Below are 263772 nucleotides of genomic sequence, written 5' to 3' on the forward strand. Positions count from 1 at the left end.
TCAAATATGGAATAAATACTCATCAATGCACACATATAGGAATATGTTACAGATAGGTAGCCGTGTTGGTCTGCCATAGTCAAAATAAAAAAATTCCTTCCTGTAGCACCTTAAAGACCAACTAAGTTAGTTCTTGGTATAAGCTTTCGTGTGCATGCACACTTCTTCAGACACTGAAGAAGTGTGCATGCACACGAAAGCTTATACCAAGAACTAACTTAGTTGGTCTTTAAGGTGCTACAGGAAGGAATTTTTTTATATAGGAATATATGAACCATGTGTCTGAAATAGTACGGGAGAGCAATCCTGAAGCCATTTTGACCCCAAATATTCCTCTGCAGTAAGGGAGAAAAATTGGGAAAGCCTTCCCATTGTCTTTTTGCTTACAAATCCATTCTTAAGGGCATATTTGTGTGTGAATAGGGTGAGCCTGTGATTATTTATTTATTTATTCATTCATTCATTCCATCCAAGTCATAGAGGATACAGCTTTAAATGGCTATGATTCATGATGGCTATAAACCACCTCCAGGATCAAAGGAACCATTCCTCCCAATTCCAGTCTCTGCAGAGCAGAAGAAGGAGGAAGCGCTCTTACTTACTTGCTTATTTATTTCATAAAAAAATTATACACCACTTGTTTTGTAAAACAAAAACAAAAAAACCAACAACACCAAAGTAGTTTACAGAAAGATAAAATCGGGGGGGGGGGGTAAAATATACCAGAAGTTAAACTACTAAAACTTATTTTCTAAGCATCTCGGTAGGCTTGACGAAACCAGAATGTTTTTAGTAAAGGTAAAGGGACCCCTGACCATTAGGTCCAGTCGTGGCCGACTCTGGGGTTGCAGCGCTCATCTCATTTATTGGCCAAGGGAGCCGCCGTACAGCTTCTGGGTCATGTGGCCAGCATGACTAAGCTGCTTCTGGTGAACAAGAGCAGTGCACGGAAACGCCGTTTACCTTCCCGCTGGAGTGGTACCTATTTATCTATTTGCACTTTGACGTGCTTTCGAACTGCTAGGTTGGCAGGAGCAGGGGCCGAGCAACGGGAGATCACCCCATCACTGGGATTCGAACCGCCAACCTTCTGATTGGCAAGTCCTAGGCTCTGTGGTTTAACCCACAGCGCCACCCGTGTCCCCTAGAATGTTTTTAGCAGGCACCAAAAATAACACAGTGAAGGCACCTGCTTAATATCAAGAGGCAGGGAGTCCCAAAATGTAGATGCTGCTGCACCAAATGACTAGGTTCTTGCAAATGCAGACCTGGGGTCCTGCTTGTGGGCTCCCCATAGGCTTCTGGCTTCCAGGTTCTGCTCTGATTTTTAACCAGAATGTTAAGGTCAGCCAACCAGAGACAGGGGCGCAACAGTGGCTTCGCCAGGCAGACAATATATGCTCAACCCAGAAATTTGTGATCAGGACCAGAATCAAGCCTGGGTGTCTATGGACACAAAAATTCAGTCCTGATTCCCCTTCCGGTTTCCTCCCAGCGAAAGATCCCTGAATTGCACGGGGTTGGCCTAGATGGCTCTATGATCCTATGAATGTAAATTATTTTTGGGGTGGGACAGGGAATTGTTTATTGGCAGATCCGCTCCACTTCGCAGTGGGGAGGAGTTGCGGTGGACCGCATGGCCACCCACTCCCCACCGGGGGCGGGGGATTTGTCCCCCATTGCCTGGGTGATCCCGGCCACGTCAGAGCTGGCTAGGGGGGGCGTTTAAACAGAGGAGTGAACCAGAGGACTTCCTCTTTGGCTCGCTTCCTCAATCCCCCTCCCTCCCTCCCTATTTTGCAGGTTAGGCACTGGCCTTGCTATGGACTTTGGTTGGTCGCCTTGGTTGTCCGAGGGGCCTGGTAGGAATTTTTCCACTTGGCAAATTGGCACTGGCCACTTGGTTTTCGCCTACCTCGTAGCAATCGTCACAACTTTGTTAGGGTTGCGGTTAGGCATTGTTTGACCTTGTGGGGGGGAGGGGAGGTGTGACCATCACCTGCCCCTCCATGCTTAAGGGTATTCCGTTAAAGGAACCTGGGGGTGTTGATCTAGTCTGAAGCCCGCCTGGGGGGGCTAAGGCCTTGACACGACCCTGACGGGAACACCAGGGGGAGCTTGAGTTGGTCCGCATTGACAGGGCTCCTCCTACCAGTGGCTTACCCTCACTGGGGACTTCCTGCACAATGGGCAGGAGTCAGATATAGTCAGGTCCAATCAATGGCTAAGCCAATACTGCTCACATTCTGTAATTTCAATAAAGTTGTGGCCAAAATTTGCCCAATAACATAAACCTAATATCCGTGTCCTTGTGTGAGTTATTTCCAACGAGGGGGTGGCTGCGGGGTCTCGACACGCAACTGCCTGAAAGGAGACGCTTTCTAGGCAGTAGCTCCTCCCATCTATGATTTCCTTCAGACTGCTCAGGACATTCCCCACAGCCTCTATGATGATTACTGTCCTTGGCTGTCCGGTTGATCTTTTCTTAACCTGAAAGGTAATAGTGAGACTCCACTTGATGTTTCTAGGTCCTTCCTACAGCTTCAGATGTTTCCAGCTCTGCAATGTCTTCTGCTCCTCCTCCTCCTCCTCCTCCTCCTCCTCCTCCTCCTCCATCCGCTTCTTCAATTTCTCCCCATAGAAGAAGAGCTGCAAGGTTGCTTTTTGAGAGGTGCAGAGGTGTTGGAGATCTGCAATTCAGGCAAAAGGCGGAGCAGAATTAATTTTTGTTTCATTCTGCTGCAAAGGACAATAGTGTTCATAATCTGTGAAATGGATCTAAGCAAGCATGCCTCTCTCATCTCCCACTTGAAACTACCGTATTTTTCGCTCTATAAGACGCACCAGACCATAAGACGCACCTAGTTTTTGGAGGAGGAAAACAAGAAAAAAAATATTCTGACTCTCAGAAGCCAGAACAGCAAGAGGGATCGCTGCGCAGTGAAAGCAGCAATCCCTCTTGCTGTTCTGGCTTCTGGGATAGCTGCGCAGCCTGCATTCGCTCCATAAGACGCACACACATTTCCCTTTCTTTTTAGGAGGGAAAAAGTGAGTCTTATAGAGAAAAAAATACGGTAAATGCCCAGCATTGTTCCTTGTACTTTGCTCACCCGGGGAAGGAACTATCCCTGGGTGACTATGGGAGGGAAGGCAGAAAATAAATAGAATAAAATTATGTGGTATGACAGTGAATGGTATCTCCTCCCTCTGCGCCTGGAGACTGAGGCTTGACACGGGAGGAAAGGGACGTACCTGAAAGGCCCAGAGCAGTCCTCGTCCCAAGAGCTTAAGAAGACTGGCAGTTCAAGGAAGGATGTCTTCTCTTCCATTTCCATTTGCTAGATGGTGGAAGGAGGAGAAAAGGGAGTCAGGGTGGAGAATATATTCAGGTTCTGCAACATCAAGAGGCCACATCTTTCATGAGCAATCCCTGGGAAAGGCACTTTTAAATTCCCTACAAAGGTCATAACATTAATCAGGGAAAGAACTTTCTAGAAGCTTATGGGTGCCCACCCTTGGAATAGCCATTCATTTCCTGCAGGAGAAAGGGGCAACCCCAAATAGAAGCAAGGTGGCCTTGTGTGCTTAAAAAATATCCAACCCTTCCTGGATTTATTTCCCCCCGGTTTATTATTTTTAGACTTGTACTTTTTCATTTCCCAACATCAGCAACACTTACAAGAAGCCCTTGAATCTTCTTTTCCGCATCTGTTTTTCCCCATCTCCAAATGCTGCCTGTCTCATCGCCTCCAGATTCTCCGCAAGAGCGTCAATTTGATCCTGAAGAGAAAACAGAAACCAGTTTGTTTTGTTTTTGGTTCCTTTATTGTCTATTTCTGAAGTGAAGTCCGAGGGGGAAAGTTGAATGGCATGCTTGCTCCTTGCCCTCACATTCCTGTGCTTTTTACAGAGATCTCCTGCAACCTTCCATATCCTCTTGCAGCATTTGAATGGGTTGGATTCAATAGATTACAGGGTGCAAGTGAAGTAGGGGGTTTAACACACCTTGATAGGAAGGAAGGGAGACCTCCCCAATGCTTTGGGAGGAGAATACACTCAAGAATGAGGGAACATAAAAAGTGTCCTTCTAATCTGGATCAGGCCAGCATCTCTTTTTCACATTGTCCAACCAGATGCCTCTCTTAGACCTGAGTGGCGCTGTGGTCTAAACCACAGAGCCTAGGGCTTGCCAATCGGAAGGCCGGCGGTTCGAATCCCCGCGACAGGGTGAGCTCCCGTTCCTCGGTCCCAGCTCCTGCCAACCTAGCAGTTTGAAAGCATGGCAAAGTGTAAGTAGATAAATAGGTACCGCTCCGACGAAAAGGTAGACGACGTTTCTGTGTGCTGCTCTGGTTCACCAGAAGTCATATGGCCAGCATGACTAAACCGCTTCTGGCGCAGTGAGACACCGTTTACCTTACCGCAGTGGTATCTATTTATCTACTTGCAGTGGTGTGCTTTCGAACTGCTAAGTTGGCAGGAGCTGGGACAGAGCAATGGGAGTGGGAACTTGAACCACCAATCTTTTGATCAGAAAGCCCAAGAGACTCAGTGGTTTAGACCACAGTGCCACCAGCATTATGTGTGTTGAAACATCTAATATTCAGTTTTACTGAATCCCTTCAGCTTCTTGTATAAGAGATAAATAATTCTGTCCATCTGCTTTCTTCACACTGTGCATAATTTTATGTCCCTCTTGTCTTAACTTTTGTTTTTCTAAACTCAAAAGCCTCAGATGTTGTGACTTTTCCCCATAGGGAATTTTGAGATGTCGCAAGGCCGTAGGACAGAAAGAATTGTTTTCCTTTGAGCTTAGCAAGCAATTGGAAATGTCAAAGCAGGTAGCATCACGCAGAGCTATGGAGTGCATAAGAAGTGGAGTGCAGGATGAGGCCAGTGATCTGTTCTCACAGTGGCCAGCCAGACAGCACTTACAAGCTCGTCTTGGCTTTCCTTTAAGATGGCTGCTCCGTAAGCCAGAACCTTCTCTCTCTCTTGACACAAAATCTCCTCGCGACTGCAGAGTTGATCCTGGAAAGAAACATGATTTGTACTTTGGTTCTTTCTCTCTTTTTTTGATTTATTGAGTATTTATGATATCAAAATTGAGAAAGTGAGAGGAAAGTTGAATGCAATGCTTGTGACTTGAGTTTTATGGAGGTCTCCTGTACCTTCCATGTCACTTTGCAGCATTCAACATAGAATTGTAGAGTTGGAAAGGACCCCAAGGGTCATCTAGTCCAACCCCCTACAAAGCAGGGATTTGTGGCTGTCCTGTACGGGGATCAAACCTGCAACCTTGGAATTACCAGCACTATGCTCTAGCCCAGTGTTTCTCAACTGTGGGCCATATGGCCCCTTGGGGGCCCTCAGGATATTCCAAGGGGGCCACAGGTGAAATTATAGAATATATATACACAGTGGTACCTCGGGTTAAGTACTTAATTCGTTCCTGAGGTCCGTTCTTAACCTGAAGCTGTTCTTAACCTGAAGCACCACTTTAGCTAATGGGGCCTTCTGCTGCTGCCGCAGCACAATTTCTGTTCTCATCCTGAAGCAAAGTTCTTAAACTGAGGTATTATTTCTGGGTTAGCGGAGTCTGTAACCTGAAGCGTATGTAACCTGAGGTACTACTGTATGTATAGTGTTTTATATATATATATATAACATGTTCTATTTGCAAACAAAATAGCTACCTTCCTACTGGTAGGTCAGGAGGCCACAGAAAGGAAACAAGGCCAGAAAAAGGTTGAGAAACACTGCTCTAACGAACTGAGCTACCCAAATGGGTTAGACTGAATATGTTAGTGGGGTTTAACACTCCTTGAAATGAAATCCTGGGGAAGGGCATCCTTGCTGATTTCTTGGGGAAATAACGCATTCAAGAAAGAGAGAACAAGAGGCCTGCTGGATCAGACCAAAGTCTAGCATCCTCTTCTCACACTGACCAATCAGATGCCTCTGTGAAGCCTCTCAAAGGAGCATCAATAAGCAAATAAATGTAGATCACCCGGTGGACATACTGTACTTGGACTAATGTGCGGAATTTGGCAGCCATGTTGCTCACCAGGGCAAGGCGGTTTGAGCATATTGTACCCATCTTGGTCCAACTGCACTGGCTGCCAATTAGCTTCCGGGCCCAATTCAAAGTGCTGGTTTTGGCCTATACAGTGGTACGTCGGGTTAAGAACTTAATTCGTTCCGGAGGTCCGTTCTTAACCTGAAACTGTTCTTAACCTGAAGCACCACTTTGGCTAATGGGGCCTCCCGCTGCCGCCGCAGCACGATTTCTGTTCTCATCCTGAAGCAAAGTTCTTAACCCGAGGTACTATTTCTGGGTTAGCGGAGTCTGTAACCTGAAGAGTCTGTAACCTGAAGCATCTGTAACCCGAGGTACCACTGTAAAGCTTTAAGTGGCTCAGGACCGCAATACCTCAAGGACTGCCTCTCCCCATAGGGACCAACCCAAACCCCAAGATCATCATCTGAGGCCCTTCTTCATGGGCCTCCTCTGTGAGAGGTCCGGAGGGTGGCAACACAAGAACAGGGCCTTCTCTGCAGCGGCTCCCCGTTTGTGTGATGCTCTCCCCAGGGAGGCTGGCCTGGCGCCTTCCTTATAGACTTTTAGGCGACAGGTGAAAACGTTCCTCTTCAACAAGGCCTTTGGCTGATTAACACTCTTCATTCTTTTAAATGGTTTTTTTTGGGGGGGTGCTATTTAGTCATGCTGGCCACATGACCCAGAAGCTGTACGCCGGCTCCCTCGGCCAATCAAGCGAGATGAGCGCCACAACCCCAGAGTCGGTGACGACTGGACCTAATGGTCAGGGGTCCCTTTACCTTTACTTTATTCTGAATATAAATAAACATGGTGTAGCAACAGAGGCCAGCTTACTTCCCCAAAGGATACTTTCCCCCTTTCTTATTCTACAGAACGACTTCTAATATAGCTATAAGAAATGCTCTTGTTATGGGTGACAAATACAGTGGTACCTCTGGATGCGAACAGGATCCGTTCTGGAGCCCCGTTCACATCCTGAAGCGAACGCAACCTGCGTCTGTGTGTCTGCGCGTGCACGGGTTGCGATTCACAGCTTCTGCGCATGTGTGTGACGTCATTTTGAGCGTCTGCGCATGCGCGAGCAGCGATAACCGGAAGTAACGCGTTCCATTACTTCCGGGTTGCCGCGGAGCATAACCTGAAAACGCTTGACCTGAAGCATATTTAACTTGAGGTATGACTGTAGTCCCAAACTTAGGGCAGGTATGAGGAGAACCGTTTTCCCTCCAGCTTCTCTGGCCATGGCCAGGGTTGCTTGGCCTTGGCTGTAATTGTAATTCAGCAACTCTGGGGGGGAGGGACTTCCTGTTCTCATTCCATACCCTCCAACATTTCTCTGAGGAAAATAGGGGCGTTCTATTCCATCATAATAATAGTTATAAATTTATTATTTACATGCCACCCATTAAAAACACCCCTATACAGGGCTCCCTTCAGATGTCTTTTAAAGGTTGTACGGTTTCTTATCTCCTTGGCTCAGGGGTTGCATACCCTCCAACGTTTCTCTGTTGAAAGTAGGGACATCCTACCATACCCTCCAACATTTCTCCGGTTAAAATAGGGACGTCCTAAGGAAAAGTGGGACATTCTAGGATCAAACTGGGACAGCTTCTGTAAATCCGGGACTGTTCCTGGAAAATAGGGACACTTGGAGCATCTGCCGTTCCACTTAATGAAATACTCCACACAGCCAGTGTGGTGTAGTGGTTAAGAGCGGTAGTCTCGTAATCTGGGGAACCAGGTTCGCGTCTCCGCTCCTCCACATGCAGTTGCTGGGTGACCTTGGGCCAGTCACACTTCTTTGAAGTCTCTCAGCCCCACTCACCTCACAGAGTGTTTGTTGTGGGGGAGGAAGGGAAAGGAGAATGTTAGCCGCTTTGAGACTCCTTAAAGGGAGTGAAAGGCGGGATATCAAATCCAAACTCCTCTTCTTCTTATCACAAAGCTCACTGGAGCATTCCTTTCATGGAGACACACTACAACATTTTGTTGCAGGACTCGGTTGCTCATAGCTAGTATTTCCAACCTCCATAGAAAATGTGATTTCCTACCTTGTATATTTCAGGCGCTTCATCCAGAGGAACAACCTTTTGTTTTTTGTGTTCCTTGGCTTTGTCACAAATCACACAGATGGCGGTTTTGTGGTTTTTACAGAAGAGTTTCCGGGGTTCCTGGTGTTTTTCGCAGAAGCTCCATGTTCCCCTCTGACGTCTGGAGAGATCCTCAGCAAGACCTCCAGCAGCCATGGCTACCTCGGGCACAAGAGTTACTTTTTTCTCTGCTGTCTTTTGTTAAAAACTTATTTCACAAACTGGGTGTTCCCTTTCCTGGAAACCAGGTGACCGGGGATTTCTACTTTGTGTTGCACCTCAGGTGTGTGTCAAAGTCCACAGCCAAAGTGAAAGTTTAAACAATTATAAAAAAAGAAAAAAAAAGAATGTGCAAAGCAAACTCATAGTTTGCAAGGACATTCTGCAACCTTTGATTCAGTACCAGGAACAAACCTTTGATTTAGTACCAGGAAAGAAACTGGAGAATACAGGAGATAAGACGCCTCATTAACTCTAAATTATTTGGGGCATTCCTCACAGGTGCCCCGGGTGATATTTCAGGCTCAGTTAGCTGTAATATCAAAGATGACATTTGGGGGTGCTATTTCTCTAAAATGCATGTGGAATTTAGGGAGTGGAAAACCAATTTCCTCTGGATCTTCCAGAGTGGGATGCAGTAAAAACCGGGATACCACAAAAGTTGTTGAGCTGCTTCTTTTTTTAAGGAAACCACCAAAATTGTTGAGCTTTTTAAAGGCAATTCCCAAAGTTATTCAGCTTCTATTCCCTTTTTATTCTGATATATGATAGCACTATAGTAGTAGTAGTAGTAATAATAATAATAATAACAACATTTTTATCCTCCGCCCTCCCCGCCCAGGACCAATAAAATTACAATAAAATGTAATGGGGGGAAAGCAGTAACCCAGTCTGAAAAAAAGACTTGATTAGGCCTCAGGCTCAGACCATGATAATGTCTGAAATATGGGAGGCGTAGCTGAAATATACTCAGAGTCGAGTGTGAATTTCATGCTCTTTATTCAGCTCGTAGTAGCAATGATGAAACTTTCCCCAAAATGTCTAGCTATATATAGATTATTTACACAATGGGCCCCGCATGATTGGCTAATTCCAGGCTGCTCCTGTAGGCTAATCAGGTTGCGGATTCACTTCCTCCAGAAGCTTGATTGGCTGCTCCTGCAGGCCAATCAGGTTGCTGATTCACTTCATCCACGAGCCTGATTGGCTGCTCCTGTAGGCCAATAAGGTCGCTGATTCATTTCCACCTGGAGCTAGATTGCGTGGCTCCTGCGGACCAATCAGACTGCTGCGTTCTAGATCCTATTGTTCTAGGATTCAGCTCAGTACATAACAGTAGCTAATCCTCAGAAGATATAATATGGAGGAGGAGAAATTGGGAACCCAGAATGTGTCTTGACTCTGAAGAGAGATCTGGCATGCTGGGAAGCAAATTGTTGGATGTTCTGGAGAAGAAAAGTGGGCCTTCAGAAGAGCCCCCCACCCTCTAGACTCTAGATATTCTCAGTTCAAAGACTCCTACAGCAGCGCCTCCAGCTCTACTTCAGTTTCATTGGATCACTCCAGGAGCTAAGATCACGAAAAATCTCCCTATCCATTTTCTCAGCATCTCCACCATGTTATAAAGCCCTCTTCAGAGATGTGCTCTGTGACAGGGGGCGGGCAGGTGTGGAGGACTCCCTGGTCCTGAATGGGGTAACTGTGCCCCTGAAGGACCAGGTGTGCGGCCTGGGAGTCATTCTGGACTCACAGCTGTCCATGGAGGCACAGGTCAGTTCTGTATCCAGGGCAGCTGTCTACCAGCTCCATTGTCTACCAGGCTGAGACCCTACCTGCCCATGGACTGTCTCGCCAGAGTGGTGCATGCTCTGGTTATCTCCCACTTCGACAACTGCAATGCGCTCTATGTGGGGCTACCTTTGAAGGTGACCCGGAAACTGCAATTAATCCAGAATGCGGCAGCTAGACTGGTGACTGGGAGTGGCTGCCAGGACCATATAACACCGGTCCTAAAGGATCTTCATTGGCTCCTAGTGCGCTTCTGAGCACAATTCAAAGTGTTGGTGCTGACCTTTAAAGCCCCAAACAGCCTCAGTCCTGTATACCTGAAGGAGCATCTCCACCCCCATCATTCAGCCCAGACACTGAGGTCCAGCGCTGAGGGCCTTCTGCTGGTTCCCTTACTGTGAAGTTACAGGAAACCAGGCAGAAGGCCTTCTCTGTAGTCACATTCACCATCTGGAACGCCCTCCCTTCAGATGACAAGGAGATAAATCAACTATCTGACTTTTAGAAGACATCTGAAGGCAGCCCTGTTTAGGGGTGTTTTTAATGTTTGATGTTTTACTATGTTTCGATATATGCTGTGAGCCGCACAGAGTGGCTGATGGGAACTGTAGTCCACAATACCTAAAGTTCACCACTCTGGCTTCCCCAACTATAATTGCATGAGCTCATATTGTCATTACCAGATTAGTTATCAGGATGGTGTGATGCTAAATCTCTATTCCCTTTTCTTCGCCAGACACTGTGGCATCTGGACTTCAGCTGCGAAAAGGTAAATTTCAGGGTTGAATGGAGGCACAATTTCAGGAGAACTGGAATCTGCTTCTCAAAAGATGAGGCCACTGCAGTTCTTCTGTCCATGCCTTATTTCCCCCCAGTTAGCACTTTCCCCATGGATGCAGGTGGCGCTGTGGGTTAAACCACTTTGCTGCTTGGGCTTGCCAATTGAAAGGTCGGTGGTTCGAATCCCCGCGACGGGGTGAACTCCCGTTGTTCGGTCCCAGCTCCTGCCAACCTAGCAGTTCGAAAGCATGCAGTGCAAGTAGATAAATAGGTACCGCTCAGGCGGAAAGGTAAACAGTGTTTCCATGTGCTGCTCTGGTTCGCCAGAAGTGGCGTAGTCATGCTGGCCACATGACCCAGAAAAAAACGTATCTGCGGAAGCTGAGAAATGCCGGCTCCCTCGGCCTGTAAAGCGAGATGAGCGTTGCAACCCCAAAGTCGTTTGCGACTGGACTTAATTGTCAGAGGTCCCTTTACCTTTACTAGCACTTTCCACGTCTGCCTTACAGGTTTTCTGTCACTTTCAGGAAGTGATAAATTACCGCATTTTTGCTCTATAGGACTCATTTTTTCCTTCCTAAAAAGTAAGGGGAAATGTGTGTGCGTCTTATGGAGCGAATGCAGGCTGTGCAGCTATCCCAGAAGCCAGAACAGCAAGAGGGATTGCTGCTTTCACTGCCCTAGATCCTTTTCACATGTACTGCTAGTAAGCCAAGTGTCCACCATCCTATAATCAAAACAAAAACAACCCAATAAACACCCCCTCCGGCAACACATTTTAAAGGTGTACCACTGTACACCTTTAGGTGCCAGGCAAAAACATTCATTTTTAACCAGGCCTTTGGTTGATCTGCTTGACATCCTACACCCTTTTAAAATGTGGCTCTTTTCTGGGGGGGTGTTATTGGGTGGCTGTTTTTATTCTGATTATATATGTTGTGATTTTTTCTGTGAACCACCCTGACACCTCTGGGTATAGGGAGGTATATAAATTCAACTAATAATAATAATAATAATAATAGAGAAAATGGGGCTAAGTGAAAGCACCTGCTCTTAATAGGTGCCCTGTGATGTGATTGGCAAATATATGGATACCATTTAGCTGTTGTTGTTTGCAAAGGCCGTTTGCAGAGTTGTTTCCAGAGGTTACTCTTGTACATTATCAGACGCTGGTGCTCTTGTCAAAAGGACTCACTAAAAACTGGCACTGGGATGGAGGGCTGGGCTGTTTCTTCTCTGTATGACTTGCATAGCTGTCAACTTTTCCCCTTTTCTTTCGAGGAATCCTATTCGGAATAAGGGAATTTCCCTTTAAAAAAGGGAAATGTTGACAGCTATGATGACTTGGTTACTAACTCGAAAGATGAGTGTGAATGGAGCAAGGCGGGGGAGGGGGACAGCAATTTATTCATTAGCTTCCAAAGTAGTCTGAGGCTGACTTGCTGATAGTAAACAAAACCACAACAAATTCCAACAGCTCTCGCAGGGAGGATGAGCATTCCACGTAAAATAAACAAATAAACAAATATTTCCACCATATCAAAGCGGCTTGGAACTCCAGCCAACTCCAAGGCAGCAGGGATCCTGAGTAATCGTATCTGAATTTCCTGGAAAGGAAAACGCCCATTTGCAGACACAAAAAAGAGAAAACGAAACCAGCTCTCTCTCACACACTCACTCTCTTCCTGACGACTCCGCCATGGCTGCTTCAGGGGGTCCCGTGAAGGATCTCTTCGAGGAAGCCACTTGCTCCATCTGCCTGGAGTATTTCAGGGATCCAGTGATCATCCCGGAGTGCGGGCACAACTTCTGTCGATCCTGCCTGATCCAGTATTGGGGGAAATCCGAGGCAAAGGCTTCCTGCCCAGAGTGCAGAAAAACAGTTCAGCAAAAGAACCTCATCCCCAATCGGTCGCTGGCAAATGTTGCAGAAAAAGCCAAGAGGCGAGCAGAAGCAAAGGAAAGAGTCTGCGAGAAGCACCAGGAGCCCCTGAAGCTCTTCTGCAAGGAGGAGAAAAGCCCCATCTGTGTCGTGTGTAATGTATCTAAGGAGCACCAAAGCCACAAGATGGTTCCTCTAGAGGAGGCTTTCCAGGAGTACAAGGTGGGAAAAGGCAGTGGGTCTTACTTGGGGGGGTGGAATAGCTGCTGACAAGAGGGGCTTGCAGAAATAAAAATGTTGTAATGTATTCTCTCCACTTGCAGCCGAAAAGGAATTTTCCAGCAAGAGATCTTGTACAGCCCGATACAACTAAACTTCTGAAGCTTTATACAATAAGCATTTACTTTTCTTTTTGAGAGATTAAAGTGTACCGCCTGAATGCAGGCTGCAGTAACTCCCCTGGGACAAAGATTACAACATCTAGGATTAATTTAATAAAAAGGAGGGGGGACATTTTGGAGGTGTGTTCAGTGTGGGGGATAAATAGCAAACCCCCCCCCCCCGTTTCTCAGCTCTTGATATAGGGCAGCCCCATTTCTGCCTCGTCTGGGATGAAAAAGGGAAACTCCTGCAAAATACCCTGGAATGTGGGGCAGGGAGCAAATATATGATTCAGCTTGCCTGTTAATGTGTAACGCAGCTCAACTTGGACTTTTTTTTCTTTTCAGGATCAGATCAGCACCTGCCTAGACAATTTGAGGAAGGAGAGAGAAAAAATTCTAGTATTTAAAGCAAACACAGAAAAGGAAAGCCAGGACCTGCTTGTAAGCACCATTGTTACTTGAAGGTGAAAAAGTGCTATACAGATCTTGCAGGAGGCATGTTGGCAACCCGCAGCGTTCGCAACCTGCAGTGCCACGTCTGCACACGCGTGGGTTGCGATTTGGAGCTTCTGCACATGCACAAAGAACAATTTAGCGGTTCTGTGCATGCGCGAGTGCCGAAACCCGGAAGTAACCCATTCTGGTACTTCCGGGTTCAACGCAGTCTGCAACCCAAAAAAATGCAACCTGAAGCATCTGTAACCCGAGTTATGACTGTACAACTAAAAATGTATGATTGATTTACCTATTTTGTGCTTCTGCGCATGCACGAGCGCCGAAACCCGGAAGTAACCCATTCTGGTACTTCCGGGTTCAGCGCAGTCTGCAACCCAAAATGCGCAACTTGCAGCATTCGCAACCCAAGGTATGACTGTAGTCTAGAATCCATATCTGGGGGGAAATGAATATGGAATACAGAAAGAGGTTTATTTTTGAACAGTCTTATTTTCCACAGAACATGAAAGACCATTTAAAGGAAGGGGTGGGCTTGTGTTTATGAAGCTCTTTCCCTGCTGAATACTGGCGTAATCTCTCTAAAATGTCAGGTGTTCCCTTCCAGGGGAATTGGGATAACTGGCCTCCTCATCCTTTAACAGGAGGCTAGATGCCTGATATTGGCCCACTGTTCTCTTCTTTCAACCTCTTTGCTGCAGAAACAAACAGATGCAGAGAGGGAAAAGATGGTGGCTGAGTTCAGGCGACTGCGCCAGTTTCTGGAAGAACAGGAGAAACGTATTCTGGCCCAGATGGCAGAAGTGGAGAAGGAGATTGCAGCCAAAAGGGAGGAGCAGCTGGTCAGACTCTCCAGGGAACTCTCCTCTTTTGAACACGCCATCCGGGAGATGGAGGAGAAGCTTCAGGAACCAGCGAGTGAACTCCTGCAGGTGAGGCCTCATCCTGATGCGAGAGGGTGAAGTGTGCTGCTTCATAGTACAAGCAGGAGGATAACATGTCTTAGTCCCCACGCCCCAAAAAGCTGTTGCAAGGAAAAGAATTGGGACATGATGGGTGAAAGGCCTGGGGTTACAAAAGGGGATCTGCTAGATCAAACCACAAGCCCCTTCATTCTATCATGTTCTCGCACTGGCCAACCAGAGGTCTCTGGGAAGCCTTAAAAACCAGTAGCTCTCTGCCCACCTCTGTTTCCCAGTAACCGCTGGTCAGCTGCTTAGTATTGATAACTGGGGTCATCCGGAGGTTTGGAGCATGTTGTCAGCAATATGCTGGTGACTCTCCTTTACATCTGCAGGTGAGGCAGCGGAAGTGCTGGACCAGTGTCTTGTCTCTCTAGCAGACTGGATGAGAGTCAACAAACAGAAGCTCAATCCAGATAAGACTGAGGCACTCTTAGTGGGTGGTTCCCTAGACCGGATGGGTGGGAGATGGGCTGCTCTTGATGGGGTTGCACTTCCTCTGAAGGAGTGGGTACATCGCTTGGGGGTTGTAGATGGGGCTGTGCCTGAAGACAGTTTGGATTATTTGGTTGCTCTTGTGTTTGTAATAATAATAATAATAATAATAATAATAATAATAATACCTTTAAAGCCCTATATGGCCTAGAACCCTCATACCTACGGGACCGCCTCTCCTGGTATGTCCCACAGAGGACCTTATGGTCTTCAAACAAAAACATCTTGGAGGTCCTGGGCCACAGGGAGGTTAGGCTGGCCTCAACCAGAGCCAGGGGTTTTTCGGCTGTGGCTCCAATCTGGTGGAATGCTCTGCCACAAGAGACTAGGGCCCTGCGGGACTTGACATCTTTCCGCAGGGCCTGCAAGACAGAGCTGTTCCACCAGGCCTTTGGCCAAGGCACAGTCTGACCCCCTCCTTTGGTAATCCTCACAGAACTCTAGCCCAATGGTTGCCATTAATCTGATTTGAACTGATTTTATAATGAAATGATTTTAGAATGTTGTATCATTTTACTGTTGTTAGCTTCTCTGAGCCTGGCCTTGGCTGGGGAGGGCGGGATATAAACATAATAATAATAAAATAATAATAATAATAATAATAATAATAATAATTAATAATAAATAATTTATACCCCGCCCATCTGGCTGGGTTTTCCCAGCCACTCTGGGCGGCTTTCAACAGAATATTAAAATACAATAGTCTATTAAACATTAAAAGCTTCCCTAAACAGGGCTGCCTTCAGATGTCTTCTAAAAGTCTGGTAGTTGTTTTTCTCTTTGACATCTGGTGGGAGGGTGTTCCACAGGGTGGGTGCCACTACCGAGAAGGCCCTCTACCTGGTTCCCTGTAACTTGGCTTCTCGCAGCAAGGGAACTGCTAGAAGGCCCTCAGCACTAGACCTCAGTGTCCGGGTAGAACGATGGGGGTGGAGATGCTCCTTCAGGTATACTGGGCAGAGGCCGTTTAGTGCTTTAAAGGTCAGCACCAACACTTTGAATTGTGCTCAGAAACGTACTGGGAGCCAGTGTAGGTCTTTCAAGACAGGTGTTATGTGGTCTCAGCAGCTGCTCCCAGTCACCAGTCTAGCTGCCGCATTCTGGATTAGTTGTAGTTTCCGGGTCGCCTTCAAAGGTAGCCCCACATAGAGCGCATTGCAGTAGTCCAAGCAAGAGATAACCAGAGCATGCACCACTCTGGCGAGACAGTCCGTGGGCAGATAGGGTCTCAGCCTGCATACCAGATGGAGCTGGTAGACAGCTGCTCTGGACACACAATTGACCTGCACCTCCATGGACAGCTGTGAGTCCAGAATGACTCCCAGGCTGCGCACCTGCTCATTCAGGGGCACAGTTACCCCATTCAGGACCAGGGAGTCCTCCACACCCGCCCGTCTCCTGTCCCCCAGAAACAGTACTTCTGTCTTGTCAGGATTCAACCTCAATCTGTTAGCCGCCATCCATCCTCCAACCGCCTCCAGACACTCACACAGGACCTTCACCGCCTTTACTGGTTCTGATTTGAAAGAGAGGTAGAGCTGGGTATCATCCGCATACTGATGAACACCCAGCCCAAACCCCCTGATGATCTCTCCCAGTGGTTGCATATAGATGTTGAAAAGCATGGGGGAGAGGACAGAACCCTGAGGCACCCCACAAGTGAGAGCCCAGGGGTCTGAACACTCATCCCCCACCACCACTTTCTGAACACGGCCCAGGAGGAAGGAGCGGGACCACTGTATAGCAGTGCCCCCAGCTCCCAGCCCCTCTTATTATGAATTTTATGTTTTTATATAGTGATTTTATCTTGTCAACAGCCCAGAGGCCTGCGGTTAAAGGGTGGTATACAAAATTGATAATAATAACAAACTGATCACAGTGCTCTGTGCAAAACTGACTTCACTGAAATCTATCTTCCTTCCTTCCTTCCTTCCTTCCTTCCTTCCTTCCTTCCTTCCCTTGCTCCAGGATATTGGAAGCTTCTTGCAAAGGTAAGTGACGAAAAACCCCTGCCTTATTATGATGCTAGGAACATTCTTTAACAGGTGAGAAACTCACAGTCCACTCTCTCCTTCCAGAAATAGTTTAGGACACCATCGTCCATTTCACAAAATGACAGACAAAAATAGGGACACGTTTTCGCAGTCATTTGTATCTATTGGTCCCATCTACAATCACAGACAGGAAGCCGTTCCCATTGCATATCTCTGAAGGCCCTTCTCTGTGATGGAGTCATTTGATTGTGATGGGGAGACTGTGATGGAGTCAATTGATACAAAAAGGGGAGACATTCCAAAGGGGCTTGTAAATATCTTCACTATAACTTTCCCTTAAATATCCAGTGTATTCCAAGCTCCTGCAGTTTCTTCCCCAGACATAAGAACATGAGATAGGGCCCTGCTGGATCAGGCCAGTGGTCCATCAAGTCCAGCATCCTGTTTTCACAGTGCTTAACCAGATGCCAGTGAGAAACCCGCGATCAGGATCTGAGCGCCAGAGGACACTCCCCTCCTGTGGTTCATAGGCACCACTGCCTTTGACCCAGCCATCATGAATAGTAGGTGCTGAGAGCCTTGTCCCCCAGACATATTCAAACACTCATGAATTTTGAAAATCTTCCATGTTTAGAAAATGCTGCTTTAATTTATTTTCTTTTTTAAAAATAATTTGCATATATCAGCTTCTTTACCTTCAATCTCATATTCATATATTAGCTTCAACATGTTTTGGAAGCAACTGTGTGTCGGTTTTCCTTCAGCTTGTTAGGATCTCTCTAGATCCACACGTCATCTAGATGCTCCCAAGTCATCATGCCTTTATCATCAGGATGAGACACCTGTCATGTCAGAAAGCTGCTTACATTGGACGGCCGGTGGCTTGACTTTGTTCTTCTCCCAGGTCTCAGGCAAAGCAGAAATTTAAGAATCCCCCTGAAGCTTTTCCTCTTGCCCTGAAGTGGAGGACCTGCGACTTTTGTGATATGACTCCTTTCCTGGAAGCTGTCATGAAGAAATTCAGAGGTAGTAAAGAAGGGCTGAAATATTTTATACTGGATGTTTAGAAGTGTTCATGACAGGTTCCAGGTCATACAGAATATTAGCCATGCCAGGAAAATGGAAGGTTTATTTATTTATTCTCTTTCAATATCTAGAGGCCATACTTTCATATGCAGAAGTCACAACTTATGCTGCTTTTACTTCTGCAATTACAGCTTTACATGGATCGCTAAAAAATAGATAAAGAGCGAGGTAGGAAATTATCGTTTACTGGGCTCTGCCTCTGCCTTGCTTATTGGACTCTGAGAGGCTCTATTGAGATCTTGTGGGAACGTCCCAGATCTCATTTGGAATGTAACCCTCACATAAGTTGTGAGTCGTCTGTAAAACGTTGTGTTTTACTGCTTCCCATCTCTCAGCCAGGCCTTAGGTGCTTTCATGCATCTCACCCATTTCCCAGGTAGCCTCACCTACAGCTTTTTGGGCATCTCCTCTGTTCCTTTGGCCCTGAGATTGATGTAAGGGGGGCAGAAGGAGGGAATGAGGGGGGCTGTTAAAGAGCCAGCCAGGAGCAGAGGAGACTGGGGTTGAGGCCTCCCATCCTGGAACAGAGATATCTGGTGTCATGAACACATCTGTCCCAAGTAGAGAAGCACAGCATGTGTTAAGCAGCCAGCAGCAGGAACTCTTGCATTTCTCTCAGGCAGCTGGTAGCAGTCGCATGTCTACTACCCCTTCCCCTGACAGTGAAAGAAATGCAGATAAGACTTATGTAGAGAAGCCAACTCACTCAAGAAGCACAGGCTGGCTCAGAATGAAGGAGGGGAAGCATTTCCTCACCGGAAGAGGAGGCAATTAATCCTATGAGCCCAAGGAGTAGACATATGTGAAAGAGATTAGAAAGGAAACAAAACCAGAAAAGTAAGGGTTATAGGTTCAGGATATTCTGCAGAAGCAGGAAGAACTCCTCAGAAGGGTCAACTGAATCATATGGTACGGAAGCTCCGATAGGGCGTCTGAGGCTGATTGTAAATCTTCCAGCTAATTACGACTTGTGTGCTGTGTTATCAAGATGGCAGCCTGGGCTCCTGATATCACCTGAAGGTTGTTGCTGATGGGAAGATCTTCTGGGGGTCCTGTTCCTCTTCTAAGGTCTGAGCAGGCCTGAATCTTGACATTGCCCCTGCCCTGGCTTATGCAGGGATCGTCAGCATGGCGGATTTCGGATAGTTTGAAATTACATTCTCATGAGTTTGTATTGTCGTTACTAGATTAGTTATCAAGACAGTGGCATGATGCTAAAACTCTATTCCCTTTTCTCTTCCAGACACTATGGAATATGGACTTGAGCTGCGAAAAGGTAAATTTCAGGTTTTAAAGGAGGCACAATTTCAGGAGTGATGGAATCTGCTTCTCAAAAGACCAGGCTACTGTGGATCTCCCATCTGTCACCCCCCCCAGTCCCCCCCCCCCCGTCCCCGTTTCCACTTTCCATGTCTCCTATGCAGGTTTTTGTCACTTTCAGGAAGTGATAAATTGTACCTAGGGTGTTATACTCCTCCAATTTTCTTGTCAGTGAGAAGTGTTGGTGCTTTGCTGGCCCCAGTCATCCTCCGGACATCCAGGCGCAACATACATCCGAAAATGCATGCTCATAGTCATTATCAGAGTTAGCCTAAGCTAAGACCGGTGCAATGTCGCATCAGGGTTTAGTGATTTATTTACAGGATGAAAACAAAGATCAGAGCCATTATGGCGCGTCTCTTCTCCTCCGAGAGAGCAACAAACAGACAGGAAACAAAGGACGGAATTAGGAAGTCATAGGACTATCTTCCGTTTCTCATGCTTCCAAAGAATGGAATGTCAACACACAGAGCATGTGGTCTAGTAGTCACACACTGCAGCATGGGAGAGAATGAAACTACTGACACAAAGAGGTTTCCTTTTGAAGGATATCATTGGAGGTTTATGGCATTTCATCCTTTTTGAGTTTTTTTATTTGCCAATATCAACAGATTGACAGAGCTTAAACATTCACAACAGGCAAGTCCACAGTTTGGCATCAGAGAGAGGCAGCCAGGACCACCGACATGATGTCAGCTGACAGAGCCCAAACTCTACTCCCTCTGTCTCCTCCTCTGCCATACACTCAAACGTTAGTTTTTATTATTGACAGACTCCTAATAACATTGGGACGCGGGTGGCGCTGTGGGTTAAACCACAGAGCCTAGGACTTGCCGATCAGAAGGTCGGCGGTTCGAATTCCCACGATGGGGTGAGCTCCCATTGCTCGGTCCCTGCTCCTGCCAACCTAGCAGTTCGAAAGCACGTCAAAGTGCAAGTAGATAGATAGGTACCGCTCCAGGGGGAAGGTAAACGGCGTTTCCGTGCGCTGCTCGGGTTCGCCAGAAGCGGCTTAGTCATGCTGGCCACATGACCCGGAAGCTGTACGCCAGCTCCCTTGGCCAATAAAGCAAGATGAGCGCCCCAACCCCAGAGTCAGTCACGAATGGACCTAATGGTCAGGGGTCCCTTTACCTTTACCTTTACCTAATAACATTGTCTTTAGCTAGGACTTTTTTTCCTGCTTGTGTGGTGGTGGTGGTGGGGACATGCCTCCAGTCACCTTCTAGCTATTTCTTTGTTATTTAGCCAAAAATCTCTGTAACAACAACAACCTGGAAACTTTTCTAAGCCTCTTTTTATGTATGTGAGGAACAGAGATGAGAAAGATGAGTCATATCAATATGGTCTGGGGAGCCAGGATGGGGTCTCTGCATTGAAGGTGGGAATGACACTTCCTAGGTGTTACTGGGTTTGGCTTTAATTTGTTGTTGTTTAGTCATGTCTGACTCTTCATGACCCCCTGGACCAGAGCATGCCAGGCACTCCTATCTTCCACTGCCTCCCGCAGCTTGGTCAAACTCATGCTGGTAGCTTCGAGAACACTATCCAACCATCTCATCCTCTGTCGTCCCCTTCTCCTTGCGCCCTCCATCTTTCCCAACATCAGGGTCTTTTCCAGGGAGTCTTCTCTTCTCATGAGGTTTCTGTAGTGTGACTAAAGAAAAGTCAGCTTCCCCGTTGACGTCGTTTCTCTTCTCTTTCCTCCTCTGCCCTCACAGAAAACATAACTTTGGATCCAAACACAGCACATCCCTACCTCATCCTGTCTGAGGATCGAAAGTGTGTGAGACAGGGAGACGTCTATCAAGACCTGCCAGACAACCCTGAGAGATTTGACACAGAAACCTATGTGCTGGGATGTGAGGGTTTCACATCAGGCAGACATTTCTGGGAGGTCACTGTGGGAAGAGAGGAGGGGTGGGGGGTGGGGGTGGCCAGAAAGTCTGTGAAGAGGAAGGGTGGTTTCTCTTCTGGTCCTATTGAAGGGATCTGGGTTTTTAGGACGTGGGGCAGTTTGTTCAAGTTATTCTTCCCCCAAGTTCTGCTGCCCCTCAAGAGGATCCGAGTGACCCTGAACTATGAAGGGGGACGGGTGTCCTTTTACGATGCTGATACAGCAGCCCTTCTCCGCGCATTTCCAGCAGCCTCCTTCTCAGGAGAGACCCTCCAGCCCTTCTTTTATGTGTCCGCCAAAGGCCACTTAGCACTCTCTGAGGGTAGAGACAGAAAAGGTTCCAGGTTTGCTGCTAAATATGCTTCTCAGTGCCACCTGTCCTAAATCAGCAGAGCAATGTGCAACATCAAAGCGCTTCAGAAGCTCTGACCCAGACAACGAAGCCAGTAACTCACAGATTCAGTTAATTACAGACAGAAGTATTTTACCATCGGGTCATAAAAGCTTAATGGTTCCTGTTATAAGAATTTTAAGGTCATATATAAAAAAATTAAATGTTCGTAACTGTATATATAAACCACATGTCTGAAACCCCACAGATTAGGTCCTGAACAAATTGACCTCAAATATTTCTCTGTCTCTTTCCTCACAAATCCTGTCCTCACAAATCCACATTCAAGATATGAACAGGGTGTGACCCTGTGACTTGTGAGCTAGATTCAGGAATTAAGTAGTTATAATAACAAAAGAATGGCCAAAACCCAGATAATGCAATCAGGTAACTTGCCAGACAGGAGATAAACAACACACTCAGATTTCTGTTGTAGACCGCCTTTTCTGTGATGTAGGCATGATGTATCTGGGGGGTGGTCTTGGGCTACACCCCTTCTGTGATGTATGTATGATTTTTCTGGGGGTGGTCTTGGACTCCAGGGTGGGCAATTTAAAATGTCTATATAAGGGTGGGCACACCTTTGTTCTGGGTCCTCCTCCTCTCTCCGGCGTATGGGGGAGCACCCTGTTGCAACAGTTCAATAAAGATCAGACTTACTAGCTGCTTTGCTTCTCAATATTCTCTGGCTGGTCTCTGTTATTTTCTCCTACTGATAGTGAACCCACTTAAGGACTCTATATGGGTTCTTGGGTACCTCATAAGGGAAAAGGAGCAGATTTTTTACTTATATCAGTTCTCATTTACAGAGTTCATCTGCTGAAGTGTTCCTTCCTTAGAGTTTTCTGGGCTTGCATCTCTTGCATCCTGTCTGCTTGCCAGATCAATGCAGACTAAACACAGTTTTCATACAGCTGCTGTAAGAACTGAAGCAGCTCCTCTCACAGATGTGGCCTTGACTAAAGAAAAACTTCCAGCCTTCTGGAAGCTTCTTGCAGTATCCAAAATCTTCTGGAATCTTCAAGAACTTTCAGTTAGTTCTGGAAAGAATGAAAGCTCTCCCTCGCCCCAACCACTCATCATCACGCAGTCCTCAAGGGTTGTTCCCCCCCCCCCGAAGTAGAACAGTGTTTGCAGGACAGTGATTGGCCAGACTTCCTGCCAGTCATGATGCCAAGTCTACCTTCTCAGGCCAGGTTGGCAAACAACAGATTGGTTGGCTCTCCTGCCAGTCCTGAAACCAGCCTGGTGTCTCTCCCACATGCTTTCCCTTGAGAATCAGCTGCTTCAGGGGGAAATAAGCAGACTAATACTTAAAACAGCAACAACCCTGCTCTTATTCTGGTTCCGATACTGTTCTTTCTCCAGCCTCCCAAAAGAGAGTCGAGTCTGACACAGCTTTATAAAGACGAGATCATAACCTTACTGGCCTTACATTGCTCATTCGGTAAAGCATGAGGCTCTTAATATTAGGGTTGTGTGTTCGAGCCCCACATTGGGCAAAAGATTCCTGCATTGCAGGGGGTTGGACTAGATGACCCTAGTTGTTGTTCAGTCGTGTCCGACTCTTCGTGACCCCCTGGACCAGAGCACGCCAGGCACTCCTGTCTTCCACTGCCTCCTGCAGTTTGGTCAAACTCATGTTGGTAGCTTCAAGAACACTGCCCAACCATCTCGTCCTCTGTCGTCCCCTTCTCCTAGTGCCCTCCATCTTTCCCAACATCAGGGGCTTTTCCAGGGAGTCTTCTCTTCTCATGAGGTGGCCAAAGTATTGGAGCCTCAGCTGCACGATCTGTCCTTCCACTGAGCACCCAGGCCTGATTTCCTTCAGAATGGAGAGGTTTGATCTTCTTGAAGTCCATGGGACTTTCAAGAGTCTCCTCCAGCACCATAATTCAAAAGCATCAATTCTTCGGCGATCAGCCTTCTTTATGGTCCAGCTCTCACTTCCATATATCACTACTGGGAAAACCATAGCTTTAACTATACGGACCTTTGTTGGCAAGACGATTCTGAAAGGACATCAGTTAAACCCCCCCCCCCAGCCTTAATCCTGTTCTCAGTTTCCCTTTCCCTCCCCCAAGATGACCTCCATTGGCCGTGAACAACCAAAATCCCTTTCCTTCGTCTTATGTGGTAATTCAACAATCTCTATCCAGAGGCCCAAAATTTGCACATAACTCAATTATGCAATCACAGCCTTGTGTGCTTCGTAGAAACATAGATAGATAGATAGATAGATAGATAGATAGAGGGAGGGAACTGTCAGACGGGACCGTGTGTGATCTCACGAGAGCATCCACAGCCCAGAAAGCTTACAATTTTGGTGCCCTATATCCTGCTGTGCAAAGGGTTTCTAAGCCCCTTTGCCTTACTTACTGACCTCCAAGAAAGGTTTCTCAAGGCGTCTCCCTGACTTGACTTGCTAATCCCCAGAACGTAAAAGCCTCTGAAAGAAGTTCCAAGAACAGAACAGAGACAATTTAGGGAATTTCAGGGGGTGGTAGTAAATTCCCACTTATACAATTATTTTCTTTAAGGTGACTTGTTGTGAACAATCAGATACATCTATATGTTTTTTTTACAGATCCCCTCTTATTCTTTTGTATAACATGCACGAAAAATCTCCCTATCCATTTTCTCAGCATCTGCACCATGTTGCAAAGCCCTCTTCAGAGATGTGATCCCAAGCCCTCATTGTGAAGTTCTTTCATGTTGCAGCTCATGTTCAGGTATTCCTGTGTCAACAGTGAAGCTCTGAAGGGGGCTTTGCAACATCCAGTTTGGGTTCTGCCATGACTCCTGCTTTCTCGTCTTTCCCCTCAAAGATGTCCGCCATGGGTGTAGACAGGGGGGGGCAGGGAGGGCAGCTGGCCCCTTAAATAAATAAATAAAAAACACTTAACTAACTGACCAATTGTGTCACAGATTTCTCAGTTCTGCCCTCCCCACAAAAGTCCCCCTCCCCCCCAAAAAAATCCCTGGCTGTGTTTCAGTTTTTGGAAAACCAGACCTGTAGTGACTTGGGTGCTAGGCAAGGCCGGGTTTATGTATAGGCTGAGTAGGCTGAAGCCTATTGTTGTTGCTGTTTAGTTGTTTAGTCGTGTCCGACTCTTCGTGACCCCCTGGACCAGAGCACGCCAGGCACTCCTGTCTTCCGCTGCCTCCCGCAGTTTGGTCAAACTCATGCTGGTAGCTTCGAGAACACCATCCAACCATCTCATCCTCTGTCGTCCCCTTTTCCTTGTGCCTTCCATCGTTCCCAACAGAAAGATGAAGCCTAGGGCCTCTAAATCTAGGGGGCCTTGCCAGCCTGCCCGCTCCCCATCACTGCAGTCTCCCCTCTCCCAAAATTGCACACCTGAGACTTCATGCGAGGGCATTTCTTCCCCATTTCAATGACATTTTGCTTCAAAAGGAAAGGCGGATTTGGACATCGTCTTCCTCCATAATTCTCTACGGGAGAGGTCACGTACTCAACTTGAATACCACCCTCCCCCATAATCCTTGGGATATACAGTCAAGTACACAGCATTTGTAGGGGGACAATGAACATCCATTGATGGGTTGCCTGAGGCAGGTGTTTCCACAGCCCATCTTCGGGAAGGCCAGAAGGCAAGGATATGCATTGATAGTTTTATTGTTCTTTAGGTGGCGGGTACTTAAGATGTACTTAAGGTGGTGGGTACTTAAAAAGCAGAGACATCACCTTAGGAGACACCAGGTTCTAGGTCTGGGCAGGCCTGAACCTTGACATCGCCCCTGCCCTGGCATATGCAAGGATGCTCATCATGGTGGCTTTGAGATGTTTTCAAGTGCAACTCCCATAATCTCCAGCTGGCATGGCCAGTGGCTAGGGATGATGGGATTTGTAGTCCACAACATCTAGAATGCACCATTCCGGCTACAATCGCATGAGCACATATTGTTGTTACCAGGTTTGTTATCTGAATGATGGTGTGATGTTAAATCTCTCTTCCCTTGTTTTCTCCAGACGCTGTGGAATCTGGACTAAAGCGGCAAAAAATTAAATGTCAGGGTCTAATGGAGGCACAGTTTTAGGAGAAACAGAGAATCATAGACTTGTAGAAGTTGTAAGGGACAGTGAGGGTCATCAAACAACTCTGTGCAACGCAATAATCTTTCACCCAACGTGGGGCACGAACCCACAACCCTGAAATGAAGAGTCTCGTGGTCTACAGAAAGACAAGTCATATAGTTGATCTGATACAGGGAGCCAGGATGGGCTCTTGCATTTAAAGTTACTGGTGGGAGTGACACTTCCTAGATCTTACATCAAACCAATCTGTAATAAAAGAAAGCAATTTATAGCAACAATACAATAGATATCATTATAAAAGATGCAACATCTATTTTCTGCATCACTTCTAAATGAACCGCAAGCAATAAACTGGTATCATTCCAACAATAAAAGCTCACTGCAAATTGATTTTGCGTTACCCAACAGTGTGTCCATTTGAAAACAGATGTAAAGGGGGGGGGGTTACGCCAAGACTGCAGCCTCCAATTCATTTTTTCACTCACTTGTGACATGTGCAGGGAAGAAAAGGCATGGATAAACTAATCCAAGGTGGTTCGGTTCAAGTGTCACTGTTTTTGATGTATATAAACTACAGTACCTGGAAAGTTGCAGGATAACGTACTTTACATATATAACAGAAACTTGGGTGGTAGCTGCAAAGGGTATTTTCTCTGCTGTGGCCTGCTGCCAGTTTTTCCTGACCTTTCAGATATGGTCTTTGATGAGATGCAAGGCAAAATATTGAGCTGTGAATCAGAGGAGTCCCTAGTTTGACTCCTGCTTCTCTGCTTGAACTTGAGTGGCAGGTGGGGTTGGCCACATTTTCATTGGCTTTCTGTTAGGTCAGTCAGGAGAGGAAGCCCGCCTCTTGTCCCTCCCCCAGGCAGCTTTCCCAAAAGAGGCACTTGTTTAGTTCATGTTCTCTCTGACTAAAGTGATATTTCACTGACAAAGGGCTGCACCCAACTCCAAGGCAGCTGAGATTTTGAGTAATCTCATCTGAATTCCCTGGAAAGGGAACACGCCCATTTGCAGACGCAATAGAGAGAAAACGAAACCATCTCCCTCTCTTCCTGGCGAGGCAGCAGGATGAGCGCCCCAACCCCAGAGTCAGTCACGAATGGACCTAATGGTCAGGGGTCCCTTTACCTTTACCTTTACCTAATAACATTGTCTTTAGCTAGGACTTTTTTTCCTGCTTGTGTGGTGGTGGTGGTGGGGACATGCCTCCAGTCACCTTCTAGCTATTTCTTTGTTATTTAGCCAAAAATCTCTGTAACAACAACAACCTGGAAACTTTTCTAAGCCTCTTTTTATGTATGTGAGGAACAGAGATGAGAAAGATGAGTCATATCAATATGGTCTGGGGAGCCAGGATGGGGTCTCTGCATTGAAGGTGGGAATGACACTTCCTAGGTGTTACTGGGTTTGGCTTTAATTTGTTGTTGTTTAGTCATGTCTGACTCTTCATGACCCCCTGGACCAGAGCATGCCAGGCACTCCTATCTTCCACTGCCTCCCGCAGCTTGGTCAAACTCATGCTGGTAGCTTCGAGAACACTATCCAACCATCTCATCCTCTGTCGTCCCCTTCTCCTTGCGCCCTCCATCTTTCCCAACATCAGGGTCTTTTCCAGGGAGTCTTCTCTTCTCATGAGGTTTCTGTAGTGTGACTAAAGAAAAGTCAGCTTCCCCGTTGACGTCGTTTCTCTTCTCTTTCCTCCTCTGCCCTCACAGAAAACATAACTTTGGATCCAAACACAGCACATCCCTACCTCATCCTGTCTGAGGATCGAAAGTGTGTGAGACAGGGAGACGTCTATCAAGACCTGCCAGACAACCCTGAGAGATTTGACACAGAAACCTATGTGCTGGGATGTGAGGGTTTCACATCAGGCAGACATTTCTGGGAGGTCACTGTGGGAAGAGAGGAGGGGTGGGGGGTGGGGGTGGCCAGAAAGTCTGTGAAGAGGAAGGGTGGTTTCTCTTCTGGTCCTATTGAAGGGATCTGGGTTTTTAGGACGTGGGGCAGTTTGTTCAAGTTATTCTTCCCCCAAGTTCTGCTGCCCCTCAAGAGGATCCGAGTGACCCTGAACTATGAAGGGGGACGGGTGTCCTTTTACGATGCTGATACAGCAGCCCTTCTCCGCGCATTTCCAGCAGCCTCCTTCTCAGGAGAGACCCTCCAGCCCTTCTTTTATGTGTCCGCCAAAGGCCACTTAGCACTCTCTGAGGGTAGAGACAGAAAAGGTTCCAGGTTTGCTGCTAAATATGCTTCTCAGTGCCACCTGTCCTAAATCAGCAGAGCAATGTGCAACATCAAAGCGCTTCAGAAGCTCTGACCCAGACAACGAAGCCAGTAACTCACAGATTCAGTTAATTACAGACAGAAGTATTTTACCATCGGGTCATAAAAGCTTAATGGTTCCTGTTATAAGAATTTTAAGGTCATATATAAAAAAATTAAATGTTCGTAACTGTATATATAAACCACATGTCTGAAACCCCACAGATTAGGTCCTGAACAAATTGACCTCAAATATTTCTCTGTCTCTTTCCTCACAAATCCTGTCCTCACAAATCCACATTCAAGATATGAACAGGGTGTGACCCTGTGACTTGTGAGCTAGATTCAGGAATTAAGTAGTTATAATAACAAAAGAATGGCCAAAACCCAGATAATGCAATCAGGTAACTTGCCAGACAGGAGATAAACAACACACTCAGATTTCTGTTGTAGACCGCCTTTTCTGTGATGTAGGCATGATGTATCTGGGGGGTGGTCTTGGGCTACACCCCTTCTGTGATGTATGTATGATTTTTCTGGGGGTGGTCTTGGACTCCAGGGTGGGCAATTTAAAATGTCTATATAAGGGTGGGCACACCTTTGTTCTGGGTCCTCCTCCTCTCTCCGGCGTATGGGGGAGCACCCTGTTGCAACAGTTCAATAAAGATCAGACTTACTAGCTGCTTTGCTTCTCAATATTCTCTGGCTGGTCTCTGTTATTTTCTCCTACTGATAGTGAACCCACTTAAGGACTCTATATGGGTTCTTGGGTACCTCATAAGGGAAAAGGAGCAGATTTTTTACTTATATCAGTTCTCATTTACAGAGTTCATCTGCTGAAGTGTTCCTTCCTTAGAGTTTTCTGGGCTTGCATCTCTTGCATCCTGTCTGCTTGCCAGATCAATGCAGACTAAACACAGTTTTCATACAGCTGCTGTAAGAACTGAAGCAGCTCCTCTCACAGATGTGGCCTTGACTAAAGAAAAACTTCCAGCCTTCTGGAAGCTTCTTGCAGTATCCAAAATCTTCTGGAATCTTCAAGAACTTTCAGTTAGTTCTGGAAAGAATGAAAGCTCTCCCTCGCCCCAACCACTCATCATCACGCAGTCCTCAAGGGTTGTTCCCCCCCCCCCCGAAGTAGAACAGTGTTTGCAGGACAGTGATTGGCCAGACTTCCTGCCAGTCATGATGCCAAGTCTACCTTCTCAGGCCAGGTTGGCAAACAACAGATTGGTTGGCTCTCCTGCCAGTCCTGAAACCAGCCTGGTGTCTCTCCCACATGCTTTCCCTTGAGAATCAGCTGCTTCAGGGGGAAATAAGCAGACTAATACTTAAAACAGCAACAACCCTGCTCTTATTCTGGTTCCGATACTGTTCTTTCTCCAGCCTCCCAAAAGAGAGTCGAGTCTGACACAGCTTTATAAAGACGAGATCATAACCTTACTGGCCTTACATTGCTCATTCGGTAAAGCATGAGGCTCTTAATATTAGGGTTGTGTGTTCGAGCCCCACATTGGGCAAAAGATTCCTGCATTGCAGGGGGTTGGACTAGATGACCCTAGTTGTTGTTCAGTCATGTCCGACTCTTCGTGACCCCCTGGACCAGAGCACGCCAGGCACTCCTGTCTTCCACTGCCTCCTGCAGTTTGGTCAAACTCATGTTGGTAGCTTCAAGAACACTGCCCAACCATCTCGTCCTCTGTCGTCCCCTTCTCCTAGTGCCCTCCATCTTTCCCAACATCAGGGGCTTTTCCAGGGAGTCTTCTCTTCTCATGAGGTGGCCAAAGTATTGGAGCCTCAGCTGCACGATCTGTCCTTCCACTGAGCACCCAGGCCTGATTTCCTTCAGAATGGAGAGGTTTGATCTTCTTGAAGTCCATGGGACTTTCAAGAGTCTCCTCCAGCACCATAATTCAAAAGCATCAATTCTTCGGCGATCAGCCTTCTTTATGGTCCAGCTCTCACTTCCATATATCACTACTGGGAAAACCATAGCTTTAACTATACGGACCTTTGTTGGCAAGACGATTCTGAAAGGACATCAGTTAAACCCCCCCCCCCCAGCCTTAATCCTGTTCTCAGTTTCCCTTTCCCTCCCCCAAGATGACCTCCATTGGCCGTGAACAACCAAAATCCCTTTCCTTCGTCTTATGTGGTAATTCAACAATCTCTATCCAGAGGCCCAAAATTTGCACATAACTCAATTATGCAATCACAGCCTTGTGTGCTTCGTAGAAACATAGATAGATAGATAGATAGATAGATAGATAGAGGGAGGGAACTGTCAGACGGGACCGTGTGTGATCTCACGAGAGCATCCACAGCCCAGAAAGCTTACAATTTTGGTGCCCTATATCCTGCTGTGCAAAGGGTTTCTAAGCCCCTTTGCCTTACTTACTGACCTCCAAGAAAGGTTTCTCAAGGCGTCTCCCTGACTTGACTTGCTAATCCCCAGAACGTAAAAGCCTCTGAAAGAAGTTCCAAGAACAGAACAGAGACAATTTAGGGAATTTCAGGGGGTGGTAGTAAATTCCCACTTATACAATTATTTTCTTTAAGGTGACTTGTTGTGAACAATCAGATACATCTATATGTTTTTTTTACAGATCCCCTCTTATTCTTTTGTATAACATGCACGAAAAATCTCCCTATCCATTTTCTCAGCATCTGCACCATGTTGCAAAGCCCTCTTCAGAGATGTGATCCCAAGCCCTCATTGTGAAGTTCTTTCATGTTGCAGCTCATGTTCAGGTATTCCTGTGTCAACAGTGAAGCTCTGAAGGGGGCTTTGCAACATCCAGTTTGGGTTCTGCCATGACTCCTGCTTTCTCGTCTTTCCCCTCAAAGATGTCCGCCATGGGTGTAGACAGGGGGGGGCAGGGAGGGCAGCTGGCCCCTTAAATAAATAAATAAAAAACACTTAACTAACTGACCAATTGTGTCACAGATTTCTCAGTTCTGCCCTCCCCACAAAAGTCCCCCTCCCCCCCAAAAAAATCCCTGGCTGTGTTTCAGTTTTTGGAAAACCAGACCTGTAGTGACTTGGGTGCTAGGCAAGGCCGGGTTTATGTATAGGCTGAGTAGGCTGAAGCCTATTGTTGTTGCTGTTTAGTTGTTTAGTCGTGTCCGACTCTTCGTGACCCCCTGGACCAGAGCACGCCAGGCACTCCTGTCTTCCGCTGCCTCCCGCAGTTTGGTCAAACTCATGCTGGTAGCTTCGAGAACACCATCCAACCATCTCATCCTCTGTCGTCCCCTTTTCCTTGTGCCTTCCATCGTTCCCAACAGAAAGATGAAGCCTAGGGCCTCTAAATCTAGGGGGCCTTGCCAGCCTGCCCGCTCCCCATCACTGCAGTCTCCCCTCTCCCAAAATTGCACACCTGAGACTTCATGCGAGGGCATTTCTTCCCCATTTCAATGACATTTTGCTTCAAAAGGAAAGGCGGATTTGGACATCGTCTTCCTCCATAATTCTCTACGGGAGAGGTCACGTACTCAACTTGAATACCACCCTCCCCCATAATCCTTGGGATATACAGTCAAGTACACAGCATTTGTAGGGGGACAATGAACATCCATTGATGGGTTGCCTGAGGCAGGTGTTTCCACAGCCCATCTTCGGGAAGGCCAGAAGGCAAGGATATGCATTGATAGTTTTATTGTTCTTTAGGTGGCGGGTACTTAAGATGTACTTAAGGTGGTGGGTACTTAAAAAGCAGAGACATCACCTTAGGAGACACCAGGTTCTAGGTCTGGGCAGGCCTGAACCTTGACATCGCCCCTGCCCTGGCATATGCAAGGATGCTCATCATGGTGGCTTTGAGATGTTTTCAAGTGCAACTCCCATAATCTCCAGCTGGCATGGCCAGTGGCTAGGGATGATGGGATTTGTAGTCCACAACATCTAGAATGCACCATTCCGGCTACAATCGCATGAGCACATATTGTTGTTACCAGGTTTGTTATCTGAATGATGGTGTGATGTTAAATCTCTCTTCCCTTGTTTTCTCCAGACGCTGTGGAATCTGGACTAAAGCGGCAAAAAATTAAATGTCAGGGTCTAATGGAGGCACAGTTTTAGGAGAAACAGAGAATCATAGACTTGTAGAAGTTGTAAGGGACAGTGAGGGTCATCAAACAACTCTGTGCAACGCAATAATCTTTCACCCAACGTGGGGCACGAACCCACAACCCTGAAATGAAGAGTCTCGTGGTCTACAGAAAGACAAGTCATATAGTTGATCTGATACAGGGAGCCAGGATGGGCTCTTGCATTTAAAGTTACTGGTGGGAGTGACACTTCCTAGATCTTACATCAAACCAATCTGTAATAAAAGAAAGCAATTTATAGCAACAATACAATAGATATCATTATAAAAGATGCAACATCTATTTTCTGCATCACTTCTAAATGAACCGCAAGCAATAAACTGGTATCATTCCAACAATAAAAGCTCACTGCAAATTGATTTTGCGTTACCCAACAGTGTGTCCATTTGAAAACAGATGTAAAGGGGGGGGGGGGGTTACGCCAAGACTGCAGCCTCCAATTCATTTTTTCACTCACTTGTGACATGTGCAGGGAAGAAAAGGCATGGATAAACTAATCCAAGGTGGTTCGGTTCAAGTGTCACTGTTTTTGATGTATATAAACTACAGTACCTGGAAAGTTGCAGGATAACGTACTTTACATATATAACAGAAACTTGGGTGGTAGCTGCAAAGGGTATTTTCTCTGCTGTGGCCTGCTGCCAGTTTTTCCTGACCTTTCAGATATGGTCTTTGATGAGATGCAAGGCAAAATATTGAGCTGTGAATCAGAGGAGTCCCTAGTTTGACTCCTGCTTCTCTGCTTGAACTTGAGTGGCAGGTGGGGTTGGCCACATTTTCATTGGCTTTCTGTTAGGTCAGTCAGGAGAGGAAGCCCGCCTCTTGTCCCTCCCCCAGGCAGCTTTCCCAAAAGAGGCACTTGTTTGGTTCATGTTCTCTCTGACTAAAGTGATATTTCACTGACAAAGGGCTGCACCCAACTCCAAGGCAGCTGAGATTTTGAGTAATCTCATCTGAATTCCCTGGAAAGGGAACACGCCCATTTGCAGACGCAATAGAGAGAAAACGAAACCATCTCCCTCTCTTCCTGGCGAGGCAGCAGCCATGGCTGCTTCTGGGGGTCCCGTGCAGGATCTCTGCGAGGAAGCCACTTGCTCCATCTGCCTGGATTATTTCACGGATCCAATGATCATCCCGGAGTGCGGGCACAACTTCTGTCGATCCTGCCTGATCCAGTGCTGGGGGGAATCCGAGGGAGAGGCTTCCTGCCCTCAGTGCAGGGAAAGGGTGGAGCAAAGCAGCATTAGGCGAAACCAGCAGCTGGCAAATGTTGTGGAAATAGCCAAGAAATTCAGCCATCTGTGGGGGAAACAGCAGGGGGAAGGAAAGGGGAGGGTCTGCGAGAAGCACCAGGAGCCCCTGAAGCTCTTCTGCCAGGAGGATGAAGCCCCCATCTGTGTGGTGTGTAATGTATCCAAGGAGCACAAAGGCCACGAGGCGGTTCCTCTGGAGGAGGCGTCCCAGGAGTACAAGGTAGGAAAAGGCAGTGGGTCTTTCTTGGGGGTGGAAGAGCTGCTGACAAGAGGGGCTTGCAGCAGCAATAATAATAATGATGATGATGATGATGATGTAATGTATTCTCTCTACTTGCCTCCCAAAAGGAATCCTCCAGCAAGAGATCTTGTGCAGCCTGATAAGACTAAACTTATGAAACTTTATACGATAATATTTTTTTTTTGAGGGATTAAAGTGCCGCCAGTCACCCCCTGAATGCAAGCTGCAGTTACTCCTCTGGGACAAAATATTACAACATTTAGGATTAATTTTATAAAAAGGAGGGGGAGATGTTGGAGGTGTGCTCAAGTGTGGGGCACAAATAGCAAACCCCCATGTTTCTCAGCTCTGATATAGGGCAGCCCCATTTCTGTCTCCTCTTGGAGGAAAAGGGGGAACCTCTGCAAATGACCCAGGGATGTGGGGCAGGGAGCAAACATACAATCAGCTTGCCTGTTAATGTGTAATGCAGCCCAACTTGGACTTTGTTTTCTTTTCAGGATCAGATCAGCAGCTGCCTAGACAATGTGAGGAAGGAGAGAGAGAAAATTCTGAAATTTAAAGCAGACACAGAAAAGGAAAGCCAAGACCTGCTTGTAAGCACCATTGTTACTGCCTTAAGATGAAAAATGCTATAGTCTAGAATCAATATCTGGGGGGGAAATGAATATGGAATACAGAAAGTGGTTTATTTTTTATCAGCCTGATCTCCTACAGCGCATGAAAGACCATTTAAAGGAGGGGGTGGGCTGTAAGTTTTTACAAAGCTCTTTCTCTGCTGAATATGTCAGAAGTTGCCTTCCAGGGGAATTGGGATACCTGGCCTCCTCATCCTTTAACAGGAAGCTAGATGCCTGATTTTGGCCCACTGTTCTCTTCTTTCAATCTCTTTGCTGCAGAAACAAACAGGTGAAGAGAGGGAAAAGATGGTGGCTGAGTTCAGGCGACTGCACCAGTTTCTGGAAGAACAAGAGAAACGTATTCTGGCCCAGATGGCAGAAGTGGAGAAGGAGATTGCAGCCAAAAGGGAGGAGCACCTGGCCAGACTCTCCAGGGAACTCTCCTCTCTTGACAGCCTCATCCGGGAGATGGAGGAGAAGCTTCAGGAACCAGCGAGTGAACTCCTGCAGGTGAGGCCTCATCCTGATGTGAGAGGGTGGAGGGTGCTGCTTCAGACTACAGGCATTTCTTGGTCCTCCACGCTCCCTCAGGCATCAGTCCTGGGGTCGCAAAAGGGGCCCTGCTAGGTCAAACCACAGGCCCCTTCATTCTAGCATTGTGTTTTTGCATTGGCCAACCAGAGGTCTCTGAGAAGCCTAAAAAACAGTAGTGCTCTCCAAACCTGTGATTTCCAGCAGTTGCCACTCAGCTGCTTAGTATTTATAACTGACTGCAGAAGTGGCTCCACTGACATCTTTCTTTCTTCCCTTCCAGGATATTGGAAGCTTCTTGCAGAGGTAAGTGATGGAAAACCCCTGCCTTATTATTCTGCCAGGAAAGTTCCTGTTTAACAGGTGGGAAACTCACTGTCCAGTTCCTCCTTCCAGAGATAGCTTAGGACTCCATCATCCATTTCACAAAATCACAGTCAAAAACAGGGACACATTTTCGTTTGTAGCTATTGGTCCCATCTACAAACACAGACAGGAAGCCATTCCCATTGCATATTTCTGAAGGCCCTTCTCTGTGATGGATTCAATTACTCTGCAATTGATACAAAAAGGGGAGACATTCCAAAGGGGCTTGTAAATATCTTCACTATGACTTACCCTTAAATATCCAGTGTATTTCTGGCTTCTGCAGGTTCTTCCTCAGCCATAAGAAGGTGAGAAAGGGCCCTGCTGGACCCGGCCAGTGGTCAATTAAGTCCTGCATCCTGTTTTCACAGTGACTAACCAGATGCCAGTGCAAAACCCGTGATCAGGATCCGAGCCCCAGAGGACACTCCCCTCCTGTGGTTCATAGGCCCCACTGCCTTTGACCCACCCATCATAAATAGTAGCCTCTGAGAGCCTTGTCCTCCAAACAACTTCAGACACTCATGAATTTTGAGAATCTTCCATGTTTAGAAAATATTGCTTTAATTTCTAATATTTTCTCCATTTTTAAAATATAACCACTGTGCTAAAGTACATTTTTAATGTTAATTGCAAAAGTCATTCTAAAGCATTCTGAACTTTCTTATATTTCAGAAATGCACATATAGTGGTACCTTGGTTGTCAATCCGTTCCAGAAGACCATTCAACTTCCAATACCTTCGACAACCAAGGCGCACTCTCCCATTGGGGCAAACGCTCCAGAAACAACAGTCAACAGCCGCGTCAGATGTTCAACTTCCAAGGAGCGTTCGAAGACGGAGGACGAGTTTTCAGTGTTCGGGAGCTGAAACGTTCGACTACAGAGGCGTTCAACAGCCGAGGTTTGACTGTACCAGATCTATTTAGTTTTGCTCATTAATCACTTGAAATGTTTCACTAAAACTGGTTTAGTCCTAAAATCTTTGTGTAAGGACCCAGCTTCTTTACCTTCAATCTCCTGTTCCTATATTTCCTTCAGTATATTTTGGAAACAGGTGTGTGTCGGTTTTCCTTCAACTTGTTAGGTGCTCTCTAGATCCACAGATTCCTTTTGCCATAATAATAATAATAATAATAATAATAATAATAATTTATTTATACCCCGCCCATCTGGCTGGGTTTCCACAGCCACTCTGGGCGGCTTTCAACAGAATATTAAAATACAATAATCTATTAAACATTAAAAGCTTCCTGAAACAGGGCTGCCTTCAGATGTCTTCTAAAAGTTTGGTAGTTGTTTTTCTCTTCGACATCTGGTAGGAGGGCATTCCACAGGGCGGGTGCCACTACCAAGAAGGCCCTCTGCCTGGTTCCCTGTAACTTGGCATCTCACAGTGAGGGAACCACCAGAAGGCCCTCAGCACTGGACCTCAGTGTCCAGGCAGAATGATGGGGGTGGAGACGCTTCTTCAGGTATACTGGACCGAGGCCGTTTAGGGCTTTAAAGGTCAGCACCAACACTTTGAATTGTGCTTGGAAACGTACTGGGAGCCAATGCATAGGAAAAACCCTGCTCCCAAGTCTTCATGGTGCCTTTATCATCAGGATAAGACACCTGCCTTGTCAGAAAGCTCCTTGCATTGGAAGGATGGTGGCTTCACTTTGTTCTTCTCATCCAAGGTCTCAGGAGAAGGAGAACTTAGAGGATCCTCTTGTGGCTTTTCCTCCTGCCCTGAAGTGGAAGATTTGGGAGTTCTGTGATATAAATCCCTTCCTGGAGGGAGTCATGAAGAAATTCAGAGGTAGTAAAGATGGGCTGAAAGTACTTTGTACTGGACGTTTAGAAGTGTTCATGACAGGCTCCTAGTCATACGGAATATTAGCCATGCCTGGAAAATAGAAGGCTTTTTATTTATTCTCTTTCAATATCTAGAAACCACACTTTGCTATGTAGATGACTCACAACTGATTTTACTTAGGCAATTGAAAAAGGAGGATAAACCTTTATTGCTGGGCTCCTGAAGCTCCTGCGAGATCTTGGGGGAGCCTGCCAGATTCCAGTCAGCAAGGTAAAAGCCTTGAAAGTGGTTGCCACAAAGGGTTTAGCCACCACTCAAATCACTTTTAAGACCTTACTTGGTTCTGAGAGGCTCCTGCGAGATCTCAAGGGACCGTTTTGAGATCTCTGATGGCAGGGGTGATTCCGGGGGTCATTCTGACTTTGCTCTATTTGCCTTTATGCACAATCTCCAGGAATGTAACCCTCCCTTAAGTTGCGGGTTGCCTGAAAAAAGTTGTTCTTGACCTCTTCCCATCTCTCAGCCAGGCTTTGGGTGCTTTCACACATCTCACTTTTGGGGCATTTCTCCTGTTCCTTTGGCCCTGAGATTGATGTAAGCGGGGCAGAAGGAGAGAAGAGGGCTGTCACAGAGCCAGCCAAGAGCAGAGGGGACTGGGGTTGAGGCCTCCTGTCCTGGAACAGGCATGTCTGGACCTTGTTGTTGATGGGGAGATCTTCTGGGAGTCTTCCTCTTCCTTCCAAGATTTTTGCAGGCCTGAACCTTGACATCACCTTATGCAGGGATAGCTGGTATGGGGAATTTCAGATAGTTTTAACTGCAACGCCCATAATCTCCAACTGGCATGGCCAGTGGTTAGGGATGATGGGACTTGTAGTCCACAACACCTGGCTACTACCTCATGAGCTCATATAGTTCATTCCAGGTTTGTTGTCTGAATGATGGTGTGATGCTAAATCTCTGTTCCCTTTTCTCTCCCAGACACTGTGGAATATGGACTTCAGCTGCGGAAAGGTACATTTCTGGGTCAAACAGAGACACTAATTCGGGAGAGATGGGATCCACTTCTCACAAGACCAGGCCACTGCAGCTCTTCCTTCCATGCCTTATTTCCCAGAGGCATCTGTTACATGAGAGCAGCATGCTGGGCTAGAGGGGCTCTTGGCCTGATCCTGCAGACTCTTAGGAAGCCCCCAGCCCAGGATGGCTGGCTTTTCTGTGCCGAATCTCCATAAGACACAGGGGTGGTGTGAAGCCAAAGGCTCCCAGTACATGAGGGGGAAATATCCCTTTGAGCCATACAGGGTCCCCACTCATTTTATGTAAGAGAAAGGTGTAAGAGTGGGAAATACATGAACACAAATAGCTCAGAAAATGGCTGCAACAACCTTTGGGGGCTGGAAGGTAAAAGGGTTCTGGTGTCAGTGGAGGGAGCTGGGGGCTGCCTGAGTGTGAACTCCAGGGGTCCGGCTTCTTCAAGATTGGGGGTCTTCCCTCAGCTTTTGTGTTGGAGGGAAGACATGACTACTCTTCTTAAACTAGAGAAACCTGAATAAGCTTAAAAGAGCAGGACAGAATTACACCACAGACCAGGGGAAAAGGCTCAATGGGAAGACAGAAATCACACCTGGACACCACAAAAGAGGAATCATAAGATCTGGAAAAGGTGCAGCAGAAGGCAGCATAAAGGAAACTCTTACTTACCTTTAAAATTATATTCTGGGATTCTTTTAGAAAACAGTGAGTAAAATATGTAAAAGCTAATCAATACAATAAACTAGAAAAACCCATTACATTTAACAAAACAAAAGACTAATAGCAGCAGTGGCAACATCCAACATCCCACATAATTTCCAAAGTGCAAAAGTGTGTCTTTAAAAAGAAATCACTTGACTAACTTTCCACAACGTGGCAGGAGGAGGGGGAGGGCTGCAGAGCAGATCTTCTTCCTAATGTCCATCAGCCTGACCAATTTTTAAATGGGCTTCTCCTGATGCTTCCACTCCCCCCCCTTTTTCATAAATGGGAGGAACAGTGAAGAAAAAGACGAATTATATAGCCAAATCAGGTCTGGGGAGCCAGGATGGGGTCTTTGCATTGAAGGTGACAAATGTGTGTGTGTGTGTGTGTGTGTGTGTGTGTGTGTGTGTGTTTGTGTGTGTGTGTGTGTGTGTGTGAATGCATTAACGATTAACACAATTCATAGGAAAAGAAAGCCATTCATATCAACGATGTAATAGAACCATCTATTTTCTGCATTGCTCTAACCAAACTGCAAGATAAAATTAAGTTTGTTCTTAGCTAACTGCTCATAGTTTTCCTGGGGGAAACAAACCATAGGCCCAAGCACCTCCCAGGGACTCCTGCATCACACTGCAGAACATGGAAGGGAGTCCCTCAGAAGGTGGTAGACTCTTCATCCTTGGAACTTACAGGGAAGTTGCAAGGGTTCTATGTAGAGAATGTGTGTTAAGTACTTCAAACACTTGAAAGAACTGCAAATATTTCAAGAATCATTAAGAACCTGTCTTGAATGCAGAGCCATGGAGACCCTGTTCATTTCAGAGCGGATGCTATTTCTGTCATGTACCTAAAACAGAGTCAGCTTCCCGGTTGACGTCGTTTCTCTTCTCTTTCCTCCTCTGCCCCCACAGAAAACGTAACTTTGGATCCAGACACAGCACATCCCCGCCTCATCCTGTCTGAGGATCGAAAGAGTGTGAGAGATGGAGAAGTGCGTAGACGCCTGCCGAACAACCCTGAGAGATTTGACACACATGGCGATGTGCTGGGATGTGAGGGTTTCACATCAGGCAGACATTTCTGGGAGGTCATTGTGGGAAGAGAGGAGAGGTGGGGGGTGGGGGTGGCCAGAAAGTCTGTGAAGAGGAAGGGTGAGTTCTGTTACAATACTAGGGAAGGGATCTGGGGTTTGGGGAAGTGGGACGGTGGGTACAAGTTATGCTCCCCCCTTGATGCCCCTGTTCCAAGTGAGGAGCCAAGAAGATCCGAGTGACTCTGAACTGTGAAGGGGGACAGGTGTCCTTTTATGATGCTGATACAGCAGCCCTTCTCCACGCATATCCGGCAGCCCCCTTCTCAGGAGAGACCCTCCAGCCCTTGTTTTACGTTGGCAAGAAGGAGAACCTGATACTATGTTGACCGAGATGGAGACAGGCAAGCTTATATTCATTGGCATCATGGCACATTAAGGCTCCTCTTCAGGACTGAGCTGAAGGAGAAACCTTATTTGCAGAACTGTGATTGGCCATCCCTTGTGTCAATCATGATACAACTCTCCCTTCTTGGGCCAGTTTTGTAAATGACACTGATTGATTGGGTCCCCTGTCAGTCCCCAAACTTGCCTGTTCTCTCTCCCTTGGGAATCTGTTATTCGTGTCTGTGCAGAAGGTGCAAAAGGAGGAAAGAAGCAAGAAAATAATTTAGTAAACAACAGCAACCCCACACACATTCCAGTTTAGATGTAGTTCTCTCTCTTGACAAGTTTTCTACAGACAATACCATCATCTTTTCTGAATAAAACCAGAATTATGCACGAACATCACTTAAAACCTTCCTCAGCCTCAATCCTGTTCTCAGATTCCCTTTTCCTCCTCCAAGATCTCCACTGGCCAGGGAGATGGAAGTTCCAAAATCCATTTTTTTGCTACTCCTCAGGGAAGCTTATGTGGCAATTCAGCAAAATCTCCATATCCAAAGAGACCTGTTTGCTAGTTTGAGTACAGGCGGTCCAAAACTCATACACAACTTAACTTGCGTGATCACGGCCTGAAGCCCTTCGTCAAAACAAATTACTAAATAGAAAGAGGGTGAGTCCGGGAAAATCTCTTGCAAGGGACTGTATGAGATCTCACAAGGGGGGGGGACTTTGGCAGTGGGGGGAAAGAGTTTCTAAGTCTACCTTGCTTTCTGGCCTCTAGAAAGGTTGCATAAAGCTCTCAAAATCTCTGGCTTCGAACAAGTAGGGATGATGAAGAAGAGGGGTTTGGACTTGATATCCCGCTTTATCACTACCCGAAGGAGTCTCAAAGCGGCCAACAATCTCCTTTCCCTTTCTCCCCCACAACAAACACCCTGTGAGGTGAGAGGCTGAGAGACTTCAGAGAAGTGTGACTAGCCCAAGGTCACCCAGCAGCTGCATGTGGAGGAGCGGGGAAGAGAACGCGGTTCACCAGATTATGAGTCCACCGCTCTTAACCACTACACCATGCTGGTTGTGTGGGGGGCATTTTTGAGGGTCTTCCTGACTTGTGCAATATTGCCTTTGCATGCTGACTCCAGGAATGTAACCCTCACATAGGTTTCAGGCCTCGATGGAACAAAATCCCCTCTGACAGTGAAGAGCCTCTGTCAGAAATTCTCAGGAAAGAAGAATGACAATCTAGAGGATTTCACATGGGGAGGGGGATTCCCATGTACAGTGGTACCTCGGGTTAAGAACTTAATTTGTTCTGGACTTCTGGGGTGGCGCCTCCGGCAATGGCTGCCTCCCTTCTGAACTGGAGGGACCAGCTCCGCGTGAAACGGGTCGTATCCGCTGCGGCGAAGAGGGGACCCTTTCAAAAATCACAGGCGGATGAAGCCTGTGACCATGGGACTCGGCGGGCACCTTTAGCACCCCCCAACCCACTAAGGAACCCACCAACGGGCTCCAAAGTGAAGAGGGGGAAGCGGCGCGGTGCTGAGAGTCATCGGCTATTTCCGTGGAGTGAAGCCGCATTGCTGTTGCCGGAGAGCGCTGCCTTTTCCTGGAACAATTGGGACTTTAAAACAACAACCCGTGAGTAGTACGGAAATTGGATCCTTTAAATATTTTTAAATTCAGCACTGATCGGGGAAGGTACAACCAGGAAGTCTGCCTCCCCTTTCTGTAAATATTTTAAAGCAAAGAACCTCCAACTAAGGTCGTGGAGAACTCTACTTTTTATAAAAGATTTTAATTCTACCGATTGAAATCACAAGGAAACTTACTTGGAAGCAGGGGAACCTGCGGGAGAAGAACTAAATTTAAAAACCGACGTGCCACCCCCCGCTGGACCCAGGAGTGGTCCGTGAGAGCCAGTTGAGGAGTAATTGAATAATTTGACAGCTGTCAAGTTAGCTGTCAAGATACAAAAAGAGGATTTTGTCTCTGCTGCTTATATTGGCTACAATGTAAGTATTGGTTACATTTTTATGTTTTAAAAGAAGGAAGGACTGCTACAATTTAACGTATGGAACTTTTGGTTTTGTGCTGAAAGGAGCAAAAAGAAGCTTAAATCCCCCTAGAGGGAGTTTTGGGACATTGCATTAAGAACCAGCTGAGAAATTGTTTTCTGGCCTTGATATGTTTAAGAATGGCACTGGGTAAAGAAATACAGTCTGAACTGAACAAGACTTTCTTTCTCTTGGGAAAGCTGCAAGATCAAATAGGTGTTTTGACTACAAATCTTACAACCTTGGGCACAAGAGCCAGTTCTAGCAATGAGCTTGATAAGAACTTGGTACAGGATTTCTACTTAGCTGAACAAACAGAGGAAATCGAGAAGGAGAATAATGCTGCCATTGAAGAGAAAAAAGGGGGGGACCCAACCCTGCAGATGCAAAAGGTGAGCTGTAACCTGAGGCCTGACACGATGGTAATAAGAAGAAACAAACCTTTGAAGATGGAAGCCTGGCCTGAATTGGAAAATGAAAAATGGAGAGATCTCCTTATCTGGAGATCATATGACACTTGGATTATAAATTTGATCCAGTTGGAAGTTAGAGCTATAGGGACATTTGGAATCTTAAGGAGAATGAAACAAGATGTGGAATACCCTATAGGCCTTACTTTCAAGTATGTAGGCCTGGCTGGAAGAAACTTGGGTGCTGCAGGGCGGGAGCCCCATTGAGATTTGGTCTTGAATATTAAAGACTATCAAAGAGACTGGCAGAGAGGTCAGGAGAGAGACTTAAGAGCCTCGGACATAAGGTCACCGGGTTGATGGTTTTATTTTGAGATCTGTTGGGACTGAAACTGGGAAGGGGGGTGGGTGGAATGAAAAATGGAAAGGGTACATGATATAAGTTGCTTTTTTGTTCAATCTTTTTTTTGTCTTATTTCTAGGAGAACTGGAAATTTGTGGAAGGGAACCTTCTTTCGACCTTAGGGAAATGTTTTAAGAATAAGCACCGTTATATAGATTTGGATGAGAATTAAGTTTGGATAAAGTTAAAAAGCGGGTTATATAAAGAAAAATATGGTAAAACTAAGGTTTTGGTGATAAGGGCTTGATGAACTAACAATTTGAACTGGAACATAAGGATTTGTTGAATTAAAAAGAAGCAGGTTAAAATTTATTGACAGGGATTTGCTGAATTAACAATTTGAATTGGAATACAAAAAAGGGAGGTAGGAGGAGGTCTGGGAAATAAGTTAATGGAAAATAAGTTATGGAAACTTTATGTGTTTTTAATTATTTTTATTTTTGTATTTTTGTTATTTTTTCTGTTTTTTATTTTTGATTTTTTCTTATTGTATTAATATTGAAAACTTTAATGAATATCTTGTTTAAAAAAAAAGAACTTAATTTGTTCTGGAGGTCCATTCTTAACCTGAAACTGTTCTTAACCTGAGGTACCACTTTAGCTAATGGGGCCTCCCACTGCTGCTTCACCACCGCCACACAATTTCTGTTCTTATCCTGAAGCAAAGTTCTTAACCCGAGGTACTATTTCTGATTTAGCGGAGTCTGTAACCCGAAGCATCTGTAACTCGAGATACCACTGTATACAATTATTTTCTCCAAGGTGCTTTGTAGTGAACAGTCAGATACTTACCCGTATTTTTAGAGATCCCCTCTTCTTATCCTTTTGTATAATGGTCTTGTAAGAATTTGGGGATATGTTTCATGCGCTAATGTGTTTGATTCTATTAAAGATTGTACTTCTTGTTACTCCTATGTTGTTTCAAACTCAACAGTATAATATCCATTCCCCATGACACTTCCTCCAGGGATTTTAGGAGGGTGCCTGCGTCATCAGCTGGGTTGTGAGGAAAAGGGCCTTTTAAGAACCAAGTTCCCCCATTCAGCAGGTTTCCTGGAGCAAAACACGCAAGGTGGAGAAGAGAGAATTCTGGTGGATTCTGCTGAAATGCATGGGAGAAACTTCTGGGCTAGGATGGCTAGCGATCCTATACACCCTCTGGGTTGGTTTCAAGTATGTCCTACTCAGAGTAAGCCCATTTAAATGAATAAGCCAATGTTAGTCGTGCTTATTGACTTCAATGAGTCTGTTCTGAGCAGGACTTGAAATACTACCCGCTTTTGCCAGAATAAATGTTAATGAAAATGGGATTGAAGAGAGAATTCTGGAGGCTTTTATTGAACTGCAGGGGCTCCTTGGAGAGGGGTGGCGGGAGATTTATTAAACTGTTTTCTGATGTTTGTCTCCGCAACTTCTGCATGCATTCCAAGTCCTTAGGGCGAGTGAGACTCGGCCTTATCTGCCATGGCAGCCAGACAACTGAAGAACCGGGAACAGGGCCAAGGAGGGGGGCGCATAGCAGAAACATTTCTGACAGAGTCCCACTCCTCAAATGGGAAGAGGAAGTGAAGGCAGATTGTTTTCTTAATCTCTTCCGAAACCCCCTAGCCTCCATCCCATGTTCTCAGGGGCTGTGGATGGGTGTCCAATGGTCCCGTGGGAATGTGCATCACAGGGGAGGGTTGGGCTCCGGCTGCGATGCTCCTTGGAGTCTGAACTTTTGTGTCTTACAGCGGGAAAGGGGCTCCGAAAGCAACAACTTCAGAGCTGAAACCTCTCCATGGAGCGGGGAAAGGGTGCTGTTTAACACACACACTCCGCGTTTCCATACCCGGTCGCTAGGGGGCGGCGGTGCCTCGACGCCGCTTGGTATCCTCACCGAGGACTAGTGACTTGACCTGGAGGCAGGATCGACCAGGGCGTGGGGCCGGGACTTTGTGCCACGTCGCACCCTTCACTCGTGTTGACATTAGCTCCAGCCACGTAAGCCGTCGGCCCTGAATTCTCTCACGCCCCAACGTCCCCTGCGAAAGCGCCATTCATTCGTAAAGCAAAGGGAGCCGGGTGCCCGCGCGCAATAAATGTTGGAAAAGATGTCCAGCTTCCCTCTTGGCCTCCAGAGAGCTCAGGAGTCCCGGATTCCACCCCACCCTCATGCCTATTTAGAGATCAGTGTAAATTCTGTTCATGCTGGACTTTCCTGCTTTTTACGCATGGGTTGCTACTAAGGGTGGGAGGGGCTTCAGATTCAAATTCATTCACTGACTTTCGAATGAGTGAGGCTGACATGAAGCTCATAAAAAAAACTCGCTTCCTCCACTTCTCCTTGGAAAACGGCTCCTTAAATCGGCAGCCAGGAATTATACCCTTCCTTTTAAAAAATATAAATTCCCATGGCGGGAAGACTCTGTCTCCCATTTAACCCAACTCTTCGGGCAGCAGTGATCTCGAGCTATAGCACCTGAATTTCCTGGAAAGGAAACACGCCCATTTGCAGACGCAAAAGAGAGAAAACGAAACCAGCTCTCTCTTCCGGGCGAGGCAGCAGCCAAGGCTGCTTCTGGGGGTCCCGAGCAGGATCTCTGCGAGGAAGTCACTTGCCCCATCTGCCTGGAGTGTTTCAGGGATCCGGTGATCATCCCGGAGTGCGGGCACAACTTCTGCCGATCCTGCCTGATCCAGTGCTGGGGGGAATCCGAGGGAGAGGCTTCCTGCCCTCAGTGCAGGGAAATCATTCAGCACAGGAACCTCATCCCCAATCGGCCGCTGGCAAATGTTTTGGAAAAACTTACACTCGGGAAACTCCGTCTTCATGGGGGAAAGGGGGCCGAAGGAAAGGGGAAGATCTGCGAGAAGCACCAGGAGCCCCTGAAGCTCTTCTGCAAGGAGGACGAAAGCCCCATCTGTGTCGTGTGTATTGCGTCCAAGGAGCACAAAAGCCACGAGGCGATTCTTCTGGAAGAGGCTTTCGAGGAGTACAAGGTAAGAAATCTCTCTGGATTTCCTTTGGGTTTGATGAGGGCGAAATAGCTACAGAGAAGGGGGTTTTGCAGGACAATGTTTTAATATATTCTCCCCCTCCTGCAGACAAAGAGTCTCTTGTCAGTAAACTTCTGAAACTCTGTTCAATTTATTTTTACCGTTCTGGGGATTACAGTGCCCCTAATGTCCCCCTGCAGGAGAAACTCACCCCCAGTTCATCCTCTGGAAGCAGCTCCCTTAGGAAAGGGCTGGAGGGAGGAGCAATGGAGGTGGCAGGGATAGAATCACAGAATGGTGGAGTTGGAAGGGACCCTGAGGGCATTCTAGTCCAACCCCCCCCCCCCCGAAATGCAGGGATTCTGCCTACAGCCGTCCCTGGTTGGGCTCGAACCACCAATCTTCTGGTTAACAGCCAGACACACTGACCCATTGCGCCACAGGCTCCCAGGATGACGAAGGCAAAGACCACAGTCTTTGGGGCAGGGAGCAAGCATCTGATTCAACTTTCCTGTTATTATGAATACTAAAACTCCAACAAAGAAAAACAACAACCAAAGTTTGATTTTCTTTTCAGGGACAGATAAGCAGCTGCCTAGACAATGTGAAGAAGGAGAGAGAGAAAATTCTGGAATTTAAAGCGGGCACAGAAAAGGAAAGCCAAGACCTGCTTGTAAGCATTATTTTTATTTAAGGTGAAAAATGTTATGCAGTAGTACCTCGCGTTACACAACCCTCTGGTTATGTAAACTTCAGGATGCGAACATGGCAAACCCAGAAGTATTTTTCTGGGTTTCACTGCGCGCATGCGCAGAAGCGGTCTATCACGCACATGCGCAGAACAGGCACCTCCAGTTGCTGAAACTTCGAGATCCAACTGGAGCTTCGGAATGGATCCCATCCGCAACCTGGAGGTAATACTGTAGTATAATATCTGGGGAAAAATGAAGATGGAATACAGAAAGAAGTTTACAGTATTTTAGAACAGTCTGATCACACACAGGGCATGGAAGACCATTTGAAGGTGGGGGTGGGCTTGTAAATTTTTACGAAACTCTTTTCCTGCTGGAGTGATCTCTCTAAAATTGCAGACATGCCCTTCCAAGTGAATTCTAATAACTGGTCTCTTCATCCTGCAGCATTATGCCTAATATTGGCCAGGTTTTCTCCTCCTCTTTCTCTTTTTGCTGGTGCAGAAGCAAACAAAATCAAAATCTGGGAAAATAAATATGAAATACAGAAAGAGGTTTATTTTTGAATGGTCTGATCTCCCACAGAGCCTGAAAGACCATTTAAAGGAGGGGGTGGGGTTGTAAGTTTTTACGAAGCTCTTTTTCTGCTGAATATGTCAGAAGTGGCCTTCTAAGGGAATTCGGATAACTTGACTCTTTATCCTTCAAGAGCAGACTAGATGCCTGATCTTGGCCCACTGTTCTCTTCTTTCAACCTCTTTGCTGCAGAAACAAACAGGTGCAGAGAGGGAAAAGATGGTGGCTGAGTTCAGGCGACTGCACCAGTTTCTGGAAGAACAAGAGAAACGTATTCTGGCCCAGATGGCAGAAGTGGAGAAGGAGATTGCAGCCCAAAGGGAGGGGCACCTGGCCAGACTCTCCAGGGAACTCTCCTCTCTTGACAGCCTCATCCGGGAGATGGAGGAGAAGCTTCAGGAACCAGAGAGTGAACTCCTGCAGGTGAGGCCTCATCCTGATGCGAGAGGGTGGAGTGGGCTGCTTCAGACTACAGGCATTTCTTAGTCCTTCCCCACATAAAAATACTGTTGTCAGAGGAACAAGCAGTACATGACATAGCAGCTAACTCTGAGGGGCCAAGGTCCCTTAGACTGCCCAATAAAATATTTGAGGGGGCCAGCCCCCCCCCGCCACCAATAATGGGCATTTCTATTGAAATGGGGTGTGTGTACTGCATATTGTGATTGATTATGTGGAGTGGGGCTTACCTGCCCACCCCCCAATATCTTCTTCCGTCCTGCTTCCTGTTCTTGCATTGGCCAACCAGAGGTTTCTCGGAAGCCCACAAGCCAATAGAACTCTGTATTCAATTAACCTTTACTCAGAGTAGACTGTCTTAGGTTCATTAATTTCCGTGTGTCTGAGTAAAAGCTAGTTGAAAACAACCAATACTGTCTCCAACACAGGCATTCCAAATTGGCACTGCAACATCTTTTCATTCAGATGCTGTCTTGGGTCCAGCCAGAGAGGGGGTGACCTATTGTTGTTATTATTATTATTATTATTATTATTATCATTATCATTATTATTAAAATAAGTTTGTGTACCACCCAATACCCACAAGTCTCAGGGTGGTTCATAGGATATGATTGAGTGTGGGACGTACAAACCAGTAAACCGACTGGTCGCATGTGAACATGGAACCAGCATGCGCTGCAGGGCAAAATGGCAAATCAGGGAGGTGGGATTGAATCTCTCCGGTGTTTGGGTGACTTGGTCAAAAGAGAAGAAAGGGACCTTTTATTAGTCATCACTGGAATGGCTGACTTTTGCCATCTGATGGTTATTCCAAAATTATATGGCGCTGTGTATTTTATTGGGGGTCTTTTGTTTTGTGCTTGGCTAACCTCTCTCTGCTTCAGCTGCTTAGTATAACTGACCGCAGGGCTCTCTGCAGAAATGGCTCCACGGATATATTTTTCTTTCCTTCTTTCCAGGATATCAGAAGCTTCTTGCAGAGGTAAGTGATGGAAATCTACTGCTTTAAGATAATGTACAGTGGTACCTCGGGTTACATGCACTTCAGGTTACATACGCTTCAGGTTACAGACTCCGCTAACTCAGAAATAGTACCTCAGGTTAAGAACTTTGCTTCAGGATGAGAACAGAAATTGGGCTCTGGTGGCGCAGCTGCAGCAGGGGGCCCATTAGCTAAAGTGGCGCTTCAGGTTAAGAACAGTTTCAGGTTAAGGATGGACCTCCAGAACGAATTAAGTACTTAACCCGAGGTACCACTGTATTGGGAAAGTTCCTGTTTAACAAGTGAGAAACTCACTCTCCAGTTCCTCCTTCCGGAGATAGCTTAGGACTCCACCGTCCATTTCACAAAATCACAGACAAAAGAAGAGACATATTTTTGTGGTAGTTTGTTGCTACAATCACAGACAGGAAGCCGTTCCCCATTGCATATTTCTGAAGGTCCATTTCTGTGATGGATTCATTTACTCTGCAACTGATACAAAAAAGGGGGACACCCCAAAGGTGCTTGTAAATATCTTTACTATAACTTACCCTTAAATATTCAGTGTATTTCAGGCTCCTGCAGTTTCTTCCTCAGCCATAAGAAGGTGAGAAAGGGCCCTGCTGGATCAGGCCAGTGGTCCATCTAGTCCAGCATCCTGTTTTCACAGTGACTAACCAGATGCCAGTGGGAAACCAGTGGGCAGGATCTGAGCCCCAGAGGACACTCTGCTCTGGTGGTTTCAGCAACTGGAGTTCAGAGGCACCACTGCCTTTGACTCAGCCATTGTGAAGAGTAGCCGCTGAGAGCCTTCTCCCCCAAACACCTACAACATGTTCAAAAATTAAAGAATTTTGAAAATCTTGCATGTTTAGAAAATACTGCTTTAATTTCTAATATTTTCTCCATTTTTAAAATATAACCACTGTGCTAAAATACATTTATAATGTTAATTGCAAAAGCCATTCTAAAGCATTCTGAACTTCCTTATATTTCAGAAATGCACATACCAGATCTATTTTGTTTTCCTCATTAATCACTTGAAATGCTTCACTAAAACTGGTGTAGTCCTAAAATCTCTGCATAAGGACCCAGTATGGTTCACTTTTCTTAAAAAAATAATAATGGGTATACATCAGCTTCTTTATCTTCAATCTCCTATTCATATATTTCATTCAAAATTCAAAAGCAGGTGTCTTTCGGTTTTCCTTCAACTTCTTAGATGCTTTCTAGATCCACACGTCAGCTAGATGCTCCTTTTTGCCGTAGGAAAATCCTGCTCCCAAGTCTTCATGATATTTCCATGGTGCATTTATCATCAGGATGAGACACCTGTCTTCTCAGAAAGCTCCTTGCATTGGAAGGATGGTGGCTTCAGCAGAGTTCGCACAGCGAAAGACGCACTCAGGAGAGCATATTTACAAGTTTATTCAGCGTTGGTCAGAACAAAGAAAAAACATGACTGCCTGCTTCAGTGTCTCAGACACAGAGAGAGAAACGAAAGCAAGAGACAAAACATAAACTTCCTGTGAACAGGAAATACGCAGACTCTGTGACTCACAAAGCCTGCTCCCTTTTAAGGTGAAACGGAAATATCCTAAGCCCAAGCCAGGGAAAAGCATTACTTTACTGCTGTACGCCGGCTCCCTCAGCCAGTAAAGCGAGATGAGAACTGCAACCCCAGAGTCGGCTACGACTGGACCTAATGGTCAGGGGTCCCTTTACCTTTACCTTAAAGAAGGGCTGAAAGTACTTTGTACTGGATGTTTAGAAGTGTTCATGACAGGCTCCAGGTCATACGGAATATTAGCCATGCCTGGAAAATAGAAGGCTTATTTATTTATTCTCTTTCAATATCTAGAAACCACACTTTGCTATGTAGATGACTCACAACTGATTTTATTTAGGCAATTGAAAGAGGAGGATAAACCCTTCTTGCGGGGCTCTGGAAGCTCCTGCGAGATCTTGGGGGAGCCTCCCAGATTCCAGTCAGCAAGGTAAAGGGCTTGAAAGCTCTTGCCATGAAGGGTTTGGCCACCGTGCAAATCGCTTTTAAGACCTTACTTGGTTCTGAGAGGCTCCTGCGAGATCTCAAGGGACCGTTTTGAGATCTCTGATGGCAGGGGTGATTCCGGGAGTCATTCTGACTTTGCACCATTTGCCTTTATGCACAATCTTCAGGAATGTAAGCCTCCCTCAAGTGGTGAGTGTCTGTAAAAAGTTGTACTTGAACTCTTCACATCTCTCAGCCAGGCTTTGGGTGCTTTCACACATCTCACTTTTCGGGCATTTCACCTGTTTCTTTGGCCCTGAGATTGATGTAAGGGGGGCAGAAGGAGAGAGGAGGGCTGTCCAGGAGCCAGCCAGGAGCAGAGGGGACTGGGGTTGAGGCCTCCCGTCCTGGAACAGGGGTGTCTGGACCTTGTTGTTGATGGGGAGATCTTCTGGGGGTCCTGCTCCTCCTCCCAAGATTTGGGCAGGACTGACCTTTGACATCACCCCTGCCCTGGTTATGCAGGGATAGCCAGTATGGAGACCTTCAAATAGTTTTAACTACAACTCCCATAATCTCCAGATGTCATGGCCAGTGGTTAGGGAGGATGGGACTTGTAGTCCACAACACCTGGCTACTATCTCATGAGCTCATATTGTTCATTCCAGGTTTGTTGTCTGAATGATGGTGTGATGCTAAATCTCTGTTCCCTTTTCTCTCCCAGACACTGTGGAATATGGACTTCAGCTGCGAAAAGGTACATTTCCGGGTGAAGCACAGACACTAATTAGGGAGAGATGGGATCCGCATCTCAAAAGACCAGGCCACTGCACCTCTTCCGTCCATGCCGTATTTTCCCTTATTTCCCAGAGGCATCTGTTCCGTGAGAGCAGCTTGCTGGGCTACAGGGGCTCATGGCCTGATCCTGCAGACTCTTAGGAAGCCCCCAGCCCAGGATGGCTGGCTTTTCTGTGCCGAATCTCAATAAGACACAGGGGTGGTGTGAAGCCAAAGGCTCCTGGCACATGAGGGGGAAATATCCCTTTGAGCCATACAGGATCCCCACCCCTTTTATGTAAGAGTAAGGTGTAAGAGTGGGAAATGCATGAACACAAATAGCTCAGAAAATGGCTGCAACAACCTTTGGGGGCTGGAAGGTGAATGGGTTCTGGTGTCAGTGGAGGGAGCTGGGGGCTGCCTGAGTGTGAACTCCAGGGGTCTGGCTTCCCTGCAAGAGGGGGGTCTTCCCTCAGCTTTTGTATTGGAGGGGAGACATGACCTCTCTGCTAAAACAAGAGAAACTTGAGTAAACCTAAAAGAGCAGGGCAGAATTAGACCACAGACTGGGGGAAAAGGCTCAATGGGAAGATAGAAGTCCAGTCTGGCCTGATTCTGGACATCACAGAAAGGGAATCATAAGAGCTGGAAAAGATGTAAAAATGGCAGCATAAAGGAAACTCTTATTTACCTTTAAAATCATATTCTGGGATTCTTTTAGAAAACACTGAGTAAAATACATAAAAGCTAATCAATACAATAAACTAGAAAAACCCATTACATTTAACAAAACAAAAAACTAATAGCAGCACTGGCAACATCCAATATCCCACATAATTTCCAAAGTGCAAAAGTGTGTTTTTAAAAAGAAATCACTTGATTACTTTCCGTAATGTGGCAGGGGTAGGGAGGACTGCAGAGCAGATCTTCTTTCTAATGTCCACCAGCCTGACCAATTTTTAAATTGGTTTCTCGTGATGCTTCCACTGCCCACCTTTTCCATAAATGTGAGGAACAGTGAAGAAAAAGATGAATTATATAGCCAAATCAGGTCTGGGGAGCCAGGATGGGGTCTTTGCATTGAAGGTGACGTGTGTGTGTGTGTGTGTGTGTGTGTGTGTGTGTGAATGCATTAACGATTAACACAGTTCATAGGAAAAGAAAGCCATTCATATCAACGATGTAATAGAACTATCAATTTTCTGCATTGCTCTAACCAAACTGCAAGATAAAATTAAGTTTGTTCTTGGCTAACTGCTCATAGTTTGCCTGGGGGAAACAAACCATAGGCCCAAACGCCGGCCTGGGACTCCTGCATCACACTGCAGAACATGGAGCGGAGTCCCTCAGAAGGTGGTAGACTCTTCATCCTTGGAACTTCCAGGGAAGTTGCAAGGGTTCTATGTAGAGAATGTGTGTTAAGTACTTCAAACGCTTGAAAGAACTGCAAATATTTCAAGAATCATTAAGAACCTGTCTTGAATGCAGAGCCATGGAGACCCTGTTCATTTCAGAGCGGATGCTATTTCTGTCATGTACCTAAAACAGAGTCAGCTTCCCCGTTGACGTCGTTTCTCTTCTCTTTCCTCCTCTGCCCCCACAGAAAACATAACTTTGGATCCAGACACAGCAAATCCCCGCCTCATCCTGTCTGAGGATCGAAAGAGTGTGAGAGATGGAGAAGTGCATAGACGCCTGCCGAACAACCCTGAGAGATTTGACACACATGGCGATGTGCTGGGATGTGAGGGTTTCACATCAGGCAGACATTTCTGGGAGGTCATTGTGGGAAGAGAGGAGAGGTGGGGGGTGGGGGTGGCCAGAAAGTCTGTGAAGAGGAAGGGTGATTTAGGTTTTGATACTACGGAAGGGATCTGGGGTTTGGGGAAGTGGGACGGTGGGTACAAGTTATACTCCCCCTATGAGGCCCCTGTTCCAAGTGAGGAGCCTGAGAGGATCCGAGTGGCCCTGAACTGTGAAGGGAGACGGGTGTCCTTTTACGATGCAGATACAGCAGCCCTTCTCCATGCAGATACAGCAGCCCCCTTCTCAGGAGAGACCCTCCAGCCCTACTTTTATGTGAGCGAGAAAGCGAACCTGAGACTCTCTTGACTGAAGGTGCAGACAGACAAGCATATATTCACTGTCATCATGGCACATTCAGTCTCCTCTTCAGGACTGAGCTGACAGGCACTTCAGGAGAAACCATATTTGCAGAACGGTGATTGGCCATCCCTTGCATCAATCATGATGCAACTCTCCCTTCTCAGGCCAGCTTTGTAAATGACACTGATTTACTGGGTCCCCTGTCAGTCCCCAAACTTGCCTGTTTTCTCTCCCTTGGGAATAGGCTACTTCTGTCAGTGCAGGAGGTGCAAAGGGGGAAAGAAGCAAGAAAATAATTTAGGAAACAACAGCAAGACCCCCCCCCTGCAATATTCCTGTTTTGATGTTCTCTCTCCAACCTCCAACTTGAGTTTTCTAGAGACAATACCATCATCTTTTATGAATAAAACCAGAATTATGCACGGGCATCACTTAAAACCTTCCTCAGCCTCAATCCCTTTCTCAGATTCCCTTTCCTCCCCCAAAAACCTCCACTGACCATGAATGGAAGTTCCAAAATCCCCCCCCTTTTCTTTCTTTTTTTCTTTTTTGCTGCTACTCAGGGAAGCTTATGTGGCAACATAGCAAAATCAGAGACCTGTTTGCTAGTCGGTCCAGAACGCACAACTTACTTGTGTGATCGCAGCCTGGAGCACTTTGTCTAAACAAATTTATAAATAAATAAATAGAAAGAGGGTGAGAGATGGGAAAACCTCTTGGAAGGGACTGTGTGAGATCTCACAAGAGTCTCCAAAGCCCAGAAGGCAATTGGGGGGGGCGCTTTGGCAGTGGGAGAAAGGGTTTCTAAGTCCACCTTGCTTACTGGCCTCTACAAAGGTTGCATAAAGCTCTCAAGATCTCTGGCTTCGGACACGTAGGGATGGTTGCTTGGGGCGCATTTTCGGGGGTCTTCCTGACTTATCCAATATTGCTTTTGCATTCTGACCCCAGAAACATAATCCCCCCACAGGTTTTGGGCCTTGATGTAACAAAATCCCCTCTGACAGTGAAGAGCCTCTGTCAGAAGTTCTGAGGAGAGAACAGTGACAATCTAGAGGATTTTGGGGAGTGGGTTTTCCCCCTGTAAATTCCCATGTATACAATTATATTCTCCAAGGTGCTTTGTAGTGAACAGTCAGATACTTATCTGTATTTTTAGAGATCACCTCTTCTTTTTTTGTTTATACAGTGGTACCTCAGGTTACAGATGCTTCAGGTTACAGACTCCGCTAACCCAGAAATAGTACCTCAGGTTAAGAACTTTCCTTCAGGATGAGAACAGAAATCGTGTGGTGGCAGCAGGAGGCCCCATTAGCTAAAGTGGTGCTTCAGGTTAAGAACTGTTTCAGGTTAAGAACAGACCTCCAGAATGAATTAAGTTCTTAACCAGAGGTACCACTATGTGTGTGTGTGTGTGTGTGTGTGTGTGTGTAAAATTTTGCAGCACAGGCACACACATTCATACAACTAAACATAAAAGTAGTAAAAGACAAGGTAAAAAGACATTAAAAGATAAAAGATAAGAATACTAGTGAAAAGAATAAGCAATATCAGCATAGCATACAAAAACTCATACAATACAAATAATAAACTATTGCTCCAGAAGCGGTTTAGTCCTGCTGGCCCCATGACCCAGAAAGCTGTCTGTGGACAAATGCTGTCTCTCCCGGCCTGAAAGGAAGATGAGTGCCGCAACCCCATACTTGCCTTTGACTGGACTTAACCATCCAGGGGTCCCTTACCTTACCTTACCTTTACCTTTTTATATTTCAATTATTTTCTTCCAGTTGACTTCCTTCATCCTCAGCACAGTTGCATTTTCATTTTTGATAAATTGTTTCCTCCTTTTTGTATATTTTTTACCCATCTTTATTTTTGTTTTTATTTTTTATTTGAGGGCACTGCTTTTTAAGGTAATCCCTGTATTTTCCCCATTCTTTTTGAAATTTTTGTTTGGGCTGCCCCCTAATTGCATCTGTCATTCTAGCCAATTCTATATAATCAAATAATTTATCTTGCCATTCTTTTCTTGTTGGTGTTATTTCTTTTTTCCAATATTTAGCAATTAATGTTTTCGCAGCTGTAGTACCATAAAGGAATATTTTCTTATTTTCTCTGGCTATATTCGTATCTAATATCCCCAATAAAAAAGCTTCTGTTTTCTTAACAAAGTTTTCTTTAAACATTTTCTTTAGCTCTTCGTATACCATGTCCCAAAAGCTTCCAATTTTGTCACATGTCCACCACACATGTAGTAGTGTCCCCTCTACAGTGGTACCTCGGGTTTAGTACTTAATTCGTTCCGGAGGTCCGTTCTTAACCTGAAACTGTTCTTAACCTGAAGCATCACTTTAGCTAATGGGGCTAACCCAAGGTACCACTGTACAAATTTAAATCAGGTAATGCCAATCCACCCCTATTTTTTTATCTATTAAAAGTTTATACTGCCAAATAAATTTTTTTATACTGCCAAATAAACTTTGATAGATCTTTTTGCCAAGATTTAAATCCCACCCCTCCAATGATTGGTATCATTTGAAATAAGAACATCATTTTAGGCAACACTTTCATTTTCACAACTGATATCCTGCCACACATTGCTTATCTTAACTACAAATTTCCAAATCTCTCTTGAATTATTTCCATATTTTTATATACCGTATTTTTTGCTCTATAACACGCACCTGACCATAACACGCACGTAGTTTTTAGAGGAGGAAAACAAGAAAAAAATATTCTAAACGAAACAGTGGATGTATGAGTTTTGTGGTTCATGCTGTGGCCACAGACATGTGATCTGACAGTGAGTTTGGAGTAGCCTAATGCAAAAATCCTGAGGATCCATGTGGATCTGTGCTTTGTAACCACATTTTAAGTGGGGAGGGAAGGAAAAGCACTCAAGGGACAAGGAGTACGCGTGGGGTGTGTGGAGAAGGATGCTGCTAATAATGAAGAAGAGGGGTTTAAGGGGAGAAGAAGCACGCGTGGGGTGGGTGGAGAAGGATGCTGCTAATAATGAAGAAGAGGGATATAAGGGGAGAAGGCTCCTTTCCCACTTTGCTCCTTTAAAGCAAGCAGGCTCTGCTTTTCTCCCTCCTCCCCGCTCATCCCTGGCTTAGCGAGCTGAAAAACTTTGCTGCTATGTAGCAAGCTGAGTGGGGAGGAGAGAGGGACAGAGAGCCTGCTTGCTTTAAAGGAACCAACCGGACAGGAGCCGCTTACACTTGTGTAAGCGGCTCCTCTCCTCTCCCGCTTTGCTCCTTTAAAGAAGCAGGCTCTCTGTCCCTTTCTCCTCCCCACTCAGCGGCTCTTCTCCCGCTTTGCTGTTTCAAAGCGAGCCACGGAGGAGGGAAGGAAGGGGAACCATGGATCCTCTGCTCACGACTGCAGCAGATCCCCCCCGCCACCCATAGGCATTCCCTCCATAACACGCACAGACATTTCCCCTTACTTTCTAGGAGGAAAAAAGTGAGTGTTATGGTGCAAAAAATACGGTAGTTATCCTTGAATAGGTTACTGTTTTTAATCGTCGGCCAAATTCCCAAGTACTTAGTTTGGTTTACTATTGTTAATCCTGATATCTTCTGCAGTTCTTCTTTTTCCTGCATTGACGTATTTTTGCTAACATATTGGTTTTATTCTTGTTTAGTTTAAATCCTGTCACTTTTCCTAATTAAAGAATCCTTTATATTATTTTTGGTACACTCTCTTCTGGATTTTTGGTAGTTAGGATCAGATCATCTGCAAAGGCCTTCATCTTATGTGATTCCTTTCCCACTGTTATACTTTTTATATTTTGATCTTACCTTATTGCGTTCACAATAAATACTAAAGGTGAAAGAGGACAGCCTTGCCTGCTCCCTTTACTTATCTTTAAATCTTCCATTATTTCAATATTAAGGATCAGTTTGGCTCTCTGGTTTCAATATATTGCCTCAATGCCTCTCTTAAAGTTTTCCCCGAGCCCTATTATTTCTATAGATTTTTTCATAAAGTTCCACAAGATATTATCTAAGGCAGGCACCCCCAAACTCAGCCCCCCAGATGTTTTGGGACTACAACTCCCATCATCCCTAGCTAACAGGACCTAGTGGTCAGGATGGTGGGAGTTGTAGTCCCAAAACATCTGGAGGGCTGAGTTTTGGAGTATCTGATCTAAGGCCTTCTCCTCATCACCTCTTCTTATCCTTTTGTATAACTGGAAGAATTTGTGGATATGTTTCATGTGCTAGCATGTTTGATTTTATTAAAGATTGTCCTTCTCATTGTTCCTATGTTGTTTCGAACTCAACAGTATAATGGCCCCATCCATTCCCCATGACACTTCTCCAGGGATTTTAAGAGGGTGATATCAGAGAAACCCTGTGCGGTAGAAGAGGCTGAACTGAGAGACTTAGAAAAAAGGAAACACATTAAAGTTTGTGGTCAAAAGGGATTTGAACCTGGGCCTTGTCACCCCAAGTCTGGGCACTCAGAATTTGAAATCTTAACAAGGATCCCTTCAGAGATTTGCTTGACAGCCCTTCCTGCAAAGTTCCTGTATGTGGAAGCTCATATTCAGACCTTCTTGTGTTTACCGTGAATGTCTGCAGGAGGAGTTGATCCAGTTTGAGTGGCTGATTTCAGGGGCTTCCCTGCATAAACTCATATTTTGCACCTGGGTCCATTTCTTGATCTCAGCATTCTGATTAAAAATGAAAGCAAATCCCCCAAGTCAGAAGTCTGCCCATCCCTTTATTTGTGGGAATCCCTCAACCAGGAGAGCAGTGAGCCTCAGCCGTACCTGCCATTTCAGCGAGAGAGCAGCTACCCTATTGACACCCTATTTCTTAAAATACAGTCAGTTGTGGGCAAAGTGAAGGGGGGGATGAAAAGAATGCCAATTATAATAGCTCCCCACCCCATTGTCAACAGAAGCATTGCAACCAGTGCCAAACAGATGGGGCAACAAATTGGCAGAGGCGTTTTCATTCAACATTTTTATCATGGTCTTCCGAATGGTAATTTGCAAGTCGGAAGAGGAAGTGAAGGCAGCACATCTTTCTAATCTCTTCTGAGCTCTATGGCACAAACAAGAAATCAAGCCTATAGCCCTGTGTCCTGGGATAAGTCCCTTTGAACTTACTGTTAAGTAGACATAGGAGTGCATTTTATTTTGTAGACAAAAAGGATTAGCTCACGGGTTTTGGTGATTGCCTAGAGAGAAAGGACTTGTTCATACAGCACATCATATGATTTTGGACACTAACTTAGACATCCTTTTAAAGTTGGTGAGACGAAAGGTTTGAGACCAAAAGCCCTTTCCTGTGGTTCGCCTCTACAACTTCAGCTGATTCAGAGGTAGACTGCCTCTGCCCCAGGAGGTTTCACTGAGCAGGATGCTGTGCTCTGGCAGCACCAGAAATGACTCCCCTCTGACCTGGCCAACTGCTGCCGCTGGGTCTGTGCAGGTAACAGTTATAATTACTTCATAATCATTAATACAGGCTTAATGAATACAAGCAAAACATAAAGGCAGTCTGTGGGCCTGAGGATAAAGGTAAAGGGACCCCTGACTGTTAGGTCCAGTCGTGGACGACTGGGGTTGCGGCACTCATCTCGCTTTATTGGCTGAGGGAGCCGGCGTACAGCTTCCGGGTAATGTGCCCAGCAGGACTAAGTCGTTTCCAGTGAACCAGAGCAGCGCACGGAAACGCCGTTTACCTTCCTGCCGGAGCGGTACCTATTTATCTACTTGCTCTGCGTGCTTTCGAACTGCTAGGTTGGCAGGAGCAGGGACCGAGCAACGGGAGCTCACCCCGTCGCGGGGATTTGAACCGCCGACCTTCTGATCAGCAAGGCCTAGGGTCTGTGGTTTAACCCACAGCGCCACCCGCGTCCTATGGGCTTGAGGATACCCACCCCCCAAAAGCTTTTCAATGTGTCTCCTCCGACACCTCAGCCCTTCAGCTCCGGACTGGACATCTCCAACTCCACGGATCTCCTGCCCTGTTCAAAGGGAAGTATGGTGTGGGAGACAGGGAAGAAAGGATCAAGGGCCCACAGCAGAGGGCGGTGGTGAAGGTGCCGTGTTCCAGCACTCCCTCCAACCTGAGGAACCAATATCCTATCAGCCAGCCCTGACTGGCGGTTAATGCCAGGTTGGCTGTGAATAAAGTTCCTCTCTTCCATGATTTGATTGGGGATGAGATAATAGGTAAAGGTAAAGGACCCCTGGACAGTTAAGTCCAGTCAAACGCAACTATGGGGTTGCGGCGCTCATCTCGCTTTCAGGCCAAGGGAGCTGGTGTTTGTCCACAGGCAGCTTTCCAGTGAAGAAGACAAATCAAATACGATACTCCTTTTCCTTATGGGAATGTCAGAGGAGCCCAGGTAGGAGTTTCAGTAGGCCGGAGGGAAACAGAACAATCGAGGCAAGTCGGAGCAAAGCGGCAGTTTCACCCGATCTTTATCTTCTGCTGCAGCAGGGTCTTTTCTTTCTTTTTTCTTCTTTTTTTCTTGCTGCAGCAGGGTCTTGACCCACTTATGCAAGATAGGCAAGAACCCTGAACAAAAGGATAAACACATATTTATAATTTCCCTCCTCAGGTGTCCCTCTCTCCTTCCCTTCCCCATCATGCGTGTCACAGAAATGTCAAGAGAGGAGGTGTCGGAGATAAGGTTACAGATAACTTTTACACGGGTGATGGTGGTTGATGTTTGAGTACTGTAGTTGATATTCATGTTTCCTTAACTACCTGGTGCTGGTGTCTGACCTTACTAATGACTATTTCCTCAGTGTCTTAGAAAAAGAAGTGACCTCATTCGACTCCTTTGCCTGGTTCTTTATCGCTAGCTGGCACAAATAGTCTTTTAAAAAAGAGTGCTTTAAAGAATGCAGCTTTTATTCTTTGAAGTCTTCGTCTCCAATCACCTCTGACACAGCTTTACACACCTCAAATGCAACCAACCAACAACCATCCCATATGCACAGTATATATATTTATAGCTGAAAGGCAGCATGTGTCATGCAGGCTTTGCCAATTCATGGTGGGCCTCAGTTCCTTTTGTTTCTTCGTTTAAAGAAACAGCAGCTACCTTTTAGGCCATGACATTTTGCTTCATAGGACAGATGCCAGACGCAATCGCTGAGCTGTGGACAACAACCCTTACTTGCAGTGCCTGGGTGTGAACAACTTCTCACCATCTTAGCTAGATGGGCCATTTTTGAGGGAGATGCTGCCCTTATTGGTGTCTGGTGTTTTATATAGTTTTGTGAATGGTTCATTCAATAAATGTGTGTGGATTTTATGAATGGATATAGTTTCCTTGCAGACCCGGTGGATGGAAGTGTGGGGCATACATCTTCGGAAATCAGACATTAGAAGGATTAATTCCTCAGTATACAGTGGTACAGGCGAAAATACATACGTGACTACATTTGTGGAAAACATTACTCTTAATCAGCCATTAACACATTTCACATCGTTGCCTTTTCTTCATATGTATACATTTGACATTAGCATTGAGTACTCTTTCACCACAGTGTCAGGTTTTGTTAGAGAAGACATATTTCATATAGAGTACCCGCCCCCTCATTTCAGTCTACATCACCGGGTCATGTGGTCAGCATGACTAGACGACTTATGGTGCAATGGAACACTGTGATGGAAACCAGAGTGCATGGAAATGTCATTTACCTTCTTGCCTATTTATCTACTTGCACTGGTAAGCTTTCAAACTGCTTAAGTTGGCAGGAGCTGGGACTCAGCAACGGGAGCTTACTCCGTTGCAGGGATTTGAACTGCCCACCTTATGATCTGCAAGCCCAAGAGGCTCAGTGGTTTAGACTACAACGTCACCCACGTCTGGTCTGTATTCCTGAGGCCTGGGTGGATAAACAAGATGGAGTTGGTCTCGCCCAGTTGTGCCTACCTGGGTACTTGTTTCAGCATCAGGGCAGACTTGAGAGCCAGCAAGTGGAGGGTTGCTGTGGTCCAGAGAGATTCCTCTTTCTCTCTCCAGATGAATAGGGATCTACAGTGTTCGTTCCTGGCACTGAGTAATTGGGACAGATATGGGATTCTGCTAGTTTACTGCTGGCCTCGCTCCCCAGCAGTCCCCCTGCCTGAGTGGCAGAGCCAGTCTTGGTGGCAGAGTTGGGGGCTCCCAGACTGCTGCATCTGGGGGGCTTCAACCTCCATGTTGAGGCGACTGACTCTGGGGGTGGTGGCTCAGGAATTCATGGCTGCCTTGACAACCATGGGGCTGTCCCAACATGCTGTTGGCCTGATTAATATCACAGGTCACACTCTGACTCTTGTCTTTTTGACCGGGCAGGAAGAGAGTGATCTGAAACTGGGAGATAATTGACCTCAGTCTGTTGTCCTGGTCAAATCACTTCCTGTTGAAATTAGGCTTTTTCAGCACCATTTCCCCTCTGCAGAGGTGGGGCACCCATGAGAATGGTCCACCCTCAGAGGCTGGAGGATTTTCCAGCTGATATGACTGGCACTTCTGTTGAAGCCCTGGTCAGGATCCCTCAGGATCCCTTTCCCACTTTGGGATGCCCATTTGGCCTGGTATAGTACTCTCAAGCTGTGCAGGTTACAGTTATCATTATCATAATCCTCATTAATATTGACTTAATGAAAACAACAAAAACATTAGTGTGTCCGTTGGGATAAACTGCTGCTTGTGCTACTTTTTTGTTGTTCTCCTGGAACTATTAGGCTGACTACGGGCCTGAGGACATCCACCCCAAAAGAACTGTCCCCTCAGCCTTTTATTCAGTTAAAGACCCTTCTGCAAAATGTCAACACAGAGACAGCAGGAATCATAATAATCCACAAGGATCCAGAATATGAAACGGAAAACAATTTTGGGTGGATCTGTAATGGCCTCAAATGTTTTGTCTTCATTTTTACGCTTGAACATAGACCCAAATTAAGAAGGGGACCCTCACTTCAGCATGGATCAAATGAAATGTCAGGGGGAAATGTTCAGAGCATCAACATTGAATTATTTTTTTAAAGTGTGATTTGTAAAGAATTTTATGAGGAATGTGTCAACCACCGAAAAAGAATAATTCAGCAGTACATAAAGATAAAAAAAATCACAAGTGAAAAGAGTGAGAACTCTTCCCCTACACCAAAAAATAAAAAAGAAAGATAAAAGGTTCCATGGTTAATGTTAATTTTTCTGAGAGGATGGACTGACTGGAGATGGGATCAGTGGATGGGGGGAAAATGGAGGAAGCTGGACCTGAAGAGCAGCTTAAAAATTCACCTGGACTGCAGGAAGATTCATTGGTTTAGCGGGGAGGATGGAGAGGAAACAGGGATTTTGTTGAGATTACTTCAGCCCACCCCATTTGAAGCTTGAAGTTGGAAACAAGAAAGGGCAGCCTGGCCATTCTGTGGTGATGGTTAATAGTTTAGTTCCTGAGTCCAGGTCAGAGGCTCACCCTATTCATACACAAACATGCCCTTAAAACAGGATTTGCAAGCAAAGAGAAAATGAGAAGAATTTCCCCATTTGACTCCCTTCCTTCAGAATAATATTTGGGGTCATTGGGGGAGTCAAAATCGCTTCAGGATTGCTCTCCCGTAGTATTTTAGATACATGGTTCATATATTTAGATATGTGTGCATTTATGAATCTTTATTCTATATTTGAGACCTTAAAATTCACTGATAAAGGGCTAATTGAAAGCACCTGCTGTTAATAGGTGCCCCGTGGTGTGACTGGCAAATATCTGGATACCATTTAGTTGATCTATGATTTGCAAAGGCCGTTTGCAGAGTTGGTTCCAGAGGTTATTGCACATTATCAGACGCGACGATTCTGTCAGTCCGACTCACTAAAAACTGGCACCGGGATGGAGGGCTGGGCTGCTTCTCCTCTGTATGTGGGGGCTGCTAACTAGAAAGGAGATGTCAATGGAGCAAGGCGGGGGGGCGGGGCGGGGCAATTCATTCATCAGCTTGCAAAGTAGTCTGAGGCTGACATGCTGATAGTTAAACGACAACAACAATAAACTCCACCAGCTCTCGCAGGGAAATGGTTCCTTAAAAAACCAGCCACCAAAAATGAGCATTCCATTTAAAAACATTTAAAATAAAATATATAAAACCATATATTTCCTCTATATCAGAGCGGCTTGGAGCTCCACCCAACTCCAAGGCAACAGAGACACCTGAATTTCCTGAAAAGGAAACCCTCCCATTTGCTGACGCAAAAGAGAGAAAACGAAACCAGCTCCCTCTTCCCGGTGACTCCGCCATGGCTGCTTCTGGGGGTCCCGTCCGGGATCTCTGCGAGGAAGCTACTTGCCCCATCTGCCTGGAGTATTTCAGGGATCCAGTGATCATCCCGGAGTGCGGGCACAACTTCTGCCGATCCTGCCTGACCCAGTGCTGGGGGAAATCCGAGGGAGAGGCTTCCTGCCCTCAGTGCAGGAAAACAGTGGAGCAAGGCAGCATCAGGAGAAACCAGCAGCTGGCAAATTTTGTAGAAATAATTAAGAAATTTAGCCTTCTGGGCAGAAAAGAGGAGGCAGAAGGAAAGGGGAGAGTTTGTGAGAAGCACCAGGAGCCCCTGAAGCTCTTCTGCAAGGAGGATGAAGCCCCTATCTGTGTGGTGTGTGACAGATCCAAGGAGCACAAAAGCCACGAGGTGGTTCCTCTGGAGGAGGCGTCCCAGGAGTACAAGGTGGGAAATGGCAGTGGGTCTTTCTTGGGGGTGGAAGAGCTGCAGACTAGAGGGGCTTGTAGTAGTAGTAGTAGTAATAATAATAATAATAATAATAATAATAATATTGTAGTGTATTCTCTCCACTTGGAGCCCAAAGGGAATTCTTGTGCAGCCTGATAAAACTAACTTCTGAAACTTTATACAATAAACATTTATTTTTCTTTTTGAGGGATTAAAGTGTGCCCAGTGACCCCCTGAATGCAGGCTGCAGTAACTCCCCTGGGAGGAAAGATTGCAACATCAAGCATTAATTTAATAAAAAGGAGGAGGGAGATGTTGGAGGTGTGCTCAGTGTGGGGGATTAATAATAATAATAATAATAATAATAATTTATTATTTATACCCCGCCCATCTGGCTGAGTTTCCCCAGCCACTCTGGGCAGCTCCCAATCAGTGTTAAAAACAGTAACGTGTTACATATTAAAAACTTCCCTGAACAGGGCTGCCTTAAGATGTCTTCTGAATGTCAGGTAATTATTTATCTCTTTGGCATCTGATGGGAGGGCGTTCCACAGGGCGGGCGCCACTACCGAGAAGGCCCTCTGTCTGGTTCCCTGTAGCCTCACTTCTCGCAGCGAGGGAACCGCCAGAAGGCCCTTGGCGCTGGACCTGAGTGTCCGGGCAGAACGATGGGGGTGGAGACGCTCCTTCAGGTATACAGGACCGAGGTCGTTTAGGGCTTTAAAGGTCAGCACCAACATTTTGAATCGTGCTCGGAAACGTACTGGGAGCCAATGCAGATCTCTCAAAATAGCAAACCCCCCATGTTTCTCAGCTCTGATATAGGGCAGCCCCATTTCTGCCTCCTCTGGGATGAAAAAGGGGAACCTCTGCAAAAGACCCAGGGATGTGGGGCAGGGAGCAAACATAAGATTCAGCTTCCCTGTTAATGTGTAATGCAGCCCAACTTGGATTCTGTTTCTTTTCAGGATCAGATCAGCAGCTGCCTAGACAATGTGAGGAAGGAGAGAGAGAAAATTCTAGTATTTAAAGCAGACACAGAAAAGGAAATCCAGGACCTGCTTGTAAGCACCATTGTTACTGTTTTAAGGTGAAAAATGCTATAGTCTAAAATCAATATGGGTGAGAGGGGCGGAAATGAATATGGAATACAGAAAGAGGTTTATTTTTGAATGGCCTGATCTCCTACAGAGCATGAAAGGCCATTTAAAGGTGAGGGTGGGCTTGTAAGTTTTTATGAAGCTCTTTCTCTGCTGAATATGTCAGAAGTGGCTTTCCAGTGGAATTTGGATAACTGGCCTCTTCATCCTGCAAGAGCAGACTAGATGCCTGATCTTGGCCCACTCTTCTCTTCTTTCAATCTCTTTGCTGCAGAAACAAACAGGTGCAGAGAGGGAAAAGATGGTGGCTGAGTTCAGGCGACTGCACCAGTTTCTGGAAGAAAAAGAGAAGCTTTTTCTGGCCCAGATGGCAGAAGTGGAGAAGGAGATTGCAGCCCAAAGGGAGGATCACCTGGCCAGACTATCCAGGGAACTCTCCTCTCTTGACAGCCTCATCCGGGAGATGGAGGAGAAGCTTCAGGAACCAGAGAGTGAACTCCTGCAGGTGAGGCCTCATCCTGATGTGAGAGGGTGGAATGTGCTGCTTCAAACCACAGGCATTCCTTAGTCACATAAAATTGTTGCTGGAAGGAAAACAGTACATGAAGGGTGAAAGGCGTCAGTCCTGGGGTTGCAAAAGGGGCCTTGCTAGATGAAACCACAGGCCCCTTCATTCTAGCATCATGTTCTCTCATTGGCCAACCAGAGGTCTCTGAGAAGCCTAAAAAACAGTAGTGCTCTCCAAACCTGTGATCCCCAGCAGTTGCCACTCAGCTGCTTAGTATTTATAACTGACTGCAGAAATGGCTCCACTGACATCTTTCTTTCTTTCCTTCCAGGATATTGGAAGCTTCTTGCAGAGGTAAGTGATGGAAAACCCCTGCCTTATTCTGATGCTAGGAAAGTTCCTGCTTAACAAGTGAGAACCTCACTCTCCAGTTTCTCCTTCCAGAGATAGCTTAGGACTTCATCGTCAATTTCACAAAATCACAGACAAAAATAGGGACACGTTTTTGTGGTAATTTGTCGCTATTGATCCCATCTATGTACAATCACAGACAGGAAGCCATTCCCATTGCATATTTCTGGAGGCCCTTCTCTGTGATGGAATCATTTACTCTGCAATTGATACAAAAAGGGGGGACATCCCAAAGGGGCTTGTAAATATCTTCACTATAACTTACCCTTAAATATCCAGTGTCTTTCTGGCTCCTGCAGGTTCTTCCTCAGACATAAGAATGTGATAAAGGGCCCTGCTGGATGAGGCCAGCGGCCCATCTAGTCCAGCATTTTGTTTTCACAGTGCCTAACCAGATGCCAGTGTGAAATCCGCGGTTATCAGGATCCGAGTCCAAACAACTTTAGACACTCATGAATTTTGAGAATCTTCCATTTTGAAAATCTAACCACTGTGCTAAAATACATTTATAATGTTAATTGCAAAAGCCATTCTAAAGCATTCTGAACTTCCTTATATTTCAGAAATGCACATACCAAATCTATTTTCTTTTGCTCATTAATCACTTTAAATGCATCACTAACACTAGTGCAGTCCTAAAATCTCTGCATAGGGACCCAGTACTGTTTTTTCTTCAAAAAAATAATTTGCATATATCAGCTTCTTAACCTTCAATCTCATATTCATATATTTCCTTCAGTATATTTTGGAAGCAGGTGTGTCGGTTTTCCTTCAGCTTCTTAGGTGCTCTCTAGATGCTCCTTTTTGCCATAGGAAAACCCTGCTCCCAAGTCTTCATGATATTTCCATGGTGCCTTTATCATCAGGATGAGACGTCTGCCTTGTCAGAAAGCTCCTTGCATTGGAAAGATGGTGGCTTGACTTTGTTCTTCTCCTCCCAGGTCTCAGGAGAAGGAGAACTTAGAGGATCCTCCTGTGGCTTTTCCTCCTGCCCTGAAGTGGAAGATCTGGGACTTCAGAGATATAAATCCCTTCCTGGAGGGAGTCATGAAAAAATTCAGAGGTAGTAAAGAAGGACTGAAAGTATTGTTAGCTGGATGTTTAGAAGTGTTCATAACAAGCTTCAGGTCATAGGGAATATTAGCCAAGCCAGGAAAATAGAAGGTCGAAACAACATGGCGTCGAGGTAAGACGCGCTTGCCGGTGCTCTTCGGACTTCTTTTAATCTTCTTTTAATCTTTTATATTTTTATCTTAACTGACTCAGTCAGTTTTTGAGGTATTTTATAATTGCTGCAGCCGCATGCTATGGAAACTCTCTGAGAGATTTGGCCCTGCTCCAGACTGCTGTAAGCTGCTCTTTGTTTCTCTCGTATCAGCGGGCCGGCTTTAGCTGCTAAAAGAGTTGAGAACGCCATTATCTTAATTGCGTGTCAAGTGTTATGAGGAAAAGCATGGGTCAGAAAAAACGCTTGAGAGACTTTGACGAGCCCCTATCATCCCCTAAACCAAAACTATCAAGGTTGGTGCCACACCGGAATGGAGGAGGGAGTGACCATGCCGAGCAGTGCTTTGCAGTGGAAACCCAAAATCGCTTCCTACCTCTAATTGATTTAGAAGCTACTCCAATTCCGATGACTCAAAATGTTTCAAAAGTAAAGCCTGTAAAGGAGAATACGAAAGAAAAACTCTCATCACAGGAAGATGGTTTGGCATCTGTTATGGGGGAGTTCCCCGGTTGTGAGCAGTTACACTTAGTAATTAAGACCCTTCACTGTATTTTTAAAAGGCTGGACGAGGTATCTTCACAATTACCCAATATCCTGATGAAAATCGAAAAACTTGAATCAACAACACAATCTTCAGTTTGTGAGGTGAAAAACTTATTGCCTCACCCCAATTCAGATAAAATAAAGGAGACTAAAATTAAATATATCTTAAATTCCCAATTGAACAATCAGATATTAACTCTGCAACCCAAGAAAAGTTGCCTTTCTGTCAGGTCGGAAATAGGAAGATGGTCAACGCTAGAAGGGGCTAAAGACTGTTCAAGCAAACTTTTAAAAATTAAGAAACATCAGATTGACCTATATGCTGTGATGCTCCTTCCCCGGCAGACCAACTTCTTGAAGGTGATACTTGCGTTCCACTCTGAAAAGATACCATCTATTACTGTTAGGAGGAAAACGCTTTTGTCCATGGCCGACATTGTAGCAACGAGGGTTTTTACAGACAGCAAGATCAAACCCCTTCTAAATAGGTGCCCTGGCGGTGAGGACATTAGGACAAGAGACTTTGCCTTACTTCAAAATACTGTCAGGCCCAACCGCGATGACTCTGCAGCGTGCCATCCTCGACCAAACTCGATACCTTCTCAAACAGCCATATATGAGGACGATAACCTGCGGACTGCCCTTGACGAAAGGGAACTTATTGATTCATTCAGAGCCCTCCCTCCGAAAGAACAGTCGGTGATGATGCAAAGATTTGACACGCTTAAATCTCAGCTTTTGCAAGTCCTACATAGAGGGGAAGATACTAATGATGTCTCAAATAATCCCACTTGGGCTCACCGGACAGAAGTGGTCGACCTTCTTCAGCTCAGCCCCACTCTGAAATCAAAAACCATCCGACAAGACTCAAATCTTCAAGTTGTTTCTGCCCCGTGCGCTACATCACGAGACGACCAGGCTCTGCCATCCTCACTGAACTTTCATCTATATTCATCGACCAACATACCTAAGGACGAAATTCTGATTTCCCTGCTTGACTCAAATCCCTCTTTAACTCACTCATCTATGCCAGAGCTAGAATCTTCTCCAGTTTCGACCAGAGATAGAAGTAGTTCACAAGTGATGCCCCTGAGAGAGTCTTCCACAATTCCCACCCCCGTGATGCCCCCTCAATTACCTCCTTCAAAGGAAACTGCGAATGTTACACCTCGGGACCCGCCGTCGGAAATGATTGAAGACCCGATGGGACGCATCAATAAAATCATCCGAATGTCGGATGATAAATCTGCGAGAGGGTTTACTCCGACGGACTCAATTTCCCCCTCCCTGGGTATTTCTCTGTCAAGTTGTACCAAGAATTTCGAAATGAAGAGACTTCCTGTTCAGGGATCTACTCTCAGTGGATCATCCACGGTGTGCCAACAGTCGAACCAAATTGTTAAAAACTTTAATTTGGAGGGCTCCTCACAGTTACCATCTTCCCAAAGTAAAATAACTGACTTTTTTGTTACATCTTCTGTCTTTAACAGAGAGTCTGCCCCCCCTCCGTTTTGACTGTTAAAAGAGACAAAATGTCCCTCACCTCTACTACTATCCTGGAACGTTGCTGGATGGCAATCGAAAACAATGGACAAAGACGTTCTATCCTATGTATCACAGTTCAAGATCATCCTGCTCCAAGAAACCTGGATGCAAAATCCTTTTGAACTACACAATTATTTTGCTTTCCATTCCTGTGCCTCAATCGGCCCAAAAGGCGGAAGACCGGCGGGAGGTCTGAGCACCTTCGTATCGACAGATCTAGGAACCTCTCCTATCCAATTGAAAATCGATAAAAAATGGATTTTGGCTGTTAAAATATTCTCTACCCACTTTAAGATCATATGCATCAGTGTTTATATTCACCCACTTATGAAACAAACTGATCTGAAAAACATCTGGAACGAACTGGAAGACTGCATTCTCCTTGTCTCAAATAAGTTTCCCTCTGCCTCCTTAATTATTGGTGGGGATTTTAATGCAAGGTTAGGCCACTCAGACGAACAGTTAATCAACGAAAGTGGAATAGGTCCCCTAAATGCTAATGATGAACATTGGCCCCTATTCAGGCGTCACTCACTTGACCCAGTTACCAATTTTGCTGGTACATGTCTTTTTTTAATGGCACTTAGATTAAACCTTGTTATCTTAAACGGCCTCTCCTCGGGAGACTGCCCTGGCCAATTTACTTATTGGTCAGGCTTAAGGCATTCTGTTATTGACTACATCCTTGTCTCCCAAGAACTCTTTGATGAATATATTGAATTTACTGTAGATATAAGAACCGAAAGTGACCATTTACCCCTAAATCTTAAAAGGACTGAATTCTGGGAACCCTCTAGATGTGGGCTTGCCCCACAGGCACCTGATCCTAATGCTTTACAACAAATAGGCAGATCCAGAATTAAATGGTCCCCTTATGTTAATAACAATTTTAGCATTTGGACACAATCAATGGAAGGTCAACTCCTCTGGGCTGATCTGACTTCCAACGACACTGAAGAGACCTCCCCAATTGACCATTATAACACATTAATCCGAAAACTCCAACCGTTATTGTCAAGACCCAGGAGATCTAACCAAAATGAGTCCCCTACCAACAAAAAATGGTTTGACCACGAATGCACTCAGGCAAAACTTATACTCAGGGAATGCTTTAAGGTCTTCCAGCAAAATCCTAACCCTATCACTAAATTAGACTTACAACTTAAAAAAAAGAACTACAAAGAGTTACTAAAAACCAAAAAAAGAACCGCAGACTCTCTCATCTGGCAGGCCCTCACAAAAGCGTCAATAGAAAAAGACAATACCAACTTCTGGAAAATTATCTCCAGTCAAACCAAAGCTCCTAATGAGGGCACAATAATCCCTGCAAATTCATGGGAAGAGCACTATAAAGTGCTGTTTAGGGAACATCGTCCTTCTGCGCCGCTTAACATCCCCTTAGATAATGATACACCATGGCCCCCAACATCTGAAACTGAAATCACTTCGCTAATTCTACAAATGAAATCTGGCAAAGCCCCAGGAAGTGATTTCATCGTCGCTGAACTTCTGAAAGCGCAAATAAACTGGTGGGCCCCGGTCCTTGCAAATCTATTCTCATATATAGATAAGACAACTGAAATCCCTAAAGATTGGGGACTAGCTATAATTGTTCCTATATTTAAAAAGGGCAACCCCTCTGGCCCATCTAATTATAGACCAATTAGTCTTCTGAATGTGATCTGTAAACTTTATACAAAACATCTATGCCTAAAATTATGTGAATGGTTAGATCATAATAACTTGCTAGAAATCGAACAAGCAGGGTTTACATCTGGACGTTCCACCATTGATCACTGCTTAGTGTTAGATTACTTTGTCTATAAGTATGTGAAACATTGGAAAAATTCATTGTATGCGGCCTTTGTGGACCTAAAGGCAGCATTTGATTCTGTATCCAGGAGTAGGCTCTGGGCCAAATTGGCCAATATGGGTATTAACAGAAGGTTACTACTTCTGATGATTAAGCTTCATGAGAACAATACCCTCCAGATAAGACTCACACAGGACGGCAGACTCTCTAGAGAAATCCCAGTCCAAAGAGGAGTTAGACAAGGATGCCTATTAGCCCCATTTTTATTCAACATCTATGTTAACTCCCTGGTCACATGCTGCCGTGAAATCGAAACCCCCCCCCCCCGTGTTCTCTAACGGCAGAAAAGTACCAGTTTTAATGTATGCGGATGACGCTGTTCTTCTCTCTCAAACCAAAGTGGGTCTGAAACGTGCCTTAGGAAAGTTTAGTGACCAATGTAACACTGAACTGTTAACAATTAACTTTGCCAAAACTAAAATTGTACATTTTAACCGCTCCTTCAGGAAAGATAATTTGAGTGTAAAGGGAAACGCCATTGAACAGACTAAGACCTTCCAATACTTAGGCATTACTTTCTCTTATAATGCCAAATTCTCAGCACACTTGACCACATCAGCTATATCAGCAGGAAGAAGTGCAAATGCTATCCTTAGATTATTCAGAAGGAAAGGAGCTGGCTTCCTCCCGATGGCCCTAACAGTTTTTCAGGCAAAATCTTTAGCCCAACTCCTATATGGCTCTCAAATTAGCCTCTCTGTCAACCTTAAGACCCTTGAAACAGTACAATCAAAATTCTTAAGATCATTATTTGCTACCCCAAAGTGTACCCCTAATGCAGTCTTAAGGCAAGAGGCAGGACTGCCCAGAGTGGAATTAAAAGTCTGGGAGCAAGCAATATCCCTCTGGCTGAAAATCCATTACAATCCTAAGGGACGGTTACCTTGCTTCCTGGCCGCAGTTCCCTATCCTCCTTGGCTTATGCAAATAACTAACAAGATCAAACAAATTGGCCTAAACCCTGAAAATCTTTTTATTGGAACTCTGAATAAGGCAAAAGCAATTATCACTCAGAGACCTTACGATGTCGAATTACAACAAGAAGGCGCCCTACTCCCAGAGACGTATAGATGTTTAAAAGCTTGCCCTAATTTTGCAGCTGCCCCTTACTTAACTAACATCACTAACGGAGCTTATAGATGGGCTTTCTCTAGAGCCCGCTTTGAGACAATGCCCTCAGCAGTGCTGTATGGCAAATTCACGTGGGTACCAATGCATGCGCGTCTCTGCTCCTGTATGTCTAATAAGGTAGAATCTGTCACACACATTCTTTTATTTTGCGAATTTTATAGTGAAGAACGAGCTCAACTTATTTTGCAGCTTTTATCAAAATTTATACCCCTACAACATTATTTGGAATCCTCCCCCGAAATTCTACGGAAATACCTCCTGGAAGATTCCTCAAGCGCAATATCATATGAGGTGGCCAAATTTTGCACTTTAGTAATTAGGAAGCGTAAATCTCTGTTGAATGGCACACTGCGAAGTTCCCTTGTGTAATCTTTTTCTTTTCTGATGTTGTTGTTGATTTCTTGTTGTTTGATCTTGTGTTTAGTGTTACTGGCTTTTGCCGCAATAAAACTCGAACTTGAGTGTGAAAATAGAAGGTTTATCTATTCTCTTTCACTATCTAGGAGCCGCACTTTCCTATGTAGATGACTCACAACTGATTTTTCTTATGCAATTGAAAGGGGATGGTAAACCCTTCTTGCTGGACTCTGGAAACTCTTGTGAGATCTTGGGGAAGCCTGGCGGGCACACAAATCGCTTTTAAGACCTCTACCATGATTACGAGGCTCTGAGAGGCTCCTGCGAGATCTCATGGGGCCATCTTGAGATTGCAGATGGCAGGGGTGAATCCGGGGGTCATTCTGACTTTCCTCGATTTGCCTTTTTGCACAATCGCCAAGGATGTAACCCTCCCTTAAGCCGCGAGTTGTCTGTAAAAATTTGTACTTGACGTCTTCACATCTCTTAGCCATGCTTTGGGTGCTTTCACACATCTCAACCATTTCCCAGCTAGCCTCGCCTACAGCTTTTTGGGCATATCTTCTGTTCCTTTGCCCCTGAGATTAACGTAAGGGGGGGGCAGGAGGAGGAAAGGAGGGGGGCTGTCCAAGAGCCAGCCAGGAGCAGAGGGGTTGAGGCCTCCTGTCCTGGAACAGGAATGTCTGGATCTTGTTGCTGATGGGGGGATCTTCTGGGGGTCCTGCTCCTCCTCCCAAGATTTGGGTAAGTCTGAACCTTGACATCACCCCTGCCCTGGTTCTGCAGGGATAGCCAGCATGGAGAGTTTCATTTTAAGGTAGGTTTCACGTAGTTTCAGGTAGGTTTAACTGCCAACTCCCATAATCTCCAGCTGGCATGGCCAAGTAGTCCACAACACCTGGCTACAATCTCATGAGCTCATATTGTTTTTCCAGGTTTGTTATCTGAATGATGGTGTGATGCTAAATTTCTGTTCCCTTTTCTCTTCCAGACACTGTGGAATATGGACTTCAGCTGCGAAAAGGTACTTTTAATCATCATAATAATAATAATTTATTATTTATACCCCACTCATCTGGCTGGGTTTCCCCTTCCATTTCCCCAGGCACAAATTCGGGAGAGAGGGGATCCGCTTCTCAAAAGACCAGGCCACTGCAGCTCTTCCTTCCATGCCTTATTTCCCCTTATTTCCCAGAGCCATCTGTTCCGTGAGAGCAGCTTGCTGGGCTAGAGGGGCTCTTGGCCTGATCCTGCAGACTCTTAGGAAGCCCCCAGCCCAGGATGCCTGGCTTTTCTGTGCCAAATCTCAATAAGACACAGGGGTGGTGTGAAGCCAAAGGCTCCCGGCACATGAGGGGGAAATATCCCTTTGAGCCATACAGGGTCCCCACCCCTTTTATGTAAGAGTGGGAAATGCATGAACACAAATAGCTCAGAAAATGGCTGCAACAGCCTTTGGGGGCGAGAAGGTGAATGGGTTCTGGTGTCAGTGGAGGGAGCTGGGGGCTGCCTGAGTGTGAACTCCAGTGGTCCAGCATCCCTGCAAGATGGGGGTCTTCCCTCAGCTTTTGTATTGAAAGGGAGACATGAGATGATGGTGGACTAGAGAAACCTGAGTAAACTTAAAAGAGCAGGACAGTATTTCACCACAGAACGTGGAAAAAGGCTCAGTGGGAAGACAGAAGTCCAGTCCGGCCTGATCCTGGACACCACAAAAAGGGAATCATAAGAGCTGGAAATGGTGCAGCAGATGGCAGCATAAAGGGAACTCTTACTTGTCTAAAAGAATCCCAGAATATAATTTTAAATATAACAGCAGTGAGTAAAATGCATAAAGCCTTATAAATACAACACTGAACTAGAAAAACCCATTATGTTTAACAAAAAAAAATTTGACTGATAGCACTGTCAACATCCAATGTCACATTTAATTTCCAAAGGCCTCTGTACAAATGTGTGTCTTTAAAAAGAAATCGCTTGACTAACTTTCCTTAACATGGCAGGGGGGGGGGAGGACTGCAGAGCAGATCTTCTTTCTAATGTCCATTAGCCTGACCAATTTTTAATTTTTTTAAAAAAAATCAATTATAATAATAGCATCGTTATAACAATACCAATTTATAATACAATTCTAATGTAAATCACTCAAATATCAAATTATATAACTTATTTAAGGTGCTAGAATTGATAATTTTCTTTGTTTCTGTGTTCTAAAATCTTATCGATTTCAATGACATTCCAGTCATCATCATAATCCCTTATACAACAGCTGCAATATTTATAACTTCTATTCATGTTGACACATTAAATGAGCACTTTTAAAATGAATTTCTCATGATGCTTCCACTCCATAAATGTGAGTCATACAGCCAATCAGGTCTGTGGAGCCAGGATGGGGTCTTTGCATTGAAGGTGGGTTGCATTGAAGGTGGCAATTTAAAGGGTGGGAATGGCACTTCCTAGATTTTACTGGGTTTGGCTTTAATAAAGGCCTCTTATCTTGGGATTGCAACAATAAATGCATTAAAACAAGTCATAGCGAAAGGAAGCAACTATGTAATAGATGTCAATTTAAAGGGCAGAACTATCAATTTTCTGCAATGCTCTAACCAAACACAAGAGATAATCATGTTTGTTCTTGCTTGACCGCTCCTGTCAAGAATCCCGAGCCGGACATTTTAGACAGGGAGTGTCAATCAGAGCACAGAAATACTTTTTTGGGTACTGTTGTTCTTTTTATAATCTGTCTGGAAGGATGGGCTATAACATTACATTTAATATGTAACTGAAACGTGAATGGTGGTTTCAAGGAGGGTGAGAGCACCTGCTGCCAGTTTTACCTGTCCTGTCAAGCATGGTCTGCCATGTGATGTGAGGTAAAAGATTGATGTGAATTAGGGAGTCCCTGCTTGGACTTGGACTTCCATCCATGCCTTATTTCCCAGAGGCATCTGTTCCGTGAGAGCAGCTTGCTGGGCTACAGGGGCTCTTGGCCTGATCCTGCAGACTCTTAGGAAGCCCCCAGCCCAGGATGGCTGGCTTTTCTGTGCCGAATCTCAATAAGACACAGGGGTGGTGTGTAGCCAAAGGCTCCCGGCACATGAGGGGGAAATATCCCTTTGAGCCATACCAGATCCCCACCCCTTTTATGTAAGAGTAAGGTGTAAGAGTGGGAAATGCATGAACACAAATAGCTCAGAAAATGGCTGCAACAACCTTTGGGGGGCGAGAAGGTGAATGGGTTCTGGTGTCAGTGGAGGGAGCTGGGGGCTGCCTGAGTGTGAACTCCAGGGGTCTGGCTTCCCTGCAAGATTGGGGGTCTTCCCTCAGCTTTTCTGTTGGAGGGGAGACATGACGTCTCTGCTTAAACTAGAGAAACTTGAGTAAACTTTAAAGAGCAGGACAGAATTACAGCACAGACTAGGAGGAAAGGCTCAATGGGAAGACAGAAGTCCAGTCTGGTCTGATCCTGAAAACCACAAAAAGGGATTCATAAGAGCTGGGAAAGGGGCAGCAGGTGGCAGCATAAAGGAAGCTCCTACTTATCTTTAAAATTATATTCTGGGATTCTTTTAGAAAACAGCAGTAAGTAAAATACATAAAGGCTAATCAAGACAACAATAAATTAGCAAAACCCATTACATTTTACTTTTTTTTTTTACTAATAGCAGCACTTGCAACATCCAATATCCCACTTAATTTCCAAAGGCCACTGTACAAATGTGTGTCTTTAAAAAGGAATTGCTTGACTAACTTTCTACAACGTGGCAGGAGGAGGGGGAGGACTGCAGAGCAGATCTTCATCCTAATGTCCACCAGCCTGACTACCGGTAATTTCTAAATGGGCTTCTCATTGTGCTTCCACTGCCCACCTTTTCCATAAATGTGAGGAACAGTGAAGAAAAAGACGAGTTATATAGCCAAATCAGGTCTGGGGAGCCAGGATGGGGTCTTTGCATTGAAGGTGATAATTTTTTTTGTGGGTTTTTTGTGTGTGTGTGTGTGTCACCCTTTATCTTAGGATTGCAACAATAAATGCATTAACGATTAACACAATTCATAGGAAAAGAAAGCCATTCATGTCAACGATGTAATAGAACTATCAAAAGACCCTTCTGCCATGAACTGTGGTGGGTGGGTTTGGCCTTAGACAAGCCACTGTCTCTCAGCCTCAGTCCTCCCATCTGAAAAATGGGCATAGTTAATATTGACTTAACTTCCAGGGAAGTTGCAAGGGTTCTATGTAGAGAATGTGCATTAAGTACTTGAAAGAACTGCAAATATTTCAAGAGTCATTAAGAACTTGATGGACATCCCTGTCTCCAATGCAGAGCCATGGAGTCCCTGTTCATTTCAGAGGGGATGCTATTTCTGACATGTGCCTAAAGAAAAGTCAGCTTCCCAGTTGACGTCGTTTCTCTTCTCTTTCCTCCTCTGCCCCCACAGAAAGCGTAACTTTGGATCCAGACACAGCACATCCCCTCCTCACCCTGTCTGAGGATCGAAAGAGTGTGAGAGAGGGAGGAGTGCGTCAAGACCTGCCAGACAACCCTAAGAGATTTGACACATGTTGCTGTGTTCTGGGGTGTGAGGGTTTCACATCAGGCAGACATTTCTGGGAGGTCATTGTGGGAAGAGAGGAGGGGTGGGGGGTGGGGGTAGCCAGAAAGTCTGTGAAGAGGAAGGGGGTTTTGTATTTTAATACTACAGAAGGGATCTGGGGTTTGGGGAAGTCGGATGGTGAGCTCAAGTTCTGCTCCCCCCGTAAGGCCCCTGTTCCATGTGAGGAGCCCGAGAGGATCCGAGTGACCCTGAACTGTGAAGGGGGACGGGTGTCCTTTTACGATGCAGATACAGCAGCCCTTCTCCATGCAGATACAGCAGCCCCCTTCTCAGGAGAGACCCTCCAGCCCTACTTTTTTGTGAGCAAGAAAGGGAACCTGAGACTCTCTTGACTGAAGGTGCAGACAGACAAGTGTATATTCATTGTCATCATGGCACATTCAGTCTCCTCTTCAGGGCTGAGCTGACAGGCACTTAAGGAGAAACCATATTTGCTGAACGGTGATTGGCCATCCCTTGTGTCAATCATGATGCAACTCTCCCTTCTTGAGCCAACTTTGTAAATGACACTGATTGACTGGGTCCCCTGTCAGTCTCCAAACTTGCCTGTTTTCTCTCCGTTGGGAATCGAGTACTTCTTTCGGTGCAGGAGTTGGAAAGGGGGTAAGAAGCAAGAAAATGATTTAGGAAACAGCAGCAACCCCACACACATTCCTGTTTCAATGTAGTTCTTTCTCCAACCTCCAATTCTGACTTAAGATTTCTAGAGATAATACCATCATCTTTGCTAAATAAAATCAGAATTATGCACTGGCATCACTTAAAACCTTCCTCAGCCTCAATCCTGCTCTCAGATTCCCTTTTCCTTCCCCAAAGCCTCCACTGGCCAGGGAAATGGAAGTTCAAAAATCCCTTTTTTTGCTACTCCTCAGGGAAGCTTAGGTGGCAATTCAGCAAAATCCCCATATCCAAAGAGACCTGTTTGCTAGTTGGGTGCAGTCAGTCCAAAACTCAGCACAACTTAACTTACATGATCACAGCCTGAAGCCCTTTGTCAAAACACAAATTAGTAAATAGAGGGTGAGTCCGGGAAAAGCTCTTGGAAGGGACTGTGTGAGATCTCACAAGAGACTCCAGAGCCCAGAAATCAATGGGGGGGGGGCCTTTGGCAGTGGGGGGAAGAGTTTCTAAGTCCACCTTGCTTCCCGGCCTCTAGAAAGGTTACATAAAGCTCTGAAGATCTCTGGCTTCGAACAAGTAGGGATGATGAAGAAGAGGGGTTTGGACTTGATATCCTCCCCATCTCTCCCCTTAAGGAGTCTCAAAGCAGCTAATATTCTCCCTTCCCTTCCTCCCCCACAACAAACACTCTGTGAGGTGAGTGGGGCTGAGAGACTCCAGAGAAGTGTGACTGGCCAAGGTCACCCAGCAGCTGCATGTGGAGGTGCGGGGAAGCAAACCCGGTTCACCAGATTATGAGTCCACCACTCTTAAGCACTACACCACGCTAATTGCGTGGGGGGCATTTTTGAGGGTCTTCCTGACTTGTGCAATATTGCCTTTGCATGCTGACTCCAGGAATGTAACCCCCACATAGGTTTCAGGCCTCAATGCAACAAAATCCCCTCTGACAGTGAAGAGCCTCTGTCAGAAGTTCTGAGGAAAGAACAATGACAATCTAGAGGATTTCGCATGGGGGGGGGATTCCCATGTACAGTGGTACCTCGGGTTAAGAACTTAATTTGTTCTGGAGGTCCATTCTTAACCTGAGGTACCACTTTAGCTACTGGGGCCTCCAGCTGCCACCGCAGCACGATTTCTGTTCTCATCCTGAAGCAAAGTTCTTAACCGGAGGTAATATTTTTGGGTTAGCAGAGTCTGTAACCTGAAGCGTCTGTAACCTGAAGCGTCTGTAACCCGAGGTACCACTGTATACAATTATTTTCTCCAAGGTGCTTTGTAGCAAACAGTCAGATACTTACCTGTATTTTTAGAGATCCCCTCTTCTTATCCTTTTGTGTAATGGTCCTGTAAGAATTTGGGGATATGTTTCATGCGCTAATGTGTTTGATTCTATTAAAGATTGTTCTTCTTGTTGCTCCTATGTTGTTTCAGACTCAACAGTATAATATCCATTTCCCATGACACTTCCTCCAGGGAATTTAGGAGGGTGCCTGCGTCATCAGCTGGGTTGTGAGAAAAAGGGGCTTTTGAGAACCAAGTTCCCCCATTCAGCAGGTTTCCTGGAGCAAAACTTGTAAGGTGGAGAAGAGAGAATTCGGGTGGATTCTGCTGAAATGCATGGGAGAAACGTCTGGGCTAGGATGGCTAGCAATCCTATACACCCTCTGGGTTGGCTTCAAGTATGTCCTACTCAGAGTAAGCCCATTTAAATGAATAAGCCAATGTTAGTCATGCTTATTGACTTCAATGAGTCTGTTCTGAGCAGGACTTGAAATACTACCCACTTTTGCCAGAATAAATGTTAATGAAAATGGGATTGAAGAGAGAATTCTGGAGGCTTTTATTGAACTGCAGGGGCTCCTTGGAGAGGGGTGGCGGGAGATTTATTAAACTGTTTTCTGATGTTTGTCTCCGCAACTTCTGCATGCATTCCAAGTCCTTTGGGTGAGTGAGACTCAGCCTTATCTGCCATGGCAGCCAGACAACTGAAGAACCGGGAACAGGGCCAACGGCCAAGGAGAGGGAACATGACAGGAACATTTCTGACAGAGTCCCACTCCTCAAATGGGAAGAGGAAGTGAAGACAGATTGTTTTCTTAATCTCTTCCGAAACCCCCTAGCCTCCATCCCATGTTCTCAGGGGCTGTGGATGGGTGTCCAATGGTCCCGTGGGAATGTGCATCACAGGGGAGGGTTGGGCTCCGGCTGCGATGCTCCTTGGAGTCTGAACTTTTGTGTCTTACAGCGGGAAAGGGGCTCCGAAAGCAACAACTTCAGAGCTGAAACCTCTCCATGGAGCGGGGAAAGGGTGCTGTTTAACACACACACTCCGCGTTTCCATACCCGGTCGCTAGGGGGCGGCGGTGCCTCGACGCCGCTTGGTATCCTCACCGAGGACTAGTGACTTGACCTGGCGGCAGGATGGGCCAGGGCGTGGGGCCGGGACTTTGTGCCACGTCGCACCCTTCACTCGTGTTGACATTAGCTCCAGCCGCGTAAGCCGTCGGCCCTGAATTCTCTCACGCCCAAACCTCCCCTGCGAAAGCGCCATTCATTCGTAAAGCAAAGGGAACCGGGTGCCCGCGCGCAATAAATGTTGGAAAAGATGTCCAGCTTCCCTCTTGGCCTCCAGAGAGCTCAGGAGTCCCGGATTCCACCCCACCCACCACCCTCATGCCTATTTAGAGATCAGTGTAAATTCTGTTCATGCTGGACTTTCCTGCTTTTTACGCATGGGTTGCTACTAAGGGTGGGAGGGGCTTCAGATTCAAATTCATTCACTGGCTTTCGAATGAGTGAGGCTGACATGAAGCTCATAAAAAAAACTCGCTTCCTCCACTTCTCCTTTGAAATATACTCAGAGTCGCAAAGTGATTTCATGCTCTTTATTCAGCTCATAGTGGTGAGGAGGAATGAATAAATGTCCCCTCACAGTATCTGCTTTATATACATTATTTACACAATGGGCTGCACATGATTGGCTAATTCTGGAATTCTACTGTAAGCCAATCAGGTTGTGGATTCACTTCTATCTGGAGCAGGATTGGGTGGTTCCTGCCAACCAATCATACTGCTGCATTGTTCTAGGACCAATCAGACTGCTGCATTCTGAATCCTATTGTTCTAGGACCAATCAGACTGCTGCCTTTTGGATCCTATTGTTCTAGGACCAATCAGACTGCTACAGTTTGGATCCTATTCAACTCAGTACATAACACCCCTCCCCTCTAAGTTCCAGTCCTGCCCGGGAGGTCGCATTCATAGTCCTCAAGGTATGCCGGCGGCCTACGTGTGCGTTGTGGCCTGGGGTGTTCCCTGGTCCGGGCTCCGGGTTCTGGCTCGTGTTCCAAGGATGCTGGCTGTGATGTGGCTGTTTGGTCTGGTGCAACCGGCTCGCTCAGTCGTGGTTCTGGTTCCGGTGTCCTTTCGGCCTCACGGGTCCTCTCTGTATTTACTGATTCTGCCTCTCCTGCTGGCCCCTCCTGCTCTATGGGCCTCACTGCCCCGCTGTTCCCTTGGGACTCCTCTGACCTGTCCTCCTCCTGGTTTTCTCCCGGGAATCGTCGCCGTATCTGGTCGCAGTGGCGGCGCCAGCATTGCCCCCCATCCGTTAGCACCTCGTACGACACGGGGCCAGTGACCCTGGTGATTGTGGCGGGTACCCATGCTGGGCCTGCCCCAAAATTCTTTGCGTACACTGGGTCCTGGGCCTCGAAGGTCCGGGGGTTCCTGCCTTCCCCCACCACTACCTCATCCTGAGCTCTATCGGGGTGAAGGCGGTCCAATCTGATTGCAAGGCGCCGACCCATTAGTAGTTCAGCGGGGCTCCGGCCAGTCGTTGAGCTGGGGGTGCTGTGCTGTGCTAGAAGGAATGTGGCAAGGCGGTACTCCCAGTCCCCTTGCGTCATGCGGCGAAGGGTGTCCTTGGTGGTCCGCACCATGCGTTCTGCTTGGCCATTGGTGGCAGGGTGGAACGGCGCCGAACGGATGTGGCGGATGGCGTTCTGCGCTGTGAAGGTTTGGAATTCTCCTGACGTAAATGCAGTCCCGTTGTCTGAGACGAGAGTGTCAGGGAGCCCGTGGGTTGCAAACAGCCTGCGTAGTACCCGGATGGCTGCGGACGTGGAAGTGGACGGTACCAGTGCGACTTCCAGCCATTTGGTGTAGGAGTCCACCACTATGAAGAATGTTTTCCCCTGAAAGGGGCCAGCGAAATCCACATGCAGGCGTGACCATGGTGCTCGGGCGGACTCCCAGGACTGGACTGGGGCCCTTGGGGGATCTGGGCGGGATTCTTGGCAGGCCTGGCAGTGTTTGACCCAGGCCTCTATCTCTCCATCGATCCCCGGCCACCACACATAACTCCTGGCAAGGGCCTTCATTCTTACTACCCCTGGATGTGTCTCGTGTAGGGCTGTGAGGACCCTTTTGCAGAGGGGCTGGGGAACAACGACTCTGCTTCCCCATAACAGGCACCCCTTGTGGGCCGACAGTTCATGTTTGCGGGTTGTGTAGCCGGCGAATTCTGGCCCGGGGCTGCTGCTGGGCCATCCCCTCCACACCCAGTCCAGGACCCGGGAGATGACCCTATCTTTCTTGGAATGGTGTGCAACTTCTTGTGCCTGAATGGGGCGGTCGGGAAGCAGCTCCAGGCTCATAACCTCTTGTGCAGGTGCTGGGTCAGGGCCTGTTTCCGGTAGTGGTAGCCTGCTGAGGGCGTCCGCATGGCCCATCGCCTTCCCAGGTCGGTGAATCAGTGCATACTGGTAGCTGGCAAGGAAAATTGACCACCTGAGGACGCGAGGAGACAGCACTTGGGGGGTCTGCTTTTCGGGGGCAAACAAGCCAAGCAACGGCTTGTGGTCAGTCACCACGGTGAAGGGCCGCCCGTACAAGAAATCATGGAATTTTTTTACTCCCTTTACGATTGCCAGACCCTCCTTGTCGATTTGCGAGTAGTTCCGCTCGGTTGTGTTGAGTGTCTGGGAAAAGTACGCCACCGGTACCTCTCTTCCATCCGGGAGTTGGTGCCCCAGGACAGCTCCAATGCCATAGGGTGAGGCGTCGCATGCTAGCACCACCGGCAGCCTCTCGTCGAAGTGTGCCAAGACCGAGTTTGAGACAAGCAAGTCCTTGACTGCCTGGAATGCGGCCTCCTGGCGCTGGCCCCACACCCAAGGGGCCCGCTTGTCCAGGAGTCTGTGTAGGGGCTCCGCTACCGCCGCCTTGTGGGGAAGGAAGGAATGGTAAAAGTTCAATAGTCCCAAGAAGGCCTGAAGTTCAGTCTTGCTCTTGGGCGCTGGGGCATCACAAATGGCCCGTACCTTGTCCCCAGTCGGGTGGACCCCTTCTGCGTCCACCATAAATCCCAGAAAGTCCACCTGAGGCACTCCTAGTAGACATTTTTCCCGCTTCACCTTGAGACCCGCCGTCTGGAAACGGTGCAGAACGGTGCGGAGGCGGTCCTCAAACTCCTCTGGTGTGGGGCCGGCAATCAACACATCATCGAAGAAGGGGGTGACGCCAGGAATCCCTTTAAGGAGAGAGTCCATTATATTCTGGAATATGCCTGGTGCCACGCTGACACCGAATTGCAGCCGCTTTACCCTGAACGCTCCTCTGTGCGTCACAATCGTCTGTGCCTCTGCTGTGGCCTCATCTACTGGCAGCTGTTGATATGCTTGGGCCAAGTCCAGCTTGCCAAAAATTTTCGACCCAGCCAGGGTGGCAAGGACATGGCTGACCACTGGCACTGGGTATGCGTGGGCCGTGAGGGCCTTGTTTATGGTACATTTGTAGTCTGCGCAGATGCGGACCGAACCATTAGGCTTGACGGGTGTGACGATTGGGGTTTCCCAGGGAGCATTAGGCACCGGCTCCAGCACTCCTTGCTCTACGAGTCGGTCCAATTCCTCGTCTATACGGGGTTTCAAGGCGAACGGGACCCGGCGGGCCTTGAGCCTGACCGGTCGTACTGCGGGGTCAAGCTGTAGCGCAATGGGGGGGCCCGTATACTGTCCCAATTTCCCATCGAAAACCCCTGGAAATTCCTTGCATATGGCGTCCACGTCCACTTGTAAGCTAGTGTGGTTCACCCCGGTGACAGCTAGCCCCAGTGGTCCAAACCATGCCAATCCCAGTAAGCTAATGTAGGGGCCCTTGACCACAAGCAAGTCCAGTTGCCGCGTCCGCCCTCGGTATTGCACCCTGAAGGTCCCCACCCCCATTGTGGGGACCTTACGTTTCTGGAAGTCCCGGAGGGTGAATGGGGCCGGCCTGAGTTTGGGACCCCCAGTGGGACACAGTTTCCTTAAGGTCCTTGCCGAGATTATGGATAGAGTTGAACCCGTGTCAAGCTCCATGCGGCATGGGGCCCCCTCTATCTGTACCTCTACATAAATTTTCTCTACGTTGGGGTGGGGCAACTGGTATACCTGGAAGTCCGTGAGCTCCGTCGAGTTGCCTTGGTGCGTTGGGCCCCGGGACCTGGGGCTCTTGGATTGGTCATCTGATGCCTGGTGTCGGGTGGGCCGAGCCCGACACACCCGGGCGATGTGTCCCGATTTTCTGCACTGCCTGCACTCTGCGTTGCGGAAACGGCAGGTCCTCCTCTCGTGACTCTCCCCGCAGCTTGCGCAGTTCCCTCCTTCTCGTCGAGGCAGCTGTGGTCTGTGCGCTGCTTGAGTGCGCTGCTGTACTCGGTGCACCTCCTCCCTGTCGGATCCTGAGTCGTCGGTGAGGTCTTCATGGTGGACCCTCGGTTGGGATGGCAGGCTCGGCCGTGCCTCTTGGGTCGACCTCTCGGCAGCTTCTGTTGCCAGGGCCTCCTCCAGAGCGACCTGGAACGTTAGGTCCTTCTTAGCGTAGAGGCGCCGTTGCAGCTTCTCATCCTTCAGGCCACCGACGAGGCGGTCACGAAGCATGTTCTCCAGCTCTGAGAAGTTGCAGAACCGGGCGGCTTGGCGGAGAGAGGTCACAAACCCAGTTATGGTTTCCCCAGGGGCTTGCCGCTTTGCGTAGAAGGCATTTCGACGAGCCACCACTGAGGGCTGCGGCGAAAAGTGCCCCTTCAGCTGTTCCATTATTGTTTTGTATGGAACAGTAGCGACGTCTTCAGGCGCAAGGAGAGCCCGGGCGATTTCAAACGTCTCCTCTCCGCAGACGCTGAAGAATATCGCCCTCTTCTTGGCGTCTTCTTCGTCGGTGACCCCTTTGGCTTCTAGGAGGAAGGTGAAACGGGAGGCGTACGCTTCCCAGTCTCCAGATGCTGGGTTGAATGGCGAGAAGCTGCTGTTGGCTGCCATTCTGAGTTCCTTGTGCCCCGGAGCTGAAGCCTGGATACACGGTGCGAGGCAGCGGTGCGGCAGTTGGCAGTGCTGCGGTGCTGTGTGTGGCAGTCAGCTCAGCGGGATCCCACCTTCGTCGCCAGTGAAATATACTCAGAGTCGCAAAGTGATTTCATGCTCTTTATTCAGCTCATAGTGGTGAGGAGGAATGAATAAATGTCCCCTCACAGTATCTGCTTTATATACATTATTTACACAATGGGCTGCACATGATTGGCTAATTCTGGAATTCTACTGTAAGCCAATCAGGTTGTGGATTCACTTCTATCTGGAGCAGGATTGGGTGGTTCCTGCCAACCAATCATACTGCTGCATTGTTCTAGGACCAATCAGACTGCTGCATTCTGAATCCTATTGTTCTAGGACCAATCAGACTGCTGCCTTTTGGATCCTATTGTTCTAGGACCAATCAGACTGCTACAGTTTGGATCCTATTCAACTCAGTACATAACACCCTTGGAAAACGGCTCCTTAAATCGGCAGCCACGAATTATACCCTTCCTTTTAAAAAATATAAATTCCCATGGCGGGAAGACTCTGTCTCCCATTTAACCCAACTCTTCGGGCAGCAGTGATCTCGAGCTATAGCACCTGAATTTCCTGGAAAGGAAACACGCCCATTTGCAGACGCAAAAGAGAGAAAACGAAACCATCTCTCTCTTCCGGGCGAGGCAGCAGCCATGGCTGCTTCTGGGGGTCCCGAGCAGGATCTCTGAGAGGAAGTTACTTGCCCCATCTGCCTGGAGTGTTTCAGGGATCCGGTGATCATCCCGGAGTGCGGGCACAACTTCTGCCGATCCTGCCTGATCCAGTGCTGGGGGGAATCCGAGGGAGAGGCTTCCTGCCCTCAGTGCAGGGAAATCATTCAGCACAGGAACCTCATCCCCAATCGGCCGCTGGCAAATGTTTTGGAAAAACTTACACTCGGGAAACTCCGTCTTCATGGGGGAAAGGGGGCCGAAGGAAAGGGGAAGATCTGCGAGAAGCACCAGGAGCCCCTGAAGCTCTTCTGCAAGGAGGACGAAAGCCCCATCTGTGTCGTGTGTATTGCGTCCAAGGAGCACAAAAGCCACGAGGCGATTCTTCTGGAAGAGGCTTTCGAGGAGTACAAGGTAAGAAATCTCTCTGGATTTCCTTTGGGTTTGATGAGGGCGAAATAGCTACAGAGAAGGGGGTTTTGCAGGACAATGTTTTAATATATTCTCCCCCTCCTGCAGACAAAGAGTCTCTTGTCAGTAAACTTCTGAAACTCTGTTCAATTTATTTTTACCGTTCTGGGGATTACAGTGCCCCTAATGTCCCCCTGCAGGAGAAACTCACCCCCAGTTCATCCTCTGGAAGCAGCTCCCTTAGGAAAGGGCTGGAGGGAGGAGCAATGGAGGTGGCAGGGATAGAATCACAGAATGGTGGAGTTGGAAGGGACCCTGAGGGCCATCTAGTCCAACCCCCCGCAATGCAGGAATTCTGCCCACAGCCGTCCCTGGTTGGGCTCCAACCACCAACCTTCTGGTTGACAGCCAGACACACTGACCCATTGCGCCACAGGCTCCCAGGATGACGAAGGCAAAGACCACAGTCTTTGGGGCAGGGAGCAAGCATCTGATTCAACTTTCCTGTTATTATGAATACTAAAACTCCAACAAAGAAAAACAACAACCAAAGTTTGATTTTCTTTTCTTTTCAGGGACAGATAAGCAGCTGCCTAGACAATGTGAAGAAGGAGAGAGAGAAAATTCTGGAATTTAAAGCGGGCACAGAAAAGGAAAGTCAAGACCTGCTTGTAAGCATTATTTTTATTTAAGGTGAAAAATGTTATGCAGTAGTACCTCGTGTTACACAACCCTCTGGTTATGTAAACTTCAGGATGCGAACATGGCAAACCCAGAAGTATTTTTCTGGGTTTCACTGCGCGCATGCGCAGAAGCGGCCTATCACGCACATGCGCAGAACAGGCACCTCCAGTTGCTGAAACTTTGAGATCCGGCTGGAGCTCCGGAATGGATCCCATCCGCAACCCGGAGGTAATACTGTAGTATAATATCTGGGGAAAAATGAAGATGGAATACAGAAAGAAGTTTACAGTATTTTTGAACAGTCTGATCACACACAGGGCATGAAAGACCATTTGAAGGTGGGGGTGGGCTTGTAAATTTTTATGAAACTCTTTTCCTGCTGGAGTGATCTCTCTAAAATGGCAGACATGCCCTTCCAAGTGAATTCTAATAACTGGTCTCTTCATCCTGCAGTATTATGCCTAATATTGGCCTGGTTTTCTCCTCCTCTTTCTCTTTTTGCTGGTGCAGAAGCAAACAAAATCAAAATCTGGGAAAATAAATATGAAATACAGAAAGAGGTTTATTTTTGAATGGTCTGATCTCCCACAGAGCCTGAAAGACCATTTAAAGGAGGGGTTGGGCTTGCAAGTTTTTACGAAGCTCTTTCTCTGCTGAATATGTCAGAAGTGGCCTTCCAAGGGAATTGGGATAACTGGCCTCTTTATCCTGCAAGAGCAGACTAGATGCCTGATATTGGCCCACTGTTCTCTTTTTTCAATCGCTTTGCTGCAGAAACAAACAGGTGCAGAGAGGGAAAAGATGGTGGCTGAGTTCAGGCGACTGCACCAGTTTCTGGAAGAACAGGAGAAACGTATTCTGGCCCAGATGGCAGAAGTGGAGAAGGAGATTGCAGCCAAAAGGGAGGCGCACCTGGCCAGACTCTCCAGGGAACTCTCCTCTCTTGACAGCCTCATCCGGGAGATGGAGGAGAAGCTTCAGGAACCAGCGAGTGAACTCCTTCAGGTGAGGCCTCATCCTGATGTGACAGGGTGGAGTGTGCTGCTTCAGACTACAGGCATTTCTTAGTCCTTCCCCACATAAAAATACTGTTGTCAGAGGAACAAGCAGTACATGACATAGCAGCTAACTCCGAGAGGCCAAGGTCCCTTAGACTGCCCAATAAAATATTTGAGGGGGCCAGCCCCCCCCCCCACCAATAATGGGCATTTCTATTGAAATGGGGTTTGTGTGCTGCATCTTGTGATTGATTATGTGGGGCGTAGCTTACCTGCCCACCCCCCAATATCTTCTTCAAGTTGTCACTAGATCAAAGCACAGGCCCTTTCTGTCCTGCTTCCTGTTCTTTCATTGGCCAACCAGAGGTCTCAGGGAAGCCCACAAGCCAATAGGGCTCTGTATTCAATTAACCTTTACTCAGAGTAGACTATCTTAGGTCCATTCATTTCAGTGTGCCTGAGTAAAAGCGAGTTGAAAACAACCGACACAGGCATTCCAAATTGGCACTGCAACATCTTTTCATTCAGATGCTGTCTTGTGTCCAGCCAGAGAGGGGGTGACCTATTATTATTATTATTATTATTATTATTATTATTATTAAAATAAGTTTGTGTACCACCCAATACCCACAGGTCTCAGGGTGGTTCATAGGATATGATTGAGTGCGGGATGTACATAGCAGTGAACCGATTAGTTGCATGTGAACACGGAACCAGCATGCGCTGCAGGGCAAAATGGCAAATCAGGGAGGTGGGATTGAATCTCTCCGGTGTTTGGGTGACTTGGTCAAAAGAGAAGAAAGGGGCCTTTTATTAGTCATCACTGGAATGGCTGACTTTTGCCATCTGATGGTTATTCCAAAATTATATGGCGCTGTGTATTTTATTGGGGGTCTTTTGTTTTGTGCTTGGCTAACCTCTCTCTGCTTCAGCTGCTTAGTATAACTGACCGCAGGGCTCTCTGCAGAAATGGCTCCACGGATATATTTTTCTTTCCTTCTTTCCAGGATATCAGAAGCTTCTTGCAGAGGTAAGTGATGGAAATCTACTGCTTTAAGATAATGTACAGTGGTACCTCGGGTTACATGCACTTCAGGTTACATACGCTTCAGGTTACAGACTCCGCTAACTCAGAAATAGTACCTCAGGTTAAGAACTTTGCTTCAGGATGAGAACAGAAATTGGGCTCTGGTGGCGCAGCTGCAGCAGGGGGCCCATTAGCTAAAGTGGTGCTTCAGGTTAAGAACAGTTTCAGGTTAAGGATGGACCTCCAGAACGAATTAAGTACTTAACCCGAGGTACCACTGTATTGGGAAAGTTCCTGTTTAACAAGTGAGAAACTCACTCTCCAGTTCCTCCTTCCGGAGATAGCTTAGGACTCCACCGTCCATTTCACAAAATCACAGACAAAAGTAGAGACATATTTTTGTGGTAGTTTGTTGCTACAATCACAGACAGGAAGCCGTTCCCCATTGCATATTTCTGAAGGTCCATTTCTGTGATGGATTCATTTACTCTGCAACTGATACAAAAAAGGGGGACACCCCAAAGGTGCTTGTAAATATCTTCACTATAACTTACCCTTAAATATTCAGTGTATTTCAGGCTCCTGCAGTTTCTTCCTCAGCCATAAGAAGGTGAGAAAGGGCCCTGCTGGATCAGGCCAGTGGTCCATCTAGTCCAGCATCCTGTTTTCACAGTGACTAACCAGAAGCCAGTGGGAAACCAGTGGGCAGGATCTGAGCCCCAGAGGACACTCTGCTCTGGTGGTTTCAGCAACTGGAGTTCAGAGGCACCACTGCCTTTGACTCAGCCAACGTGAAGAGTAGCCGCTGAGAGCCTTCTCCCCCAAACACCTACAACATGTTCAAAAATTCAAGAATTTTGAAAATCTTCCATGTTTAGAAAATACTGCTTTAATTTCTAATATTTTCTCCATTTTTAAAATATAACCACTGTGCTAAAATACATTTATAATGTTAATTGCAAAAGCCATTCTAAAGCATTCTGAACTTCCTTATATTTCAGAAATGCACATACCAGATCTATTTTGTTTTCCTCATTAATCACTTGAAATGCTTCACTAAAACTGGTGTAGTCCTAAAATCTCTGCATAAGGACCCAATATGGTTCACTTTTCTTAAAAAAATAATAATGGGTATATATCAGCTTCTTTATCTTCAATCTCCTATTCATATATTTCATTCAAAATTCAAAAGCAGGTGTATTTCGGTTTTCCTTCAACTTCTTAGATGCTTTCTAGATCCACACGTCAGCTAGATGCTCCTTTTTGCCGTAGGAAAACCCTGCTCCCAAGTCTTCATGATATTTCCATGGTGCATTTATCATCAGGATGAGACACCTGTCTTCTCAGAAAGCTCCTTGCATTGGAAGGATGGTGGCTTCACTTTGTTCTCCTCCTCCCAGGTCTCAGGAGAAGGAGAAATAAAAGAATCCTCCTGTGGCTTTTCCTCCTGCCCTGAAGTGGAGGATCTGGGACTTCAAAGATATAAATCCCTTCCTGAAGGGTGTCATGAAGAAATTCAGAGGTAGTAAAGATGGGTTGAAAATATTTTGTACTGGATATTTAGAATTGTTCATGAAAGACTCCAGCTCATTAGCAGTGCTAGGAAAATGGAATGTTTATTTATTTATTCTTTTCAATATCTAGAAGTCACACTTTCCTATGTAGATGACTCACAACTGATTTTCCTTAGGCAATTGAAAGGGGATGGTAAAGGGAGTCATGAAGAAATTCAGAGGTAGTAAAGAAGGGCTGAAGGGGACGCGGGTGGCGCTGTGGGTTAAACCACAGAGCCTAGGGCTTGCTGATCAGAAGGTTGGCAGTTCAAATCCCCGCAATGGGGTGAGCTCCCGTTGCTCAGTCCCTGCTCCTGCCCACCTAGCAGTTTGAAAGCACGCCAAAGTGCAAGTAGGTACCGCTCTGGCGGGAAGGTAAACGGCGTTTCCATGTGCTGCTCTGGTTTGCCAGAAGTGGCTTAGTCATTCTGGCCACATGACTGTTGGGATACTGCCAGGCAGATAAAGCCCATCATGACTCCATGTCGCCTCCGGACGATCCATCGATCTCCCGTAGATACAGTATCAGCAATTAGCGACACGAGCCCCAGAAATAGTTTCCCACATTCCAGAGCTCTTGCACGCTCTATCAGCAGAGTTCGCACAGCGAAAGACGCACTCAGGAGAGCATATTTACAAGTTTATTCAGCGTTGGTCAGAACAAAGAAAAAACATGACTGCCTGCTTCAGTGTCTCAGACACAGAGAGAGAAACGAAAGCAAGAGACAAAACATAAACTTCCTGTGAACAGGAAATACGCAGACTCTGTGACTCACAAAGCCTGCTCCCTTTTAAGGTGAAACGGAAATATCCTAAGCCCAAGCCAGGGAAAAGCATTACTTTACTGCTGTACGCCGGCTCCCTCAGCCAGTAAAGCGAGATGAGAACTGCAACCCCAGAGTCGGCTACGACTGGACCTAATGGTCAGGGGTCCCTTTACCTTTACCTTAAAGAAGGGCTGAAAGTACTTTGTACTGGATGTTTAGAAGTGTTCATGACAGGCCCCAGGTCATACGGAATATTAGCCATGCCTGGAAAATAGAAGGCTTATTTATTTATTCTCTTTCAATATCTAGAAACCACACTTTGCTATGTAGATGACTCACAACTGATTTTATTTAGGCAATTGAAAGAGGAGGATAAACCCTTCTTGCTGGGCTCTGGAAGCTCCTGCGAGATCTTGGGGGAGCCTCCCAGATTCCAGTCAGCAAGGTAAAGGGCTTGAAAGCTCTTGCCATGAAGGGTTTGGCCACCGTGCAAATCGCTTTTAAGACCTTACTTGGTTCTGAGAGGCTCCTGCGAGATCTCAAGGGACCGTTTTGAGATCTCTGATGGCAGGGGTGATTCCAGGAGTCATTCTGACTTTGCACGATCTGCCTTTATGCACAATCTTCAGGAATGTAAGCCTCCCTCAAGTGGTGAGTGTCTGTAAAAAGTTGTACTTGAACTCTTCACATCTCTCAGCCAGGCTTTGGGTGCTTTCACACATCTCACTTTTGGGGCATTTCTCCTGTTCCTTTGGCCCTGAGATTGATGTAAGGGGGGCAGAAGGAGAGAGGAGGGCTGTCCAGGAGCCAGCCAGGAGCAGAGGGGACTGGGGTTGAGGCCTCCCGTCCTGGAACAGGGGTGTCTGGGCCTTGTTGTTGATGGGGAGATCTTCTGGGGGTCCTGCTCCTCCTCCCAAGATTTGGGCAGGACTGACCTTTGACATCACCCCTGCCCTGGTTATGCAGGGATAGCCAGTATGGAGACCTTCAAATAGTTTTAACTACAACTCCCATAATCTCCAGCTGGTGTGGCCAGTGGTTAGGGAGGATGGGACTTGTAGTCCACAACACCTGGCTACAATCTCATGAGCTCATATTGTTCATTCCAGGTTTGTTGTCTGAATGATGGTGTGATGCTAAATCTCTGTTCCCTTTTCTCTCCCAGACACTGTGGAATATGGACTTCAGCTGCGAAAAGGTACATTTCCGGGTGAAGCACAGACACTAATTAGGGAGAGATGGGATCCGCATCTCAAAAGACCAGGCCACTGCACCTCTTCCGTCCATGCCGTATTTTCCCTTATTTCCCAGAGGCATCTGTTCCGTGAGAGCAGCTTGCTGGGCTACAGGGGCTCATGGCCTGATCCTGCAGACTCTTAGGAAGCCCACAGCCCAGGATGGCTGGCTTTTCTGTGCCGAATCTCAATAAGACACAGGGGTGGTGTGAAGCCAAAGGCTCCCGGCACATGAGGGGGAAATATCCCTTTGAGCCATACAAGATCCCCACCCCTTTTATGTAAGAGTGGGAAATGCATGAACACAAATAGCTCAGAAAATGGCTGCAACAACCTTTGGGGGCTAGAAGGTGAATGGGTTCTGGTGTCAGTGGAGGGAGCTGGGGGCTGCCTGAGTGTGAACTGCAGTGGTTCAGCGTCCCTGCAAGATTGGGGGTCTTCCCTCAGCTTTTGTATTGGAGGGGAGACATGACTTCTCTGCTAAAACAAGAGAAAGTTGAGTAAACCTAAAAGAGCAGGGCAGAATTACACCACAGACCAGGGGAAAAGGCTCAATGGCAAGATAGAAGTCCAGTCTGGCCTGATTCTGGACACCACAAAAAGGGAATCATAAGAGCTGGAAAAGATGTAAAAATGGCAGCATAAAGGAAACTCTTATTTACCTTTAAAATCATATTCTGGGATTCTTTTAGAAAACACTTAGTAAAATACATAAAAGTTAATCAATACAATAAACTAGAAAAACACATTACATTTAACAAAACAAAAAACTAATAGCAGCACTGGCAACATCCAATATCCCACATAATTTCCAAAGTGCAAAAGTGTGTTTTTAAAAAGAAATCACTTGATTACTTTCCGTAACGTGGCAGGGGTAGGGAGGACTGCAGAGCAGATCTTCTTTCTAATGTCCACCAGCCTGACCAATTTTTAAATTGGTTTCTCGTGATGCTTCCACTGCCCCCCTTTTCCATAAATGTGAGGAACAGTGAAGAAAAAGATGAATTATATAGCCAAATCAGGTCTGGGGAGCCAGGATGGGGTCTTTGCATTGAAGGTGACAAATGTGTGTGTGTGTGTGTGTGTGAATGCATTAACGATTAACACAATTCATAGGAAAAGAAAGCCATTCATATCAACGATGTAATAGAACCATCAATATTCTGCGTTGCTCTAACCAAACTGCAAGCTAAAATTGAGTTTGTTCTTGGCTAACTGCTTATAGTTTTCCTGGGGGAAACAAACCATAGGCCCAAACACCTGCCAGGGACTACTGCATTGCACTGCAGAACATGGAATGGAGTCCCTCAGATGGTGGTAGACTCTTCATCTTTGGAGGTTTTTAAGCAGAGGTTGGGTGGCCCCCTGTCGTGCATGCTTTAGTTGGGATCCCTACATAGCAGGGGGTTGGACTAGAGGACCCTTCTGCCATGAACTGTGGGTTTGGCCTTAGACAAGCCACTGTCTCTCAGCTTCAGTCCTCCCATCTGAAAAATGGCCATAGTAAGATTGACTTAACTTACTGGGAACTTGCAAGGGTTCTATGTAGAGAATGTGTGTTAAGTACTTCAAACACTTGAAAGAACTGCAAATATTTCAAGAATCATTAAGAACCTGTCTTGAATGCAGAGCCATGGAGACCCTGTTCATTTCAGAGCGGATGCTATTTCTGTCATGTACCTAAAACAGAGTCAGCTTCCCCGTTGACGTCGTTTCTCTTCTCTTTCCTCCTCTGCCCCCACAGAAAACGTAACTTTGGATCCAGACACAGCAAATCCTTACCTCATCCTGTCTGAGGATCGAAAGAGTGTGAGAGATGGAGAAGTGCGTAGACGCCTGCCGAACAACCCTGAGAGATTTGACACACATGGCGATGTGCTGGGATGTGAGGGTTTCACATCAGGCAGACATTTCTGGGAGGTCATTGTGGGAAGAGAGGAGGGGTGGGGGTGGCCAGAAAGTCTGTGAAGAGGAAGGGTGATTTAGGTTTTGATACTACGGAAGGGATCTGGGGTTTGGGGAAGTGGGACGGTGGGTACAAGTTATGCTCCCCCTATGAGGACCCTGTTCCAAGTGAGGAGCCTGAGAGGATCCGAGTGACCCTGAACTGTGAAGGGAGACGGGTGTCCTTTTACGATGCAGATACAGCAGCCCTTCTCCATGCAGATACAGCAGCCCCCTTCTCAGGAGAGACCCTCCAGCCCTACTTTTATGTGAGCGAGAAAGCGAACCTGAGACTCTCTTGACTGAAGGTGCAGACAGACAAGCATATATTCACTGTCATCATGGCACATTCAGTCTCCTCTTCAGGACTGAGCTGACAGGCACTTCAGGAGAAATCATATTTGCAGAACGGTGATTGGCCATCCCTTGTGTCAATCATGATGCAACTCTCCCTTCTCAGGCCAGCTTTGTAAATGACACTGATTGATTGGGTCCCCTGTCAGTCCCCAAACTTGCCTGTTTTCTCTCCCTTGGGAATAGGCTACTTCTGTCAGTGCAGGAGGTGCAAAGGGGGAAAGAAGCAAGAAAATAATTTAGGAAACAACAGCAACACCCCCCCCTGCAATATTCCTGTTTTGATGTTCTCTCTCCAACCTCCAACTTGAGTTTTCTAGAGACAATACCATCATCTTTTATGAATAAAACCAGAATTATGCACGGGCATCACTTAAAACCTTCCTCAGCCTCAATCCCTTTCTCAGATTCCCTTTCCTTCCCCAAAACCTCCACTGACCATGAATGGAAGTTCCAAAATCCCCCCCCCTTTTTTTTTCTTTTTTTTTTGCTGCTACTCAGGGAAGCTTATGTGGCAATATAGCAAAATCAGAGACCTGTTTGCTAGTCGGTCCAGAACGCACAACTTACTTGTGTGATTGCAGCCTGGAGCACTTTGTCTAAACAAATAAATAAATAAATAAATAGAAAGAGGGTGAGAGATGGGAAAACCTCTTGGAAGGGACTGTGTGAGATCTCACAAGAGTCTCCAAAGCCCAGAAGGCAATTGGGGGGGGGCGCTTTGGCAGTGGGAGAAAGGGTTTCTAAGTCCACCTTGCTTACTGGTCTCTACAAAGGTTGCATAAAGCTCTCAAGATCTCTGGCTTCGGACACGTAGGGATGGTTGCTTGGGGCGCATTTTCAGGGGTCTTCCTGACTTATCCAATATTGCTTTTGCATTCTGACCCCAGAAACATAATCCCCCCACAGGTTTTGGGCCTTGATGTAACAAAATCCCCTCTGACAGTGAAGAGCCTCTGTCAGAAGTTCTGAGGAGAGAACAGTGACAATCTAGAGGATTTTGGGGAGTGGGTTTTCCCCCTGTAAATTCCCATGTATACAATTATATTCTCCAAGGTGCTTTGTAGTGAACAGTCAGATACTTATCTGTATTTTTAGAGATCACCTCTTCTTTTTTTGTTTATACAGTGGTACCTCAGGTTACAGATGCTTCAGGTTACAGACTCCGCTAACCCAGAAATAGTACCTCGGGTTAAGAACTTTCCTTCAGGATGAGAACAGAAATCGTGTGGTGGCAGCAGGAGGCCCCATTAGCTAAAGTGGTGCTTCAGGTTAAGAACTGTTTCAGGTTAAGAACAGACCTCCAGAATGAATTAAGTTCTTAACCAGAGGTACCACTATGTGTGTGTGTGTGTGTGTGTGTGTGTGTAAAATTTTGCAGCACAGGCACACACATTCATACAACTAAACATAAAAGTAGTAAAAGACAAGGTAAAAAGACATTAAAAGATAAAAGATAAGAATACTAGTGAAAAGAATAAGCAATATCAGCATAGCATACAAAAACTCATACAATACAAATAATAAACTATTGCTCCAGAAGCGGTTTAGTCCTGCTGGCCCCATGACCCAGAAAGCTGTCTGTGGACAAATGCTGTCTCTCCCGGCCTGAAAGGAAGATGAGTGCCGCAACCCCATACTTGCCTTTGACTGGACTTAACCATCCAGGGGTCCCTTACCTTACCTTACCTTTACCTTTTTATATTTCAATTATTTTCTTCCAGTTGACTTCCTTCATCCTCAGCACAGTTGCATTTTCATTTTTGATAAATTGTTTCCTCCTTTTTGTATATTTTTTACCCATCTTTATTTTTGTTTTTATTTTTTATTTGAGGGCACTGCTTTTTAAGGTAATCCCTGTATTTTCCCCATTCTTTTTGAAATTTTTGTTTGGGCTGCCCCCTAATTGCATCTGTCATTCTAGCCAATTCTATATAATCAAATAATTTATCTTGCCATTCTTTTCTTGTTGGTGTTATTTCTTTTTTCCAATATTTAGCAATTAATGTTTTCGCAGCTGTAGTACCATAAAGGAATATTTTCTTATTTTCTCTGGCTATATTCGTATCTAATATCCCCAATAAAAAAGCTTCTGTTTTCTTAACAAAGTTTTCTTTAAACATTTTCTTTAGCTCTTCGTATACCATGTCCCAAAAGCTTCCAATTTTGTCACATGTCCACCACACATGTAGTAGTGTCCCCTCTACAGTGGTACCTCGGGTTTAGTACTTAATTCGTTCCGGAGGTCCGTTCTTAACCTGAAACTGTTCTTAACCTGAAGCATCACTTTAGCTAATGGGGCTAACCCAAGGTACCACTGTACAAATTTAAATCAGGTAATGCCAATCCACCCCTATTTTTTTATCTATTAAAAGTTTATACTGCCAAATAAATTTTTTTATACTGCCAAATAAACTTTGATAGATCTTTTTGCCAAGATTTAAATCCCACCCCTCCAATGATTGGTATCATTTGAAATAAGAACATCATTTTAGGCAACACTTTCATTTTCACAACTGATATCCTGCCACACATTGCTTATCTTAACTACAAATTTCCAAATCTCTCTTGAATTATTTCCATATTTTTATATACCGTATTTTTTGCTCTATAACACGCACCTGACCATAACACGCACGTAGTTTTTAGAGGAGGAAAACAAGAAAAAAAATATTCTAAACGAAACAGTGGATGTATGAGTTTTGTGGTTCATGCTGTGGCCACAGACATGTGATCTGACAGTGAGTTTGGAGTAGCCTAATGCAAAAATCCTGAGGATCCATGTGGATCTGTGCTTTGTAACCACATTTTAAGTGGGGAGGGAAGGAAAAGCACTCAAGGGACAAGGAGTACGCGTGGGGTGTGTGGAGAAGGATGCTGCTAATAATGAAGAAGAGGGGTTTAAGGGGAGAAGAAGCATGCGTGGGGTGGGTGGAGAAGGATGCTGCTAATAATGAAGAAGAGGGATATAAGGGGAGAAGGCTCCTTTCCCACTTTGCTCCTTTAAAGCAAGCAGGCTCTGCTTTTCTCCCTCCTCCCCGCTCATCCCTGGCTTAGCGAGCTGAAAAACTTTGCTGCTATGTAGCAAGCTGAGTGGGGAGGAGAGAGGGACAGAGAGCCTGCTTGCTTTAAAGGAACCAACCGGACAGGAGCCGCTTACACTTGTGTAAGCGGCTCCTCTCTCCCGCTTTGCTCCTTTAAAGAAGCAGGCTCTCTGTCCCTTTCTCCTCCCCACTCAGCGGCTCTTCTCCCGCTTTGCTGTTTCAAAGCGAGCCACGGAGGAGGGAAGGAAGGGGAACCATGGATCCTCTGCTCACGACTGCAGCAGATCCCCCCCGCCACCCATAGGCATTCCCTCCATAACACGCACAGACATTTCCCCTTACTTTCTAGGAGGAAAAAAGTGAGTGTTATGGTGCAAAAAATACGGTAGTTATCCTTGAATAGGTTACTGTTTTTAATCGTCGGCCAAATTCCCAAGTAATTAGTTTGGTTTACTATTGTTAATCCTGATATCTTCTGCAGTTCTTCTTTTTCCTGCATTGACGTATTTTTGCTAACATATTGGTTTTATTCTTGTTTAGTTTAAATCCTGTCACTTTTCCTAATTAAAGAATCCTTTATATTATTTTTGGTACACTCTCTTCTGGATTTTTGGTAGTTAGGATCAGATCATCTGCAAAGGCCTTCATCTTATGTGATTCCTTTCCCACTGTTATACTTTTTATATTTTGATCTTACCTTATTGCGTTCACAATAAATACTAAAGGTGAAAGAGGACAGCCTTGCCTGCTCCCTTTACTTATCTTTAAATCTTCCATTATTTCAATATTAAGGATCAGTTTGGCTCTCTGGTTTCAATATATTGCCTCAATGCCTCTCTTAAAGTTTTCCCCGAGCCCTATTATTTCTATAGATTTTTTCATAAAGTTCCACAAGATATTATCTAAGGCAGGCACCCCCAAACTCAGCCCCCCAGATGTTTTGGGACTACAACTCCCATCATCCCTAGCTAACAGGACCTAGTGGTCAGGATGGTGGGAGTTGTAGTCCCAAAACATCTGGAGGGCTGAGTTTTGGAGTGTCTGATCTAAGGCCTTCTCCTCATCACCTCTTCTTATCCTTTTGTATAACTGGAAGAATTTGTGGATATGTTTCATGTGCTAGCATGTTTGATTTTATTAAAGATTGTCCTTCTCATTGTTCCTTTGTTGTTTCGAACTCAACAGTATAATGGCCCCATCCATTCCCCATGACACTTCTCCAGGGATTTTAAGAGGGTGATATCAGAGAAACCCTGTGCGGTAGAAGAGGCTGAACTGAGAGACTTAGAAAAAAGGAAACACATTAAAGTTTGTGGTCAAAAGGGATTTGAACCTGGGCCTTGTCACCCCAAGTCTGGGCACTCAGAATTTGAAATCTTAACAAGGATCCCTTCAGAGATTTGCTTGACAGCCCTTCCTGCAAAGTTCCTGTATGTGGAAGCTCATATTCAGACCTTCTTGTGTTTACCGTGAATGTCTGCAGGAGGAGTTGATCCAGTTTGAGTGGCTGATTTCAGGGGCTTCCCTGCATAAACTCGTATTTTGCACCTGGATCCATTTCTTGATCTCAGCATTCTGATTAAAAATGAAAGCAAATCCCCCAAGTCGGAAGTCTGCCCATCCCTTTATTTGTGGGAATCCCACCACCAGGACAGCAGTGAGCCTCAGCCGTACCTGCCATTTCAGCGAGAGAGCAGCTACCCTATTGACACCCTATTTTTTAAAATACAGTCAGTTGTGGGCAAAGTGAAGGGGGGGATGAAAAGAATGCCAATTATAATAGCTCCCCACCCCATTGTCAACAGAAGCATTGCAACCAGTGCCAAACAGATGGGGCAACAAATTGGCAGAGGCGTTTTCATTCAACATTTTTATCATGGTCTTCCGAATGGTAATTCTCAAGTCGGAAGAGGAAGTGAAGGCAGCACATCTTTCTAATCTCTTCTGAGCTCTATGGCACAAACAAGAAATCAAGCCTATAGCCCTGTGTCCTGGGATAAGTCCCTTTGAACTTACTGTTAAGTAGACATAGGAGTGCATTTTATTTTGTAGACAAAAAGGATTAGCTCACGGGTTTTGGTGATTGCCTAGAGAGAAAGGACTTGTTCATACAGCACATCATATGATTTTGGACACTAACTTAGACATCCTTTTAAAGTTGGTGAGACGAAAGGTTTGAGACCAAAAGCCCTTTCCTGTGGTTCGCCTCTACAACTTCAGCTGATTCAGAGGTAGACTGCCTCTGCCCCAGGAGGTTTCATTGAGCAGGATGCTGTGCTCTGGCAGCACCAGAAATGACTCCCCTCTGACCTGGCCAACTGCTGCCGCTGGGTCTGTGCAGGTAACAGTTATAATTACTTCATAATCATTAATACAGGCTTAATGAATACAAGCAAAACATAAAGGCAGTCTGTGGGCCTGAGGATAAAGGTAAAGGGACCCCTGACTGTTAGGTCCAGTCGTGGACGACTGGGGTTGCGGCACTCATCTCGCTTTATTGGCTGAGGGAGCCGGCGTACAGCTTCCGGGTAATGTGCCCAGCAGGACTAAGTCGTTTCCAGTGAACCAGAGCAGCGCACGGAAACGCCGTTTACCTTCCTGCCGGAGCGGTACCTATTTATCTACTTGCTCTGCGTGCTTTTGAACTGCTAGGTTGGCAGGAGCAGGGACCGAGCAACGGGAGCTCACCCCGTCGCGGGGATTTGAACCGCCGACCTTCTGATCAGCAAGGCCTAGGGTCTGTGGTTTAACCCACAGCGCCACCCGCGTCCTATGGGCTTGAGGATACCCACCCCCCAAAAGCTTTTCAATGTGTCTCCTCCGACACCTCAGCCCTTCAGCTCCGGACTGGACATCTCCAACTCCACGGATCTCCTGCCCTGTTCAAAGGGAAGTATGGTGTGGGAGACAGGGAAGAAAGGATCAAGGGCCCACAGCAGAGGGCGGTGGTGAAGGTGCCGTGTTCCAGCACTCCCTCCAACCTGAGGAACCAATATCCTATCAGCCAGCCCTGACTGGCGGTTAATGCCAGGTTGGCTGTGAATAAAGTTCCTCTCTTCCATGATTTGATTGGGGATGAGATAATAGGTAAAGGTAAAGGACCCCTGGACAGTTAAGTCCAGTCAAACGCAACTATGGGGTTGCGGCGCTCATCTCGCTTTCAGGCCAAGGGAGCTGGTGTTTGTCCACAGGCAGCTTTCCAGTGAAGAAGACAAATCAAATACGATACTCCTTTTCCTTATGGGAATGTCAGAGGAGCCCAGGTAGGAGTTTCAGTAGGCCGGAGGGAAACAGAACAATCAAGGCAAGTCGGAGCAAAGCGGCAGTTTCACCCGATCTTTATCTTCTGCTGCAGCAGGGTCTTTTCTTTCTTTTTTCTTCTTTTTTTCTTGCTGCAGCAGGGTCTTGACCCACTTATGCAAGATAGGCAAGAACCCTGAACAAAAGGATAAACACATATTTATAATTTCCCTCCTCAGGTGTCCCTCTCTCCTTCCCTGCCCCATCATGCGTGTCACAGAAATGTCAAGAGAGGAGGTGTCGGAGATAAGGTTACAGATAACTTTTACACAGGTGATGGTGGTTGATGTTTGAGTACTGTAGTTGATATTCATGTTTCCTTAACTACCTGGTGCTGGTGTCTGACCTTACTAATGACTATTTCCTCAGTGTCTTAGAAAAAGAAGTGACCTCATTCGACTCCTTTGCCTGGTTCTTTATCGCTAGCTGGCACAAATAGTCTTTTAAAAAAGAGTGCTTTAAAGAATGCAGCTTTTATTCTTTGAAGTCTTCGTCTCCAATCACCTCTGACACAGCTTTACACACCTCAAATGCAACCAACCAACAACCATCCCATATGCACAGTATATATATTTATAGCTGAAAGGCAGCATGTGTCATGCAGGCTTTGCTAATTCATGGTGGGCCTCAGTTCCTTTTGTTTCTTCGTTTAAAGAAACAGCAGCTACCTTTTAGGCCATGACATTTTGCTTCATAGGACAGATGCCAGACGCAATCGCTGAGCTGTGGACAACAACCCTTACTTGCAGTGCCTGGGTGTGAACAACTTCTCACCATCTTAGCTAGATGGGCCATTTTTGAGGGAGATGCTGCCCTTATTGGTGTCTGGTGTTTTATATAGTTTTGTGAATGGTTCATTCAATAAATGTGTGTGGATTTTATGAATGGATATAGTTTCCTTGCAGACCCGGTGGATGGAAGTGTGGGGCATACATCTTCGGAAATCAGACATTAGAAGGATTAATTCCTCAGTATACAGTGGTACAGGCGAAAATACATACGTGACTACATTTGTGGAAAACATTACTCTTAATCAGCCATTAACACATTTCACATCGTTGCCTTTTCTTCATATGTATACATTTGACATTAGCATTGAGTACTCTTTCACCACAGTGTCAGGTTTTGTTAGAGAAGACATATTTCATATAGAGTACCCGCCCCCTCATTTCAGTCTACATCACCGGGTCATGTGGTCAGCATGACTAGACGACTTATGGTGCAATGGAAAACTGTGATGGAAACCAGAGTGCATGGAAATGTCATTTACCTTCTTGCCTATTTATCTACTTGCACTGGTAAGCTTTCAAACTGCTTAAGTTGGCAGGAGCTGGGACTCAGCAACGGGAGCTTACTCCGTTGCAGGGATTTGAACTGCCCACCTTATGATCTGCAAGCCCAAGAGGCTCAGTGGTTTAGACTACAACGTCACCCACGTCTGGTCTGTATTCCTGAGGCCTGGGTGGATAAACAAGATGGAGTTGGTCTCGCCCAGTTGTGCCTACCTGGGTACTTGTTTCAGCATCAGGGCAGACTTGAGAGCCAGCAAGTGGAGGGTTGCTGTGGTCCAGAGAGATTCCTCTTTCTCTCTCCAGATGAATAGGGATCTACAGTGTTCGTTCCTGGCACTGAGTAATTGGGACAGATATGGGATTCTGCTAGTTTACTGCTGGCCTCGCTCCCCAGCAGTCCCCCTGCCTGAGTGGCAGAGCCAGTCTTGGTGGCAGAGTTGGGGGCTCCCAGACTGCTGCATCTGGGGGGCTTCAACCTCCATGCTGAGGCGACTGACTCTGGGGGTGGTGGCTCAGGAATTCATGGCTGCCTTGACAACCATGGGGCTGTCCCAACATGCTGTTGGCCTGATTAATATCACAGGTCACACTCTGACTCTTGTCTTTTTGACCGGGCAGGAAGAGAGTGATCTGAAACTGGGAGATAATTGACCTCAGTCTGTTGTCCTGGTCAAATCACTTCCTGTTGAAATTAGGCTTTTTCAGCACCATTTCCCCTCTGCAGAGGTGGGGCACCCATGAGAATGGTCCACCCTCAGAGGCTGGAGGATTTTCCAGCTGATATGACTGGCACTTCTGTTGAAGCCCTGGTCAGGATCCCTCAGGATCCCTTTCCCACTTTGGGATGCCCATTTGGCCTGGTATAGTACTCTCAAGCTGTGCAGGTTACAGTTATCATTATCATAATCCTCATTAATATTGACTTAATGAAAACAACAAAAACATTAGTGTGTCCGTTGGGATAAACTGCTGCTTGTGCTACTTTTTTGTTGTTCTCCTGGAACTATTAGGCTGACTACGGGCCTGAGGACATCCACCCCAAAAGAACTGTCCCCTCAGCCTTTTATTCAGTTAAAGACCCTTCTGCAAAATGTCAACACAGAGACAGCAGGAATCATAATAATCCACAAGGATCCAGAATATGAAACGGAAAACAATTTTGGGTGGATCTGTAATGGCCTCAAATGTTTTGTCTTCATTTTTACGCTTGAACATAGACCCAAATTAAGAAGGGGACCCTCACTTCAGCATGGATCAAATGAAATGTCAGGGGGAAATGTTCAGAGCATCAACATTGAATTATTTTTTTAAAGTGTGATTTGTAAAGAATTTTATGAGGAATGTGTCAACCACCGAAAAAGAATAATTCAGCAGTACATAAAGATAAAAAAAATCACAAGTGAAAAGAGTGAGAACTCTTCCCCTACACCAAAAAATAAAAAAGAAAGATAAAAGGTTCCATGGTTAATGTTAATTTTTCTGAGAGGATGGACTGACTGGAGATGGGATCAGTGGATGGGGGGAAAATGGAGGAAGCTGGACCTGAAGAGCAGCTTAAAAATTCACCTGGACTGCAGGAAGATTCATTGGTTTAGCGGGGAGGATGGAGAGGAAACAGGGATTTTGTTGAGATTACTTCAGCCCACCCCATTTGAAGCTTGAAGTTGGAAACAAGAAAGGGCAGCCTGGCCATTCTGTGGTGATGGTTAATAGTTTAGTTCCTGAGTCCAGGTCAGAGGCTCACCCTATTCATACACAAACATGCCCTTAAAACAGGATTTGCAAGCAAAGAGAAAATGAGAAGAATTTCCCCATTTGACTCCCTTCCTTCAGAATAATATTTGGGGTCATTGGGGGAGTCAAAATCGCTTCAGGATTGCTCTCCCGTAGTATTTTAGATACATGGTTCATATATTTAGATATGTGTGCATTTATGAATCTTTATTCTATATTTGAGACCTTAAAATTCACTGATAAAGGGCTAATTGAAAGCACCTGCTGTTAATAGGTGCCCCGTGGTGTGACTGGCAAATATCTGGATACCATTTAGTTGATCTATGATTTGCAAAGGCCGTTTGCAGAGTTGGTTCCAGAGGTTATTGCACATTATCAGACGCGACGATTCTGTCAGTCCGACTCACTAAAAACTGGCACCGGGATGGAGGGCTGGGCTGCTTCTCCTCTGTATGTGGGGGCTGCTAACTAGAAAGGAGATGTCAATGGAGCAAGGCGGGGGGGGGGCGGGGCGGGGCAATTCATTCATCAGCTTGCAAAGTAGTCTGAGGCTGACATGCTGATAGTTAAACGACAACAACAATAAACTCCACCAGCTCTCGCAGGGAAATGGTTCCTTAAAAATTCAGCCACCAAATATGAGCATTCCATTTAAAAACATTTAAAATAAAATATATAAAACCATATATTTCCTCTATATCAGAGCGGCTTGGAGCTCCACCCAACTCCAAGGCAACAGAGACACCTGAATTTCCTGAAAAGGAAACCCTCCCATTTGCTGACGCAAAAGAGAGAAAACGAAACCAGCTCCCTCTTCCCGGTGACTCCGCCATGGCTGCTTCTGGGGGTCCCGTCCGGGATCTCTGCGAGGAAGCCACTTGCCCCATCTGCCTGGAGTATTTCAGGGATCCAGTGATCATCCCGGAGTGCGGGCACAACTTCTGCCGATCCTGCCTGACCCAGTGCTGGGGGAAATCCGAGGGAGAGGCTTCCTGCCCTCAGTGCAGGAAAACAGTGGAGCAAGGCAGCATCAGGAGAAACCAGCAGCTGGCAAATTTTGTAGAAATAATTAAGAAATTTAGCCTTCTGGGCAGAAAAGAGGAGGCAGAAGGAAAGGGGAGAGTTTGTGAGAAGCACCAGGAGCCCCTGAAGCTCTTCTGCAAGGAGGATGAAGCCCCTATCTGTGTGGTGTGTGACAGATCCAAGGAGCACAAAAGCCACGAGGTGGTTCCTCTGGAGGAGGCGTCCCAGGAGTACAAGGTGGGAAATGGCAGTGGGTCTTTCTTGGGGGTGGAAGAGCTGCAGACTAGAGGGGCTTGTAGTAGTAGTAGTAGTAATAATAATAATAATAATAATAATAATAATAATATTGTAGTGTATTCTCTCCACTTGGAGCCCAAAGGGAATTCTTGTGCAGCCTGATAAAACTAACTTCTGAAACTTTATACAATAAACATTTATTTTTCTTTTTGAGGGATTAAAGTGTGCCCAGTGACCCCCTGAATGCAGGCTGCAGTAACTCCCCTGGGAGGAAAGATTGCAACATCAAGCATTAATTTAATAAAAAGGAGGAGGGAGATGTTGGAGGTGTGCTCAGTGTGGGGGATTAATAATAATAATAATAATAATAATAATTTATTATTTATACCCCGCCCATCTGGCTGAGTTTCCCCAGCCACTCTGGGCAGCTCCCAATCAGTGTTAAAAACAGTAACGTGTTACATATTAAAAACTTCCCTGAACAGGGCTGCCTTAAGATGTCTTCTGAATGTCAGGTAATTATTTATCTCTTTGGCATCTGATGGGAGGGCGTTCCACAGGGCGGGCGCCACTACCGAGAAGGCCCTCTGTCTGGTTCCCTGTAGCCTCACTTCTCGCAGCGAGGGAACCGCCAGAAGGCCCTTGGCGCTGGACCTGAGTGTCCGGGCAGAACGATGGGGGTGGAGACGCTCCTTCAGGTATACAGGACCGAGGTCGTTTAGGGCTTTAAAGGTCAGCACCAACATTTTGAATCGTGCTCGGAAACGTACTGGGAGCCAATGCAGATCTCTCAAAATAGCAAACCCCCCATGTTTCTCAGCTCTGATATAGGGCAGCCCCATTTCTGCCTCCTCTGGGATGAAAAAGGGGAACCTCTGCAAAAGACCCAGGGATGTGGGGCAGGGAGCAAACATAAGATTCAGCTTCCCTGTTAATGTGTAATGCAGCCCAACTTGGATTCTGTTTCTTTTCAGGATCAGATCAGCAGCTGCCTAGACAATGTGAGGAAGGAGAGAGAGAAAATTCTAGTATTTAAAGCAGACACAGAAAAGGAAATCCAGGACCTGCTTGTAAGCACCATTGTTACTGTTTTAAGGTGAAAAATGCTATAGTCTAAAATCAATATGGGTGAGAGGGGCGGAAATGAATATGGAATACAGAAAGAGGTTTATTTTTGAATGGCCTGATCTCCTACAGAGCATGAAAGGCCATTTAAAGGTGAGGGTGGGCTTGTAAGTTTTTATGAAGCTCTTTCTCTGCTGAATATGTCAGAAGTGGCTTTCCAGTGGAATTTGGATAACTGGCCTCTTCATCCTGCAAGAGCAGACTAGATGCCTGATCTTGGCCCACTCTTCTCTTCTTTCAATCTCTTTGCTGCAGAAACAAACAGGTGCAGAGAGGGAAAAGATGGTGGCTGAGTTCAGGCGACTGCACCAGTTTCTGGAAGAAAAAGAGAAGCTTTTTCTGGCCCAGATGGCAGAAGTGGAGAAGGAGATTGCAGCCCAAAGGGAGGATCACCTGGCCAGACTATCCAGGGAACTCTCCTCTCTTGACAGCCTCATCCGGGAGATGGAGGAGAAGCTTCAGGAACCAGAGAGTGAACTCCTGCAGGTGAGGCCTCATCCTGATGTGAGAGGGTGGAATGTGCTGCTTCAAACCACAGGCATTCCTTAGTCACATAAAATTGTTGCTGGAAGGAAAACAGTACATGAAGGGTGAAAGGCGTCAGTCCTGGGGTTGCAAAAGGGGCCTTGCTAGATGAAACCACAGGCCCCTTCATTCTAGCATCATGTTCTCTCATTGGCCAACCAGAGGTCTCTGAGAAGCCTAAAAAACAGTAGTGCTCTCCAAACCTGTGATCCCCAGCAGTTGCCACTCAGCTGCTTAGTATTTATAACTGACTGCAGAAATGGCTCCACTGACATCTTTCTTTCTTTCCTTCCAGGATATTGGAAGCTTCTTGCAGAGGTAAGTGATGGAAAACCCCTGCCTTATTCTGATGCTAGGAAAGTTCCTGCTTAACAAGTGAGAACCTCACTCTCCAGTTTCTCCTTCCAGAGATAGCTTAGGACTTCATCGTCAATTTCACAAAATCACAGACAAAAATAGGGACACGTTTTTGTGGTAATTTGTCGCTATTGATCCCATCTATGTACAATCACAGACAGGAAGCCATTCCCATTGCATATTTCTGGAGGCCCTTCTCTGTGATGGAATCATTTACTCTGCAATTGATACAAAAAGGGGGGACATCCCAAAGGGGCTTGTAAATATCTTCACTATAACTTACCCTTAAATATCCAGTGTCTTTCTGGCTCCTGCAGGTTCTTCCTCAGACATAAGAATGTGATAAAGGGCCCTGCTGGATGAGGCCAGCGGCCCATCTAGTCCAGCATTTTGTTTTCACAGTGCCTAACCAGATGCCAGTGTGAAATCCGCGGTTATCAGGATCCGAGTCCAAACAACTTTAGACACTCATGAATTTTGAGAATCTTCCATTTTGAAAATCTAACCACTGTGCTAAAATACATTTATAATGTTAATTGCAAAAGCCATTCTAAAGCATTCTGAACTTCCTTATATTTCAGAAATGCACATACCAAATCTATTTTCTTTTGCTCATTAATCACTTTAAATGCATCACTAACACTAGTGCAGTCCTAAAATCTCTGCATAGGGACCCAGTACTGTTTTTTCTTCAAAAAAATAATTTGCATATATCAGCTTCTTAACCTTCAATCTCATATTCATATATTTCCTTCAGTATATTTTGGAAGCAGGTGTGTCGGTTTTCCTTCAGCTTCTTAGGTGCTCTCTAGATGCTCCTTTTTGCCATAGGAAAACCCTGCTCCCAAGTCTTCATGATATTTCCATGGTGCCTTTATCATCAGGATGAGACGTCTGCCTTGTCAGAAAGCTCCTTGCATTGGAAAGATGGTGGCTTGACTTTGTTCTTCTCCTCCCAGGTCTCAGGAGAAGGAGAACTTAGAGGATCCTCCTGTGGCTTTTCCTCCTGCCCTGAAGTGGAAGATCTGGGACTTCAGAGATATAAATCCCTTCCTGGAGGGAGTCATGAAAAAATTCAGAGGTAGTAAAGAAGGACTGAAAGTATTGTTAGCTGGATGTTTAGAAGTGTTCATAACAAGCTTCAGGTCATAGGGAATATTAGCCAAGCCAGGAAAATAGAAGGTCGAAACAACATGGCGTCGAGGTAAGACGCGCTTGCCGGTGCTCTTCGGACTTCTTTTAATCTTCTTTTAATCTTTTATATTTTTATCTTAACTGACTCAGTCAGTTTTTGAGGTATTTTATAATTGCTGCAGCCGCATGCTATGGAAACTCTCTGAGAGATTTGGCCCTGCTCCAGACTGCTGTAAGCTGCTCTTTGTTTCTCTCGTATCAGCGGGCCGGCTTTAGCTGCTAAAAGAGTTGAGAACGCCATTATCTTAATTGCGTGTCAAGTGTTATGAGGAAAAGCATGGGTCAGAAAAAACGCTTGAGAGACTTTGACGAGCCCCTATCATCCCCTAAACCAAAACTATCAAGGTTGGTGCCACACCGGAATGGAGGAGGGAGTGACCATGCCGAGCAGTGCTTTGCAGTGGAAACCCAAAATCGCTTCCTACCTCTAATTGATTTAGAAGCTACTCCAATTCCGATGACTCAAAATGTTTCAAAAGTAAAGCCTGTAAAGGAGAATACGAAAGAAAAACTCTCATCACAGGAAGATGGTTTGGCATCTGTTATGGGGGAGTTCCCCGGTTGTGAGCAGTTACACTTAGTAATTAAGACCCTTCACTGTATTTTTAAAAGGCTGGACGAGGTATCTTCACAATTACCCAATATCCTGATGAAAATCGAAAAACTTGAATCAACAACACAATCTTCAGTTTGTGAGGTGAAAAACTTATTGCCTCACCCCAATTCAGATAAAATAAAGGAGACTAAAATTAAATATATCTTAAATTCCCAATTGAACAATCAGATATTAACTCTGCAACCCAAGAAAAGTTGCCTTTCTGTCAGGTCGGAAATAGGAAGATGGTCAACGCTAGAAGGGGCTAAAGACTGTTCAAGCAAACTTTTAAAAATTAAGAAACATCAGATTGACCTATATGCTGTGATGCTCCTTCCCCGGCAGACCAACTTCTTGAAGGTGATACTTGCGTTCCACTCTGAAAAGATACCATCTATTACTGTTAGGAGGAAAACGCTTTTGTCCATGGCCGACATTGTAGCAACGAAGGTTTTTACAGACAGCAAGATCAAACCCCTTCTAAATAGGTGCCCTGGCGGTGAGGACATTAGGACAAGAGACTTTGCCTTACTTCAAAATACTGTCAGGCCCAACCGCGATGACTCTGCAGCGTGCCATCCTCGACCAAACTCGATACCTTCTCAAACAGCCATATATGAGGACGATAACCTGCGGACTGCCCTTGACGAAAGGGAACTTATTGATTCATTCAGAGCCCTCCCTCCGAAAGAACAGTCGGTGATGATGCAAAGATTTGACACGCTTAAATCTCAGCTTTTGCAAGTCCTACATAGAGGGGAAGATACTAATGATGTCTCAAATAATCCCACTTGGGCTCACCGGACAGAAGTGGTCGACCTTCTTCAGCTCAGCCCCACTCTGAAATCAAAAACCATCCGACAAGACTCAAATCTTCAAGTTGTTTCTGCCCCGTGCGCTACATCACGAGACGACCAGGCTCTGCCATCCTCACTGAACTTTCATCTATATTCATCGACCAACATACCTAAGGACGAAATTCTGATTTCCCTGCTTGACTCAAATCCCTCTTTAACTCACTCATCTATGCCAGAGCTAGAATCTTCTCCAGTTTCGACCAGAGATAGAAGTAGTTCACAAGTGATGCCCCTGAGAGAGTCTTCCACAATTCCCACCCCCGTGATGCCCCCTCAATTACCTCCTTCAAAGGAAACTGCGAATGTTACACCTCGGGACCCGCCGTCGGAAATGATTGAAGACCCGATGGGACGCATCAATAAAATCATCCGAATGTCGGATGATAAATCTGCGAGAGGGTTTACTCCGACGGACTCAATTTCCCCCTCCCTGGGTATTTCTCTGTCAAGTTGTACCAAGAATTTCGAAATGAAGAGACTTCCTGTTCAGGGATCTACTCTCAGTGGATCATCCACGGTGTGCCAACAGTCGAACCAAATTGTTAAAAACTTTAATTTGGAGGGCTCCTCACAGTTACCATCTTCCCAAAGTAAAATAACTGACTTTTTTGTTACATCTTCTGTCTTTAACAGAGAGTCTGCCCCCCCTCCGTTTTGACTGTTAAAAGAGACAAAATGTCCCTCACCTCTACTACTATCCTGGAACGTTGCTGGATGGCAATCGAAAACAATGGACAAAGACGTTCTATCCTATGTATCACAGTTCAAGATCATCCTGCTCCAAGAAACCTGGATGCAAAATCCTTTTGAACTACACAATTATTTTGCTTTCCATTCCTGTGCCTCAATCGGCCCAAAAGGCGGAAGACCGGCGGGAGGTCTGAGCACCTTCGTATCGACAGATCTAGGAACCTCTCCTATCCAATTGAAAATCGATAAAAAATGGATTTTGGCTGTTAAAATATTCTCTACCCACTTTAAGATCATATGCATCAGTGTTTATATTCACCCACTTATGAAACAAACTGATCTGAAAAACATCTGGAACGAACTGGAAGACTGCATTCTCCTTGTCTCAAATAAGTTTCCCTCTGCCTCCTTAATTATTGGTGGGGATTTTAATGCAAGGTTAGGCCACTCAGACGAACAGTTAATCAACGAAAGTGGAATAGGTCCCCTAAATGCTAATGATGAACATTGGCCCCTATTCAGGCGTCACTCACTTGACCCAGTTACCAATTTTGCTGGTACATGTCTTTTTTTAATGGCACTTAGATTAAACCTTGTTATCTTAAACGGCCTCTCCTCGGGAGACTGCCCTGGCCAATTTACTTATTGGTCAGGCTTAAGGCATTCTGTTATTGACTACATCCTTGTCTCCCAAGAACTCTTTGATGAATATATTGAATTTACTGTAGATATAAGAACCGAAAGTGACCATTTACCCCTAAATCTTAAAAGGACTGAATTCTGGGAACCCTCTAGATGTGGGCTTGCCCCACAGGCACCTGATCCTAATGCTTTACAACAAATAGGCAGATCCAGAATTAAATGGTCCCCTTATGTTAATAACAATTTTAGCATTTGGACACAATCAATGGAAGGTCAACTCCTCTGGGCTGATCTGACTTCCAACGACACTGAAGAGACCTCCCCAATTGACCATTATAACACATTAATCCGAAAACTCCAACCGTTATTGTCAAGACCCAGGAGATCTAACCAAAATGAGTCCCCTACCAACAAAAAATGGTTTGACCACGAATGCACTCAGGCAAAACTTATACTCAGGGAATGCTTTAAGGTCTTCCAGCAAAATCCTAACCCTATCACTAAATTAGACTTACAACTTAAAAAAAAGAACTACAAAGAGTTACTAAAAACCAAAAAAAGAACCGCAGACTCTCTCATCTGGCAGGCCCTCACAAAAGCGTCAATAGAAAAAGACAATACCAACTTCTGGAAAATTATCTCCAGTCAAACCAAAGCTCCTAATGAGGGCACAATAATCCCTGCAAATTCATGGGAAGAGCACTATAAAGTGCTGTTTAGGGAACATCGTCCTTCTGCGCCGCTTAACATCCCCTTAGATAATGATACACCATGGCCCCCAACATCTGAAACTGAAATCACTTCGCTAATTCTACAAATGAAATCTGGCAAAGCCCCAGGAAGTGATTTCATCGTCGCTGAACTTCTGAAAGCGCAAATAAACTGGTGGGCCCCGGTCCTTGCAAATCTATTCTCATATATAGATAAGACAACTGAAATCCCTAAAGATTGGGGACTAGCTATAATTGTTCCTATATTTAAAAAGGGCAACCCCTCTGGCCCATCTAATTATAGACCAATTAGTCTTCTGAATGTGATCTGTAAACTTTATACAAAACATCTATGCCTAAAATTATGTGAATGGTTAGATCATAATAACTTGCTAGAAATCGAACAAGCAGGGTTTACATCTGGACGTTCCACCATTGATCACTGCTTAGTGTTAGATTACTTTGTCTATAAGTATGTGAAACATTGGAAAAATTCATTGTATGCGGCCTTTGTGGACCTAAAGGCAGCATTTGATTCTGTATCCAGGAGTAGGCTCTGGGCCAAATTGGCCAATATGGGTATTAACAGAAGGTTACTACTTCTGATGATTAAGCTTCATGAGAACAATACCCTCCAGATAAGACTCACACAGGACGGCAGACTCTCTAGAGAAATCCCAGTCCAAAGAGGAGTTAGACAAGGATGCCTATTAGCCCCATTTTTATTCAACATCTATGTTAACTCCCTGGTCACATGCTGCCGTGAAATCGAAACCCCCCCCCCCCGTGTTCTCTAACGGCAGAAAAGTACCAGTTTTAATGTATGCGGATGACGCTGTTCTTCTCTCTCAAACCAAAGTGGGTCTGAAACGTGCCTTAGGAAAGTTTAGTGACCAATGTAACACTGAACTGTTAACAATTAACTTTGCCAAAACTAAAATTGTACATTTTAACCGCTCCTTCAGGAAAGATAATTTGAGTGTAAAGGGAAATGCCATTGAACAGACTAAGACCTTCCAATACTTAGGCATTACTTTCTCTTATAATGCCAAATTCTCAGCACACTTGACCACATCAGCTATATCAGCAGGAAGAAGTGCAAATGCTATCCTTAGATTATTCAGAAGGAAAGGAGCTGGCTTCCTCCCGATGGCCCTAACAGTTTTTCAGGCAAAATCTTTAGCCCAACTCCTATATGGCTCTCAAATTAGCCTCTCTGTCAACCTTAAGACCCTTGAAACAGTACAATCAAAATTCTTAAGATCATTATTTGCTACCCCAAAGTGTACCCCTAATGCAGTCTTAAGGCAAGAGGCAGGACTGCCCAGAGTGGAATTAAAAGTCTGGGAGCAAGCAATATCCCTCTGGCTGAAAATCCATTACAATCCTAAGGGACGGTTACCTTGCTTCCTGGCCGCAGTTCCCTATCCTCCTTGGCTTATGCAAATAACTAACAAGATCAAACAAATTGGCCTAAACCCTGAAAATCTTTTTATTGGAACTCTGAATAAGGCAAAAGCAATTATCACTCAGAGACCTTACGATGTCGAATTACAACAAGAAGGCGCCCTACTCCCGGAGACGTATAGATGTTTAAAAGCTTGCCCTAATTTTGCAGCTGCCCCTTACTTAACTAACATCACTAACGGAGCTTATAGATGGGCTTTCTCTAGAGCCCGCTTTGAGACAATGCCCTCAGCAGTGCTGTATGGCAAATTCACGTGGGTACCAATGCATGCGCGTCTCTGCTCCTGTATGTCTAATAAGGTAGAATCTGTCACACACATTCTTTTATTTTGCGAATTTTATAGTGAAGAACGAGCTCAACTTATTTTGCAGCTTTTATCAAAATTTATACCCCTACAACATTATTTGGAATCCTCCCCCGAAATTCTACGGAAATACCTCCTGGAAGATTCCTCAAGCGCAATATCATATGAGGTGGCCAAATTTTGCACTTTAGTAATTAGGAAGCGTAAATCTCTGTTGAATGGCACACTGCGAAGTTCCCTTGTGTAATCTTTTTCTTTTCTGATGTTGTTGTTGATTTCTTGTTGTTTGATCTTGTGTTTAGTGTTACTGGCTTTTGCCGCAATAAAACTCGAACTTGAGTGTGAAAATAGAAGGTTTATCTATTCTCTTTCACTATCTAGGAGCCGCACTTTCCTATGTAGATGACTCACAACTGATTTTTCTTATGCAATTGAAAGGGGATGGTAAACCCTTCTTGCTGGACTCTGGAAACTCTTGTGAGATCTTGGGGAAGCCTGGCGGGCACACAAATCGCTTTTAAGACCTCTACCATGATTACGAGGCTCTGAGAGGCTCCTGCGAGATCTCATGGGGCCATCTTGAGATTGCAGATGGCAGGGGTGAATCCGGGGGTCATTCTGACTTTCCTCGATTTGCCTTTTTGCACAATCGCCAAGGATGTAACCCTCCCTTAAGCCGCGAGTTGTCTGTAAAAATTTGTACTTGACGTCTTCACATCTCTTAGCCATGCTTTGGGTGCTTTCACACATCTCAACCATTTCCCAGCTAGCCTCGCCTACAGCTTTTTGGGCATATCTTCTGTTCCTTTGCCCCTGAGATTAACGTAAGGGGGGGGGCAGGAGGAGGAAAGGAGGGGGGCTGTCCAAGAGCCAGCCAGGAGCAGAGGGGTTGAGGCCTCCTGTCCTGGAACAGGAATGTCTGGATCTTGTTGCTGATGGGGGGATCTTCTGGGGGTCCTGCTCCTCCTCCCAAGATTTGGGTAAGTCTGAACCTTGACATCACCCCTGCCCTGGTTCTGCAGGGATAGCCAGCATGGAGAGTTTCATTTTAAGGTAGGTTTCACGTAGTTTCAGGTAGGTTTAACTGCCAACTCCCATAATCTCCAGCTGGCATGGCCAAGTAGTCCACAACACCTGGCTACAATCTCATGAGCTCATATTGTTTTTCCAGGTTTGTTATCTGAATGATGGTGTGATGCTAAATTTCTGTTCCCTTTTCTCTTCCAGACACTGTGGAATATGGACTTCAGCTGCGAAAAGGTACTTTTAATCATCATAATAATAATAATTTATTATTTGTACCCCACTCATCTGGCTGGGTTTCCCCTTCCATTTCCCCAGGCACAAATTCGGGAGAGAGGGGATCCGCTTCTCAAAAGACCAGGCCACTGCAGCTCTTCCATCCATGCCTTATTTCCCAGAGGCATCTGTTCCGTGAGAGCAGCTTGCTGGGCTAGAGGGGCTCTTGGCCTGATCCTGCAGACTCTTAGGAAGCCCCCAGCCCAGGATGGCTGGCTTTTCTGTGCCAAATCTCAATAAGACACAGGGGTGGTGTGAAGCCAAAGGCTCCCGGCACATGAGGGGGAAATATCCCTTTGAGCCATACAGGATCCCCACCCCTTTTATGTAAGAGTAAGGTGTAAGAGTGGGAAATGTATGAACACATAATAGCTCAAAAGTGGCTGCAACTACCTTTGGGCATGAGAAGGTGAATGGGTTCTGGTGTCAGTGGAGGGAGCTGGGGGCTGCCTGAGTGTGAACTCCAGGGGTCCGACTTCCCTGCAAGATGGGGGTCTTCCCTCAGCTTTTGTATTGAAAGGGAGACATGAGATGATGGTGGACTAGAGAAACCTGAGTAAACTTAAAAGAGCAGGACAGTATTTCACCACAGAACGTGGAAAAAGGCTCAGTGGGAAGACAGAAGTCCAGTCCGGCCTGATCCTGGACACCACAAAAAGGGAATCGTAAGAGCTGGAAATGGTGCAGCAGATGGCAGCATAAAGGGAACTCTTACTTGTCTAAAAGAATCCCAGAATATAATTTTAAATATAACAGCAGTGAGTAAAATGCATAAAGCCTTATAAATACAACACTGAACTAGAAAAACCCATTATGTTTAACAAAAAAAAATTTGACTGATAGCACTGTCAACATCCAATGTCACATTTAATTTCCAAAGGCCTCTGTACAAATGTGTGTCTTTAAAAAGAAATCGCTTGACTAACTTTCCTTAACATGGCAGGGGGGGGGGGAGGACTGCAGAGCAGATCTTCTTTCTAATGTCCATTAGCCTGACCAATTTTTAATTTTTTTTAAAAAAATCAATTATAATAATAGCATCGTTATAACAATACCAATTTATAATACAATTCTAATGTAAATCACTCAAATATCAAATTATATAACTTATTTAAGGTGCTAGAATTGATAATTTTCTTTGTTTCTGTGTTCTAAAATCTTATCGATTTCAATGACATTCCAGTCATCATCATAATCCCTTATACAACAGCTGCAATATTTATAACTTCTATTCATGTTGACACATTAAATGAGCACTTTTAAAATGAATTTCTCATGATGCTTCCACTCCATAAATGTGAGTCATACAGCCAATCAGGTCTGTGGAGCCAGGATGGGGTCTTTGCATTGAAGGTGGGTTGCATTGAAGGTGGCAATTTAAAGGGTGGGAATGGCACTTCCTAGATTTTACTGGGTTTGGCTTTAATAAAGGCCTCTTATCTTGGGATTGCAACAATAAATGCATTAAAACAAGTCATAGCGAAAGGAAGCAACTATGTAATAGATGTCAATTTAAAGGGCAGAACTATCAATTTTCTGCAATGCTCTAACCAAACACAAGAGATAATCATGTTTGTTCTTGCTTGACCGCTCCTGTCAAGAATCCCGAGCCGGACATTTTAGACAGGGAGTGTCAATCAGAGCACAGAAATACTTTTTTGGGTACTGTTGTTCTTTTTATAATCTGTCTGGAAGGATGGGCTATAACATTACATTTAATATGTAACTGAAACGTGAATGGTGGTTTCAAGGAGGGTGAGAGCACCTGCTGCCAGTTTTACCTGTCCTGTCAAGCATGGTCTGCCATGTGATGTGAGGTAAAAGATTGATGTGAATTAGGGAGTCCCTGCTTGGACTCCCTTCTGCCATGAACTGTGGGGGGTGGGGCTGGCCTTAGACAAGCCACTGTCTCTCAGCCTTAGTCCTCCCATCTGAAAAATGGGCATGCTCAGATTGACTTAACTTACAGGGTTGTTGCAAGGGTTCTATGTAGATAATGTGTATTAAGTTCTTCAAATCCTTGAAATAGTAGTAGTAGTAGTAGTAGTAACAACAACAACAACAACAAATTTATTTATACCCACAACAACAACAAATTTATTTATACCCTGCCATCCCTGGCCAAGACTGGGCTCAGGGCGGCTAACACCAAATAGAATACATTAAAAACAGAAAATGAAATGATTGATTAAAATACAGTTCAAAATCACATATGAAATCAGAATAAAATTAAGTGGAAACCCACGAATCACAAACCGTAGGGGTAAGGAAAGAACTGCAAATGTTTCAAGAATCATTATTAAGAACTTGATGAACATCCCTGTCTCAAATGCAGAGCCATGGAGTCTCTGTTCATTTCAGAGCGGGTGCTATTTCTGTCATGTGCCTAAAAAAGCTTCCCAGTTGACGTTGTTTCTCTTCTCTTTCTGCCCCCACAGAAAACGTAACTTTGGATCCAGACACAGCAAATCCCTGGCTCATCCTGTCTGAGGATCGAAAAAGTGTGAGACGGGGAGAAGTGCATCAAGACCTGCCAAACAGCCCTGAGAGATTTGAAGCACATCTTTATGTGCTGGGATGTGAGGCGTTCAAGGAAGGCAGACCTTTCTGGGAAGTGGCTGTGGGGAGTGAGGAGGAATGGGCCGTGGGGGTGGCCAGTGAGTCTGTGAAGAGGAAAGGCGAGTTCATCGCTGGTCCTACAGAAGGGATCTGGCGCATAGGGAAGTGGAGTGATCAATACAGGGTCTCCACCCGCAATGGGCCCCCTGTTTCGATTCTGGGTGGGGAGCCCAAGAGGATCCGAGTGGCCCTGAACTGTGAAGGGGGACGGGTGTCCTTTTACGATGCTGATACAGCAGTCCTCCTCCACTCATTCTCAGAAGCCTCCTTCTCAGGAGAGACCCTCCAGCCCTTCTTTTACATAAGCAGGAAAGCGAACTTGAGACTCTCTTGACAGAGAGTCTACAGAGGAGAAAGGTCAAGATCTCTGGCTTCAGACAAGTGGGGGGCATTTTGGGTGGTGTTCCTGACTTACACTATATTGCCTTTGCATGCTGACGCCAGAAGTGTAACCCTCACGTAGGTTTTGGGGCTCGGTGTAACAAAATCCCAACAGTGAAGAGCCTCTGTGAGACGTTTTGAGGAGAGTACAGTGACAATCTAGAGGGTTTCAGGGTTTGTGTGTTAAATTCCCATGTATACAATTATTTTCTCCAAGGTGCTTTGTAGCAAAGAGTCAGATACTTACCTGTATTTTTAGAAATCCCCTCTTCTTACCCTTTTGTATAACTGGCCTGTAAGAATTTGGGGATATGTTTCCTGTGCTAACATGTTTGATTCTACTAAAGATTGTACTTCTTGTTGCTCCTGTGTTCTTTCAAACTGAATAGTATAATATCCATTCCTCATGACACTTCCTCCAGGGGTTTTAGGAGGGTGATATCCTGTTTTATCCTCAGAGAAGCCCTGTGAGGTAGAAGAGGCTAAGCAGAGAGACTTAGAAAAGAGAGACACATTAATGTTTATGGTCAAGGCACTCCTACCTCTGGTATGGTAAAATGAAAGTGCACAGAGGTTTTACAAACCATGTGATAAGGAGTGCCCTATATGAGGTCTGGGACAGAAATAAGAATCTGCTAGAAAGGAAAACACCGTGGTGGGTCTCACCAGTCGAAATGTTAACAGTAAAATTTGAATATGGAAGGGAGATGGGCTACATATAAGGAGATTTCGATGAAATCTAAGAAAGGATGGAAACTAAAGCCCTGTAATTGTATTGAGGAGAAATTGACAGGATGGCTGCAATACCATCAAGTAAATGATGTTTTAAGGATGACAAAAAAATAGGATTTGAAGATAAAAAATCAAAATTTCAGATTGACATTTTAGAAAGCAGGACCAAATTACTCTCGAAAATGTATAATTTCTTATTAGAATGGAATACAAAAGATGAATTGATAAAAGAGGCAATGGCAAAATGGGCAATAGATTTTGGACATAATGTAGAATATGATGCATGGGTGAAACTTTGGAATGAGAATTTAAAATTTACTGCATGCTCTACTTTAAAAGAGAATGTAATGAAAATGGTCTATCGCTGGTATCTAACACCTGTCAAACTAGCAAAAATGTATAGGATGAGTAGTAAAATCTGTTGGAAATGTAAAGAAAAGGATGGTGATTTTTACCACATGGTGGACGTGATAAAATGAAAGTGTTTTGGGAATTGATCTATAATGAATTAAAAAAGATGTTTAAATATACTTTCCCAAAAAAGCTTGAAGAATTATTGCTAGGATTGATGTTGTTTAGTCGTGTCCGACTTTTCGTGACTGCGTGGACCAGAGCACGCCAGGCACTCCTGTCTTCCACTGCCTCCCGCAGTTTGGTCAGACTCATGCTGGTAGCTTCGAGAACACTGTCCAACCATCTCGTCCTCTGTCGTCCCCTTCTCCTTGTGCCCTCCATCTTTCCCAACATCAGGGTGTTTTCCAGGGAGTCTTCTCTTCTCATGAAGTGGCCAAAGTATTGGAGCCTCAGCTTCAGGACCTGTCCTTCCAGTGAGCACTCAGGGCTGATTTCCTTAAGAATGGAGAGGTTTGATCTTCTTGCAGTCCATGGGACTCTCAAGAGTCTCCTCCAGCACCATAATTCCAAAGCATCCATTCTTCGGCAATTAGCCTTCTTTATGGTCCAGCTCTCACTTCCATACATCACTACTGGGAAAACCATAGCTTTAACTATACGGACCTTTGTTGGCAAGGTGATGTCTCTGCTTTTTAAGATGCTGTCTAGGTTTTCATTGCTTTTCTCTCAAGAAGCAGGCGTCTTTTAATTTTATGACTGCTGTCACCATCTGCAGTGATCATGGAGCCCAAGAAAGTAAAATCTCTCACTGCCTCCTTTCTTGTTGCTCCTGTAAATGGGTTCTTGTGTCAGTGTCAGGGAGGTGGGGGCTGCCTGAGTGCCTGAGAGGTTGGGGGCGGGCCGTGTCATGAATACTTTAGTTGGGATCCCCGCATTGGGGGGTTGGACTAGATGACCCTTGGGGTCCCTTCCAGCTCTACAATTATACGATGCGCGTTCAAGAATCCCAAGTAGATCATTTCACACAGGGGTTGGGGAAGCCTGACCACTTTATTGCTTTTTATAAACTACCTGTAACTGAAACGTGAATGGTGGTTACAAGGAGGGTGAGAGCACCTGCTGCCAGTTTTACCTGGCCTGTCAAGCATGGTCTGGCATGTGATGTGAGGTAAATGATTAAGATGTGAATGAGAGAGTCCCTGCTTGGACTCCCTTCTGCCATGAACTGTGGGGGTGGGGCTGGCCTTAGACAAGCCACTGTCTCTCAGCCTCAGTCCCCCCGTCTGAAAAATGGGCATACTAAGTTCGACTTAACTTACAGGGTTGTTGCATGGGTTCTATGTAGATAATGTGTGTTAAATACTTTGAACTCTTGAAAGAAATGCAAATGTTTCAAGAACCATTGTTAAGAACTTGATGGACATCCCTGTCTCCAATGCAGAGCCATGGAGTCCCTGTTCATTACAGAGGGGATGCTGTTTCTGTCATGTGCCTAAAAAAGAGTCAGCTTCCCAGTTGACGTCCTTTCTCTTCTCTTTCCTCATCTGCCCCCACAGAAAATGTAACTTTGGATCCAGACACAGCACATCCCCACCTCATCCTGTCTGAGGATCGAATGAGTATGAGACAGGGAGAAGTGTGTCAAGACCTGCCAAACGACCCTGAGAGATTTGACACATGCCCCTATGTGATGGGATGTGAGGATTTCACAGCAGGCAGACATTTCTGGGAGGATACTGTGGGGAGCGAGGGGGAATGGGCCCTGGGGGTGGCCAGAGAGTCTGTGAAGAGGAAAAGCAAGTTCATCGCTGGTCCTACGGAAGGTATCTGGGGCATAGGCAAGTGGAAGGACCAATACAGGGTCTCCAGCCGCAATGGGCCCCCTGTTTCGATTCTGGGTGGGGAGCCCAAGCGGATCTGAGTGGCCCTGAACTGTGAAGGGGGACGGGTGTCCTTTTACGATGCAGATACAGCAACACTCCTCCACTCATTCTCGGCAGCCTCCTTCTCAGGAGAGACCCTCCAGCCCTTGTTTTACATGAGCAAGAAAGAGAACGTGATACTCTATTGACTGAGGATGTAGACAGACAAGCGTATATTCATGGCCATCATGACACATTCAGTCTCCTCTTCAGGACTGAGCTGACGGGCACTTAAGGAGAAATCACATTTGCAGAACTGTGATTGGCCATCCCTTGTGTCAATCATGATGCAACTCTCCCTTCTCAGGCCAGCTTGGCAAATGACACTGATGGATTGGGTCCCCTGTCAGTCCCCAAACTTGCCTCTCTCCCTTGGGAATCAGCTGCTTCTGTCGGTGCAGGAGGTGAAAAGGGGGAAAGAAGCAAGAAAATGATTTAGGAAACAACAGCACCCCCTTCCCACATTTCTGTTTCGATATAGTTATCTCTCCATCCTCCAACTCTGACTTAAAATTTCTAGAGACAATACCATCATCTTTTCTGAATACAATCAAAATTATGCAAAGGGCATCACTTAAAATCTTCCTCAGCCTCAATCCTGCTCTCAGATTCCTTTTCCTCCCCCAAAACCTCCACTAGACATGGAGATGGAAGTTCCAAAGCCCCCTTTTTGAGACTACTGAGGGAAGCTTATGTGGTAATTCAGCAAAATATCCATATCCAAAGAGACCTGTTTTGGAGTGGAGTACAGTCGGCCCAAAATTCATGCACAACTTACATGATCACAGCTTAGAACCCTTCGTCGAACCACAAATTAATAAATAGAAAGAGGGAGAGAGACCGTGAAGAACTGTTGGAAGGGTCTGTGTGAGTCTCCAGAGCCCAGAAAGCAATGGCAGGGGGGCTTTGGCAGGGGGGGAAAGAGTTTCTAAGTCCACCTTGCTTACCGGCCTCTACAAAGGTTGCATAAAGCTCTCAAGATCTCTGGCTTCAAACAAGTAGGGATGGTTGCTTGGGGAGCATTTTGGGGGGTCTTCTTGACTTGCACAATATTGCCTTTGCATTCTGACCCCAGAAACGTAACCCCCCCCCCACAGGTTTTGGGCCTCGATGTAACAAAATCCCCTCTGACAGTGAAGAGCCTCTGTCAGAAGTTCTGAGGAGAGGACAGTGACAACCTAGAATATTTTAGGGGGGGTTGGTAAATTCCCATGTATACAATTATTTTCTCCAAGGTGCTTTGTATCAAACAATCAGATACTTACCTGTATTTCTACAGAGCCCCTCCTCTTATCCTGTCATATAACAGGCCTGAAAGAATTTGGGGATATGTTTCCTGTGCTAACATGTTTGATTCTATTAAAGATTGTACTACTTGCTGCTGCTTTGTTGTTTCAACAGTATAATATCATTCCCCATGACATTTCCTCCAGGGATTTTAGGAGGGTGATAATCCTGTTTTCTCTTCAGAGTAACGCTGTGAGATAGAAGAGGCTGAGCTGAGAGACACATTAATGTTTATGGTCAAAACTGATTTGAACCCGGGCCTTGTCATCCCAAGTCCAATGCACTGTGCACTCAGAAATCTTAACAAGGTCCCTTCAGAGATATGCTTGAAAGCCCTTCCTGCACAGTTCCTCTCCATATGTTGTAGCTCCTCTTCAGACCTTTCTGTGTCGACCCTGAATGTCTGCAGGAGGAGTCAATCCAGTTTGAGTGAGTGGAAGATTTCAGGGGCTTCTCTGCATAAACTCATATTTCGCACCTCGCTCCATTTCTTGATCTCAGCATTCCCATTAAAAATGAAAGCAAATCGCCCAAGTCCTAGAACGCTGAAGGTTGCCACTCATAACCTGAGCATTTCTCATAGCAATATTAGAATGGTTCTATAGAATAAGAAAGGGGAAAGGTGTACTTTTGGGAAGTAAGCTGACCTCTCTTGCTACACCATGTTTATATCCAGGATAGTCCCCCCCCCCCCCACAAAAAAAACCCCACATTAAAATGCTGTAGAATATTAATCAGGCAATTGCCTGGTTGAAGAGGAGTGTTTTCGCCTGACACCTAAAAATATTTTCACATTTTTATTAGGAATGCCTATAAACCCCTGAAGAGTGCAATAATGCCATACTGGTAAACAACAAGTAAAAAAACAAGTAAAAAAAGAAATCGATCATAAAATACTGCCTGAGAAGAAACTCACAATTTTCAGAAAGAATGACAATAAAAGTTTTTCAATAAAAGTTCTCTTCCTCATAGGCAGATGGTAGATGGGATCAGTGGGGGAAAGCTAGGAGTTGTACAGCAGATTAAAAATCCACTAGCATCCATCCTATGTTATATGACTTCAGAAGCGACCTTTTCCCATCTTTTACACTACCATTCTTAACATTTTAAAAATACTGTACATATGAAAGAGGCTCTGAAGTCCAGCTACCTTCACACCTGCAGGTGGCAGAAGAAACCACGAGTCACCAGCTTCAATTTCCTGGAAAGGAAAACGCCCCCAGTTCTTGAATGGGCAAGAGAGAGAGAGAAATTTAACCCCCTCCCCACCACCCCATGGCTGCAACTGGGGGTCCCATCCATGAGGGCCTCTGCGAGGAAGACACTTGCGCCATCTGCCTGGAGTATTCAAGGGATTCAGAGATCATCCCTGATTGTGGGCACAACTTTTGCAGAGCCTGCCTGAGCCAGTTCTGGGGGGAGTGGGAAACTGGGGCCTCGTGTTCTGTCATCCTCAGACTTTCCACTTGATAAATGAGGACGATAAAAGTGTCTTAACATACAGGGTCCATGTAAGGATTCTGTGCAGATAATGTGCTTGAAGTGCTTTGAACACTTGAAAGAACAGGTGGTTTCAAGAATTATTACTGAGAACTTGTGGAGCATCCCGAACGCAGGGCATTGAGCGGGAATGAAATTTCTCTCATGGGTCTAAAGAAAAGTTCATCTCTGAGCTCCTGCTGTTTCTGTCCTCTTTCCTCATCTGCCCCCCAGAAAACGCAACTTTGGATCCTGCCTCATCCTGTCTGAGGATCAAGAGAGTGTGATAGATGCGGATCCAGATCTCCCCAACAATCCTGAGAGATTAGACACACATGTCCCCATGTGCTGGGGCAAGAGGGGTTCACAGTGGGCAGACATATCTGGGAGGTCATTGTAGGGAGTGAGAGGCATTGGGAGTAGGGGGTGCAGGAAGTCTCTGAGAAGGAAGGGCACGTTAGCTCCTTGTCCTGAGGATGGGATTTGGGAGGTGGGGAAATGGGAAGGAGAATAGGGCCCCTCCTTCCCTCCTGATGACCCTGCTCTGTCCTTGCGCGAAGAGCCCAAGAGGATCCGAGGGATCCTGAACTCTGAAGTGTCCTTCCACGATGCAGATCCAGCAGCCCTTCTCCATGCATTCCCAGCATCCACCTTCTCAGGAGAGACCCTCCAGCCCTTCTTTCTCTCCAGGGAGAAGCCCTATGTGCAGGACAGAGATGGGCCAGCCCTTGTGTCAGTCATAGTGCAACTCTCCCTTCTCAGACCAGCTTTCTACACAGCACTGATTGGCTTGCTCTTGGGTCAGTCAGGAGAGGAAGCCCACCTCTTGTCCCTCCCCCAGGCAGCTTTCCTAAAGGAGTCACTTGTTTGGTTCATGTCCTCTCTGAATAAAGTGACAAAGGGCTAGTAAAAGCCTTTGCCGATGACTTGGTATTAACAATAGAAGAGCCAATTACAAGCGTGAAAGAAGTATTAGAGGAGATAGAACAGTTTGGTCAGGTGGCAGGTTTCAAACTGAACAAAAAGAAAACTAAGATAATAGTTAAAAATATGAAACAGGATCTGGTGGAAGTGTTGCAGCAACAAATAGGTATAGAAGTTGTTAAAAGAGTTAAGTATTTGGGAATTTGGTTAACTTCCAAAAAATATTGATTTATTTCAAAATAATTATACACCGATGTGGAATAGTATTAAATCTAGAAATATGGGGAAGGATGAAGTTATCATTTTGGGGAAGGATTTCAGCTATTAAGATGAATGTGCTACCAAAGTGTTATTTTTGTTTCAGACAGTTCCAATAATCAAAGGGGCAGCGATTTTTAAAGATTGGCAAAAAACGATTTCAAGGTATATCTGGCAGGGGAAGAAGCCGAGAATACAGTTTAAGTTATTAATAGATGCTAAAGAAAGAGGATTGTGCTGGTCCAGGGGGGGAGGTTACTGTGGGGCGAGGTCCAGGACCTGAGTCGAGGGTCGGCAGACAGTCCTCCACAGGCAAAGCAGGGTCCACAGCAAGGAGCAGGGCAAGGACAGGAACTCTGGGGGAACAGGACTGGATGCTGGCCCAAACAGCTCTTCAACGACGTTGCTCCCGCAACCTGGGACCAGGCTGACTGGCCTTTATCTCCTCTGAGGCCAGGGGCGGTCCCGGCCCCCAGGAGACCCGCCTCTCCTGGCCTTAAGGCGAGCACTCCTCCTGGGAGAAACCAGTTCCCTTCACCTCTCTGCCCTGAGCCTCTGCAGTTCAGGAGAGGCTGAAGGGTTACTGGACCCAGGGGGAGACTCACCTGTAGGCACTGAGTCCTCAACCACCTCCGGAGCCAGAGTGGATTCACCTGGTGCCTCCTCCTGAGGATCCGGCACAGGTGCAGGCGCTTCAGAATCAAGGCCCTGCCCCAGTTCAGCTGGCCCTGGAGGCGGGGACTCCTGTGCAGGCTGGGATTCCTCCGGTTCAGCCTCTGAATCGGATTCCCAGGCCATCACACCATCCCCCCTCCCAGCCCCCCCCCCAATCGAGGGTCTGGACCTGGCTTGCTGGGGTACGCCGCATGGAAATCTCGGAGGCAGGCAGGCGCGTGGACGTTGGCTGCTGGTTCCCAGGAACGGTCCTCAGGTCCATACCCCTTCCAGTCTGTGAGATACTGCAGCTTTCCCCTGCGGTATCGGGAGTCCAGAATGCGTTCCACCTCGTACTCAGGCTCCCCCTGAACCAAAACTGGCTGCGGTTGTGAACGGTTCGGGTGGAACTCATCGGGCAGGGCCAGCGGACTCAGAAGGGACCTGTGGAATACCGGGTGAACCTTCAGGGTTGCAGGCAACTGTAGACAGAATGCCACAGGCGAGACCTGGTCCACGATGGGAAACGGGCCGGTGAAACAGGCCTCCAGCTTCCACGAAGGTCGAGAGGGGTGGAGGTGGCGAGTGGAGAGCCATACCAGGTCACTGAAGTGGAGTTCCGGCCCCACCTGGCGGTGGCGGTCGGCCTGGGCCTTGTACGCCTCCTTGGCCTGGCGCAGTTGCTCCATCAATAGCTGTTGCTGGGACTGGAGCTCTTGAAGCCACTCCGTCACCGCAGGGACCGCAAATGCTATCCTTAGATTATTCAGAAGGAAAGGAGCTGGCTTCCTCCCGATGGCCCTAACAGTTTTTCAGGCAAAATCTTTAGCCCAACTCCTATATGGCTCTCAAATTAGCCTCTCTGTCAACCTTAAGACCCTTGAAACAGTACAATCAAAATTCTTAAGATCATTATTTGCTACCCCAAAGTGTACCCCTAATGCAGTCTTAAGGCAAGAGGCAGGACTGCCCAGAGTGGAATTAAAAGTCTGGGAGCAAGCAATATCCCTCTGGCTGAAAATCCATTACAATCCTAAGGGACGGTTACCTTGCTTCCTGGCCGCAGTTCCCTATCCTCCTTGGCTTATGCAAATAACTAACAAGATCAAACAAATTGGCCTAAACCCTGAAAATCTTTTTATTGGAACTCTGAATAAGGCAAAAGCAATTATCACTCAGAGACCTTACGATGTCGAATTACAACAAGAAGGCGCCCTACTCCCAGAGACGTATAGATGTTTAAAAGCTTGCCCTAATTTTGCAGCTGCCCCTTACTTAACTAACATCACTAACGGAGCTTATAGATGGGCTTTCTCTAGAGCCCGCTTTGAGACAATGCCCTCAGCAGTGCTGTATGGCAAATTCACGTGGGTACCAATGCATGCGCGTCTCTGCTCCTGTATGTCTAATAAGGTAGAATCTGTCACACACATTCTTTTATTTTGCGAATTTTATAGTGAAGAACGAGCTCAACTTATTTTGCAGCTTTTATCAAAATTTATACCCCTACAACATTATTTGGAATCCTCCCCCGAAATTCTACGGAAATACCTCCTGGAAGATTCCTCAAGCGCAATATCATATGAGGTGGCCAAATTTTGCACTTTAGTAATTAGGAAGCGTAAATCTCTGTTGAATGGCACACTGCGAAGTTCCCTTGTGTAATCTTTTTCTTTTCTGATGTTGTTGTTGATTTCTTGTTGTTTGATCTTGTGTTTAGTGTTACTGGCTTTTGCCGCAATAAAACTCGAACTTGAGTGTGAAAATAGAAGGTTTATCTATTCTCTTTCACTATCTAGGAGCCGCACTTTCCTATGTAGATGACTCACAACTGATTTTTCTTATGCAATTGAAAGGGGATGGTAAACCCTTCTTGCTGGACTCTGGAAACTCTTGTGAGATCTTGGGGAAGCCTGGCGGGCACACAAATCGCTTTTAAGACCTTGTGTCAGTCATAGTGCAACTCTCCCTTCTCAGACCAGCTTTCTACACAGCACTGATTGGCTTGCTCTTGGGTCAGTCAGGAGAGGAAGCCCACCTCTTGTCCCTCCCCCAGGCAGCTTTCCTAAAGGAGTCACTTGTTTGGTTCATGTCCTCTCAGGGACCGCGGATGCCGGCAGCACATCCGGGAACAGCCGTGGATGATAAGCGTAACTGGCCTGGAACGGGGTCTGCTGGGTGGACGCGTTCACCGCGTTGTTGTAGGCGAACTCCGCCAATGCTAGGTGGTCGACCCAGTCATCCTGCTGGTAACTGCAGTAACACCGGAGGTACTGCTCCAGCACCACGTTTGCCCATTCCGTCTGGCCATCGGTCTGTGGGTGGTAGGCTGATGAGAGACAGACCTCTGTCCCGAGGGTCTGGTGCAATGCTCGCCAGAACCGGGATGTGAACTGAACGCCCCGGTCGGACACCACACGCTCAGGTAGGCCATGCAGGCGGAAGACATGCTGAAGGTACAGCTGAGCGGTTTCCTTAGCTGAGGGTACGGATGTGTGCATCATCTTAGTGAAATGGTTGGAGAAAACTAGGAGGCAGGTACAGCCACGAGACGGGGGTAAGTCCACTACAAAGTCCAGCGAAACCGTGTGCCAAGGACGTGGTGGGACTGGCAACGGCTGAAGTAGGCCGGGGGGGTCGCCCGGTAGGGCCCTTGGCCCGCTGGCAGACGTCACAACGAGCGACGTAGCGAGCCACGTCAGCCTTCAGGCGGGGCCACCAAAACTCGCTGCTTACCAGATGGGTGGTCCGATACCACCCAAAGTGTCCCGCTGCTGGGGCATCATGGGACATCCAGAGAACCTCAGCCCGCAGTGGCCCTGGCGGGATGTACAGGCGACCGTGGTGCAGCAGAAGGCCCTGATGCAAGACCAGCCCCGGATACTGGGGGCATGATCCTTTGGCCAGTTCCTGAAGTCGTTCCTGGGCCCAAGTGTCGACCCGCTGCTGTTCCCGCACCCGAGCCTGCAGTGGCTCAGCCTCCTGAGTGGCCAGGAACGCAGCCGGTGGTAGGATCGTGGTTGGTACTGCTTGCTGTACCGTGTCTGCGATGTCTTCAGGTTTCCGGGACAGGGCACCCGCCTTCTGGTTTTGGGAGCTAGGGATGTAGTGGATCCGGAACTGGAACCGGGAAAAGAACAACGCCCACCGGATCTGCCTTTGGTTCAGCTTGCGGGTGGTCTGGAGGTACTCCAGGTTCCGGTGGTCGGTTCTCACCTCCACCGGATGTCGTGCCCCCTCAAGATGGTGGCACCAGACCTCAAAGGCCACTTTGATGGCCAGTAGTTCCCGCTCCCACAGGGTATAGTTACGCTCCGCCGGAAGGAGCTGGCGGGAATAGAAGGCGCAGGGTAACAGTGGCGCATCAGGTCCACGCTGCTGGGACAAGACGGCACCGAGAGCCGTGCTGGAGGCGTCAGTCTCTACCACAAAAGGTCGAGAGGGATCAGGATGTTGCAAGATCGGCGCTCTCTGGAAACAGGCCTTCAACCCCTGAAACGCCTCTTCCGCCTCCTTGTCCCAGGAAAATGGTGTCTTGGGGCGCAGTAGCCGGGTCAACGGGGTGGTACGATGAGCATAATCTGCAATGAAGGTCCGGTAATAGTTGGCGAACCCCAGGAATTGCTGTAGGTCCTTGCGGTTCCGAGGTGCCGCCCACTCCCGAACCGCTGCCACCTTTCCGGGATCCATCTGCACCCCATCTGGAGAGAGTCGGTGACCCAGGAAGTCCACTGACCGCTGATGGAACTGACACTTGCTGAGCTTCGCATACAGGCGGTGCTTCCGCAAACGCTGCAGCATGGTCCGGACATGACCCTCGTGGCGAGCCGGGTCACGGGAGAAAACCAGAATGTCATCCAAGTACACCACCACGTACTTGTCTAGCAAGTCCTGGAACACGTGGTTGATGTACCGTTGGAACACCGCAGGCGCGTTGCACAATCCGAAGGGCATAACCAGGTATTTGAACTGCCCATACTGGGTCCCAAATGCAGTCTTCCACTCATCCCCGGCTCGGATCCGAATTAAATTGTAGGCCCCCCGGAGGTCTAGCTTGGTGAACACCTGCGCCCCTTGCACCCACTCCAGCAACTCCGAAATAAGGGGCAAGGGGTACCGGTCTGGGATGGTAATTTTGTTCAGGGCACGGTAATCATGGCAAAGGCGAAGCTCCCCACATTTCTTCTTAACGAAGAGCACTGGCACAGCGGTAGGCGAGGTAGAAGGCCGAATGAACCCACGCTCCAAGTTCTTGCGCAAGAAGTCCTGCAACGCTTCACGCTCTGGCTCCGTAAGAGAGTATAAGCTACTCACTGGCAGGGGCGCTCCGGGCTGGAGGTCTATTCTGCAGTCAAAAGACCGATGCGGCGGCAGCTGGTCTGCCCCCCTGTTCCTCGAACACGTCTTGGTAGTCCCGGTACTCAGTGGGGAGCGTTGATGCAGCCTCCTCAGTGGGCGCGGCTGCTAGCTTCTCGGACCGAGCATGGGGACATGGGTCTGGGAAATGCACAGTCCGATTGACCCAGTCAATCTGAACATTGTGAGCCTCCAGCCAGTCCATCCCGAGCACCAGGGGGAACTGGGGCATGGAGGCAATGTCCAAAGTTCGCACCTCCCGGTGCTGCTGGAGACACAAGACCAAGGGCTGGGTCTCCCGAGTGATGGCACCCGAACGCAAGAGCTGTCCATCAACTGCCTCCACCTGTACCGGTTCTAGCTTGTTCTGAAGTGGCACCTAATGATGCGCAGCAAAGGCAGCGTCCATATAGAAGCGGGTTGCCCCCGAATCTACCAGAGCGTGGGTAAGAATCCAGGGCCCACCTGGAGGGTAAAGACGCACCGGAACCATGAGATGTCGCAATTCCACTGGTGTGGGCCCCTCTTGCATGGTTTGGGACCCCAGGTTGCCAGGCCTTTCGGCTACCGAGGTTGGCGGTTTCCCTGCGGCTGGCATCTTCTCGGGACAGGACCGGGCGTAATGTCCACTCCCACCGCAGTACAGACACAGGTTCCCCTCCCGACGCCGCGTCTTCTCCGAGGGGGAGAGGCGAGGTCGTGCAGCCTCAAGCTGCGTTAGCTTGTCCGGCAACTCGGCTGTGGCCGTGGAGCTGCTGGGAACAACTGGAGCCAGGAGCCGGGAGTGCTGGCAGTCCCAGGCCTGGTGACGGTCCTCCAACCGATCGTCTATCTGTAGGCTCCGCTGAATGAGGGCGTCCAGCGTGGTGGGACGATCCATCGTGGCCAACTGATCCAGTATCTCGTCCGACAGTCCCTCAAGATACTGGTCCCGAAGTGCAGCGTCATTCCAAGACAAGTCCTGTGCCAACAGCCGAAACTCTGTGGCATAGGTGGTGGCTGTGGACTTGTCCTGTCTCTACCGACGAATCGCCCGATTGGCTTGGCTCTCCTTCAGAGGGTTGACGAACGCAGCCTCTAAGTGGTTACAAAACCCCACATAGTCTGTTAGCAAAGGAGAGTCTTGCCGAAGCAGTGGCAAAGCCCACTTGGCTGCCTGGTCCTTTAACAAACTGATCAAGAAGTGCACCTTGGTGCGGTCGTCAGGGAAGTTCCGGGCTCGCCCATGAATATACAACTTGGCCTGGGCGAGGAACATGGGAAAGCTGGCCAGGTCCCCATCAAATTTCTCTGGCAAGGCTACCGGGTACTTGCCTGGAGCTGGGGCGTCGGCCCCAGGAGCTGGTAGGGCGTCCAACCGCTGCTGAAGCGCCATAACCACATCGCTTAGCTGCTGAACGGTGTGGGTCAAGGCCTGGTTCTCCTGGGCTAGTGCCACCAGCGCAGCTTCCTGGTCAGCCATGGCCTCTGGCTCTTCCCGAACGCACCCCAATGAAGGGGGAGTGCGGGTGTGGCGGGAGCAAACTGTGCTGGTCCAGGGGGGGAGGTTACTGTGGGGCGAGGTCCAGGACCTGAGTCGAGGGTCGGCAGACAGTCCTCCACAGGCAAAGCAGGGTCCATAGCGAGGAGCAGGGCAAGGACAGGAACTCTGGGGGAACAGGACTGGATGCTGGCCCAAACAGCTCTTCAACGACGTTGCTCCCGCAACCTGGGACCGGGCTGACTGGCCTTTATCTTCTCTGAGGCCAGGGGCGGCCCCGGCCCCCAGGAGACCCGCCTCTCCTGGCCTTAAGGCGAGCACTCCTCCTGGGAGAAACCAGTTCCCTTCGCCTCTCTGCCCTGAGCCTCTGCAGTTCAGGAGAGGCTGAAGGGTTACTGGACCCAGGAGGAGACTCACCTGTAGGCACTGAGTCCTCAACCACCTCCAGAGCCAGAGGGGATTCACCTGGTGCCTGGTCCTGAGGATCCGGCACAGGTGCAGGCGCTTCAGAATCAAGGCCCTGCCCCAGTTCAGCCGGCCCTGGAGGCGGGGACTCCTGTGCAGGCTGGGATTCCTCCGGTTCAGCCTCTGAATCGGATTCCCAGGCCATCATAAGGATGCTTCGCCCTGCCAGATTTGAAAATGTACTATGAAGCATCCTGCCTCTGTTGGTTAAAGGAATGGATGTTATTAGAAAATACAGAACTGTTAGATTTGGAAGGCTACGATAATAGATTTGGAAGGCACGCATATTTATGGTATAATAAGACAAAATCCACAAATTTCAAAGATCTTTAATAGAAATATGGGATAGGTATAAAAACCTATTAGAACGTAAAACACCGCATTGGTTATCTCTATTAGAAACAATGAGTGTGAAAAAGGTCAATATGAGTGGGAGATGGATAACTTATGGGAAGTTAATACAAAAGGAGGGAAGTAAATGGAAAATGAAACCATATGAAGAAATTAAATAACATGTGAAGGATTGACTGCAGTACCGTCAGGTCAATTAAATGTTTAAACAGGATTATAAAGAAAAAGGATTTGATGAAAGTAGGTCAAAGTTCGAATTAGAGATATTTAGTACTGATTGTAAAATTTTGTCTAAAATGTATAAATTGCTGCTTGAATGGCATCTGAAGGATGAGGAGGTAAAGTCGGTTATGATTCATTGGGCTAAAGATTTTGGGTATAACATACAGCTGAATGATTGGGTAAAATTATGGAAAGAAAGTTTAAAATTTACTGCATGCAATGCCTTAAAAGAAAACGTGATGAAAATGATGTATAGATGGTATTTTACACCCATCAAGTTAGCAAAAATGTATAAAGTTAGTAACAAATGTTGGAAATGTAAAGAAAAAGAGGGAACATTTTATCACATGTGGTGGGAATGTAAAAAGGTGAAAAGCTTCTGGGAGATGATATATAATGAGATGAAAAAAATGTTGAAATATGCATTTATAAAGAAACCAGAAGCATTTTTATTGGGCATTGTAGGAAGTGATATAAATAGAAAGGAATGTAAACTGTTCTTATATGCAACAATGGCAGCAAGAATGTTATTGGCCCAAAAATGGAAGCAAGAAGAATTACCGACGAAAGAAGAATGGAGGATGTCATTAATGGACTATGCAGAATTGGATAAACTAACATGAAAGATCCAAAATCGGCAGGACCAGAAATTCACAGGAGACTGGAGTAAATTTATAGATTATTTGAAAAGTATTTGTGATGACCAGACTACGTTTGTAGGTTTGCAAGAAGTTTTGTGAGAAGTATTATTGGAATTATTGCAAAAATGGATAAGGGGGAGGAGGGTTAGTTAAGACAATTAAAGGTAATAAGAATTTAAGAAATGCATAAGAAGTGGTTAAAATGGTGGATCATCAGAGGTGCTGAGGGAAGTCCAAAAAAGATTGTATAAAGGATGAAGTTTTGTGGTATGTATTATAATATCAACAACCTCAGATATGCAGATGGCACAACCTTGATGGCAGAAAGTGAGGAGGAATTAAAGAACCTTTTAATGAGGGTGAAAGAGGAGAGCGCAAAATATGGTCTGAAGCTCAACATCAAAAAAACGAAGATCATGGCCACCGGTCCCATCACCTCCTGGCAAGTAGAAGGGGAAGAAATGGAGGCAGTGAGAGATTTTACTTTCTTGGGCTCCATGATCACTGCAGATGGTGACAGCAGTCACGAAATTAAAAGACGCCTGCTTCTTGGGAGAAGGGCAATGACAAACCTAGACAGCATCTTAAAAAGTAGAGACATCACCTTGCCAACAAAGGTCCGTATAGTAATAGCTATGGTTTTCCCAGTAGTGATGTATGGAAGTGAAAGCTGGACCACAAAGAAGGCTGATCGCTGAAGAATTGATGCTTTTGAATTCTGGTGCTGGAGGGGACTCTTGAGAGTCCCATGGACTGCAAGAAGATCAAACCTCTCCATTCTGAAGGAAATCAGCCCTGAGTGCTCACTGGAAGGACAGATCGTGAAGCTGAGGCTCCAATACTTTGGCCACCTCATGAGAAGAGAAGACTCCCTGGAAAAGACCCTGATGTTGGGAAAAATGGAGGGCACAAGGAGAAGGGGACGACAGAGGACGAGATGGTTGGATAGTGTTCTTGAAGCTACCAGCATGAGTTTGACCAAACTGCGGGAGGCAGTGGAAGACAGGAGTGCCTGGCGTGCTCTGGTCCATGCAGTCACGAAGAGACGGACACGACTAAACGACTACACAACAAATTATAATTTATATGTTAAAATTAATAAAAATTATTATTTAAAAAAAGTGACAAAGGGCTGCATTCCTCTCATGGCAACAGGAGAACGGGGCCTTCTCTGCAGTGGCTCCGTGTCTGTGGAATGCTCTCCCCAGCAGGGAAGTTTGCCTGGCGCCTTCATTATACACCTTTAGGCACCAGGAAAAACGTTCCTTTTTAATCAGGCCTTTGGGTAATCTGCTTGACATCCTATACCCTTTTAAAATGTTATTGGGTTGTTGTTTTTATTCTGATTATATATGTTGTGATTTTTTCTGTGAACTGCCCTGAGACCTCCAGGTATAGGGCAGTATATAAATTCAATGAAGAAGCAGCAGCAGCAGCAGCAGAAGATGTCAATGGAGCAAGGCAGGGGAGGGGGCGACAATTCTTTTTTTTTTTTTTTTTTAAATGATATTTATTAAGATTTTCAAAAATACAGAAAGTAAGAATTAAAATACATTCAAAACCTTATTTTCATACATCCACTTTCTGGGACTCCCCCCTTCCCCCACCCCTACCATATTCCTCTTTCATATTGTTGGCTCCACAAGCTCTCAGTTCTAATTAAAACTTAATTTGTTTAGACCATTATTCGAATTTAAAATTTATACACTCCTCATCAATACCCTTAATAAAAAGACAAAAATTTCTCTCCCAGGGCCCACCCCATTTTCATTCCACAATTTCCCTTTTTTTTAATAATAAAGACACCCCACACAATAGAAATATCAGAAATAAGAAATAAAAAGTATAATAGATGAAAAAGAGCCAGTTCAAAAAAAAAAAAGAAGTTAACAAGCCTTTGGATTTTAGTTCTCCCCCCCCTGTCCCCGGTTTAGTTTCCCCCTGACCACCAAACCATGTTATCCGCCTGGAATTCTTAAAGTCCATAAATCACCTATTTCCCCCAACTCCTTGCTGGCTTTTTTTTTTTCTTTTTATAATTATTTTTTAAAACACTTAACTTCAGATCTTTAATAAAGCTCCCCCCATTGTTCTTTCCAAATTGTAGTCCAGTTTCCTCTTGTTCCGCTGCTGAAACGTTCTAATTCAGAAGCTTAGTAACTCTGCAGGGATTATTGTTATTCAGGAACAAAAACTTGCGTTCAGTCCCTTCCTTTCTTCAATAGAAAATTCTATTGTCTCCTTTAGCTGAACACCCTGTAGACAAAATATTATTTCCGTTTTGCAGCTTTCCCAGAAGATAACCAGTCCTGTAAAATTCCAGTGGTATTTTTCCACTTACGACCATCTTTGTAATGTCCCGAAACTCCTCTAGGGGGATTGTTGTAACTTTGTTTTCTCTAGTCCAAAAGTCCGATTGTTATCCATGTTTTCGCCATTTTGTATCCAAGTTTTAACAAGTTGTAGCAAATTGTAACAAATTTAGCCAGCAAAGTTCTCATAATAAAATCCTCTCTGCTTTCCGACTTTGACAGCTACTTTGACAGCTGTCAAAATCTCCGACTCTTTTCACCAGGCTCTCTCTTCAATCACCCCGGTTCCCAGGGGGGGGGGGTTACGTTTCTTCTCCCTCAATTCTTCCTCCAGCACAGTTCTTATAGTTCCCCATCGTGGAATTCTTAGTTTTTATCAGCAATACAAATCTTTTTGGACCTTGGTTTCCCCGTCCTTGTTTTGGAAGGTTTACAGTAGGGGGGGGGACTGACTTCCTTTTTGGATCCCCCCCCCGCTCGTGTCCAATTCGGAAAAAAAAATTCTTTTTTTTCCTCCTTTTAAACCCGGTTTCCAAATTACTCACGGGTTGTTGTTAAGAAGTCCGAATTTTCAATGGAAGAAGTCAGCGCTCTCCACCGGATGGCATGCGGCTGCGCTCGGCAGGGATAGCAGAGGACTCAAAGCACCACGCTTCTCCTCGGCACCCGATCCGTAGCCTTTAAAAAGGCTCCTTCACGAGTCGGGAGAGCGCTAACGGTGCCAGCCGAGTCTCCATGTCCACGGCCCTCGTGGCCGTGGTTTTTAAGGGTCCCCGCATCGCCGGTGCGGTAGGACCCAGCCCCTGCCGAGCAGGCTCCCTCCGGAGCTCGGAGGGAGTCCGCCATTCGGCGATGGCGCCAACCCGGAAGTCCGCGACAATTCATTCATTAGCTTGCAAAGTGGTCTGAGCCTTACGTGCTGATAGTCAACAAAACTACAACAAACTCCACCAGCTCACACAGGGAAATGGTTATTTAAACGAGCAGCCACCAAGGATGGCTTAATATATTTCCACCGTAACAAAGCTGCTCGGAGCTCCACCCATCTCCAAGGCAACAGAGATCCTGAGTAATCACACCTGAATTTCCTGTAAAGGGAACACGCCCATTTGCAGACGCAAAAGAGAGAAAACGAAACCAGCTCCCTCTTCCTGGCGAGGCAGCAGCCATGGCAGCTTCTGGGGGTCCCGTCCAGGATCTCCGCGAGGAAGCCACTTGCCCCATCTGCCTGGAGTATTTCAGGGATCCAGTGATCATCCCGGAGTGCGGGCACAACTTCTGCCGATCCTGCCTGGTCCAGTGCTGGGGGGAATCCGAGGGAGAGGCTTCCTGCCCTCAGTGCAGGGAAAGGGTTGAGCAAAACAGAATCAGGAAAAATCTGCAGCTGGCAAATTTTGTAGAAATAATTCAGAAATTCAACCATCCGCAGGGGAAAGAGGAGGGAGAAGGAAAGGGGAGGGTCTGCGAGAAGCGCCAGGAGCCCCTGAAGCTGTTCTGCAAGGAGGACCAAAGCCCCATCTGTGTGGTGTGTAATGTATCCAAGGAGCACAAAAGCCACGAGGTGGTTCCTCTAGAGGAAGCGTCCCAGGAGTACAAGGTGAGAAAAGGCAGAGGGTCTTTCTTGGGGGGTGGAATAGCTGCAAATAAGAGGGGTTTGCAAAATAAAAAATAAATATAAAATATTGTAATGTATTCTTTCCTCTTGCAGCCCAAAAGGAATCCTCCAGCAAGAGATATTGTGCAGCCTGATAAGACTAAACTTCTGAAACTTTATACAATAAACATTTTTCTTTTTGAGAGATTAAAGTGCACCGCCTGAATGCAGGCTGTAGTAACTCCACTGGGAGGAAATATTGCAACATCGAGGATTAATTTAATAAAAAGGAGGGGGGAGATGTTGGAGGTGTGTTCAGTGTGGGGGACAAATAGCAAAACCCCCATGTTTCTCAGCTCTGATATAGGGCAGCCCCATTTCTGCCTCGTCTGGGATGAAAAAGGGGAACCTCTGCAAAAGACCCAGGGATGTGGGGCAGGGAGCAAACATAGGGTTGAGCTTGCCTGTTAATGTGTAACGCAGCCCAACTTGAACTTTGTTTTCTTTTCAGGATCAGATCAGCAGCTGCCTAGACAATGTGAGGAAGGAGAGAGAGAAAATTCTAGTATTTAAAGCAAACACAGAAAAGGAAAGCCAAGACCTGCTTGTAAGCACTATTGTTACTATTTTAAGGTGAAAAATGCTATAGTCTAAAATCAATATCGGGGGAGGGGGAGAATATGAAATACAGAAAGGGTTTCTTTTGAACAGCCTTATCTCCCACAGAGCATGAAAGACTATTTAAAGGAGGGGGTGGGCTTGTAAGTTTTTACGAAGCTCTTTCTCTGCTGAATATGTCAGAAGTGGCCTTCCAAGGAAATCTGGTTAACTGGCCTCTTCATCCTTCAAGAGCAGACTAGATGCCTGATATTGGCCCACTGTTCTCTTCTTTCAACCTCTTTGCTGCAGAAACAAACAGATGCAGAGAGGGAAAAGATGGTGGCTGAGTTCAGGCGACTGCACCAGTTTCTGGAAGAACAGGAGAAACGTATTCTGGCCCAGATGGCAGAAGTGGAGAAGGAGATTGCAGCCCAAAGGGAGGAGCACCTGGCCAGACTCTCCAGGGAACTCTCCTCTCTTGAACGCGCCATCCGGGAGATGGAGGAGAAGCTTCAGGAACCAGAGAGAGAACTCCTGCATGTGAGGCCTCATCCTGATGTGAGAGGGTGGAGTGGGCTGCTTAGTCACATTAAAATGCTACCGGAAAGAAAACAGTACATGAAAAATGAAAGGCATCAGTCCTGGGGTCGCAAAAGGGGCCTTGCTAGATGAAACCACAGGCCCCTTCATTCTTGCATTCTGTTCTTTCATTGGCCAACCAGAGGTCTCTGAGAAGCCTAAAAAACAGTAGTGCTCTCCAAACCTGTGATCCCCAGCAGTTGCCACTCAGCTGCTTAGTATTTATAACTGACTGAAGAAATGCCTCCACTGACATCTTTCTTTCTTTCCTTCCAGGATATTGGAAGCTTCTTGCAGAGGTAAGTGATGGAAAACCCCTGCCTTATTCTGATGCCACAGAAGTTCCTGTTTAACAAGTGAGAAACTCACTCTCCAGTTTCTCCTTCTAGAGATAGCTTAGGACTCCATCGTCTATTTCACAAAATCACAGACAAAAATAGGGACACATTTTTGTGGTAGCTATTGGTCCCATCTACTGTAAAATTACAGACAGAAAGCTGTTCCCATTGCATATTTCTGAAGGCCCTTCTCTGTGATGGAATCATTTACTCTGTAGTTGATACAAAACGGAGGGACATTCCAAACGGGCTTGTAAACATCTTCACTATAACTTACCCGTAAATATTTGATATATTTCAGGTTTCTGCAGGTTCTTCCTCAGACATAAGAGTGTGAGAAAGGGCCCTGCTGGATCCGGCCAGTGGCTCATCAAGTCCAACATCCTCTTTTCACAGTGACTAACCAGATGCCAGTGCAAAACTCGTGAGCAGGATCTGAGCCCCAGAGGACGCTCCCCTCCTGTGGTTTCAGAGGCACCACTGCCTTTGACCCAGCCATGATGAAGAGTAGCCTCTGAGAGCCTTGTCCTCCAGACAACTTCAAAATCTCAAGAATTTTGAAAATCTGCCATGTTTAGAAAATATTGCTTTAATTTCCAATATTGTCTCCATTTTAAAAATATTACCACTGTGCTAAAATACATTTATAATGTTAATTGCAAAAGCCATTCCAAAGCATTCTGAACTTCTTTATATTTCAGAAATGCACATACCAGATCTATTTTGTTCTACTCATTTATGCTTCACTAAAACTAGTGTAGTCCTAAAATCTCTGCATAAGGACCCAGTATTGTTCACTTTTCTTCAAAAATTTTTTTGCATATATTAACTTCTTCACCTTCAATCTCATATTTCTATATTTCCTTCAGCATATTTTGGAAGCAGGTGTGTGTAGCAGTTTTTCGTCACCTTGCTAGATGCTCTGTAGATCCACACATTATCTAGGTGCTCCGTTTTGTCATAGGAAGAACCCTGCTCCCAAGTCTTCATGATATATCCATCATGCCTTTATCATCAGGATGAGCCTTGTCAGAAATTCTGCTCCTTGCACTGGAAGGATGGTGGCTTGACTTTGTTCTTCTCCTCCCAGGTCTCAGGAGAAGGAGAACTTAGAGGATCCTCTGGTGGCTTTTCCTCCTGCCCTGAAGTGGAGGATCTGGGACTTCAGAGATATAAATCCCTTCCTGGAGGGAGTCATGAAGAAATTCAGAGGTAAGAAAGAAGGGCTGCGAGTATTTTATACTGGACATTTAAAATTGCTCATAGAATCATAGAATCATAGAGTTGGAAGAGACCACAAGGGCCATCGAGTCCAACCCCCTGCCAAGCAGGAAACACCATCAGAGCACTCCTGACATATGGTTGTCAAGCCTCTGCTTAAAGACCTCCGAAGAAGGAGACTCCACCACACTCCTTGGCAGCAAATTCCACTGTCGAACAGCTCTTACTGTCAGGAAGTTCTTCCTAATGTTTAGGTGGAATCTTCTTTCTTGTAGTTTGGATCCATTGCTCCGTGTCCGCTTCTCTGGAGCAGCAGAAAACAACCTTTCTCCCTCCTCTATGTGACATCCTTTTATATATTTGAACATGGCTATCATATCACCCTTTAACCTCCTCTTCTCCAGGCTAAACATGCCCAGCTCCCTTAGCCGTTCCTCATAAGGCATCGTTTCCAGGCCTTTGACCATTTTGGTTGCCCTCCTCTGGACACGTTCCAGTTTGTCAGTGTCCTCCTTGAACTGTGGTGCCCAGAACTCCAGGTGAGGTCTGACCAGAGCAGAATACAGAACTCCAGGTGAGGTCTGACCAGAGCAGAATACAGAATACAGTGGCACTATTACTTCCCTTGATCTAGATGCTATACTCCTATTGATGCAGCCCAGAACTGCATTGGCTTTTTTAGCTGCCGCATCACACTGTTGGCTCATGTCAAGTTTGTGGTCAACCAAGACTCCTAGATCCTTTTCACATGTACTGCTCTCAAGCCAGGTGTCACCCATCTTGTATTTGTGCCTCTCATTTTTTTTGCCCAAGTGCAATACTTTACATTTCTCCCTGTTAAAGTTCATCTTGTTTGTTTTGGCCCAGTTCTCTAATCTGTCAAGGTCATTTTGAAGTGTGATCCTGTCCTCTGGGGTGTTAGCCACCCCTCCCAGTTTGGTGTCATCTGCAAATTTGATCAGGATGCCCTTGAGTCCATCATCCAAGTCGTTGATAAAGATGTTGAATAAGACCGGGCCCAAGACAGAACCCTGTGGCACCCCACTAGTCACTCTTCTCCAGGATGAAGAGGAACCATTGATGAGCACCCTTTGGGTTCGGTCAGTCAGCCAGTTACAAATCCACTGAGTGGTAGCATAGTCAAGACCGCATTTTACCAGCTTCTTTACAAGAATATCATGGGGCACCTTGTAGAATGCCTTGCTGAAATCAAGGTAGGCTACATCCACTGCGTTCCCTTCATCTACCAGGCTTGTAATTCTGTCAAAAAACGAGATCAGGTTAGTCTGACATGACTTATTTTTCAGAAATCCATGCTGACTATTGGTGATCACAGCGTTCCTTTCTAGGTGCTCACAGACTGTTTGCTTAATGATCTGCTCCAGAATCTTCCCTGGTATTGATGTCAGACTGACTGGGCGGTAATTATTTGGGTCTTCTCTTTCCCCCTTTTTGAAAATAGGGACAACATTTGCCCTCCTCCAGTCTGCCGGGACTTCGCCTGTTCTCCAGGAATTCTCAAAGATGACTGCCAGTGGTTCTGAGATCACATCTGCCAGTTCTTTTAATACTCTTGGATGCAGTTCATCTGGCCCTGGAGACTTGAATACATCTAAACTAGCCAAGTATTCTTGTACTATCTCCTTAGTTATTCTGGGCTGTGTTTCCTCTGCTGAATCATTTGCTCCAAATTCTTCAGGTCGGGCATTGTTTTCTTTATTGGAGAAGACTGAGGCAAAGAAGGCATTGAGGAGTTCAGCCCTTTCTGTGTCCCCTGTTTGCATTTCACCATCTTCTCCTCTGAGTGACCCCACTGTTTCTTTGTTCTTCCTTTTGCTATGGACATACCCATAAAAAGCCTTTTTTGTTGCTTTTAAACTCTCTAGCAAGCCTGAGTTCATTCTGTGCTTTAGCTTTTCTGACTTTGTGTCTACATGTGCTGGCTATTTGTTTGAATTCCTCTTTGGTGGTTTCCCCCTTTTCCATTTTTTGTACACATCCTTTTTTAATCTTAACTCAGTTAAAAGTTCTTTAGATAGCCACCCTGGCTTCTTTAGGCACCTTCCATGTTTCCGTCTCATTGGTATTGCCTGAAGTTGTGCTTTTACTATCTCCCTCTTAACAAACTCCCAGCCATCATGAACTCCCTTTCCTTTTAGTATTACTGTCCATGGGATCTCACCCAGCACTTCCCTAAGTTTTATGAAGTCGGCTTTCTTAAAGTCAAGAAATTGAGTCCTAGTATGCTTGGCTGCTCCTTTCCGCTGTATAGTAAACTTCAGAAGAGCATGATCACTCGCGCCTAATGATCCTTCCACTTCTACCCCACTAACCAGGTCATCAACATTGGTTAGGACCAGATCTAAAATGGCTGTTCCTCTTGTTGCTTCTCCCACTTTCTGGACAATGAAGTTGTCTGCAAGGCCAGTGAGGAATTTGTTTGACCTTATGCTCTTGGCTGAGTTTGACATCCAACAAATATCCGGGTAATTGAAGTCCCCCATTACTACTATCTCCCTTCTTTTGCATGCTTGGCCATCTGTTCCAGGAAGGCATCATCTATGTCCTCCGTTTGGCTTGGGGATCTACAGTAAACTCCCACAATGAGGTCTCTGTTATTCTTCTCTCCCTTAATTTTGACCCAAATGCTCTCACTTTGGCTTTGAGGTTCTAAATCTTGGATCTCTTCACAGGTATACACATCCCTGACATATAACGCCACTCCTCCTCCTTTCTTGTCTGGTCTGTTTCTCTGAAATAGGTTGTATCCCTCCATTATTACATTCCAATCGTGGGACTTATGCCACCAGGTTTCAGTGATGCCTATTATGTCATATTTAGTTTGCTGTACCAAGAGCTCAAGCTCATCTTGTTTATTTCCCAAGCTTTGCGCATTAGTGTACAGACATTGAAGTCCATTAATCATTCCCCCATGTCTCTTATTTAAGGATTTTTTCCTCCCACCACTAGGTCTGCGTGCTGTTTGCTCCATTTGGTCTATGACATTTGGATGATCATCTTCATCAATTGATAGACTCCTACCTTCAGGAGCACTGTCTCCCTCCCCCACATCAGTCAGTTTAAAGCCCTCCTGATGAGGTTTCTGAGATTTTTGGCAAAAACATTCCTCCCAACCGTTGTGAGGTGCAGCCCATCGCTTGCCAGAAGTCCATCTTCAAGAAACTGCAGTCCGTGATCTAAGAATCCAAACCGTTCCTGTTTACACCATTTGCGAAGCCAGCTGTTCACTTCCACTATTTTTCCCTCTCTCCCTGGGCCACGTCGTTCAACTGGGAGGACAGATGAGATGACAATTTGTGCATTTAATTGCTTCAATTTCCTGCCCAGAGCCTCGTAGTCTCTTTTGATCTTCTGGAGGCTATTGCTTGCAATGTCATTGGTTCCCACATGAACCAAGAGGAAGGGGTATTTGTCAGTGGGTTTTATGATTCCTTGCAGTCGTTCAGTTACATCTTGGATCTTAGCCCCGGGGAGACAGCACACCTCCCGAGACATCTTGTCAGGCCCACAGATCCCTGCTTCTGTTCCCCTCAGTAGGGAATCCCCTATCACCACTACACGCCTCCTCTTAGGTTTGGTCGGGATTCTTCCGTGAGCTGTCCGTTCCAAGGTCGCCTGCACATTCCCTGAGGACTGACTTTGCTGCTCGTCTTCATATTCCTGATCGACTGTAATGAGGGAGAGATCCTCAAATGGAGTCTGTTCTTCGTCTTCCATGCTAGGGGAGAGGACTTCAAAGCGATTGTGTATTTCTAAACAATCAGAGCGAACCCTGGGCCTCCTACTTCTTTGAGTCACGTTTCTCCATATATCTGGCACCTGTGTTGGTGAACTAGCCTCCTTCTCAGGGGTGTCCCCTGTCTCCTCCTTGGTGGAGACTGTGTTCTCTGTTGCTTCCAAGAAGAGCTCCAGCTCTCTAATTCTTTGGAGCGTAGCTACACATTCCTCCAGTTGATGGACTTTGTCTTTTAAGAGGGCAATCAACATACAATTGCTGCAGGTAAAGCTGCCTGCAACCTTTGGCAAGATGGCAAACATTGCGCTGGAACCGCAGGCGACTGCAGCTGTTCCCTCACCCTCCATCTTGAAAATGTGTCGTTGGGGGTGGCTACAGTGGTCCTCCATCTTAAAAAGCGTGAAGACAGGACAAATAACCCCCCTAAAAAAACCTAGGTCTCCCCCAACAAACGTTTGAGACTAGCTCCCCTAAATCTAAAAGATGGATCAAACTCTGCGCGCCATTAGGTGCGTGCCGCTGCCTTGCTAGCTCTGATAAGCTCCTCCCACAGCTAATCACCTGACTCAACAGAAACCCTGCCCCCTCTGACCTTTGCACAGGGAGAGCAGCATGAAAGGTTCCAGGTCATTAGCAGTGCCAGGAAAATGGAATGTTTATTTATTTCTTTTCAATATCTAAAAGTCACACTTTCCTATGTAGATGACTCATAACTGATTTTTCTTATGAAATTGAAAGAGGGGGATAAACCCTTCTGGCTGGGCTCTGGAAGCTCCTGCGAGATCTTGGGGGAGCCTCCTAGGTTCCAGTCAGCAAGGTAAAGGGCTTGAAAGCTCTTGCCATGAAGGGTTTGGCCACCAGGCAAATTGCTTTTAAGACCTTACTGGGCTCTGAGAGGCTCCTGCGAGATCTTATGGGGCCATCTTGAGATCTCTGATGGCAGGGGTGATTCTGGGGGTCGTTCTGACTTTGCTCTATTTGCCCTTATGCACAATCCCCAGGAATGTAACCCACCCTTGAGTTGTGAGTTGTCTTTAAAAAGTTCTACTTGACCTCTTCCCATCTCTCAGCCAGGCCTTAGGTGTTTTGACGCATCTCACCCATTTCCCAAGTAGCCTCACCTACAGCTTTTTGGGCATCTCCTCTGTTCCTTTGCCGCTGAGATTGATGTAAGGGGGGCAGAGGGAGGGAAGGAGGGGGGGGTGTCCAAGAGCCAGCCAGGAGCAGAGGGGACTGGGGTTGAGGCCTCCCATCATGGAATGAGGATGTCTGGATCTTGTTGTTCAGGTGGAGATCTTCTGGGGGTCCTGCTCCTCCTCCCAAGATTTTTGCAGGCCTGAACTTTGACATCACCTTATGCAGGGTTAGCCAGTATGGAGAGTTTCAGATAGTTTTAACTGCAACTCCCATTATCTCCAGCTGGCATGGCCAGTGGTTAGGGAGGATGGGACTTGTAGTCCACAACACCTGGCTACAATCTCATGAGCTCATATTGTTGATGTCTGAATGATGGTGTGATGCTAAATCTCTGTTCCCCTTTCTCTCCTAGACACTGTGGTATATGGAGTTCAGCTGCAAAAAGGTACTTTTAATCATCATAATAATTTATTATTCATACCCCACTCATCTGGCTGAGTTTCTTCAGCCATTTCTGAATCAAAAAGAGGCACAAATTCGGGAGAGATGGTATCCGCTTCTCAAAAGACCAGGCCACTGCAGCTCTTCCTTCCATGCCTTATTTCCCCTTATTTCCCAGAGGCCTCTGTTCCGTGAGAGCAGCTTGCTGGGCTAGAGGGGCTCTTGGCCTGATCCTGCAGACTCTTAGGAAGCCCCCAGCCCAGGATGCCTGGCTTTTCTGTGCCCAATCTCCATAAGACACAGGGGTGGTGTGAAGCCAAAGGCTCCTGGCACATGAGGGGGAAATATCCCTTTGAGCCATACAGGATCCCCACCCCTTTTAGGAGAGCTTATGTAAGAGTAAGGTTTACTCATACGTGGGAAATGCATGAACAGAAATAGCTCAGAAAATGACCTTTGGGCGCGAGAAGGTAAATGGGTTCTGGTGTCAGTGGAGGGAGATGGGGGCTGCCTGAGTGTGAACTCCAGGGGTCCAGCATCCCTGCAAGATTGGGGGTCTTCCCTCAGCTTTCGTATTGGAGGGGAGACATGACTTCTCTGCTGCAACATGATGACGAACTAGAGAAACTGAAGAAGTGTGCTTGCACACGAAAGCTCATACCAAGAACTAACTTAGTTGGTCTTAAAGGTGCTACTGGAAGGATTTTTTTATAGAGAAACTTGAGTAAACTTAAAAGAGCAGGGCAGAATTGCACCACAGACCATAGCTGTCAACGTTTCCGTTTTTTTAAGGGAAATTCCCTTATTCCGAATAGGATTCCTTGCAAGAAAAGGGGAAAGTTGACAGCTATGCCATAGACTGTGGAAAAAGGCTTAGTGGGAAGACAGAAGTCCAGTCTGGCCTGATCCTGGACACTACAAAAAGGGAATCATCAGAGCTGGAAAAGGTGTAGCAGATGGCAGCATAAAGGAAACTCTTGCTTATCTTTAAAATTATATAATTATATTCTGGGATTCTTTTAGACAACAGCAATGAGTAAAATGCATAAAGGCTAATCAACACAATAAAAAACTAGAAAAACCCATTACATTAAAAAAAAGACTAATAGCAGCAGTGGCAACATCCCACATCACACTTAATCTCCAAAGGCCACTGTGTAAATGTGTGTCTTTAAAAAGAAATTGCTTGACTAACATTCCATAATGGGGGGGGGGGACTGCAGAGCAGATCTTCTTCCTAATCTCCCCCAGCCTGACCACTTTCTCATTGTGCTTTCACTGCCCACCTTTTCCATAAATGTAAGGGGGAAAAAGACAAGTCATATAGCCAATCAAGACTAGGGAGCCATTGAAGGTGACAGTTGGGAATGGCACTTCCTAGGTGTTGCAGAATCATAGCATAGCAGAATCATAGCACTGTAGAGTTGGAATGGACCCTGGGGATCATCTAGTCCAACCCCCTGCAATGCAGGAATATGCAGCTGGTCCATACAGGCATTGAACCTGCAACCTTGGTGTTATCAGCACCATGGTCTAACCAACTGAGCTATCCAGGGATAGCCCGCGGAGCCTCCTCAGTGCAGCGGGGTGCCTTCATCCCACTGCCCTGTGGAGGCTTTGCGCAGCTAAGCCAGAAGCTAGAACAGCGAGAGGGAGCGCTGCGCAGCCTGCATTCGCTCCATAAGATGCACACACATTTCCCCTTACTTTTTAGGAGGGAAAAAGTGTGTCTTATAGAGCGAAAAATACGGTACTTCGAACTCTTGCAGATGTTTCAAGAACCATTGTTAAGAACTTGATGGACATCCCTGTCTCCAATGCAGAGCCATGGAGTCCCTGTTCATTTCAGAGGGGATGCTATTTCTGTCATGTGCCTAAAAAAGAGTCAGCTTCCCAGTTGACGTCCTTTCTCTTCTCTTTCCTCCTCTGCCCCCACAGAAAATGTAACATTGGATCCAGACACAGCACATCCCCGCCTCATCCTGTCTGAGGATCGCAAGAGTGTGAGTTGGGAAGGAGTGCGTCAAGACCTGCCAAAAGACCCTGGGAGATTTGACACATGGCCCTATGTGATGGGATGTGAGGGTTTCACAGCAGGCAGACATTTCTGGGAGATTTCTGTGGGGAGCGAGTGGGAATGGGCCGTGGGGGTGGCCAGAGAGTCTGTGAAGAGGAAAGGCAAGTTCATCGCTGGTCCTAAGGAAAGGATCTGGCGCATAGGGAAGTGGAGTGATCAATACAGGGTCTCCACCCGCAATGGGCGTCCTGTTTTGATTCTGGGTGGGGAGCCCAAGAGGATCCGAGTGACCCTGAACTGTGAAGGGGGACGGGTGTCCCTTTATGATGCTGATACAGCAGCCCTTCTCTACTCATTCTCAGTAGCCTCCTTCTCTGGAGAGACCCTCCAGCCCTTCTTTTACGTGAGTGAGGAAGGGAACCTGAGACTCTATTGACTGAGAGTGCAGACAGACAAGCGTATATTCATGGCCATCATGACACATTCAGTCTCCTCTTCAGGACTGAGCTGACAGGCACTTAAGGAGAAACCACATTTGCCTAACTGTGATTGGTCATCCCTTATGTCAGTCATGATGCAACTCTCCCTTCTCAGGCCAGCTTGGCAAATGACACTGATTGATTGGGTCCCCTGTCAGTCCCCAAACTTGCCTCTCTCCCTTGGGAATCAGCTACTTCTGTCGGTGCAGGAGGTGCAAAGAAGCAAGAAAATGATTTAGGAAACAACAGCACCCCCTTCCCACATTTCTGTTTCGATATAGTTCTCTTTCCATCCTCCAACTCTGACTTAAAATTTCTAGCGACAATACCATCATCTCTTCTGAATACAATCAGAATTATGCAAGGGCATCACTTAAAACCTTCCTCAGCCTCAATCCTGCTCTCAGATTCCTTTTCCTCCCCCAAAACCTCCACTAGACATGGAGATGGAAGTTCCAAAGCCCCTTTTTTGAGACTACTGAGGGAAGCTTATGTGGTAATTCAGCAAAATATCCATATCCAAAGAGACCTGCTTGGGAGTGGAGTACAGTCGGCCCAAAATTCATGCACAACTTACATGATCACAGCTTAGAACCCTTCATCGAACCACAAATTAATAAATAGAAAGAGGGAGAGAGACCATGAAGAACTGTCGGAAGGGGTTGTGTGAGTCTCCAGAGCCCAGAAAGCAATGGCAGGGGGGCTTTGGCAGGGGGGGAAAGAGTTTCTAAGTCCACCTTGCTTCCCGGCATCTAGAAAGGTTGCATAAAGCTCTCAAGATCTCTGGCTTCAAACAAGTAGGGATGGTTGCTTGGGGGGCATTTTTGGGGGTCTTCCTGACTTGCACAATATTGCCTTTGCATTCTGACCCCAGAAACGTAACCCCCCCCCCACAGGTTTTGGGCCTCGATGTAACAAAATCCCCTCTGACAGTGAAGAGCCTCTGTCAGAAGTTCTGAGGAGAGGACAGTGACAACCTAGAATATTTCGGGGGGGGGGTTGGTAAATTCCCATGTATACAATTATTTTCTCCAAGGTGCTTTGTAGTGAGCAGTCAGATACATATCTGTATTTTTAGAGATCACCTCTTCTTATATTTTTGTATAATGGGCCTGAAAGTATTTGGGGATATGTTTCCTGTGCTAACGTGTTTGATTCTATTAAAGATTGTACGTCTTGTTGCTCCTATTTTGTTTCAAACTTAACAGTATAACATCCGTTCCCTATGACACTTCCTCTAGGGATTTTAGGGGGGGGTTCTATCCTGTTTTATCCTCAGAGAAACCCTGTGAGGTAGAAGAGGCTGAGCTGAGAGACTTAGAAAAAGGAGACACATTAAAGTTTATGAAGAAGAAGAGTTTGGATTTGATATCCCGCATTTCACTCCCCTTCAGGAGTCTCAAAACGGCTAACAATCTCCTTTCCCTTCCCCCCCCCACAACAAACACTCTGTGAGGTGAGTGGGGCTGAGAGACTTCAGAGAGAAGAGTGACTGGCCCAAGGTCACCCAGCAGCTGCATGTGGAGGAGCGGGGAAGCGAACCCGGTTCCCCAGATTACGAGACTACCGCTCTTAACCACTACACCACACTGGCTCTATGATCAAAAGGCATTCGAACCTGGGCCTTGTCATCCCAAGTCCAACACACTGTGCACTCAGAATGTGAAATCTTAAGAAGGGTCCCTTCAGAGATTTGTTTGAAAGTCCTCTCTGCAAAGCTCCTCTATATATTGTAGCTCCTCTTCAGACCTTCCTGTGTTGACCGTTAATGTCTGCAGGAGGCGTTGATATTGCTTGAGTGAGGGGCAGATTTCAGGAGCTTCCCTTCATAAGCTTGTATTTTGCACCTGGATTCATTTCTGGACCTCAGCATTTCAATTAAAACTGAAAGCAAATTCCCCAAATCTGAAGTCTGCCCATCCCTTTATTTGTGGGAATCCCACAACCGGGAGAAGAGTGAGTCTCAGCCGTATCTGCCATGTCAGTGAGAGAGCAGGTACCCTATTGACACCCTCCTTTTTAACACAGAGACAGTTGTGGGCAAATGGAAGGGGGGGAATGAAATAAATGCCAATTGCAATAGTTCCCCCACCCCATTTTCAACAGAAGCATTGCACCCAGTGCCAGATGGATGGGGCATACAAATCGGGAGAGGCGTTTTAATTCAACATTTTTATCACAGTTACCCAAATGGCAATTCTCAAATTGGAAGAGGAAGAGGAAACAGCACAACTTTCTAATCTCTTCTGAGCTCTGTGGAAGAATGAGGAAATTGAGCCTACAGTCCTGTGTCCACTTCCCTGGGATAAGTCCTTTTGAAGTTACTCTGTGTAGGCAAAGGTGTACACTTTATATTCTGGGTACAGACAAAAAGGATTAGCTCACAGGTTTGGTGTTTGCGTAGAGAAAGGGCTTCTTCACACAGCACATCCTAATGGTTTTGGCCACTGGCTTACACACCCTTTAAAAATTGGTGAGACGAAGGAGGGTTTGAGACCAAAAGCCCTTTCCTGTTGTTCACCTCCACAGCTTCAGCTTATTCAGAGGTAGACTGCCTCTGCACCAGGAGGTTTCATTTAACAGCCCCAGAAACAGTTCCCCTTTGACCTGGCCAACTACTGCCACAGGGTCTGTGCAGGTAACAGTTATAATTCCTTTATCATCGTTAAGATAGGCTTAATGAATAGAAGCAAAACATTAATGTGTACATATGGATACCCCCAACTACCCTTTTTATGTCTCCCCCGCCCGACCTTTTAGGCAGTCTATGGGACTGATGATCTCCACCCCCAAAAGTTTTCCAGTTTGTCCCCCGTGACACAGCCCGTTCTTCCGTTCCGGACTGGACATCTCCAACTCCACGGATCTCCTGCCCTGTTCAAAGGGAAGTATGGTGTGGGAGACAGGGGGGAAAGGATCAGGGGCCCACAGCAGAGGCAGGTGGGGGATGTTCTGCTGTTTGCCAGCCCTCCCTCCGACCTGAGGAACCAATATCTTATCAGCCAGCCTGAGGACCACGACTGCTGAGGTTCATGACTTCATTGTGGGTGAGTAGGGCAGTTTGGTCTGTATTCCTGAGACCTGGATGGGTAAACAAGGTGGAGTTGGTCTGGCCCAGTTGTGCCCACCTGGGTACTCAGTGCAGGATCAGGGCAGACTTGAGAGCCAGCAAGTGGGGGGTTGCTGTAGTCTAGAGAGATTCTCTTTCTCTCTCCAGATGAATGGGGATCTAGAGTGTTTGTTCCTGGCACTGAGTAATTAGTTGGGACAGATTTGGGATTCTGCTGGTTTACCACCCCCCTCACTTCCCAACAGCCTCCCTGCCTGAGTGGCAGAGCTGATCTCGATTGAGGGCTCCCAGCCGTGGGGCTGTCCCAACATGTTGCTGGCCAGGTCACACTCTGGAGCTTATCTTTTCAACTGGGCATGAAGTGAGCAATCTGAAACTGGGAGATATGGACCTCAGTCTGTTGTCCTGGTCAGATCACTTCCTGTGGAAATTAGGCTTTTTCAGCACCATTTCCCCTCTGCAGAGGTGGGGCACCCATGAGAATGGTCCACCCTCAGAGGTCAACGGATCCAAGTGGCTCTGGAGGATTTTCCGGCTGATAGGACTGGCATTTCCGTTGAAGCCCTGGTCAATACGGACAGCTCAGGCCCTTGACACGATCCCTCCCCCTCTCTCACTTTCTGCAGCCCATTTGGCTTTGTGGTATCCTCTCAAGCTGTGCAGATTACAGTTATCATAATCATAATCATCATTAACATAAGCTTATGAATACAACACAAATGTTAGTGTGTACGTAGGGATAAACTGCTGCTCGTGCTACTTTTTTGGTGTTCTCCTGGAACAGTTAGGCTGGACATCCACCCCAAACATTCTCTTCTGCAGAATGTCAACACAGAGACAGCAGGAATCATAATTCACAAGGATCCAGATGACCAAACTGAAAACAGTTTTTGGTGGATTTGCAATTGCCTCAATTGTTTTATCTTCATTTTTACACTTGAACATAGACCCAAATTAAGAAGGGAACCTTCACATCAGCAAGGATCAAATGAAACATCAGAGAAAAATGTTCAGAGCATCAACACTGAAAATAAAATGTAAAAGTGTGTATTTTTGTATTTTTTAAGAGGAATATGTTTCAACCACCGAACAATCATGCTTAGCAGTATATAAAGATAAAGATAAATCACAAGTAAAAAGAGAGAGAACACTTCCCTCACACCAAAAAATAAAAAATCCATGGTGAATGTTAATTTTTCTGAGAGGATGGACAGACTGGAGATGGGATCAGTGGGTGGGTGGGGGGGAATGGGAAGAAACTGGACCTGAAGAGCAGCTTAAAAATTCACCAGGTCTGTTGCTGTGGATGGGTGTACAATGTGCATCGCAGTGGAGTTTGGGCTGAACATTGTGCCCTGCAGGTTGGAAAGAGTCTGAGTTATTCATTCACTGACTTTCAAAGGAGTTTGAGGCAAATAATAATAATAATAATAATAATAATAATAATAATTTATTTATTATTTATACCCCACCCATCTGGCTGGGCTTCCCCAGCCACTCTGGGCGGCTTCCAACTAAACATTAAAATACCGTAATACGATGAAGCTAAAACACAAACAAACGCACTTCTCTCTACCTCACCTAAGTGCATGGCTCCTTAAATTAGCAGTGTTAAAAGCAAGAATGGGGGGGCAGTTAAACGACTCCCCCAAAATCCCAAGTCCCCACCGCAGCCTCGAACGAAGGCCAGGACAATGACTGTTGACACAGGCACCATACATACACAATAGCAAAGAGGCTCAGAAAAGCAGTCCATAAAATTGTAGCAATAAGCAGATACCAGGTATCGTACAGTTTCCTCTGACTATCAAGTATAGAAAACTCTGGAAACTTCAAATACAATGGTACCTTGGTTTGCAACCATTTTGGATTACAACCACATCAAACCCAGAAGTGCGTGTCCCTTTTTTTTTTATTTCAACCCTTTGGGGGGGGGATTACAACCAATTTTTTTGGGGGGGGGAGGTCCCATTGGTGAAAGCGCGCCTTGGGTTACAACCTGTTTTGGTTTACAACCAGACCTCCAGAATGGATTATGGTTGTAAACCAAGGTACCACTGTAATGCCAAAATTCTGTGGTTTGACAGATTTCCTTGGTTCCAATGGCTAATGATTCCACTGGAAGAGGGGAATCCAGGGCTTCCCCTGCCTCCATATTCCCTGAGGCAGAGAGACACATACACCTCCCACCTCCCCAGGGATTGGGGGAAAGGTAACAATGGACCAGATCTGTTGGTGGAGTTTGCTGAAGCCAGGTCTTTGCAAAGCCCATCTTCAGGAAAGCCAGGAGGGCAAGGATAGGTGTAAATAGTTTTATTGTTCACTTGGCAGTGGGTACTTAGGTGTTGGGAACTGAATCTGATGAATGATGGACTCAAGTTACCACTCAAGATCCTCTCCTTCTTGGTGACAAGTTGGGGATGAATCAATGATGTATCTGGAAATCTATTATGGGAAGGGGGGAAGGTCTTAAAAGTCCATGCAACCCCATGCTTTCGGTTCCTACTCCTTGTGTACGTCAACCTTGTTACAACAATAAAGATCAAGTCTACTGACCGCTGATTTGCTTCTTTACTTGGCTGGAGATTCTTTCTTTTGCTGACCAGGAGTTACCTGTGATGAGACCCGGGTGGCGCTGTGGCCTAAACCACTGAGCCTCTTGAGCTTGCCGATAAGAAGGCTGATGGTTCGAATCCCCGCAATTTGGTGAGCTCCCCTTACTCAGTCCCTGCTCCTGCCAACCTAGCAGTTTGAAAACGTGCTCTGCGAACAAACGGCGGCTCCCTCGGCCAGTAAAGCAAGATGAGCACCACAACTCCCAAGTCGTCCGCGACTGGACTTAACGGTCAGAGGTCCCTTTACCTTTACCTTAGTGCAGGGGTCAGCAACCTTTTTCAGCCGTGGGCCGGTCCACCATTCCTTAGACCATGTGGTGGGCCAGACTATATTTTGAAGAGAGAGAAAAATGAACGAATTCCTATGCCCCACAAATAACCCAGAGATGCATTTTAAATAAAAGGACACATTATGTACTGGATTGAGAAGGCGATTGGGCCGCATCCTGCCCACGGGCCTTAGGTTGCCTACCACTGCCTTAGTGTAAGGTTACCAGATGTCCCATTTCCTGGGGACAGTCCCCAGATTTACAAATCAGTTCCCATACAAAATCCATTGAAGTTGAAAACTGTCCCCGGATTCATTGAAAAAAATCTGGTAACCTTACCTTAGTGACCTGTGGGGAGTGGCACCCGACGAGATGGGATGCGGAGAAAACATGCACCCAGAATTTTTCCACAACAGCAGCAAGGAATTCTGCCCATTCTCTTTTAAAAAATAAATTTCCATATCAAAGAGACCCTGTTCCACTTCAGTGCATGTCTCTAAGGCAGCCGAGATCCTGAATTTCCCTGCTTGACTTTCCTGGGTGGGGGAAGCAGAACCCCAGATCTCCTTGTCTCCACGTCTGCGGAGCGGAAGGGAAATCTCGAGTCACCCCCTGAAATCTCCTCATGGAAAGGAAACGGAGACATCCATTCGCACACAAAAAGCAAAGAAAACGAAAGCATCTCTCTCTTCCTGGCGAGGCAGCAGCCATGGCTGCATCTGGGGGTCCCGTGCAGGATCTCTGCAAGGAAGCCACTTGCCCCATCTGCCTGGAGAGTTTCCGGGATCCAGTGATCATCCCGGAGTGCGGGCACAACTTCTGCCGATCCTGCCTGATCCAGTGCTGGGGGGAATCCGAGGGAGAGGCTTCCTGCCCTCAGTGCAGGGAAATCCTTCAGCACAGGAACCTCATCCCCAATCGGCCGCTGGCAAACGCTGTGGAAAAACATACAGTCGGGAAACTCCGTCTTCAAGGTGAAAAGGAGCCCGAAGGAAAGGGGAAGATCTGCGAGAAGCACCAGGAGCCCCTGAAGCTCTTCTGCAAGGAGGACGAAAGCCCCATCTGTGTGGTGTGTGACAGATCCAAGGAGCACAAAAGCCACAAGGCGATTCCTCTGGAGGAGGCGTCCCAGGAGTACAAGGTGAGAAATCTCTCTGGGTTTCCTTTGGGGATGGTGAGGGTGAATTAGCAACAGAGAAGGGGGTCTTGCAAGAAAACGCTTTAATGTATTCTCCCTTCCGGCAGCCAAAGAGTCACTCGCCAGCAGGAGCTTTTGTGCAGCCTTCTAAAAACTAAACTTTGGAAACTCTGTTCAATAAACATTTCTTTTTTCCTTTCTGGGGATTACAGTGCCCCTAATGTCCCCCTGCAGGAGAAACTCACCCCCAGTTCATCCTCTGGAAGCAGCTCCCTTAGGGAAGGGCTGGAGGGAGGAGCAATGGAGGTGGCAGGGATAGAATCACAGAATGGTGGAGTTGGAAGGGACCCTGAGGGCCATCTAGTCCAACCCCCCGCAATGCAGGAATTCTGCCCACAGCCGTCCCTGGTTGGGCTCGAACCACCAACCTTCTGGTTACCAGCCAGACACACTGACCCATTGCATCACAGGCTCCCAGGATGATGAAGGCAAAGACCACGGTCTTTGGGGCAGGGAGCAAGCATGTGATTCAACTTTCCTGTTATTATGAATTCCAACAGAGAAAAAAAGCAAGCAAACTTTGATTTCCTTTTCTTTTCAGGATCGGATCAGCAGCTGCCTAGACAATGTGAGGAAGGAAAGAGAGAAAATTCTGGTGTTTAAAGCAAACACAGAAAAGGAAAGTCAAGACCTGCTTGTAAGCATCATTGTTATTTGAAGGTGAAAAAGTGGATTATATATTGGGGGGGGGGATGAATATCGAATACAGAAAGCGGTTTCTTTTTGAACACCCTGATCACCCACAGGGCATGAAAGACCATTTGAAGGAGGATGGGGTGGGCTTGTAAATTTTTACGAAACTCTTTTCCTGCTGGAGTGATCTCTCTAAAATGGCAGACTTGCCCTTCCAAGTGAATTCTGATATCTGGCCTCTTCATCCTGCAACATTATGCCTGATAGTGGCCTGCTGTTCTCCTCCCCTTTCTCTTTTTGCTGCTGCAGAAGCAAATGGAAGCAGAGAAGGGGAAGTTGGTGGCTGAGATCAGGCGAATGCACCAGTTTCTGGAAGAACAAGAGAAGCTTCTTTTGGCTCAGATGGAAGAGGTGGAGAAGGAGATTGCAAAGAAAAGAGAAGAGCACCTGGCCAGACTCTCCAGGGAACTCTCCTCTCTTGGCAGCCTCATCCGGGAGATGGAGGAGAAGCTTCAGGAACCAGCGAGTGAACTCCTGCAGGTCAGGCGTCATCCTGATGCGAGAGGGTGGAGTGGGCTGCTTCAGACTACAGGCATTTCTTAGTCCTTCCCCACATAAAAGTACTGTTGTAAGAAAAACAAGCAGTACATGAATGCTAAAAGGTGTCAGCCCTGGCAAAGGAGCCAACTCTGAGGGCCTGAGGTCCCTTGGACACCCCAATAAAATATTTGAGAGGACCAGCCCCCTCCAATAATGGACATTTGTTTTGAAATGGGGTGTGTGTACAGTGGTACCTCGGGTTAAGAACTTAATTCGTTCTGGAGGTCCATTCTTAACCTGAAACTGTTCTTAACCTGAAGCACCACTTTAGCTAATGGGGCCTCCCGCTGCTGCTGCTGTGTGATTTCTGTTCTCATCCTGAAGCAGAGTTCTTAACCTGAGGTGCTATTTCTGGGTTAGCGGAGTCTGTAACCTGAAGTGTCTGTAACCCAAGGTACCACTGTACTGCATCTTGTGATTGATTATGTGGGGCGGAGCTTACTTGCCCACCCCCCAATATTTTCTTCAAGTTGTCACTAGATCAAAGCACTGGCCCTTTCCGTCCTGCTTCCTGTTCTTGCATTGGCCAACCAAAGGTCTCTGGGAAGCCCACAAGCCAATAGGGCTCTGTATTCAATTAACCTTTACTTAGAGTAGACTGATTGAAATTAATGGGGATGACTATCTTAGGTTCATTAATTTCAGTGTGCCTGAGTAAAAGCGAGTTGAATACAACCGATACTGCCTCCAACACAGGCATTCCAAATTGGCACTGCATCACCTTTTCATTCAGATGCTGTCTTGGGTCCAGCCAGAGAGGGGGTGACCTATTATTATTATTATTATTATTATTATTATTATTAAAAAAATAAGTTTGTATAGAGAATATGTTTGTTTGTTCAGGGGATATGATTGAGTGTGGAATGTACATATCAGAGATCTCAGGTGAACACGGTACCAGCATGCGCTACAGGGCAAAATGCAAAATTCCAGGAGGTGGGATTGAATCTCTCAGGTGTTGTCATGCGTCCAACACAGTAAGCGTTGTTAATTAAAAAGGAGAATTTATTGCAAAAACAAACAGATAGCTCCGGATGACTGTAACATAGCCTCCGGCCTCATCAATCAACATGACTCTTCTGTTGCATCTTTTGTTTTGCTTCCTGTCTAGAAGCCCTCCCATTCGTTGGCTCCTTGGAGAGATAGGATTAGTGCCAACCCCTTTCTTTTTCCAGTGTCTCTCTGTTTATTCATGCCTCTTTGAGCTTCCAGCGAGCTTTGTCTGTGTTGTAGCCAGCTCCCCCTGACTGACTAACATCAAAGCCTCCCTGTTTTGGGCTACTTTCTGAAGCCTGCTGCAAATCTTCGCTGAGAGCTGTCTCATTCCTGACAGCTGTTTGGGTGACTTGGGTGACTTGGGTGACTTGGTCATCACTGGAATGGCTGACTTTTGCCATCTGATGGTTATTCCAAAGTTACGTGGTACTGCATATTTTATTGGGGGTCTTTTGTTTTGTGTTTGGCTAACCTCTCTCTGCTTCAGCAGCTTAGTATTTAACTGACCGCAGGGCTCTCTGCAGAAACGGCTCCATGGATATCTTTTTCTTTCTTTCCTTCCAGGATATCAGAAGCTTCTTGCAGAGGTAAGTGATGGAAATTTGCTGCTTTAAGAAAACCCCTCCCTTATTATGATGCTAGGAACATTCTTGTTTAAGGGGCGAGAAACTCGCTCTCCAGTTCCTCCTTACAGAGATAGCTTAGGACTCCATCATCCATCTCACAAGATCACAGACAAAAATAGGGAAACATTTTCGCAGTCATTTGTAGTTATTGGTCTCATCTATAATAACAGACAGGAAGCCATTCCCATTGCATACCTCTGAAGGCCCTTCTCTGTGATGGATTCATTTACTCTGCAATTGATACAAAAAGGGGGGGGACACCCCAAAGGGGCTTGTAAACATCTTCACTATAACTTACCCTTAAATATTCAGTGTATTTCTGGCTTCTGCAGGTTCTTCCTCAGACATAAGAATGTGAGAAAGGGCCCTGCTGGATCAGGCGAGTGGCCCATCTAGTCCAGCATTTTGTTTTCACAGTGCCTAACCAGATGCCAGTGCAAAACCCGTGGTGATCAGGTTCCGAGCCCCAGAGGACACTCCCCTCCTGTGGATCAGAGGCACCACTGCCTTTGACCCAGCTATCGTGAATAGTAGCCGCTGAGAGCCTTGTCCCCAAAACACCTGCAACGTATTCAAACACTTACGAATTTTGAGAATCTTCCATGTTTAGAAAATACTGCTTTGATTTCTTTTCTTTTTTAAAAAAACTTTTTTATTCAAAATTACAACAACAATCTTTATTACGGTCCAGAGACCCAACCAAACATTACAAATCAATACACAGTTCATACAGCCTACCTCCAGGTTAATTAATCATTTTGTTTAGAATATAGGGCTCATTTGTTCTTGCAACCACCGATAGAAACTTTGCCACTGCCAACATTCTAGCTTTTGTCCGGTCTTCCAGTAGGAACCTGACATAGTGAGTCTCTGATTTTCCCGGGAAAGGCACCAGCAAGGGTAGTATCAGTTCAGCCCTGGCCTGCTCATACTTCGTACAATGCAACAAAATATGATTTATGGAATCGATGTCTTGAGCACACAAGCAAAGTCTGTCCTGGTAGGGAACTCCTCTCAACCTACCATCCAGCACTGCAGAGGGGAAGACATTTAATCTGGCTTTAGTGAAAAGCCTTCGATAGTTAGGTACTGTCACGTTTTTGATGTAAGATGTTAACTCAAAGACATACCCATATTGAACTCCTGCTGCCAGCGGACTACAGACTGCGTGTGATCGAGATCGCAAGTCGCTGTGTGCATTGTCCCATAATCTTTGCTTTAAAACCTTTTGGGCGCCTTCATAACCCAGGTAATACAGTTGGGGGGGGGGAGAGACAGACCAATAGAGGTGGCTTTTTTAGCCATGGTTTTCTGCCATTTGCTGACAAATTCCTCATTGGTCAAATGTTGGTACAGAACCTTCCCTAAATTAAACACTGAAATCCTGATCCAATGTTTTAGGGCAGCCCACCACGCTCTAGCTGAAATTGGGTATTCACCAGCTTCCAACAGAAGTACGGAGTTGGGGACGCAGTTAGGTACCTGCAGCAGAGATCGTATAAATTTTGCCTGAAAGCCATCTAGCTTTGGCAGGTCCCCATTATGCCAGACATTTGCTGCATACAGGAGTTAGGAAACGGGCTTTGCATTTAAAACCCTTAAGGCTGCTGGAACATATTTGCCGCCCTTTGTGTAGAAGTATCTATGTATGGCTAGCTTTGTAATCTCCGCCTTTTGAAGGGAGGTTTGCCAATGGTGCTTCCAAGATCCTGTATGATGGAACGTGAGCCCTAGGTAACTGAAGTATTTTACCTGTTCAAGGTTATGGCCATCCAGCACCCATTTAGACTGGGAGAATCTTCTTTTGAAGACTAAAATTTTAGATTTTTCATAATTAATGGATAAACCATTTCCAGAACAGTAATCAGAAAATTTCCTCAACAGGTAATTCAAACCCGGTCTGGAACGCGAGATGATGGCTGCATCATCAGCATACAACAACAAAGGGGTCCTTCTCATTCCTATTTTTGGAATGTGTCCATCTGGGTCCATTAAGTTCTCTTCTAGGTCATTTACGAATAGACAAAACAATGTGGGGGCCAAAATACAACCCTGTCTCACCCCCCTAGTCATCTCGATGCTGTTCGATAGCTGTCCCTGTCGACCGCATCGGACCTGCAGTTTGCTTCCATTGTACAGGGCTTTTATAAGAAAGAGAAGTCGTTTGTCCTGCAAAATCAGACTCAATTTGGACCATAGCTGGGATCTGGGGATGGAGTCAAATGCTGATTTCAGATCCATAAAGGCCACAAAGAGTTTACCCTGTAGAGGTCTGGTATACTTCTCAGCTAGGAAGGACAGCATTAGACAGTGGTCTGTTGTTGAATGGTTCTCACAGAAAGCTGCCTGGGCTTCAGATAGTATATTATGTTCATTTAGAAAAGTTGTCAGTTTGCTACTGAGGAAACGGGCATACAGCTTCCCAATTATTGAGAGCAGGCTAATAGGCCTATAATTGGAAGGTACATTTGGGTGGCCTCTCTTAAAGATTGGAACTACTATAGCATGTTTCCAGCTATATGGTACCTTACCCGAGTTATTTACTACCGTAAAGAGTGCTGCCAGAAGCGGAGCCCACCAATGCTGGTTTGATGTAATCAACTCTGCTGGGATAAAGTCTTTCCCCGGAGCCTTTCCACTCTTCAGATTCCCAATTAATGTATGGACTTCCTCCACAGTAACCGGCCTCCAATTAGGGAGCAGTGACAATTCTGCCCTGTCATCCTCCTGTAAGCTGGAAGGGAGGTTTGGATTTTCCATAAATATATTTCTGAAGTGGTTCTCCCAAACCTGAGCTGGAATGACACAGCTGGGGACTGAGGAACTATTTTTCATTGAGTCGGAGACCAGTTGCCAAAAGAGTTTAGTTTCATTGTTTAGTGAGGCATTCAATAGTAGGGACCAGGAATTTTGTTCGGACTGCCTTTTTTTTGAGGCCAAAAGGGCTTTGTACTCTTTTTTGATTTTGAAATAAGATTGAGGTAAATAGTTTAATCCAGCGTTTCTATAGGCCAAATAGGCGTTCCTTAAGGCTTCCTTCTTTGTGCGGCACTCTGGGTCAAACCAACCGCGCCCTTTAGCAGTGCGTGGCTTGCCGGCTGAGTTTATGTTAACCGAGACCACATCCTGCAAGGACTCAATGAGATTTTTGTAAGCTGTCAGGGAGGAGTCTATTGATAAATTGTTTATTATAATTGATCTTAACTTAATTGCAGTTTGTGAATTCAATCTATTCTCAACTGCAATTGCTATCTCAGGTGTCCATTTTTTCCTACGCAATGCTGGATCATTTGCTTTATCTATATCCTCATGTTCTATGTGAGAGCGCTGAATTGAATTTTGGCCAGTAGTGGAGATGATTAGAGGTAAGTGGTCACTTTCAGTCCTATTATCTATGGTGAATTTTTTAATTGATTCGAAGGCCTCTCTGTTAGTGAGACAGTAGTCTACTGTGCTGGCTCCATTTGTATTTATGAATGTATACTCGCCTTCTCTGTCCCCAGGGAATGCCCCATTAGCAATGATGAGGTCAAGACTTATTTGTAAAAGAGCCAGGCAGAATCCAGCATAGTTGATTTGGCAATCTTTTGAATGTCTACGTGGGGGCGGGTTTAGAAAGAGGGTGCTATTTTCCTTTAGATCTCTTAATATTGGGAATTTTATTTCCAGGCTATCATCATTTGAGCCTATTCTGGCATTCATATCTCCCATTAGGTAAAATGGCGATCCAGGGTACCTAATTTGTAGGGAATAAAGGAAACTATGGAATTTACGCCACGTGCTCTCTATCTGTGTTTGCACTGTATATGGTGGAATATAAACTGAAACGAGAATAATACTCTTGGATTCCATATGCAAAGTGATCCCCAGTGCCAGCTGCTCGAAAACTGAGCACTCAATAACTTGTGACGCCAATTGAGTGGAAATTATTCAAAATTAAAACAAAACATATTATCCAGAAACATATCATCCTTATTTCCCCCCCATTTTTCCTCCCTCCCCGCCTCCCACACAAAACCCACCCACCCCCAACCCCCGACTTCCCTCAGTTCCAGTCTTTGATTTCTCTAAGAATGCTGTTTTCTGCATTCTGTTACACAGTTGTATAGTTCCTCAAACTTTTTAGCTGATTGTCATCAATAGAAAAGTTTGTGAATGTTTATTCAAAACCTGCCAAGGAGTCCAGTTCGCTTTGTTGCGTCTTCAAATACTTTGTAAAGGATTCCCATTCATCTTTAAAGCCACAGTTATCCTTGTCCCGTAGTTTATATGTCAATTTTGCCAGTCCTGCATAGTCCATCAATTTTTCTTGCCGTGATTCTTTAGTTGGGGTTTCTTCAGTCTTCCATCCTTGTGCTATTAGAACTCTCGTGGCCGTTGTCGCCTACGTGAAGATGTTTTTCAGCTTTTTTGGCAGATCTTTCCCTACAATCCCTAACAAAAATGCTTCAGGTTTTTAAACAAATGTTAAATGGAACATTTTCTTCAATTCATTGTATATCATTTCCCAAAAAATTTTAATTACATTACAATCCCACCACATGTGATAAAATGTCCCTTCCTTTTCCTTACACTTCAACATATATTTGAAGAAGAAGAAGAGTTTGGATTTGATATCCCGCTTTATCACTACCCAAAGGAGTCTCAAAGTGGCTAACATTCTCCTTTTCCCTTCCTCCCCCACAACAAACACTCTGTGAGGTGAGTGGGGCTGAGAGATTTCAAAGAAGTGTGACTGGCCCAAGGTCACCCAGCAGCTGCATGTGAAGGAGTGGGGAAGCGAACCCGGTTCACCAGATTACAAGACTACCGCTCTTAACCACTACACCACACTAGCTATTTGAGCTAGTTTTGTACATTTTCCCTAACTGCACTGGTGTCGTGTACCATCTGTACATCATCTTCATGTAATTCTCCTTCAGTAGGGAACAATCTGTAAATTTTAAATCAGTTTTCCATAATTTTTCCCAATCTTCCATCATAATGTTGTGACCTACATCTTGTGCCCATTTAATCATAACTGATTTTACTTCTTCATCTTTCGTCTCCCATTCTAATAATATGCTGTATGCTGCCTTCAGTAATTTCACTTTACCTTTGATCACTTCCGTTTGAAACCTAGATCTTGTGTAACTGAATCCTTTCTTGCTGTCTTCTTTATGTGTTTCATATAGTTGTCAATAATGCAATCAACTCTGAAAGTGGTCTTTGATCTCATCGTAATCTCTTAATTTCCATTTTTCATCATGGTCCTTTAATAAATCAACATATGTGAGCCATTTTCCTTTCTTTCCAAGTGGTTTGAGCAGTAATGCTTCATGTGGTGAAAGCCACCACGGGGTCTTTTGTTCCAATAAGTCTTTATATCTCTCCCATACTCTCATTAGTGATTTCCTAATTATATAGTTGTGAAAGCTTCTATGAACCTTCCCTTTCCCTTACCATAAGTATGCGTGCCAGCCAAATCTGTTGTCATGTCCTTCTAGTTCAAATGCCTCTTGCTTATCCAGTCTCATCCAGTCCCTGATCCATACCAAACAAGCAGATTCATAATACAATTTAAGGTCAGGGAGGGCAAACCCGCCTCTGTCTTTTACGTCTGTAAGTATTTTATGTTTTATCCTTGGCCTTTTGCCCCCCCCCCCCAATAAATTTTGAAATCTCTTTCTGCCATTTTTTAAAACATTCATCTTTCAGAATGACAGGTATTGCTTGAAAAAGAAATAGCATTTTTGGCAACACATTCATTTTAATCGCCGATATTTTTCCTTACAATGAGAGATTCATTCTACTCCATATTTCTAAATTTCTTTTTACCTCAAGCCAATTTTTTTCATAGTTATTTTTAAATAGGTTTATATTTCTTGATGTTAACAAAATCCCTAAATATTTAACCTTTTTATGGACTTCAGTGTTTTGTTCTAACTCGGTTCTTTCTTCTTCCTTCAGGTTTTTAACTAATAATTTAGTTTTATTCCTATTTAACTTAAATCCTGCCATTTTAGGGAGTGAAGTTTTAGGTTCTTCCACTGTTATCACTAGGTCATCTGCATAGGCTTTTAACTTGAATTCACTTTTCCCAGTTTTTACCCCTGTGATCTCTTTACCTGCTCTTATGTTTTTGGCAAGTACTTCCAAGACCAGGGTAAACAATAATGGTGCTAATGGGCATCCTTGTCTTATTCCTTTTTGGATCTTACAGTCATCCGTTATCACCTGATTTATAATTAGTTTGGCTTTTTGTTCTGAATAGATTGCTTCTATTCCTTTTAAAAACGTAGAACCACTTCTGATTTGTTCTAACAGCTTTATCATGAACTTCCAAGAAACATTATCAAAGGCTTTTTCAGCATCAATAAACATCATTGCCACTTTCTTTTCATTTTTAACCTCCAAATATTCTTTTATATTCAAAATATCCCTTATATTCTCCTTCATTTGTCTTCCTGGTAAAAACCCGGCTTGATCTTGATGTATATATTCAATTAATATTTTTTTTTAATCTATTAGCTAGAATATTTGCAAACAATTTGTAATCATTATTTAACAAGGAGATAGGCCTATAGTTTTTAACTTGCAGCAAATCTGCGACTTGTTTTGTAATTACTGTTATATAGGCCTGTTTCCATGTTTCTGGGATTTCTCCTGTGTTCAATATTTCATTCATAACATCTTTCAATGGATTCGCTAATTGTTCATTTAATTTCTTGTAATATTTTACCGTAAAGCCATGGAGACTTGCCGTTTTTAGAGCTTTTTATTGCCTCAAATAATTCTTGCATTGTTATCTGGGAGTTAAGAATGTTCCTTTGTTCTTTTTTTAAATATGGCATATTGCTACTTCTGATGTACTCTTCTACCTTAGATGTTTTTTCTTTCCCTTTTTTATACAGCTTAGAAAAATATTTAACAAATCCTTCTCTTATTTCCTTCAGTTTGTCTGTAATTCTGCCATTTATGTTAATTTTATTATGGAGTTCCTTTGTTCACTTTTTTCAACTGCCAGGGTAACAACTTCCCGGGTTTATTTGCGTGCTCAAAATGTTTTTGTTTTACTCTTTTTATTTTCCAGCTAATTTCCTTGTTTATAATCATTGAATATTGGGTTTGTAATGTTTTGATTGCCTGTTTTACTGCCTCTTTATTTGCCTTTTTTGACAGCTGTTTCTCCTTTTTCATAATTTCCTCTAATATTTCTTTTTTCTTTTGCTCTCTCAATTTCCTTTTAAATGAGTTTTGTTGTATAAAGAATCCTCTCATTACAGCCTTGCTTGCGTCCCAGACCGTCTGTAACTTTGTTTGCCCTTGACTGTTTATTTCAAAATAATCCGTCGAGGTCTCTTTTGCTTTTTAAACAAATTTTTGATCATCTAATAAATGATCATTTAATCTCCATCTAGTCAGGGAATTATGTTCTGAAAAGATGCTGGGATTGATTTCAATTTTTTTGACTCTTGTTTCCAATTCTGTGGAACTTCCTTATGTTTCAGAAATGCACATACCAGATACACATAGACATAAATGCACATACCAGACCTATTTTGTTCTGCTCATTAGTCACTTGAAATGCTTCACTAAAACTGGTGTAGTCCTAAAATCTCTGTGTAAGGACCGAGTATTGTTCACTTTTCTTCATAAAAGTATGCATATATCAGCTTATTTCCCTTCAATCTCATAATCATATATTTCTTTCCATGTATTATGGAAGCTGGTGTTTGTTGGTTTTCCTTCAACTTGTTAGGTGGTCTCTAGATCCACACAACAATCAGATGCTCCTTTTAGCCATAGAACTCTGCTCTCAAGTCTTCATGATATATCCATGGTGCCTTTATCATCAGAATGTGACACCTGCCTTGTCAGAAAGCTCCTTGCATTGGAAAGATGGTGGCTTGGCTTTGTTCTTCTCCTCCCAGGTCTCAGGAGAAGGAGAGCTTAGAGGATCCTCCTGTGGCTTTTCCTCCTGCCCTGAAGTGGAAGATCTGGGACTTCAAAGATATAAATCCCTTCCTGGAGGGAGTCATGAAGAAATTCAGAGGTAGTAAAGAAGAGCTGAAAATATTTTATACTGGATATTTGAAATTGTTCATGAAAGGCTCCAAGACATTAGCAGTGCCAGGAAAATGACAGGGGTGACCTGGGGTGATTATGCACAATCCCCAGGAATGTAAGCCTCCCTCAAGTGGTGAGTGTCTGTAAAAAGTTGTACTTGACCTCTGCACATCTCTCAGCCAGACTTTGGGTGCTTTCACACATCTCACTTTTGGGGCATTTCTCCTGTTCCTTTGGCCCTGAGATTGATGTAAGGGGTGCAGGAGGGAGGGGGGCTGTCCAGGAGCCAGCCAGGAGCAGAGGGGACTGGGGTTGAGGCCTCCCGTCCTGGAACAGGGGTGTCTGGACCTTGTTGTTGATGGGGAGATCTTCTGGGGGTCTTGCTCCTCCTCTCAAGATTTGGGCAGGCCTGAACTTTGACATCACCCCTGCCCTGGTTATGCAGGGATAGCCAGTATGGAGAATTTCAGATAGTTTTAACTACAACTCCCATAATTTCCAGCTGGCATGGCCAGTGGTTACGGATGATGGGACTTGTAGTCCACAACACCTGGCTAAAGTCTCATGAGCTCATATTGTTTCCAGGTTTGTTGTCTGAATGATGGTGTGATGCTAAATCTCTGTTCCCTTTTCTCTTCCAGACACTGTGGAATATGGACTTCAGCTGCGAAAAGGTACATTTAATAATAACAATATTCATTTATATAATAATTTTATTAGTTTTTAAAAAAAATAAAATTATTGAGTTTATTTTACAACACATACATACACGCTTATCAAACTAAACATAAAAACAGTAACGCCAAATCCAAATAAACAGCAACAGAACAAAAAGTTACAAATAAAACATATTGGCGTATGGAAACTTATACAAAACATCTCGTCCATGATATATATATACCATATTTCAACTCTTCTTTTCATCCAATTGACTTCCTTCATCCTCAACACGGTTCTCTTTTCAACTTTTGGTAAACTGTCTCCTTTTTAGTTTTTTATTATCTCTTATTCTTTCTGTTTTTAACTTAAGTACCAAAAATTATTTTGCAGAAATTAATTGAAATAAGTCCAAGTATTAATTTGAGGGCACTGCTAATAATAATAATAATAATACATAAATACATAAATACATAAATGATGTGATATACGCTTCCTTCCATGTCAGTAGAATCTTTCCTTTATGCAAAATATTGTTCATCACATCCTTTATTGGTAATAACAATTGTTTACCTAAGTTTTTTATAGTATTTTGCTGTAAATTCATCTGGTCCCGGTGCCTTTATTATTTATTATTTATTATTTATTTATTATTATTAGTTATACCCAGTGCCTTTATGATTTATACCCTGGCTGGATTTCCCTAGTCAATTAGGGTCAAGCAGAGGCACAAATTCGGGAGAGAGGGGATCTGCTTCTCAAAAGACCAGGCCACTGCAGCTCTTCCATCCATGCCTTATTTCCCCTTATTTCCCAGAGGCATCTGTTCCGTGAGAGCAGCTTGCTGGGCTAGAGGGGCTCTTGGCCTGATCCTGCAGACTCTTAGGAAGCCCCCAGCCCAGGATGGCTGGCTTTTCTGTGCCCAATCTCCATAAGACACAGGGGTGGTGTGAAGCCAAAGGCTCCTGGCACATGAGGGGGAAATATCCCTTTGAGCCATACAGGGTCCCCACCCCTTTTATGTAAGAGTGGGAAATGCATGAACACAAATAGCTCAGAAAATGGCTGCAACAACCTTTGGGTGCGAGAAGGTAAATGGGTTCTGGCGTCACTGGAGGGAGGTGGGGGCTGCCTGAGTGTGAACTCCAGTGGTCCAGCGTCCCTGCAATTGGAGGGGAGACATGACTTCTCTGCTTCAACATGAGGGCAGACCAGGGAAACCTGAGTAAACCTAAAAGAGCCGGGCAGAGCAGGGCAGAATTGCACCACAGACCAGGGGGAAAGGCTCAGTGGGAAGACAGAAGACCAGTCTGGCCTGATCCTGGACACCACAAAAAGGGAATTATAAGATCTGGAAAACATGCAGCAAATGGCAGCATAAAGGAACCTCTTGCTTATCTTTAAAATCATATTCTGATATTCTTTTAGAAAACAGTGAGTAAAATGAATAATGGCTAATCAATACAATAAACAAGAAAAACCCATTACATTTAACAAAACAAAACAGAAGACTAATAGCAGCACTGGCATCATCTAACATCACAGACAGTATAATCTCCAAAGGCCGCTGTACAAATGTGTGTCTTTAAAAAGAAATCGCTTGACAAACTTTCCATAACGTGGGGAGGGGGTGAGAGGACTGCAGAGCAGATCTTCTTTTTAATGTCCACAAGCCTGACCAATTTTTTAATAGGTTTCTCATTATGCTTCCACTGCCCACCTTTTCCATAAATGTGATGATCATATAGCCACAGGCCTGGGGAACCAGGATGGGGTCTTTGCATTAAAGGTGACAGGTGGGAATGGCACTTCCTGGGTTTTATATATCTTGCCCTTCATCTTGAGATAAATGCAACAATAAATGCATTAACACAATTCACAGGAAAAGAAAGCCATTCATGTCAACGATGTAATAGTTGTGAATATAAAAGCTCCGCTTTAACCAAACCATAAGAGATAATTGAGTTTGTTCTTGGCTGACTGCTCATAGTTTGCCTGGGGGAAACAGACCATAGGCCCACACTGCAGAACATGGAAGGGAGTCCCTTAGAAGGTGGTGAACTCTCCTTCCTTGGAGGTTTTTAAGCAAAGGTTAGGTGGCACCCTGTCGTGGATGCTTTAATTCAGATTCCTGCATTGCAGGGGGTTGGACTAGATGACCCTTGGGGTCCCCACCAACTCTACGATTCTACAATGCGCTGTCAAGAATCCCAAGCAGGACATTTCACACAAGGGGGTCGCAGTAGCCTAACCACTTTCTTGCTTTTTATAAACTACCTGGAAGGATGGGGTCTAACATTACATTAAACATTAAACTGGTTAGAAAAGAGCGAGAGCACTTGCTGCCAGTTTTACCTGGTATGTCAAGCATGGTCTCTGATGTGAGGTAGAAGATTAAGATGTGAATTAGGGAGTCCCTGCCTGTGGGGGGGGGGGTAGCCTTAGACAAGCCACCGCCTCTCAGCCTCAGTTTTCCCATCTGAAAAATGGGCATAGTAAGATTGCCTCAACTTACAGGGTCTTTGCAAGGGTTCGATGTAAATAATGTGTGAACCCTTGAAAGAACTGCAGATGCTTCAAGAATCCTTATTAAGAACTTGATGAACGTCCCTCTCTCGAATGCAAAGCCATGGAGTCCCTGTTCATTTCAGAGGGGATGCTGTTTCTGTCATGTGCCTAAAAAAGAGTCAGCTTCCCTGTTGACGTTGTTTCTCTTCTCTTTCCTCCTCTGTCCCCACAGAAAATGTAATTTTGGATCCAGACACAGCCCATCCCCTCCTCATCCTGTCTGAGGATCACAAGCGTGTGAGTTGGGGAGAAGTCTATCAAGACCTGCCGGACAACCCTGAGAGATTTGACACACTTACCTATGTGCTGGGATGTGAGGGTTTCACGTCAGGCAGACATTTCTGGGAAGTCATTGTGGGAAGAGTGGAGAAGTGGGCGGTGGGGGTGGCCAGAAAGTCTGTGAAGAGGAAGGGTGTTGTGTATTTTGAAAGTACGGAAGGGATCTGGGGTTTCGCGAAGTGGGACTTTGGTTACACCCCCCGTAAGGCCCCTGTTCCAAGTGAGGAGCCCAAGAGGATCCGAGTGGCCCTAAACTGCGAAGGGGGACGAGTGTCCTTTTACGATGCAGACACAGCAGTCCTCCTCCACTCATTCCCGGCAGCCCCCTTCTCAGGAGAGACCCTCCAGCCCTTTTTTTACGTGAGTGAGAAAGGGAACCTGAGACTCTCTTGACTGAGGGTGCAGACAGACAAGCATCAATCATGATGCAACACTCTCTTCCTGGGCCAGCTTTTTAAATGACACTGATTGATTGGGTGCCCTGTCATTCCCTAAACTTAGGAATAAACTAACCCTACACACATTCCTGTTTCAATGTAATTCTCTCTCCAACCCCCAACTCTGACTTAAGATTTCTAGAGACAATACCATCATTTTTTCTGAATAAAATAAGAATTATGCAAAGAGCATCACTGAAAACCTTACTCAGCCTCAATCCTGCTCTCAGATTCCCTTTTCCTCCCCCAAGATCTCCACTGGCCAGGGAGATGGAAGTTTCAAAATCCCTTTTTTTGCTGCTCCTCAGGGAAGCTTATGTGGCAATTCAGCAAAATCTCCATATCCAAAGAGACCTGTTTGCTAGTTGAGTGCCAGTTGCACCCTTGAGCACCCTCAAAACACAAATTAATAAATGGAAAGAACGCGAGAGACTGGGAAACACTGTTGGAAGGGACTGTGTGAGATCTCTCAGGAGTCTCCAGGGCCCAGAAAGGCGGCTTTGGCAGTGGGGGGAAAAATTTCTAAGTCCACCTTGCTTACCGGCCTCTAGAAAGGTCAAGATCTCTGGCTTTGGACAAGTAAGGATGGTTCCTTGGGGGGCATTTTCGAGGGTCTTCCTGACTTATTGCAATATTGCAATAATGCAATATTGCCCTTGCATACACAAAGAGTCAGACACAACTAAACAACAACAAAAGTGCTGACCCCAGGAATGTAACCCCCCACATAGGTCTTGGGCCTTGATGTAGCAAAATCCCCTCTGACAATGAGGAGCCTCTGTCAGAGGTTCTGAATGACAATCTAGACTAGATAATTTCAGAGGGTGGTGGTAAATTCCCATGTATACAATTATTTTCTCCAAGGTGCTTTGTAGTGAACAGTCAGATACTTATCTGTATTTTTAGAGATCACCTCTTCTTATATTTTTTGTGTAACGGGCCTGAAAGTATATGGGGATATGTTTCCTGTGCTAACGTGTTTGATTCTATTAAAGATTGTGCTTCTTGTGGCTCTTTTGTTGCTTCAAACTTCACGGGACACTTCCTCCAGGGGTTTTAGGAGGGTGATATCCTGTTTTATCCTCAGAGAAACCCTGTGAGGTAGAAGAGGCTCAGCTGAGAGTCTTAGAAAAAGGAGAAACATTCAAGTTTATGGTCAAAAGGGCTTTGAACCTGGGCCTTGTCATCCCAAGTCCAACACACTGGGCACTCAGAATGTGAAATCTTAACAAGGGTAAGAGTCATTTCAGAGATGTGCTTCAAAGCCCTCCCTGCAAAGCTCCTCTCTATGTTGTAGCTCATCTTCAGACCTTCCTGTCTTGACTGTGAATGTCTGCAGGAGGAGTCAATCCAGTTTGAGTGAGGGGCAGATTTCAGGGGCTTCCCTGCATAAACTCATATTTTGCACCTGGGTCCATTTCTGGATCTCAGCATTCCGATTAAAAATGAAAGCCAATCCACCAAGACTGAAGTCTGCCCATCCCTTTATTTCTTGGAATCCCTCAACCAGGAGAGAAGTGAGTCTCAGCCATATCTGCCAGGTCAGTGAGAGAGCAGGTATTCTATAGACACCCACTTTTTAACCCACAGACAGTTGTGGGCAAATATGTTACCGGAAAAATCCGAGTGCTCCCTTGGACAAAAACAAAGACACCAACCAGGATAACTTGGAGCAAAACAGCAGCCTGTAGGCTTGGCCTTTATTGAACTGTTGCAACAGGGTGTTCCCCTCACTTGCAGGAGAGAGGAAAGACACAGAAAGACCTTGTAAAAACCTTGTAAAACATTACAGAAAGGAGGGGTTGAGGGAGGAGTTGTGGTGGTAACCTGAGTGTCCTGTCACCTGGCTGGTTCCCCCTTTCCCCCTCCCCATGAGTACTTTCCAGGTGACAGAGGGGAGTTTGCAGTTTCCTGCCCCCAGAGGGAAGAGCTGATTATTGTCCTTTGTTCCAGTCTGTGCTGAATCCACTCCTATATGCAAGTTCTTTGTGATCTTGATGGTCTTCTGTCTGGGACCATCAGGGTTGGCATAGCAACTGGGCAGGGCTCCTGTGTATGTGCTGGTATGCTCAAGGATTATGGCTGCCCTGTATCAAACCTTCCCCATTTTGTAGTCCTTCCTTCATGGAGTAAAATAAAAGTGGAACAGTGCAGATCTGATGTATGGTTGATTTTCTATGAATTTATAACAGAAGCGTAGCGTATGTAGTGTGTGAATGTGAGTGTGTGTGAAGGTTGTACAAACTGAATGATGGGGGGGGGGGGTTCCTGCTACACAACCAATGCCAAACAGATGGGGCAACAAATAGGAATAGGTGTTTTCATTCAACATTTTTATCATGGTCTTCCAAATGGCAATTCTCAAGTGGGAAGAGGAAGTAAAGACAGCACATCTTTCTAACCTCTTCTGAGCTCTGTGGAGCAAAGAGGAAATTAAGCCTATAGCCCTGTGTCCTGGGATAAGTCCCTTTGAACTTACTCTTGAGTAGACATAGGAGTGCACTTTAATTTTTTTGACAAAAAGGATTAGCTCACAGGTTTTGGTGATTGCCTAGATATTTAATAAAATATCAAAGTTGTTCTGTTTGGTGTTTAAAATATTTTTATTTCTTCATTTTGGGCTCAAAAAATAGGGGTCTTCTTATACATGGGGGCATCTTACACAGAAAAATATGTATCAACCACCAAACAATAATACTTTAGCAGTATATAAAGATATAAAATACCACAAGTAAAAAGAGAGAACACTCCCCCCCCCCACACAAACAAAATGGTTTTTAGATATTCCATGGTTAATGTTAATTTTTCTGAGAGGATGGACAGACTGGAGATGGAATCAACGGATGGGGGGGGGGGGGAATGGGAAGAAACTGGTCCTGAAGAGGAGCTTAAAAATTTCCCAGGTCTGTGGGTGCGGACGAGGGTCCAATTGTCCCGTGGGAATGTGCATCGCAGTGGAGTTTGGGCTGAACATTGTGACCTGCAGTTGGAAGGAGTCGGCAGAGTCATTCATTCAGTGGCGTTCGAGGCTGGCAGTGAAGCTAAAAAAACAATCAAAAGCACTTATCTCTGCCTCTCCTAGGTGCATGGCCCTTTAAATTAGAAGCAAGGAATTCTCATTACAAATAAATAAATTTCCATATCAAAGAGACCCTGATCCATTTAAAGACACATCTCTAAGGCAGCCGAGGTCCTGCTTAAATTTCCTGGGCGGGAGAGGAAATATCCCAGATCTCCTTGCTAACTCCACATCTGCGGAGCGGAAGGGAAATCTTGAGTCACCATAGTGGAATAATCTCCTCCCGGGAAACGGAAACATAGCAATTCGCACGCGGAAAGCGAAGAAAAGGCAACCAAGCTCGCTCTCTTCCTGGGATGGCTGCTTCTGGGGGTGCCGTGCAGGATCTCTGCGAGGAAGCCACTTGCTCCATCTGCCTGGAGTGTTTCCGGGATCCGGTGATCATCCCGGAGTGCGGGCACAACTTCTGCCGATCCTGCCTGATCCAGTGCTGGGAGAAGTCCGAGGGAGAGGCTTCCTGCCCTCTGTGCAGGGAAATCATTCAGCACAGGAACCTCATCCCCAATCGGCCGCTGAAAAATGTTGTGGAAATACTAGTAGCCGAGAAAGTCTCCCTTCCAGGGAGGCAGAAGGAAAGGGGAGAGTCTGCGAGAAGCACCAGGAGCCCCTGAAGCTCTTCTGCCAGGAGGACCAAAGCCCCATCTGTGTGGTGTGTGACAGATCCAAGGAGCACAAAGGCCACGAGGTGATCCCTCTGGAGGAGGCGTTGCAGGAGTACAAGGTAGGAAATCTCTCTGGGTTTCCTTTGGGGATGGTGAGGGTGAAAGAGATACAGAGAAGGGGGTCTTGCAAGAAAATGTTTTAATGTATTCTCCCCCCCTGCAGCCAAACAGTAACTAAACTTCCAAAACTCTTCAATGAACATTTCCTTTTTTCGGGGGAGTGCAGTGCCCCCAATGTCCCCCTGCCTTCCTGCCTGCAGGAGTAACTCACCCCCAGTCCTTCCTCTGGAAGCAGCTCCCTTAGGAAAGGGCTGGAGGGTGGGGCAGTGCAGGTGGCAGGGACCCTGAGGGCCATCTAGTCCAACCCCCCGCAATGCAGAAATTCTGCCCGCACCCATCCCTGGTTGGGCTCGAACCACCAACCTTCTGGTTTGTGGGATGTAAACACAGGAGCAGTCAATGACAACATTCCTAGAGTGTACATGTTAGAACATGGGGAGGGATGTCTGTCCAGCAAGCAGGTAAACTTCCTGGGGACGGACTTCCTCCGCATGTGACCAGAGGTGGGTGTGGCCTCACCTGTGCAGGTAATGACAAAAGCACAGGGCAGGCAGCCATCTCTCTCTCTCTGCCATTTTTCTTCAATGAGGAAACATCTAAGGATGCCCTCTTAGCTCCCAGCCAAGAGAGGAGATAAGGACTATCTTGCTACAAGATAGATTCTGAATGTATGTAACCTTTTTAAGCTGTCTGCCTTCTGGGATCATATTGTGAACAGAACGTGAGTAAACTCTTTTATACTTTTATAAAGACTGTGTTGTGTCTTGTATTTTAAGATGGAACTAAAGGGGAAATTACCAGAGTAATTATTATAGAGGTTCTAGCGAACCTGTGCACACGTTACCGTTGCGAACTTAAAGGGGAATGTTTATAAACTCTGCTGATATTTTGGGAACTTGTTAGCACAAGTTGGATAAGGATATAATTAGTCAATATATCCTCTCCTGCACCCCAGAACATTCCCACATGGTTAACAACCAGACACACTGACCCATTGCGCCACAGGCTCCCTGGATGAAGAATGCAAAGACCACAGTTTTGGGGGGCAGAGCAAGCATTCAACTTTCCTGTTATTATGAATATTAAACTCCAAGAATGAAAAAAGCAACCAAAGTTTGATTTTCTTTTCTTTTCAGGATCAGATCAGCAGCTGCCTAGACAATGTGAGGAAGGAGAGAGAGAAAATTCTGGAATTTAAAGCAGATGCAGAAAAGGAAAGTCAAGACCTGCTTGTAAGCATCACTGTTACTTGGAAGTGAATAAGTGCTGTAGTCTTAAATCAAAATCTGGGGAAATAGAGAAAGAGGTTTCTTTTTGAACGGTCTGATCTCCCACATAGCATGAAATACCATTTAAAGGAGCGGGTGGGCTTGTAAATTTTTACGAAGTTCTTTCTCTGCTGAATATGTCAGGCGTTCCCTTCCAAGGGAATTCAGATAACTGGCCTCTTCATCCTTCAAGAGCAGACTAGATGCCTGATATTGGCCCACTGTTCTCTTCTTTCAACCTCTTTGCTGCAGAAACAAACAGGTGTAGAGAGGGAATAGATGGTGGCTGAGTTCAGGCGACTGCACCAGTTTCTGGAAGAACAAGAGAAGCGTCTTTTGGCACAAATGGAAGAACTAGAGAAGGAGATTGCAGCCCAAAGGGAGGAGCAGCTGGCCAGACTCTCCAGATAACTCTCCTCTCTTGACAGCCTCATCCGGGAGATGGAGGAGAAGCTTCAGGAACCAGCGACTGAACTCCTGCAGGTGAGGCCTCATCCTGATGTGAGAGGGTGGAGTGTGCTGCTTCAGACTACAAGCATTCCTTAGTCCTTCCCCACAGAAAAATATCATTGTAAAGAAAACAGTTGGTATATGAAGGGTGAAAGCTATTGGCTCTGGAGTCACAAAAAAAGGGTCCTGCTGGATCAAACTGCAAGCCCCTTCAGTTCAGCATCCTCTTCTCTCATTGGTCAACCAGAGGTGTCTGGGAAGCCCATAAGCCAATGGGGCTCTCCCCATCTGTGATTCCCAGAGGTATAAGCTTGTAGTCAATTAACCTTTACTCAGAGTAGACTGATTGAAATTAATGGGGATGGCTATCTAAGGTTCTCTGTCATCCCCCACGAGATGGTTGGATAGTGTTCTTGAAGCTACCAGCATGAGTTTGACCAAACTGCGGGAGACAGTGGAAGACAGGAGTGCCTGGCGTGCTCTGGTCCATGGGGTCACGAAGAGTCGGACACGACTAAACAACTAAACAGCAACACACTGAAATTAATGAACCTTATATGAACACTATCCAACCATCTCGTCCTCTGTCGTCCCCTTCTTGTGCCCTCCATCTTTCCCAACATCAGGGTCTTTTCCAGGGAGTCTGCTCTTCTCATGAGGTGGCCAAAGTATTGGAGCCTCAGCTTCAGGATCTGTCCTTCCAGTGAGCATTCAGGGCTGATTTCCTTCAGAATGGAGAGGTTTGATCTTCTTGTAGTCCATGGGACTCTCAAGAGTCTCCTCCAGCACCATAATTCAAAAGCATCAATTCTTCGGCGATCAGCCTTCTTTGTGGTCCAGCTCTCACTTCCATACATCACCACTGGGAAAACCATAGCTTTTACTATACGGACCTTTGTTGGCAAGGTGGTGTCTCTACTTTTTAAGATGCTGTCTAGTTTTGTCATTGCTTTTCTCCCAAGAAGCAGGTGTCTTTTAATTTCGTGGCTGCTGTCACCATCTGCAGTGATCATGGAACCCAAAAAAGTAAAATCTCTCACTGCCTCCATTTCTTCCCCTTCTATTTGCCAGGAGGTGATGGGCCCAGTGGCCATGATCTTCGTTTTTTTGATGTTGAGCTTCAGACCATATTTTGCGCTCTCCTCTTTCACCCTCATTAAAAGGTTCTTTAATTCTTCCTCACTTTCTGCCATCAAGGTTGTGTCATCTGCATATCTGAGGTTGTTGATATTTCTTCCGGCAATCTTAATTCCGGCTAGGGATTCATCTAGCCCAGCCTTTCGCATGATGAATTCTGCATATAAGTTAAATAAGCAGGGAGACAATATACAGCCTTGTCGTACTCCTTTCCCAATTTTGAACTAATCAGTTGTTCCATATCCAGTTCTAACTGTAGCTTCTTGTCCCACATAGAGATTTCTCAGGAGACAGATGAGGTGATCAGGCACTCCCATTTCTTTAAGAACTTGCCATAGTTTGCTGTGGTCGACACAGTCAAAGGCTTTTGCATAGTCAATGAAGCGGAAGTAGATGTCTTTCTGGAACTCTCTAGCTTTCTCCAAAATGCAGCGCATGTTTGCAATTTGGTCTCTGGTTCCTCTGCCTCTTCTAAATCCAGCTTGCACTTCTGGGAGTTCTCAGTCCACATACTGCTTGAGCCTTCCTTGTAGAATTTTAAGCATAACCTTGCTAGTGTGTGAAATGAGTGCAATTGTGCGGTAGTTGGAGCATTCTTTGGCACTGCCCTTCTTTGGGATTGGGATGTAGACTGATCTTCTCCAGTCCTCTGGCCGCTGCTGAGTTTTCCAAACTTGCTGGCATATTGAGTGTAGCACCTTAACAGCATCATCTTTTAAAATTTTAAATAGTTCAGCTGGAATACCATCACTTCCACTGGCCTTGTTATTTGCAGTGCTTTCTATTTTTTTTTTTATAAGATATTTATTAACATTTTCAAAATGTTACAAAAAGGAAAAACAAACAAAGTAGAAACAGAAGAAAATACAAAAAGTAAGAATAGTTAACAAAGTAGAAAAAAGGGGAAAAAAACAAACCCCTTCCCACCATATAAGAAAAAATTCAAAATAAGAAAAAAAATGACAAAAAAAGAAAAATACAAAAATCCCAAACATTTAAAAACAAATTCATTATTTTCAGATCCTTAACTGTCATTACCTTCTTTCTTAGACCTCCTCCTCCTCCCTTTCTTTGTATCCTAGTTATTAATTATCCCAGCAAATCCTTTCCATGTTTCATAAAATTCTGTCATTGCATTACCCTAGACTATTTTGATCTTATCTTTCTATAATAAAATAAACCTTAAAACTTAAAACTTAAATCTTATCCTTACCAGCTTCTTATAATCATAATATTCTTTCATAATTCTTTAAGCATCTTTGCTAAAGCCAAGTAATTTCATTCCAACATTTTTCTATCATTCATCAATTTTATATTTGCAGTGCTTTCTAAGGCCCATTTGACTTCACTCTCCAGGATGTCTGGCTCAAGGTCAACAGCCACACTACCTGGGGTGTACGAGCCATCCATATCTTTCTGGTATAATTCCTCTGTGTATTCTTGCCACCTCAGTGTATCTGAGTAAAACTAGTTGAATACAACTGATACTGCCTTCCACACTTTGTGGCTGGCTAGTTTTCATAACCCAACCTTCCAAACCCTTCCAAGTTGGTGATCATTACTGCATCAAGCACATGTTCCTTCAGGTGCTGTCCTGGGATCTATGACTGGAGTATGAGATGTACCTAGCAGTAAACAAATTGGTCGCAGGTGAACATGGAGCCGGCATGCACTGCAGGGCAAAATGGTAAACCAGGGTGAGATTGAATCTCTCAGCTATTTGGACAACTTGGCCAAAAGGGAAGAAGGGGAGCATTTATTAGTCATCACTGCAGTGATCAGTGCAGAAATGGCTCCACTGACATCTTTCTTTCTTTCCCTCCAGGATATCGGAAGCTCCTTGCAGAGGTAAGTGATGGAAAACCCCTGCCTTATTCTGATTCTAGGAAAGTTCCAGTTCAACAGGTGAGAAACTCGCTCTCCAGTTCCTCCTTCCAGAGATAGCTTAGGACTCCATCATGCATTTAACAAGATCACAGTCAAAAACAGGGACACGTTTTCGTAGTCATTTGTATCTATTGGTCCCATCTACAATCACAGACTGGAAGCCATTCCCACTGCATATTTCTGAAGGCCCTTCTCTGTGACGGATTCGTTTACTCTGCAATTGATACAAAAAGGGGGGGACACCCCAAAGGGGCTTGTAAATATCTTCACTATAACTTACCCTTAAGTATCCAGCGTTATTTCTGGCTTCTGCAGGTTCTTCTTCAGACATAAGAAAGGGCCCTGCTGGATCAGGCCATGGCCATTAAGTCCAGCATCCTGTTTTCACAGTGACTAACCAAATGCCTGTGGGAAGCCCGTGAGCAGGATCTGAGCCCCAGAGGACACTCCCCTCCTGTGGTTTCAGAGGCACCACTGCCTTTGACCCAGCCATCATGAATAGTAGCCGCTGAGAGCCCTGTCCCCCAAACAACTGCAACATATTTTAAAATCTTCCACGTTTAGAAAATACAGTTTTAATTTCTAATATTTTTTCCTTTTTTAAATGTAACCGCTGGGCTAAAAAATAATTATTATTATATTCACTTGAAACGCTTCACTAAAATTGGTGTAGTCCAAATCTCTGCCTAAGACCCTTGTATTGTTAAGTTTTCTTCAAAAAAAATAATTTGCATATATCAGCTTCTTTACCTTCAATCTCATATTCCTATATTTCCTTCTGTATATTTTGGAAGCAGGTGTGTGTCGGTTTTCCTTCATCTTGTTAGGTGCTCTCTAGATGCTCCCTTTTGCCATAGGAAAACCCTGCTCCCAAGTCTTCATGATATAGCCATCGTGCCTTTATCATCAGGATGAGATACCTGCCTTGTCAGAAAGCTCCCTGCGTTGGAAAGATGGTGGCTTGACTTTGTTCTTTTCCTCCCAGGTCTCAGGAGAAGGAGAACTTAGAGGATCCTCCTGTGGCTTTTCCTCCTGCCCTGAAGTGGAGGATCTGGGACTTCTGTGATATGAATCTCTTCCTGGAGGAAGTCATGAAGCAGTTCAAAGGTAATGAAGAAAGGCAACAGGGATTTTATACTGAATGTTTAAAAGTGTTTATGAAAGGCTCCAGGTCATACGTAATATTAGTAATGCGGGGAAAAGTTTATGTTTTTGTTTTATTACAATGTCCAGAGGCCACACTTTAATATACAGATGACTCACATCATGCTGGTTTTACTTACACAATCAAAACTTTTATTCTACCATATGTGGTGGATATGTAGGAAAATACAGGTATTCTGGGAGAGTATACATGCAGAACTGCAAAAAATGCTAAAGATCTCTTTCAATAAAAAACCAGAGGCCTACCTCCCGGGAATAATAGATTTGGATATTCCACAAAAGAGGAAGGGTATCTTTTTATATGCGATGGCGGCAGCAAGAGTTTTAATCGCAGCAAAATGGAAGAGTAATGAAATCCCCTCTATACAAGATTGGATTCAAAAGCTGACAGAATATGCCGAATTAGATGGTTTATCAGAAAAAATAAAGAATAAATCAAAACAGGAATTTGTTTCAAAATGGGAGGTTTTCAAAGAATATATGAAAAATAAATATAATAGTTTAAATTCGAGGAACTTCAGTAATAGTTGCAAGGTAGATATAAGAAATTAGATTTATTAACAGTAAGTTTAATTATGATAAAAGTGTGTATTGGCAATAAGTAATATGAATTTGAAATATGGAATAGACGGGAGGTTGGGTCTTTAGTGTTAAGACCAATAGATGTTTTATTATTTGCTAAGAAAATTATGTGTCTATGGTTACTCTTGTGTGCAATTTGGTATTTGTGTTCTTTTTCTTTTTTCTTGTTGTATCAATAAACGTTATTTAAAAAACAAAACAAACAAAAAAAACTTTTATGTGGATTGCAGATAAATAAACAGAAAGCAATCAGGAAGCCCTCATTGGCTGGGATCTGGAGGCTCTCATGAGAAAAAGCGCTTTTAATCCCTACACGGAATTTGCTTTTAAGCTATCCTCCTTGCTTACTGGGCTTTGAGATGCTCCTGCGAGGTCTCGCAGGGCTGTCCGAGATCTCAGATGGCAGGGGCAATTCCAGGGGTCATTCTGACATTACACAACTTTATGCACAATCCCCAGGAAAGTAACCCTCACGTACGTTCTCTGTAGAAAGTTGTATTTTACTGCTTCACATCTCTCTCGCCAGGCCTTACACTCCTCACCCATTTCACACTCCTCACCCATTTCCCAGGTAGCCTCACCTACAGCCTCTCAGGCGTCTCCTCGGTTCCTTTGGCCCTGAGATTGATGTGAAGGAGGCGGTGGGGGGGCTGTCAAAAAGCCATCTGGGATCAGAGGGAACTGGGGATGAGATCTCCAGTCCTGGAAGAGATCTTACATCTCAAGGTTGATACTGACGGGGAGGTCTCTTGGAGGTCCTGCTCTTCTTCTTAGGTCTGAGCAGCCCTAGAACTTGGACATTGTCCTTGCCCTGGCTTATGCAGGGATGGCCATTGTGGTATCTTCCAGACATTTTCAGCTGCAACTCTCCTAAGCTCCAACTGGTGTGGCTGGTGGTTCGGACTGATGGGTTGGCACCACATCTACAATCTCAGGAGCTCATATTGTTGTTACCAGATTTGTTCTCTGGATGGTGGTGTGATGCTAAATCTCTCTTCCCTTTTCTCCTCCAGACACTCTGGACTCTGGACTTCAGCTGCATCAAGGTAAATTTCAGGATCTAAAGGAGGCACAGTTTCAGGAGAGAGGTGTGTGAAGTGCTTTGAAAGAACTGCAGATGTTTAAAGAATCATTATTAAGAACCTAAGGAGCACCCCAGTTCTGAACGCAGTGCATCATTATTAAGAACCTAAGGAGCACCCCAGTTCTGAACGCAGTGCATGAAAATATGAAATTTCTCTCATGTGTCTAAAGAAGTGTCAGTCTCCCAGCTGACGTCATTTCTCTTCTCTTTCCTCATCTGCCCCCACAGAAAACGTCACATTGGATCCGGACACAGCAAATCCCTGGCTCTCCCTGTCTGAGAATCGAAAGAGTGTGCGAAGGGGGAAAGTGTTTAGATACCTGCCAAACAACCCTGAGAGATTTGACACATATGGCTATGTGCTGGGATGTGAGGGTTTCACAGCAGGCAGACATTTCTGGGAGGTCATTGTGGGAGGTGAGGAGGGGTGGGGGTGGGGGTGGCCAGAAAGTCTGTGAAGAGGAAGGGCAAGTTCTGTTTTGATACTAGGGAAGGGATCTGGGGTTTGGGTAAGTGGGGCGGTGGGTACGAGTTATCCTCCCCCCATGAGTTCCCTCTTCCAAGTGAGGAGCCCAAGAGGATCCGAGTGACCCTGAACTTTGAAGGGAGACGGGTGTCCTTTTGCGATGCAGATACAGCAGTCCTCCTCTACACATTCTCAGCAGCCTCCTTCTCAAGAGAGGAGCCCTTTTTTTACGTGTCTGCCAAAGGCCACCTGACAATCTCTTGAGTGTAGAGACAGACAAGTCTTCTCCAGACTTTTCTCAGAGGCACTAAAGGGGAAGCCGTATTGGCAGAACAGTGATTGGCTGACCCGAGTCTCTGTGATGGTGTAATTCTTTTCTCAGGCCACTTTTGTAAACCGCACCGATTGCTTGACTCTCCTGCCAGTCCTGAAACCTGCCTTTCACATATTACATTACAATACAAATGTGCCAAAGCCAACTGTCAGGGAACTGACATCGGAGCTAGAGGCGGAGGGAAGGCTCTCAAATGATGCTGGAGAAGGGCCCAGCAGGGAGAGAGGCAGCTCAGCAGATGGGGAAGCAATTCAGCGCAACACCAGGAATAAAGGGGGGCAGATGGGGGAATCGGCGAGAGGGCTCCCAGACTCTTCACCGGACACCAGCGGGGAGAGCATGGGTCCTCCGCTACCCACGCCCACCCTGCGCAGAAGACTTCCGCGCAGAGAGAGTAGGAGGAGACTGGGTGTCAAACAACTTTTATGTTGGAAAAGGTTTAAGAAACGCCCACTGACGGATTCTGCTAGCGACTGAGGCAGCCACGAAGTGAAGGGCTGTCCAGACTGAAAGGTTTAACAAGGCAACAAAGCCAGGAGAGGCGGCAACTTACGCACGAGCAACCCATACTCATTACACCAACACCACTTCCTCCCCATCCCCCCATACATTTACGTTTCTATTTCCTCAATCCATCATATTCTTTTCTACCTCCTCCCACTTCCCTCCGCTCCCACTCGATTTCCTCCACATTATACAATTTACAATAATCTTTGCATTCTACAGTCTTCTCAAGTCATCTCTATATTCTAATTATCTTTCCTTACTAATTTTTCTTCCATCCAGTAATTCACATTTTAATCTAGGCATATTAGCATATATATATATATATATATTTAGCAATATTTTGCCATATATTCATCAAAATATTTCCACTCCTTTTTAAATTTTTGATTCGACTGATTTCTTATTATAGCAGTTAATTTTGCCAAAATTAAATAGTCATTTAGTTTACAAATCCATTCCTCTTTTGTGGGTATAGTTTGTGACTTCCACCTAGCAGCAATCACTATTCTAGCAGCTGAAACCTGCCTTTCGTCTCTCATGCTCTCCCTTGGGAATTAGCTCCTTCAATAGGTGCAGTGGGAACAGAGGTGAAAGGAAGTGACCTAGTAATTAGAATAAAAAAAACAATCCTACTCTCGCTCTTGTTCTGATTTAGTTTTTCAAACTCCTGAAAGACAGTGAGACACAGCTTCCTATAGACAATACCATCAACTATTCTGAATAAAATTTGAATTTTGAATGGGTACCACTTGAAACTTCCCTCAGCCTCAATCCTGCTCTCAGTTTCCCTTTTTCTTCAGCAAGGAACTGGTCATAGAGTTGGGAGCTCCAGAATCCCTTTCCTTCCTTACCTGATAAATATTAAAAGCATTCGCCTCTCGCAGAGCCATAGCTAGGTGATTTTGTGCCCCTGGCAGAACTGTCCAGATTGCACCCCCAACCATAGACAAATTAGCTTTTCTTTCCACCTCTCCTCCAACCCCTCCACCGATTCAGTTCACCCTCTATTAAAAACTGCTGTGAACAAAAATTGCCCTTTTCCCTTATGCGGTATCAAAGAGCCCATATAGAGTCCTTACATAGGTTCCCTATTGGTAGGAGAAGATAACAGAGGCCAACCAGAGAATATTGAGAAGCAAAGCAGCTAGTAAGCCTGATCTTTATTGATCTGTTGCAACAGGGTGCTCCCCTCACCCGCAGGAGAGGAGAGGAACCCAGAAAAATGGCGCACAAGGCCTTATAAAGACTTTTGAAATTGCACCCTGTAGATCAAGACCACCCCCAGAAACAGCATACATACATCACAAAAAAGGCAGTGTAAAACAGAAATTTTAATGTTGTATTTCCTCCTGTCGTTGTTTATCTCTTGTCTGGCAGGTTACTTGATTGGATTTCCTGGGGAGCCTGGCCAGTCTTTTGTAATGATAAATACTTAGTTCCTGGGCCAGGTCACAGGCTCACACCCTATTCATATCTTAAATGTGCCCTTAAGACAGGATTTGTGAGGAAAGAGACAATGGGGAGGTTTCCCACTTTGACCTTGCAGAGAAAACATTTGCTCAGTTTAGGAATCAAAATGGTTCCAGGTCGGTCTTCCTGTGCTGATCTATGTACGTGCTTGGTTGGTACGCTTATGAACATTACAATATATCTAAGACCTCAAAATTCCTATCACAAAACCTTTTCTTATGAGGCAATAGTCGATATTTTTATTTATAGACATATTTATGGACATATTTTTAGCCGATTTTGCACCTCCCCTCACCTGTTTCCCTGGCAGGGGCCTACCTCACTACCCCCTAGCTACGGCCCTGGCCTCTCTTTCTCCCTTCCCACTCATTCATCAGTTAAAGGTGGGTGTGAGAGATTGGCGTTAGATCAAGGACCGCATGTTTAGCATGCAAACTATTACCTTTGAGTGGGGCACACTTCTTAAATAATAAAATAAGAATAATAATACCCCATCCATCTGCTGTGTTTCCTCAGCCACTCTGGATGGCTTTCAGCATATTTAAACACATAATAAAAACATCAATCAGGAGGTTTTTCCTATGGAAAGGCCCCAAAATTAGGAGCATTGTAGCATTTGGCACATACAAGAACTTGAGCTCACAGCCTATGAGGAGAAAATCATATTCCTGTCCACTTTTGCCACATTTTCTATAACTCTTACCATGCCTCCCCATCGCTCACCTTTTTCCAAAAAGAGTCCGAGTTTGTTTTTCCACTTGTCAGCCTCGGTTGTCATAAGAGAATCAGGGTCAGAGAGGGGAATAAAGGGGAAATGATCATAATGATATCATTTTACCCAAAAGCCCCACAACAATAATAAACTGTGCCTTGAAGAACGCATCGTTGGGAATGTGTCATCTTACTTTGACTTTTTACGCATCGTTGAATGTGATATAATGTGTGCCTTTTCCATTTTTTTGCATCATCTTAATGTAATGTGCCTGTTGCTATTCATGTCTCACTGAAATGAGTCTAAATGTATTCTCCCTGAGGTGCCCTTACTGAAATGAATCTTTTCTCTACGAAGTGTACCTCTTTTCTCCATGAAGCTATCCTTTTAAAATGTGTTTCCCTTACAAAATGTATTTGTGAATATATCTTTAATGAAATGCCGTAGTATGCTGTACTTTTCTGAAAGTATCCAAAATGTAGTTTTAAAGAATGTAACAATCTAAGTATTTCAAAATGTATGTACTTGACTCAATATTGTATCTAAAAGGCTGCCAAAACTCAATCCACCACACTGCCTCCTACTGGGTCTGCAAACCATACCATGAATGCACACAGACATGAGCTCAAAATAAAGCAGTTTTATTTTCCAAAAAGTATGCAAACATCAGGCTATCACACCTGAATTGATAGCAATACAGAATAGGATTTCACATTAATATTTTAGCCATTTCCTGAACATCTTCTCAAACATCCAGCCTCACATCTGCATGTGGATTATCAGCAGTTGTGGAGGCTTTCCTGTAGATAAAGGAAAAGCCATTTAAGCAGATCCAAAATTAAATAACACATATCACCTGAGCCCTTCAGCAAATTGACACCTCCCAAAAGTCTTTCAACATCCTACTTACCTTATGTTAATCCACTCTTCGCACCACTCCTGTCGCTTCCCACCACCTCCGCTGCTATTGATCTGGATGAAAATCAAAAGGTATAAGACCTTTCTCTTGGGCATGGTTGGCCAATTGGTGTTAAAGAAGAATAGAACTTTTTTTATGTATGCAACAACAGCAGCAAGAATACTCATCGCGAAATATTGGAAGACACAAGATTTACCCACCAGGGAATAATGGTAGATGAAGTTGATGGACTACATGGAATTGGCGGAAATGACTGGCAGAATCCGAGACCAGGGGGAAGAATTGGTGGAAGAAGACTGGAAAAAGTTTAAAGACTATTTACAGAAATACTGTAAAATTAATGAATGTTAGAAAAATGTTGGAATGAAATTATATGGCTTTAGTAGAAATGTTACAAGGAATTAAGTATAAATAGATTAATAGAGCTTTAAAGGGAAAAATATGGTTAGAATGTGTTAAGATAGTTATAGAATAGAAAACAGAGGAAGATGGAGAGGAATTGCTGAAACAATTAACAGAAGTGGAATACAAAAGGGGAGGTGTGAGGAGGTCGAGGAAATAAGGGAAAGAAAGATAAGATGTTGAAATTGGATTGTGTTTTAAATGGTTTTTGTTTTGTTTTGTTTGTTTCTCTTTTTTTGGTATTGTATTGTATGTTTTTTCTTTTTTGGTGTTTTGTAGTGTTGTGTTTAATTTGTTGGAAAACTAATAAATATTATTATTTTTTAAAAGAAGAAAATCAAAAGGTGTAAGAATCAAGGCAGTCCTTTTGTTCGGGGTCTCTGACTCCATGTCATTGCGTGAGCGGGGACCCTGTTGCAACAGTTTTTTGTGGTGTTTTTTTCCCCCTCCTGTTCTTTAAACAAAGATCAGGCTTTGCTTTTTCCAAATCCTGGTGTGGTCTCTGTCTTTTCCCGACCGGTACGGAGCCTTCAATCGCGCTCCTTCGGAGGTCCTGGTCCTCCTTCTGAGGCAGGGACCCCTTGGGGAGGCAATTAAGTATTTATTTCACGGTCTCTGGGATCCCCTCCCTCATGTCACCCTTGAGCCTGTGATAGGAATTTTATGGTTTTAGATATATGGCAACGTTCATAACCACACGTACATAGATCAACACAGGAAGACCAATCTGGAACCATTTTGATTCCTAAACTGACCAAATCCTGGAAAAGCCTCCCCATTGTCTCTTTCCTCACAAATCCTGTCTCAAGGATATGTCTGTTTGAATAAGGTGTGAGCCTGTGACCTGGCCCAGGAAATAAGTATTTTACCACTACAAAAGAATGGCCAGGCTCCCCAGGAAATCCAATCAAGTAACCTGCTAGACAGGAGATAAACAAGGACAAGAGAAAAACAACATTTAAATTTCTGTGATGTAGGGGGATGTATCTGAGGGGTGGTCTTAGATTACACCCCTTCTGTGATGTATGCATAATGTTTCTGGGGGTGGTCCTGATCTAGAGAATGGGAATTTCAAAAGTCTTTATAAGGCCTTGCAGGCCATTGTTCTGGGTCCTCTTCCTCTCCTGCGTGTGAGGGGAGTACCCTGTTGCAACAGATTAATAAAGATCAAGCTTACTAGCTGCTTTGCTTCTCAATATTCTCTGGTTGGCCTCTGTTATTTTCTCCTACCAATAGGGAACCTATGTAAGGACTCTATATGGGCTCTTGGATACCCCATAAGGGAAAAGGGCATATTTTTATTTACAACAAGCCCTTCTGCACATGGCAAAATTAATCAGAATCGCACAAAATCCGGTGTGAAGAGAAGTCCTTCCTTTTGTGTGCCCTGACTCTCCCTCCTTTCAGCTTCACTGGGTCTTCACAGCAGATTAAAAAAGACCCAGTTATTTTTTTGATTATGAAGGACCCAATTTTCTCATATTGCTAAAAATGCTGTGTGATCCCAGTCTTCACCTAGGGGGCGGACCCAGTGTTTTTTCACGTTATCAGAGAGGCTGGTGATTTTGTCCACACTAGATAGATAGATAGATAGATAGATAGATAGATCTTTATTGTCATTGTCCCATGCAGGACAATGAAACTGCAAAACTACATAAAACTACCACAAAACTACATAAAACTACATAAAACTACATAAGAATTACATAAAACATTCAAAAACCCCTAAAAACTCTAAAACCCTATTTTAAAATACACTATACTGTAGAAACCCCTTATGCTGCGTTTAGAACCAGAATTGCATTTGGGTAGAAACTGTTTCTCAGGTGGCTAGTCCTGGTCTTTATAACCCTATACCTTCTTCCAGAAGGCAGAAGCTGAAAGAGATCATTTCCGGGGTGCGCACTATCCTGCGCTATCTCTGCAGCTTTCTTATGACACCTGGAAGCATAGATTTGATCCAAGGTGGGAAGAGTGCACCCAATTATTCTCTCTGCAGTCTTTACAACCCTGGACAGCAGTGTTTTTTCCCTGGCCATGCAGCTCCCAAACCACACACAGAGACCATAAGTTAATACGCTCTCCACAGTGCAATGGTAAAATGCCATCAACAGGTCCTTTGAGAGATTGTTTTTCCGGAGGATTCTCAGAAAATATAACCTCTGCTGTGCTTTCTTCACCAGGTCTTTGCTGTTCTCTCCCCAGGTTAGGTCGTCTCTCAACTCCATTCCCAGAAATCGAAACACTGAGACCTGTTCCACGCACTTCCCCTCAGTAATAAGTGGCTGAATATTCAATTTACATTTCCTAAAGTCCACAATGATCTCTTTTGTTTTCTTTAAGTTAAGGAGTAAGTTGTTTTTCCTGCACCACTCCCCCAACTGCTGAACTTCCTTCCTATAAAAATAGGCACCATGATGGAGAGTTGGGCTGCTTCTACTCTTTACATTGAGGCGAATAGCTAGAAATGGAGCAATTTGTGGGGGAAACGGAGTTAGGATTCAGTCATTGGTTTTAAAATTAGTCGGAGGCTCATGTGAAGTTAGGGAAAATACAACCACACTTCTCTCCTGCTGTCACTGGAAATGGTTCCTTAAACGAGCAGCTGCCAAGAGCATTCCTCTTAAAATAAAGAAATTAATTTCCTCTACACGGAAGAGGCTCTCTGCTCCAGCTCACTCCGCAGCTCCATATCAGCAGACATCTGGACGCATCGAGTCTGAATTTCCCAGAAAGGAAACACACCCATTTGCAGACGGAAAGGAGAGAAAACGAAACCAACTCTCTCTCCCTGGGGCTGGGGCCATGGCTGCTTCTGGGGGTCCCGTCGTGGATCTCTGCGAGGAAGCCACTTGCTCCATCTGCCTGGAGTATTTCCAAGATCCAGTGATCATCCCAGAGTGCGGACACAACTTCTGCCGATCCTGCCTGATCCAGTGCTGGGGGAAATCCGAGGGAGAGGCTTCCTGCCCTCAGTGCAGGGAAAGGGTGGAGCAAAGCAGCATCACGAGAAACCTGCAGCTGGCAAATTTTGTGGAAATAACCCAGAAATTCAGCCTTCTGGGCGGAAAAAAGGAGGCCAAAGGAAAGGAGAGAGTTTGTGAGAAGCACCAGGAGCCCCTGAAGCTCTTCTGCAAGGAGGATGAAGCCCCCATCTGTCTGGTTTGTGACAGATCCAAGGAGCACAAAAGCCACGAGGCAGTTCCTATAGAGGAGGCGTCCCTGGAGTACAAGGTAGGAAAACACTCTGGATCAGTGGCGGAGCGTTCCTTGCTGGTGCCCGGGGCATGCCGAACCCCATGGGGACAAGTTGTGCCAGTGGAGCGACCCCCAGTAACTGGGGCTAAGAGTAGTGGGGAACTTGGCCAACCAACGTGTCCGGTGCTGCCTTGCTTTGGGGGGTGCAAGTCTCCCAGTGCACTGCGAGCCCAGCACCGCTTTGTGAGATTTGCAATAGCTGTGTGCGGCTGGCAGGGTGCCAGCATGTTAGTCCTTCAGATGGAAGACGTTGCGCTAAGGATGCAACAGCTTACGACAGGCGCCCCCCAGGCTGGCCCATGCTACGCCTCTGCTCCAGATTTGCTCGGGGGATGGAATAGCTGTAGACAAGCCAGGCCTGCAAGATCATAGAGTTGGAAGGGACCCAAGGATCATCTAGTCCAACCCCCTGCAAGGCAGGAATGATGCCAAGATACTCTTGAAATAATGCATTCTCCCCACCCCCTCTGGCAGGAGCCTTTGTGCAGCCCTGTGAAGCTTCTGAAAACACTGTTAATAAACATTTCATCATATTTCAAGGGATGAATTTCCCTCTATGTCTCCCTGCAGCATATTGGAGAAACTCCCTACAGTTCTTCCTCTGGGACCCAAGGTCATCTAGTCTAGGCATAGGCAACCTTCGGCCCTCCAGATGTTTTAGCCTACAACTCCCCTGATCCCTAGCTAACAGGACCATTCGTCAGGGATGATGGGAATTGTAGTCCAAAACATCTGGAGGGCCAAAAGGTGCCTATGCCTGATCTAATCCAACCCCCTGCAATGCAGGAATAATGCCAAGATAACCTTGTGATACAGTGGTACCTCGGGTTACAGATGCTTCAGGTTACAGACGCTTCAGGTTACAGACGCTTCAGGTTACAGACTCTGCTAACCCAGAAATAGTGCTTCAGTTTAAGAACTTTGCTTCAGGATGAGAACAGAAATCGTACTCCGGCGGCGCAGCGGGAGGCCCCATTAGCTAAAGTGGTACCTCAGGTTAAGAACAGTTTCAGGTTAAGAACGGACCTCCGGAACGAATTAAGTACTTAACCTGAGGTACCACTGTAATGTATTCTCCCCACCCCCTCTAGCAGGAGTGTTTGTGCAGCCTTGTGAAACTTAAAACTTCTGAAAACTCGATTCAAAAAACATTTCTTCTTTTTTTCGAGGGATTAATTTCCCTCTATGTCCCCCTGCAGCATATTGGAGTCACTCCCCACAGTTCTTCCTCTGGAAGCGGCTCCCAGTGAAGGCTCCTAGAACTGGAAGGTGGGGCAAGGCAGGGGGCAGGAATGAAGGGGAACCTCCGGAAGGACCCAGGAATGTGGGGCAGGGAGCAAGCATATGATTCAGTTGCCTGATATTACTAAAACGCTTGAAAAAGGGAAAGAAAAAACAACCCAGCTGGAATTCTCAGACTAGCCGCCTGAGAAACGGTTTCTATGCAAATGCAATTCTGGTTCTAAAGGCAGCATAAGGGGTTTCTACAGTATAGTGTATTTTAAAATAGGGTTTTAGAGTTTTTAGGGGTTTTTGAATGTTTTATGTAGTTTTTACGTAGTTTTGTGGTAGTTTTATGTATTTTTTATGTAGTTTTATGTAGTTTTGCAATTTCATTGTCCTGCATGGGACAATGACAATAAAGATCTATCTATCTATCTATCTATCTATCTATCTATCTATCTATCTAATCTATCTAATTTTGTTTTCTTTTCAGGATCAGATCAGCAGCTGCCTAGACAACATGAGAAAGGAGAGAAACAAAATTCTGGTGTTTAAAGCAGATGCAGAAAAGGAAAGCCAAGACCTGCTTGTAAGCATCACTGTTTCTTGGAAGTGAAAAAGTGCTATAGTCAGAAAACCTTTTCAGCAGGGGGCCGGTTCACTGTGCCTCAGATCTTGTGGCAGGCCAAACTACACACAGACACACAGACACACACATATCTGGAGACTGAAAGGAGATGCAATCGGGGGTCGACCCCAGGCCTGGGTGACGGGGATCCCGGTGAAGGGGGGCTTCACTTCCCCCCCTCTCCCCCAGCCCCTCTCCCTGCTTTCCTCCCTCCTCCGCCACTGCTCTCAGCTCTAGGCAGGGCGGAGAGAAGCCAAGAGGAGGCGCCACCGTGGTGTGTGTGAGGGAGGGGGAAATGGTGCAGCCCAAATGATCAGAATCAGATCCACGCGGCGATTCCCAGACCATCAGCGGGCCCGATCCAGAAGGCAGTTGGGCCGGATCCGGCCCCTGGGCCTTAGTTTGCCTACCCATGGTCTAGAATCAGTATGTGAGGAAACTGAAATACAGGGCATGAAAGACCATTTGAAGGAGGGGGTGGGCTTGTAGATTTTTATGAAACTCTCTTCCTACTGCTGTGATCTCTCTAAAATGACAGACATGCCCTTCCAAGTGAATTCTGGTCTTTTTATCATGCAACAGCAGACTAGATATCTGATGTATTCTCTTCCTTTTCCTGTTTTTGCTGGTGCAGAAGCAAATGCAAGCAGAGAGGGAAAAGATGGTGGCTGAGTTCAGGCGACTGCACCAGTTTCTGGAAGAACAAGAGAAACGTATTCTGGCCCAGATGGCAGAGGTGGAGAAGGAGATTGCAAAGAAAAGGGAGGAGCAGCTGGCCAGACTCTCCAGGGAACTCTCCTCTCTTGACAGCCTCATCCGGGAGATGGAGGAGAAGCTTCAGGAACCAGCGAGTGAACTCCTGCAGGTGAGGCGCGAGAGGGTGGAGTGTGCTGCTTCAGACTACAGGCATTTCTTAGTCCTTCCCCACATAAAAATACTGTTGTAAGAGAAACAAACAATACATGAATGCTAAAAGGTGTCAGCATAGGAGCCAACTCTGAGGGGTGAGGTCCCTTGGACGCCCCAGTAAAATATTTGAGGGGGCCAGACCCCCCATAAATAATGGACACTTCTATTGAAATGGTGTGTTTGTACTGCATCTTCTGATTATGTCCCCCCCCCCAAAAAAATATTTTGTTCAAGTTGTCACCCCTGAGCTGACAAGAAGGGCCCTGCTAGATCAAACCACGGGCCCTTTCCTTTCTGCTTCCTGTACTCGCATTGGCCAACCAAAGGTCTCTGGGAAGCCCACAAGCAACTAGAGCTCTGTATTCAATTAATCTTTCCTCAGAGTAAACAATTGAAATTAATGGGGATTACTATCTTAGGTTCATTAATTTCAGTGTGCCTGAGTAAAAGCAAGTTGAATACAACCGATACTGCCTCCAACACAGGCATTCCAAATTGGCACTGCATCACTTTTTCATTCAGATGCTCTCTTGGGTCCAGCCAGAGAGGGGGTGACCTGTTGTTGTTGTTGTTGTTGTTGTTGTTGTTGTTAAAATAAGTTTGTGTACCACCCTATACCCACAGGTCTCAGGGTGGTTCCCAGGATATGATTGAGTGTGGGATGTACATAGCAGTGAACCGATTGGTCGCAGGTGAACACGGAACCAGCATGCACTGCAGGGCAAAATGGCAAATCAGGGAGGTGGGACTGAATCTCTCAGGTGTTTGGGTGACTTGGTCAAAAGAGAAGAAAGGGACCTTTTATTAGTCATCACTGGAGTGGCTGACTTTTGTCATCTGATGGTTATTCCAAAATTTTGTGGCACTGCGTATTTTATTGGGGGTCTTTGGTTTTGTGCTTGGCTAACCTCTTTCCACTTCAACTGCTTACCATAGTATTTATAACTGACTGCAGAAATGGCTCCACGGATATCTTTTTCTTTCTTTCCTTCCAGGATATCAGAAGCTTCTTGCAGAGGTAAGTGATGGAAATCGGCTGCTTTAAGATACTGTATTGGGAAAGTTCGGGTGAAAAACGTCCAGAGTTCCAGTTCCTCCATCCAGAAATAGCTTAGGACTCCATCGTCCATTTCACAAAATCACAAACAAAAATAGGGACACGTTTTCACAGTCATTTGTAGCAATTGGTCTCATCTATAAACATGGGAAGGAAGCTATTCCCATTACACATCTCTGAAAGCCCTTCTCCGTGATAGATTCATTTATTCTGCAATTGATACAAAAAGCGGGGACATCCCAAAGGTGCTTGTAAATATATTCACTATAATTTACCCATAAATATTTGACGTATTTCAGGCTTCTGCAGGTTCTTCCTCAGACATAAAAATGTGAGAAAGGGCCCTGCTGGATCTGGCCAGTGGCCCATCTAGTCACCATCCTGTTTTCACAGTGACTAAGCAGATGCCAGTGCAAAACCCACAGCAGAGGACACTTCCCTCCTGTGGTTTCAGAGGCACCGAGGCCTTTGACCAGCCATCGCGAATAGCAGCCGCTGAGAGGCTTGTCCTCCAGACAACTACAAACCCTCCCATGTTCAGAGCATACTGCTTTACTTTTTATTTTTTTGTCCATTTGTAAAATATAACCACTGTGCTAAAACACATTTATAATGTTAATTGCAAAAGCCATTCTAAAGCATTCTGAACTTCCTTATATTTCAGAAATGCACATACCAAATCTATTTTATTTTGCTCATTAATCACTTGAAATGCCTCACTAAATCTGGTGTAGTCTTAAAATCTCTGCGTAAGGATCCAGTATGGTTCATTTTTCTTCCAAAAAAAATTGTGCATATATCAGCTTCTTTATCTTCAGTTTCCTCTTCATATATTTCATTCAAAATGCTTTGAACGCAGGTGTGTCGGTTTTCCTTCAACTTCTTAGATACTTTCTAGATTCAGACATCACCTTGATGCTCCTTTTTGCCATAGGAAGAACTCTGCTCCCAAGTCTTCATGATATATCCATAGTGCCTTTATCATCAGGATGAGACCCCTGCCTTGTCAGAAAGCTCCTTGTGTTGGAAGGATGGAGGCTTGACTTCGTTCTTCTCCTCCCAGGTCTCAAGCGAAGGAGAACTTAGAGGCTCCTCCGGTGGCTTTTCCTCTTGTCCTGAAGTGGAGGATCTGGGACTTTTGTGATATAAATCCCTTCCTGGAGGGTGTCATGAAGAAATTGAGAGGTAGTAAAGATGGGTTGAAAATATTTAAAATTGTTCATGAAAGGCTCCAGCTCACTAGCAGTGCCAGGAAAATAGAAGGCTTATTTATTTTCTTTCAATATCTAAAAGCCACACTTTCATATGTAGATGATTCACAAATGATTTTACTTAGGCAATTGAAATGGACGGTAACTCCTTCTTGCTGGGCTCTGGAAGCTCCTGTGAGATCTTGGGGGAGCCTCCCAGATTCCAGTCAGCAAGGTAAAGGGCTTGAAAGTTCTTGCCAGGAAGGGTTTGGCCACCATACAAATCACTTTTAAGACCTCTGCCATGTTTACAGGACTCTGAGAGGCTCCTGTGAAATCTCATGGGGCCGCCTTGGGATCTCAGATGGCAGCGGTGATTTCGGGGTCATTCTGACTTTGCACGATTACAAGTTGTCTATAAAAAGTTGTCGTTGACCTCTTCCCATCTCTCAGTCAGGCCTTAGGTGCTTTCACGCATCTCACCCATTTCCCCAAGTAGCCTCACCTACAGGTTTTCGGGCATCTCCTCTGTTCCTTTGGCCCTGAGATTGATGTAAGGGGGGCAGAAGGAGGGGGGCTGTCCAGGAGCCAGCCAGGAGCAGAGGGGACTGGGGTTGAGGCCTCCCATCCTGCAACAGGGGTGTCTGGATCTTGTTGCTGATGGGTGATCTTCTGGGGGTCCTGCTCCTCCTCCCAAGATTTGGGCAGGCCTGAACCTTGACATCACCACTGCCCTGTTCATGCAGGGATAGCCAGTATGGAGAGCTTCAGATAGCTTTAACTACAACTCCCATAATCTCCAGCTGGCGTGGCCAATGGTTAGGGAGGATGGGACTTGTAGTCCACAACACCTGGTTACAATCTCATGAGCTCATATTGTTCTTTCCAGATTTGTTATCTGAATGATGGTGTGATGCTAAATCTCTGTTCCCTTTTCTCTTCCAGACACTGTGGAATATGGGCTTAAGCTGCAAAAAGGTACATTTAATAATAATAATAATAATAATAATAATAATAATAATAATAATATTCATACCCCGCTCATCTGGCTGAGTTTCTTCAGCCATTTCTGAATCAAACAGAGGCACTAATTCAGGAGAGATGGTATCCGCTTCTCAAAAGACCAGGCCACTGCAGCTTTTCTGTCCATGCATTATTTCCCCTTATTTTCCAGAGCCATCTGTTCCGTGAGAGCAGCATGATGGGCTAGAGGGGCTCTTGGCCTGATCCTGCAGACTCTTAGGAAGCCCCCAGCCCAGGATGGCTGGCTTTTCTGTGCCGAATCTCCATAAGACACAGGGGTGGTGTGAAGCAAAAGGCTCCCGGCACATGAGGGGGAAATATCCCTTTGATCCATACCAGATCCACACCCCTTTTAGGAGAGTTTATGTAAGAGAAAGGTGTAAGAGTGGGAAATGCATGAGCACAAATAGCTCAGAAAATGGCTGCAACAGGCTTTGGGGGCTGGAAGGTAAAAGGGTTCTGGTGTCAGTGGAGGGAGGTGGGGGCTGCCTGAGTGTGAACTCCAGGGGTCCGGCTTCCCTGCAAGATTGGGGGTCTTGTATTGGAGCGGAGACATGGCTTCTCTGCTAAAACAAGAGAAACTTGAGTAAACCTAAAAGAGCAGGGCAGAATTGCACCACAGACCAGGGGAAAAGGCTCAATGGGAAGACAGAAGTCCAGTCTGGCCTGATCCTGGACACCACAAAATGGGAATCATAAGAGCTAGAAAAGGTACAGCTGGTATGGCTGGGAGGTTGCCTGCTCTTGATGGGGTTACACTTCCTCTGAAGGAGCAGGTTTGTAGCTTGGGGGTCCTCCTGGATCCTTTGCTGTCACTCAAGGCTCAGGTGGCCTCAGTTGCCCAGAGTGCCTTCCTTCAGCTTTGGCTAGTGGTCCAGCTACGCCCCTATCTGGACAGGGTTAGCCTAACTACTGTTGTCTATGCTCTGATAACCTCAAGGTTAGATTATTGCAAAGCATTATACGTAGGGCTGCCCCTGAAGACGGTTCAGAAACTTAAGTTGGTGCCAATTAGTTTCTGGGCCCAATTCAAAGTGCTGGTTTTGACCTATAAAGCCTTAAATGGTTCAGGACCACAATGTCTCAAGGACCGCCTCTTCCCACATAAACTTTCCTGGACCCTGAGATCATCTTCCGAGGCCCTTCTTCGTGTGCCTCTTCCTCGAGGTTCAGAGGGTGGCAACACAAGAGCAAGGCCTTCTCTGCAGTGGCTCCCCATCTGTGGAATGCTCTCCCCGGGGAAGTTTGCCTAGCATCTACATTACACACCTTTAGGCGCCAGGCAACCATGTTCCTTTTTAACAGGCCTTTGGTTGATCTTATTGATATCCAACACCCTTTTAGAATGTGGGGTTTTTGGGGGGGGCGTTATTGGGTTATTGCTTTTGGTTTTATTTTATATACAGTGGTACCTTGGTTTTGGAACACTTAGTTTATAAACAACTTGGAAAAAGAACACTGCAAACCCGGAAGTAGGTGTTCCGGTTTGTGAATTTTGCACAACGTGGAACGTTCTCCCTCGGAAGGGGGTGGGCTCTCCTTCCTTGGAGGTTTTTAAGCAGAGGTTGGACGGCCATTTGTCATGGGTGCTTTAGTTGAGATTCCAGCATTGCAGGGGGTTGGACTAGATGACCCTTGGGGTCCCTTCCAATACTATGATTCTTTGATGTGCTGTCATGAGTCCCAAGTAGGACATTTCACACAGGGGGCGGGGTAACCTAACCACTTTCTTGCTTTTTATGCACTACCTGGAAGGATGGAGTATAACATACTTTAAATATACAACTGAAACCTGAATGGTGGTTACAAGGCGGGCGAGAGCACCTGCTGCCAGATTTACCTGGCATGTCAAGCGTGGTCTGTAATGTGATGTGAGGTAAAAGATTAAGATGTGAATTAGGGAGTCCCTATTTTGACTCCCTTCTGCTATGAACTGTGGGGGATGGGGGTGGCCTTAGACAAGCCACTGTCTATCAGCCTCAGTCCTCCCATCTGAAAAATGGGCATAGTAAGATTCACTTAACATACAGGGTCGTTGCAAGGGTTATCTGTAGATAATGTGCGCTAAGTACTTCAAACACTTGAAAGAACTGCAAATGTTTCAAGAAACCTTACTAAGAACTTGATGAACATTCCTCTCTCGAATGCAGATCCATGGAGTCCCTGTTCATTTCAGAGGGGATGCTATTTCTGTCATGTGCCTAATGAAAAGTCAGGTTCCAGTTGACGTTGTTTTTCTTCTCTTTCCTCCTCTGCCCCCACAGAAAACGTAACTTTGGATCCAGACACAGCAAATCCCCGGCTCATCCTGTCTGAGGATCGCAAGAGTGTGAGATGGGGGGAAGTCTATCAAAACCTGCCAGACAACCCTGAGAGATTTGACATGCATGGCTATGTACTGGGATGTGAGGGTTTCACATCAGGCAGACATTTCTGGGAGGTCACTGTGGGAAGAGAGGAGAGGAGGAAGTGGATGGTTGCCCTAAAGCCTATGAAGAGGAAGGGCCTTTTCTCTTTTGGTCCTAGCGGGGTAAAAGTGTGTCAAGAGCTGACAGACATCCCTGAGAGATTTGACAGACATTTCTATGTGCTGGGAAGTGAGGCGTTCAGGGAAGACGGGTGTTTCTGGGACGTCTTTGTGGGGAGCGAGGGGGAATGGGCCGTGGGGGTGGCCAGAGAGTCTGTGAAGAGGAAAGGCAAGTTCACCGCTGGTCCTAAGGAAGGGATCTGGCGCATAGGGAAGTGGGGTGATCAGTACAGGGTCTCCACCTTCAATGGGCCCCCTGTTTCAATGCTGGGTGGGGAGCCCAAGAGGATCCGAGTGGCCCTGAACTGTGAAGGGGGACGGGTGTCCTTTTACGATGCAGATAGAGCAGCCCTTCTCCACTCATTCTCAGCAGCCTCCTTCTCAGGAGAGACTCTCCAGCCCTTCTTTTACATGTTCACCAAAGGCCACCTGACAGTCTCTTGAATGTAGAGACAGACAAGCTTCCCAGTTCACTGCTAAGTACGCTTCTCAATGCCAGCAGTCCTAAATCAGCAGCGAGATGTGCAACATCAAAGCGCTTCAGGAGCTCTGACCCAGACAACGAAGGCAGTAACTCACAGAGGCAATTAAGCACAGACAGAAATATTTTACTACCGGGTCAAAAGCATAATGGTTCCCTTTTACAGTTTGTCTGTTGAAGCGTTTCTTAGTTAGAGTTTTCTGGGCTTTGCTTTTTGCGACCCACATCCCTTTCTTGCATTCTGTCAGCTTGCCAGATAAATGCGGACTAAACACAGTTTTTATACAGCTTCTGTTAGAACAGAAGCTGCTCCTCTCACAGATGTGGCCTTGACGAAAGGTCCAGCTTTCTGACAGCTTCTAGCAATTTCCAGAATTCTCTGGAATCTTCAAGAACTTCCAGTTAGTTCTGGAAAGAATGAACGCTCACCCTCACGCCAACAACTCATCACCACGATGACATTTCAGTCGTCTCAACCAAAATCCCTTTCCCTCAGCTTATGTGGCAATTCAGCATAATCTCTCTGTCCAAAGAGATCCAAAATTTGTGCGTGACTCACTTAGGCATTCACAGCCTTGTGCATTTTGTCAAAACAAAAATAAATAAATAGAGTTTGGGAGACTGGGGGCGGTGACTGTCAGAAGAGGCCGTGTGAGATCTCACACGAACCTCCAGAGCCCAGAAAGCAAGATGGAGGCTTACAATTTTGGTGCCCTGCTCTGGAAAGTGTTTCTAAGCCCTCCACCTTGCTTACTGACCTCCAGGAAAGGTTCCTCAAAGCATTTGTCTTGCTAATCCCCAGAACGAAAGAGCCTCTGACAATTCCAAGAACAGAACAGAGTCAATTTGGGGGATTTCAGGGAGTGATAGTAAATTCCCATTTATACAATTATTTTCTCTAAGGTGACTTCTTGCAAACAATCAGATACATCTACAGTGGTGCCTCAGGTTGTGGACGTAATCCGTTCGGGAGTGTGCTGGGCCCGGGGGTTAACCTGAGCAATGTGGTCCAGGTCCAGTCCAGAATCCAAGGATTCCACGAGGAGACAGTCCGACAGGGCCGAGGCAGGACACGAGGCAGGAAACCAGGCTAGGTCGGGCACAGTGTCTCAGGCAGGTTCTAGCAAACAAGAATGTTGCTCCCGCAAGCTGGGGCAGGGTCCAACAGCCTTTTATCTTTGTCGGGGTAACGGCCAGTCCTGATCCCCCGGTGACTCAACTCCCTGTCTCGCCCAAAGGCGAGCACTCCTCCTGCCAGTACTCAGGTCTCTCCTTCTCTCAGACCTTTGTCTCTGCGGCCTGAGGCAAAGGATCTGGTGCGGACTGAGACTCCTCTGGTTCTGAGTCCGAGCCCGAGTCCCAGGCCATCACAGGGAGGCACATCCACAACCCAAAGCGTCCATAAGATGAAGTGCTGTGTCTGCGCATGCACGCGGCGCAATTTCGAGCTTCTGCACATGCACAAACGGCAAAACCTGGAAGTAACCAGTTCCGGGACTTCCGGGTTTGCTGCTGTCCATAACATGAAATTCCGTTGCCCGAAGGCAACATATCTAGAGGTATGACTCTACATGTTTTTAGAGATCACCTCTCATCCTTTTGTGTAACTTGCCTGAACAAATGTGGAAATATGCTTCATCTGTTAACTTGCTTGATTTTATTAAAGATGCTACTTATTGTTGCTCCTATGTTATTTCAGACTCGATGGTATAATGGCCCTATCCACCCCACATGACACTTTTCCCCAGGGATATAAACAGGGTGATATCCCATCTGATCCCCACAGCAATAGTTTGCCGCTGCCCCCACTTTGTTACTTAACCATTTCAACTTCATTTCCTCATTTCTGCCACCCAAAAGCTGATTCTCAAATGAGAAGACGAAGTGAGGGCAGCATGTCTTTCTAATTGAGCTCTATGGAGCGAAGAGGAAATTAAAGCTACAGCCCCGGGCCCACTTCCCTGGGAGTAAGTCCCTTTGAACTTAATGGGATTTACTTCTGAGTAGACATAGGAGTGCCTATGTTTTTATAGATTGACGAAAAGGATTAGCTCACAGGTTTTGGTGATTCTCTTCTTCACACAGCACACTGTGTGGTGTTGGCCACTGACTTGCACACCCACTTAAAGGCAAAATAAAAAAACAAAAAAATTCTTGAAAAAGATAATTTAAAAAACTCCTCCAGAAAAACAATTCCTCCAAAAGAATCAAGTCTTAAAAAAAAAAATCCCTAAAAAAGTCCTTAAAAGAATCCTTCCAAAAATTGTTTAGTAGCACCTTTGAGACCACTTAAGTTTGTTGTGGGTATGAGTTTTCCTGTGCATGCACATTTCTTCAGATACACTGAAGCTTTTTCCTGCAAGACCAATTGCAGTCGTTAACAGTCATCAACAGGTTTCCCACACCTATTAGCCAAGCACCCATTCCCACCACCCTTCTGAGAAATACCCCACCCCACCCTCTCACTATACACACACAAACACACACAAATACACCGGTCTGGTGACTTCTGAAGAAGTGTGCATGTAGATGAAAGTGCATACCTACAACAAACTCAGGTGGTCTCAAAGGTGCTACTGAACAATTTTTGGAAGGATTATTTTAAGGAGTTTTTTTTTAGAAAAAAAAAGTTTTTTTAAAAAGGACTTGATTCTTTTGGAGGATTTCTTTTTTCTAGAAGAGTTTTTTTAATTATCTTTTTCAAGAATTTTTTGTTTTTTTATTTTGACTACAGCAGACCAACACGGCTACCTACTTGCCTCTTGAGACAAAGGAGGGTTTGAGACCCAAAGCCCTTTCCTGTTGTTCGCCTCCACAGCTTCAGCTTATTCAGAGGTAGACGGCCTCTGCGCCAGGAGGTTCCTCATAGCATGATGTTGTGTTCTGGCAGTCCCAGAAACAGTTCCCCACTGACCTGACCTGCTGCCGCCACAGGGCCTGTGCAGATAACACATATCTTCATGATTGTGAGGGTTGTGAGAAAAAGGGCCTCTGGAAAGCCAAGTTCTCCCATTCAGCAGGTTTGGTGGAGCAGAACCTGCCAGGTGGAGAAGAGAGAATTCTGGTGGATTCTCCTGAAATGCAGGGGAGAAACTTCTGGGCTAGGATGGCTAGCAATCCTATACATTCTGGGTTGGTTCCAGGTATGTCCTACTCAGAGTAAGCCCATTGAAATGAATGCGCCTAAGTCATGCCTATTGACTTCAATGGGTCTGTTCTGAGCAGGACTTAAATACTACCCACTTTTGCCAGAATAAATAATGACAATGGGGCTGTGGAGGGGATTGAAGAGAGAATTCTGGAGGATTTTGTTGGACTGCAAGGGCTGCTTGGAGGGGGTGGGGTGGGGAGATTTATTAAACCGTTTCCTGATGTTGGTCTCTGCAACTTCAGCATGTATTCAAAGTCCTTTGGGCGAGTGAAACTCAGCCTTATCTGCCATGGCAGTGAGACAACTGAAGGACCAGGACCAGGACCAACAGCCAAGGAGAGGGAACATGACAGGAACATTTCTGACATAGTCCCACTGCTCAAATGGGAAGAGGAAGTGAGGGAAGGTCGTCTTTTTAATCTCTTCTGTGGAGCAAAGAGGAAATAAATGCCACATCCTTGTGCCTACTTTCTCCCCCCATCCCAATAAAATATATCCTTCTGGGGAAGCCTTTTAAAAAATGTTATTTTAAGAAATTATATCCCCCCCCCCCAGACCATTGGAGGGGCTGGAGATGGGACCAGGTGGACAGGACTGGGTTGGTGGACAGGACTGGAAGACGCTGGAGCTGGAGAGCAGCTTAGAAATTCCCCAGCCTCCATCCCATGTTCTCAGTGGCTGCAGATTCGTGTTCAATTGTCCCGTGGGAATGTGCATCACAGGGGAGGGTTGGGCTCCAGCTGCGATGCTCCTTGGAGTCTGAACTTTTGTGTCTTGCAGCTGGAAAAGGGCGCGTGAGTTTGAGCCATTGGGTGGGAGGGGCTTGCAAGATTCAGATTCATTCACTGGTTTCCAAATAAAACTCAGACTGACATGAAGCTCATAAAAAACTCGCTTCCCTCCACCTCTCCTTGGAAAACGGCTCCTTAAATCGGCAGCCAGGATTTATCCCCTTTCTTTTTAATATATAAATTCCCATGCTCCAAAGACTCTGTGTCCCACCTAACTCACCCTCTCTTCAGGCAGCTGTGATCGCGAGCCATCAGGTCTGAATTTCCTGGAAAGGAAACACGCCCATTTGCAGTCGCAAAAGAGAGAAAACGAAACCAACTCTCTCTTCCTGGTGAGGCAGCAGCCATGGCTGCTTCTGGGGGTCCCGTGCAGGATCTCTGCGAGGAAGCCACTTGCCCCATCTGCCTGGAGTATTTCAGGGATCCGGTGATCATCCCGGAGTGCGGGCACAACTTCTGCCGATCCTGCCTGATCCAGTGCTGGGGGGAATCCGAGGGAGAGGCTTCCTGCCCTCAGTGCAGGGAAATCATTCAGCACAAGACCCTCATCCCCAATCGGCCGCTGGCAAATGTTGTGGAAAAACTTACAGTCGGGAAACTCCGTCTTCATGAGGAAAAGGGGGCCGAAGGAAAGGGGAGGGTCTGCGAGAAGCACCAGGAGCCCCTGAAGCTCTTCTGCAAGAAGGACGAAAGCCCCATCTGTCTCGTGTGTAATGTATCCAAGGAGCACAAGGGCCACGAGGTGATTCCTCTGGAGGAGGCGTCCCAGGAGTACAAAGTAGGAAATCTCTCTGGGTTTCCTTTGGGGATGATGAGGGTGAATTAGCAACAGAGAAGGGGGTCTTGCAAGAAAACGCTTTAATGTATTCTGCCCTCCGGCAGCCAAAGAGTCACTCGCCAGCAGGAGCTTTTGTGCAGCCTTCTAAAAACTAAACTTTGGAAACTCTGTTCAATAAACATTTCTTTTTTCCTTTCTGGGGATTACAGTGCCCCTAATGTCCCCCTGCAGGAGAAACTCGCCCCCAGTTCATCCTCTGGAAGCAGCTCCCTTAGGGAAGGGCTGGAGGGAGGAGCAATGGAGGTGGCAGGGATAGAATCACAGAATGGTGGAGTTGGAAGGGACCCTGAGGGGCATCTAGTCCAACCCCCCGCAATGCAGGAATTCTGCCCACAGCCGTCCCTGGTTGGGCTCGAACCACCAACCTTCTGGTTAACAGCCAGACACACTGACCCATTGCATCACAGGCTCCCAGGATGACGAAGGCAAAGACCACAGTCTTTGGGGCAGGGAGCAAGCATGTGATTCAACTTTCCTGTTATTATGAATTCCAACAGAGAAAAAAAGCAAGCAAACTTTGATTTTGTTTTGTTTTCAGGATCAGATCAGCACCTGCCTAGACAACATGAAGAAGGAGAGAGAAAAATTTCTGGTGTTTAAAGCAGTTGCAGAAAAGGAAAGTCAAGACCTGCTTGTAAGCATAATTGTTTCTTTTAAGGTCTTTGGGGGGGGGGGCAATGAATGTGGAATACAAAAAGTGGTTTCTTTTTGAGCAGCCCTATCTCCCACAGAGCATGAAAGACCATTTAAAGGAGCGGGTGGGCTTGTAAGTTTTTACGAAGCTCTTTCTCTGCTGAATATGTCAGAAGTGGCCTTCCAAGGAAATCTGGTTGACTGGCCTCTTCATCCTGCAAGAGCAGACTAGATGCCTGATATTGGCCCACTGTTCTCTTCTTTCAACCTCTTTTCTGCAGAAACAAACAGCTGCAGAGAGGGAAAAGATGGTGGCTGAGTTCAGGCAACTGCACCAGTTTCTGGAAGAACAAGAGAAGCTTCTTCTGGCCCAGATGGCGGAGGTGGAGAAGGAGATTGCAGCCAAAAGGGAGGAGCAGCTGGCCAGACTCTCCAGGGAACTCTCCTCTCTTGACAGCCTCATCCGGGAGATGGAGGAGAAGCTTCAGGAACCAGCGAGTGAACTCCTGCAGGTGAGGCCTCATCCTGATGCGAGAGGGTGAAGTGTGCTGCTTCAGACTACAGGCATTTCTTAGTCACATAAAAATGCTGCTGGATGGAAAACAGTACATGAAGGGTGAAAGGCGTCAGTCCTGGGGACGCAGAAGGGGCCCTGCTAGATCAAACCACAGGCTCCATCATTCTAGCATTGTGTTCTCTCATTGGCCAACCAGAGGTCTCTGAGAAGCCAAAAAAAATTAGTGATATCCAAACCTGTGATTCCCAGAAGCTGGTACTCAGCTGCTTAGCATTTATAACTGAGTGGAGAAATGGCTCCACTAATATCTTTCTTTCTTTCTTTCTTTCTTTCTTTCTTTCTTTCTTTCCTTCCTTCCAGGATATTGGAAGCTTCTTGCAGAGGTAAGTGATGGGAAACCCCTGCCTCATTATGTTACTAGAAAAATTCTTTTGAGAGGAACTCATTCTCCAGTTCCTCCTTCCAGAGATAGCTTAGGACTCCATCGTCCATTTCACAAAATCACAGACAAAAATAGGGACACATTTTCATAGTCATTTGTAGCTATTGGTCCCATCTACAATCATAGGAAGGAAGCCATTCCTCATTCCTCTCCATTACATATTTATCCCTTTTCCCTGATCAATTCATTTACTGTGGAATAATTACTGGAAAGGGAGGACATCCCAAAGGTGCTTGTAAATATCTTCACTATAACTTACCCTTAAATATTTGACATATTTGACTAACCAGATGCCGGTGCAAAACCCACGGTGAGCAGGATCCGAGCCCCAGAGGACACTCCCCTCCTGTGGTTCAGAGGCACCACTGCCTTTGACCCAGCTATCGTGGCCAATAAGTGTTGAGAGCTTTGTTCTCCAAATGACTTCAATATATTTTTTAAATCTTCCATGTTTAGAAAATACTGCTTTAATTTCTAATATTTCTCCCTACTTTAAATGTAACCACAGGGCTAAAAGGTATTAATAACTTTAATCATTTGAAATGCTTCGCTAAAACTGATGCAGTTCTAGATCTCTTTCTAAGGACCTTGTATTGTTATTTTTCTTCTAAATAATTCATCTGCATACATTCAGCCTTATCTCCATATATTCCCTTCCATGTACTATGGAAGCAGGTGTGTGTCTGTTTTCCTTCAACTTCTTAGATGCTTTCTAGATGCAGACGTCCGCTAGATGCTCCTTTTTGCCATAGGAAGAACTCTGCTCCCAAGTCTTCATGATATATCCATCGTGCCTTTATAATCAGGATGAGACACCTGCCTTGTCAGAAAGCTCCTTGCATTGGAAGGATGGAGGCTTGACTTTGTTCTTCTCCTCCCAGGTCTCGGGAGAAGGAGAACTTAGAGGATCCTCCTGTGGCTTTTCCTCCTGCCCTGAAGTGGAAGATCTGGGACTTCTGCGATATAAATCCCTTCCTGGAGGGTGTCATGAAGAAATTCAGAGGTAGTAAAGAAGGGCTGTGAGGATTCTATACTAGATATTTCAAAGTACTTGTTGGGATGTGGAGGCTCTTGTGAGAAATGGTGCTCTTAATCCTTCCATGAAAATCGCTTTAAAGCCCTCTGCATTGCTTAGTAGGCTGTAAGAGGCTCTTGTGGGGCCATAATAATAATAATAATAATAATAATAATAATAATAATAATTATTATTATTATTATTATTATTATTATTATTTATTATTTATACCCCGCCCATCACTGGGCGGCTTCCAAAAAAATATTAAAATACTATGATACATCAAACATTAAAAGCTTCCCTAAACAGGGCTGCCTTCAGAGGTCTTCTAAAAGTCTGGTAGTTGTTGTTCTCTTTGACATCTGGTGGGAGGGCGTTCCACAGGGAAGGCGCCACTACCGAGAAGGCCCTCTGCCTGGTTCCCTGTAACTTGGGCTTCTCGCAGTGAGGGAACCGCCAGAAGGCCCACGGTGCTGGACCTCAGTGTCCGGGTAGAACGATGGGGGTGGAGACGCTCCTTCAGATATACTGGACCAAGGCCGTTTAGGGCTTTAAAGGTCAGCACCAACACTTTGAATTGTGCTCGGAAACATACTGGGAGCCAATGTAGGTCTTTCAAGACCGGTGTTATGTGGTCTCTGCAGCTGCTCCCAGTCACCAGTCTAGCTGCTGCGTTCTGGATTAGTTGTAGTTTCCGGGTCACCTTCAAAGGTAGCCCCACGTAGAGTGCATTGCAGTAGTCCAAGCGGGAGATAACCAGAGCATGCACCACTCTGGTGAACCAGTCCGCAGGCAGATAGGGTCTCAGCCTGCGTACCAGATGGTGCTGGTAAACAGCTGCCCTGGACACAGATTTGACCTGTGCCTCCATGGACAGCTGTGAGTCCAAAATGACTCCCAGGCTGCGCACCTGGTCCTTCAGGGGCACAGTTACCCCATTCAGAACCACAGAGTCCTCCACACCTGCCTGCCTCCTGTCCCCCAAAAAGAGTACTTCTGTCTTGGGGGCCACCAGGTGGCGTATTGGAAGATGGCCGACAATAATATCTCTCTGACCCACACGAGGTAATTAAGAGGCTGTTATGGGAAGTATGCAGTCTTCCTGCCCCAAGGAATTGGGGGGGGGGACTGCCTTGCCAGTGGTGTCCATAATGCACCCCCGGATTCGAAAGAAGGAGGTGCCCGGTCACTTGGCACAAGCCCTCAGTGAGGTTGGCTCTTCCTGACGTTGTCTCCAATTAGCGCTTGCTGGTTCGCTTTAGCTCGAAAATATAATTGGAAATATATAATTGGAAAGAAGCTAAAGCACATACATCAAGCGAAGTTCGGGAGATAAGACTGCTGATTAATGGATCTCTGGGACTGGAACGACGGGCGGGACAAATAAATCAAGTGATGAATCACCATTAAGAGACTGGTATGTTTGGAGTGAAAAAGAAGGGGGGTGGAGGAAAAAACATTTCTTTTCTTTGCCTTATGTGAGTATTAATAACCCTCCACCCCAAAGAAAGAAGAATCGTTGCATTTTATTAATCACAAGCAGGAATTCAAGAACTGTGTGGGGTGAATTATTGATCAAAGAGAGGATTGGTAAATATCGGAGAATGGAGGAAAATTTTATGACGCAGTTTTACATGGCGTCTCGCTAAGACAGGCTTGTCTAAGAAAGACGGGGGGAGGAGGACCAGGATCATTGGAATGTGAATGATGATTGGAATGTGATCTAAACCTGGCAGAGGCCTTCGTGAGATATTTGGCAAGCCTGGGAAAATTAAAGGACAGACCGAGGATAAATTTTTTAAGGAGGCGTGGAATGGCGGCTGTCCCTATGAGATACGACTTTTGGAGAGTGTAAAACCCACACAGAGGATGTTTGTTTTCAACCCGCTTGTGAAGATTATCAGAGATCGCAAAGAAAGGAATATATGATAACAACAAGAAGATGAAGAAAGTAATAAAGAGACTATCAGGACAGAACTGGATAGAACTCTTTAATTAAAGCAGCAATAGAAGTGATGCTTGGACCCCCGTTCGGAGCTTGAAGTATGGGTACCCCCAACAAAATTTAAAAATCTGGCTGTATAATTTGGAACTAATGTGATTTGGAAATAATGTGATTTGATTGGCCTGTTAATAAAAATTATGTTTAAAATAAAAAACAGTACTTCTGTCTTGTCAGGATTCAACCTCAATCTGTTAGCCTCTGTCCATCCTCCAACCGCCTCCAGGCACTCACACAGGACCGTCACCGCCTTCACTGGTTCTGATTTGAAAGAGAGGTAGAGCTGGGTATCCGCATACTGATGAACACCCAGCCCAAATCCCCTGATAATCTCTCCCAGCGGCTTCATGTAGATGTTGAAAAGCATGGGGGAGAGGACAGAACCCTGAGGCACCCCACAAGTGAGAGCCCAGGGGTCTGAACACTCATCCCCCACCACCACTTTCTGAACACGGCCCAGGAGGAAGGAGCGAAACCACTGTATAACAGTGCCCCCAGCTCCCAGCCCCTCTAGACGGTCCAGAAGGATGTTATGGTCGATTGTATCAAAGGCCGCTGAGAGATCCAGCAGAACCAGGAAACAGCTCTCATCTTTGTCCCTAGCCCGCCGGAGATCATCAACCAGGGTGACCAAGGCAGTTTCAGTCCCATGATGAGGCCTGAATCCCGACTGGAAGGGATCCAAATGGTCCGCTTCTTCCAGGCGTGCCTGGAGTTGTTCAGCAACCACTCGCTCAATCACCTTGCCCAAGAATGAAAGATTTGAGACTCAAGACCATTCAAGATCTTTAATGGGAGGGAGTGATTCGGGAGGTAATTCTGATTTTGCATGACTTTATGGACAATCCCCAGGAAAGTAACCCTCGCGTACATTGTGGGTTGTCTGTAAAAAGTTGTATTTTACTGCTTCAAATCTCTCAGCCAGGCCTTAGATGCTTCCCACACCTCTCCCATTTCCCAAGTAGCCTCACCTACAGCCTTTTGGGTGTCTCCTCTGTTCCTCCGGCCTTGAGATTGATGTGAAGGAGGCGGGAGGCTGTCAAAAAGCCACCCAGGAGCAGAGGGAACTGGGGTTGAGAACTCCAGTCCTGGAACAAGGATGTCTGGTGGGCAGGTGTGGAGGACTCCCTGGCCCTGAATGGGGTAACTGTGCCCCTGAAGGGCCAGGTGCGCAGCCTCAGAGTCATTTTGGACTCACAGCTGTGCATGGAGGCGCAGGTCAATTCTGTGTCCAGGGCAGCTGGCTACCAGCTCCATCTGGTACACAGGCTGAGGCGCTACCTGCCCGCAGGCTGTCTTGCCATGGTCTAGTTATCTCCCGCTTGGACTACTGCAGTGCACTGTACATGGGGCTTCCTTTGAAGGTGACCCCGAAACTACAACTACAGTAAACCAAAATGCAGCAATTATACTGGTGACTGGGAGTGGCTACTGAGACCATATAACACTGGTCCTGAAAGATCTACATTGGCTCCCAGTACGTTTCTGAGCACAAGTCAAAGTGTTGGTGCTGACTTTCAAGCCCTAAAAGGCCTCGGCCCAGTATACCTGAAGGAGCGTCTCCACTCTCATCATTCAGCCCGGACACTGAGGTCCAGCGCCGAGGGCCTTCTGGAGGTTCCCTCCCTGTGAGAAGTGAGGTTACAGGGAACCAGACAGAGGGCCTTCTCAGTAGGGACACCCACCATCTGGAACGCCCTCCCTTCAGATGTCAAGGAGATAAACAACTATCTCACTTTTAGATGACAACTGAAGGCAGCCCTGTATCAGGAAGTTCTTAATGTTTGATTTTTTACTATGTTTCAATACAGTGGTACCTCGGCTTAAGTACTTAATTCGTTCCGGAGGTCCGTACTTAACCTGAAACTGTTCTTAACCTTAAGCACCACTTTAGCTAATGGGGCCTCCTGCTGCCACTGCGCAGCTGGAGCACGATTTCTGTTCTCATCCTGAAGCAAAGTTCTTAACCTGAAGCACGATTTCTGGCTTAGGGGAGTCTGTAACTTGAAGCATATGTAACCTGATGCATATGTAACCTGAGGTACCACTGTATATGCTGTGAGCTGCGCAGAGTGGCTGGGTGGGGTATGATGATGATGATGATAATAATAATAATAATAATAATAATAATAATAATAATAAATAATTAATAATAACAACATCTCCTCAAGATTGTTGCTGATGGGGAGATCTTCTGGGGGTCCTCCTCCTCCTCTAAGGTCTGAGCAGGCCTGAATCTTGACATCGCCCCTGCCCTGGCTTATGCAGGTATAGGCAGCATGGTGGGTTTTAGACATTTTACATGGCAACTCCCATGAGCTCCAGCTGTCATGGCCGATGCTTAGGGATGATGGGAACTGTAGTCCACAATGCCTAAAGTTCACCACTCTGGCTTCCCCAGCTATAATTGCATGAGCTCATATTGTCATTACCAGATTAGTTACCAGGGTGATGGTGTGATGCTAAATCTCTGTTCCCTTTTCTTCACCAGACACTGTGGAATCTGGACTTGAGCTGCAAAAAGGTAAATTTCAGGGGTCGAATAGCAGCACAATTTTACCCCCCCCCCCCCAGTTAGCAGTTTCCACATCTGCCTTACAGGTTTTCTGTCACTTTCAGGAAGTGATAAATTAGGTTGGTAAAGGTAAAGGACCCTTGAGAGTTAAGTCCAGTCGCAAATGACTCTAGGGTTGCGACGCTCGTCTCGCTTTACACGCCAAGGGAGCCGGTGTTTGTCCGCAGACAGTTTTTTCAGGTCATGTGGCCAGCATGACTAACCCACTTCTGGTTGGAACAGAACACCGAAACCAGAGCAGCACATGGAAACGCCGTTTACCTTCCTGTAGGAGCGGTACCTATTTATCTACTTGCACTTTTTGGCGTGCTTTCAAACAGCTAGGTTGGCAGGAACTGGGACCGAGCAATGGGAGCTCACCCCGTCGTGGGGATTCGAACCGCCAACCTTCTGATCGGCAAGCCCAAGAGGTTCAGTGGTTTAGACCACAGCACCCCCCATGTCCCTTACTTAGGTTGTTACACTCTCCCAATTCACATTTTAAAAGGGCGTCAGATGTCAATCAGCCAAAGGTCTGGTTAAAGAGGAATGTTTTTGCCTGGCACTTAAATGTGTATAACGAAGGCGCCAGGCCTTCTTCATTAAAATGATGTTTGAAAGATATCATTGGAGGAGAATGCATTTTTGTCCTATTTGAGTTTCATTACCAATATCAATGAGATGAGCAGAGCTTCAACATTCCCAACAGGCAAGTCAACTGTCTGGCATCTGCAGAGAGAGGCAGCCTGCCTGACAACGTCTGCTCATCAAAACAGAACCCCCCCCCCCCCGCCCTCCGATTCGCTCTCAGAGCCCCAAGAAGGTCATTTCACACAGAGAGGGTTAAGGGAGACTAGTCACTTTCATAAGCAGCAGAGCATAGAGACACTTTTATGGGTGTCAGTGTTTTTTCTTTTTATAAACTGCCTGGAAAGGTGGGGTAAAACATCCTTTAAATACATAACTGAACTTTGGTGCTTGCCATGAGAAGGGTGTGTTCTCTGCTGTGGCCTGCTGCCAGATTTACCTGGCATTTCAAGCATAGTGTGTCATGAGGGAAAAGATTGAGCTGTGAATCAGGGAGTCCCTGCTTTGATGACGCCTTCTGCCATGAGCTTTGGGGGTGAGTAAAGAGGCCACTCTCAGCCTCAGTCCTCCCGTCTGAAAAACGGGCATAATAAAGTTGACCTTACTTACAGGGCTGGTGTAAGGTTTCTGTGCACAGTGATTTCATTACCAGAAAATAGGAGAGTTCCTTTTGATGGCACAACTCCCCCAAAACCATACAGATGTTTCAATAATTATTATTAAGAACTTGTGGCGCATCCTAGCCCCGAACACCGTTAACTGAGTCCCTGTTCATTTCAGAGGGAATTACATTTCTGTCTAAAGCGAAGTCAGCTCCCCAGTTGATGTGGTTCCTCTTCTCTTTCCTCCTCTGCCGCCACAGAAAACATACTTTTGGATCCAGAGACAGCAAATCCCTGGCTCATCCTGTCTGAGGATCGAAAGAGTGTGAGAGCGGGAGAAGTGCGTCAAAGCCTGCCAGACAACCCTGAGAGATTTGACATACATAGCTATGTACTGGGATGTGAGGGTTTCACATCAGGCCGACATTTCTGGGAAGTCGTTGTGGGGAGCGAGGGGGGGTGGGCCGTGGGGGTGGCCAGAAAGTCTGTGAAGAGGAAGGGCAAGTTCTCTTTTGGTCCTAGTGAAGGGATCTGGGGTATGGGAAAGTGGGGCGGTAGGTACAAGTTCTGCTCCCCCCGTAAGGAGCCCAAGAGGATCCGAGTGGCCCTGAACTGTGAAGGGGGGTGGGTGTCCTTTTACGATGCTGATACAGCAGCCCTTCTCCAGTCATTCTCAGCAGCCTCCTTCTCAGGAGAAACCTTCCAGCCCTTGTTTTCTGCGTCTTCCAAAGGCCACTTAGCACTCTCTGAGGATAGAGACAGACAAGCAGATACATATCACCACATCTTCAATCTAAGTTCTCTCTTATCTCAGAGGCACTAAAGGGGCAGCCGTATTGGCAAAAGAGTGATAGGCTGACCCGAGTGTCCATCATGGTGCAACTCTTTTTTTCTCAGGCCACTTCTGTAAATGGTACCAATTGGTTGAGTCAGTCCTGAAACCTGCCTGTTGTCTTTCCCTCATGTTCTCCCTTGGGAATCAGCTGCTTCAGTTGGTGCAGGAGGGGCAAAGACGCAGCCTAATAATAAACACAAAAGCACCCCTACCCTCATGCCTGTTCTGATGTAGTACTTTTTCCAGCCTCCTGAAAGTCAGTGAAGTCTGACTTCCGGCTTTCTATAGAGAATACCCTCATCACTTCTGAATAAAATCAGAATTCTGAATAGGCATCGCTTAAAACCTCCTTCAGCCTCCATCCTGTTTTCCGTTTCCCTTTCCCTCCCCCAAGATCTTCACTGGCTGTGGAGATGCAAGAACCAAAATCCCTTCTTCTTTGCTGTTGCTCAGGGAAGCTTATGTGGCATTTCAGTAAAATCTCTATATCCAAAGTGGCCCAAAATCTGCACGCAGCTTAGTTGCACGATCCCTGCCTTGCATGCTTCATCAAAACAAAAATATCAAGATGGCGCAAGGCTTGGAAGTAACACTCAGAAGGGGCCGTGCGATATCTCACAAGAGCCTCCAGAGGGCAGAAAGCAAGGCAAAGGGCTTAAACTCTTTTGGCCCTGGGTTTTCCTCCGCCTTCCTTACTGCCCTCTAGGAAGGTTGCAGAAGGCATTTCCGGGGGTCTTCCTGCCTTTATATTATTTTGCCTTTGAATGCAGACCAAGAACATCACCACTGACAAGCTCTGAGGAGAGAACAGAGACAATCCAGGGAATTTCAGGGTGTGTGTGTGGTAGATTCCCATGTATACAATTATTTTCTCTTGGGGGCTTTGTAGTTAATAGACAGGTCCATGCAGATCTGTCTGCAGTGAGCAGAAACCAAGCAGTTACGGATCCATAAGGGTCTTTATGGGAGAAGGACTGTGAGAGAACTGCTTCCCAGGGGACCAGGCAGGTTCCAACTCAAGGAGCTGGTTTGCCTACCTCACATTATCCACTAAAACTTCCAGTCCTGACTCGCATTATTCCAGTCTCAGAATAATAATTTAATTTTATTATTTATACCCCACCCATCTGGCTTGGCTTCCCCAGCCACTCTGGGCAGCTCACAGCACATAGAAAAACATATTAAAACATCAAACTTTAAGAACTTCCCGATACAGGGCTGCCTTCAGATGTCTCCAGAATGTTCTGTGGTTGTTTATCTGTTTGACATCTGATGGGAGGATGTTCCACAGGAACCCACAGTGAATTCATTCTCATCTAATGCATGTGCATTAGACATTGTAGTTCCCACATCTAGTGACCCAACGGTACATCAAGGCAGCTGTCTCTCACAAACACAGAGCACTCTGCCAGCTTTGGTTTAAAGCTCACCTGCCCAACTCACAAGTAATTCAAGTGGGAGCATTAAGATCTTGGGACTATTCGCCCCACCCTCCAAACACATTGGCGTGGGCTGTCCCTTCTCTCTGTCCCCTTCCCGCAATGGAACTTGTTCCCAAATTAATATGCTTAGAGCCACAGCCCTAAAGGAAATCCAGATACTTCAAGCTGCTTCACAGAGGTCTGTCCCTCACTGGACGACGGCAGCGTCTCATGGAGGCTTGTGATGATTCAGTCGCCACAAGAGCCACTTGCACACCACCCCCGACTCCATGCTTCCCTGTGGAGTCAGTTTGCGTGTTAAGCTGCCAGACATCGAGCGCTGAGGAAGCGTGCGATGAACATGCGTGTGTGCAAACAGCCCTTGAGACAATGACCGAGCCAGCTCTTGGCTTCAGCAGGACTGCCAGATAAGCTTTTGCTGAGAAATGCTCCTGGGGCACAAAGCCAAACTTCCCCCAAAAAGGGATGTGGCAGAGCTTCAAGGCCACCCTGCTGAGAAAGCCCACACTCTGGCCTGCAGAAGGCTTCCCCAGGTAAGGAAGCTTAAGGTAGGAATTCTTTTGATCTGACACCTATATTTCATTTATTGGTTGCTCAGGAGGGAAGATTATCTGCCAAGACAGTATAAAGGCTGTCATTTGATACAACGGCTCGCTCCCAGATTCTGTATATGCAAATGCATATACAGTGGAACCTCGAGTTATGTACAGTAACCCGGAAGTAGTTGCTCCTGGTAGAAAACTTTGCCCTGGGATGAGAGTGGAAGTTGCGCGCCAGCGGGAGGCCCCATTAGCTAAATTGGTGCTTCAGGTTAAGACTGGACCTCAGGAACGAATTAAGTTCATAACTGGATGTACCACTGTATTATATCTACCCAGGTTTTGAACCTTCTTTCATATGATGGTTCATGTGGTCAACTAAATCTGTTCTGACTAGACAACCGGGGGCATCTTACCCATACACACTAGTGGCGCAGGGCGCCAAGACACCAAGTTCTGGAGGGCACCAGGCGAGAGTCTGGGGAATACCGAACGAGTGCACTGAGTGAGCAAGGGTGAGTGCGCCGTTCCTGCCGAGCGTCAACTCCCTTTTAGCCTGCAGGCACCGAATTCTGCAGGGCGCCAGAAAGCTAAAAGGGGGGAAACAGAGCTGACGCTAAGCGGGAGTGGCACACATGTCTTCGCTCGGCGCACGCCTTCTCGCTTGGTGTGCTCGCTCGCCCAACAGGTTGAGGTGGATCAGCTGGCCGCCCTTGCCCGCCTCCGCCATGCTGCGCCAAACAGCACCCACCCGGAGCCTCCGCCTGCCGTGGGGCCTGAAGCAGCCAGCTGAACCGGGAGGCGCCTCTGCCTCTTCCCTGCCGGAGGAGCCGCCCTCCAGCTGCTGAGGCTTCCTCCGCTTCTGCTGGTGTTCCCTCCCTAAATAAAGGGTCAACAAGTCTGGGAAATGGGGTAGGGCGGGGGCGCCGGAGGGATCTTTGCACCACGTGCCAGATATGCTTAAAACAGCCCTGTGGACAACCCATGTGCTTTGTCTGCACACTCACTTATTTCGCCCCTTCCATAGACTAGAACCTCCAGCCAATCAGAATCTATTATTTCTCAGACCTTGCAAAATGATCCAGGCGCTGCCCATAAATATTAAAAGCATTTGCCTCTCTTTCTCTTCCCTCTCATTCATCAGTTAAAGGCGGGTGTGGGAGATTATGTCGTTGGCATTAGATCAAGGACTGCATGTTTAGCATGCAAACTATTGACCTTTGAGTAGGGCACACTTTGGGATGCAGATGGCACTGTAGGTTAAACCACAGAGCCTAGGACTTGCCGATCAGAAGGTTGGCGGTTCGAATCCCCGCAACAGGGTGAGCTCCCATTGCTCGGTCCCTGCTCCTGCCAACCTAGCAGTTCGAAAGAACGTCAAAATGCAAGCAGATAAATAGGTACCACTCTGGCGGGAAGATAAATGGCATTTCCGTGCGCTGCTCTGGTTTGCCAGAGGCGGCTCAGTCATGCATTTACCTTTAAACTACAGCCGTACCTTGGATCTCAAATGCCTTTGCTCCCAAACAAATCGACTCCTGACTCCTGCAGCCAATGAGAAACTGTGCTTTGGTTTCTGAACGTTTTGGAAGTCGAACAGACTTCCGGAACGGACTTCATTTAACTTCCAATGTATGACTGTACAATCTCATGAGTTCGTATTGTCATTGCTAGATGAGTTATCAAGACAGTGGCAAGATGCTAAATCTTTTCTCTTCCAGACACCCTGAGATCTGGACTTCAGCAGCGAAAAGGTAAATGTCAGGGTTTAAAGGAGGAACAGTTTCAGGAGTGATGGAATCTGCTTCTCAAAAGACCAGGCTTCTGTGGCTCTTCTGTCCATCACCCCCCACCCAGCCCCCAGTTTGCACTTTCCATGTCTCTTTCACAGTTTTTTGTCACTTTCAGGAAGTGATAAATGGTACTTAAGGTGTTATACTCTCCCAATTTTCTTGTCAGTGAGAAGTTCAAAGAGGTTTCCTTTTGAAGGATATCATTGGAGGTTTATGACATTTCATCCTTTTTGAGTTTTTTATTTACCAGTATCAATAGATTGACAGAGCTTAAACATTCACAACAGGCAAGTCCACAGATTGGCATCAGAGAGAGGCAGCCAGGACCAAGACCATGACATGTTCTCAGCCGATAGAGCCCAAACTCCACTCCCTCTTTCTCCTCCTTTGCTATACACTCAAACATTAATTTTTATTCTTGACAGACTCCTGATAACATCGTCTTTAGCTAGTACTTTTTTTTTCTTGGGGGGGGGGGGATATGCCTCCAGATACCTTCTAGCTATTTTTTTGCTATTTAGCCAGAAATCTCTGCGACAACAATAACGAGACCTGGCAACTGTGGCGTTCGTACGGAGCCCCCAGTCGTCTCACGGACTATTGACCCGTACACCACTAATCCGCTGCCACCAACCAGGTCCTCCCTGGTAAAATCACTTCAGTCTCAGTCAGCTTTTCAATTAATAAAGAAGAGTGTATTGTTTTTCAGACACAAACAAAACTTTTACAGCATTCCAAACGTTGTTGCTCTTTACTTTCTTAGTCTTATTTTCCTCTATCTCTTCTACCTCCCCACACTCAAGAACCCACAGCCCTAACTGTCTCTCTATTACCAACTGCCTTTCCCAACCAGCCAACCCACGAAAACCCACCCACTACCCACCAACAACTCCCAACCAAAGTCTTCCAGAACTCCTCCCAGAACTGGTTTTATAAACCCACTGATTCCACCCCCCTGGGTCCTGTCTGTGCAACCTATTTAACTATTTCCCCTCCAGCACTCTCTTATATATGTTAATGTCACAGTAACTTTCCTAAGCCGTTTTTTACGTATATGAGGAACAGAGAAGAGAAAGAAGCAGGAGCCGGGTCTTCCACAAATGCTGGAAGAGGGCAACGGCTGAGGGCATCGGCATGGCCCATTGATTTCCCCATGCAATGGACGAGCCGGTAGTGGTAGGCAGCCAGGAAAACAGTCCATTGCAGCATGCGCAGCGAGAGTACCGGTGGAGTTGGTCGATCACCGGCGAGGAGGCCCAGGAGCGGCTTGTGGTCGGTGATGAGGTCGAAAGTCCTGCTGTAGAGGTATTCATGGAACCTTTTCACTCCAGCCATGAGTGCCAGTGCCTCCTTGTTGAGCTGGCTGTAATTCCGTTCCGTTGGAGATAGCGTCCTGGAAAAATAGGCGAGCAGTGCTTCTCTTCCGTCTGGAAAACAGTGACTAAGGACAGCGCTGATGCCAAAAGGTGAGGCGTTGTAGGCAAGGACCAGCAGCCTGGCTTCACTGTACTGTACCAGCACACTGTCCGATGAAAGGAGAGCCTTGACCGCATTGAAGGCAGCCGTCTTCCGATGACCCCAGTACCAAGGTGTCTTTGTGCTGAGGAGTCGGTGAAGAGGCTCAGCCACCATGGCTTTGTGGGGCAGGAACATGTTATAAAAGTTCAGCAGTCCCAGGAACGCCTGCGACTCCGTCTTGTTCTTTGGGAGGGGGGCCTGCTGGATAGTGCGGATCTTGGATGTGGTCGGGTGAAGGCCGGAGGCGTCGATAAGATAGCCCAGGAACTCTACCTGTGAAACGGGGATCTGGCACTTCTCCCTCTTTACCTTGAGCCCGGCCTCCTGGAACCTGGTCAGCACGGCGCGGAGACGTTCGAACAGCTGCTGGTGTGAGTCTGCAGACACCAAGACATCATCAAAATACGGTACCACGCCTGGAAGCCCTTGCAGGAGACGCTCCATAAGGCTTTGGAAGCCACACTCACCCCGAACTGCAAACAGCGGCAACAGAATGCCCCTCGGTGGGTGACGATCGTCTGGGCTTCAGCAGTGGCATCATTGACGGGCAGTTGTTGATAGGCTTGGGCAAGGTCCAGCTTAGCAAAGACCTTACCCTCACCCAGGAATACATCAGGTGTTGAACAACAGGAACCGGGTAAGCGTGCTGCTGAAGTGCCTTGTTGATCGTGCACTTGTAGTCAGCGCAGATTCTCACTGACCTGTCTGGCTTGACAGGCATGACGATGGGGGTTTCCCACTTGGCGTGGTCAACCGGCTCCAAAACTCCTTGGGCGATCAGCTTGTCCAGTTGTTCGTCCACCTTAGCCTTGAGAGCAAAGGGAACCCAGCGTGGCTTTAGCTTGATGGGGGCGACTTGTGGATCAAGGCTAAAGGAGATGGGCGTACCTGTATATTGCCCCAAAGTGCCGTCAAAAACCTTGGCAAAGTCTTTGACCAGACCCTCAGTCTCTGCGTTAGAGATGCAGTTGATGCCGGTGACTTCCAGGCCAAGGGCATCAAACCAGTCTAGCCCTAGGAGGCTTGGCCGCTGACCTTCGACCACCACCAGTCGGAGCAGGCCTGAAAAATCCTCAAAGGCGATCCGGAACCGGCCAACGCCTACCACGGGAATGTCGTTTCCCTAGTAGTCTCTCAGGTGTACGCGGTGAGAGTCGAGTTGCCTTTTGGACACTCTGGGTACCGGTCTTTTGATGGTGCTCCAAGACACGATGGACAGGGCAGACCCGGTGTCGATCTCCATGTCACATGGAGCTCCTTCAATGAGCACCGTGACGTTCAGCTTGCATCGCGTAGGCGAGTCGGTTTGGCCAATCGTGGTTCCAGACGGGCAGCGGCAGTTGGTGAGAGTGAAACAGATTTCATTTTTTTTAAAAAATGATATTTATTAAAATTTCAGAAAGAAGAATTACATGAATAAAGAAAAGGGGGGAAAAACAAATACAAAAGACAGAAGTAAAAAATACAAGAAAAATACAAAATACAAAATAAAAGAATAAAAAAAAAACACTTAAAAAAATATACTTCAATCTTTCCATGCCTTACATTCATATCCTTGTTTCCCTGACCTCCTCATACCTCCCTTTTTTGTATTCCAATTCAGTTAGTTAGTTCAGCAATTTCTTTCCCCCTTTATTTTCTCTTAATCCTTTAACTTAATATACTATAACTTTGAATTTTCACCTGTTTTCAATCCATTTTTACATAACCTTTATAGCATTACTGCTTAAACCACCTAACTTCATTCTAACATCATTCTAACCTTCATTAATTTTACAATGTTTCTGTAGATAGTCTTTAAATTTCTTCCAATCTTCTTCCACCGACTCTTCTCCCTGGTCTCGGATTCTGCCAGTCATTTCCGCCAATTCCATATAGTCCATCACCTTCATCTGCCATTCTTCCAGAGTGAGTAGGTCTTGTGTCTTCCAATACTTTGCAATAAGTATTCTTGCTGCTGTTGTGGCATACATAAAGTTCTATCCTTCTTTAACACCAATTGGCCGACTATGCCCAGGAGAAAGGCCTCTGGTTTCTTCAAGAAGGTATATTTAAATACCTTTTTCATTTCATTATAAATCATCTCCCAGAATGTCTTAATCCTTGGGCATGTCCACCAAAGGTGAAAGAATGTACCTTCAGTTTCTTTACATTTCCAACATTTATTATTGGGCAAGTGGTAGATTTTTGCTAGCTTGACTGGGGTCATGTACCACCTGTATATCATTTTCATAATATTCTCTCTTAAGGCATTACATGCCGTAAATTTCATACCTGTAGTCCATAACTGTTTCCAGTCAGCCATCATTATGTTATGTCCAACATCTTGTGCCCATTTAATCATAGCAGATTTCACCGTTTCATCCTGAGTATTCCATTTCAACAGCAAGTTATACATCTTTGACAAAATCTTAGTTTTGGGTTCTAACAGTTCTGTTTTGGGTTAGGGTTAGGGTTAGAACCCAACAGAACTGTGAAACAGATTTCCTTGGCAGACTGGAGTGAAGACTTGGACTTGCGAGTCAGTGAAGGGGGTGTGTCAGACGGAGCCGATCGGCAGACCTTAGCGATGTGGCCCCTTCTGGAACACGTCCGACAGATGGCGTCTCTGAATTGACACTTGGCATGGGAATGGTTTCCTCCGCAGCCGGCACATTCCGGTTGGCCCTTGGACTTCTGTTGGAACTTCCTGCGTTCCCGCTTTGTCTGGTGCACGTCATCGTCTTCACTGGAAGATGCCTCATCACTGCTGGCCTCTTCGTGATGCACTGGAACTGGCTTCCTAGCAAGACGCGGGCTGCTGGCCTTGCGGATCTCCTGGGCGGAGCGTTCAGCAGCTTCCGAGGCCACGGCCTCCTCAATGGCTTTCTGCAGCGTGAGGTCTGGCTTGGCGAGGAGACGCCATTGCAGAAGGATGTCCCGGACCCCGCAGACGATTCAATCCATCAGGGCATCGTCTAAGTCTCGGAACTCGCAGTGCATTGCAGCCTGTCGCAGGGCGGTGGTATAGTTGTTGATTGACTCCCCCTCTGCCTGGTTCCAGTGGTAAAACGCATGGCGGGCAGCAATCTTGGACGGCTTTGGCGCGTAGTGGTTGCGGAGCTTCTCTTGGATCGTGTCCCATGGTGTTGCCTGGACTGCTTCAGGCGCAACCAATGCTCGGGCCATCTCAAACACCTTAGGCCCACAGAGGCTGAGGTATAGGCCCCACTTACGCTCCTGTGATACTTGCGTCAGCTCGTTGGCTTGGAGGTAGCAGTCGAACCGAGCGAGGCAGGAGTCCCATGATTCAGAGGCTGGCGCAAACGGCGGTAGAGGCACAAGTGAAGCCATGATTCCGATGCCGGCGTGAAGGGCGATGGATGGAACACCGTGCTCTAGCCAGAACAGTCAGCTCTGAATTGGTTCTGTTCAGTGATTTCGCTCAGTGATTCAGCTCTGCTCAGAGGGTGGCTGCATCTGGCTGTGCTCTGATGTCCATCGATCCCACCTTCGTCGCCAGTGTTAAGTTGTGGGTGAACATATCAGACGACACAGCGATTCTTCCAAAGCAGCTCTTTATTTGTAAGCCAATCACTGAATGTCACTTTCGATCCTTCATTTGCATGCAAACTATCCAATCACTGAACGTCACTTTTGATCCTTCATTTGCATAACTATCTACAGTATCCCCCTGCTGGCCCAGGGTGAGAACTTCAGTACATAACAGTGCGTATAAAAAGAAAAAAGAGAGGGAAGGCTTATTTGCAGGGTTTGTGGACAATTGGATTTCTTCCCTATCCTTTATTATCTATGGACTGAACTGAATCATGCTAAAAGGACTTCAAGATTAATTTAATTGGAAGTATTTATCTTTGGCTGAACGGAGGGATGAAAGGAATCTGCTTGCAAGCTTGCTGAGAAGTTGATACGGTTCATTAATGAGGTTATTTATAAGTATTTTTATTAAACAGTTTCAACATAACAAATGATCAATCCAAGTACTCAAATAGATTATTTCCTCCCCTTTCCCCCTTCCATCCCCCCTCTCCCCCCCACCAATGACTTCCCTCAGCTCCCCTCTCTCATTTCTCTGCATGTTATAAAATTGTACATATCCTTGCCTTATCTATCATGTATTCAACCAATAAATTGGTGGATGTTTATTCAAAACCTGCCAAGGCGTCCAGTTCATTTTGTTGTCCTTTTAGGTAATTTGTAAAAAGTTCCCATTCTTCCTTAAAGTCACAGTTGTCCTTATCACACAGTTTATATGTCAATTTAGACAGTTCCGCATAACTCATCAGTTTTTCTTGCCACTGTTTTTTTGTTGGGATTTCCTCATTTTTCCATCCTTATGCTAGCAAGACATATTGTAGCATACGTAAATAATTTCTTTGTTTTTCTTGGCAGGTCTTGTCCTACAATCCCTAACAAAAATGCTTCTGGGTTTTTTTTACAAATGTCATTTTAAACATTTTTTTCAATTCATTATATATCATTTCCCAAAATCTTTTCACTTCTCTACATTCCCACCACATGTGATAAAAAGTCCATCAATGAGTTATTTGAAGTTCGACAGATCACTCTCCTTCCCAGGCCGAGAAGGAAAATGGCGAACACAGGATATTTCTTGAGTCAGTGTGATTTTTGCAGTTGCTGTTAAAATTGCAAAACAATGAAGCATGGGACAGAGCAATGAAGAACTTCTGAAGCAACAATGGGATATTAGCTCTGCCCAAGGTGGAAAAGATAGACATAATATTTTACAAGGACAGGAAAAGACATCACAGACATTAATTCTTTCATGCAGGGGACCACCTAAATTATATAGTTTGGCATCTGAATGATAATTGTATTCTAATTTAGCATTTGTTTCATTCCCCTTGAAAGAGTGCAATCCAAACTCCTCAGAGCCCTTCTACAAGTTCCTAGATGCGTTTCAAATGCATGGGTCAGACTAGAAACAGGGATGATGAAAGTGGAAGCTCATATTAGTCTAACCTCAATATATAAGTGGCTAACTCTGAAACTGCTTCCCCAAGGAATAGCCCCATTGATTCTGAGCGACCAGTTTCAGTCTGGCTGGTAGACAGCAGTCTTAAACACTCTTCAGAAACTGGGCCTTGCTCCCCAAACCCTCATGACTGTGGGCCTGAGCCAAGCTAGATTCGTGGTTAGGCAAAGAATCATGGACATAGAGAGACAACAGGACTGTACAAGGGTCCCCGATTATAAAATCATAGAAAACGGGAGATACGTAGCTTCTCCAGCAACATATCTCTATTTCCTCACATCCAGAAACGCAAGAAGGGCTTTCACTCTTGCTAGAAGCTCGGCCTTGCCCTCACCAGTTCTGGAAGTCTCCTATAGAAGGGTCCCGTACGCACAGAGACTTTGCGCCTGCCCATTAGGGGAAATAGGAAGCCTTGAACATATATTTTTTAGATGTCCTTTTTATGCTGAGATTCGTAGAGACACCATTGACCCTTTGCTGAAGAGGCTCACTGATCTTTCAGACAAGTCTAAACTTACTTTTCTCCTCTTAGGCAAAGATCATAAGACGACCTGGCTGGTAGCCAGATTCTGCGCCCAGATTTGTAAGCACAGATCATCCTCTAGAATAAAATAGCTTACTAGGGAAATGCTGAAGTTGCCCTTTGGGGTGCCCCAGGGTCAATTTTTTTATGGTAGCTCAAATCTCAGTTGTACGGGTGTATGTATATATCTCAATTTTAACTTATGAGCTATTGCTGCAATCTGCTCCAATTGCATATTTTATCTTTATGAACGCTGTTTTTATTGTGTTATGTTATGTGAGCTGGTCTTTGACCGTAATAAATAATTTATCTATCTATCTTCTAGATGCCAGGAACCAAGGTGGACTTAGAAACTCTTTCCACCACTGATAGATAGATAAATAATTTATTATGGTCAAAGACCAGCTCACATAACATAACACAATAAAAACAGTAGAGTGCTTTCGTTGCCAGAAAATAGGAGGGTACCTTTTGATGGCAGAACTCCCCCAAAACCACACAGATGTTTCAAGAAGTATTATTAAGAACTTGTGGAGCATCCTAGTCCCGAATGCAGTTAACAAAGTCCCTGTTCATTTCAGAGGGAATTACATTTCTGTCTAAAGAAAAGTTAGCTTCCCAGTTGACGTTGTTTCTCTTCTCTTTCCTCCTCTGCCCCCACAGAAAATGTAACTTTGGATCCAGACACAGCACATCCCCGCCTCATCCTGTCTGTGGATCGAAAGAGTGTGAGAGAGGGAGAAGTGCGTCAAGACCTACCAGACAACCCTGAGAGATTTGACATACAAACCTATGTGCTGGGATGTGAGGGTTTCACATCAGGCAGACATTTCTGGGAGGTCACTGTGGGAAGAGAGGAAGAATGGAGGGTGGGGGTTGCCAGAAAGTCTGTGAAGAGGAAGGGCGTTTTGTATTTTAATACTACGGACGGGATCTGGGGTTTGGGAAAGTGGGGCAGTGTGTACAAGTTCCGCTCTCCCTTTAAGGCCCTTGTTCCAGGTGATGAGCCTGAGAGGATCCGAGTGGCCCTGAACTGTGAAGGGAGACAGGTGTCCTTTTACATGCTGATAGAGCAGTCCTCCTCCACTCATTCTTGGCAGCCTCCTTCTCAGGAGAGACCCTCCAGCCCTTGTTTTATGTGTCTGCCAAAGCTCACCTGACAATCTCTGAGTGTAGAGACAGACAAGCAGATACTCATCACCAGATTTCCAATCATTATTAGGATTATTATTATTATTATATTTTGAATAATTTTATTTTGGATGGTTTTTACTAGTTTTCAGTTACAATAATCCAATAATAGCCTCATTATAACAGTGCTAAATTATAATACAATTATTAACACCAATCATTCAGAAAGGTGGGTGTGAGACAGTGGCGTTAGATCAAGGATTTCGTGTTTAGCGTGCAAACTATGACCTTTGAGTGGGGCACACTTTTTAAATATTATTATAATAATACCCCACCCACGTGCTGGGTTTCCTCAGCCATTCTGGGTGGCTTACAACATATCAAGAAACATCATAAAAAACATCAAGCATTACAAAACCTCCCAAAACAGGAGTTTTTTTTCCTATGGAAAGGATCTAAAATTAGGAGCATTGCAGCATTTGGCACATGGCAAAATTAATCGGATTCCCACAAAATCCTGCGTGAAGAGAAGTCCTTCCTTTTGTCTGCCCTGACTCTCCCTCTTTTCAGCTTCACTGGGTCTTCATAGCTGATTAAAAAGGACCCAATCATTGTTTTGATTATGAAGGACCCAGTTTCTCATATTGCTTAAAATGCTATGTAATCCTAGTGTTCACCTGGGGGGGGCAGTGTTTTTGCACATTATCAGTGAGGCTGACGATTTTGTCCAAACTCACTAAAAATAGCCACCGTGATGGAGAGTTGGGCTGCTTCTCCTCTTTACGTCGAGGCTAAGAGCTGGAAATGGAGCCATTTGTGGGGGAAATGGAGTTAGGTTTTCAAAGTAGTCTGAGGCTCCTGTGAAGATAAGGAAAATACAACCACACTTCCCTCCAGCTCTCACTGGAAATGGTTCCTTAAACGAGCAGTTGCCGAGCATTCCTTTTAAAATAAAGAAATTAATTTCCTCTACACGAAAGAGGCTCTCTGCTCCAGCTAACTTCCCAGCTCCATATCAGCAGAGATCTGGACTCATTAAATCTGAATTTCCTGGAAAGGAAACACGCCCATTTGCAGACGGAAAGGAAAGAAAACGAAACCAACTCTCTCTCCTTGGGGAGGTGACCATGGCTGCTTCTGGGAGTCCTGTCCGGGATCTCTGTGAGGAAGCCACTTGCTCCATCTGCCTGGAGTATTTCCAGGATCCAGTGATCATCCCGGAGTGCGGACACAACTTCTGCCGGTCCTGCCTGATCCAGTATTGGGGGAAATCCGAGGGAGAGGCTTCCTGCCCTCAGTGCAGGAAAACAGTGGAGCAAGGCAGCATCAGGCGAAACCAGCAGCTGGCAAATTTTGTGGAAATAACCCAGAAATTCAGCCTTCAGGGCAGAAAAAAGGAGGCAGAAGGAAAGGGGAGAGTTTGTGAGAAGCACCAGGAGCCCCTGAAGCTCTTCTGCAAGGAGGATGAAAGCCCCATCTGTGTCGTGTGTCATGTATCTAAGGAGCACAAAAGCCACGAGGTGGTTCCTATAGAGGAGGCATCCCAGGAGTACAAGGTAGGAAAACACTCTGGATCAGTGGCAGAGCGTTCCTTGCTGGTGCCCGGGGCGTGCCGAACCCCATGGGGACATGTTGTGCCAGTGGAGCGACCCCCAGCAACTGGAGCTAAGAGGGGCTGCATTGCGCCGCCTGCTCGGCCATGCAGTGGGGAGCTTGGCCAGCCAACGTGGCCGATGCTGCCCTGCTTTGAGGGGTGCAAGTATCACAGCACACTGCGAGCCCAGCACCGCTTTGTGAGACTTGCAAAAGCCAGGGTTCCAGCCTGTTAATCCTTCTTACCTGCCCTACAGATGGAAGACATCATGACAGGCACCCCCCAGGCTGGCCCATGCTACGCCTCTGCTCCATATTTACTTGGGGGATGGAATAGCTGTTGGCAAGCCAGGCTTGCAAGATCTTAGAATCTTAGAGTTTGAAGGGACCCAAGGGTCATCTAGTCCAACCCCCTGCAAGGCAGGAAGGATGCCAAGATACTCTTGAAATCATGAATTCTCCCCACCCCCTCTGGCAGGAGTGTTTGTGCAGCCCTGTGAAACTTCTGAAAACACTAGTTGATAAACGTTTCATCATCTTTCGAGGGATTAATTTCCCTCTATGTCTCCCTTCAGCATATTGGAGTCACTCCCCACAGTTCTTCCTCTGGAAGCAGCTCCCAGTGAAGGCTCCTAGAACTGGAAGGTGGGGCAAGGCAGGGGGCAGGAATGAAGGGGAACCTCCGGAAGGAGCCAGGAATGTGGGGCAGGGAGCAAGCATATGATTCAGTTGCCTGGTATTATGTATACTAATATGCCGAAAAAAGAGAGAGAGAAAAAGCAACCCAGCTGGGATTTTGTTTTCTTTTCAGGATCAGATCAGCAGCTGCCTAGACAATGTGAGGAAGGAGAGAAAGAAAATTCTGATGTTTAAAGCAGATGCAGAAAAGGAAAGCCAAGACCTGCTTGTAAGCATCATTGTTACTTGAAAAAGTGCTGTAGTCTTAAATCTCTCTAAAATGTCAGACATGCCCTTCCAGGTGAATTCTGGTATCTGGCCTCTTCATCCTGCAACATTATGCCTGATAGTGGCCTGCTGTTCTCCTCCTCTTTCTCTTTTTGCTGCTGCAGAAACAAATGAAAGCAGAGAAGGGGAAGTTGGTGGCTGAGTTCAGGCGACTGCGCCAGTTTCTGGAAGAACAAGAGAAGCTTCTTCTGGCCCAGATGGAAGAGGTGGAGAAGGAGATTGCAGCCCAAAGGGAGGAGCACCTGGCCAGACTCTCCAGGGAACTCTCCTCTCTTGAAAGCCTCATCCGGGAGATGGAGGAGAAGCTTCAGGAACCAGCGAGTGAACTCCTGCAGGTCAGGCCTCATCCTGATGTGAGAGGGTGAAGTGTGCTGCTTCAGACTACAGGCATTTCATAGTTCTTCCCCACATAAAAATACTGTTGTCAGAGAAACAAGCAGTACATGAATGCTAAAAGGTGTCAGCATAGGAGCCAACTCTGAGGGGCTGAGGTCCCTTGACACCCCAATGAGATATTTGAGAGGACCAGCCCCCCCAATAACGGACATTTGTTTTGAAATGGGGTGTGTGTACTGCATCTTGTGATTGATTATGTAGGGCGGAGCTTACCTGCCCACCCCCCAATATTTTCTTCAAGTTGTCACTTGTGGGAGAGATAGCCATGGTAAAGGCTTGTAATATTGCAGGGTGCTCCCTGACCTCGGCTGACCAGCACTCTGAGCTTTACAATGGAATGCATGACCTCATATGGAGTTATGTTCCCCCCCCCCCCTCTGGGCAGTGTAACCCTATATCGTTTGTGGGTGGGTTAAAGCCTTGACCGGATGTAGGTAACGTGAGACATTGGAATGCAGCCATGCGGCTGGAGAGGAACAAAGAGTAAAAAACGGACTGGAGGAAGGGGAAGAAGCATGAATTGAGCTGCCCTCCGTCCATGGAAATATTGCTGGCCTCAGTGTCTTTATTTTATGCTAAAAAGCACCATTTGTAACGGCGGGCTCCGACAAGTGGTGCCCCGTGTGAGGCCAACTTAAAAGAAGAGGCAACTTAAAGAAAAGAAGCATGATTTGAGCTGCCCTCCGTCTATGGAAATATTGCTAGCCTCTGGGTCTTTATTTTATGCTTAAAAAGCACCATTTGTAACGGCGGGCTCCGACAGTCACTAGATCAAACCACAGGCCCATTCCATCCTGCATCCTGTTGTCACATTGGCTAACCAAAGGTCTCTGGGAAGCCCACAAGGAAGATCTGTATTCTATTGATCTTTCCTCAGAGTAGACAACTGAAATTAATGGGGATTACTATCTTAGGTTCATTAATTTCAGTGTGCCTGAGTAAAAGCGAGTTGAATACAACCGATACGGCCTCCAGAACAGGCATTCCAAATTGGCACTGCTGTCTTGGGTCCAGCCAGAGTGGGGGTTACCTATTTTATTATTATTATTATTATTATTATTATTATTATTATTATTATTATATAAGTTTGTATACTGCCTTATACTCAGAGGTCTCAGGGTGGTTTCCAGGATATGATTGAGTGTGGGATGTACATAGCAGTGAACCGATTAGTTGCATGTGAACACGGAACCAGCACGCACTGCAGGCAAAATGGCAAATCAGGGAGGTGGGACTGAATCTCTCAGGTGTTTGGGTGACTTGGTCAAAAGGGAAGAACGGGACCTTTTATTAGTCATCACTGGAGTGGCTGACTTTTGCCATCTGATGGTTATTCCAAAATTATGTGGCATTGCGTATTTTATTGGGGGTCTTTTGTTTTGTGCTTGGCTGCTTTTGAATTCTGGTGCTGGAGGAGACTCTTGAGAGTCCCATGGACTGCGAGAAGATCATACCTCTCCATTCTGAAGGAAATCAGCCCTGAGTGCTCACTGGAAGGACAGATCCTGAAGCTGAGGCTCCAGTACTTTGGCCACCTCTTGGGAAGAGAAGACTCCCTGGGTCCATGGGGTCACGAAGAGTTGGACGCGACTAAACAACAACAAACCTCTCTCTGCTTCAGCTGCTTAGTATTTATAACTGACCGCAGGGCTCTCTGCAGAAATGGCTCCACGAATATCTTTTTCTTTCTTTCCTTCCAGGATATCAGAAGTTTCTTGCAGAGGTAAGTGATGGAAATCTGCTGCTTTAAGATACTGTATTGGGAAAGTTCCTGTTTAACGGGTAAGAAACTCACTCTCCATTTCCTCCTTTCAGAGATAGTTTAGGACTCCATCGTCCATTTCACAAAATCACAGACAAAAGTAGGGACACATTTTTGTGGTAGTTTGTTGCTACAATCACAGACAGGAAGCCGTTCCTATTGCATATCTCTGTGGGCCCTTCTCTGTGATGGCTTCATTTACTCTGCAATTGATACAAAAAGGGGGGACATCACAAAGGGGCTTGTAAATATCTTCACTATAACTTACCTTTAAATATCCAGTGTATTTCTGGCTTCTGCACGTTCTTCCTCAGACATAAGAATGTGAGAAAGGGCCCTGCTGGATCCGGCCAGTGGCCCATCTAGTCCACCATCCTGTTTTCACAGTGACTAACCAGATGCCAGTGGGAAACTCGTGAGCATGATCCAAGCCCCAGAGGACACTCCCCTCCTGTGGTTTCAGAGGCACCACTGCCTTTGACTCAGCCATTGTGAATAGTAGCCACTGAGAGCCTTCTCCCCCAAACACCTGCAACATCTTCAAAAATTCAAGAATTTTGAAAAATCTTACATGTTTAGAAAATACTGCTTTAATTTCTAATATTTTCGCCATTTTTTAAAATATAACCACTGTGCTAAAATACATTTATAAAATTAATTGCAAAAGCCAATCTAAAGCATGCTGAACTTCCTTATATTTCAGAAATGCACATAGCAGATCTATTTTGTTCTGCTCATTAGTCACTTGAAATGCTTCACTAAAACTGGTGTAGTCCTAAAATCTCTGCATAAGGCCCAGGATTGTTCAGTTTTCTTCCAAAAAAAATATGTGTATATATCAGCTTCTTTATCTTCAATCTCCTATTCATATATTTCATCCAAAATTCAAAAGCAGGTGCATTTTGGTTTTCCTTCAACTTCTTAGATGCTTTCTAGATCCACACGTCAGCTAGATGCTCCTTTTTGCCATAGGAAAATCCTGCTCCCAAGTCTTCCTGATATATCCATCATGCCTTTATCATCAGGATGAGACACCTGTCTTGTCAGAGAGCTCCTTGCGATGGAAGGATGGTGGCTTGACTTTGTTCTTCTCCTCCCAGGTCTCAGGAGAAGGAGAAATTAGAGGATCCTCCTGTGGCTTTTCCGCCTGTCCTGAAGTGGAGGATCTGGGACTTCTGTGATATAAATCCCTTCCTGAAGGGTGTCATGAAGAAATTCAGAGGTAGTAAAGATGGGTTGAAAATATTTTGTATTGGATATTTAAAATTGTTCATGAAAGACTCCAGCTCATTAGCAGTGCTAGGAAAATGGAATGTTTGTTTATTTATTCTTTTCAAAATCTGGAAGCCACACTTTCCTATATAGATGACTCACAACAGATTTTTCTTATGCAATTGAAAGAGGAGGATCAACCCTTCTTGCTGGGCTCTGGAAGCTCCTGCGAGATCTTGGGGGAGCCTCCCAGATTCCAGTCAGCAAGGTAAAGGGCTTGAAAGCTCTTGCCATGAAGTGTTTAGCCACCACTCAAATCACTTTTAAGACCTTACTGGGCTCTGAAAGGCTCCTGCGAAATCTCATGGGGCCATCTTGGGATCTCAGATGGCAGGGGTGATTCCGGGGTCATTCTGAATTTGCCTTTGTGCACAACCCCTAGGAATGTAACCCTCCCTTAAGTTGGAAGTTGTCTGTAAAAAGTTGTACTTGACCTCTTCAAACATCTCACCCATTACCCAAGTAGCCTCACCTACAGCCTTTTGGGCGACTCCTCTGTTCCTTTGGCCCTGAGATTGATGTAAGGGGGGTGGAAGGAGGGGGGCTGTCCAGGAGCCAGCCAGGAGCAGAGGGGTTGAGGCCTCCTGTCCTGGAACAGAGGTGTCTGGATCTTCTTGTTGACGGGGAGATCTTCTGGGGGTCCTGCTTCTCCTCTCAAGATTTGGGCAGGACTGACCTTTGACATCACCCCTGCCCTGGTTATGCAGGGATAGCCAGTATGGTGAGTTCCAGGTAGTTTTAACTGCATCTCCTATAATCTCCAGCTGGCATGGTCAGTGGTTAGGGATGATGGGAATTGGAGTCCACAACACCTGGCTACAATCTCATGAGCTCATATTGTTCTTTCCAGGTTTGTTATATGAATGAAAGTGTGATGCTAAATCTCTGTTCCCTTTTCTCTCCCAGACACTGTGGAATATGGACTTCAGCTGCGAAAAGGTACATTTCTGGGTCAAGCAAAGACACTAATTCGGGAGAGATGGGATCTGCTTCTCAAAAGACCAGGCCACTGCAGCTCTTCCGTCTGTGCCTTATTTTCCCTTACACTGGTACCTTGGGTTACAGACGCTTCAGGTTACAGACTCCTCTAACTCAGAAATAGTACCTCGGGTTAAGAACTTTGCTTCAGAATGAGAACAGAAATTGTGTGGCGGCAGCAGGAGACCCTATTAGCTAAAGTGGTGCTTCAGGTTAAGAACAGTTTCAGGTTAAGTACGGACCTCCAGAACGAAGTAAGTTCTTAACCCGAGGTACCACTGTATTTCCCAGAGGCATCTGTTCCCTGAGAGCAGCATGCTTGCTAGATGGGCTCTTGGCCTGATCCTGCAGACTCTTAGGAAGCCCCCAGCCCAGGATGGCTGGCTTTTCTGTGCCGAATCTCACTAAGACACAGGGGTGGTGTGAAGCCAAAGGCTCCCGGCACATGAGGGGGAAATATCCCTTTGAGCCATACAGGGTCCCCACCCCTTTTATGTAAGAGTGGGAAATGCATGAACACAAATAGCTCATAAAATGGCTGCAACAGCCTTTGGGGGCGAGAAGGTGTTATGTACTAAGTTGAATAGGATCCAAACTGCAGCAGTCTGATTGGTCCTAGAACAATAGGATCCATATTGCAGCAGTCTGATTGGTCCTAGAACAATAGGATTCAGAATGCAGCAGTCTGATTGGTCCTAGAACAATGCAGCAGTATGATTGGTTGGCAGGAACCACCCAATCATGCTCCAGATATAAGTGAATCCAAAACCTGATTGGCTTACAGTAGAATTCCAGAATTAGCCAATCATGTGCAGCTCATTGTGTAAATAATGTATATAAAGCAGATACTTTGAGGGGACTTTCATTCATTCCTCCTCACCACTATGAGCTGAATAAAGAGCATGAAATCACTTTGCGACTCTGAGTATATTTCACTGGCGACGAAGGTGGGATCCCGCTGAGCTGACTGCCACACACAGCACCGCCACCTGCCGCACCGCTGCCTCGCACCGTGTATCCAAGCTTCAGCTCCGGGACACAAGGAACTCAGAATGGCAACCGACAGCAGCTTCTCGCCGTTCAACCCAGCATCTGGAGACTGGGAAGCGTACGCCTCCCGTTTCACCTTCCTCCTAGAAGCCAAAAGGGTCACCGATGAAGAAGACGCCAAGAAGAGGGCGATATTCTTCAGCATCTGCGGAGAGGAGACGTTTGAAATCGCCTGGGCTCTCCTTGCACCTGAAGACGTCGCTACTGTTCCATACAAAACAATAATGGAACAGCTGAAGGGGCACTTTTCGCTGCAGCCCTCAGTGGTGGCTCGTTGAAATGCCTTCTACGCAAAGCGGCAAGCCCCTGGGGAAACCATAACTGGGTTTGTGACCTCTCTCCGCCAAGCCGCCCGGTTCTGCAACTTCTCAGAGCTGGAGAACATGCTTCGTGACCGCCTCGTCGGTGGCCTGAAGGATGAGAAGCTGCAACGACGCCTCTACGCTAAGAAGGACCTAACGTTCCAGGTCGCTCTGGAGGAGGTCCTGGCAACGGAAGCTGCCGAGAGGTCGACGCAAGAGGCACGGCCGAGCCTGCCACCCCAACCGAGGGTCCACCACGAAGACCTCACCGACGACTCAGGATCTGACAGGGAGGAGGTGCACCGAGTACAGCAGCGCACTCAAGCAGCCCACATACCACAGCTGCCTCGACGAGAAGGAGGGAACTGCACAAGCTGCGGGGAAAGTCACGAGAGGAGGACCTGCCGTTTCCGCAACGCAGAGTGCAGGCAGTGCAGAAAATCGGGACACATCGCCCGGGTGTGTCGAGCTTGGCCCACCCGACGCCAGGCATCAGATGACCAATCCAAGAGCCCCAGGTCCCGGGGCCCAACGCACCAAGGCAACTCGACGGAGCTCACGGACTTCCAGGTATACCAGTTGCCCCACCCCAACGTAGAGAAAATTTATGTAGAGGTACAGATAGAGGGGGCCCCATGCCGCATGGAGCTTGACACGGGTTCAACTCTATCCATAATCTCGGCAAGGACCTTAAGGAAACTGTGTCCTACTGGGGGTCCCAAACTTAGGCCGGCCCCATTCACCCTCCGGGACTTCCAGAAACGTAAGGTCCCCACAATGGGGGTGGGGACCTTCAGGGTGCAATACCGAGGGCGGATGCAGCAACTGGACTTGCTTGTGGTCAAGGGCCCCTACATTAGCTTACTGGGATTGGCATGGTTTGGACCACTGGGGCTAGCCATCACCAGGGTGAACCACACTACCTTACAAGTGGACGTGGACGCCATATGCAAGGAATTTCCAAGGGTTTTCGATGGGAAATTGGGACAGTATACGGGGCCCCCCATTGCTCTACAGCTTGACCCCGCAGTACGACCGGTCAGGCTCAAGGCCCGCCGGGTCACGTTCGCCCTGAAACCCCGTATAGATGAGGAATTGGACCGGCTCGTGGAGCAAGGAGTGCTGGAGCCGGTGCCTAATGCCCCCTGGGAAACCCCAATCGTCACACCCGTCAAGCCTAATGGTTCAGTCCGCATCTGCGCAGACTACAAATGTACCATAAACAAGGCCCTCACGGCCCATGCATACCCAGTGCCAGTGGTCAGCCATGTCCTTGCCACCCTGGCTGGGTCGAATTCTTTTGGCAAGCTGGACTTGGCCCAAGCATATCAACAGCTGCCAGTAGATGAGGCCACAGCAGAGGCACAGACGATTGTGACGCACAGAGGAGCGTTCAGGGTAAAGCGGCTGCAATTCGGTGTCAGTGTGGCACCAGGCATATTCCAGAATCTAATGGACTCGCTCCTTAAAGGGATTCCTGGCGTCACTCCCTTCTTCGATGATGTGTTGATTGCCGGCCCCACACCAGAGGAATTTGAGGACCGCCTCCGCACCGTTCTGCACCGTTTCCAGACGGCGGGTCTCAAGGTGAAGCGGGGAAAATGTCTACTAGGAGTGCCTCAGGTGGACTTTCTGGGATTTATGGTGGACGCAGAAGGGGTCCACCCGACTGGGGACAAGGTACGGGCCATTTGTGATGCCCCAGCGCCCAAGAGCAAGACTGAACTTCAGGCCTTCTTGGGACTATTGAACTTTTACCATTCCTTCCCCACAAGTCAGCGGTAGCGGAGCCCCTACACAGACTCCTGGACAAGCGGGCCCCTTGGGTATGGGGCCAGCGCCAGGAGGCTCATTCCAGGCAGTCAAGGACTTGCTTGTCTCAAACTCGGTCTTGGCACACTTCGACGAGAGGCTGCCGGTGGTGCTAGCATGCGACGCCTCGCCCTATGGCATTGGCGCTGTCCTGGGACACCAACTCCCGGATGGAAGAGAGGTACTGGTAGCATACTTTTCCCAGACACTCAACGCAACCGAGCGGAACTACTCGCAAATCGACAAGGAGGGTCTGGCAATCGTGAAGGGAGTAAAAAAATTCCATGATTTCTTGTACGGGCGGCCCTTCACCGTGGTGACTGACCACAAGCCGTTGCTTGGCTTGTTTGCCCCCGAAAAGCAGACCCCCCCCAAGTGCTGTCTCCTCGCGTCCTCAGATGGTCATTTTTCCCTGCCAGCTACCAGTATGCACTGATTCACCGCCTGGGGAAGGCGATGGGCCATGCGGACGCCCTCAGCAGGCTACCACTACCGGAAACAGGCCCCGACCCAGCACCTGCACAAGAGGTTATGAGCCTGGAGCTGCTTCTGGTGTCAGTGGAGGGAGCTGGGGGCTGCCTGAGTGTGAACTCCAGGGGTCCGGCTTCCCTGCAAGATGGGGGTCTTCCCTCAGCTTTTGTATTCGACGGAAGACATATGTCTCTGTTTAAACTAGAGAATCCTGAATAAACTTAAAAGAGAAGGGCAGAATTTCCCCACAGATCAGGGGAAAAGGCTCAATGGGAAGACAGAAGTCCAGTCTGGCCAGATCCTGAAAACCACAAAAAGGGATCCATAAGAGCTGGAAAAGGTACAGCTGGTGTGGCTGGGAGGTTGCCTGCTCTTGATGGGGTTACACTTCCTCTGAAGGAGCAGGTTTGTAGCTTGGGGGTCCTCCTGGATCCTTTGTTGTCACTCGAGGCTCAGGTGGCCTCAGTTGCCCAGAGTGCTATGCCCCTATCTGGACAGGGATAGCCTAACTACTGTGGTCTATGCTCTGGTAACCTCAAGGTTAGATTACTGCAAAGCATTATATGTAGGGCTGCCACTGAAGACGGTTCAGAAACGTAAGTTGGTGCAGAATTCAGCGGCCAGGTTGCTCACTAAAGCAGGATGGTTTGAGCATATTACTCTGGTCTGACTTCACTGGCTACCAATTAGTTTCTGGGCCCAATTCAAAGTGCTGGTTTTGACCTATCAAGCCTTAAATGGTTCAGGGCCACAATGTCTCAAGGACCGCCTCTTCCCACATAAACCTTCCCGGACCCTGAGATCATCTTCCGAGGCCCTTCTTCGTGTGCCTCTTCCTTGAGGTTCAGAGGGTGGCAACACAAGAGCAAGGCCTTCTTCAGTGGCTCCCTGTCTGTGGAATGCTCTCCCCAGGAAAGTTTGCCTGGTGTCTACATTGCACACCTTTCGGCACAAGGCAACAACGTTCCTTTTTAACCAGGCCTTTAACCAGGCCTTTGGTTGCTCTTATTAACATCCAACACCCTTTTAGAATGTGGTATTTTTGGAATAAAAAAAAAATTCTGGGAGAGTATACATGCAGAACTGCAAAAAATGCTAAAGATCTCTTTCAATAAAAAACCAGAGGCCTACCTCCTGGGAATAACAGATTTGGATATTCCACAAAAGAGGAAGAGTATCTTTTTATATGCGACGACGGCAGCAAGAGTTTTGATCGCAGCAAAATGGAAGAGTAATGAAATCCCCTCTATACAAGATTGGATCCAAAAGCTGACAGAATATGCCTAATTAGATGGTTTATCAGAAAAGATAAAGAATAAATCAAAACAGGAATTTGTTTCTAAATGGGAGGTTTTCAAAGAATATCTGAAAAATAAATATAGTAGTTTAAATTCTGTTGCAGCATTCGAGGAACTTCAGTAATAGTTGCTATAGGTAGATAGAAGAAATTAGATTTATTGAGAATAAGTTTAATTATGAAAATGTGTATTGGCAATAAGTAATATGAATTTGAAATATGGAATAGACGGGAAGTTGGGTCTTTAGTGTTAAGACCAATAGATGTTTTATTGTTTGCCAAGAAAATTATGTGTCTATGGTTATTTTTGTAATTTGTGTGTAATTTTGTATTTCTGTTTTTTGTGTGTGTTTTTGTTGTAAAAATAAAGATTAAAAAAAGAAGAAGAATGTGGTATTTTTGGGGGGGGCGTTATTGGGGTATTGCTTTTGTTTTGATTTTGTATACAGTGGTATCTTGGTTTTGGAACACTTACCGTATTTTTCGTCCTATGGAAAAATTATTTCCCCCCCAGCCGCTATAGAAAAATTATTTCTCCCCCAGCCGCGGCTGCCGCCCCAAGCCTTGCACACACCTGCCCGAAGCACGGGGCGCCCTCCGGAGGGCTCTGCGTGCTTTGGGCAACAGGCTGCCGCCCCAAGCCTCACGCGCCGGGCGGGAGGTCCCGCCGGGCGCGCGAGGCTGGCGGACACTCGCCCGGAACACGGGGAGCCCTCCGGATGGCTCTGCGTGCTTCGGGCGACAGGCTGCCGCCCCAAGCCTCGTGCGCCCGGCGGGACCTCCCACCAGGCTTGCGGATAGCTTCCTGAAGCCTGGAGAGCGAGAGGGGTCGGTGCGCACCGATGCCTCTCGCTCTCCAGGCTTCAATGAAAGCCTGCATTCGCCCCATAGGACGCACACACATTTTCCCTTCATTTCTGGAGGGGGAAAAGTGCGTCCTATGGGGCGAAAAATACGGTAGTTCATAAACAACTTGGAGAAAGAACGCTGCAAACCCAAAAGCAGGTGTTCCGGTTTGTGAATTTTGCACAACATGCAACGGTCTCCATTGGAAAGGGGTGGGCTCTCCTTCCTAGGAGGTTCTTAAGCAGAGGTTGGACAGCCATTTGTCATGGGTGCTTTAGTTGAGATTCCAGCATTGCAGGGGGTTGGACTAGATGACCCTTGGGGTCCCTTCCAACACTATGATTCTTTGATGTGCTGTCATGAGTCCCAAGTAGGACATTTCACACAGGGGGCGGGGTAACATAACCACTTTCTTGCTTTTTTCTGCACTACCTGGAAGGATGGAGTATAACATACTTTAAATATACAACTGAAACCTGAATGGTGCTTACAAGGCGGGCGAGAGCACCTGCTGCCAGATTTACCTGACATATCAAGCATGGTCTGTCATGTGATGTGAGGTAAAAGATTAAGATGTGAATTAGGAAGTCCCTGCTTTGACTTCCCTCTGTCATGAACTGAGGGTGGGGGTGGGAGTGGCCTTCGACAAGCCACTGTCTCTCAGCCTCAGTCCTCCCATCTGAAAAATGGGCATAGTAAGATTAACTTAATATGAACTTTATGAACATCCCTGTCTCGAATGCAGAGCCATGGAGTCCCTGTTCATTTCAGAGGGGATGCTATTTCTGTCATGTGCCTAAACAAAAGTCAGCTTCCCAGTTGATGTTGTTTTTCTTCTCTTTCCTCCTCTGCCCCCACAGAAAACGTAACTTTGGATCCAGACACAGCAAATCCCCACCTCATCCTGTCTGAGGATTGCAAGAGTGTGAGATGGGGGAAAGTCTATCAAGACCTGCCAGAAAACCCTGAGAGATTTGACACTTATGCCTATGTACTGGGACGTGAGGCATTCAAGGAAGGCAGACGTTTCTGGGAAGTCGCTGTGGGGAGCGAGGGGCAATGGGCCGTGGGAGTGGCCAGAGAGTCTGTGAAGAGGAAAGGCAGGTTAACCCCTGGTCCTAAGGAAGGGATCTGGCGCATAGGGAAGCGGGGTGATCAATACAGGGTCTCCACCCATGATGGGCACCCTGTTTCAATTCTGGGTGGGGAGCCCAAGAGGATCCGAGTGGCCCTGAACTGTGAAGGGGGACGGGTGTCCTTTTACGATGCAGATACAGCAGCCCTTCTCCACTCATTCCCAGCAGCCTCCTTCTCAGGAGAGACCCTCCAGCCCTACTTTTACCTGAGGGAGAAAGGGAACCTGATACTCTCTTGAGTGTAGAGACAGACAAGCTTCCCAGTTCACTGCTAAGTATGCTTCTCAGTACCAGCAGTCCTAAATCAGCAGCGAGATGTGCAACATCAAAGCGCTTCAGGAGCTCTGACCCAGACAACGAAGGCAGTAACTCACAGAGGCAATTAAGCACAGACAGATGTATTTTACTACCGGGTCAAAAGCATAATGGTTCCCATTTACAGTTTGTCTGCTGAAGCATTTCTTAGAGTTTTCCGGGCTTTGTTTTTTGTGACCCACATCCCTTTCTTGCATTCTGTCAGCTTGCCAGATAAATGCGGACTAAACACAATTTTTATACAGCTTCTGTTAGAACTGAAGCAGCTCCTCTCACAGATGTGGCCTTGACGAAAGGTCCAGCTTTCTGACAGCTTCTAGCAATTTCCAGAATCTTCTGGAATCTTCAAGAACTTCCAGTTAGTTCTGGAAAGAATGAACGCTCACCCTCACGCCAACAACTCATCACCACGATGACATTTCAGTCGTCTCAACCAAAATCCCTTTCCCTCAGCTTATGTGGCAATTCAGCATAATCTCTCTGTCCAAAGAGATCCAAAATTTGTGCGCGACTCACTTAGGTATTCGCAGCCTTGTGCATTTTGTCAAAACAAAAATAAATAAAAAGAGTTTGGGAGACTGGGGGCGGTGACTGTCAGAAGGGGCCGTGTGAGATCTCACAAGAACCTCCAGAGCCCAGAAAGCAAGATGGAGGCTCACCATTTTGGTGCCCAAATCCTGCTCTGTAAATAGTTTCTGAGCCCTCCGCCTTGCTTACTGACCTCCAGGAAAGGTTCCTCAAAGCATTTGCAGGGGTCTCCCTGACTTGTCTTGCTAATCCCCAGAACGAAAGAGCCTCTGACAGTTCCAAGGACAGAACAGAGTCAATTTGGGGGATTTCAGGAAGCGGTAGTAAATTCCCATTTATACAATTATTTTCTCTAACAGTGACTTCTTGCAAACAATCAGATACATCTACAGTGGTGCCTCAGGTTGTAGACATAATCCGTTCGGGAGTGTACTGGGCCTGGGGGTTAACCTGAGCAATGTGGTCCAGGTCCAGTCCAGAATGCAAGGATTCCACGAGGAGTCAGTCCGACAGGGCCGAGGCAGGACACGAGGCAGGAAACCAGGCTAGGTCAGGCACAGGGTCTCAGGCAGGTTCTAGCAAACAACAATGTTGCTTCCACAACCTGGGGTGGGGTCCGACAGCCTTTTATCTTTGTCGGGGAAACGGCCGGTCCTGATCCCCCGGTGACTCAACTCCCTGTCTCGCCCAAAGGCGAGCACTCCTCCTGCGAGTACTCAGGTCTCTCCTTCTCTCAGACCTTAGTCTCTGCAGCTCGGGAGATGTCGTGGGTTCCTAGACCCAGAGGCCGCCTCAGCCTCTTCTGACCCAACCGGTAGTGAAGGGCAGGCTCAGGCCCCTGACTCGGCCCAGCTGGTGCTTGTTGCAGGGGAACCTGTGGAGACTGGGGCTCTTCAGAATCAGGCCCCAGACTTGGTTCAGATGCCACCTGAGGCGAAGGATCTGGTGCGGACTGAGACTCCTCTGGTTCTGAGTCCGAGCCCGAGTCCCAGGCCATCCCAGGGAGGCACATCCACAACCCGAAGGGTCCATAAGATGAAGTGCCGTGTCTGCGCATGCATGCGGCGCAATTTCGAGCTTCTGCGCATGCACAAACAGCGAAACCCGGAAGTAACCAATTCTGGGACTTCCAGGTTTGCCACTGTCCATAACATGAAATTCTGTTACCCGAAGGCAACATATCTAGAGGTATGACTCTATATGTTTTTAGAGATGATCTCTTATCCCTTTTTGTAACATGCCTGAACAAATGTGGAAATATGCTTCATCTGTTAACTTGCTTGATTTTATTAAAGATGCTACTTATTGTTGCTCCTGGTGTTATTTCAGACTCAATGGTATATTGGCCCTATCCACCCCACATGACACTTTCCCCCAGGGATATAAACAGGGTGATATCCCATCTGATCCCCACAGCAATAGGGCTGCCACTGCCCCCACTTTGTTACTTAACAATTTCAACCCGCGCCAAGCAGGTGGGTATCACACATGTGGAGAGGCACTACATTTCCTCATTTCTGCCACCCAAATGGTGATTCTCAAATGAGAAGAGGAAGTGAGGGCAGCATGTCTTTCTAACTGAGCTCTATGGAGCGAAGAGGAAATTAAAGCTACAGCCCAAGGCCCACTTCCCTGGGAGCAAGTCCCTTTGAACCCAGATTAAGGGAAAATAAAATCCTCACTTCAGCTTGGATCATGAAACAGAGTAAAATTTGTAAGAGGATCCACATTGAACATCATAATCTATTTGTAATATATTTTTATTAGGCATATTGATCAACCACCAACAATAATAACTTTAGCAGTACAGTGGTACCTTGTTTTGCGAACAGTCTGGTTCGCATGCATTTTGGATTACAAACACGTCAAACCTGGAAGTGAATGTCCCGGTTTTCAAACTTCTTTTGGATTATAACACATTTTTCCTAGATTACAAAAATAAAAATAAAAAATTGGAGGCCCCATTGGCAAAAGTGCACTTTGGGTTACAACCTGTTTTGGTTTTCGAGCGGACCTCTGGAATGGATTATGGTTGCAAACCAAGGTACCACTGTATCTAAAAAACACCAGATTTTCTCATCCCAAAGCCTCCTGCAGCAGCACCTCCAGCTCTCCTTGCGTTTCATTGGATCACTCCAGGAGCTAAGATCACGAAAGATCTCCCTATCCATTTTCTCAGCATCTGCACCACGTTGCCAAGCCCTCTTCAGAGATGTGCTCACAAGCCCTCATTGTGAAGTTCTTTCATGTTGCAGCTTATGTTCAGGTATTCCTGTGTCAACAGTGAAGCTTTTAAAGGGGATTTAAATCCAGTTTGGGTTCTGCCATAACCCTTGCTTTCTTGCCTTTCTCCCACAATGGTGTCTGCCATGGGTGTAGACAGAGGGGGGCAGGGAGGTCAGCTGCCACCCTAAATCAAGTGAATAAATAAAAACACTTAACTACCTGACCAATTGTGTCATAGATTGCGCGGTTCTGCCCTCCCTCCCCCAATCCCTGGCTGCGTTTCAGTTTGTGGAAAACCGTCTTCTTCTTTGGCGATCACTCATAGCCGAGTAAGATTGTCTTCCATAAACACGGTTTTAACAATGAGTCCGTAAGTGACTGTGGAGGCCGATTCTGGACCCACACGTCCTTCCACAGTAGGGACATTGGTTTTCGGGCAGGAGTTGATCACGGTGTGGATTTGCCAAGCGTGCTTTCCTCCTAGCACGTGATATGGCTGCTGGGAATGCTGTCCCCCCCCAAATTTCTTTGTCCCCCTAAATTTTCCAGAGGCAAGTAATTAAATAAGCAGGAAAGCCTTACTTTCTCCTTGTTTTATCAGGCTTCTTTCTCTCAGAGGCCAAGCAAACCCCAAGGTATGCAAAAATAAGATGGGGTAGCTGAGCCAAGCAGAAACCCCATATTTGCAATGTGACGCTGGAGCTGGAGAGCAGCTTAGAAATTCCCCAGCCTCCATCCCACGTTCTCAGGGGCTTCAGATTCGTGTTCACTTGTCCCGTGGGAATGTGTATCACAGGAGAGGGTTGGACTCCGGCTGCGCTGCTCCTTGGAGTCTGAACTTTTGTGTCTTGCAGCTGGAAAAGGGCGTGTGAGTTTGAGCGATTGGGTGCGAGGGGCTTGCAAGATTCAGATTCATTCACTGGTTTCCAACTAAAACTGAGAGTGACATGAAGCTCATAAAAAACTCGCTTCCCTCCACCTCTCCTTGGAAAATGGCTCCTTAAATCGGCAGCCAGGATTTATCCCCTTTCTTTTTAATATATAAATTCCCATGCCCCAAAGACTCTGTGTCCCTGCTAACTCCCCCTCTCTTCAGGCAGCTGTGATCTCGAGCCATCAAGTCTGAATTTCCTGGAAAGGAAACACGCCCATTTGCAGGCGCAAAAGAGAGAAAACGAAACCAACTCTTTCTTCCTGTCGAGGCAGCAGCCATGGCTGCTTCTGAGGGTCCCGTGCAGGATCTCTGCGAGGAAGCTACTTGCCCCATCTGCCTGGAGTATTTCAGGGATCCAGTGATCATTCATGAATGCGGGCACAACTTCTGCCGATCCTGCCTGATCCAGTGCTGGGAGAAATCCGAGGGAGAGGCTTCCTGCCCTCAGTGCAGGGAAACAGTGGAGCAAAGCAGCATCACGCGAAACCAGCAGCTGGCAAATTTTGTAGAAATAGCCAAGAAATTCAGTCATCTGGGCGGAAAAAAGGCGGCCGAAGGAAAAAGAAGCGTCTGCGAGAAGCATCAGGAGCCCCTGAAGCTCTTCTGCCAGGAGGACGAAAGCCCCATCTGTCTCGTGTGTAATGTATCCAAGGAGCACAAGGGCCACGAGGTGATTCCTCTGGAGGAGGCGTCCCAGGAGTACAAGGTAGGAAATCTCTCTGGGTTTCCTTCGGGGATGGTGAGGGTGAAATAGCAACAGAGAAGGGGGTCTTGCAAGAAAACGCTTTAATGTATTCTCCCCTCAGGCAGCCAAAAAGTCACTCGCCTGCAAGAGCTTTTGTGCAGCCTTCTAAAACTAAACTTCTGAAACTCTGTTCAATAAACATTTCTCTTTTCCTTTCAGGGGATTACAGTGCAGGAGTAACAGGAGTGCAGGATTAACTCATTGGATTACAGTGCAGGAGTAACTCAGGGGATTACAGTGCAGGAGTAACAGGAGTGCAGGAGTAACTCAGGGGATTACAGTGCAGGAGTAACAGGAGTGCAGGATTAACTCGGGGGATTACAGTGCAGGAGTAACAGGAGTGCAGGATTAACTCAGGGGATTACAGTGCAGGAGTAACAGGAGTGCAGGATTAACATCAGTGGATTACAGTGCAGGAGTAACAGGAGTGCAGGATTAACTCAGGGGATTACAGTGCAGGATTTAACAGGAGTGCAGGATTAACTCGGGGGATTACAGTGCAGGAGTAACAGGAGTGCAGGATTAACTCAGGGGATTACAGTGCAGGAGTAACAGGAGTGCAGGATTAACTCAGGGGATTACAGTGCAGGAGTAACAGGAGTGCAGGAGTAACTCAGGGGATTACAGTGCAGGAGTAACAGGAGTGCAGGAGTAACTCAGGGGATTACAGTGCAGGAGTAACTCACCCACAGCTCCTCCTCTGGCAGCAGCTCCCTTAGGAATCCCTGAGTTGGGAAGGGACAGTTTTGGGGGCAGGGAGCAAGCATATGGTTCAACTTTGCTGTTAATATGAAGAAAAAAAGGAACCAAACTTTTAAATTTTGTTTTCTTTTCAGGATCAGATCAGCAACTGCCTAGACAATGTGAGGAAGGAGAGAGAGAAAATTCTGAAATTTAAAGCAGATGCAGAAAAGGAAAGCCAAGACCTGCTTGTAAGCATCATTCTCACTTGAAAGGGAATAAGTTCTGCAGTCTTGAATCAAAATCTGGGGAAATGAATACGAAATACAGAAAGAGGTTTATTTTAGAACAGTCTGATCTCTTACAGAGCATGAAAGATCATTTAAAGGAGGCGGTGGGCTTGTAAATTTTTACGAAGTTCTTTCTCTGCTGAACATGTCAGAAGTGGCCTTCCAAGGGAATTGGGATAACTGGCCTCTTTATCCTGCAAGAGCAGACTAGATGCCTGATTTTGGCCCACTGTTCTCTTCTTTCAACCTCTTTGCTGCAGAAACAAACAGGTGCAGAGAGGGAAAAGATGGTGGCTGAGTTCAGGCGACTGCACCAGTTTCTGGAAGAACAAGAGAAACGTATTCTGGCCCAGATGGCAGAGGTGGAGAAGGAGATTGCAGCCAAAAGGGAGGAGCACCTGGCCAGACTCTCCGGGGAACTCTCCTCTCTTGACAGCCTCATCCGGGAGATGGAGGAGAAGCTTCAGGAACCAGAGAGTGAACTCCTGCAGGTGAGGCCTCATCCTGATGTGAGAGGGTGGAGTGTGCTGCTTCAAATTACAGACAGGAGGATAACATGTCTTAGCCCCCACCCTAAAAAAAAGCTGCTGCAAGGAAAACAGTACATGAAGGGTGAAAGGCGTCAGTCCTGGGGTCGCAAAAGGGGCCTTGCTAGATCAAACCACAGGCCTCTTCATTCTAGCATTGTGTTCTCTCACTGGCCAACCAGAGGTCTCTGAGAAGCCTAAAAAACAGTAGCGCTCTCCAAACCTGTGATTCCCAGCAGTTGCCACTCAGCTGTTTAGTATTTATAACTGACTGCAGAAATGGCTCCACTGACTTCTTTCTTTCTTTCTTTCTTTCTTTCTTCCTTCCTTCCTTCCTTCCTTCCTTCCTTCCTTCCTTCCTTCCTTCCAGGATATTGGAAGCTTCATGCAGAGGTAAGTGATGAAAAACCCCTGCCTCATTATGTTGCTAGAAAAGTTCTTTTAAGAAGAACTCACTCTCCAGTTCCTCCTTCCAGAGATAGTTTAGGACTCCATCATCCATTTCACAAAATCATGGACAAAAATAGGGACACATTTTCATAGTCATTTGTAGCTATTGGTCTCATCAAGAATCATAGGAAGGAAGCCATTCCTCATTCCCCTCCATTACATATTTCTCCATTTTCCTTGATGGATTCATTTACTGTGGAATAATTACAGAAAAGGGAGGACATCCCAAAGGTGCTTGTAAATATCTTATAACTTACCCTTAAATATTTGACATATTTGACTAACCAGATGTCAGTGCGAAACCCACGAGCAGGATCCGACCCCAGAGGACACTCCCCTCCTGTGGTTCAGAGGCACCACTGCCTTTGACCCAGCTATCGTGGCCAATAAGTGTTGAGAGCTTTGTTCTCCAAATAACTTCAATATATTTTTTAAATCTTCCATGTTTAGAAAATACAGCTTTAATTTCTAATATTTCTCCCTACTTTAAATGTAACCACAGGGCTAAAAAGTATTAATAACTTTAATCATTTGAAATGCTTCACTAAAACTGATGCAGTTCTAGATCTCTTTCTAAGGACCTTGTATTGTTATTTTTTCTTCTAAAGAATTCATCTGCATACATTCAGTCTTATTTTCATATATTCCCTTCCATGTACTATGGAAGCAGGTGTGTGTCGGTTTTCCTTCAACTTCTTAGATGCTTTCTAGATTCAGACGTCATCTTGATGCTCCCTTTTGCCATAGGAAGAACTCTGCTCCCAAGTCTTCATGATATATCCATTGTGCCTTTATCATCAGGATGAGACACCTGCCTTGTCAGAAAGCTCCTTGCATTGGAAGGATGGTGGCTTGACTTTGTTCTTCTCCTCCCAGGTCTCAGGAGAAGGAGAACTTAGAGGATCCTCCTGTGGCTTTTCCTCCTGCCCTGAAGTGGAAGATCTGGGACTTCTGTGATATAAATCCCTTCCTGGAGGGAGTCATGAAGCAGTTCAGAGGTAATGAAGAAGGGCTGTGAGGATTCTATACTAGATGTTTCAAAGTGTTCATGAAAGTGTCCAGGTTATATGTTATATTAGCAATGCCAGGAAAATGAAAGGTTTATGTATTTATCCTCTTTCAATATCCAGATGCCTCCCTTTCGTATACAGATGACTCACAACGTTCGCTAATTTTACTTACACAGTCACAGCTTGATGGGGATCACAAATAAATAAATAGGAAGTGGGGAGGAAACAATTACTTGTTGGGATGTGGAGGCTCTCGTGAGAAATGGTGCTCTTAATCCCTCCACGAAAATCACTTTAAAGCCCTCTGCATTGCTTACTAGGCTGTGAGAGGCTCTAGTGGGGCCATTCAAGATCTTTAATGGGAGGGGGTGATTCGGGAGGTAATTCTGATTTTGCATGACTTTATGAACAATCCCCAGGAAAGTAACCCTCGCGTACATTGCGAGTTGTCTGTAAAAAGTTGTATTTTACTGCTTCAAATCTCTCAGCCAGGCTTTGGGTGCTTTCCCACACCTCTCCCATTTCCCAAGTAGCCTCACCTACAGCCTTTTGGGCGTCTCCTCTGTTCCTCTGGCCTTGAGATTGATGTGAAGGAGGCGGGAGGCTGTCAAAAAGCCACCCAGGAGCAGAGGGAACTGGGGTTGAGACCTCCAGTCCTGGAACAAGGATGACTGGTGGGCAGGTGTGGAGGACTCCCTGGTCCTGAATGGGGTAACTGTGCCCCTGAAGGGCCAGGTGCGCAGCCTCAGAGTCATTTTGGACTCACAGCTGTGCATGGAGGCGCAGGTCAATTCTGTGTGCAGGGCAGCTGGCTACCAGCTCCATCTGGTACACAGGCTGAGGCGCTACCTGCCCGCAGGCTGTCTTGCCATGCTCTAGTTATCTCCCGCTTGGACTGCTGCAATGCACTGTACATGGGGCCACCTTTGAAGGTGACCCGGAAACTGCAATTAATCCAGAATGCAGCAGCTAGATTGGTGACTGGGAGTGACTACTGAGACCATATAACACTGGTCCTGAAAGACCTACATTGGCTCCCAGTATGTTTCTGAGCACAAGTCAAAGTGTTGGTGCTGACCTTTAAAGCCCTAAAAGGCCTCGGCCCAGTATACCTGAAGGAGCGTCTCCACCCCCATCATCCACTGAGGTCCAGCGCCGAAGAGTTTGGATTTGATATCCCACTTTATCACTACCCAAAGGAGTCTCAAAGCGGCTCACATTCTCCTTTCCCTTCCTCCCCCACAACAAACACTCTGTGAGGTGAGTGGGGCTGAGAGACTTCAGAGAAGTGTGACTAGCCCAAGGTCACCCAGCAGCTGCATGTGGAGGAGCGGAGACGCGAACCTGGTTCCCCAGATTACGAGTCTATCGTTCTTAACCACTACACCACACTGGCCGAGGGCCTTCTGGAGGTTCCCTCCCTGCGAGAAGTGAGGTTACAGGGAGCCAGACAGAGGGCCTTCTCAGTAGGGACACCCACCATCTGGAACGCCCTCCCTTCAGATGTCAAGGAGATAAACAACTATCTCACTTTTAGATGACATCTGAAGGCAGCCCTGTATCGGGAAGTTTTTAATGTTTGATTTTTTTACTATGTTTCAATACAGTGGTACCTCAGGTTAAGTACTTAATTTGTTCCAGAGGTCCGTACTTAACCTGAAACTCTTCTTAACCTGAAGCACCACTTTAGCTAATGGGGCCTCCTGCTGCTGCCGTGCCGCCAGAGCACGATTTCTTAACCCGAAGCACTATTTCTGACTTAGCGGAGTCTGTAACCTGAAGCGTATGTACCCTGAGGTACTACTGTACATGCTGTGAGCCGCACAGAGTTACTGGGCGGCGTATAATAATAATAATAATAATAATAATAATAATAATAATTACATCTCCTCAAGATTGTTGCTTATGGGGAGATCTTCTGAGGGTCCTGCTCCTCCTCTCAGGTCTGAGCAGGCCTGAATCTTGACATCGCCCCTGCCCTGGCTTATGCAGGTATAGGCAGCATGGTGGGTTTTAGACATTTTAAATGGCAACTCCCATGAGCTCCAGCTGGCATGGCCGATGCTTAGGGATGATGGGAACTGTAGTCCACAACGCCTAAAGTTCATCACTCTGGCTTCCCCAGCTATAATTGCATGAGCTCATATTGTCATTACTAGATTAGTTACCAGGGTGATGGTGTGATGCTAAATCTCTGTTCCCTTTTCTTCGCCAGACACTGTGGAATCTGGACTTGAGCTGCAAAAAGGTAAATTTCAGGGTCGAATAGCGGCACAATTTTGGGAGAAATGGAATCTGCTTCTCAAAAGGTCATTGCAGCTCTTCAGTCCAGGCCTTATTCCCCCCCCCCCCCCCGCAGTTAGCACTTTCCATGTCTGCCTTACAGGTTTTCTATCACTTTCAGGAAGTGATAAATTAGGTTGGTAAAGGTAAAGGACCCTTGACAGTTAAGTCCAGTCGCAAACGACTCTGGGGTTGCGGCGCTCCTCTCCCTTTACAGGCCGAGGGAGCCGGTGTTTGTCCGCAGACAGTTTTTCCGGGTCATGTGGCCAGCATGACTAAGCCACTTCTGGTGCAACGGAACACCGAAACCAGAGTAGTGCAGGGAACACCGCTTACCTTCCCGCCGGAGCAGTACCTACCGTATTTTTCGCCCTATAGGACGTACTTTTCCCTCTCCAAAAATGAAGGGGAAATGTGTGTGCGTCCTTTGGGGCGAATGCAGGCTTTCGCTGAAGCCTGGAGATCGAGAGGGGTTGGTGCGCACCGACCCCTCTCGCTCTCCAGGCTTCAGGAAACTCTGCACAAGCCGCAGGAGCCCTCCCCCGGCTTGCGCAGAGCTGCCTCTTGTCCCGAAGCCCCGGCGTGCTGGGCAGTCCTGTGGGGCTTCGGGTAGCTCTGCGCAAGCCGCGGGAGCCCTCCCACAGCTTGCGCAGAGCAGCCTGTTCTGGGGGCTGGGGTCGGAAATAAAAAAAAAATTATTTATTTCCCCCCAAAAAAACTAGGTGCGCCTTATGGGCCAGTGCGTCCTATGGGGCGCAAAATACGGTATTTATCTACTTGCACTTTGATGTGCTTTTGAACTGCTAGGTTGGCAGGAGCAGGGACCGAGCAACGGGAGCTCACCCCGTCATGGGGACTCAAACTGCCGCCCAAGAGGCTCAGTGGTTTAGTCCACAGCACCCCCCATGTCTCTTACTTAGGTTGTTACACTCCCCCAATTCTCTTGTCAGTTAGTAGTTCCAAGAGGTTTCCTTTCATTATTTTAATAAATTAATTAAATTTCTATACTGCCCTATACCTGAGGTCTCAGGGCAGTTCACACAATAAGATCACAATATAAAACCACAAAATACATAGAATCATAGAAGGGACCCAGGGGTCATCTAGTCCAACCCTCTGCAAAGCAGGAATCTGAGCTAAAGCATCTGTGACTGATGGCCATCCAACCTTTGCTTAAAAACCTCCAAGAAAGGAGAGTTCACCACCTCTTGTGGGAGTCTGTTCCACTGCCAAACAGCTCTTACTGTGAGAAAGTTTTTCCAAATGTTTACTCAGAATGTCCTTTCTTGTAATTTGAAGCCATTGGTTCGAGTCCTACCCTCCAGAGCAGGAGAAATCAAACTTGCTCCCTATTCCCTGTGGCAGCCCTTATGATATTTGAAGATGGCTATCGTATCTCCTCTCACTCTCCTCTTTTCCAGGATAAACACACCCAGCTCCTTCAACCGCTCCTCATAAGGCCTGGTTTCCAGACCCTTGATCATCTTGGTCGCCCTCCTCTGCACACATTCCAGCTTGTCAACATCCTTTTTAAATTGTGGTGCCCAGAACTGGACACAGTATTCCAGGTGTGGCCTGACCAAGGCAGAATAGAGCGGCACTATTACGTCCCTTGATCTGGACATTATAGTTCTGTTGATGCAGCCTAAAATAGCATTAGCTTTTTTTGCTGCTGCATCACACTGTTGACTCACGTTAACACGTCCACCAAGACCCCTAGATCCTTTTGACATGTACTGCTCATAAGCCGGGTGTTCACCGTCCTATAATCAAAATAAAAACACAAACAACCCAATAACCCCGCCCCAAACACATTTTATTTTTTTTTAAAGCAATTTATTAAATTTTACAATAAAAATAAACATGATAAACAATGTAACATTGATCTTAACATATTTTCACATTTTCTTTGGACTTCCTCACATCTCCCGCTCCCATTTTCATCGTTGAAACATTTTGTCAGCAATTTATCATCTTATTTAAATTCTTATATCCCTTCTATATTTCATAATCATATAATTCTCAAAAGGAGCTAAATTTCACAGTCTTACTTATTTTCTTAAAAACTTCTAAATTTAGTGGTGCTCAGTTATTTTGATCTAGCATCTTATTTAGCATTCACTCAAGTTACAATACTTTTGTAAATAGTTCTTAAATTTCTTCCAGTCCTCCTCAATCCTCTCTTCTCCCAGGTCACGGATTCTGCCGGTCATTTCAGCCAGTTCCATGTAGTCTATCAGTTGTATCTGCCATTCTTCCAGTGTGGGTAGATCTTGAGTTTTCCAATGTTTTGCGAGAAGTATCCTTGCTGCTGTTGTTGCATACATAAAAAATGTCTGGTCCTTCTTTGCCACCCCTTGGCCGACAATACCCAAAAGGAAAGCCTCTGGTTTCTTAGTGAAGGTATATTTAAATACCTTTTTCAGTTCGTTATAAATCATTTCCCAGAACGCCTTCACTTTAGGGCAAGTCCACCAGAGGTGGAAGAACGTTCCCTCGCACTCTTTACATTTCCAACACTTATTATCAGACAGGTGGTAAATTTTAGCAAGTTTGACTGGGGTCATATACCATCTATAAATCATTTTCATTACATTTTCTTTCAGGGCATTACATGCAGTAAATTTCAATCCATTACTCCACAACCTCTCCCAGTCCTCAAACATGATATTATGCCCAATGTCCTGTGCCCACCTTATCATAGCCGATTTAACCGTTTCGTCTTGTGTATTCCATTTCAACAGCAAGTTATACATCCTTGAAAGTACCTTAATCTTTGGTTCTAACAATTCTGTTTCTAGTTTCGATTTCTCCACCTGGAACCCTAGTTTCTTATCATTTTTAAAAACTTCTTTAATCTGAGCGTAATGTAACCAATCTCGCACTTTGTCTTTCATTTTCTCCAGACTCTGCAATTTCCATTTGTCTCCATCCTTTTCTAATATTTCCCAATATTTTGGCCATTTAGCCTCCATATTGGGTCTTTTTCGGGCCTTGGCTTCCAAAGGTGAAAGCCACCTTGGTGTTTTATTTTCCAGCAAGTCTTTATATTTTGTCCAGACATTAAACAATGATTTTCTGACAATATGGTTCTTAAAGGCCTTATTTGCTTTAACCTTGTCATACCATAAATATGCATGCCATCCAAAGGTATTGTTAAACCCTTCCAAATCTAACACATCAGTGTCTTCAAGAAGTAGCCAGTCTTTTAGCCAGCAAAACGCTGCGGCTTCGTAATACAACTTTAAGTCTGGCAGGGCAAAGCCCCCTCTTTGTTTTGCATCGGTTAATATCTTAAACTTAATTCTGGGCTTTTTGCCCTGCCAGACAAACTTAGAAATGTCTCTCTGCCACTTCTGAAAGCACTCCGTTTTGTCCAAAACCTGAAGTGTTTGAAATAAGAATAACATCCTTGGCAATACATTCATCTTGATAGCGGCAATTCGGCCTAACAAAGAAAGTTTCAATTTTGACCAACTATCTAAGTCTCTCTTAATTTCTGTCCAACATTTTTCATAATTGTCCTTAAATAGACTTAGATTTTTTGCTGTTATGTTTACCCCTAGGTATTTTACTTTTTTAACCACATTAAGTTCCGTCTCATTCTGAAACCGTTCTGACTCTGTATTAGTCAAGTTTTTCCCCAAAACCTTAGTTTTCTGTTTATTTAATTTAAATCCAGCCACCCGACCAAAGTCATTAATCAGTTGTAATACTCTTTTCGTACTGGGCTCTGGCTTCTGCAAGGTCAAAACCAGGTCATCTGCAAAAGCTTTTAATTTATATTGTTTCTGACCGACCTGAATTCCTTCCACCAACTGATCCCTTCTAATCATGTTCAATAGCACTTCCAGAACCGAAATAAATAATAAAGGGGAAATAGGGCAACCTTGTCGTGTCCCTTTTTCAATTTTAAACTCTTCTGTAACCACATTATTAACTATCAGTTTAGCTTTCTGTTCTGAATATATCGCCTCAATCCCATTCTCAAAACCCCGTCCCACTCCCATCTCTTTTAAATTTCCCATCATAAATTTCCAGGAGATATTGTCAAAGGCCTTCTCCGCATCTATAAAAATTAAAACTGCTTTTGTATTTATATCTGTTTGCAAAAGTTCCAAAATGTCAATAATGTTCCTTGTATTAGCAAACAGATGTCTTCCTGGGAGAAAGCCAGCCTGGTCCTTATGAATTACTTCATTTAAAACTTTTTTAAATCTATTTGCCAAACACATTTTAAAAGGGCATTGGGTGTCAATCAGCCAAAGGTTAAAGAGGAATGTTTTTGCCTGGCACCTAAATGTGTATAACGAAGGCGCCAGGCCTTCATTAAAATGATCTTTCGAAGGATATCATTGGAGGAGAATGCATTTTTGTCCTATTTGAGTTTCATTACCAATATCAATGAGATGAGCAGAGCTTCAACATTCCCAACAGGCAAGTCAACTGTTTGGCTTCTGCAGAGAGAGGCAGCCTGCCTGACAACGTCTCCTCATCAAAACAGAACCCCCCCCCCCCGCCCCCCGATTCGCTCTCAGAGCCCCAAGAAGGTCATTTCACACAGAGAGGGTCAAGGGAGACTAGTCGCTTTCATAAGCAGCAGAGCATACAGTTTTATGGGTGTCAGTGTTTTACTTTTTATAAACTGCCTGGAAAGGTGGGGTAAAACATTCTTTAAATACGTAACTGAACTTGGGTGGTTGTCATGAGACAGGTGTGTTCTCTGCTGTGGCCTCCTGCCAGATTTACCTGGCATTTCAAGCATAGTGTGTCGTGTGAGGGAAAAGATTGAGCTGTGAATCAGGGAGTCCCTGCTTTGACTGCGCCTTCTTCCTTGAGCTTTGGGGGTAAGTAAAAAGGCCACTCTCAGCCTCAGTCCTCCCGTCTGAAAAACGGGCATAATAAAGTTGACCTTACTTACATGGTTTGTGTAAGGTTTCTGTGAACATAATGCATGCGGAGTGCTTTCGTTTCCAGAAAATAGGAGGGTGCCTTTTGATGGCACAACTCCCCCAAAACCACACAGATGTTGCAAGAAGTATTATTAAGAGCTTGTGGAGCATCCTAGTCCCGAACGCAGTTAACAAAGTCCCTGTTCATTTCAAAGGGAATTACATTTCTGTCTAAAGATAAGTCAGCTTCCCAGTTGACGTCGTTTCTCTTCTCTTTCTGCCCCCACAGAAAATGTAACTTTGGATCCAGACACAGCAAATCCCTGGCTCATCCTTCCTGAGGATCGAAAGAGTGTGCGAAGGGGGAAAGTCTATCAAGACCTGCCAGACAACCCTGAGAGATTTGACACACATGGCTTTGTGCTGGGATGTGAGGGTTTCACAGCAGGCAGACATTTCTGGGAGGTCATTGTGGGAAGAGAGGAGAGATGGGGGGTGGGGGTTGCCAGAAAGTCTGTGAAGAGGAAGGGTATTCTCTCTTTTGGTCCTATTGAAGGGATCTGGGGTTTCGGGAAGTGGGACGGAGGGTACGTCCCCCTTAAGGCCCCTGTTCCAAGAGAGGAACCCAAGAGGATCCGAGTGGCCCTGAACTGTGAAGGGGGACGGGTGTCCTTTTACGATGCAGATACAGCAGCCCTCCTCTGCACATTCCTGGCAGCCTCCTTCTCAGTAGAGACCATCCAGCCTTTGTTTCTTGTGTCTGCAAAAGGCCACTTAGCACTCTGAGAGTAGAGACAGACAAGCAGATACATATCACCACATCTTCAGTCTAAGTTTTCTCTTTTCTTAGAAGCACTAAGGGGCAGCCATATTGGCAAAACAGTGATTGACTGACCCGAGTGTCCGTCATGGTGCAACTCTCTTTTCTCAGGCCACTTCTGTAAATGGTACCAATTGGTTGGGTCTCCTGTCAGTCCTGAAACCTGCCTGTTGCCTTTCCCTCATGGTCTCCCTTGGGAATCAGCTGCTTCAGTTGGTGCAGGAGGGGCAAAGACGCAGCCTAATAATAAACACAAAAGCACCCCTACCCTCATGCCTGTTCTGATGTAGTACTTTTTCCAGCCTCCTGAAAGTCAGTGAAGTCTGACTTCCGGCTTTCTATAGAGAATACCCTCATCACTTCTGAATAAAATCAGAATTCTGAATAGGCATCGCTTAAAACCTCCCTCAGCCTCCATCCTGTTTTCCGTTTCCCTTTCCCTCCCCCAAGATCTTCACTGGCTGTGGAGATGCAAGAACCAAAATCCCTTCTTCTTTGCTGTTGCTCAGGGAAGCTTATGTGGCATTTCAGTAAAATCTCTATATCCAAAGTGGCCCAAAATCTGCACGCAGCTTAGTTGCACGATCCCTGCCTTGCATGCTTCATCAAAACAAAAATATCAAGATGGCGCAAGGCTTGGAAGTAACACTCAGAAGGGGCCGTGCGATATCTCACAAGAGCCTCCAGAGGGCAGAAAGCAAGGCAAAGGGCTTAAACTCTTTTGGCCCTGGGTTTTCCTCCGCCTTCCTTACTGCCCTCTAGGAAGGTTGCAGAAGGCATTTCTGGGGGTCTTCCTGCCTTTATATTATTTTGCCTTTGAATGCAGACCAAGAACATCACCACTGACAACCTCTGAGGAGAGAACAGAGACAATCTATAATAATAATAATTTTATTACGGCCATAGGCCCATACAGATAAAAACAAGACATAAATAACAGCTTGTGCACGTGGGAAAAAACAGCCGCTAAAACACTACTATAACAATAAAATACTATGAGATGGAATGGCATACTACGCCTTAATTAGCTTGTGGTGTTCCTTGGCAACGCTTTTGGGTAAGGACAGCGACCAGAAACCTAGCCACTTTCAGGGTCGTATGGGTATCCTTATCCTGCAAGACTTGGGCAAGGTGGAATTTTGGTGAGGAACCCTCCAGTTTCTGTATGATTGATCCCAACAAATTTGCCCGTGGCACATTGAATAAGGGGCAAGTGAACATAATGTGCTGAAGCGACTCCGGCGTCTCCTTATCACATTCGCACATGGCGGAGGCTTGGCCCTTTGAGAATCTATGTCTCAGGACATTGGAGGGGAAAACGTTAAACCTCGCTTTGGTGAAGGCCAGCCTATGGGCAACAGTCGAAAGGGAGGAGAGGTATGATGGAACGCAGTAAGTTAAAGTGATACCAATGTTCTGGGGCGAACAAACACCTCCCCCCAGCGTATAATTTCGCTGTAAATCGATGTCATCCAGTCTTTGGCAGATCAGTCTTTGAGCAGTGATTTGGTCTAGTTTTAGGGAATCTAAGGGAGAGATTCCATAACTCAGGAGTTTGGCATGAATTCTACTAATCCAAAGGCTGGAGAATTCATCTCGCCATAAGCATTGGACAAGGTAATGGTCTGGTAATCTATGCCACAATGATAACCAATAATTGAAGACTTGCTTCCACAGGCAAGTTTCTAAGGATGCGATCTTCAATTCTAGTCGCATGGCTGCGTTGCTTACGCACAGGGGGAGCATTAGGAGCCGACGTAGGAATTGGTTTTGCAGAGTCTCAAGAGGAGCAAGGTCTGTCATCACGGCCCAGAGCGGGGCAGCATAAGCAAGCACGGTAACCACTTTTGCCTTGAACACCTTTAGGGCCGAGGGAACATGCAAAGCTCCATCCGAAAAGAAAAATCGGAGGAGCGCATATGACAGAGTTTTGGCCTTGTTAAGTAGGTGTTGAATTTGTGCTTTCCACCCCAAATTGTATTGAAAAATAACTCCTAGGTATTGAAATTTTAGGACTTGCTCTATTTTTCCTCCACCAAGCTTCCATTCGTATAATCTCCGACTTCTGGCGAAAATCAGAATCTTAGATTTAACATGGTTGATGGTTAATTGGTTGAGTTGACAATATGTGGCAAAGATCTTCAGAGCTCTGGTTAGTCCAACACGTGTATAAGATAGAATTACCGCGTCGTCCGCATATAAAAGAAGTGGACAGCGGTAATCCGCTAGTCTAGGCGCGTGTGTACTTGGAGATGAGTTGACTAGGGGTGCTCGCATGTCGCTGATGAATAGATTGAATAGGCAGGGAGCCAATATACATCCTTGGCGCACTCCCTTGTTTATTGGTATCGAATTTGTGAGGTCGCCCGCAGGAGTAAGTCTCACTCTGGCAAGGGTACCTTCGTGGAGCTGACTTATAAGCCATAAGAGTCTTCTATCGATGCCCTGTTTCGCAAGTTTCTCCCAAAGAATATTTCTAGGAACGCTGTCAAAGGCTGCCTTTAGATCTAAGAAGGCAGCACAAAGGTAGCCCCGGGGAGGGGAGGAGTACTTCCGTGCCAGATGGTAAAGAACTATCGCATGATCAGTTGTAGAACGTTTAATTCTGAACCCTGCTTGTTCGTGGCCAATCTGGTTAGTCTCATCTACCCATCGCAATAGTTTCGTCAGCAAAAAGCTGGCATAAATTTTCCCTATGATCGAAAGGAGGCTGATGTTACGGTAATTTTCTGGCTCCATTGGAGAACCTTTTTTATGAATTGGTACTATAATGGCCTCCTTCCATATTTTGGGGATGAGACCAGAAGCGTTGATTGCGTCGAAGGTTTTGGCCAAGATGCCAGCCCACCATTTTGGGTGTAGTTTGATGGCTTCAGCAGGGATCAGGTCGGGCCCTGGGGCTTTGCCCGATTTCAGCTGGGCTATTAGCTTAGCTATTTCGTCAGGATCGGTGGGAGGCCAAATAGGTAGGTGGGAAAACAGATGCATCAGATGGTCGGAGGGAGCATCTGCCTGTGAGAAACATTTCTTCAGGAACAATTCCCATGTCGGTGCAGGGATGACTGCCCTTGGGTATTTCCTCACCCTTCTGTTAATCAAAGACCAGAATTCCCTGGATCTATGTGGTTTTGAAGCAGTAATCAAGGCCTGCCAGCGATTATGTTGCCACTCACGTTTGGCAATTTTCTGCGTGCGTTTGTAAACTTGCTTGGCTTGTGCATAACTAGCTGGCAGAGTAGATGCATCGGAGGTCTTATATACATTATATATAGCACGAAGGCGCTGTCTTGCTTGTTTGCACTGAGAGTTATACCAGGGGGCACCGTAAGTATACTCGTTTCGATTTAATATTTTGGGTGGTAACCTGAAGAAGGACGTAAGATCAGTCGTATGATGGTGGAAGCGTTCCAACACTATGCTATGCTCGTCTGAGGCAGAGCCTATGTAGGGATGGGGCCCGAGGATTTCTTTTTGAAAGAATTCCTGATACCTTTGAGCCTGGGTCTCCGACCATTTGATTCCTCTTACTTGGAGAGATACATTGGTTACCATCTGGGTCGCATGTCTATAGGCCTCCGACTGCCAGTTCAGGGAAAGCTTGGCTACAAGGGGAAGATGATCACTAGATTGTACATTCTCGATCTTAAAGGTGGAAATACACTTAAGTAGATCACTGGAGACCAGCAGGTAATCGAGGACGCTGTTTGATTTAACGCTCAGGTGAGTGAAATCCCCTGGAATATCAGGGAGGCATGTGCCATTTAGGGGGACCAGATTTAAACGGATGGCCATTTGATAGAGGAGTACTCCAGCCTCATTAACTCGTTGGTCTTTAGAAGTTCTCCTCATGATATGTTCCAGATCATAATTATCAAGGTTTGGGGTAACCCACCATTTGGCTTTGGTCAGCGAGTCCCAATTTGCTGCTGTGCGGGCATTAAAATCGCCACCTATTATGGCCGGGGTGTTAGGAAACTTAACATAGCATGAGAGCAAATGCTCTTCTAGCGAGCCCCATTTAGAGCCCAGTTCAGAGGAAGAACCCCCGGGTGGCAAGTAAACATTTGTAACTAGAAGTGAGATCTTTTCCCCGCAATCAGCCCGGTAAGGGCGTAAGGAGGCAAGGCCTGTACTAGAGTAAATTTAGAATGTAAGTTGAGGGAGATGCCTATTATTAGGCCCCCTTTAGGGCGGCCTCCTTTCAGGGAGGGGCAGGCAGGGAGTTCTAGAAGCTCAAAGCCATTTAGATCAATTCTCTCTACTTCCCACGATTCTTGGAACAAGATGATATGAAACAGGTTAATATACTCCAAGAATTCTGGGTCAAGTTTTTTTCCCCTCCAGCCCACAATGTTCCAGCTGAGGACTGATAGGGGGGAGTTCCTGTTGTAACCAATTCGCTGTCATTTCAGGGAGAGATGTGAGTCCTTTGGAGGCAAGGCAGACCCCACGAAAAAGTCAGTTATTTTACTTTGCATGGCAGGCACCTGCTGAAGGTACCTAGTCTTGAAGTTGGTAGTGAGGTATTCTGACTGGGGCGACAAAACGGGTCTCCCGCGGGCTAACCCAAGGGCGGACACTTCAGTGGGAAACTCCACTGGATTTGCTGAGACTGCCCCACCGCGAGGTCTAAAGGTCGCCGATGAAACCATTTGGTTTATATGTCCGGCCGGGTCTTCAATCAAATCCGGGCCATTTTTTGATGTAGGTGGAACACTCCCATGACCTGATGCTGGCGAAGGTACAGGGGATGCTCGGCGTACTGGTACCGTTTGTATGTCGGGTCTATGCCGCTCAGGGGAATAAGAGGACTCCAGTTCCGGCATTGATGGATTAGATGGTAAGGAATTGTTTTGGTGAAAGGAACTCTGAGTTACACTCCTCAGCGGGGGACTCTTGGAGGGCGAGTCAAAATTTATCAAGAGTTAGGATGAGAGGCCAACTTGAGAGGCAAAACCTGGGTCTGCCAAGCGTCGGTGGGTTTTGCCCACAAGTGGGGGAGGCATGGGTTTAGGAGCTGGACTAAGGTATGGAAGACTTCCTGCTTCCTTAAACCACGACTCCGAAAAGCTGGCAGAGTTATCCTGAAAAGTGGGCAGGACTTTTCCGTTCTTCTGGACATGTATGAGCTGATGATTAAGTACTTCTAGTCTATCAATTATTTCTTGTTGTTCTCTCAGAGGAAGGTCGCCAAAGGTGGCTAAAAGCTCTCTTTCCTCCGGCGGGGTCAGAGAATTACTTGCGCCAGTGGGTTTCTTTAGAGCTCGTGGGGACGTAGGGTAAGTCCAGTTTCGGTGCGGATGGATATCCTCCGGGAGAGGAGGCTCGATGTCCCGAGGTACTCCCGACCTCTCCGACAGAGTCCACTCCGTACCGTGACCGGCAAGTAGGAGGGGGTGGATCATGCTATCCATAAAAACTCTTGTTGGGATGATATCATACCTAGCCAAGAGTGGTTTCTGCCTGATGATAGCTGAAGGGATCCTTGGAGAGTAAAACGCAAGCATCACTTTCTGTTGCCTGAGGTGCTGGTTCAAAGGTAATACTGCAATGAGATCGCATTGTGAGATTTCTATGTTTAGGAGATTGCTTAGGTGCTTTTTAACCCCACTCAGAGTAAGCCACCTTGGTGACCCTGCCCCGATGTTTAGGCAGATTTTCTTAGGTTGCAGGGACAACGCTTGATGTTTCAGTGCAGGATTTGGTTTATATTTAGGGATCACACTTCTTTTTTTGGTAGAAGGCAAGGACCTCTGGCACTTCAATTCCCCCGTATCTACAGTTGGTTTAAACTTTGACCAGAAGTTATCAATTTTCTGTTCGAGGTTACATAGCTGGGAGGATAGCACATCAATCTTCTTGAATATGCAATTAAGGGTTCTGACCACAAGATGGAGATGTTCATGTTGTTCTTGTCTTGCGCAGTCCTCAGTTCCAGCGTCCTGCACCACCCTCAATGGGACACTCCCTCTTCCTCCAAGCTTGCCGTCCGCAGTTTTAGTCTGAGGTAAAAATAATTCCTCTGGTGTTGACGTTGTTTCTGGAGACATTAGAGGGTAGAAACGGTTCTGAGTTTTCACCCTATAGCAGTGTTCAATGGGGTCACTCCGTTTGTCAGACACGGGGGGGTCGATTTTTAATTGTTTGGCTCTTGGGGAGGGCAGAGCCTCGTCACAATCCCTTAGGCGTTTGCCTTGGCCCATCGTTATGAGTCTTTTAAAATAGCAGTGCTTAAAAGATAATAAAAGGTAGTAGAAATAGAAATACAACTGGATGTGAGCTGGCGGAAAACCAGTAAGTCGAAGGCTGCTTCCAAGGCTGCCGGAGAATACAATTATCTGCTCATTAAAGCTGATTTACGATGCAGGCTTTACAGTTATTAGCAATGTGAACTCCTGGCATGGGCTCCAACACCTTGATACAATCTTCAGCAAAAACTTGAAAGGCTGGGAGCCACAACACAGATTTTAGGGAGGATTTGAAATGAACTCCGGCAAATGCGTCTTACCTCGTCGCCATCTTGAAGCCGCTCTCCAGACAATCTAGGGAATTTCAGGGTGTGGGTGTGGTAGATTCCCATGTATACAATTATTTTCTCTTAGGGGCTTTGTAATAATAATAATAATAAATTTTATTTACCGTATTTTTCGCCCTATAGGATGCACTTTTTCCGCTCCAAAAATGAAGGGGAAATGTGTGTGCGTCCTCTGGGGCGAATGCAGGCTTCAGGACGCTATCCGCAAGCCTTGTGAGCCTGGTGGGAGTTCTCGTGGGCTCGCAAGGCTTGTGGGCAGCAGCCTGTTCTGGGGGCTGGGGGGAAATAATTTTTTTTATCCCCCCCCCCAAAAAAAATGAGGTGCGCCCTATAGGGCGAAAAATACGGTATATCCCGCCCTCCGAAGCCGGGCTCAGGGCAGCTAACAACAATAAAATAGTACAACATTCTAAAATCATTCATTCTAAAATTAATTCAAATCAAATTGATGGCAACCATTGGGCTAGAGTTCTGTGAAGATTGCCAAAGGAGGGAGTCAGGCTGTGCCCTGGCCAAAGGCCTGGCGGAACAGCTCTGTCTTGCAGGCCCAGCTCTGTCCCGCAGGACCCTAGTCTCTTGTGACAGAGCGTTCCACCAGTTTGGAGCCACTGCCCTGGCTCTAGTTGAGGCCAGCCTAACCTCTCTGTGGCCTGGGACCTTCAAGATGTTTTTGTTTCAAGACCGCAAGTTCCTCTGTGGGACATACCAGGAGAGGCAGTCACGTAGGTACGAGTGTCCTAGGCCGTATAGGGCTTTAAAGGTTAAAACCAGCACCTTAAACCTGATCCCGTACTCCACCGGGAGCCAGTGCAGCTGGTATAGCACCGGGTGAATGTGATCTCACAGCGAGGACCCCGTAAGGAGTCTCGCCGCGGCATTCTGCAACCGCTGGAGTTTCTGGGTCAGTCTCAAGGGCAGCCCCACGTACAGCGAGTTACAATAATCCAGTCTGGAGGTGACCGTCGTGTGGATCACAGTGGCTAGGTCAGGGCGAGAGAGGTAAGGAGCCAACTGCTTAGTTTGGCGGAAATGAAAAAATTCCACCTTTGTTATAGCTGCAATCTGCGCCTCCATGGAAAGGGAGGTGTCAAAGATTACACCCAAACTCTTAACGGATGGTGCTGGCACTAATTGCACCCCCGCAAGAGGTGGGAGTTGCCCCTCCAATCCCATATCGTCCCGTCCCAGCCAGAGGACCTCTGTCTTCGAAGGATTTAACTTCAACCGGCTCCCACCTAACCATCCAGCCACAGCTTCCAAGCATCTGATCAGTGTGTCTGGGGCCGAGTCAGGGTGGCCATCCATCAACAGATAGAGTTGGGTGTCATCGGCATACTGATGGCAACCCAGCCCAAAACTCCAGACAAGCTGGGCGAGGGGGCGCATAAAGATGTTGAAAAGCATCGGGGAGAGTATCGCACCCTGAGGTACTCCACACACCGGGGAGTGGCGCGATGACAGTCCCCCCCCCAAGTGCCACCCTCTGTCCCCGACCAGAGAGAAATGAGCACAGCCATTGAAGGGCTGTGCCCTGGATCCCCACGTCAGCAAGGCGGTGGTCCAGGAGTTCGTGATCGACCATGTCGAAGGCTGCTGACAGATCTAGAAGAATCAGCAGCCCCGACCCGTCTCGATCCAGCTGCCTGTGGAGATCATCTGTTACGGCGACCAGAGCCGTCTCGGTCCCATGACCAGCGCGGAAGCCGGACTGGAACGGACTGTAGTTAATAGACAGGTCCATGCAGATCTGTCTGCAATGAGCAGGAACCAAGCGGTCACAGATCCATAAGGGTCTTTATGGGAGAAGGATCGTGAGAGAACTGCTTCCCATGGGACCAGGCAGGTTCCAACTCAAGGAGCTGGTTTGCCTACCTCACATTATCCATTAAAACTTCCAGTCCTGACTCGCATTATTCCAGTCTGAGAATAATAAATTTATTTTATTATTTATACCCCGCCCATCTGGCTTGGTTTCCCCAGCCACTCTGGGCAGCTTACAGCACATAAAAAAACACAGTAAAACGTCAGACATTAAGAACTTCCCGATACAGGGCTGTCTTCAGATGTCTCCAGAATGTTCTGTGGTGGTTTATCTGTTTGACAGCTGATGGGAGGGCGTTCCACAGGAACCTACAATGAATTCATTCTCATCTCATGCATGCGCAGTAGACATTGTAGTTCCCATGTCTAGTGACCCAACGGCACATCAAGGTAGCTCTCTCTCTCTCACACGCAAACACAGAGCACTTTGCCAGCTTTGATTAAAAGCTCACCTGCCCAACTCACAATTCAAGTGGCAGCATTAAGATCTTGGGACTATTTGCCCCACCCTCCCAAGACATTGGCGTGGGCTGTCCCTTCTCTCTGTCCCCTTCCCGCAATGGAACTTGTTCCCAAATTAATATGCTTAGAGCCACAGCCTTAAAGGAAATCCAGGTACTTCAAGCTGCTTCACAGAGGTCTGTCCCTCACTGGACGACGGCAGCGTCTCATGGAGGCTTGTGATGAATCAGCCGCCACAAGAGCCACTTGCACACCACCCCCGACGCCATGCTTCCCTGTGGAGTCAGTTTGCGTGTTAAGCTGCCAGACATCGAGCACTGAGGAAGTGTGCGATGGACACGCGTGTGTGCAAACAGCCCTTGAGACAATGACCGAGCCAGCTCTTGGCTTCAGCAGGACTGCCAGATAAGCTTTTGCTGAGAAATGCTCCTGGGGGACAAAGCCAAACTTCCCCCAAAAAGGCAGAGCTTCAAGGCCACCCTGCCTAGAAAGCCCACAATCTGGCCTGCAGGAGGCATCGCCAGGTAAGGAAGCTCAAGGTAGAAATCCCTATGATCAGACACCTAGGTTTCATTAATTGGTTACTCAGGAGGAAAGCTTCTCTGCCAAGACAGCGTAAAGGCTGTCATTTGACACAACGGCTTGCTCCCAGATTCAGTACTGCAAATGCATATATTATATCTACCCAGGTTTTAAACATTCTTTCATATGATGGATCATGGGGTCAACTAAATCTGTTCTGACTAGAAAACCCATATGCTTTGTCCCCACTCTCACTTATTCCCCCCCTCCATAGACTAGAACCCCCAGCCAATCAGAATCTTATTTCTCAGACCTTTCAAAATGATCCAGTCTCTACCCATAAATATTAAAAGCATTCACCTCTCTTTAGGTCCTTTCCCACTCATT

The 263772-nt window shown here is 46.1% G+C and overlaps 11 protein-coding genes, 2 long non-coding RNA genes and 2 pseudogenes across 20 annotated transcripts; 12 read left to right on the forward strand and 3 right to left on the reverse strand.

Annotated features, from left to right (window-relative positions):
• Positions 1-2019: 2019 nt before the first annotated feature.
• Positions 2020-12500, reverse strand: LOC308470124 (E3 ubiquitin-protein ligase TRIM7-like). Its single transcript, XM_080993413.1, has 6 exons — positions 12398-12500; positions 8113-8309; positions 4936-5031; positions 3680-3780; positions 3253-3338; positions 2020-2690 (listed from the first exon to the last, which is right to left on the reverse strand). Exons 2-5 carry the CDS (start codon positions 8305-8307, stop codon positions 3287-3289), a joined length of 444 nt encoding a protein of 147 aa, XP_080849539.1. The 5' UTR covers positions 8308-8309; positions 12398-12500; the 3' UTR covers positions 2020-2690; positions 3253-3286.
• On the forward strand, positions 12419-40089 carry LOC308465286 (uncharacterized protein; the record flags this gene model as incomplete). The annotated part of the gene is given in 18 exon segments (XM_080985109.1): positions 12419-12823; positions 13330-13425; positions 14139-14369; positions 16863-16885; positions 17793-17914; positions 19218-19250; positions 21016-21572; positions 23667-23718; positions 27361-27501; positions 27682-27858; positions 32991-33493; positions 34015-34110; positions 34414-34644; positions 34949-34971; positions 36713-36834; positions 37813-37845; positions 39486-39830; positions 39833-40089. Coding segments are annotated over 18 exon segments (3351 nt in total). The 3' UTR covers positions 39994-40089.
• Positions 40090-45306: 5217 nt separating this feature from the next.
• Positions 45307-53685, forward strand: LOC308465291 (E3 ubiquitin-protein ligase TRIM11-like; the record flags this gene model as incomplete). The annotated part of the gene is made up of 7 exons (XM_080985120.1): positions 45307-45843; positions 46418-46513; positions 47301-47531; positions 48527-48549; positions 50607-50734; positions 51267-51299; positions 52923-53685. Coding segments are annotated over 7 exons (1557 nt in total), but the record flags the coding sequence as incomplete, so codon positions are not given.
• Positions 53686-53702: 17 nt separating this feature from the next.
• LOC308470238 lies at positions 53703-172298 on the reverse strand. The gene is made up of 3 exons (XR_013982291.1): positions 170606-172298; positions 121948-122422; positions 53703-53749 (listed from the first exon to the last, which is right to left on the reverse strand). It is a non-coding gene; the product is annotated as an uncharacterized lncRNA (long non-coding RNA).
• Positions 63672-79483, forward strand: LOC308469808 (zinc finger protein RFP-like). Its single transcript, XM_080992775.1, has 7 exons — positions 63672-64117; positions 65089-65184; positions 65495-65725; positions 66060-66082; positions 67081-67202; positions 73808-73840; positions 77263-79483. Exons 1-7 carry the CDS (start codon positions 63689-63691, stop codon positions 77769-77771), a joined length of 1443 nt encoding a protein of 480 aa, XP_080848901.1. The 5' UTR covers positions 63672-63688; the 3' UTR covers positions 77772-79483.
• Positions 86090-97605, forward strand: LOC308469816 (zinc finger protein RFP-like; annotated as a pseudogene). The gene is made up of 7 exons (XR_013991597.1): positions 86090-86521; positions 87094-87189; positions 87977-88207; positions 89208-89230; positions 90628-90749; positions 92713-92745; positions 94527-97605. The product of XR_013991597.1 is annotated as a zinc finger protein RFP-like (transcript).
• On the forward strand, positions 105227-119738 carry LOC308469801 (zinc finger protein RFP-like). Of its 2 annotated transcripts, XM_080992762.1 has the most exons (7): positions 105228-105710; positions 106685-106780; positions 107091-107321; positions 107656-107678; positions 108677-108798; positions 115405-115437; positions 117915-119738. In XM_080992762.1, the coding sequence occupies exons 1-7, from the start codon at positions 105282-105284 to the stop codon at positions 118427-118429; spliced, it is 1449 nt and encodes a 482-aa protein (XP_080848888.1). In that variant the 5' UTR covers positions 105228-105281; the 3' UTR covers positions 118430-119738. The 2 variants fall into 2 exon arrangements, with proteins under 2 accessions (XP_080848889.1, XP_080848888.1); XM_080992763.1 differs by lacking the exon at positions 108677-108798 and having other exon boundaries at positions 105227-105710; positions 106685-106806.
• LOC308469800 (zinc finger protein RFP-like) lies at positions 136952-149264 on the forward strand. Its single transcript, XM_080992761.1, has 7 exons — positions 136952-137510; positions 138019-138114; positions 138417-138647; positions 138963-138985; positions 140115-140236; positions 145552-145584; positions 147519-149264. Exons 1-7 carry the CDS (start codon positions 137082-137084, stop codon positions 148031-148033), a joined length of 1449 nt encoding a protein of 482 aa, XP_080848887.1. The 5' UTR covers positions 136952-137081; the 3' UTR covers positions 148034-149264.
• Positions 152454-154396, reverse strand: LOC308470285. Its single transcript, XR_013982339.1, has 3 exons — positions 154370-154396; positions 154015-154088; positions 152454-152501 (listed from the first exon to the last, which is right to left on the reverse strand). It is a non-coding gene; the product is annotated as an uncharacterized lncRNA (long non-coding RNA).
• LOC308469739 (zinc finger protein RFP-like) lies at positions 154496-170275 on the forward strand. The gene is made up of 7 exons (XM_080992630.1): positions 154496-155171; positions 155770-155865; positions 156171-156401; positions 158022-158044; positions 165997-166118; positions 166774-166806; positions 169530-170275. The coding sequence occupies exons 1-7, from the start codon at positions 154656-154658 to the stop codon at positions 170027-170029; spliced, it is 1521 nt and encodes a 506-aa protein (XP_080848756.1). The 5' UTR covers positions 154496-154655; the 3' UTR covers positions 170030-170275.
• Positions 172299-172744: 446 nt separating the features above from the next.
• On the forward strand, positions 172745-182386 carry LOC308469822 (zinc finger protein RFP-like; annotated as a pseudogene). The gene is made up of 7 exons (XR_013991598.1): positions 172745-173873; positions 175011-175106; positions 175395-175625; positions 178555-178577; positions 179602-179723; positions 181376-181408; positions 181675-182386. The product of XR_013991598.1 is annotated as a zinc finger protein RFP-like (transcript).
• Positions 182387-187987: 5601 nt separating this feature from the next.
• Positions 187988-212870, forward strand: LOC308469681 (zinc finger protein RFP-like). Of its 5 annotated transcripts, none has more exons than XM_080992485.1 (7): positions 187988-189490; positions 191232-191327; positions 192001-192231; positions 193271-193293; positions 194396-194517; positions 195468-195500; positions 197810-199271. In XM_080992485.1, the coding sequence occupies exons 1-7, from the start codon at positions 189062-189064 to the stop codon at positions 198514-198516; spliced, it is 1641 nt and encodes a 546-aa protein (XP_080848611.1). In that variant the 5' UTR covers positions 187988-189061; the 3' UTR covers positions 198517-199271. The 5 variants fall into 5 exon arrangements, with proteins under 5 accessions (XP_080848611.1, XP_080848613.1, XP_080848615.1 ...); XM_080992487.1 differs by lacking the exons at positions 191232-191327; positions 192001-192231; positions 193271-193293; ... (1 more) ...; positions 195468-195500; positions 197810-199271 and adding exons at positions 203872-203967; positions 204248-204478; positions 204844-204866; ... (1 more) ...; positions 210434-210466; positions 211947-212870 and having other exon boundaries at positions 188683-189490; XM_080992488.1 differs by lacking the exons at positions 187988-189490; positions 191232-191327; positions 192001-192231; ... (2 more) ...; positions 195468-195500; positions 197810-199271 and adding exons at positions 202791-203237; positions 203872-203967; positions 204248-204478; ... (2 more) ...; positions 210434-210466; positions 211947-212870.
• An 11721-nt stretch (positions 212871-224591) lies between these two features.
• Positions 224592-240497, forward strand: LOC308469798 (zinc finger protein RFP-like). Its single transcript, XM_080992759.1, has 7 exons — positions 224592-226019; positions 226868-226963; positions 227127-227357; positions 229119-229141; positions 230281-230402; positions 231359-231391; positions 238069-240497. The coding sequence occupies exons 1-7, from the start codon at positions 225591-225593 to the stop codon at positions 238581-238583; spliced, it is 1449 nt and encodes a 482-aa protein (XP_080848885.1). The 5' UTR covers positions 224592-225590; the 3' UTR covers positions 238584-240497.
• Positions 232393-236979, forward strand: LOC308470109 (uncharacterized protein). The gene is made up of 2 exons (XM_080993393.1): positions 232393-233352; positions 234254-236979. Exons 1-2 carry the CDS (start codon positions 232864-232866, stop codon positions 234290-234292), a joined length of 528 nt encoding a protein of 175 aa, XP_080849519.1. The 5' UTR covers positions 232393-232863; the 3' UTR covers positions 234293-236979.
• A 1976-nt stretch (positions 240498-242473) lies between the features above and the next one.
• On the forward strand, positions 242474-255056 carry LOC308469824 (zinc finger protein RFP-like). The gene is made up of 7 exons (XM_080992802.1): positions 242474-243053; positions 243929-244024; positions 244324-244554; positions 244961-244983; positions 245917-246038; positions 248266-248298; positions 253515-255056. Exons 1-7 carry the CDS (start codon positions 242625-242627, stop codon positions 254009-254011), a joined length of 1431 nt encoding a protein of 476 aa, XP_080848928.1. The 5' UTR covers positions 242474-242624; the 3' UTR covers positions 254012-255056.
• The last annotated feature ends 8716 nt before the right edge of the window (positions 255057-263772 follow it).

Source organism: Podarcis pityusensis (genome assembly GCF_964106645.2).
Source record: "Podarcis pityusensis genome assembly, chromosome: 2".
Lineage (NCBI taxonomy): Eukaryota > Metazoa > Chordata > Lepidosauria > Squamata > Lacertidae > Podarcis > Podarcis pityusensis.

Coding starts and splice junctions, on each gene's coding strand:
- LOC308470124 (XM_080993413.1), bottom strand. CDS start 8,307: ATGGCTGCTGGAGGTCTTGCTGAGGATCTCTCCAGACGTCAGAGGGGA. Junction 5,032..8,112: donor AAGCGCCTGAAATATACAAG/GTAGGAAATCAC, acceptor GTTTCTTTCCAG/GATCAACTCTGCAGTCGCGA. Junction 3,781..4,935: donor AGGAAAGCCAAGACGAGCTT/GTAAGTGCTGTC, acceptor TTTTCTCTTCAG/GATCAAATTGACGCTCTTGC.
- LOC308469808 (XM_080992775.1), top strand. CDS start 63,689: ATGGCTGCTTCTGGGGGTCCCGTCCGGGATCTCTGCGAGGAAGCTACT. Junction 65,726..66,059: donor CAGAGAGTGAACTCCTGCAG/GTGAGGCCTCAT, acceptor CTTTCCTTCCAG/GATATTGGAAGCTTCTTGCA. Junction 66,083..67,080: donor ATTGGAAGCTTCTTGCAGAG/GTAAGTGATGGA, acceptor TTCTCCTCCCAG/GTCTCAGGAGAAGGAGAACT.
- LOC308469801 (XM_080992762.1), top strand. CDS start 105,282: ATGGCTGCTTCTGGGGGTCCCGTCCGGGATCTCTGCGAGGAAGCCACT. Junction 105,711..106,684: donor AGGCGTCCCAGGAGTACAAG/GTGGGAAATGGC, acceptor GTTTCTTTTCAG/GATCAGATCAGCAGCTGCCT. Junction 107,322..107,655: donor CAGAGAGTGAACTCCTGCAG/GTGAGGCCTCAT, acceptor CTTTCCTTCCAG/GATATTGGAAGCTTCTTGCA.
- LOC308469800 (XM_080992761.1), top strand. CDS start 137,082: ATGGCAGCTTCTGGGGGTCCCGTCCAGGATCTCCGCGAGGAAGCCACT. Junction 138,648..138,962: donor CAGAGAGAGAACTCCTGCAT/GTGAGGCCTCAT, acceptor CTTTCCTTCCAG/GATATTGGAAGCTTCTTGCA. Junction 145,585..147,518: donor TGGAGTTCAGCTGCAAAAAG/GTACTTTTAATC, acceptor CTGCCCCCACAG/AAAATGTAACATTGGATCCA.
- LOC308469739 (XM_080992630.1), top strand. CDS start 154,656: ATGGAAAGGAAACGGAGACATCCATTCGCACACAAAAAGCAAAGAAAA. Junction 155,866..156,170: donor AGGAAAGTCAAGACCTGCTT/GTAAGCATCATT, acceptor TTGCTGCTGCAG/AAGCAAATGGAAGCAGAGAA. Junction 166,807..169,529: donor TGGACTTCAGCTGCGAAAAG/GTACATTTAATA, acceptor CTGTCCCCACAG/AAAATGTAATTTTGGATCCA.
- LOC308469681 (XM_080992485.1), top strand. CDS start 189,062: ATGGCTGCTTCTGGGGGTCCCGTCGTGGATCTCTGCGAGGAAGCCACT. Junction 191,328..192,000: donor AGGAAAGCCAAGACCTGCTT/GTAAGCATCACT, acceptor TTGCTGGTGCAG/AAGCAAATGCAAGCAGAGAG. Junction 195,501..197,809: donor TGGGCTTAAGCTGCAAAAAG/GTACATTTAATA, acceptor CTGCCCCCACAG/AAAACGTAACTTTGGATCCA.
- LOC308469798 (XM_080992759.1), top strand. CDS start 225,591: ATGGCTGCTTCTGGGAGTCCTGTCCGGGATCTCTGTGAGGAAGCCACT. Junction 226,964..227,126: donor AGGAAAGCCAAGACCTGCTT/GTAAGCATCATT, acceptor TTGCTGCTGCAG/AAACAAATGAAAGCAGAGAA. Junction 229,142..230,280: donor ATCAGAAGTTTCTTGCAGAG/GTAAGTGATGGA, acceptor TTCTCCTCCCAG/GTCTCAGGAGAAGGAGAAAT.
- LOC308470109 (XM_080993393.1), top strand. CDS start 232,864: ATGCTTCGTGACCGCCTCGTCGGTGGCCTGAAGGATGAGAAGCTGCAA. Junction 233,353..234,253: donor CGGAGCTCACGGACTTCCAG/GTATACCAGTTG, acceptor CGCTCCTTAAAG/GGATTCCTGGCGTCACTCCC.
- LOC308469824 (XM_080992802.1), top strand. CDS start 242,625: ATGGCTGCTTCTGAGGGTCCCGTGCAGGATCTCTGCGAGGAAGCTACT. Junction 244,984..245,916: donor ATTGGAAGCTTCATGCAGAG/GTAAGTGATGAA, acceptor TTCTCCTCCCAG/GTCTCAGGAGAAGGAGAACT. Junction 248,299..253,514: donor TGGACTTGAGCTGCAAAAAG/GTAAATTTCAGG, acceptor CTGCCCCCACAG/AAAATGTAACTTTGGATCCA.